The 288,358-nt window shown below is 45.5% G+C and overlaps 1 protein-coding gene across 1 annotated transcript; it reads right to left on the bottom strand.

The window, feature by feature from the left end:
* Nucleotides 1-78,809: 78,809 nt before the first annotated feature.
* MELK (maternal embryonic leucine zipper kinase) lies at nt 78,810-195,508 on the bottom strand (the record flags this gene model as incomplete). The annotated part of the gene is made up of 18 exons (XM_082246439.1): nt 78,810-79,203; nt 86,966-87,069; nt 90,163-90,331; nt 103,129-103,219; nt 107,692-107,911; nt 107,999-108,136; nt 125,217-125,345; nt 125,906-125,992; nt 129,575-129,673; nt 157,182-157,250; nt 165,786-165,884; nt 173,558-173,650; nt 183,925-183,993; nt 184,085-184,228; nt 189,291-189,407; nt 193,776-193,861; nt 195,159-195,252; nt 195,503-195,508. The coding sequence occupies 18 exons, from the start codon at nt 195,506-195,508 to the stop codon at nt 79,026-79,028; spliced, it is 1,992 nt and encodes a 663-aa protein (XP_082102565.1). The 3' UTR covers nt 78,810-79,025.
* Between the last annotated feature and the right edge of the window lie 92,850 nt (nt 195,509-288,358).

Below are 288,358 nucleotides of genomic sequence, written 5' to 3' on the forward strand. Positions count from 1 at the left end.
AGTTACGCTGCAGCGCTGCCAGGCGAGCAGCAGCAGGGTGAGAACGCCGAAAGTGCGCACAAACGGCCCGCACTTTCTGCAGCAGCTCTGACATATCGGGGTAGTTTTTAAGGAACCTCTGCACCACCAAATTCAGCACATGCGCCAGGCAAGGGATGTGCGTCAAACCGGCTAGGCCCAGAGCTGCTATGAGATTTCGCCCGTTATCGCACACCACCAGGCCGGGCTTGAGGCTCGCTGGCAGCAACCACTCATTTGTCTGCTGTTCCATGCTCCTCCACAACTCCTGCGCGGTGTGTGGTTTGTCCCCCAAACAGGCAAGTTGTAAAACTGCCTGCTGTCGTTTACCCCTGGCCGTGCTGAAGTTGGTGGTGAAGGTGTTACGCTGTCCGGATGAGGAGGCGGTAGAGGATGAGGAAGCGGAGTAGGAGGAGTTAGGAACAGGAGGCAAACTGAAGCGCCCTGCAATCCTCGGTGGTGGAAGGACATGCGCCAAATTGCTATCCGCCTCAGGCCCATCCGCCACTGCATTTACCCAGTGTGCCGTTAGGGAGATATAACGCCCCTGACCGTGCTTACTGGTCCACGTATCCGTAGTTAGGTGGACCTTGGCACAGATGGCGTTGCGCAGTGCACACCTGATTTTTTCCCCCACTTGGTTGTGCAGGGAAGGGATGGCTTGCCTGGAAAAGTAGTGGCGGCTGGGCACGACGTACTGTGGGACAGCCACCGACATAAGGTTTTTAAAACTGTGCGTCTCCACCAGACGGAATGACAACATTTCAAAGGCCAATAATTTTGAAATGCTGGCATTCAGGGCCAGGGATCGCGGGTGGGTAGGGGGGTACTTCCTCTTCCTCTCAAGTGTTTGGGAGATGGAAAGCTGAACGCTTCCACGGGACATTGTGGAGATGGTTGTTGGTGACCCAGGTGGTGGTGTTGCTGACAGATCGTCTGTTTGCGGGGTGGCAGGTGCCGGTATCACTACAGATGTGGCTGGAGCGGCCGAGACTGCAGCAGAAGAGGAAGCAGGATGAGCCAGAGACGTTTCTTGGTTTTGAAGGTGTGTACTCCACTGCAGCTCGTGCTTTGCACTTAGATGCCTGATCATGCAGGTTGTGCTCAGGTTGAGAAGGTTCATGCCTCGCTTCAAGCTCTGATTGCACAGGGTGCAAACCACTCGTGTCCTGTCATCAGCACATTTTCTAAAGAACTTCCACGCTAGAGAACTCCTTTGAGCTGACTTTGGTGCGCTCGTTCCCTTGCTGCGTTGGGCAGTAGCGGGCGTAGTGTCTAGGGCACGGCCGCTCCGCTTCTGCACCCTGCTCCCTCTTCTGCTGTGCTGGTGGCTCTGTGCGACCACCGCCTCTTCCTCCAAACTACTCAGTTCACCTGCATGACGTTCATTCCATGTGGGGTCGAGGACCTCATCGTCCTCCACATCATCTTCCACCCAGTCTTCACCCCTGCCCTCCTTGTCGGTCTCCACAATGCTGAACGCCGCAGCAGTTGGCACCTGCGTTTCGTCATCATCGGAGACGTGCTGCGATGATCCTTGCATGTACTCATCTTGAGAAATAAGTGGTTGGGCATCGCTGCACTCAATCTCTTCCACTTCTGGGGCAGGGCTAGGTGGATGGCCCTGGGAAACCCTGCTGACAGAGTCCTCAAAAAGAATAAGAGACTGCTGTATGGCTTGGGGCTCAGACTGCTGGCCTGATTTGCAAGGGGGTGAGGTGAAAGACGGTTGGACATTGGCTGCAGGTGCCAACTCTGACCTTTCTGCAGTAGACTGGGTGGGAGACAATGTGAAGGAACTGGAGGCACTGTCAGCAGCAAACCAATCTACTATCGCCTCAACTTGTTCTGGCCTCATCACTTCTAGGGGCGTTTGATGCCCTACCAAATACTGATGCAGGTTCTGTCGCCTACTCACACTTGAGGAAGGTGTTTCACTTGTGCGTGTAGCTGGCACAGATCGACCATGTCCTCTCCTTGCAACAGGAGCTCTACCAGCAGCACCACGACCCAGGCCACGGCCCTTATTTGACGGTCTCCTCATATTTCTGTAATTTAAGATCTTGCCCTAGAAAGGTTTTTATTGAATAGCGGAATAGAAAATATGATCCAAAAAAAGTGTATGTATATCACACGTACACAACCACACTAGGCCCCAATTACTATTGTTTGTACCCCTAAAAGGCTAGATGAGGAGTAGGGGGAGTATGGAACAGGCAGCACCCTCAAACCTTCAGAAGTATGAGATGAACCCCAACAACTTGGAAAGGTGGATCTCTCTCACACGTACCGACACAGACTATCCCGCAATTCAATTGATCCTCAAAGGTTTTTATTGAATAGCGGAATAGGAAATATGATCAAAAAAAGTGTATGTATCTCGCACGTACACAACCACACTAGGCCCCAATTACTATTGTTTGTACCCCTAAAAGGCTAGATGAGGAGTAGGGGGGGTATGGAACAGGCAGCACCCTCAAACCTTCAGAAGTATGAGATGAACCCCAACAACTTGGAAAGGTGGATCTCTCTCACACGTACCGACACAGACTATCCCGCAATTCAATTGATCCTCAAAGGTTTTTATTGAATAGCGGAATAGGAAATATGATCAAAAAAAGTGTATGTATCTCGCACGTACACAACCACACTAGGCCCCAATTACTATTGTTTGTACCCCTAAAAGGCTAGATGAGGAGTAGGGGGGGTATGGAACAGGCAGCACCCTCAAACCTTCAGAAGTATGAGATGAACCCCAACAACTTGGAAAGGTGGATCTCTCTCACACGTACCGACACAGACTATCCCGCAATTCAATTGATCCTCAAAGGTTTTTATTGAATAGCGGAATAGGAAATATGATCAAAAAAAGTGTATGTATCTCGCACGTACACAACCACACTAGGCCCCAATTACTATTGTTTGTACCCCTAAAAGGCTAGATGAGGAGTAGGGGGGGTATGGAACAGGCAGCACCCTCAAACCTTCAGAAGTATGAGATGAACCCCAACAACTTGGAAAGGTGGATCTCTCTCACACGTACCGACACAGACTATCCCGCAATTCAATTGATCCTCAAAGGTTTTTATTGAATAGCGGAATAGGAAATATGATCAAAAAAAGTGTATGTATCTCGCACGTACACAACCACACTAGGCCCCAATTACTATTGTTTGTACCCCTAAAAGGCTAGATGAGGAGTAGGGGGGGTATGGAACAGGCAGCACCCTCAAACCTTCAGAAGTATGAGATGAACCCCAACAACTTGGAAAGGTGGATCTCTCTCACACGTACCAACACAGACTATCCCCCAATTTAACTGATCCCCAAAGGTTTTTGATTAAATAGCGGAATAGAAAATATGATCCCAAAAAAGTGTATGTATATCACACGTACACAACCACACTAGGCCCCAATTACTATTGTTTGTACCCCTAAAAGGCTAGGAGTAGGGGGAGTATGGAACAGGCAGCACCCTCAAACCTTCAGAAGTATGAGATGAACCCCAACAACTTGGAAAGGTGGATCTCTCTCACACGTACCAACACAGACTATCCCCCAATTTAACTGATCCCCAAAGGTTTTTGATTAAATAGCGGAATAGAAAATATGATCCCAAAAAAGTGTATGTATATCACACGTACACAACCACACTAGGCCCCAATTACTATTGTTTGTACCCCTAAAAGGCTAGGAGTAGGGGGAGTATGGAACAGGCAGCACCCTCAAACCTTCAGAAGTATGAGATGAACCCCAACAACTTGGAAAGGTGGATCTCTCTCACACGTACCAACACAGACTATCCCCCAATTTAACTGATCCCCAAAGGTTTTTGATTAAATAGCGGAATAGAAAATATGATCCCAAAAAAGTGTATGTATATCACACGTACACAACCACACTAGGCCCCAATTACTATTGTTTGTACCCCTAAAAGGCTAGATGAGGAGTAGGGGGAGTATGGAACAGGCAGCACCCTCAAACCTTCAGTATGAGATTGTGTTCACTGTACCCCACAAAGATTGAGTTCACTGCACCCCACAATGATTGTGTTCACTGCACCCCACAAAGATTGTGTTCACTGCACCTCACAAAGATTGTGTTCACTGTACCCCCCAAAGATTGTGTTCACTGCACCCCACAAAGATTCTGTTCACTGTACCCCACAAAGATTGTGTTCACTGCACCCCAAAAAGATTGTGTTCACTGCACCCCAAAAAGGATGTTGTTCACTGCACCCCAAAAAGGATGTTGTTCACTCCACCCCAAAAAGATTGTGTTCACTGCACCCCACAAAGATTGTGTTCACTGCACCCCAAAAAGATTGTGTTCACTGCACCCCAAAAATGATTTTGTTCACTGCACCCCAAAAAGGATTTTGTTCACTGCACCCCAAAAAGGATGTTGTTCACTCCACCCCAAAAAGATTGTGTTCACTGCACCCCAAAAAGATTGTGTTCACTGCACCCCACAAAGGATTTTGTTCACTGCACCCCAAAAAGATTGTGTTCACTGCACCCCAAAAAGGATGTTGTTCACTGCACCCCAAAAAGGATTTTGTTCACTGCACCCCAAAAAGATTGTGTTCACTGCACCCCACAAAGGATTTTGTTCACTGCACCCCACAAAGATTGTGTTCACTGCACACCAAAAAGGATTGTGTTCACTGCACCCCAAAAAGATTTTGTTCACTGCACCCCAAAAAGATTGTGTTCACTGCAGCCCAAAAAGATTGTGTTCACTGCAGCCCAAAAAGATTGTGTTCACTGCAGCCCAAAAAGATTGTGTTCACTGCAGCCCAAAAAGATTGTGTTCACTGCAGCTCACACACAGAAAAATGGATGTGGATCACTGACACCTGCCTATCTCCAATCCCACACCACACAGCAATATCGATTGTAGTTTGTAGAACACAGTTTCCCTAAAATTCAGCAGACTCTGTCCCTAACAGGATTGAGAAGAGATCGTAGATCAGGATTGAGTGCAGACCCCACCCCCCACACAGCAATATCGATTGTAGTTTGTAGAAGACACTGACCCTATATAATTCAGCAGACTCTATCCCTAAAATGCCTACAACTCGCCCTGCCTAAACACTCCGACCTGTCCCTCAATTCTATCCGGACACAAATGGTTTTTTCCTGCCTATCTTTCCCTAATCAGCAGCCAGCACGTTGATGTGTGCTCTGTCCCTGAATCTAAGCAGCATAATGACGCCGCTGCGGCTGCCTCGAACTTATAAAGACTTGGTCACATGCTTCAGACGGCCAATCACAGCTACTGAGACATTTGCAGGCATGGCTGGGATGGCTTAAGGCACACCAGTTAAACGATTGTTGATTGGCTGTTGAAAGCCCGCCATGAAAAGAGCGCCAAAGCATGCAAAACCCGGAAATAAAACGACCGAACACGGATTTTTACCCGAACATACAGTAAAGTGTCCGTGTCCGTGTTCGGGTACAAAAAATCCAATTATTCGGTACGAACACGAATAATACAGTCCGTGTTCGCTCAACACTACTGGCCATGCATTATTTGTTTTGTTTTTCACTTCCTTTCTTCATGCAGCCAGATCGTTCAGCAAGCGTGGTAACTGTATAGCTACACTTCTGGGGGACTTTTTTTCCATACATGTATTGAAAATTGGCCAGTCCCTTCTAAACTGGCCGAATTTCTTCAGAGTCTGCAGAGTATACAGTTCAGTATAAAAGTACAAAAAAAAAAAAAAAAATTACAAGGAATGAATAACCCTGTAACAACAGTATCTCATATTCACAAAAAAGGAGGGGCAGTAAGCCCAATGTATAGTGCAAAAAAAACATAATAACATTACAGACAATACTAACACATGCTGAAGGTAAATGGTAATGTACAATCAGCAACTAGAAGGGGGGGGGGCAGAGAGAAGGTCATAGGCAGCTTGAAAACCCACACTAATAGTCTAGAAAAGATGAGCACAGCAGGGCATGTTTCACAAGGTGTCAACCTGTGCATCACCCCAACACTTCCAAATTTTATCAAATTTGCGTGGGCAGTTCCTACTAGCGTATGTCAATTTATACAGGGTAAGAGTATAATTAATAGTCCTTTTCCATCCACTCACAATTGGTGGGGAGGAAGACTTCCAACGCAGAAGAATCTAAACTGGCCGAATTATTATCCATGCCTTCACCACTTCTGGACCGGAAGGAGTTCCACCCTATTTTTATACTTACCTCCATCTTCTCGCTCCGGGTCACCTGAAAAAGAAATGGATAATCGCATATTTTTTTTTTTTTTACTTACCTCGTAGCGAAGAAAATATACTTACCTTACTTCCTTCTTCCTCCTTCCTCGGCCGCGGCCCGTCGTCACTTCCTGGCTCTGCAATGATTCCTGGGAGCTGGACGTCATAGCTCCCAGGAATCATTGCGCCTGCACCGGCCCCGACGTCAGTTCCGGGTCGCGCGCGTCATCCCCTTCTAAACAGCTTCTGGGCATGCCCAGAAGCTGTGGAGGGATGACGCGCGCGACCCGGAAGTGACGTCGGGGCCGGCGCAGAGCATCGTGGGACCAAAGAAGGCGGAAGAAGACGCCGAAGAGGACGCGCTGGCTTCAAGCTGCCCACATCTGAGATGGCAGCGCTGGACAAGACGTTTGCAAGGTAAGTATTTGTCCTAACAGGTAAGTGCAACCCGGGACAGATCAGAGGCTAGCCATTGTGGAATGCACTAGCCCTGACTGTCCCGGGGGTATTAAAAAAAAAAAAAAAAATCCAGAGTGGAACTCCGCTTTAACTGACAATTGCGCAGTCCTGTGACGCTGTACTCAAATACAATTGATGTTCTTTTTTCCCACAAATAGAACTTTCTTTTGGTGGTATTTGATCACCGGTTTTTATTTTTTGCGCTAGAAACAAAAAAAGACCGTAAAAAAAAAGATATTTTTTACTTTCTGCTATAAAACATATCCAATAAATTTTTTTAAAAAAAAATCGAATTTCTTCATCAATTTAGGCCAATATGTATTCTGCTACATTCCCAGTTGACGCCTGCCAGAGTAGGAAACGTGTCGGACAGAGTAGTTAGCGCCTGTCACTTCACACGGTCCGCACTGCAGGCGGGAGTGTTTGCTGAACCACCACTTCGTTTTTGCTTCATTATCTTTGATCTGATGTAAGTGCATCTTTATATTTTTAGTAAATGGTTTTAGAGGATAATGCACCACGAGTCCCCTTTCTTTCCATACATGTCTATTGCTCACAGAGCCTGCCTGCTGCTGTGTGCTGATGGCGGCTTGAACAGAGAGTGAAAGGGGATCGGGACCATTACTGTGAAGAGCCTGTCAGTTCACTCTGACACCAGCTGAAGGGTGATCGGGATAGTTATTGTGAAGAGCCGGTCAGTTTACTCTCACATCAGGTGCTTTCATGATGAGGATATCTGCCTGAGAATTTAAACGGAGGAGGATCTTTTTTCCTGTAATGAGAAGTCGGTGATTAAAGCTGCTCGCCTGCAGCTTGCTGGTAAGCGGCCATTACCTTCACTCACACTTAGAACACTGTTTTTTTTTTCCCCTTTCAGCATTGGAATCGGTGTTATTGATTGGAACTTTGTATGGGATTTAATTTGAACACTTCTGTATGAACTTATCACTGACTGAGATTGGTTTTCAGGAACCTTAGGTTCATGATTCACAATTTTTTCTTTCCAATATATCTATATAATGTAGGATAAGATATAGTAGCAGTATATACCTCACGCTAAATGGACTACAAGTTGGATTTGAGTAATAAATAAATAAATAAATATGCAGCTGCTATAGTAAGGGGTGCAAAGTGATTGCGTATAGCCTCAAAGGTAGGGGCTACCTATAGCGCTTGCTTAGTATTGATATTTTGAATAAAATATAGGCATGTGCTACTAAAGTACAAACAGTACATCAATAATAAATTACAATATATCAAAGTTGCAAATTGAATATATAAATGAATACAGTGTTGAAATCAATTTTATAATGGGGGGGACGTGTTAAGTGCTACTGTCCCATTAGTGCTCAAAAAGTTTGTATATAAAGTTCATGATAAAATCATAAAGTGACTTTTGTGTAAACAGTTCAAAATTTCTTTAAACTGTGTGCGTGACCTCTGAAGACGTCAACGGAATGACGGAACGCGCATAACGTGAAACGCACGCTGTGACGTCACGGGAGCTGAGTGGAACGCACACGGTAATCACCGATCTCCACTCCAGGGCTCCGTCTGTGACGCTTCTCATTGTTTTTACCGTGCTTGTACCATCTATACTTTTATCGTGGAAACTAAATAAACTTTTTTAAATGGTAATACACCATCTGGAGCTTTCTTTTTATCCCCAAAATCGGTCGGATATATGGATGGAGAGGAGTGAGAGCTACACTTGCTGAACCCTAAAGCGGGATCCTGGCACTGGTGGCCAAACAAGCCCTGTCTGGTCTTAGTGCCATAAAGCATACAGCTGCAAGAAAAAGTATGTGAACCCTTTGGAATGATATGGATTTCTGCACAAATTGGTCATAAAATGTGATCCGATCATCATCTAAGTCACAACAATAGACAATCACAGTCTGCTTAAACTAATAACACACAAAGAATGAAATGTTGCCATGTTTTTATTGAACATACCATGTAAATATTCACAGTGCTGGTGGAAAAAGTATGTGAACCCCTAGACTAATGACATCTCCAAGAGCTAATTTGAGTGAGATATCAGCCAACTGGAGTCCAATCAATGAGATGAGATTGGAGGTGTTGGTTACAGCTGCCCTATAAAAAATACACACACCAGTTCTGGGTTTGCTTTTCACAAGAAGCATTTCCTGATGTGAATGATGCCTCGCACAAAAGAGCTCTCAGAAGACCTACGATTGAGAATTGTTGACTTGCATAAAGCTGGAAAGGGTTATAAAAGTATCTCAAAAAGCCTTGCTGTTCATCAATCAACGGTAAGACAAATTGTCTATTAATGGAGAAAGTTCAGCACTGCTGCTACTCTCCCTAGGAGTGTCCGTCCTGTAAAGATGACTGCAAGAGCACAGCACAGACTGCTCAATGAAGTGAAGAAGAATCCTAGAGTGTCAGCTAAAGACTTACTGTACAAAAGTCACTGGCAAATGCTAACATCCCTGTTAGCGAATCTACAATACGTAAAAACACTAAACAAGAATGGATTTCATGGGAGGATACCACAGAGGAAGCCACTGCTGTCCGAACAAAACATTGCTGCACGTTTACAGTTTGCACAAGAGCACCTGGATGTTCCACAGCAGTACTGGCAAAATATTCTGTGGACAGATGAAACCGAAGTTGAGTTGTTTGGAAGAAACACACAACACTATGTGTGGCAAAAAAGAGGCACAGCACACCAACATCAAAACCTCATCCCAACTGTGAAGTATGGTGGTGGGGCATCATGGTTTGGGGCTGCTTTGCTGCGTCAGGGCCGGGACAGATTACTATCATCAAAGGAAAAATTAATTCGCAAGTTTATCAAGACATTTTGCAGGAGAACTTAAGGCCATCTGTCTACCAGCTGAAGCTCAACAGAAGACGGGTGTTGCAACAGGACAATGACCCAAAGCATAGAAGTAAATCAACAACAGGATGGCTTAAACAGAAGAAAATACACCTTCTGAAGTGGCCCAGACAGAGTCCTGACCTCAACCCGATTGAGATGCTGTGGCATGACCTCAAGAAAGCGATTCACACCAGACATCAAAAGAATATTGCTGAACTGAAACAGTTCTGTAAAGAGGAATGGTCAAGAATTACTCCTGGCTGTTGTGCCCGTCTGATCTGCAACTACAGGAAACATTTGGTTGAAGTTATCGGTGCCAAAGGAGGTTCAACCAGTTATTAACCACTTTACCACTGGAGGATTTTGCTGTCTTACGTCTGGGCCACTTTTTGCGATTTGGCGCTGTGTGAATTTAACTGACAATTGCGTGGTCGTGCGACACCGTATCCAAACGAAATTTATGTCCTTTCTTTCCCCACAAACAGAGCTTTCTTTTGGTGGTATTTGATCACCTGTGCGATTTTTACTTTTTGCGCTATAAACAAAAAAAGAGCGTTTATTTTGAAAAAATAACAATATTTTTAACATTTTTTTTTATATGAAATTCCCCCCCCAAAAAAAATGTAAAAATCAAATTTTTTTTAAATTTTTGGCCAATTTGTTTTCTGCTACCTATGTTTGGTAAAAAAAATCACAATAAGCATATTTTGATTGGTTTGCGCAAAAGTTATTGCGTTTAGTAACAAAGGGAAAGATTTCTGTCATTTTTGGTGTTTTTTTTTTTAATGCGTAATGGCGGCGATCTGCAATTTGTTTTTGCGGGACTGCGACATTGCGACATTTCAGGGTGGATGTTGTCCATGGCAACCAAATCAGGCAGTCAGAAGACTGAGAGGGCCTCGGCCGTTTTTTAGTAGTGCGTTCAGACATCAGCAGATCCCCCTTGGATGCCAAAGTGGCAAGTGCAGCAGGAGGCCATGGAAGAGGATCCAGGGGTTCCTGAAGCATCGACCATGTCTGCGGGGAATCTGTTATCCTGGGACTCCATTTTGCAATAAAACATTTTTTGGGGACACTGGCCCTTTAAAACGGCGGTTCCCGCGGTCTACACTGAAAATCTGCACCGCCAGTGGAGACCCCTTAAAAACAGATACAGCCACAGAGAAAGAACAGTTTTGCAGGAAAATGCCCGAAAAAACAGCCAAAAATCACCCCACAGTATCACAGTGTACTTGCCCAGACCTCCACACACGCTGCTGCAGTGAAGAGAAGTGAAAAAGGAAGTGACCTCATGCACTAGAGGCCGATGCATGCCCTGAGCCACAGTAATATGGGGCCTAATAGAAAAAAATGGGAGGAAGCACTAGCAAAATGGCCGCCGCCCTTACTAGGCAGCCACCCATAGTAAAGATGGTGCCCGTACCAGAGCCAGAATGACAGCAAAAATGGGCTGCTGCCCACACAAGGAAGCAAAAACAGCCTGCCCTCACCCAAAATGGCGGCCGAGCGATTGGCGCCAAGGTAGTGTAAAACCCAGGAGCTGACCACCGCGGGGAACCTCAGAAATACCCCCAGGAATGCACTAAGCCCCCACACCCCCCACCATAGCAGTGTACACCACAGTGCACCCCCAGCGGGGGCAGGGAAGTAGGGGCCGCACAAAACGGCCAGGAGGGGGGATACCACAGAGACCACCTTATTCTGCCATCCCCAAGGAGTGGCCCCCACATAACACCCCCAGACAACTTTCCCAGGGAAACAGGGGTAGCATCACTCACCATTCCACGGATAGCAGGCTTCGCTCCGATACGGAACACAGAATACGTCCCACCCTGAGTGGGGGTGCAGTCAGCCAGGAAGGGATGCTAGCAACACACGGGCGTTCCGAAGTTGAGACATCCCGGCGAAGATGGATCTCCGCAGGCTCACCCCCGTCCTCAGGGGCACTGTCGTTGCGAGGCCTGGGCGCACCAATGACCTGCGACGCTTGTTGGAAGGCTGGGACTCCATAAGTATCTAGATTTTCCAGTGCGAGGCCCAGCTCTGCTGTCGCTTGTAGTTCTCCAGGGATCCCCCTAGCGATAGTGAGTGAAAGAGAGATAAAAGACTATTTTCAAAAAGAAAAAAATTGTTTTTTAAAAGGAAAAAACAAAAGAACTGAGACATAGGTCCCAGCTGGTAAGACCTAGACCTACTCCTGACGCTAGGCAGCATGAAAACTGAAGAGCAGCACCTAGAGGCTGATGGGTAATGCCTGAGGGACGGCCCCCTAGAGGTGTGTCTCAGTGTGAAGTTTTTTTATTAACCTTTCACTGCCTAGGTTACTCCTGCAGAGGGCGATAGGCTATTGCTGCTTTGACCTGTTGATATTTAAGCCACTGTCAACAAATCCCTCCTCACTCTGAAGAAGTTAGCGTGGATTGCCTAACGAAGTGCATCAGCGTGTCGACATCACGCATGAGACATCCTCCTCAGGACAGCTACTGTAAGCATGCGCAGGTAATGAGGTGCAAGCGGAATGCAGCATGGACTCTGGACACTGGTGCTTAGTGGACGTGAGCGCAGGGACAACTTCAAGTACGGGAGATGTCTATATGCACAAGGTAGTGAGTTATTCCCCCCAGTGTCATCCTCTCTCATCTTAACCCCTGTTTTTGCCCAAGAGGTGTCCAGTACTCACCCACTTAGATTGCACCTCCATATTCCTAACCACATGTCTCCACCATATATTAAGGAGCCCTGATTCCCGGCAGAAGAATATTGGGATTTGCTGGCTAGCATACGGCACATGCTCACTGAACTTCTGTCCAGGGTTGGTAATCAAGGCGTCTCCTTTTTCCATCTGCTAGTCCGTCTGACACACAGTAATTTATTTTTTTAAAATTCTGCAATCAAGTGTTCTATTTGGTCGGGGGATGCGCTTTTGTCCCAATTTGCTATTTGTGTCACTAATCTCAGTTTTTCAATACCCCATCCAAAGAGAAGTACGGTCCAGTTTATTACATTATTTTAGGGATGAACTTGAGCTTTGTATCTTTTTTCATACAAGGAAAGATGCCATTCAGATTGTAGGAACTTCTTTGTTTGGGCCCCTGATTCATCTTGATTGACTGTGTGTGTATATGTATGATTGCATGCCCAGCTGCTTACCCCCATTGAAAACGTTGCCATTGTTTTAACTTTGGTGTGGTGAAGGCCCATTTACTGTTGCTTTTTGTTTTTCAATTTGGTATTTTTCAAATAAAGCTGTTTTTATTACAACCGTAGTGTTCCACAATGTGACTTTCTTGGTAGACTCACTGTTCTTCCTTAATTTACAGTATGACAGTAACCACTAATGTAATAGAGAATTTACTCTGGCCACCAAAGTAATAGGGGATTCTACACTGACCACCAATGTAATGAGGTATTTAACACTGACCACCAATGTATTGAGGAATTTTCTTGGACCAACAATGTAAGGCGAATTTCTACAATGACCACCAAGGTAAGGGGGGATTCTACACTGATCTCCAATGTAATGGTGTTTCCACACTGACTACCATTGTTACCAATATAAAGGTAAATTTTACACTGGTGTAAGAAGATTTGCATTGATTACCAATGTAACAAAGGGTATTTACATTGACCACCAATAAACCAGTGAAATTTACACTGACCATTAGTGTAATGAAGGAATTCCACACCGACCACCAATGTAATGGGAAGATTTTATCTCACTGCCAACATACCATGGATGTTTATATTAACCACCAATGTAATGGCAAGCTTTACAGTAACTACTAATGCCTCTAATATAATGGTGGTGCCAACATTATAATTTATATAGTTACATAGTAGGTGAGGTTGAATAAAGACGATAGTCCATCCAGTTCAACCTGTGTAGGTGTGTGTGGACGTATTCATGTCTCATACCCCTGAATGTTTCGATCCTTGAGATGTACGCCCAAGAGTCTTTTAAAAGTAGCCATACTCCCTGCAGTTACTACCATTTGTGGCAGGGAATTTCACAGTTTTGTAGCCCTTACAATAAAGAACCCCCTGCGTAGCCAGAGGTTAAATCTCTTCTCCTCCAAACGCATTGTATGATCTCGTGTCCTCATGCATTCATTGTGACTGAATCGTTTTTTTTCTATGCTCAGATCACCGTTGAGGTATTTGTAAATCGCTATCATGTCCCCTCTCAGGCGTCTCTTCTCCAGGGAGAATAAATCAAGCGCTTCTAAACGCTCTTCATAATTAAGGTCCTCTTATCCCCAAATAAGTTTTGTTGCCCTTCTCTGTACTCTCTCAAGCTCCAATACATCCCTTCTGAGGACTGGCGACCAGAACTGGACAGAATACTCCAGATGTGGTCGGACCAGTGTTTTATAAAGTGGTAGGATTATAGTTTTATCTCTCGAATACATCCCCTTCCTTATGCATGCCAAAATTGTGCCAGCTTTGGCAGCTGCAGCTTGACATTGCATGCTATTCCCAAGGCTATTTTCCACTAAGACCCCCAGATCTTTCTCCATTTTTGATACCCCCAGAGGTTCCCCCCCTAGCTTTTATATTGCTTTTATGTTATTGGTCCCTAAGTGCAATACCTTTCACTTTTCCACATTAAACCTCATTTGCCATGTATTTGCCCACTCTGTTATTTTGTTCAGGTCATTCTGTAAGATTTCTGCCTCACGATGTGAAGTTATTGCCCTGCTCAATTTTGTGTCATCTGCAAAAACTGAGATTGAGCTACTGACATCGTTCTCAATGCTATTTATGAATAAATTGAACAAAATTGGTCCCAGAACTGAGCCTTAGGGGACCCCCCTTACCACCCCAGACCAGTCAGAGTATTAGTTGTTTATTACCACCCTTTGGACACGCCCCTTTAACCAGTTCCGTATCCAAGAGCAAACCTTGTGGTCGATGCCTGTCGCCCTTAATTTATAAATCAAGTGTTTGTGGGAAACTGTATCAAACGCCTTAGCAAAATTCAGGTACACCACATCCACAGGTCTCCCACTGTCTAGCTCACAGCTAACCTCTTCGTAGAATGTTAACAGATTGGATTGACACGAACGCCCCTTTGTAAACCCGTGCTGATTACTGCTGATGATGTTGTTTTCTTTAGCAAACTCTTGGCTATAGTCCCTTATCATCCCCTCCAGAAGTTTACATATGATCGACGTCAGGCTGACCGGCCTATAATTTCTCAGGATATGCCTCTGCTTTTTTTGAATATCGGTATCACGTTAGCTTTTCTCCAGTCACCTTGTACATTTCCTGTCAAAATACTGTCAGCAAAGATCAGGAAAAGTGGTCTAGATATAACCTTACTGAGTTCTTTAAGTACTCTCGGATGTACGCCATCCGGGCCTGGTGATTTACTTGTGTTAATCTTATCCAGCCTTTCCCTGATTTCACCCTCTGTTAGCCATAGCGGCAAGTCCTGTGAAGTACTGCTAACCACACAGTCGTGGTCAGTGTACCCCTCCTTTTCTTGTGTAAAGACTGAGGAAAAAAAAGCATTAAGCACAGTTGCTTTTTCAGTGTCCTCTGTAACCATTCTCCCATCATCGTTAATTATGTGTGCACCATGTTCTGACCTCGTTTTTTCTTCTGTTGATATATTTAAAGAATTTCTTAGGGTTCTTTTTACTATCCTCCACTATTTGTCTCTCTAAGTTGATTTTAGCCATTCTGATTTCGTATTTACATTTCTTATTTAATTCCTTGTATAGCTGGAAAGCGGATAAGGTCCCCTCCGATTTACATTTACAAGGTTTGGCTTTGGCTCTTTTAAATTTATTTCCCTTTGGAATGCACTGTGAGATGCTTTTGTTTAACATGTTCCTAAAGCATTCCCATTTTTCCTCTGTGGTCAGTGTTCCTAGGGTTTGGTCCCATTTATTTCCTCTATCATTGAGCACAATGTGGGAAAGTTTGCCCTTCTGAAGTTTAGGGTTCTTATATTCCCCTCATGCCTTGCTATGTTGTGATTTACGCTAAATGTGATTGTCCTGTGATCGCTAGAACCCAGGTTGTCGTGGACTCCTACATCTGAGATTAGATCTGTGTCATTAGTAATTAATAGATCCAACACTGCATTCATTCTAGTAGGAGAATACACCAACTGAGACATGTAGTTGTCCTGTAAGGTTTCCATAAAGAGATGGTATACTGATAGGATTGTTAAGCTGGTGGGAAAATCATTTCAATACATCAGCAAAAAAGTCAGTTCAGTGAAAGCTTATGGTCCTTTAAGTGTCCCTGGAGCCAGCTTTACATCCTGGACTCCTTTCGACCCTGCATTTCTCATCCGATACTCACCTTTGCGCCCCCCTCCATCACTGTTTATTACTGCACTCCCTTCAAACTCCGGTCTTCTCTGCAAAAAACTAAAAACCCTATGGGTTTTTTTGGCATGGGATCCCTCTAAAATTCCATACCAGACCGTTATCTCCAGCTGCTTGTTTACAAACAGAACAAGGGGTCTAGAACTGTCATATACCAGCAATTTGAATGGTGTTTTTTTATCTTCATATGTCACTTCTGCTTTAGTATATTTTACCAGTGTACCACTTCACACGCAGATTTAGGGCATCACCCACACATGTTATTTGTAGGAATTGTGCTTTTTTAATGCTGCCCTTTAAACCTTTTAAAACTGCTTCCTTAGCATTTGTACATGTCCCTACTGGCACTACCCAGGAACCCATTGTTTGACAATCCCTTTTCTATTAGTCCTAAATATATAGGCACTAATAAATCACTTCCTGCACAGCCGAAGGTTTGGTGTGGCAGGTGGTTGTCAGTTTACCGATGTGCACAATTTGGGTTTGGGGTGAACCCTGCAATGCCCAAAAATTAAGCCTCAGCCCTACTGCTCTGTTCTATATGAAAAATTCTCCAAATTTCAATGGGAAACCAAAACTTCCAGAATGGCATTTTCTGGGCCCCCAGTAGCTCTCTCAGTTGTACCTCCTGCGGACCTCCATACCACTATTGTCTCCTGTAGATGTAGAGGTTAGAGGGTGGAACCAGGGGAGAGCTGCGGGGGAACAAAACATAATATTGAGAAAACAAACTGCATACTGCTTAGTGCTTTGGATAAGGTCAAGGTACCTATCTGACTTATCTGTGTGTCTTGTTTGGTGCTAATAGTCAATGGAATTAAGCCAAGGGATTGACAAACAAATTGCATAGGGAGCTAGACATTGACAGTGTGGACATGTGCCAATGCAAAAAATTGTAATAAACCATTAGGCAGGAAGACAGCCCTCTATTTCATGCAACTTCAAGGTTGATGTGGGAAAAACACCAATTCTTCATTTGTAACATTTTGTTATACAGTATGTACATTATTCCTTCTCTTACATAAAACAGCAGCACCTCTATCTGATTAACTGTACCTTCATAAAAGTATTTTTTGCTGCAACACATTTCTTTATCTAGTGGCAATCAACCAGAATTTATCAGTTGAAGTAATAAGTAGAAAGAAATAAAATCAAAAGGTTCACATAAATAAAATAATGCTATTAGTGCAGTACCGCATTATATTGTCTAAAAAGTTTAATAAAATGTCAAAAACACATAAAAAAAACACAAACCCTATATTCTAGAAATAAGACCATTGTTAGGAAGAAATATAAGTTACAGAGCCATATTTCAGAAACAAACGTCTGACATATAGCACAGTGGCTGGAGAATACGTAAGCAGCTTGACTGGGCAGCAATGTAGGAGAGAGAGACAACACAGATAAAAAAATAAATAAACTAAAATAAAAACAATTCAGTGAGGTATACCAGAGACAAGAGGCAGAAATATGCTGCACATCATGTAAGAATTTTTGAATTTAAACTCATTAGGTAAGAGCAGTGTGGACACTTAGGTCATTTAGGTCAACATTGAATCATTCAGAGATCCTAACTGAACTTATGGAGAGAGTTTGCTGCACTAAAAGTAAAGGGGCTGAATAATTTTGCTGCCCAATTTTTCCGTTTTTTATTTGTTAAAAAAGTTTGAAATATCCAATAAATTTCATTCCACTTCATGATTGTGTCCCACTTGTTGTTGATTCTTCACAAAAAATTACAGTTTTATATCTTTATGTTTGAAGCCTGAAATGTGGCAAAAGGTCAAAAAGTTCAAGGGGGCCGAATACTTTTGCAAGGCACTGTATTAATCATCCACAAAATCTTGGGGAAGGACTGTTTAGGGCAAGAATGAAAACAAGTAATCTGCAAAGGTTGTTATCTTTTTTAGCCTATGCACCTATGGATATACCTAGAAAAGTGGTCAAAGACTCTAGGTAGGGTGTCAATGTATAAAATGCTTGCTTTACAGATATAACAAGCATCCACACAATCAGGATGAAAATTGCCATATTTTCTCTAATATGTGTCGTTCCTAAACCACTTACTGCATGGTCAGAGTGATTTTTTTCCAGAAATATTCAATCCGTTAAAAAAACGTTTTGTGGCAAATATGCAATATTGCATCCTGACTGTGTGAATGTTTGTCACATGCGCACAACAAACATTTTGAAACCCCCCAGGGTGTGGCAACAGGGGATCTAATGCGAGATTGAATAAAGCGAGGGAAAGGGGGCAACCTTGTCTAGTGCCTCAAAACATTGGTATAAGAGAAGAACAATGATTATTTATTATAACTTTGGTTGAGGGATTATGGTAGATGGCATTGTATGTAGGAAGAAAGGTATGTCCAAAGGGCCTGTAAGAAAGTATATGATTCTAAATGGGTCACTCTATTTTAGCAACTCACTGAAATGTGAGTTGGGATACGATTCCTCAAAATTTTAGCTAAAAGCTTGAAGGCAGGTGCCTACTAAGTGGATGCTATGTTATTTTGTTGTCTACTAATTGTTGCACTGTTTATGTATGTGGCCATTCCAAGCTGTGCCTCCCAGAAGTCAGGGGTTAACCATGATGGCCAAGTTTCCCAGGCTTTTTTGGCTGGTCCCACCCTCTGCTGGGGGCAAATAGATAAAAGGAGCAAGCCATCTGTAGTTTGGGTTGCTCCATGTATGGGAGCTGGAACTAATTGCTGTACTATGTAACAATTAATTTGCCTTTGTGTTTTCCCTTGGTGCGAACCCATTCAGGGTTCCAGGACATGGACTGATGGACTTATAAAAAAGCTCTATGGACTTTAAGGACTCCCTCTCTACAATTAAAGTGTATGACTACTTCAATTGGCAGGCGGCACCAGGAGACACTAAACTAGCACTTTGTAAGAGGAATGGGATGTTATGGAAGAAGCTATCTGTAATGCTACGTTACATTTAAACAACTTCAGTAAACTAACTTTGCTGTTAACTTATCTTTGCCTGATCTGAATTTGCTTAAAGACATACTTAAAGGAGTGCAAGCAAGAAAAACCATACATATGGTCACACCAGGGGACAAGATGTTATAAGAGAAGATGTAGTATCAGTGCCTTTGGCAGCCTGCAAGTGCATGAGTGCACATCCATCCCTGTCCCCACTGGGACACCTTCTACAAGCTTGTCTGTGTTAAGTAACAAAATGGAGCAGTGGGATTTTGCGTGTTCAGGATTTTGCGTGTTCAGGATTTTTCCGTGGTTTACAGTTCAAGTAAAGGATATTTTTTGCTTTAAGATAAAAAAGATTTTATACTTACCTATTCAGTGCAATGATAGTGGCCCCTTACCTCCTCTTCTAAAGTCCCCTCGCCGGCAGTGTCTGCTCCTTCTTTCTACAAGGTGCGCTCCCTGGCCAGGCAGTGTATGTCCATATACACACACAGTGCTTGCAAGCAACAACCCCTCTTGCTTCTAACAGGAGGTTGACTAACAGCAGCAGGAGCCAATGGCTCCTGATGCTGCCTGTGCATGCTGTGAGACCAGAAATTGGAGGAGCGGTGCAGCTGCTGGGACATTGATGGATCGGTGAAAGGAGCAGTGTTTTTTTTCCTTCATGCATAGAATGCATGAAGTTAAAAAAAATGTTGACTTTAGAACTACTTTAGGAATGAGGGTGGTATAAGCTTCGTCAAAATCAGAATATGGAGTATTATGGATGAAAATGGTTGCTAGGACTAGCGTCACTTCTATAACCAAGATCTTTTAGAAATCTGCTAGGTAACCATCTGATTGATCATCTGTTTGCCCATTGTACCTACCTCCTCTACAGTAATAAGTGAATTAAGGTGTTCCCTATGTGCAGAAGGTAATTTTGGTAATCTGGATTGGTCCAGAAAGTATTGAAGCTAGGATTGTTGGGAGGGTTAAACATAGTAAAGTCTCTTAAAGTATTGTTCAAAAGTGGAGACAATGAAATTCAGTCGTACGATGTTTGTATTGGCCCCTGGATCCGGTAATTTTAGAATACAGCACTTTTGTCCATGAGGTCTGGTTAATTTAGTGAGGAGAGGACCAATTTTATTCCTTCATTTATAGTAGTGATTGTTGATTTATAGTAATCATTACTGTGTTTTGGCTGCCATAAAGGCATTTCATTAAATGGGCCACTGTCTCCTGACACTTTTTTTTTTTTCCTCAATACACCTTTTTTTTTATAGAAGGTGTATTATTAAGGGGATCTTGTCTTTATGTTTGAAGGATATCCCTTTGTAAGTGAGTATCTTTTGGGTGAGTATCTGTCTTGACTTTACCAGTATAAGCCAGAATGTGGCATTGGAGGACTGCCTCTGCTGCTTGCCAAAAAAGCACAGGCACTCTGTGAAGTATATTATCACTTAGGTCAGGGTTTCTCAACCAGGGTTCAATGGAATCCTAGTGTTCCTCCTGAGGTTACTAAGGGTTCTTGAGCAATGGGCAATTTCCTTTTTGCTATCTGTAAGGGGGTTATTCTTCTCAATGATGACAAGAGTATTCTTCCCACTGACTCTCACACTAATGTGTCATGAGTTGTAGATTTTTAATGTTTAGCAGGGGTTCCCTGAGACCAGATATTTATTTAAAGGGTTCCTCTGTGTTGAAAAGGTTGAGAAAGGCTGAACTAGGTAGTTGGTTCAAAAAAGCAGGAGAGAAGATTAAAATGCTGGGAATTAGTGAGATATAAGAGGAATTTCCAGGAGATAGTATTGGGTCTTGGATTGTTTAGGGATAAATTAAGTGACATTGGAGAGCAGTCAGAAAGAGAAAATGTTCCACTGTTAGTGTTTAGAAGAGTATGCTATGAGAAAATAGTCTATTTTGGAGAAAGAGCATGGGCTTTGAAATAGCATATATAATCTTGTCTAGCTGATTGCATCAATCTTTAAACTTCAACCAGTGACAAGTTTTCCACAAGGCACTGCAGACGCTCATTAAATCGTTATGCTTAGCACCATGCAAGGTAGAGCGGTCAAGTGGAGGGTGAAATGTTGCATTAAAGTCCACAGCCATTACCAATTTGGGCTGTTTTGGATGGGAGTAATTGAGTAAGATGTACAAAAAACAGGGAGGAAATATTGGATGCATAGACATTGAGAAAAAGTTCCCCGGCTATTTCTAATTCAATCAATATGCACCTACTTTCAGGGTCACGGGTAGCGTGTAGAATCTTATATCAAAGAGAATTGTCACTCCCTTTTTCTTTTGTTTCTCTTGCAGTGACAAGTTTTCCAATGAGTCTCCTGTAAAAAGACTACATCTAGACTTAGACGTTTCATTTATTTTTTATTGCTATTATTATTATTATTTTATTGAAGTTACGTGATGAGAACATTGCAGTTTTAGTAATTCTAGCAGCCATTAAAACTTGAAGGCAAGGAGAAGAGCAACAAGAGCATACCTGAAATTTGGGGACTGCAATCACAGCAAGAATCCATCACCTTTACAAAGAAGTGGGAATTGCATCACAAGTATGTGGAGACCAACCAGCCACCACCCACTGGTTCTGTAAAGAGGAAAGAACAAGTTAGGTAAGGTAGAAAAATGTGGACTAGCACTACCAGTGCCAGTGACCAAATTCTCTCTCTCTTTTAAACATTTTAATTTTCACTTGCTGCCCCATTACAGGCTATGAGCTTGATCAAGGAATAAACCATTACTTATAATAAAAAGATGAAAAAAAAAGGGAAAGCAAAGCCTGGGATGAACATTGTAGAGTGGAACCAGACCCGTATAGGTAAGTCCACGTCCCTGAGTAAAGAAAAAAGGCACAATTTTGTACAATCAGTGAAAATAAAAATGTGGGGATATTAGATACTGTCATGAAAGTATGGCCAAAACTTGCAAGAATGTCAGGCGACAGATGCCGAGGCCTCCAGTTGCAGCTGTTGGGCAGCCATCTGTGGATCCTCAAACAATTTGATTTTGTCATTCCAAAGTACATGCAACTTTGCAGGATACAGGAGGAAAAATCTGACCTTGGTTTCCAAGAGTTTATTGTGATGGGTACAATTTCTTTAGCATTTTTGAGTGACAGAGGCAAAAAAAATCCTGAAAGATCAGTATGTGAATCCCTTCAATGTGGACATCCTTCTCTATGTCTTTAGGATAAACTTCTTTCCTGCATAGTGGAATATTCAGCAATCATGGGCCTGGGTCTTGTATTGGATCTCTGCTTCTCTGGACCCGTAAGATGTGCTCTCTCAGTATTGTTGGTTTAACAAGTGTCAACAATCAAGGAGTTAATGAGGTCCAAATTGAGCTAATGCAACAGATCTGTACCTTTGCAGGATTCCATAATACAGATGGACCGCAAGTTAAATCAGAGATTACGATTTTCCAGATTCTCCAATTTCTCTGTCACAGAGGAGATAAGAAGGAGGTTTTGGAGGTAATCAGAATAGGGTAGACATATTGTGGGTCCCTCTTCCACCATGGATTTTGGACACAGTGGGGATCATCACTGTCATAGTAGGATACATCATGGTGCTGCCATAAAGAACATGGTGGGTGGAGCATGATAGAGATGCAGCATAGTCCCCTTTAGTCTGATGTTTAAGTTTTGATTTGGGGGGTTGGTTCTCCATAACTGGTCTATGCTTACCCAGGTACTAATCCATGATAAATAAGGGTGCAGTTGTAGATTGGTATGGTTCTTCATTGATTAGAGTAATGTGTGCCCGTGGTATAGAATCAAATTGCATGCCTTAACCAGCAAAGCAATGGCTGTCAGACATGGGCTTCAGGGGCAAAGTCAGTTATACATTTTCAAAGGGTGCCCTAAAGTTGTAAATATCAATAAGTAGATGAAATTCAACTGCTGCTATTCCATTCCCAATCCACTGCTCACAGAGATATTTAAAATTGTAGAAAAAATTACTGCTGACAAATTGTAGTCCCAGCACCTGGTTGTTTGCAGACTGCTTTTGAAAGGATGAGTGGAGTGGTTCCTGAAGCACCAAAGGCCAACACAGAATAGGATTTTATTGATTGTTTACCAGCCTCCAAGTGGGTATTCAACTGTAAGTAAGATGAATGAAAGGGTACAGAAAGGGGGTGCTGAGCTCTGTGGTGCAGATGTCAGACGGGGCCCCAAATGCATGTTTGTGGCCTGCTGCAGACGCTAAAGGGGCAGCACTTGATTATCCAGTCACCTGGCGATTTGTTGGACCCACCAAACCCCTTTAAGACTACTATTTTAGAGAAAAAATAGCCACAAATATTCTTGATTATCTGAGCACAGGAATAAACTGAACATGAGCTTGTATTACCCTGCATCAAACACTATAAATTTTACAACTGAAGACCAGTTGCATAAACATTGGGTGTGGCACTTTGACATTATTGGAGCAGCATAATACACCACAAATTTCAAGGCGCTAAGCAGGAGTGACCCAGCATAAAAAAATACTAAAATTTCCAAATTTGACAGCTGAGGAGCAACTGTGGAAACATTAGGTTTGGAAACCTAAAATTGCTGGAGCAGCATAACAGATTGCAAACAAAAAAGGCACAATGTAGGAATGATCCTGCATAAAACAATTAGCCAAATTCGGCAGCTGATATTAGCTGTGGCACCCTGACAGTGCCGAAGAACCAGAATAGAACTGCAAATGCGGCATTATGTAGTAATGGTGACAGGACATGGTCATGAATTGCAGGCCAGCAGCAGCAGGATATGGTAATAGTGGCAGGGGATGGTAATGCTGACAGACCAGTAGCAGTGCCAGAAGATGGTAATGGTGGCAGGAGATTGTAATAGTGACAGGCCAGTAGCGGTAGAAGGAGATGGTAATACTTGCAGGCTAACAGCGGTGGCAGGATATGGTTATGGTAACAGGTCAGCAGCAGTGGCCAAGACATAGTAATAGTGGCAGACCAGCAGCAGTGGTAGTAGATGGTAATGCTGTATGTTATAATAATGTTTTGGGGCCATATTTAAAAAATGGAATTGTTAACATTAGCTGAGGGGTTTTTTTCCTCATCGCTAATCCAATTTCCAATTTTTTTTCTTTTTTTTTTTTTTATAAGGGTGAGTCAACTGTGTCTGGGGACAGGCAAGTTCTTTTTTCTGTCACAAAACTCATCAATTCACTAATGCCTCGTTTCCACTGAGCGGAACGGTTCGGGTCGGTACAGTTTGGGAGGGTTAGAATGGTCCGGTCTATTCAGGTGAGCGTTTCCACTGGAAGTCGGGCCACCAGGGACCATGCAGGGTTTACACCAAATGAGGTGTTTGTTTTGCTCTTTCATTTGACGTGAGCATTGGAGTTTCCCTGTCCGCCAATCAGTGGAATCTATCGTGTGACGCCAGTAGCTCCGCCCTAACCGTACCGTACCATTTCCTATGGCCCTACATCTGAAGCAGGACCAGCAATGGTGCGGTTTGGTTCGGTTGTATGGGCCACTTTCATAATGGAAACACCCAAAATAGCGTACCGTACCGAACCGACCCGAACCGATCCGCTCAGTGGAAACGAGGCATAAATGTCCATTCTGAAAGGACACTGATGGCAGGACAACCCAGCAGATTGACTGAATACTGTGCAAGCTTCGGTCACTGGTCTAGCCTTAACACCCAGTAGTCAAGTGGTTTCTCGATTGTCAGGGTGCCCATATTTACCCTTGACCCCTGTAATTATTGACCATATGGGTTACGTGTTGTCTGTGGCTGCTGTAAGTTTTTAACACAAACTATTAGATAGGATAATTGTAGGTTAGGTAGGTTGGTAGCAGACTGGTTGAAAAGTTGGGCTGGGAATTTTCTTTTCTTTTCATTGTGAAGAAAGACCTGAAGGCCTAATTTAAGCACCCACCACCACCACTGATCCTAATTTCACTGCCACAACTATACGATGCATGTTGACCATGAAATGGGATCCTGCCACTCCTTGGAAAAACACATTTTTTCTAGCAGAGGAATCTGATTCCTCAATGTCCCTGGGGTCACCCCACACACATACAATTGACAGTGCTTAGAAGGGGGAAATCTACCACTGGAAGTCTGCCTCATGTGCTCCTCCTCCTCACTGTTGGCATTCCAACTCTCCTCCTCTGGTCACTTGTGCTGCCTCACAAAAATAGAGTCAGGATGAAGTGGGCCCTTAGACAGTTGAAAGTCCTTCTCTTCTTTCTGCTGATGTACCTTAGGTGCCCAGTCTATTTTACCCAACAGAAACACCAGAGGGATTGTGTTACTGATCCCTACCTCGTCACCATTCTGGTAGACTCTTCGAACAGTAACAACACCCACTGGAACTCAAACTTGGCCAAGTTGGAGTAGCTGCACTTGTACCTGTGGGTGGTAAATGGGTATTTGAATATGAGAAAATGACTGGCTCTGAATTTTTTTTTCATTTAGAATGCAAGCTAGCGTGTTTCCCTCTGAATGCAGACGCAGGTTGTTGCCTTTGTAACACACAACTTTTCCTGGAACAAGATGGCATGGGGTCAGCCACCTCAGTCTTGCCCTGGAAAACAGACAGAATCTCATCCCCATTATGACTCCTGCTGTCCAAGCATGCCAGCAGCAAAAGAGCATGGTAGAGGTTTACATGAGCCTTTATGTAGATTCATAAGCCACTTGGGCATTACTAATGCTTCTGAGGATTCACAGGACCAGTAGTGTGCCCTATCCTACATCCTGGGAATTGGGAGTGATTTGGTTCACACTTCCTCTCTGCTCCAGTAGATTTGGAAGAGACAACTGCCTGGTCCAACTTTGAGAGTGGTTTGGCCCTAACATGTATGGTCCTATGTTGACCCTTCATGGCTTAACATGCCATAAACTATACCACCTAAACTCTTTTTCAGACTTCCATTCCTAGTACACAGTCCATATTCCCATCGCATACAATCCTGGAATGAGCTCTAAAAGCCAGATGGATAATTGGAACATGCACATCAATGTAGATATACGCCAGCACACCACCAAGGATCTTCAATTTCGTCCAAATGGTTTTTAATTAAAGTAAGATCCCTTTACAAAACAGTGTAGTGCAACGTTTCAGAGTCACGCAGGACCCCTTCGTCAGGCATCTGATAAGTGCATGCAGTTGTGCAGAAGTACTTAAGTGAAAATCCACAAATCAGAACCAGAGAACAAGTGCCCCCCCATCCCATAACAGCATAGGACACCATCAGTCCTGCCAAAAACATATATACTGTACAAATGTCCCATGTATACAGGCTGAGTTCATCAGCTCTGGCGGGGGGCGTGGCAATATGGCAGTGCTGGGGGTCCCTTTGGCCCTCTAAACAATTGACATGTACTTTGTGTATTAATCAGGCATATCTGCCCAATCAACCCTGTAAGCCAATCCACTAGAAAGTGCCGGCGCCCATAAAACAGTGCCATTTGGGGGAAAAGGATGGTTGCTTCATCCATTCTTCTGGATGGCATCTGGCTTTCATTTTCCTCTCATCATCCAACCTCCTCATCGAGTAAGCATACTTGGCAGCAATCTGCAGCTGCAGGAACAAAGCTGGCAATTCATTCTCCTTACCTGTTATCCCGCTTCTTCTATGATATGTGTGTTCTCTTTCTCAACATCTGATAAATGAATTCCTGCACATCCTCCTGCAGCAAGTGACTGAGGGTGTGTTCAGATAATTCAGTTGACTCCCCAATGTTATTCTCTGTAGCCCACCACACTGCAATTTACTTTAACACAGCACTGTGTATAGCATGGCATAGCTCTGTAGGTAGTACAACAGAACTGTACAGAAGCACTAACAAAACTATCTCTCCCTGAAATTACTGTCAGTTGTCTCTCACTACTACAATTTGAACACACACTGACAAAAGGCTGATGGAAGAGATGATTTATATAGGAAGGGGGCAGGCAAATTTTCCAGGCCCCATTATTGGTTATCTGTGACACGCAGGTGAACAAACCCAAAGGTTTGCTGTGAATCTGTTTCCTAATTAGCCGCACTGGAATTTTGAGAATCTCTTCTGATATTTTCTTGCATTAAAATAAATTTGTCCTAAGGACAAACTTCATATAAAAACCTGAAATTTCACAGACCTTGAGCTTAGCATGTGTAAATAGGTGTCAGATTTTGGAGTTTTGAAACGTATTACTTCGAACAGAGTTTCAAGCAAGTGTTCTTAGCACATGGGAGACCATTTTCTTTATTATAATCTGTGCCTGGCTTCATACCAAATTTCATTTAATAGTAAGCTGCCTTAAACTGTATGTTGCATAAAATGATAGACTTTATGTATGAAACTAGAGGTAAAAAATCACTTAAATGCTTGTAGTTGCTTTCTACTCCGCACTAGAAGAAATTTGGAGGTAATCTAATTAGGTATAATGGAAAAATCCTCTGTTCTATTGTCTTTACTGCTTTATATACAGTGTATGGGGATAAATTAATCCTCACCAAATTTGGGTTTTCTTCTCAGGAAATATATCTGATCATGTATATTTACTTAATTGTATTTCCTAGGGTATGGTTTACATAAACTTACAATTTGAAATAACACAATGAAAAGTAGTAACCATTTTAATTTAAATTTAAATAATTCTGTATTAGCTGGACAAATCATTTTGATATCCCCAGAGCTTTTCATGTTAATATTTTCTGTGCGCTTAAGGTTTTCATGTAAAAACCTTACTTTCAACTGGGAACAGTGTCTTAGTCATTCTTTCTTCATTTGCATCTGTTAATCTGTAATTTTTTGTTATGCCGCTGAATCGTATAGTTGCATTTTTGTGATAATTGGGAGCAATAGAATGCTCGGTAATGTGAACTTTTAACAAGGAATAAACACAATCCTTTAGGTTGAGTTAAAAATCATATAGCTAAATATGAACCTGTACTGGACAACGTAACATATTTACTTTATTATAGGCAGTTTCAGCTGCATTTATTTACATTTACTGTGCTCCGCGGCTAACCGAATCTGTCACCACAGCATGGAAATGGGAAATACTTTTGCAAAAGGGGTGAAGTGATGCTCTTCCTGACTCCCCACAATGCACTGCTTGCTGTCTAGGGGGAGGGGGGGCAATCTTCATGCACCAGTGTGGTAACTAAGCGGCTGGGGGAGCCTACTGTATATAGCCTGTGTGAGACTGAACTCAGAAAGTCTAAATTTTCAATGGGTATAGAAAAGAATACCCCCCCCTTAACCACTTGCTGACCACCGCCCGACTATATACGGCGGCGGTCAGCCCCTCCCAGGCAAAGTGACGTACCGGTACGTCAACAGCCTGGGAGCGAATAGGGGGCGAGCACGCGCCTCCAGAGGCCCCCGCTCGTACCCGAAGAAGCCGGCGCGTGTGACCGGCGGACCCGATGTCCGCCGGTCACTCGCGATCGTCAGGTGGAGAGGGAGAAAGGCAGGCGGCTAATGTAAACAAAGCCACCTGTCACTCTCCCCTGTGTAAAAGCATTGATCACTCGGTCCTGCTACGTAGGACCGTTGATCTGTGCTGTTACACACAAAGCCACATCCAATCACAGTAAGAAACACGCCCCTAGGGACACACTTAACCCCTCCCTCTCCAATAAAGTTAACCCCTTCCCTCCCAGTGTCATTTTTACAGTAACAGTGCATATGTATAGCACTAATTACTGTAGTAATGTCACTGGTACCCCCAAAAGTGTCAAAAATGTCAGTCAAGGGTCCGATCTGTCCACCGCAATGTCACAGTACGGCAAAAAAAAATCAGACTGCCGCCATTACTCATTAAAAAAAAACAAAAATGACAAAAATCTTTCCCTTAGTTTGTAAACGCAATAACTTTTGCGCAAACCAATCAAAATACGCTTTTTGCGATTTTTTTTACCAAACATATGTAGCAGAAAACAAATTGGCCTAAAATGTTAAAAAATTTTGATTTTTACATTTTTTTTTGGGTGGGAATTTTATATAAAATAATGTGAAAAATATTGTTATTTTTGCAAAATTGTCGCTCTTTTTTTGTTTATAGCGCATGATCAAAAAATCGCACAGGTGATCAAATACCGCCAAAAGAAAGCTCTGTTTGTGGGAAAAAAAGGACATCAATTTTATTTGGGTACAGCGTCGCACGACCGCGCAATTGTCTGTTAAATTCACGCAGTGCCGAATCGCAAAATAGGCATTGGTAAGGAAGGGGGTAAAATCTTCCGGGGCTTAAGTGGTTAAAAATAATCACATTTTATTGCTTTGCAGCCTGAAAAGAGGACAGACACAGTTTGTTTTATCCAGCTGTATTTACTTCATCCAAGGTAAAGATATAACACCAACATGTCAGGAAAAAAAAAATCAAAAACAGAATTACTGAGTTGGAAAAAAGATCACTCCCTTGTGTCAGTATTTTGTTGAACCACCTTTTGCTTTAATTACAGTCTTTAGTCTGTTGGGATGTTTCTCTACTAACTTTGCAATATTTGCCCACTCTTTGCAGAACTGCTGAATTTCAGTTAAATTTGATGGTGACTGTTTTGAGGTCTGCAGTCTTCAAGTCATTCTACAGATTTTAATAAACAAAGTAAAAAGAGCAAAATAAAGTCAGTACTTTTTCAGTGAAATTTAAACAACAGTGTAATAATTGTATATATATATATATATATATATATATATATATATATATATATATATATATATATATATATATATATGTAGTACACCAATAACCAAATTCTAACAAAAATGCAGCACTAAAATATTAAAAGTGTCCACAAAAATGTGACCATAAACTGAAGTTTGTCAGAACAACAAAAATAAACAGTTCATATTGTTATGGGTGTAAAACATAAAAGTGCTCCAATTCAGCCTTCACCCAATGCTTGAAAACACCCGTAGTGCCAATCCTTCACCAATGGTAAAAATACACACTCACCAGAGGGATATGCGGTCTGTTACTAGAACAGCAATACACTCTTTGGTGTACGTTTATGAAAGGGTGAATTTTTTTCTCTGTTCGCTTCTCTGCAGTTCTCCGGGGAAAATTATCTCCTCTGGCACCCTTTTTATGAAGCGGAGAACTTCAGTTCTCCCAGGGTGATCAGAGTATAAGTGTTTCCTCAGCGAACGGCAGAGATCTCTATACAAGTGAATGGGGCGCCTGTAATCTTGTGAGACAAAGCGAGATTACCGTACTATGAAAATCACTGGTGCTCTTTTAACCACTTGCCGACCCCCGCACGACTATATACTGCGGCGGTCAGCCCCTCACAGGCAGAGTGACGTATCGGTACGTCACTAGCCTGGGAGGGTCTGGGGAGCGAGCGCGCGCCGCCGGCGGCGCGATCCCGCTCCCGCGTGGTCACGCACCCCCCCGCGCGTGTGACCAGCGGACCCGATGTCCGCCGGTCACTCTGCGATCGTCGGGGGAGAGGGAGAAAGGCAGGCAGCTTGTGTAAACAAGCTGCCTGTCAGTTCTCCCTGTGTAGAGACACTGATCATACGGTTCTACTATGTAGAACCGTAGATCAGTGTAACTACACCTCAAGCCACAGCCAATCACAGTTAGAATCACGCCCCTAGGGACACACACAGCCCCTCCCTCTCAAATAAAGTTAACCCCTTCACTGCCAGTGTATTTTTACAGTAACAGTGCATATATATAGCACTGATTACTGTAGAAATGTCACTGGTAACCCCAAAAGTGTCAAAAATATCAGTCAAGGGTCCGATCTGTCCGCCGCAATGTCGCAGTACCGCAAAAAAATCGCAGATCGCCGCCATTACGCGTTAAAAAAAAAAAACAACAAAAATTACAAAAATCTTTCCCTTTGTTAGTAAACGCGATAACTTTTGCGCAAACCAATCAAAATACGCTTTTTGCATTTTTTTTTTACCAAACATATGTAGCATAAAACAAATTGGCCGAAAATGTTAAAAAATTTTGATTTTTACTTTTTTTTTTTTGGGAATTTCATATAAAAAAATATTGTTATTTTTGCAAAATTGACGCTCTTTTTTTGTTTATAGCGCATGATCAAAAAATCGCACAGGTGATCAAATACCACCAAAAGAAAGCTCTGTTTGTGGGAAAAAAAGGACGTCAAATTAGTTTAGGTACAGTGTCGCACGACCGCGCAATTGTCCGTTAAAGTCACGCAGTGCCGAATCGCAAAATACCCCCTGGTCAGGAAGGGGGTAAAATCTTCCGGGGCTTAGGTGGTTAATAAGCAGTGATAGATTATCACTGCTGAGTACAGATCCCCACTAATGTTAATAAATAATAATCCCCTTACATAAATAAATATATATATATATATATATATATATATATATATATATATACACTGAATACACACACGCATACATTTTATATATATATTACTGTGTTGGGGGGTCTGAACGAGGAAGAAGGATGTCAATAATCTTCCTTCTTCCCCCTCAGTTCTCCCCCGATTCTGTCTTCACTCCCCGCTTCACAAGCTCCAGGCTGGTGAATCTGGGAGTGTGAATTCTGGCACAGATCGCCAGTGAAGTTCGGAGATCGCAGCTTCATAACCTGGCTGTTTCTGTGTCAGGCAATGACAGATTCTCTGTGTGAAGAGATGATCAGCGGAGAACGTGTTCTCCCCCGATCATTTCTTTTTCATAAACTGAGAATGATCGGAAATGAGCTGCGATCAGCAGGATCACTGCTCATCTCCGTTTCATAAAAGGACACCTTTGTGTAAATGGCATCCAGCATCACCACTCTCGCTCCACAGATGGTAGGAGCAGACTGCTCTATTACACTCCACCAGGAGGTAGTACCAGAGTTATCAGCATGGAGTCACCAACCAAAAACAATATTTTTGTTTATAGTGTAGTATTTTAATATTCCCAAATATACATTAAAAACATCCATTTTAAAAACAACCAGTGTAAAAACAAATGCAACTTTCAAACTTACATAAGGGTTCACCAAACCTGCAGAGATTGGCGGCATGATTTCTAGCCCTTCACAGTATAGCTCTACGTATGTTTCACTCAAATGTGCATCATTAGGTGCTGTCTCCTTCAGACAGCTCAAGGAAAGCTCTTTTCATGCTGAGCTAATCAAAATGACCACAGCCGATCACAGTTGAAAGTCAAATGGCTTTGTGTGCCATTGAGAAGGTGATCGGCTACACCAATTACAAGTCATTTTTAGGAGGGGGGGGGAGGTGATCCTGCTTTTTAATTTTTTTTTACATTTTTTCTGACATCTTTGTGTTATATCTTCCACTTGGATGTTATAAGTTAAAGAGTAAATACAGCTGGATAAATCAAAAACTGTGTGTGCCTTCATTTCAGGCTGCAAAGCAAAAACATTAGATTAGATTTTTTTTAAAGGAGGGTGAATCTTTTCTATACCCACTGTAAATACAGAAATGTGGAGTGTTGTGGCAGTATCTCGGTGCAGCAGGGGAGGCAGGGAAGGTAACAAATGGTGCTCATACTGCCTTATGCAAAGCAAACACATATGGGCAATATACTGGGTCACTGCTAAGAGCATACCTAAGTAACAAAAAAAGGCACTTTGTGAGTTACTAATGCTACTAAGTAAACACTGCAATTGTTCAGGACGATCACTCTGAATTGTCTATAATCCACTGCAGCCAGAATTTCACAGACCAGCAGGGTCATAAATAGGGCGATAGTATCGAGCTTCCTTGAGCTTGTGCTGTATATCTTCTTCGTCATTGGCTTCCTGCATAATCACTCACATTTATTCTTCCAAGGCAGATTTAAATCTGATGATAAAATAGACTGGGGTGGACAGAGCCAGAACAGTTACTATATATTAGGGATCAACCGATTATCGGCAAGGCCGATATATCGAGGGCCGATATGCACTTTCCCCGATATATGGGAATCGGCCCCTGAGGTTACTGATATTGCCGTGATGTCATTGCGTAAGTTGCACCACGCGCGTCCACGCACTCTGGGACATCTTCTGCCTTCTTAGGCCGCCTCCCTCAGCCTCGTCTGGAGTCGAGGAGTTTCGTTCAGACAGTGATGCCTCGTACACACGTGCAGATTGTCGGCTGAACGATCGGCCGTCTTTTGTCCAAGGTCTGTCGTGTCTGTTGAAAACTGCAAAAGACTGCACACGAATATTGTCGGCCAACAACAGCCGACTGCAGAAGTGATGTCATGTGATGGTTAACTTTCCTTGTCTTTTTTCTTTTCTGAGCATGCCCAGTCTTGCAAATCTGCTGTCTGTCGGCCGAATTCTGTACTGACTGGCGAACAATCGGCCGTTCTGGTGTCGGCATACAAAAATTTTAATGCTTGCACGACAGATTCTGTTCGGCCGAAAGTGCGCTGTCGGAAGCACCATACTAACAAGCCAAAAATCAGCCGATCGGTCGTGTGTACGAGGCATTAGTGTACACAGTGTGTTTAACACAGCTACCCAGCCACCCACCCACAGGCCTGTACCAGCCAACCAGCCGCAGGCCTTGTCTGTACCTGGGAGTATTGAAAGTGTAGTAGTATAGTACTAGTGTCAACTCCACTCCAACCCATTCCACTGTCTAGCTTTTTTTCCAGCAGTTTTGCACTGACTGCGCTGCAGTCAGTGCAAAACTGCTAGAAAAAAAGCTAGACAGTGGATTGGAGTCAGTGGACCACTGCTGCAATAATTTTAAATCACTACTGCAGTCATTGCAGTAGTGATTTAAAATTATTGCAGTGAGTAAGTGTACTACTGCAGCAGTAGTCCACTGACTCCCCACTGTCTAGCTTTTTTCCTAGTTTAATTTGCACTGACTGCAGTTAGTGATTTAAAATCATTGCAGTCTGTGCACTACTGCAGCAGTAGTCAACTGACTCATCCAATCCACTGTCTAGCTGTTTGTTGCTGTCTAGATTTTTTTCTAGCAGTTTCATTTGCACTGACTGCAGTAGTGATTTAAAATCATTGCAGTGAGTGTACTACTGCAGCGGAAGTCCACTGACTCCAATCCACTGTCTAGTTGTTTGTCTAGCTTTTTTTCTAGCAGTTTTACACTGACAGCACTGCAGTAGTGAATTAAAATTATTGCAGTGATTGAGTGCACTACTGCAGCAGTTTATGCATCATTCACATTCAGATGATGTGAAACTGATGTCCCTGCAAGTGCAGTTTTCCTATCAGTTTTCATGCAGTTAAGGTGTGACGAATGAGCTCTTAATGTTAAAAATGTTAATAAACAAACCTTAAAATGTTCAGTAACAAATTTGTGTTGAAAATTGTGTTTATTTGCAAAACTTTAAATGTTCAAAATATCGGCCCATACCGATATGCAATGGCCAAAATATTGGTATCGGCAACGAAAAACCTATATTGGTCGATCCCTACTATATATATATATATATAAATATTATCTATTTACAACATTCAAAGTGAGTGTACAGAAGAAAAATATAAATCAATATTTGGTGCGACTGCCCTTTGGTATCAAAATAACATCAATTCTTATGCCTCGTACACACGCAACGATTGTTGGCCGTGAATTTTCGGCCAACGTCCGATCGGCCGATTGTCGGCTTGTTAGTATGATGCTTCCGACAACCGACTGCGACTTTTCGGCCGAACAAAATCTGGTGTGCATGCTATAAAATTTTTGTTGGCCGTCACCAGAACGGCCGATTTTCCGTCAGTCAGTACAGATTTCGGCAGACAAATATCAGATGAGCAAGACTGGGCATGCTCAGAGAAGAAAAAACACACGGAAAGTTAACCAGCACATGACATCACTTCTGAAGTTGGTTGTTGTTGGGCGAAAAAATTTGTGTGCAGTCTAGAGCACATTTCAACCAACCACAACAACACTGGAAAAAAGACGGCCGATCGGCCAACAATCGTTGCGTGTGTACGAGGCATTACACTTGCAAGCTTGCACACAATCAGCCAATCAAACCAAGCAGGTGCTAATGATCATGTAGGTTGAAACACAGTCATTAACTGAAACATAATTAGCTGTGTAAGAGGCTTAAAACTGGTTGAGGAACAGCCAAACTCTGCTAATAGGGTGAGGTTATGAATGGCAGTTTCATTTCACAGGTCATACCCCACAGCAACAAGACACAATGTAGTTATAGTGTATCAGCAAGGTCTTTCCCAGGCACAGATTTCAAAGCAGACCGAGTTTTCAAGTGAGTGCAAGCTCTTTTGAATAAGCAAAAAGAAACAGGCAATACTGAGGATCATATAAAATCAAGGGGGATATCCTGCGCTTAATGATGAATAAAAAAGTATATGATAAATTAACATAAAACAAGGTAGCAGCTAGAACACTGGATTCATAGTGATCCCATTCATATTGTGTGTCAAGTAGTGCAGCGCTATAAACAGCAAAATTAATTGTGCTTAAAAAGTTGATAAATTGATATACAATTGATAACAATGCAATATAATAAAATGAATCAATTGCGCTAAATCATAAGTCCATTCGGCATATATAGATGGTGGAGAGTCCACTAGAGGGTGAAGATCCCAAGATGTGAAAAGCAATGGAAATAAAACAGTCACCCGTGCGGATAGGCAAGATGGCAGCTTACCGCAATGAGTGGGCCTCCAAATTAATGGATGGGCCACTAAGAGCATAAAGTAATAACTCCTATGGACTGGGTTCTCTCCTCTGCGTGAACAGACCAAGTATCACTAGACTGCATCAAACCCTCACTCGCTCATAGATCCAGACACGACTCCGATATGTATGGCAATATGTAGAGGATAAAAGCATTCATAGCGTAATCCCATTTGACGGTAAAAAAACAGCTTTATTCAAAGTTCTACTTACATGGCAGTAGATCAACACAAGCGAATAACATGTAAAAAGCGGCGTCCCGCTATAATCAGTACAAAGCCGGCGTCTTGGGGGCGTGGCAGGCGCGATGTCTGGAACCTCCCGACCGGTTTCGTCAGAGTGACGTCGTCAGGGGCAGAGGAGAGAACCCAGTCCATAGGAGTTATTACTTTATGCTCTTAGTGGCCCATCCATTAATTTGGAGGCCCACTCATTGCGGTAAGCTGCCATCTTGCCTATCCGCACGGGTGACTGTTTTATTTCCATTGCTTTTCACATCTTGGGATCTTCACCCTCTAGTGGACTCTCCACCATCTATATATGCCGAATGGACTTATGATTTAGCGCAATTGATTCATTTTATTATATTGCATTGTTATCAATTGTATATCAATTTATCAACTTTTTAAGCACAATTAATTTTGCTGTTTATAGCGCTGCACTACTTGACACACAATACTGAGGATCATAGCTGCACTGGAAACAATGCAGCAGATGAAAGACACATCTTGCTTACCTCCCTTCGACATCGGAGAATGTCCGGCAGTGCCATCAGCAGAGAACTGGCATAAGCCAGTGGGACCTAAGTACACCCATCTACTGTTCAGGAAATTCTGACCAGAAGTGGTCTTGATGGAAGATTTGCGGCCAAAAAGCCATACCTCCAAACGTGTAAACAAGGCTAAGCGACTCAACTATGCATGAAAACATAGGAAACTAGGGTGCAGAAAAATGTCAGCAGATATCCCAGCTGATGAGTCAAAATTTGAAATATTTGGCTGTAGCAGAAGGCAGTTTGTTCCCCGAAGGGCTGGAGAGCAGTACAATAATAATTGCCTTCAATAAACAGTGAAGCATGGTGGAGGTTCCTTGCAAGTCTGGGACTGCATTTTTGCAAATGTAGTTGGAGATTTGGTCAGAATCCATGGTGTCCTCAATGCTAAGAAATACAGGCAGATGCCCATCTGTCTTTCAATACCAGAGGCATGTGATTGACCCCAAACATACAACAATGTCATTAAAGTGGTTGTAAACCCTAAAAAAAAAAAAAAAAAAAACCTGCAAGACAAAGGCATAATGAGCTAGTATGCATCGCATACTAGCCTATTATGTGTAACTTACCTTAGAACGAAGCCCCGACACGGACCCCCGAACATCGCTGCGGGCGCTGCCATGATCCCTCGCCGTCTCTTCCGGGTTCGGCGGCTCTGGCGCGCTGATTGGCTGGAAGAGACGGCTCCGGCGCGATGATTGGCCGGAGCCACGATGACGTCAGTCCCGCGCATGCGCGTGGGAGTGATTTTCCGGCAAGCTCCCGGCAAACATAATTGAAGGTCCCCCCGGACCTTCAGAGCACATGCGCCGCTCACGCGAGCGGCTGCATGCACTGCAAATATCTCCTAAACCGTGCCGGTTTAGGAGATATTATTTGTACCTACAGGTAAGCCTTATTATAGGCTTACCTGTAGGTAAAAGTGTCAAAAAGCGGGATACTACCGCTTTAAGAATTATCTTCGGCACAAAGAAGAACAAGGAGTCCTGAAAGTGATGGTTTGGCCCCTACAGAGTCCTGATCTCAACATAATTGAGTCTTTCTGGGATTACATGCAGAGACAGAAGGATTTGAGGCAGCCTACATCCACAGAAGATCTGTGGTTAGTTCTTCAAGATGTGTGGAACAACCTACCTGCCGAGTTCCTTAAAAATTGTGTGCATATGTACCTAGAAGAATTGATGCTGTTTTAAAGGAAAATGGTTGTCACACCAAATATTTATTTGATTTGGATTTCTATTCTACTCTATTCATTTACTTTCCATTTTGTTAATTGATAAAAAAAACGATTCACACTCCTATTTCTGAAAGCATTCTTAATTTACAGCATTTTTTCTCACCTGCCTAAAACTTTTGCACAGCAGTGTACCTAATGCAGTGGTGATCAAATCAAAAATCAAAAGGGCCTCAAGTGTGGCTCCCAACACTTTCAATATCAGAGCATTTTTGCATTTCAATGCTCAAAAATGTTGCTGCATTTTTGCAGTGTATTGCAATGCCTACTGATGACACTGGAGTACCATATGGAAAATATGAGTGGGGACTCCTAGGCATTCCCGTGCAGACCGGTTTGGAAGATATTCATCACCACCTGTGATCCAGAGACGCTGCTGAGGTTCCTGCCTATTCGGTACCGAGGACATCTACATATACAGCGTGTATGACTCATTTGCTGTACAGTACTTTGGGTCCATACCATCTGGTGAGCCCATCTTGATTCCTTTATTCCTTTTGTGTGGGATTTATTGTCTGTTGCAGTTATTTCACATACTGGAGTCAACACCTTTTTCAAGTCACAGTTTACACTTTATGGACATTCTGGACATTGATTTTTTGCCTTTTGGTTTGATTGTTCACGTTTTACTTCGTGCACATTTACTCACACTTTTTTAGCGCTGCACTATTTTTCTTAATACTGGAGTACCATAGCCCCCAGCATTGGTGTTGGTGAGTGCAATAATAACCCCCAGAATTGGTGTCAGTAAATGCAATTATAACCCCGAGCATTGATCGTTCATTCATTTCAATGGGCAGAATAAATTAATATTCTGGACAATTAATTGAATGAAAGCATGTTTTTAATGCTGCTTTTCTTCTTAGTTACATAGTTACTGAGGTTGAAAAAAGACATCAGTCCATCCTATGATGTGTGTGTGTGTTTGCTTTTAACCGTACATTGTATACTCCTGTATGTTGTGGTCTCTAAGGTGCCAATCTAATAGTTTTTTGAAACTATCAATGCTCCCTGCTGATACGACTGCTTGTGTAAGAGAATTCCACATCCTTACCGCTCTTACAGTGAAGAACCCTCTTACGCATTTTAAGGTTAAACCGCCTTTCCTCTAGTTTTAGTGAGTGGCCACGTGTCTTATTGTATTCCCTTACTCTGAATAGTTTGTTCCTTATGCTAGGGTCGCCAGTACAGTATTTGTACATTGATATCATATCCCCCCTCAATCGTCTCTTCTCCAGAGAGAATAGGTTCAGTGCTTGTAGTCTTTCCTAATAGCTGATGTCCTCCATTCCCCTAATTATTTTTGTTGCCCTTCTCTGGACTCTTTCCAATTCCAGCACATCCTTCCTGAGGACCGGTGCCCAGAACTGGACAGCATACTCCAGATATGGCCGGATCAGTGTCTTGTAGAGTGGGAGAATAATCTCTTTATTTCTGGAGTGAATCCCCTTTTTTATACATCCCAGTATTCTGTTGGCTTTGCTTGCAGAGGCTTGGCATTGCATGCCACTGCCAAGCCTGTTGTCTACCAGTACCCCCAAGTCTTTTTCCATCCTAGACTCACCCAGAGGTCCCCCCCCTAGTGAGTAGCTTGCTTTCTGGTTTCTGGCCCCCAAGTGCATTACTTTACATTTTTCAACATTAAACCTCATCTGCCATGTAGTTGCCCACCCCGTTATTTTGTTCAGGTCCGCTTGTACGGTTTCCAAATCCCGCATAGAAGATATTGGCAAGTTTAGTTTAGTATCATCCGCAAATACTGAGATTGTACTAGATATCCCCTCCTCTAGATCATTTATGAATATATTAAACAGGATTGGTCCCAGGACCGAACCCTGGGGGACCCCACTTTCCACACCCGCCCAATCCGAGTACTCCCCATTAATCATCACTCTCTGGACTCTCCCCTGGAGCCAGTTCTCTATCCAGGTACTCACCTTATGGTCCATACCTACCTTCCTTAGTTTGTACAGTAAGCGTTTGTGGGAAACGGTGTCAAAAGCCTTTGCAAAGTACAGATACACCACATCCACAGGCTTACCTTTATCTAGGTGGCAGCTCACTTCATCGTAGAAGGTTAATAGATTGGTTTGGTAAGAACGATTTTTCATGAATCCATGCTGATTACTACTAATTATACCATTTTCATTACTAAAGTCTTGTATGTGGTCCCTTAACATCCCCTCCAAAATCTTGCAGACTACAGATGTTAGGCTGACCGGCCTATAGTTACCCGGGATACACCTTGGCCCCTTTTTAAATATTGGTACCACGTTGGCTTTTTTCCAATCAGCTGGCACCATACCCGTCTGTAAACTATCCTTAAAGATCAAGAATAATGGTCTGGCAATCACCTGGCTGAGCTCTTTAAGAACCCTCGGGTGCAAGCCATCCGGTCCCGGTGATTTATTTATGTTAAGTTTCTCTAGTTTAGTTTTAAGTCGATCTTCTGTTAGCCATGGCGGCACTTCCTGAGGTGTGTTGTTTAGTTCGGCCTTACAAGCTGGGTTAGTGTAGCCCCCCGATTCTTTTGTGAAGACTGAAGAGAAGAAATTATTTAACACTTCCGCCTTTTCTCTGTCCTCAGTGGCCATATTTCCTTTGTCGTCTTTTATGGGGCCAATGTGTTCTGGCCTCGCTTTCTTACTGTTTATATACTTAAAGAACTGTCAGGAGAAAGGAGTTCAGAAGAGCCTAGTGAGCATGAAGCTTAAAACCTCTTATGCAGCTGAGAACAAAGGTCTTATAATAAAATGTTTTGCCTTTCATTTGTATTTTAAACTGAATGATTTGTTTTACAAGGTAATGGTCCAAATATACTTTACCCCCTGATATTGGTGTTCATGGCAGTAAAAGTGTAACCCCCCCCCAACCTCCCTGTATTGGTGGGTATGGCATGGAAAGAGGGGGAAGTGTTTGGGCAGCTATAGGAGTTAGGACGCACAGAAAAACCTCAAAATGTATGACAATGCTATAAAAGGCAAGAAGGATACAAAGAAAGCTGAAAAGCAACAATAGGAAATTGTGGTGTCACCTTGTTGGCTATGAAGTGTGGTAGGAATGCACGCATCACAAGAGTGAAAGTGAAAGTATTTTGGTAGTAAAGTAGTTACACATTTGTTTCAAATGTGTTTTTGTTCTTTTGGCTGGAGTTCCAAATCAGGCCTAGTAATAGGAAAATCGACTGATTTGTACCTTCGATTGCTACATCACTCCGTCTCACACACACATTGATCCAGTCTGTAACTAGTAAAGGGATCTTTTGGACCTCTTACCAGTTTGCTCCTGTTTTACACAGCGTGTGAGACAGTCTCCTCTCCCTTAAACCATCAGGTGTTTGCACTGTATATAATGGTGGCTTTATCTAAGTGCTTTTCCATGCATATGTAATAATCTTTTACATCCGCAACCTGTTGTACTTTTGTTTCTCTTTTTCTATGTAAGCTATTATGCACTGATATATAATGCATCACAAGATATGTAATCAATCAACTGTAACTAATCAACTGTAACCTATGTATCAGTTAGAATATTACAATTCTCAACAAAACTGTAGGGAACCTTCACTGGTTTTACCTCAGCTCTCGGTTAAGACAAAACAAAAGTTGTAATTAACAACTGATTATCATTTACTGAATGCTTATCAGATTAGCATCAGGGTTATTAACTTGATTATTTACATTAAACTACAGAGAATGGTGTACAAAGTATATTTTCCAGTTTGGAGAAAATTCCATTAATGTGGGCTGTTCTATTTAGAAGGTCTAAGTGGTTGTTGGAGAGTCAATTTGCCATGCCAGTTCAAGAGCAGTACTGTAGTGGGGGGATAGCCAGGAGCTGATGCCGAAGAGTCAGGAACTAATAAGTGGTGCAGAATGAAATCCAAAATAAAAGAACACAGGCCGGGGTCAGGAATGGCAGCAAAGTTTCAGAAGAGGTACACTCTGAAGTCAAGAGTGTGAAAGCTACAAACTAAAAACAACTGATCAGCTGACTAGACACAGAGATTAGTTGATAGGTGGAACTGCACTTAGTAGAAGTGCTTCACGGTGTGAGCAAAGTCCTATACACTGCACAAACAGTCTGCCAATACCTATGAGAAAGCTGGGCAGGCATGAAAGATGCCTATACACATAGGCGTGCGCACAGGGTGGTGAAGATTCCACCTGTTTTAGACCAAATACATTTTTGTAAAAAAAATTATAAAAATAAAAAAATTGTAAAATAAAAAAATAATAGAAATAAAAATTATGGACACTGTCCACTGCCCTACTGACACCGCCCACTGCTCTACTGACAGTGTCAGTATACATACACATGCACATACACATATGTGTTTGAGCTTTAGGGTGCACACCTATGCACATACAGGTAGGAATCTGATAGGTATCCAGTTGTTTATTCACAAGAACATCATCCTTCCTGCTAAATGTTACAACCTGATAGGGGGTTCTCAGAAACTTTCAGTTGCTAGGTCTGCACCTTCTATAACAAGCACAGCAGGCCTTCTCTCTTCCCGCTGCATGTTTTACCCCTTTGCTGATCAGGCCAATTTTCAGCTTTCAGCACTGTTACGTCTTGCACCACTGTACTCAAATTAAACTTTGATAATTTTTTCCACACAAATAGAGATTTCTTTTGGTGGTATTTAATTACCACTGGTGATTAAATACATTTTTTATTTTAAAGAAAAAATGTTTTCATAGTTTGTCAGAAAATTTTGCAAACAGGTAATCTTTCTCCTTCACTGATGTGCGCTGATGAGGCTGCACTGATTGACACTGGTTGGCGGCACTGATAGGTGACACTGAGGAGGCACTGATTGGCAGCACTAGTGGGCGCTGTAGGAATTGCACTGATAATCAGGACACGGATAATCAGTGCCCTGATTATCAGTGTACATTTCCCTTTTAGAGAAGCAGGTTATCGCCTCTCTTCTCCTCTCCTCATGCAGTCAGCATGAGGAAAAGAGATTTGATAAACACCTATTTATATTCATGACCTGATGTGATTGGACACAGCTGATCACATGGTAAAGAGCCGCTGATTGACTCTTTACCCCGATCTGTGATCAGCAGTGTCCTCCGCTGTGCAGCGGGTGTGATTACGGGAGGCCTCCCAGAACTAGCCCTCCACGCAGTAGCTATCATCCGGCTATAAAGTGGTCGGCAAGTGGTTAAAGGAAATCTGTACAGAGGAAGTATTGTGGCTGGCATTGCTGACTACTTCTTCTGAAAATGCTAGTTCTCAGGCTGGCATGCTGATCCTTTGGCTTTAATGTTTTTTGTGTCACAGACCCAGAGCAAGTATACACAATCAAATGCTAAGCTTTCCTGATATGCTTCTTCAGAGTTGCATTTTAGAAAGTGTTGAAACCAGAGGCCACCAGGCAACTACTACTATTATAATAAGGTCAGAAATGTCAATAATGGTTTCCTTTTATTTAATGTTATACATTGAGAATTCAATGGAGTGAGCATATAGGTTGCGTGGGAACAGGGCCAAGAAATGTAATATGCCACTGGAGTCTGCAGGTGGTATACCAAGTGGAGAGAAGATTAATCCCACCATATTCTTTCTAATCTGGAAATATATTTTTTGGATTAATTGGCCCACTGAATAAAAAAAGAACTCTTCAAAAATTTGCAGGTTTTCCTACCACCACTTACAGGTTCATATAGGGTCTAAATAAATTCCTAAACAAAACATGAGATTCAGGAAAGTGCACAGTAATCTGTTCACACTAGATGAAAGTTCAAGGTATTATGCTAATTATTTTCATGCATGGATATTAATGAGCTGTATTTCAGACTCCCTTTGAGCCCAGAGTCTGAATATATTTATCTGGGCATCATTTAGATACATAAATTAATTTGTGAGAGATCCAAGGGATACAGATTAACTGAACTCAATGAAATACAACTGGGGATTTAAAGGAATGGTTCCAATTTGTGGAGTTTTTTTACCCAGTATAATTAAAGGTAATAGGCCCTGTGGACCCTGTTTAGAGCTCCTGATCCAGCATGAAAGGTTGCTTAGGTGCACAATTCCATAGTGTACAATCATATAGGGACATACACTAAATAAGTGCCGTTTGATTTTTTTTTTTTTACAGTGTAGCTGATAAACAGTTAGTTTAATTTTTATTAAAAGTTGAAAAGTTTTCTTTACTTTCAAAAATGTTTAACACTTCACAGCAACAGGTGGCTATTTCTAGATGACACTTGTACAGTACTTCCGATTTCTTTTTGGTTTTGAATGTAGGGGTCTGCAAATATACATATGTTTCACATGGACCCACCGTCTCCAGCAGCATCCTTGACCATGCAGATGCTGGCTTTACAGCTGCTCCCATTCCAGCTAGTAGAGCCTGCCCCCTTTGTGGTCTGTGACACAGTGCCAGATACCCAGCACCATTATTTTGCCCAGAAAGCCATCCCTCCTTTTCACCAACTTGGAAGGTGATGTGTTCCTGGACCACATGGTCAATAGCAGGGTCCACAAGACCACGGACACAAAGTTCTGCAACTATGGGCAGGAATGTTATATCTCTTTTATGACACACTGGGCAAATTTTCTGGTGTCTGAAAAGAAAGACAGGGCACATTATAGAACTGGTGGTGCCATCCTGTGTCCTGCAATAGTAATATATTAACCTATAACAGGAGAAAAATGTAGAAAGATCAGCTCGGGGGCTAACCACGGGACCAGGGAACACCGTCCAAAGCCAACAATTATACAAGAATACATTGCATCTGGGACTGTAGCTCTAAACCAAATCAAAGAATCAAGAAAAACAAAAAATAAAGGTGGACTGTCTAAGGATGACTGCCACAAACGCAGCATTCTATAAAAGTGACACAGTCAGAATAGTTAGTCTCCAATCCTCCTGCCCAAGCAACGTTTACAGAGTAGGCCCGTACCCGTAACCTCAACCCTAAGAAGCAGTTGTCACCCCACCTAGAATCCTATTAGTGACAAGTTGAAGGGGAGCTAGCCCTGGAACATCGAACATCAAGCCACAGAGCCCAAATGCATTCAAATTTCAATATGTTGCCCCTGTGTTTATAAGTAAGATTTTCCCTAACCAATATCTCATGCCCATGCAATCTTAATGGGAACACAGAAGTCATGAACCCCAGCAAAATGGCTGCCCCTGTGGCACTCCATGCGGTGTCCAGGATCCCCCACACAGCACAATCAACCCCCCTGAAAAAGGCGTCGCAACCCCCGCATTATTACTGCCCCCCCAACGTGAAAACTTGCAAGGGGTAGGAGAATGCCGAGGGGTATTCAGATTAGTCTTCCAAGGTGCCAAGGAACCGAGGGAGCCCCTAAGGCCTGACCATTCCAGGGAGGGGCCCATGACCGGCCCAGAGACCTCTAGAGTTTTTGGGGGCAATATGTATGTCAGGACTATTGGGGCTAAAAAGGAGTCATATAAGGCCCATACATATTTATACATATTGGGCAGGCTAGCAGCCATTTTGTCATGATGTTAATGAAAGTTCATTGTCTTTGAGTAAGATTACTTTACAGACAATTTTAAGGTCTCAGCAAAGACTGCTTTAAAGCAATAAATTATGAGGCCCCTTGACATCACACCAATATAAGATCATGGTGGTGCCAGGTCAGGTTCTAATGAGGGTTACATATTACATAGTTACATAGTAGGTGAGGTTGAATAAAGACAATAGTCCATCCAGTTCAACCTGTGTAGATGTGTGTGGCTGTACTCATCTCACATACCCCTGAATGTTCTGATCCTTGAGATGTAAGTCTAAGAGTCTTTTGAAAGCCACCATACTACCCGCAGAAACCACCTCTTGTGGTAGAGAATTCCACAATCTTGTAGCCCTAACAGTAAAGAACCCCCCACGTTGCCTGTGGTTAAAACGCTTCTCCTCTAATCGCATTGTATGCCCTCGAGTCCTCATGCAATCCCTTCGAATGAACAGCTTTTTTTCTAAGCTTGGATCCCTATTAAGATATTTATAAATTGCTATCATGTCCCCCCTCAGACGTCTTCTCCAGGGAGAATAAATCGAGCGATTGTAGACGCTCTTCATAGTCAAGGTCCTCCAATCCCCTAATTAGTTTAGTTGCCCTTCTCTGGACTCTCTCCAGCTCCAACACATCCCTCCTGAGGACTGGCGACCAGAACTGGACAGAATACTCCAGATGCGGTCGGACCAGAGTTTTATAAAGTGGAAGGATTATAGTCTTATCTCTGGAATACATCCCTTTCTTTATGCATGCTAATATTCTGCTGGCTTTGGCAGCTGCCGCTTGACATTGCATGCTGTTGCCTAATCTATCATCAACCAAGACTCCCAGATCCTTCTCCATTTTTGATTCCCCCAAGGGTTCCCCTCCTAACGTGTATTGTGTTTTTAGTCCCCAAGTGCAAAACCTTACACTTCTCCACGTTAAACCTCATTTGCCATGTCGTTGCCCACTCTGTAATTTTGTCCAGGTCATTCTGTAGGATATCTGCTTCATGCTGTGCAGTTATTGCCCTGGCCAATTTTGTGTCATCTGCAAAAACTGATAACGCACTACTGATCCCGTCCTCAATGCTGTTTATGAATAAATTGAACAAGGTTGGTCCCAGGACTGAGCCCTGGGGCACCCCGCTTACAACTCAGACCAGTCTGAGTATGCGCTGTTTATTACCACCCTTTGGACACGCCCTTTAAGCCAATTCCGTATCCAAGAGCAAACTCTGCTGTCGATACCTGCAGACCTTATTTTATAAATTAAGCGCTTGTGGGGAACTGTATCAAACGCCTTAGCGAAATCCAAGTACACCACATCCACTGGTCTCCCCCTATCTAGCTCACAGCTTACCTCCTCGTAGAATGCTAAGAGATTGGTTTGACAAGAACGCCCATTTGTAAACCCGTGCTGATTACTGTTGATGATGTTGTTGTCTTTAGAAAACTCTACGATATAGTCCCTTATCATCCCCTCCAGAAGTTTACATACTATTGATGTCAAACTGACAGGCCTATAATTTCCCGGGATATGCCTCTGGCCCTTTTTGAATATCGGAATCACGTTAGCTTTCTTCCAATCCCCTGGTACATCTCCTGTCCTAATACTGTCAGCAAAGATCAGGAACAGTGGTCTGGATATAACCTTACTGAGTTCCTTGAGTACTCTCGGATGTACGCCATCCGGGCCTGGTGATTTGTTTGTGTTAAGTTTATCCAGCCTTTCCCTGATTTCACCCTCTGTTAGCCATAGTGGCAAGTCCTGTGTATTACTACTAACCATACAGTCATGGTCAGTGTACCCCTCCGTTTCCTGTGTAAAGACTGACGAGAAAAAAGCATTCAGCACGGTTGCTTTTTCAGTGTCCTCTGTAACCATCCCCCCATCATCGCTAATTATGTGTGCAATATGCTCTGCCCTAGTTTTTTTGCTGTTGATATATTTAAAGAATTTCTTTGGGTTTTTTTTTACTATCCTCCGCTATTTGTCTCTCAAAGTTGATTTTAGCCATTTTGATTTCGTGTTTACTTTTCTTATTTGCCTCCTTGTATTGCTCGAAAGCCAATACAGTGCCCTCTGATTTATATTTCTTGAAGGCCAATTTTTTTCCCCCTAATACGTTTTTTAACGCTACGGTTTAGCCAGCCAGGTTTGGCTTTGTCTCTTCTAAATTTATTTCCCATAGGAATGCACTGCAAGATGCCTTTGCCTACTATGTTCCTAGGGTGATGTCATTTTTGTCTGTATTTTAACAATGAACAAAAACTTCAGTCCCTTTTTTTTTAAATTTAGGGCTCATTTAAAAATATGCTTGAGGAAACATTATTATTATGTGTAACAATTGTATTAGCAACAATATTTCTATATTATTGATATGGTAGGTATGAACTTTAGAAATACCTCAATCATTAGAAGGACAGTGCAATCTGTCACAAAGACCGTGGGCACCGAACAGTCTGTTGTTTACCGGGCGCTCGGGTTCAGCACATCGCGGATCGGGTGGACAGATTATTGGGTGGGGCTGGGGAAGACCCAGCTGTCATGGTACATGTGGGTACCAATAACATAGGCAGAGGAAGATGGAGAGTCCTAAACGATTTCAGGGACTTAGGAGCTAAGTTGAGGAGTAGGACCTCCAAGGTAGTATTTTCAGAAATACTACCTGTACCTCGAGCCACACCAGAGAGGCAGCGGGAGATTAGGGAAGTTAACATGTGGCTGAGGATCTGGTGTAGTAAGGAGGGTTTTGGGTTCCTGGAGAACTGGGCCGACTTCTCAGTCGGCCGCCGGCTCTTTGGTAGGGACGGATTGCACCTAAATGGGGAGGGTGCAGCCGTACTGGGTGAGAAGATGGCCATTGAGTTAGAGGGGCTTTTAAACTAGGTGATGGGGGGGGGAGGGTACAGATGTAGAATTAGCCAGTGGAAAGCAAGATTCAGAGGGCACAAATGGGAACATTAGCGGTAGGGTGTTAAGAGCTCCTAAACCCAGGGTGGGTATGGGGAAAAATCTCCAGAGCAGCCTAAAAACAAATGAGGATATATGGAACCGGTCAAAATTAAGAGGTTTATATACCAATGCCAGAAGCCTGGACAACAAGATGGGAGAGAGCTGGAGCTGCGGATGTTTGAGGAGGACTTCGATTTTGTGGGGATAACAGAGACTTGGTTTGACAACTCTCATGACTGGATGGCGACTATTCAGGGGTACTGCCTTTATCGCAGAGATAGAGAAGGTAAAAAAAGGGGGAGGGGTATGTCTGTATATTAAGAACAGTGTACAGGTAAATATGAGGGATGATAATAATGGAGCTATGGACGAGGTAGAATCCCTATGGGTAGAACTTCAAAGGGAAGGCACGGTGGGGAAGGTAATATTGGGCGTATACTATAGGCCCCCCAACCAGAGGGAGGAGGGGAGGCGGACCTCCTTTTACAGATAGGATTGGGAGCAAGGATAGGAAATGTCATTATAATGGGGGACTTTAATTATCCAGATATAGACTGGGCAGAAGGAACCGCGCATTCAGCCAAGGCTCGGCAGTTCCTAAACGTTTTGCAGGACAATTTCATGGGTCAGATGGTGAATGCACCGACAAGAAACAATGCGGTACTTGACCTACTGATTACCAACAATACAGACGTGCTCACGGATATACAAATACGGGGCAACTTAGGAAGCAGTGACCATAGGTCAATAAGATTCAGTATTAATTACAGTAATAGGAAACACAAGGGTAATATAAGAACACTGAATTTCAAAAGAGCCAATTTCCCAAAACTGCGCTCGCTGCTAGAAAATATCAAATGGGATAGAATCCTGGGAACAAAGAACACGGAGGAAAATGGGAGTGCTTCAAGAGCATACTTAACAAGGGGATTGGCCAGTGCATTCCAAAGGGAAATACATTTTAAAGAGCTAAACTAAACCCTGGGTGGCTAAACTCCACCATAAAAATGCATATTAGTGCTAAAGAAAAGGCCTTCAAAAAATACAAGACTGAGGGGTCATTGGCAGCATTCAAGCATTACAAAGAGTGTAATAAGAAATGTAAAGACGAAATCAGGGCGGCTAAAATAGAACACGAGAGACATATAGCGGAGGAGAGTAAAAAGAACCCCAAGAAATTCTTTTAAGTATATAAACAGTAAGAAAGCGAGGCCAGAACACATTGGCCCCATAAAGATGACAAAGGAAAAAATATGGCCACAGAGGACAGAGAAAAGGCGGAAGTGTTAAATAATTTCTTCTCTTCAGTCTTCACAAAATAATCAGGGGGCTACACTAACCCAGCTTGTAAGGCCAAACTAAATAATACACCTCAGGAAGTACCGCCATGGCTAATAGAAGATAAACTTAGAACCAAACTAGAGAAACTGAACATAAAAAAATCACCGGGACCGGATGGCTTGCACCCGAGGGTTCTTAAAGAGCTCAGCTAGGTGATTGCCAGACCATTATTCTTGATCTTTAAGGATAGTTTACAGACGGGTATGGTGCCAGCTGATTGGAAAAAAAAGCCAACGTGGTACCAATATTTAAAAAAGGGCCGAGATATATCCCGGGTAACTATAGACCGGTCAGCCTAACATCTGTAGTCTGCAAGATTTTAGAGGGGATGTTAAGTGACCACATACAAGACTTTAGTAATGAAAATGGTATTATTAGTAGTAATCAGCATGGATTCATGAAAAATCGTTCTTGCCAAACCAATCTATTAACCTTCTACGATGAAGTGAGCTGCCACCTAGATAAAGGAAAGCCTGTGGATGTGGTGTATCTGGACTTTGCAAAGGCCTTTGACACCGTTCCCCACAAATGCTTACTGTTCAAACTAAGGAAGGTAGGTATGGACCATAAGGTGAGTACCTGGATAGAGAACTGGCTCCAGGGGAGAGTGCAAAGGGTGGCGATTAATGGGGAGTACTCGGATTGGGCGGGTGTGGAAAGTGGGGTCCCCCAGGGTTCTGTCCTGGGACCAATCCTGTTTAATTAATTCATAAATGATCTAGAGGAGGGGATATCCAGTACAATCTCAGTATTTGCAGATGATACTAAACTAAGCATGCCAATATCTTCTATACAGGATGTGGAAACCTTACAAGCGGACCTGAACAAAATAATGGGGTGGGCAACTACATGGCAGATGAGGTTTAATGTTGAAAAATGTAAAGTAATGCACTTCGGTGCCAGAAACCAGAAAGCAAGCTACTCACTAGGGGGGGGGGGGGAACCTCTGGGTGAGTCTAAGATGACATGGGGGTCCTGGTAGACAACAGGCTTGGCAGTGGCATGCAATGCCAAGCCTCTGCAAGAAGCAAAGCCAACAGAATACTGGGATGCATAAAAAAGGGGATTCACTCCAGAAATAACGGAATTTTTGTAAAATCTTACCGTAAAATTCCTTTCTCTGAATCCCTTGACAGTCGCCGCCACCTCTAAGTCATCACTATTGGGTATTGACTTCCGCTCTGCAGGAGTAGCTAGGCATAGGACTTCGTTAAAAGAACAAAAAGCATTTAGCATAGACACACCCATGGGGGTCAATACCCCCCTGCAGTGATCCCTCCCAACTCAGTTTGGTAGACTAGCAGTAGGTGTACAAGAAAAAACCCCAAAAGAGGGGCGGCGACTGTCGGAGGACTCAGAGAAAGGAACTTTACGGTAAGATTTTACAAAAAATTCCGTTTTCTCTTACGTCCTCCGACAGTCGCCGCCACCTCTAAGTCATCACTATTGGGATGTCCCAAAGCAGTGTAGACATGAGGGGTGGGAGACGCAACCACAGAAAAGGCAACGCAGTACCCACATCAGAGAAAGGAACCTTACACGCACAGTAAGAGAACCTTCTGGGCAATAGAAAAAGGCTCAACAGGAGCAACAACCCAGGAAAACAAAAAAACCCCAGGGGATAAACACACCAACAGCCAGGGACCCACACAAAAACAAGGGTCCCCTATGGCACTGCCGCACTGAGAACATTGCGTCCAAAGGAGGCATCAGCTGATGCCACCTTATAGAATTTGGAAAAGGTGTGCACCGACGACCAAGTCGCAGCCTTGCACACCTGGGCCACCGAGGCCTGATGCCGGTAGGCCCAGGACGTACTCAATGATCTGGTAGAGTGCGCCTTAACAGGGAAGGGTGGAACCCGTTCCTTCAAAGCATAGGCTTGTTCAATGGTCTGTCTGATCCATTTGGCAATGGTCGCCGCAGATGCGGCCATGCCCTTCCGAGGTCCCTCAGGAAGGACAAAGAGGGAATCCGATTTCCGAAAGGATTCAGTGGATGACAGGTATACCCTAATCGCCCTGACAACATCCAAGGAATGCAATGCAACAGAGCGAGGGCAAAACAATGTCCTCATTAAGGTGAAAATCAGAGACCACCTTAGGGAGAAAAGAGGAATGAGGTTCGCAAGACCACCCTATCCTTGTGAACCACCAAATAAGGAGAGCGGCCAATTCTGACACCCTGCGAGCCGAAGTGATCGCCACTAGAAAGGCAACCTTTTTAAACAGCAGAGGTAACGATATCTCCCGGATGTTTTCAAAGGGAGAACACTAATACGGACAGAACCAAGTTCAAGTCCCATGGAGGCAAAGGCTCCCCCCGGGGAGGAGTCAAATGTCGCACACCTTGAATAAAGGTGCGAATTAAGGAATGAGACGCCACAGGGCGCTGAAAAAGAACAGCCAGTGCAGAAACCTGGCCCTTAATCGTGGCCAGGGCCAAGCGCTGGTCCACACCAGTCTGAAGGAAAGCCAACACTCTCGTCACCGAGTATGAGCGAGAAGAAAACCCCCTGGTCTCACACCAGGCAAAGTAGGCTTTCCAAGTGCGACAATAAATTTTACCAGACGAGGCTTTCCTAGCCTTGATTAGAGTAGGAATGACCTCTGGGGAGAGACCCCTGTCTCTCAGGACCTGGCTTTCAACAGCCAGGCCGTTAAAGCCAGCGACTGTAAAGCAGGATTGAAGATCGGTCCCTAAGACAGTAGATCTTCCCGCATTGGCAGCCGCCAAGGAGGCTCGACCGCCAGGTGAACAACGTCGTCGTACCAGGACCGGCGCCACTAGAATCACCAAGCTCGGTTACGAGGCTAACCTGCCAAGGAACCTGGACAACAACTGAATCGGAGGAAAGGCATACATAAGATGATACTGATGCCAAGGGGCCACCAACGCATCCGAGGCATCCGCCCACGTATCGCGCGTTCTTGCCACAAATCTTTCCACCTTGTGATTTAGCCGAGACGCGAACAGATCCACGTCCGGGGATCCCCACTTTGCACACAGCATTTGGAAGACCTCCGGGTGTAGGGACCATTCCCCCCTGGTCCAGGGTCTGGTGGCTCAGATAGTCGGCCTGCCAATTTTCCACACCCGGAATATGAACTGCGGAAATTGCCGGGACATGAGTCTCGGCACAAGACAGAATGTCGGTCACCTCCTGGGCCGCCCGGGCACTCCTGGTGCCCCCTTGGTGGTTGAGGTAAGCCACCGCGGTAGCATTGTCCGTCTGTACCCGAACAGGACGGCCCTGAAGTCGATCCGACCACTGGAAGAGACAGAGTTTGATCACTCTCAATTCCAATATGTTGATCGGAAAGGGAGGATTCCTCCCCCGACCAAGTGCCCTGGGCAGACAGGTTGCCCAGGACTCCACCCTGGCCCGACAGGCTGGCATCCGTGGTAATCACCGTCCACAGCAACGGACGGAAGGATTTTCCTTCTGACACAGCCAGGGACTGAAGCCACCACAGAAGATCCATTCTGGTCCGGCGACTCAACGAGACACTCAGATCCAAGGACTGAGGTAGTCTGTCCCACCTGGCCAGGATCTCCGCTTGGAGAGACCATGTGTGAAACTGAGCAAAGGGTATCGCCTCGAAGGCCGATACCATCAACCCTAGGAACCGCATGCAGATCCTGAGTGATGAGGATGGCTTGTCCCTGAGGGACCTGATCTCATCCTGTAAGGTCCGGAGCTTGTCCTCCGGCAAGAACACCTTTGCTTGAGCAGAGTCCAGAACCATTTCCAGATAGGTAAGACGAACCGAAGGAGATAAGGTCGACTTCTGTATGTTGATGGTCCATCCGAACTCCTGGAGCGTCTGTACCGTAGTGGACAGATCGCACAGCAGGCTCTGGCTGGCACTCGATTTTAAGAGGAGATCATCCAGATATCCCAAGACCGCAATGCCCTGTGCCCTTAGCAGGCCCAGAACAGGCACCAACACTTTGGTAAAGACCCTTGGAGCCGAAGCGAGACCGAAATGTAACGCCACAAACTGATAGTGGTCCTCCGCTATTGCGAACCGAAGGTACCTCTGGTGACCCTCGAAAATGGGGAAGTGTAGGTACACATCCTTCAGGTCTATAGAGGCCAGGAATTCCCCTGGACTCAGGGAGGCCACCACCGAGCGTAGAGATTCCATACGGCAGTGGTCCTCAACCCTGGTCCTCAGGGCCCACTAACAGGCCAGGTTTGCAAGATAACTGAAATACATCCCAGGTGATATAATTTGCTGCTCAGTGATTGCAGTACTCTAGTCTGCATCTCCCCAAGGTAATACTTAAAATCTGGCCTGTTAGTGGGCCCAGAGGACCGGAGTTGAGGACCACTGCCATATGGAACTTCCGAACACGCACGAAGCGGTTCAGCGCTTTCAGGTCCAGAATAGGACGCACCTTGCCCTCCTTTCTGGGCACAGTGAACAGATTGGAATAAAACCCCCGAAACCTGTCCCGATGAGGCACCGGGACAATCACCCCCTGGGCAAGAAGGTCCTGCACCGCCTGATGCAGGTCCCTCAGACGCCCCGGGGTCAGATGAAGATTTGAGGGAAAGAAACTGTCCGCCGGCCGGGAAAGGAATTCGATCTTGTATCCCGATCAAATGATTTCCTGAACCCACCTGTCCGGAATTCAGAGCAGCCAAGGTTGGAGGAAACCGCGCAAACGTCCCCCCACCCCTGAAACGGATGAGGGCGCCCCTTCAGGCAGAGGCGGATTGACCCACCGCACCAGCATTGCCGGACTTCTGCTTGCCGGCCCAGGGCTTCTTCTGGCTACCTTGGCCCTTGAATTGATTCTTAAAGGCACGAAAGGACCCTTGATTAGGTCGAAAGGCGGGACCCCGCTTGCCACGAAAAGACTTGTTCTTCGGGTTCTGGGGCAGCATCGTGCTCTTGCCCCCCGTGACACCTTTTACCAAGGTATCCAACGCCTCGCCAAAAAGGCGAGACCCTGCATAGGGAAAATCAGCCACCGTTTTCCTTGATGTCTGGTCAGCCGACCAGCTCTTCAGCCAGATCAGTCGACGGTTAAGCACCGTGACACTCGACAGACGTGCAGCCAAAGGGGCCTCATTTAAGGCCGCATCTCACAAGTACATGACCACTTGGTGAATTTGATCCACCATAGCCAGCGTGGCAGAATCAGACACGAGGGTGCACCTAAGCACCTTAGTCCAATCCGCCACCGCCTGAGCCACCATGACGGATGCGAAAATAGGTTTGAGCAAGGAACCTGCTACCATGTAGGAATGGCGGGCAAGAGACTCCAGCCTCCTGTCCGTGGGATCCCGGAACACCGGGGTCTCCTCAGTGGGATCAAGGTAACCTTGTTTAACATGGCCACAGTGTGATCCACCTGTGGAGGCACACACCAGCGCGAGTCCGTAGCCAGCGCAAAGGGATAAAGCAGTTTAAACCGACTAGGTACCGTGAAAGGACGTTTTAAATTGCGCCACAGTTCATTCACAGTGTGATGAAACTCAGCGGGGCAGGGAAAAACCTCGCCGACTTGCGGGTCCTATGTGTACCAAAAGATGACACAATGCCCGGAGGACAGGGCTCATCCTCCAAGTGTAGTGTTTTTCACAGAAGAAATCAACTCATCCATAGTCGCGCGTTCTTCAGGCGACCCCAGGGGAGAATCATCAACCCCCTCCACCTCCGCCTCAGACCCCAGTGGGTCCAGGGACGAGCGAGACCCTAAAAAGGGCACGCCAGCCACATCACCATCTGAATCAGAGAGAAAGACAGCCTAGGCTAGCAGCTCGTTCAGCCATCAGCACCTCCATTTTGGACACTAAAGACGCCACTACGGTGGCCAAATCAGGAATAACAGGGGGTACAGCAGGACTGGGGTTCCCCACCAGGGCTGGAGGGAATTTGCTGTCCTGAGATTCCATTACCCAAGTTACAATAAAAAAGTACAATAAAAGTACTGGCCCTTTAAGATCGCTGCGGAGTGCGCAGCCCACCGCTATATGTACAGTGAACACAGACCCCCAAAAGGAGACAAAACTGAGCCAGGAAGGACAAAACAGTTATGGAAGAGACAGTCTGCAGAACCCCCACAGAGTGTTACCACACCAATTGCTGCTTCAGAGGAAAAGGAAGTGAGGTCATCAGAGGTTGAACTATAAGCTGCAAGACCCAGGGAAAATGGCTGCCAGAAATGAATGGGAGGCTTCGGCAAGATGGTCGCCGACATGTGCTCGGAATGATCGTTCTGCCACACACAAGATGGCGCCTAAACACACTACACAGCATGCAGTTACCAGCCCACAGTGAAGCCAGACATGCTTGCCCATACCTAAAATGGCAGACCGCACGGTTTTCACCCGCTGCGGCCGCTGTACACAGTCTGCACCCCCAAAACACTGCAGTGACACAGGGGAAGGGGCCCCCAAAACCACACAGCACTGCAGCACATGTAAAAGAGACCCCCGCAGGGATCGCATCAGGGAGCCCCACACAGGCACAGACATGGGGAACACACAGCAACACAGGACTGCCACCCCAGACAGAGGCCCCACACAGAAAGAACTTACCTGTACTGGATGGCGTGGGGTGCCTCTATGAACGGAAAGCCGCTGTCCTCATATGACAGGGAATACCGTTAGCCAAGGATAGGACACTGCAGCACCGCAGATGTGTCCAGTGAGGTAGCCACCTCACAAGCTGCATCCCTGCTGCGAGCAGGGATGGGTCGTTCATAATGCCAGGACGAACACATGGCTGAACGCTCGATGGCGGGCTGGGGATCCCTCTGCCCTGGAGAGCACTATGCTGGAGTTTAACCTTAAAGTACGTAGGGGATTCTTCACTAAGAGCGGTAAGGATGTGGAATTCTCTTCCACAAGCAGTCGTATCAGCAGGGAGCATCGATAGTTTCAAAAAACTATTAGATGGGCACCTTAAAGACCACAACATGCAGGAGTATACAATGTACGGTTAACAGCAAACACACACACACATCATAGGTTGAACTGGATGGACGGATGTCTTTTCAACCTCACTAACTATGCAAATATATAATGTTGGATAGATCTGTATACCATTTTCTTTTCTTTTGTGTAAAGAACTAAATTGTGTCCTGAACCAAATTACTTCACTTTTAAGGTATTTGAAGAGTTATTCTCAGACGCTGTGGTCTCAAACTTTATCCAAGCAAACATATATCTTAAAGCCAGACACTTTTCTTGACAGGATAGTGGCATGAAGATATCCCACATGAGATTTAGGTTTCTTTCCTAGACTTAGGTCAAAAGGTTATCTTTGAGAAAATAATGAAAATTCAATGTCCCAAATTTGTAATCCAACAGTGCCCCCTATAGATCGTTCAAAGTCCTATCAGAGTTATAGAAATTTAGCAAATAAGCCCCTTTTTAAGGTATTTTTTCATATGGAAAACAAGTTCCCCGCCTACTTTCCCATAGGATAAAAGTTTCATGTCAGTTAGAGAGAGAAAGAAAGAGGAGAATGGAACAGACCATGAAGGAAGTAGATGCTCTGATGAGGTCCTGAGGCTGATGGGAGACCTTTAAATCTCAGGCAACAAGACTATATTAAGTTTGTTTGGTAAAGTATATATTTCTATTTTTTCCTACAGGCAATTCAATTGTCACATACATGTGACTGAACAATTGTGGTTTCTTATTAGCATCGAGATTTGAACTTAGATCATTCTAACTGCAGTATGACTGGTCTAAAATTTTTATCTTGAAAATTTTTAGCCATAGTAAATGGGGCAGTTTTGATGTATTCTTAAAAATAGATTAACTTCATAGAAGTTTATTTTACCAAAAACTATCTGGACTTTTTTCTTAAAGCCCCGTACACACGTACCGATCGTCAGCCGACCGATCGGCCGTCTTTTGTCCCCGGGCTGTCGTGTCCGCTGAAAAGTGCAAAACACTGCACACAAATTTTGTCCGCCGACTGCAGAAGTGATGTCATGTGATGGTTAACTTTCCCTGTGTTTTTTCTTTTCTGAGCATGCCCAGTCTTGCAAATCTGCTGTCTGTCGGCCGAATTCTGTACTGACTGGCGAACAATCGGCCGTTCTGGTGTCGGCATACAAAAATTTTAATGCTTGCACGACAGATTCTGTTCGGCCGAAAGTGCGCTGTCGGAAGCATCATACTAACAAGCCGAAAATCGGCCGATCGGTCGTCAGCCGAATTTTTTCGGCCGACAATCTGCACGTGTGTACGGGCCTTTAGTCTCAGTGCATGGAGTAACAATTTTTGTTCATGCATTTCTTTTAAACATTGTGTTGTGAACATCTGTTGGCTGAGAGGAGTCACGTGTCAAATCTGTTAGATTCTGTTTCCATCTTTTGTGTACTCATGGTAGGCAATGAATCATTCTAGAAGTTATGGGATTTGGTTACCTTGATATTCTGTAATAATATTCTATGATTATATTTCTCACGTTACCTGTGTGATAAATTATTGAAATTTTTTCCACATTTGTGTTCATTACCAATTATCTTTTTTGACATTATTCTGCACTGATTTAACCACTTAAGCCCCGGAGGATTTGGCTGCTAAAGGACCAGGGGTTTTTTTGCGATTTTTTACTGCGTGACTTTAACGGACAATTGCGCGGTCGTGCGACGCTGTACCTAAACGAATTTGACGTCCTTTTTTTCCCACAAACAGAGCTTTCTTTTGGTGGTATTTGATCACCTGTGCGATTTTTTGATCACGCGCTATAAACAAAAAAAGAGCGTAAATTTTGCAAAAATAACAATATTTTTCACATTTTTTTATATGAAATTCCCCCAAAAAAAAAGTAAAAATCAAAATTTTTTAACATTTTTCGGCCAATTTGTTTTATGCTACATATGTTTGGTAAAGAAAATCGCAAAAAGCGTATTTTGATTGGTTTGCGCAAAAGTTATCGCGTTTACTAACAAAGGGAAAGATTTTTGTCATTTTTGGTGTTTTTTTTTTTTAACGCGTAATGGCGGCGATCTGCGATTTTTTTTTCGGTACTGCGACATTGCGGCGGACAGATCGGACCCTTGACTGACATTTTTGGGGGTACCAGTGACATTACTGCAGTAATCAGTGCTATATATATGCACTGTTACTGCAAAAATGACACTGGCAGGGAAGGGGTTAACTTTATTGGACAGGGAGGGGTTAAGTGTGTCCTAGGGGCGTGATTCTAACTGTGTAGGGACATTCCTATTGGTGTAAAAGCAAAGATCAACCGTTCTACATAGTAGAACGGACAGATCTTCACTTTTACACAGGGAGAACTGACAGGCAGCTTGTTTACACAAGCTGCTCTGTCTTTCTCCCTTCACAGGAGCGATCGCAGTGTGACTGGCGGACATCGAGTCCGCCGGTCACACGCACTGGCTTGCCTGTGAACGAGCCTCGGCGGGCGCGCGCCCGCCCGCGATAGGCTCGCAAGTCAGTGACAGGCGAGTGACGTACCGATACGTCACTCTGCCTGGCCGGGGCTGACCGCCGCAGTATATAGTCGTGCGGCGGTCGGCAACCGGTTAATAAATATATATATTTTTGCACAAAATTTTTTTTTTATCTTCAGGTTAGTGCCACTTAAACAATCTCGTATTTCTGTTGATTTTTGGAAAAAAGTTAAGAATCTCCTTATTTACAGATCTTTGCTTATTTGCATAAATAGACACTGTATATCAGAGCAGTATAAACATTGACATTTACAGACAGATCACCTCCCACTCTGGATGGGTTGCCGTCAGCCAAGGGGAAGCTGCAACTGCCAAGGGGAAGCTGAGTTCCAGGTTGTGTGTGTCCCAGCGAGACTGTCCACTCGCAGACTCGTCCGCAACCATCGTGGCACTGTCATGGCGAGGCCTAGTTCTGGACTATAACCTGCTCATGCTTGATGGCCAGGCTGGGAGACCTTAAGGATCTAGATTATCTAGTGCAAAAACCACAGCCGGCTGTTGCTTGTAGTTCCTCTGGATCTTGGTCCTCAGAAACCAATTAGTGAAAAAAAAAAAAAGCCAAGACTGATGTCCCAGCAGGGCTAGGTCCTATTCCTAACAATAGGCAGAACAAACTGATTAATGATGGAGTGTGAGGGGTTATGCCTGCAGGAACAGCCCCGATAGATGTGGTTAAGCTTTTTGCCTGCCTAGTGCCTATTCCTGATGGGAGGAGCATAACCTACTAGTAATGAAGATGGAGTTGCGTCTGTCAAACGATAGACACATTTGAGTACTGTCCGTGATACTTTTAATTGCAACATCCAAATTTTACAGGATAAGCTTTCGGGGTTGTGTACTCACTTGGACCTTGAAGAAGGGGACACACCCCAAAAGCTCGACCTGAAGGGGACACACCCCAAAAGCTCATCCTGAAGAAGGGGACACACCCCAAAAGCTCATCCTGAAGAAGGGGACACACCCCAAAAGCTCATCCTGAAGGGGATACACCCCAAAAGCTTGTTCTGAAAATTTGGATGATGTTCGTGCAAATAAAGTATCACAGACAGTACACAGTTATTTTTGCAAGAGCACGAATACGGATGTGATTACCTTATGCAAATACATACACCTTTAGTTGCATTAGCAGTAACATGAAAATGCCATAACATCACTGGTAGCCTCTGGAACTACAGAGGGACATACAAGTTAACTTACAATGGCACAGCCGGAAGTAAAGAATCCATATAAAGCTTTGTGGATTATTTTAGTTTGGGATTGCTGACATGACAATCTTTGTGGGAGATGCAATACAAGGCATTGATATGTAGGCGTTTTATTATGCTATTACAGTATTACTTATAAAAAAAAAATTGGAGTTTCACAAAGTATAAGTTGTCGGACACAAAAATAGAATTTTTGAAAGAACTTACTGTAAAATTATTTTCTCTGAGTCCTCTGACAGTCGCAGCCCTTCCATATGTTCTTCACTATTGTGTAATGGCGCCCTCTGCAGGAGCAGGATAGGTAGTGAAAACTTGATAAAAAAGGGTTAAACAAAAGACACACCTTTAGAGGCTGTCCCTCTAGACATTACCCTCAGCCACACAGTGCTGCTATTCAGTTTAGTAGCAAGCAGCACAGGAAGACAACCAACCCCAAAATAGAGGGGCGGGGGCTGCGACTGTCAGAGGACTCAGAGAAAAGACGTTTACGGTAAGTGCTTACAAAAAATCTATTTTCTCTTACATCCTGTGACAGTCACAGCCCTTCCATATGTTCTTCACTATTGGGATGTCCCAAAGCAGTGCAGGTGTGAGGGGTGGGAAAAGACGCAACCAAAGAACGGTAACGTGTCAACAAGGCCAGAGAAAACCGAGCCAACAGGGCAACAGAAGCTCAACAGGAGCTAACCCCCAGACAAAATGCACCCCACGAAGAGAAAAAAATAAAAACTCTCTTTAACAAGCCTCAAAACTTTGCGGCCAAAGGAAGCATCCGAGGATGCCATGACATCTAGCTTGTAGAATTTTGTGAAAGTGCGCACAGACGACCGGGTCGCCGCTTTGCATGCCTGAGCCAAAGAAGCCTGAAGGCAAAAAGCCCAAGAGGCACTCACAGCTCTAGTAGAAAGTACCCTGACAAGGAAAGGAGGCACATGACCCTTCAGTGAATAGGCCTGAACAGTCTGTCAGATCCATTTGGAAATGGTTGCAGCGGATGCAGCCAAACCCTTTCGAGGTCCCTCAGGAATGACAAACAGGGCATCAGATTTCCTGAAAGATTGCGTGGCAGACAGTTAACCCTGATCGCCCATACCATGTCCAAAGAAAGCAAATTCTTTGGGATGCTTGGGCATCGCACAAAGCGAAGGCAACACAATATCCTCTTTGAGGTGGAAATCCGACACCACCTCAGGGAGCAAAGACTAATTAGATCGCAGGACCACCAGATAAGGCGAACGGCAAGACAGAGCCGCCATTCCAGACACTCTGCGAGCAGAGGTGATAGCCACCAGAAAAGGCCACTTTCTGGGATAATACTGGCCGAGCTATTTCTCCAATGTTCTCAAAAGGGAGGCCATGGCAAAATGGACAAGACAAAATTCAGGTCCCATGGAGGCAACTGAGCCCTCCGCAGGGGAACCAGGTGATGCACCCCTTAAATAAAAGGTGCGAATCAAGGAATTAGTCGCCAAGGGACGCCTTGAAGAAAATAGGCCGACAACTGACCCTTGATCGTGCCCAGCGTAAAAACGCTATTCCACAACTTCCTGCAGGAAGGCCAAAACCCTCGCCACCGAAAGGGAGCGAGGATGAAACCCTTGCGACTCACACCAGGCAAAGTATGCCTTCCAGGTACGATGGGAAATCTTCCTGGAGGTAGCCTTCCGAGCCCTCAGCAAGGCAGGAATGACAGCATCAGAGACACCCCTGTCTCTCAACACCTGGCTTTCAACAGCCACGCCGTTAAAACAAGAGACCGGAAAGCAGGGTGGAAGATTGGCCCCTTTGAGACAGATCTTCTCTCAGAGGCAGTTGCCAGGGAGGCTCGACGACCATCTGTACGAGGTCCGCATGCCAAGACCGACGAGGCCAGTCTGGAGCTACCAGAATTACCTGCACCGGTTCCAACACCAACCTGCGGAGGAACCTGGAAAACAGTTGAATCGGAGGGAAAGCAGAAAACAGCCGATACCGGTGCCAGGGCACCACCAATGCGTCCGTGGCGTCCGCTAGAGGATCTCGGGCCTTGGCCACGAACCTTCCCACCTTTGTGTTGAGACGGGAAGCGAACAGATCCACGTCTGGAGTCCCCACCGGGCACACAGGAGGCAAAACACCTCTGGATGCAGGGACCATTCCCCCTGATCCAAGGACTGACAATTCAGATAGTCCTTCTGCCAGTTCTCCACCCCAGGAATGTGAACAGCAGAGATAGCTGGAACGTGCGCCTCAGCCCAAGACAGGATCTTGGCCGCCCGGGCACTCTTGGTGCCCCCTTGGTGATTTATGTAAGCCACAGCCGTGGCATCGTCCGTTTGAACACGAACCGGGTGACCTTGTAACCAAGTCGTCCAAAGCAGCAGGCATTTAATTGGTAAGGAGGATTCCTCCGCCGACCACGTTCCCCCGGGCACACAGTGTCCAGCACTCCATCCCAGCCCGTTAGGCTTGGCATCTGTGGCGATTCCCGCCCACAACAAAGGCAGAAAGGACTTGTCCTGGTTCAAAGCTGGTGACAGGTTGGAATAGAACCCACGAAACCTGTCCCGCTATGGAACCGGTATAACATCTCCTTGAGCAAGAATAGCTTGCACAGCCCCCTTGAGATCTCGTAAACGATCGGGAGACAGAGATTTGATGGAAAGAACCTCTCTGCGGGGTGAGATCGAAATTCAATCTTGTACCCTGAACAAATCCGTTTGTAAACCCACTTGTCCTGGATTTGGGACAACCAGGGTTCCTGAAAGCAAGCAGACGTCCCCCCACCCCTGAAAACGGGAGAGGGCGTCCCTTCAGGCGGTGGAAGACTGGGCCGCAGCACCGGACAGTCCGCCCTTGGGCTTACCAGACCAGGGCTTCTTTCCGCCAGAGACCCTGAAGGTTTTACCTTCGGCCTGTGCTCCTGTGGCACGAAAAAGGCCCCCGATGAGTCTTGAAGGAGGGACCCTGCCGCAGGCGGGGTGATTTACCCTTTGCAGCATGGGGCAGGAGGGAACTCATACCCCCTGTGAGACCCTAGACAAATCCCAAATCCAAGGGGTCCCCAAAAAGGCGCTCCCCCAAGTAAGGGATATCAGACACAGTCTTTTTGGAGGCATGGTCAGCCAACCAGCTCTTCAACCAAACCATGCGGTGGAGTGCGACCCCTACCGCGGATAACCTTGCAACCAGAGGAGCCTCGTCCAGGGACGCGTCACCCAAGAACACCATGGCTTGGGCCATTTAGTCCACCAGGTCAATAAGAGTCGGAGGGACCGTCTCTGCCACCAAGCGTTAAAGCACCTTGAACCATTCCGTAACCGCCTGTGAAACCAGCACGGAAGCGAACACAGGCTTGCAGAGGGAGCCCGCCACCAAATAAATTTGGCAGGAAAAACTACACACGCCTATCCATTGGGTCTTAAAACACTGGGGGGTTCTCTAAGGGTATTCAACCTGAAAAGAGGAGTGGTCCACCCTAGGGGACACCGTCCAGCGAATGTAAACGGGTTCTGCAAAAGGATAGCGGCGTTGAAACAGCTTAGGCACCGCCAGCGTGTGCTCACAATGATGTGAAACTCCTCGGGACAGGGGAAAACCTGACCCGACCTCAGGGCTTTGCGGGACCCGAAGGAAACCCACTTACCTGACTGGGTGGGCTCATCAATATTCAAAGTCCCCCTGACGGGGCGAATAAGTGCTGACTGGAACCCCTCAGGGGGGTGGTTGTCCATGGCAACCATGTCAGGCTCTGAATCAGACGACTGAGAGGGCATCGGCCGGTTCTGAACAGTACACTGACATTAGTGATGCCAAAGTAGCAATTGTTGCAGGTAAAGAAGCTGAATCTGCTCCACATGTACCAGAAGCGCAAAACAGAACAGCAGGGAAATAGTTAAGCTAGGACTCCATTTTGGCAGTACTACAAAAACGGGACACTGGCACTTTAAATCAGCGAGATCGCGGTCCGCACCGCCGCTGGAGTCCCCCTTTAATAATGCTAGATGACCTGAAGGAGCAATAGTTTAAAGGAAAAAAATGCCCAAAAAAGCATTAAAAAAAACCCCTAAGTGACAGAGATATATGAAAACAAAACCACTCACCCCTGCAGCAACTGAAGATGGGTGGAGGAAGTGCCAAACAAAGGAACCACACAAAAATGGATGTCAATAGACGTCAATGGGGAATCCACATGGAAGCCCCCCCAGGACGAAATAAAAGCCCCACCCCCCACGCAGCATTTGCCGCTAGAGAGTCCCCAGAGGGAACAGGGAGGCAGGAACCATCCAGACACCACAGAGAACGCATGCTCGACATCCCCAAAAGGAGTGGGCCCACATAACCCCCCCAGATGACTGTGCCAGGGACACGGGGGGTAGCATCACTCACTGCACCATGGACCGCAGCCTCCGCTCTGAAACGGGCCACCTCCCACCCTGAGTGGGGGTGCCGTCAGCCCAAAGGGGACGCAGCAACATAGGGCGTTCCAGGATTAATGCGTCCTGGTGAAGAAAATCCCTCTGCCCGCTCGTCCCCATCCGTCGGGCATCTTCGTGGCGAGGCCTGAGCGGACCACAACCTGCGCACGCTCATAGGCCCAGCTGGGACACCTTAAGGATCTAGATTATACAGTGCGACGCTAGTAGTTCTCCAGGAGGATCCCTAAGCTAGGCAGCAAGAAACTGAATAGCAGCACTGTGTGGCTAAGGGGAATGTTGAGAGGGACAGCCCCTAAAGGTGTGTCTTTGTTTAACCCTTTATCAGGTTTTCACTACCTAGCCTGCTCCTGCAGAGGGCGCCAGTACCCAATAGTGAAGAACATATGGAAGGGCTGCGACTGTCAGAGGACGTAAGAGAAATAATATTTTGCTTCCATTTCTCCCTGAATAAGTTCTTTGTACTAAAATGCCCCGTCGGGCGGGGCACAACGTCCGACATTGTTTTCATGCTGGTTACGGATGCAGATGGTGCCATTTTGTATATTGTAAGTATTTAACCACTTGCAGACCGCCCACCTTACATTTACTGTAGCAGGACTTTTGCTCTGTGCCAGATCACGTATCTAGCACACGATCTGTCACTTCTGGGTCTGGAACGCACGCCAACAACCCGCTCCTGCTGTCATCACACACAGTGGGAACCGCAGACTCAATGCACCCACTGGTTACACAGGACACAAGCAGAACGCCAAGCTGCCTATGTAAAACAAGCAAATTGTCCTTCGGTCAGAAGGCAAAGTATTGATCCTGTATTTCTGCAAAGCAGGAACACAGATCTTTGCCTTCCTCTAGTAAAAGCACCTATCAAACAGTGAGTAAGCACAGGCTAGGCAGTTAACCCCTTCCCAGCCAGTGTCATTAGTACATTGACCGTGCATATTTTTTGGCATTGATCACTGTATTAGTATCACAAGTGTCAGTTAAGTGTCCGATTTGTCTGCCGCAATATCGCAGTCTCGCTATAGGTCACTGATCGCCGCAATTAGAAGTAAAAAAAAATAAATAAAAATCTCAGTTTGGAGCTGCTATAGCAAACCAACCAATATACGCTTATTGGGATTTTTTTTTACCAAAAACATGTAACAATACATTATTGGCCTAAATTGATGAAGAAATTCGATTTTATTTTTACATTTTTTGATTGGGTATGTTTTATAGCAGAAAGAAAAAAAAAGGACAATTATGAAAAAAAGATATATATTTTTTAGTTTATAGCCCAAAAAATACCACCAAAAGAAAGCTCTTTGTGTGTGGACAACATTTTATTTGGGTACAGTGTCGCGCTGAATTGTCAGTTAAAGTAACGCAGTACCAGATCGCAAAAAATGGCCTGGTTATAAAGGGGTGGTGAATCTTCCGGAGGTCAAATGGTTAGGGTCTGCGGATTTTGCACACAAACTTTTTTGAAAGCGTATACACTAAGACAGTGTTTCTCAACCTTTTTTCGGTCAAGGCACCTTTTAAAAATGGAGAGTCTCGAGGCACACCATTCTAAAAATGTAAAAAACTTACTCTAATAGTTTTACATAATGCAGCAACATCCACACAAGTAGAACACCCAACGTTAGAGGCGATTTATTCTTCAAAATCAAATACACTTTTGCAAACTGGTATGGACTAGTATTCCAGGGTTTTTCTTCTCCCTCAGTTTTTCGCCATCACTCAGCTAATGTGACACAAACGCTGATGGAGAGGGGCAGGTGAGGGTCAAACAAAGATGCTATGCAGGCTACGGACATCCTCCATATCAACCGATGTCATTGGTCATTAGGATGCTACAGTAGAAGGTTGTATTGGTTTACAATGAAAACCTGTGGCTTTGTTTTAACTAAAAGGCAGGCTTCAGCGACACGTTGGCTTCTATACATATTTTGGGCAATTTTTAGACATTTTGCCAAAGCACCCCTGAAGAAACCTCAAGACACCCTGGTTGAAAAAAGCTACACTAAGATTAAATAGTACAAGCCCAAATCCAAAAAAGTTGGGACACTGTACAAATTGTGAGTGAAAAAGGAATGGACTGATTTACAAATCTCATAATCTTATATTTTAGTTACAATATAATATAGATAACATATCAAATGTTGAAAGTGAGACATTTTGAAATGTCATGCCAAATATTGGCTCATTTTGGATTTCATGAGAGCTACACATTCCATAAAAGTTGGGACAGGTAGCAATAAGAGGCCAAAAAAGTTAAATGTACATATAAAGGAACAGCTGGAGGACCAATTTGCAACTTATTCGGTCAATTGGCAACAGGATTGGGTATTAAAAAGAGCCTCTCAGAGTGGCAGTGTCTCTCAGAAGTCAAGATGGGCAGGAGGATCACCAATTCCCCCAATGCTGCGGCGAAAAATAGTGGAGCAATATCAGAAAGGAGTTTCTCAGAGAAAAATTTGAAAGAGTTTGGAGTTATCATCTACAGTGCATAATATCATCCAAAGATTCAGAGAATCTGGAACAATCTCTGTGCATAAGGGTCAAGGCCGGAAAACCATACTGGATGGCCATGATCTTCGGGCCCTTAGACGGCACTGCATCACACACAGGAGTGCTACTGTAATGGAAATCACAACATGGGCTCAGGAATACTTCCAGAAAACATTGTCGGTGAACACAATCCACCTTGCCATTCGCCGTTGCCGTCTAAAACTCGATAGGCCAAAAAAGAAGCCATATCTAAACATGATCCAGAAGCGCAGGCGTTTTCTCTGGACCAAGGCTCATGTAAAATGGACTGTGGCAAAGTGAAAAACTGTTCTGTGGTCAGACTAATCAAAATTTGAAGTTCTTTGTGGAAAACTGGGTCCGGATGACTGCCATGTCATCCGGACTAAAGAGGACAAGGACAGCCCAAGTTATCAGCGCTCAGTTCAGAAGCCTGCATCTCTGATGGTATGGGGTTGCATGAGTGCGTGTGGCATGGGCAGCTTACACATCTGGAAAGGCACCATCAATGCTGAAAGGTATATCCAAGTTCTAGAACAACATATGCTCCCATCCAGATGTCGTTTCTTTCAGGGAAGACCTTGCATTTTCCAACATGACCATGCCAGATCACATACTGCATCAATTACGACATCATGGCTGCCTAAAAGAAGTATCCTGGTACTGAAATGGCCAGCCTGCAGTCCAGATCTTTCACCCATAGAAAACATTTGGCACATCATAAAGAGGAAGATGCGACAAAGAAGACCTAAGACAGTTGAGCAACTAGAAGCCTGTATTAGACAAGAATGGGACAACATTCTTATTCCTAAACTTCAGCAACTTGTCTCCTCAGTCCCCAGACATTTGAAGACTGTTATAAAAAGAAGAGGGGAGGCCACACAGTGGTAAACATGGCAGTGTCGCAACTTTTTTGAGATGTGTTGATGCCATGAAATTTAAAATCAACTTATTTTTCCCTTAAAATAATACATTTTCTCAGTTTAACATTTGATAGGTCATCTATGTTGTATTCTGAATAAAATATTGAAATTTGAAACTTCCACATCATTGCATTCTGTTTTTATTCACAATTTATACAGTGTCCCAACTTTTTTGGAATCGGGTTTGTAGTTTTTAGTGTCACACTGAGCAGTGTGCTTCCTTTTTAATGATATGGTCCATGCGGGAAGAGATGTAGGGGTTTGAGTGGCTGAATACCTGCAGTCCCATAGTGTCAAATGTATGCGCCCTGGAAACCCTCCATGTGGGTCCTGAGAGTCGTCCACAAGATCCTGGGAAAGACATCTAAGCGGGTCTGAAGCAGGAAGGAGCGTGGAATGGTGGTATAACAAGTGATTTTTGACCTCCTTGTGATATAGGGGTCATACTACAGGAAAAAATGGATTTTTGTAAAATCTTACCGTAAAATCCTTTTCTCTTAAGCTCATTGACAGACGTAGTCCTCGTTGATTACTAACAACTCGGGTTATACTGCCCTCTACAGGAGTAGGACTAGACAGGAAAGAAAACGTTCTGGCAACACCCTAGGGGCAGTCCCAGAGGATATATCCTCTCACTTCCTGCTACAGCAAATCAGTTATGTCATAAAGCAGTGTTTAGAGAATTTAACCCAACCCAACTCAAAAACAGAGGGGCGGGTACTACGTCTGTCAATGAGCTTAAGAGAAAAGGATTTTACGGTAAGATTTTACAAAAATCTATTTTTCTCTGTTGCTCATTGACAGACGTAGTACTCGTTGATTACTAACAACTCGGGATGTCCCAAAGCAGTACCACAAATGAGGGGTGGGCTAACAGAAATCAAAATCCAGAAGGCCCAACCGGAGCCAACCAGAAGCATCAAGGACTCATCGAGCAAAAAGATGAGACCTAAGTGAAAAACCCAACAAACCCTTGAGATAGACCAACAGTCTCCTCAGATTGCGGCCTGCAGAACCTTGCGGCCAAAAGAGGCATCTGACGATGCCATCACATCAACTTTATAAAATGATGTAAAGGTATGAACCGACGATCAAGTCATCGCCTTGAAAACCTGGATCGCTGACGCCTGATGGCGGAAGACCCAGGAAACACTAGGCGCCCGAGTAGAGTGCGCCTTAACAGGGAACGGAGGATTCCAACCCTTAATAGAATAAGCCTGTACCACCGTCTGACTGGTCCATCTAGATATGGTCGCGGCAGACACAGGCAACTCCCTTCTAGGGCTATCCGTGATCACAAAAAGTTAGTTAGTCTTACGAAACAAGTTCGTAGTAGTCAAGTGTACCCTGATTGTCTGAACCCCATCCAAGGAGTGTAATCCCAAGGATGGCTAGTCTTAGGACACGGGGAAGGTAACACAATATTTTTATTCAGATGAAAACTCTGAAAACCACTTTAGGAAGGATGGATTCGGAAGAAGAACCACCTTATCCCTATGAACCACCAGATATGGGGAACGACAAGATAATGCGGCCAGTTCCGACACCCTGCGTGCAGAAGTAATGGCCACCAAGAAGGCCACCTTCTGGGATAATGTAAGCAAGGGAATCTCCCTAATATCTTCAAAGAAGTTTCTGAAGAACCGACCACACTAAATTAAGATCCCAGGCGGTAAGGGTGCACGCACTGGCGGAGCCAGATGTCGCACCCCCTGGATGAAATTCCGCACCAAGGAATGATTAGCCGCACTACTACGTCTACGTCAGACTACGTCTGTCAATGAGCGACAGAGAAAAATGGATTTTTGTAAAATCTTACCGTAAAATCCTTTTCTCTTAAGCTCATTGACAGACGTAGTACCCGCCCCTCTGTTTTTGAGTTGGGTTAAATTCTCTAAACACTGCTTAGAGCAGCACGAAATGCCAGCAGAATGCTTGGATGTATAGGGAGAGGTATAAGCAGTAGAAAGAGAGAAGTGCTTATGCCGCTGTACAGAACACTGGTGAGACCTCACTTGGAGTATTGTGCGCAGTACTGGAGGCCATATCTCCAGAAGGATATAGATACTCTAGAGAGAGTTCAGAGAAGAGCTACTAAACTAGTACATGGATTGCAGGAAAAAACTTACCAGGAAAGGTTAAAGGACCTTAACATGTATAGCTTGGAAGAAAGAAGAGACAGAGGGGATATGATAGAAACTTTTAAATACATAAAGGGAATCAACTCGGTAAAGGAGGAGAGCATATTTAAAAGAAGAAAAACTACCACAAGAGGACACAGTTTTAAATTAGAGGGGCAAAGGTTTAAAAGTAATATGAGGAAGTATTACTTTACTGAGAGAGTAGTGGATGCATGGAATAACCTTCCTGCAGAAGTGGTAGCTGCAAATACAGTGAAGGAGTTTAAGCATGCATGGGATAGGCATAAGGCTATCCTTCATATAAGATAGGGCCAGGGACTATTCATAGGATTCAGATATATTGGGCAGACTAGATGGGCCAAATGGTTCTTATCTGCCGACACATTCTGTGTTTCTATGTTTCTATGTAGCCAAAAGTTTCTGAAAGAAGATTGCTAACGCTGAAACCTGACCCTTGATGTGCTCAAGGACAGTTTCTGCTCAACCCCTTGTTGCAGACAGACCAAGATTCGGGTCACCGAATAGGTATGTGGGGGAAATCCAAGAGATTCACACCAAGCAAAATAAGACTTCCATGTGCTGGAAGTCGCTTTCCTTGCTTTAACTAGGAGGTAGGAATAACTGAAGCTGACACTCCCTTGTCCTTCAGTACCTGGGTCTCAATGGCCAGGCCATTAAGCCAGCGATAGTAAAACAAGATGGAAGATCGGTCCCTGAGACCGCAAATCCTCCCTGAGAGGAAGTCTCCAAGGAGCGTCCGCGACTAGCCTCACCAAGTCGGCGTACCAGGCTCGACGAAGTCAGTCCGGAATTTCCAGAATAACTGGAATTCCCTCCACCTCTATCCTGCGAAGAAGTTCCCGCAGTAACTTGAGAGGATGGAAGGCATGCCGTAGCTGATACTGCCCCCATGGGGCGATCAGCGTTTCTGCTGCGTCCGCTAGAGGATCGCAGGTGCGAGCTACAAACCTCCGCACCTTCCTGTTGAGCCAAGGTGCCAACAGATCCACATCCGGGGTGCCCCAATGAAGGGACAGCTAGTGAAAAACCTCTGGATGAAGAGGCCATACCCCTTGATCCAGAATCTGATGGCTGAAATAATCTGCCTGCCGATTTCCGACCCCCGGAGTGAACACTGCGGGGAGATCCGGAACAAACCGTTCCGTCCAATGAAAGATGCTAGTCGTTTCGATGGCCACCAGGACACTCTAAGTGCCCCTTTCTTGACATAAGTCACGACCGTGGCATAGTGCGATTGGATCCGAATCGGGCTGCTCTAGAGCTGCTCGGTCCAGTAAATCAGACAAAATCTGATCGCTCTCAGTTCCGATACACTATTGGTAACCTGGATGCTATCGGAAGGAATGACTTCCCCTGGTTGAGCATCGGAGACTTCCTGGTCCGCTCGCTCAACCGGATACGATTGTCCAGGAAATCGGAATTCTGATTCCATTAGAAAAAAATCTCCTTCAGGAGAATTAGTGTATGAGACTGGGTATACGGTACTGCCACCATCAGTCCCAGCCAATTGACAGACAGCAACATCCGAATTGTTGACTGAACCTTCTGGAGTTTCTCCCCAAGGAGAAACTTTCTTGCACAGGATGTATCCAACATTAGGCCCAGATAGTTCAGTCTCCTGGTGGGAACCAGGGATGATCTTTGGTCTTATGTCCTGCGATGATGGGGATATAAGGATAGGCATCCTAAATGTCTATGGACGCCAGGAAATCCCCCTGATGCAGGGAGGCCACCACTGTTCGGATGGACTCCATCTTTCCTCAAGTCCAGAAATTGGACGCACCTTGCCCTCTTTCCTGGGCATTGTGAACAGGTTCGAATAGAACCCCTGAAACCGTTCAATGTTAGAAGGGAAGAATCGCACCAGTGGAAGTGATCAAAACTCGATCCTGTATCCTGACCGTATGACCTTCCTTTAAAGAGGGATTCCTCAAACGGATAGCGCCTAGCCATGCTTTTTGAAAATAACAGGGGTTCGTTTCAAAACTACCCCATTTGGGTAAAGGAAAATCCTTCGCCATTTTGGTAGGCTAACAAAAAGGAATCTCAGTCTCAGCTACCTCTGCCGGTGTAACCTCAAGACTAAAGGTTTCCCGGACAGACACAACTAGTGCATCCACCACTCTTGTGCTATGGCGGAGGCAGAAACGTTCTCTTCACTGCTGAGGAGACATTACCTGAGACAACAGCCCCATAAGAGGGACCTGCAGCTGCATTGACCAGCTCCGAATCCGTATCTGAAGTATCAGATAAAAAATAGGGGTAGGCGGGGGTCACTTCTTGACCCCCGTTCCTGACAGGCCACCTCCACCCGGGATACCAAAGACTCCAAAAACTGCCGAAAATGCATTAAAAACAAGTGGGGTACTGGAGGGTCCTGCGGCCACCTTGAGGGGATCAGGTGGGGATACCTATGCGGCAGAGTCAATGATTATACAAGACATTTGCCAGCGACAAAAAAATGACAAAGTAAAAAATTTTCTTTTTTTTTGTAATCCCCCAGCGCAACAGCGACCCTCAGTGTTACCTGCCTTTTTGGACCCCACAGAGAGAGAAAGAGACCCCAAGGCTCATCCCTGATGCACAGAATTTTTCTATCAGCTTGCTCAGTGCTGTCCTGTTACAGACAGGAAGTCTTTGGCCCTTTTTCCTGGGTAAAGGAGGCGGCTCCGCCCCTTAACACGCCTTCCGGCGCCTCCCCCTGGCTCCACGAGGTGTTTGGTCACCTCAAACATGGCCGCCCCCATGCTGGAGACACGAGGCTACGACAATATGGCGGCCTCGTGCGATCTGCCAGACAATGGCGGCGGCCTGTACAGGATTCTATGTTCGCCTGCGGAAGTATCTCGGCCCCACAACCTTCACCCTGATGGTGATAAGCCTGGCCGGTGGTACCGGACCCTGGCGGGCCGCATGCGGTCCGTGGGCCGTCGGAAGGCAGCTCTCTGCCCTTGCTGGAGGAATGGCGATCTGGACTGCAGTGATTCAGGCATAGGCATCGCCCTGTGAACACCTCTGACAGGTAAGATACCTCTTGCTTCATTAGTAATGCCCATTCTAGTACTGCCACTGACTTCAGTCACCCTTACGGTTTTAAAATGACAGATAGTCAGCTCCCAAACCAAGCCTCCTGGTTTCTGTTCACAAAAATCACACTCAAATTGGGGGATCTGTGACCTGTTATAGGATAGAGGGGAAACCCATCCTACCATTCCAGAGAGGGGCCCGCGTTCACCACAAACCCGTCAGGGGGAACATACTCACCATACCGGAACCAGGCGGGCGCCACTCCTGACAGAACCCCTCTCCACCGGGGTGGGGGGGCTGTCGACCAGTACGGACGCCGTGACTCTTGGTCATTAGCGTTCAAGCGAGACGTTTAACTCGCAGGGTCAGTCCCCGTCCAGTGGGACTATGTCGCGGCCGACCCAGCGCGGAGCTATGGCCTGCACGCGCTCGTAGTCTGAACTGGGGTGACCACTGGATCTCAACATCCAGCCCGTCGCCAGTTACAGCTTGCTTGCTTGAAGATCTCACAGGAACACTGGAGAAAAAAGCTGTCTAAAAAAAATCTAAGAAAAAAATCCTGCCAGGACCGAAGATCCTAGCAAGGCATCTAGGTCCTTACTCCTAACTAGACAGAAAAAAAACTGATTTGCTGTAGCAGGAAGTGAGAGGATATATCCTCTGGGACTGCCCCTAGGGTGTGGCCAGAACGTTTTCTTTCCTGTCTAGTCCTACTCCTGTAGAGGGCAGTATAACCCGAGTTGTTAGTAATCAACGAGGACTACGTCTGTCAATGAGCGACAGAGAAAGGAGTTTGGCTATCTTTTCTGGTGGTGGTGGCTGGATTGGTTTGCTCACGTTCTGACACATGTGAATTTGGGTCTTTTGTTTTTACAAGCCAGTTTAGTGGACTTTATATCACTTATTTTAAATATAAAAAAGGACTTTATTTCAAACAAACTGCATGTTGTAGCTTTAAAGGGACATTACTGATGTATTGTGAACACAGATTATGGCTTTTCATATATGGTTTTAAATTTATAGGATTATTGCACCCTCTGGATTGACAAACTGGCCAAAATTTCTTGTGGTGAACAAACTTCTCTCTCCTGACCTGGCAATTCATATCAACGCTACTCTAATATATAAAATGTGGAACAGTGAAGAACTGATTGATAAAACGGTCATAAATTTACTGGTAGGCACTATAGATATGACTAAATTTCAGAATTTTACTTTAGTAGTTTATCATAGTCTAAGAAATCCCTGATTGATTTATAGCTTGGCATTCCATCCCAATTCATTACCTATTTATAATACCTTGACTGTGTTGGTAATAAAGACATGTAGTTGATGAACTTTTTGATTTTTATTATTCATTTATGCACCGACTGCTGTAGGGAACCTGAGAGGCTTTTGGAGAGGATTTAGATTTTCATCTCATTTTTAGACAAAAACCTCAAAGGAACTGTACTTATTGTATTATGAAAAATTACAGAAACCTGGCATGATCAAGTATAGTTAAATTATTGTTTTAGACTTTGCCACTTTAGAAGGTATGTTTGTAAATACCATTTACACTGCAAGCTTTTCAGAGGGTAATTTAACACCATGACATATTCTCCCTTTGTTTTTGACCAAATATAAAATGTTCGTATCTTGTCTTTACAAGAAGTCTCCCAGGAATAACAGAAGTCAAGATTTTTTCTTTTTTTTTTAAATTAAGGTTTTTCAAACGATACACTCCATTTTCAAATCGAGCATGACACAAAACACTCTACAAAAGGGATTTAAAGTTTGCTGTAAAATTACACCATTGAAAGGCACATAGGGAGACGGGGCACATTGTAAGCAGAGGAAAAAAAAAAAAATGTATCTTGGTAGTTCTTTTCACTGTCCAAGAGCCAAGTTAGCAATAGCCTAGCAAAAACAAATTTGGTGTTAGTTCAGAATCATTAAAATTCCTAATTCTAGTAGACTTTAGGGGCAGAAGAGCCAGGCTAAGGTTCCAGAAAGTCACAGGTAAAACGTACATGGGAAGAAATGTGTGCAACAGCATATGCACAAATGCTTTAGAAATTCTCAAGGAATGAGACGCAAATAGGCCATTTTGTTTCAGGGACAAGGCCAAAATTTGCCCTGTGATAATACTTAAGGCCAGATGCTGGCCTAGACAATACTGGAGGAAAGCTAGAATGCCTTCCTAGGATAGGATTTCCATATTTCACACTTTGCAAATCTGGCATCCAGGTGCAAGGGCAGACTGCAAGAAATTTGACTTCCTAGCCTTTGAGGATAAGGATGACCAAATACAATAGCCGAAAGCCCCCCCCCCCCAGGACCTGGGCTTCAACAGCAAAACAATTAAGACCAGCAACCTGGGACAGAAGGTCTTGAGGACTGAGAAAATCCACTTGGAAATTGCAGTAGTTCTGTCCAAGAGGGGATCAAGTACACATCCGCCTTCTTGATGACAGCATGCTTGTCGGGTGATCTTGCAATTGATGGGTCCAACATTGAAGGGGGAACTGAATTGACCAAGTTCAAGGATGTTGATGAGAGGATGGGTTTCACCTGAGGACCACATCCCTTGCACCGTGGGGACAATCCAGGGTTCCTTCCCAGCCAGATAGGCTGGGCTGGTATCGAATTTTCCAGTTTTTTTTTGGGGGGGGGGGGGAGAAGAAGAAGATAGGTTTCTGACTCCAGTGCTGGGATAGAGATCCATCATGCTAGGAAGTCCGGCCTTGCAGGTCAGATGCATTGGGCCTTCCAGGGACTGAATCCGTTTGCCCCACGCTAATAGAATTTAAGGTTTAAACAGTCTGAAGTGAACCTGGGCACAGGACACTGCTGCAAAAAGGAGGCTACCATTAGTCTCAAGATTCTCATGCATCCAAACACTATCCCCAAAGCACACATTTCTGCAAAATGGCTGCCATTGTGTGTAGGTGCTGCGGCAACCTTCAGCTGGGAACCAAAGACATCCAAAGCAAAACGTATGTCAACAGCACAAAGGATCTCCAGAACAGATCCAAAGTTTTATTCAGTGATCACAAATAGGCAGAAGGATCCTGGACAGGGCCAATTCAAATCTCAGGCTCAGTTACTCTAATCAGCGTGTAGGTTGTAGCAACAACTCCCAAAGGCTGATGATCCAACAGAATCTCTGCAGGGTCTGCACAGTCCGCTGGACACTGCTCGACAGGGATAGGGAGGACTGAATCGATGAGGAAAGATGGGAATATGCAAGTAAGCATTGCAAATGTCTACTAAAAGTATTAAATCCCCTGGAATGTGGAGGCAATGACCGACCTGGCTGACTTAATGCATAACCTTTAAAGCTGCAGGTAACCAGGTACAGGGGGAACGACACCCCTAAAAATACTGAACAGTAAGATACACTTGTCTTTGCAGGAAGAGGGGCAAACTCCTAAACTCCAATTTGTACCCACTGCAAATGACACTCTGGACAAAAACATCTGAGGATTTCTTGAGAAAAACACAGAAATAGCTGACGGATCTCCCTCCAATTCGACAAGTGGGAGTGCTCCATCACTGAAAAGATGGCAGCAGCCAAAAACGTTGCTTGCTTGGAGGATCACTCCTTTCTGCGAAAGTTGGTTTTGCATGTGGGAGCTGCAGGCCTGAGGGACAAAAGGGACTTTCCCTAGCCTTAAGGCTTTTGCTAGTAGACCTTCTGCTTTCTTTTTCTGGTGAAGGAGAGTGCTCTTGCCCTCTGATTTCCCGGATTTGTTTATCCAAGGAGGGACCAAGCAAGCATTCAAAGGGCATTGGAGTCCTGCTGACCAACAACTGAGCCAAACAATCCTCTACATATACTGTAGACGAAGAGGAGACTTATTTTGGAAATCTGGCAAAATGTATCCACCCAGCTATTCATACTATAATGCAAGGCCATAGCTAAAAGTTCTAGTTGGTACTGAACAAAGGGATCCATTAACTACTGCCGCCCACGCTATAGCCGAAAGACTGCTACAGTGCGGACCTTACTTGCCTTGCGTAAATAGACTTCCTCCCGTTAACTAGCGGCCTGCGCGCTCCCTGCGGACCGCAACCAGCTCGCTCTGTGATCAGCAAGTCCATGAGATTTGCCTGATCACAGATCGGGGTAAGGGGGCGGTCTTGCCACCTTACCGCGCGATCAGCTGTCAGCAGACCGCTGATCATGTGAAGTAAACAGCAGCCGGCGATCAGCTTTTTTTTTTATCCTCACACTGTCCATGTGAGGAGAAAAAAAAATAAATAAACGATCGCCGCCTGCTGTCAGAGGGACATCGGTCCCGAAGAGGACAGGGCAAATTGTGCCCACCACGCCACCAGTGTAACACCAATGCCACCTATCAGTTTCAAATCAGTGCCACCTATTAGTGCCCATGAGTGCTGCCTATTAGGGCACTTCAGCGCCATCTACCAGTGCCGCCTTATCAGTGTCCAACAGTGCCGCCTTATCAGCGCACATCAAAAGAAGAAAAAATTACCTGTTTGCAAAATTTTATAACAAACTATAAAAACTTTTTTTTTTTTTCTTCAAAATTTTCAGTCTTTTTTTGTTTGTTTAGGAAAAAATAAAAACCTCGGGAGTGAATAAATACCACCAAAAGAAAGCTCTATGTTTGAAAAAAAAAAAAAAAAAAATGTCATTTGGGTACAGTTTTGCATGACAACGCTGAAAGCTGAGAATTGGCCTGGGCAGGAGGGCAGTTAAGTGCCCTGTAGGCAAGTGGTTAAGATGAAGCCAGGGTCTTGGGCCATGTGTTTGGTCCAGAAAGAAAGTGTCGGGGAACCGCCATTAAAGTAAATGCCTGAAATTTCATCCAAGCTTAAGAATCCATTCATTACTCCCAGTGTTTTTTTGAGAGAGATTAGATATATATATATATATATATATATATATATATATCTATCTATCTATCTATCTCTGTAATAATGCAGCATGGGGTCCCTTCTCTAATCCATAGAGAATTACCCGCACGGACACATTGCAATAAAGTTAAAGGGCAAGCCTAGCTGAAAAGATCGTATTCTTCCCCAAAAAGTAAGACCGCATGCAAAGTATAAATGTTATAAGGAATAGCAGGCTCTAGGGAGAACCAATAAGAGAAGCCAGATAGAGGAAAGTATTAACTTGAATATTGAGTAGGTACTGGGGATAGAGACTATAATTATCACGGCTTGAAGATGTACTTCCGCTTGTGGCACGTTGTATGTGAGGGACGTCTCTATGTGTGATTGTGTATATAAGGTCATGTACAGGAGGATGGCCTGATTACTAATGAAACCACTAATGGCGTTTAAAAAAAAAAAAACAAACACACACTTGGCCACTGAAGTTCCAGAAGAAACTGGATAGCTTTTGAGGCTCTAGTCAACCTCTACTAATCGTTTAAAGCCCCCAAGCAGCACCCCATTTCAAACTACTAAAGCATCATAAACATAAGCAAAATATAAAACATGGCATTGTTACAAAGATAATGATGGCTTTGATGACCTTTAAATGTTTCAGAAGTATTTGTAAGATAGATCTACTTCTCTGATTAGAATGGTTTGCCCACAACTTAATACATTTACATTTCTTTACAAAGCATTGAACTCCATACTTGGAAGCCTGGCATGTTGTTGACTTAGGAATACATTCATTGGCGTCAATCCTATTTTGCTCAACATATTGAGCATACAGTTTAACTCTAGTAACCACAGCTGTGGCTTAATTAACGACCTCAATAAATCCTACTTAGGAACAAGAGACAGCAAAAGAATTATGCAAATTTGTCATCACTATGTACAGCATTCCATCTTCAGATAGAAAGGAAAAGGAAAAATAATACTTCCACTGTTGCTATTCTCATAAAAGTAAATTTGATGGAGGGAATGAGAGGACCAATAGTTTTTTTTTTTTTTTAGTGGTTTATGGTTTTATTTCAAAACATATAAATCAGGACAGACATATAAACAATAACATAAAATCGCAATTAAAACTATTTTTTTTTACAATTATTCACAAAATTGATTGCTTATTGTAGCACAATTCATACCCTACAGTTGTACAAATGTACAGATATAGTACAGAAGAGACCTCTCTATAAACACCTCCTGCTGTTACAAATTTAGTAGGTAACCGTTACATCCTGCAGCTTGATAGGATGTCTTCCACTAGTCTCTTGTAAACCCAAGCATCACCTTTAAGACGTTGCCTTCTGATCCCCACTACATCTGGCTTGTTCACCTGGCACACCTCCAGTTCAAACTGCATGGTCACCTTTCCAAAGTCAGATTGTGTTTTGCATTTTAGGGTATACCTGTAGAATATAAAGCAGATAAGCAATTAGAAATGCCTAATTAACATGTAGCAAAAAAAAAAAACACTCAGGGCCCTTTCACACGGGCGATCTGATCAGATCCGCCTGTCAGTTTTTTAGGTGGATCCGATCGGATCCTCCATGCAGCTCTATGGGGCAGCGGATGTCAGACACCTCCGCTGACACCCGCTGCCATCCGTATCCGATCCTGTCCGTGAAATCTGGAGGGATGGAAACCCTATTTTTCTATCCGTTCAGTGATCGGATGAGAGCGGACAGGCGGTCCGCTCTCATCCGATCCCCCTTAGAGGGCAGCGGGGGCTGTGACACCTCCCTCTCCGCGAGCGGAGACGGAGCTGTCATCCGCCGGCTCAGCGGGGATCGATCCCTGCTGAGCAACACGGATCCGCCTATGGAGGCGGACCGTGTGAAAGAGGCCTTAAGCAGCCCTGCTTTTTAAATAGTGGCAAAAGGAGCAGGACACTAGGCAGAAGAAGTCTGCTACAAGCAGTGTCAGGAGAATTAAAACTCCACAGATCTGCGAGTGCGAGTTAATCAGTGAACATCAGAGAAATGGATTTTATGGGAAGTCAAAAATCACATTTTATTTCATTCTTTGACGGACACAACTCCTGATCTTAACCATTGGGACATCCCAAAGCAATGTTAAACACGAAGGGTGGGAACAGCGAAAAATAAACTTCCAAGGCGAACCATAGCCAACCAGGTAAACAGGAACTCAACTAAAACAACTGGATCTCACCTGAAAAAAGCAATACACCCTAAAAGAGGACCGGGTCCTCTAAACAGCAGCCTGCAAAAACGTGCAGCCACAAGGAAGCATCCGCAGATGCCAAAACATACTTAATACTTCCTGGTTCTGGAACACAGCCGGAACGCAAACCGGCCGCTGTTTTTCAGCTGATTCTATGAAACTCAAATTGTAAGTGACTACTTTCTTTTATTAAACCGGAATTTATTCATACTACACAATGAGATTTTTTGCCTCATGCCAATACCTCCCTACCGTCCTCGAACGGGACAGAGATTGGGATCCAGAGCCAGCCCTTGTAACCAGCCGTAGGAGATCCTGGATATTTTCCAGCGGGGAGATAGGAAACACTAGGAGTAAGATTCCATTTACCTACGTTAGACCCCAAGGGGTCATCTGGTAAGTGGGCTGAGCATCAGGTGAAGGATTCCCCATTTGCATGAAGAAATGCAATTTTGCTGCACATGAAGCACTTTAAGAATGAGCACATAATAGTTTTTGTTGCATGTTTTTGCACCTGCACTTTGGAATTTCAAAGACTGTCAATATATGCACAATCACTTTAATATTTGGGCACTTATCCCCCTTCTTTTCACTGATTGTGTTTTTTTGTGATTTGTGTATTTAATTTATTCACCAATTTATTTGCATATTCAAATTGTATTCACAATATTGAGCGCTGTCTCACATTTACCACATTTTACACAACCTATTGTGGTTTAGACTAGCTGCTCAAATTTCTTTTCTTTAATGTATTTACACAAAAGTAATTTACATTTGATAATACCTAGGCGCGATCACGTGAGTAATACTTACAAACCTTTTCCAATATACTTAATAGAACTTTGTGAAAGTGTGCTCCGACAACCAGGTGGCCGCCTTGCAAATCTGCCTCACTGACGCCTCATGACGAAAAGTCCAGGAGGCACTAAGCGCCCTAGTAGAGTGCACCTTGACAGGGAAAGGAGGAACCTGACCCCTGATGGAATAGGCCTGAACCACCGTCTGTCTCATCCATCTGAAAATGGCCTGAGAGGAAGCGGGCAACCCTTTCCAAGGTCCATCCGTGAGCACAAATAGCAAGTCTGACTTCCTAAAAGCAGCCCTCAAAAATTCCACTCGCCTGCTCGCATTTTGCGAGTGGAATGAGGAGGATGGCGAGTAAGGGCTGTGCTGTATGGGGACTGTATTAGTGCCTGCCGCCGTTCACAGCGCAGCCTGCATTCTTCCGTACAGCTCCTCTCCACCTCCTGCACCTGGGACTGCCCCTCTCCGCCTCCTGAATGTCCCCGCCATTCACAGGCTCGCAGCGCGAGCATCAGTGGCGGCCGGTGCGTTGGCTTCAGAAAAGGGTGGACCCGGGGCGCAGAGCAGTGCGCCCTGAGCCCACCCATTGTGTGACAATAGCAAATAAATATTCGCTATTGTCACACGGATCCTCCTCCTGGCCAATCAGGAAGCGGGTCCGAGACCCGTTTCCTGATTGGCCGAAAGGCGAACAATTGCCATTGGCCAAGGAGGAGGACTCGGGAGACGCGGAGGATTGAGGAGAAGCCGCTGCTGCTTCAGGTAAGTGCACTGGTCTCTTGGCACGCTGTGGTCACTCTGCATTGAAAGGGGGCAGGCTGTGGTCACTCTGCATTGAAAGGGGGCACGCTTATGAGATATTTTACGAGGGTGTGTTTAGGAGCGGAGCAGGGTAGGGTTTGGGTGGGGCAACAAGTGGCGAGTAACTCAATGCCTGGCTAGTAGCTCATGACTTGAAATTTTGAGCCCTGCTTATAGACTCCGTAGCTGCCAGGTACACCCGAATTGCCCAGACAACATCCAAGGCATGCAAAGCAATTTCCTTCGGATGTTTTGGCCTAGGACACAATTCCGACACCCTGAACGCAGAGGTGATCACCAAAGGCAGCCACCTTCTGGGACAGCGTAAGCAGGGGAATCTCCCCAAAGATTCTCAAAAGAAGGCTTAAGGAGGACTGGGAGCACCAAATTGAGATCCTAAGGTGCCAATGGACTCCACACTGGGAGGGGCCCAAGTGCCTAACTTCCTGAAGAAAAGTACACACCAGAGAGTATGTGGCCATGGGCTGTTGAAAGAAGACCGCTTAGGCCAACACCTGACCCTTGATAGTACTCGAGGCCAGTTTCTGCTCAACCCTCCATTGAAGGAAGGTCAAGATCCAAGCCACAGAGGAGAAGCGAGGATGAACCCCAAGAGACTCTCACCACGCAACGTATGACTTCACGTACGATGGTAAATCTTCCTAGAAGTAGATTTCCTAGCTTTTAACAGCATTGGAATCACTGTCTCAGACAAACCTCTATCCATCAGCACCTGGCGTTCAACAGCCAAGCCGTCAAGGACAGCGACTGTAAAGCAGGATGGAACATTGGTCCTTGGGACAGCAGATCCTCCCTGAGATGAAGCTTCCAAGGAACGTCCGCGACCAGCCACACCAGATCGGCGTTCCAAGCCTGGTGATAACCAAAATCCCTTCTGCCCTTCTGCCTCGATCCTGCGTAGAAGTCTTGGCAGAAGCTTGAGAGGAGGGAAGGCATAAATCAGGGACCAGCGCATCCGTGGTGTCCGCTAGAGAATCCCATGACCGAGCCACAAACCTCTGCACCTTTCTGTTGAGCTGATGCGCCAACAGATCCACCTCGGGGATGCCCCACCGGAGACACAACTGATGAAACACCTCCGGATGAAGGGACCACTGCCCTTGGTCCAACGCCTGCTGGCTGAGGTAATCCGTCTTTCAGTTTTTCACCCCAGGGATGTTTACGGCAGACAGGGCTGGAACGAACCCTTCTGCCCACCTCAGAATTTCGGCTATCTCCACAGTCCGATTGAACGCGCACTAGACATCCCTGAAGACAATCCGTCCAAAGGTCCAGGCACAGTCTGATTGCTCAGTTTCAAAACAGTGTCCAGATCCCCTGAGCAGAATTTTTGCTGAGGATGCCTTCCCAGCTGGACATGCTGGAATCCCTGATGAGCACTGTCCAATACAAGGGGAGGAAGGATTTGCCCAGCTGAAGCGCTGGAGAGCTTAGCCACCACATCAGGGACGCTTTCGTTCCCCCCCCCCGCTCAGCCGGATCGGATTGTCCAGAGACTGCAGCGTCTTGTCCCATTTGGCCAGAATCTCTCTTTGTAAGGGCCGAGGATGGAACTGTGCAAACTGAACCATCTCGAAGGCAGACACCATCAGGCCCAGCACCCAAAAACAAGTCCGGAGGGATGACCATCTGCTGAACAGCAGAAGACGAGTTGCGGTCTGCAGTTTCTGAAATTTGAGAAGGAGCACTCTGGCCAAGGTCGAGTCCAGAGTCAGACCCAAATAGTACAGTTTTGTTGACGGAACCAGAGCAGACATCTGAAAAATCAGAATCCAGCCAAACTCCCTCAGAGTTCATATGGTGATCTCCAGGCTTTCCACCAGAGCAGTAGGAGACTCCGCACGAAGCAGTTCAGGGCCTTGAGGTCCAAGTTTGGATGCACTTGCCTTCCTTTGGATGCAGCTTGCTTTCCTTCCTCGGAACTATAAACAGGTTTGAGTAAAAACCCTGAAAAAGTTGGAACCAGAACAATCACTCCTTGAAGTAACCGGTCTTGTGCCGCCCCAAAAAGACCCTGTAAGCTGTCTGGGGACAGGCGCAAGTTGAAAGAAAAGAACCTTCCTGGGGGACAAGAGCGAAACTCGATCTTGTAGCCGGACCATATAAAACTTTGTGGACCCACTTGTCTTGCACCAGGGAAGTCCACAGGCCTGGAAACCAGCAAAGACGTCCCCCCAACCCCGATATGGGTGTATTTGAAGGAGCCTTGTCTGCGGGTCTGGAGAAGCCCCCTCTCGGCTTGCCAAACCAGGTTCATTTGGATCCTCCAGAGGAGGCCCTAAAAGGCTTTGAGACATTGTCAGTCGACCCTGAGGGATTAAAAAAGCCCACTCGGTCAGAGTTTGCGACACTAGGGCAATAGTGAATACCGGCCATATTGCGGGCCATAGCCGCCACCTTCCTGTCAGCCGGATTCTTAAAGGTCAGGGATTCTTCAACCGGAATTCTGATTGCCTTGCTTAATCTGGAAACCTGAGGGTCCACCACTTAATAAGGGACTCCTCATAGGGGTATCGCCTAGCCAATCGCTTAGGGACCCCAAGGAGACACTTTGGTTGTCCCCACTCTTTAGTGACAATTCTGTCAAAATAGGCAGGAAAAGGAAACACATTTGCTGCTCTGGATGGCTTGGGAGTAAAGCTGCGTCCTTCATCTTTAAAGGTCTCATGCACAGATACAATCAGTGCGTCCACCAGCACCTTTTTGTGCGCGTTTGCAGATGTGAAGGAATCATCCTCACTATCTGAGTATTCCAGGAGCGTGGTTGCAGACCCAGCAAGGTGACCCACACCCGCGGCGGCCGAATCAGATTCAGGATCTGAGATGGGGAAGGTGGGGGCGCTTTTTGCTAGCCTGTCGCCCGAAAGCCACCTCCACCCGGAACACAAAGGACTCCAGGACCGCCGTCAGTGCATCGATTGATGGTTGGGACCCGGAGGACCCCTCGGCCTCAGAGAGGCGATCAGGTGGGGAGATGTGCTTCAAAGACTCCATGAGTCACCAGGGGGACACCACAAAAAGTGTAAAACACTGCAAAGGGACAACCACCACCGCGCTGGCAGCACCACCCAGTCGCCAGGCACAAGCACCAAGCGATCCTCAGCAGAGAGGAAGAGGACCCCACCAGACCCAGCAGAAACAGGCACCTGCACCCACCAGGATAAAAAGTGCTCCACCTGCAGCAATCAGGAAGTAAAAGATCCAGGAGTTAACACCAGGGGACGAGGGGCTCCCATCGCCAAAATTGCCGCCCACAGGGCTTCACTGTCATAGCCGCCGCAATTTTCAATGGAAAACCACCACTAAATTGCCGCTGGACTACACAAACATTGCTGCCGTGCATGGAGCACACAGGCTACAAGAAAATGGTGGCACAAGGCTCCCAGGGAGGATCCCTAGGCAGGACGGGGGGGCCCTAGCAGGAGCTCCCATCAGGTACAACTCCCCTCATCACAGCCGAGTTTGTACGGTAGCCGGCGGTGCACCCCCCCCGCCCATATAGCGCCCACCCCAGGAGGTGAACAGACCAACAGCCCCAGCATATGTGGAGGAGGGGTAGGTTGAGGGGGGAACAGCTAAAGGGGGTTGCCTGATGGGAAAGAGGGGAACCTGGGGGTCCGAGTGTCCCATTGAGGGGGCCACATCCATCTAAAAAACCCCCAGGGGGAGACCGCTTCTCACCATACCAGGAACCAGGCGGGCACTGCTCCAGAGAGAACCCCTTGCCATCGAAATAGGGGGGACTGTCGGCCAGGAGGAACGATGCAACTCGAGCTGAGACATATACGACCTTGCAAGGAGTTTAACTCGCAGGCCAGCCCCCATCCGGTGGGGCTATGTCATGGCCAACCTAGCACAGAGCTGAGGTCTGCTGGCGCTCGCTGGCCAGACTAGGGTGACCACTGGATCTAGTATATCCAGCCTGTCACCCAGTCCGGCAGTTGATTGTAGATCTCACAGGAATAAAATCCTGGAGAAAAAAAAAAAATCTAAAAATAAAAATTGCCACGACCAGAGATCCCAGCAAGGAACTAGGTCCTTACTCCTGACTAGGCAGAAAAAACTGAGTACCTGTAGCAGAGAGAGGGAGTATGCCCCCTGGAACTGCCCATAGGCGTAGCTAAACTTTTTTTCTGCCTAGTATCCTACTCCTGTAGGGGGCAGTATAACCCAATGGTTAAAAAGATCAGGAGCTGTGTCCATCAATGAACGAAAGAGAAACTGGAATTAATCTTTGTTTGACAGAAACCTCCCAGCTCAGAAACAGCCTACTTATGCAAGGGGAAATTGTTAACCAACACAACTATTCACAAAATATGGTAAATATGGTGTGCCAGTAGTTCAGATAGGACATGGGGGGACTCAAGATATTTGGAGCAAATAGGGTAAGCAGTAGCAAGCATATTTATAATTTCGTCTCCATAGAGATCTTCAGCCTCCTGGGTTTAGACACTGCTTGCTTGAGAGAGCACTATGGCAAAAGCCAACAGCTGACTATGAATTGGAAAAGAAGCCTTACAGTAGAATAGGTTTTGCATGTAATGTATGCATTGCTCATATGGTCAATACACACTGCATTAATGTTTCTAGTGAGGTGCGTAGTCTTTACAATATATCAAGCTGAATTAAATACATTTTCATTGTAAAATGTCATCAATAATGGTAATGTTGGTAACAAATGTTGCTTCTTAGTATTCACACATCATATTCAGCCTTTGCACCTACTCAGGTATTAAGCCTTTCAGATGTGCTGAAAACAGGTCATTGTTTACAGAGCAGGAGTCTAATTTTTTTTTATAGAGCTCAGTAGGGGTTTCTATCGAAGCCAGCTGTGTCTGCTGCGTGCCTTCTTTAGATAACTCATGGTGCTTTTGGAATCCTATATCGCTTTATACATATAACAAAGCTTGTGTACAAGTATATACCTTTTAAAAAAATATATATAAAATGCTTTGGAAACCTAAAAACCTACAATGAAACTGACTCAACACCTTTATAAAATTTCCCTTCAAACATGGGAGTTTGAAAAAAAGATGGTCACATACAGAACTTCTACTGAGTAATCTACAAAATTCTTTACCCATTACATTACCAAAAATAAAAACAAAAAAAAATGTACCCCATAAAGGACTTTAAAAACATAACTGAAAAAGATGTGCCCACTAGACATACTATACTTTAATGAAGCATTTCTATCTGATCTTGCAATGGGCATAGCATTTTATGAAAAGTTTTCCGATATACATCTCTATGAATTTGAAATAGAATTTGGTTTTTCCTTTGCCTAAAATTTCATTTGATACTATGTACAAAATAAAACAAAATAAACAAATGCAAACTTGGTGCCTGCATATCACTTACCCCTTCTGGACATAATCCACATTCTTCATTGGAAGAACTCTGGTCAACTCATTTAGTATAAGATCGGGATTTAATAAAGTTGTCATTGTTACGTTATAATGGGCCTGCAAAAAACACAGATATTTTGTATCACTCCATTACTTCTAAATAAGTGCTGACAAAAAAAAAAAAAAAAACACAACATGCATGTTATTTCAGGTTATTGTTATGTTATTTTACCCAAGATGCAATACTAGTATTTGCCCGCAGAGGCGTTGCAGGGAAAATACCAACTCAAGACCCCTTGTTCTGGTACAATGCAATACAGAACTACTACTTTAAATACCAAAGATTTCTCCAACACACTGACTGAACACTCCAAAGCCATGAAATTTAAGATATTGCTGTGGCAAGGGACTGTAATATTTAAAGTGAACCAGTCTGCGATCCTGGATGTTCAAAGTTGGTGACTCTGGTCAGGAATTCGACAAGCAGGGCTTAGGGCCCAAACTAAGAAAATAAAGTATTCATATCAAAGTACAAATAACTTCACTAATAAGAGAAAAAACTGCTGTAACAGCAAGAAGCCAATTAAATGAGCAGCAAATTACATTTTTGGGCTGTGTAAAAAATGCACCATACAAGTAATGTTTATTTTTTCACTTTTAAAATTACCATAGTTGGCTAAAGATTACACTAAAAAGGAATTTTTTAAATATTTGCATCAAATTTACAAATGTGCTGGAAAAAAAAAAAAATCATCAATAAATACATTTTTTAGAGCAGATAATTCTCTGTTTTTACCATCAATTTTTTAAATATACATCCATTCCAAAAAAAGTGGAATCACTCATTAAGGCTAAACTTCATGAGCAAATTCAATATAACACCAAGCAATTTACCACTCGTTGGCAAAAAGGGCAGCACACAAGAGTCACTGTTGCAAATAAGGCAATTGCCAACATGTTTTCCCCCAGTCTGAGTGGATAGTGAATGAGCAGCAGCTAAATACACTGCTCAAAAAAGTTAAAAGGAACACTTTGAAAACACAGCAGCTCTCAATGGGGAAAGTTATCATGCTTGATATCTATACTGATAAGGACATGGTATTGTGTGAGGAACGAAAGGATTTCACATTGTTTATGGAAATTAAAATTCTCAAAAAAATTCAAAAAACACCCCGAAAATCAAAGTGAAAAAATTATGCAGACGGCTAATCCATTTTGCTGATATTTCATTGCAGCAACTCAAAATAGTACTCTAGTACAATAGTAGTTTGTATAGCCCCCATGTGCTTGTATGCATGCCTGACAACATCGGGGCATGCTCCTAATGAGACAACAATGTGTCCTGGGGTATTTCCTCTCAGCTCTGAACCAGGGCATCACTGAGCTCCTAAACAGAGGTGCAAGCTGGCGGCGTCAGATGAATCAAAACATATTGGCCCAGAGGTGTGCTATTGGATTTGGGTCAGGCAAGCGTGGGGACCTTTCAATTGTATCAATGCCTTCATTCTCTAGGAACTGGCAGCATACTCCCGCCACATAAGGCCGGGCATTGTCGTGCACCAGGAGGAACCCAGGACCCACTGCACTAGCGAAGGGCTTGACAATGAGTCCAAAGATTTCATCCTGATTCCCAATGGCAGTGAGGGTGCAATTTTCTGGCCTGTAGAGATCTGTGCATCCCTCCATGGCTATGCCTCCCCAGACCATCGGTGACCCACAACCAAACCGGCCGTGCAGAACAATGTTACAGGCAGTATTAAATTATCTACGGCTTCTCCAGACCCTTTCACCTCTGTCACATGTGCTCAGGGTGAACCTGCTCTCATCTGGGAAAAGTACAGGGCGCCAGTGGCGAACCTGCCAATTCTGGTGTTCAATGGAAATGCTAATGGAGCTCAATAGTGCCAGGCAGTGAGCACAGAGCAAACTAGAGGACCTCAGGCCACCGTCATGAAGTCAGTTTCTGATTGTTTGATCAGACATTAACACCAGTGACCTGCTGTCAGTCATTTTGTAGGGCTCTGGCAGTGCTCATCCTGTTCCTCCTTGCACAAAGGAGCAGATACCGGTCCTGCCGACAGGTTAAGGACCATCTACGGCCCCGTCCAGCTCTCCTAGAGTAATGCTCCAAAAAAAACAAGGTGATACCACCCTTCTCCTGCGCTAGGAATCCAAGCTCCTCGACCACACTCCCCACGAACTCACAGCTGGCGTCTTGGATGGCTAAGGTCTTGCTGCTCAAAAAGGACTGGGGTAGTACAACGATACTAGAGGCAAACAGAAACAAAGAAAGGGCGCACCGACCTAGCGCATTATCCTCAATAGTAGCCTCGAAACGCGTCAGCCGTCATCTTATTGAATTATGGACTAACATTTGGACTATTCCCGACACTGGAGCAACTGAGCTTGTTATGATCATTTTTCACCTGTATTTGTGAGTAGCCATTTTATATGTTGCGTGAATAAATCCTATTATTGAGGATAATGCGCTAGGTCGGTGCGCCCTTTCTTTGTTTCTGTTTGCTCCTAGAGTAATGGCCTGTCTACTGGAATCTCCTTTATGCTCTTGTGCTGGGAGACACTGCAAACCTTCTGGCAATGATATGTATTGATGTGCCATCCTGGAGGAGTTGGACTGCTTGTGACAACTCTATGGGGTCCAGGTATCGCCTCATGCTACCAGTAGTGATACTGACCCTAGCCACAATGCAAAACTAGTGAAAAACAGCCAGAAAAGAGGAGTAGGGAACAAAATGTCAGTAGCCTCCACCTTTAAAACCATTCCCGTTTTGGGGGTTGTGTCGTTGTTGCCCATCTAGTGCACCTGTTAATTTCATTAACACCAAAACAGCTGAAACTGAACCACCCCCTGCACTACTTAACTGACCAGATCAATCTCCCAGGAGTTGAATTTACTTGATGATGTACTCCGATTAAAAAAAGTGTTCCTTTAATTTTTTTGAGCAGTGTATGATCTCTTCTATTGGCCAACTCTCTTCCTTTGGAAGCACTGTGCAGTTTAGTAGTCTGATGCTCCTATTAGCGGCCTATCCCTGTTTGCGTCTTGCTGCATAGGGGACTACAAGAAGCAAATATTATACCAAGCTGAGGAACAATCTAAAAAAAAAAAAAAAAACATCTTAATAGATAAAATCAAGTAATCTGTCTATAGATGTGCTATATATAAAATTGAATGAATTAAAATTATACCCTGAGTTTTCTGGGTCCATCTCTTGCACATCCTTTACGCTTGCTTGGTGTCAACATTGTAATGACTTTATCTAGTCCTCTTTCCAGACTCCCAAACACCTTTCCTCCTTTTTTCTTCTGAGCACTGTCAAGATGTGCTTGATTTAAATCCAAATCTACAGAGCGGCAACTATCAAAGTACAAACAATGAAAAAACATTAAAAGGCATTCAAGCCAGATTTTGTTGCCCTACACCACCACCTAGTGGATACTTGATGTGAAACACATTTAAGATAACCTTACAATGCAGCTTTATTGATCACTGAATTTTTTATACTTCTACATCTACGAATTACACTTTGGCAAATGTATTTACATTCCATACTTCTATGGCACAACATTAAGCCTAGATTCACACTGGTGCGGTGTGAGAAACCACATGTGATTTGGACAGGAATTGCACTGCATTCCTTTTCAAAATAAATGCAATTCTTTGCAATGTGATTTGACCCATTTATTTTGTGTAACATACATCGCACTGCATCAAAATCGAGCAGGACCCCTTTTTGTGCCGCACTAGATCGTCACACCCATGTGATCAGATTCGGGCAATCACACTGCATTTTGAAAGTGGTTCTTTTTTAAGACTTCAGATATAAATGCCCACAATTAGTTCAACACAGTACAATGTATAATGGCATATAAAAAGGAACAATCTGGCCAATAACTTATGGCTTTGTATCAATATTCAAATAAAGCGCCCCTGGAAAGGCTAGGTGACTGTTTCATTGTAACCCCTTGTAGCCTTGCCAATCAGAAGTCCTAGGTTTTTCTAACGTAAAACAAGGATTCAGGAGATGGAGGGAAGTGAGAAAGGGTGTAGGGATAATACTATCATAGGTAGAGGGTCCCCTTGGGGCAACATGAGAGGTTAATGAACAACCAGTGGGAAGGGAATGGAGGGGTAATAGGATAAGGGGTCGAATGTAGAAGGAAGCGCCAACTAGTTAGCTGTTGGAAAAAGGAAGGGGCGGGCAAGACCCTAAACACGTCAGATGTGGCGTATTATAAAAGGGCAGTCAAAGCATACCCTCTACTCAGAGGCAAATAATGTATTCTGGAGAGCACACCAATTCCAGCCAGTAGAATCATCTATGCCTGAAGGCTTTCAAATTTCCCTTCAACACTGAGGCAAGATCTTCCAAATATTGAATTCTGAAAAACCATTGCATTAATCTTGGAGAGTTCAACAGAAGCTATAATTTTGGGATACAAACTTCGGCTGCATTGATCAGGTGTATAAACGGGGGCTGCGTTGATCAGGTGTATAAACGGCAGAGTTTTTGTAGGTTTTGCAAAGGATTGTGTAATGGAGGAAAAATGGGATTTTTGTCTTACCGTAAAATCCTTTTCTCTGAAGTTCATTGACTGATACAGTCTTCTGTTCCCAATAGCAGTAGGGTTATGATCCCCCCTACAGGAGTAGGACACTAGGCAGAAAAAAAAGTTCTGGCTATGGGCAGTCCCCGGGGTGTACCCTCTCTCCCTGCTATAGGATGTCAATTTTGTATCAAAGCAGTGTCAGAAAAGAATACCAACCCAACTCAATAATAGAGGGGCGGGTACTGTGTTGGTCAATGAATGATAGAGAAAATGGGATTGTTGTCTTACCGTAAAATCCTTTTCTCGGAAGTTCGTCAACGGATGCAGTCTTCTGTCCTCAATAGCAGTAGGGACGTCCCAAAGCACTGCCATAAAACGTGAGGGGTGGGAACAGCAGAAAATAATTCCCCAAGGCTGAACCACAGCCAACCAACATAGACTTATCAGAACAACAAGATGAGATCCACCTGAAAAAAAAAACCCTCAAGGGAGACTAAAAACGGCAGCCTGCATAACTCTGCGGCCAAAAGAAGCATCAGCAGATGCCAGCACATCCACCTTATAAAACATTTTGAAAGTATGAACAAGATGACCAGGTAGCCGCCTTGCAAACCTGAACCACAGATGCCTGATGGCGAAAAGCCCAGGAAGCACTAAGCGCCCAAGTAGAGTGCGCCTTAACAGGGAAAAGATTAAACCTGACATTTAATTGAATAAGCCTGCACAACTGTCTGTCTGATACATCAGGAAATAGTCGCAACAGATGCAGGCAGCCCTTTCTTTAGTCCATCCCTGAGAACAAAGAGCGAATCTGACTTTCAAAAAGACTCAGTAGTCGCCAAGTACACCCCGATTGCCTGAACCACATCCAAAGTATGCAATGCAAATTCCTTAGGATGTTCGGCTTAGGACACATGGAGGGTAACACAATATCCTCATTTAAATAGACTGGAAACCACGTTCGGAAGGAAGGAGGAATCCGGGCGAAGCACCACTTTATCCCTGTGAACCACCAGATAGGGAAAATGACAGGACAATGCTGCCAGTTTTGACACCCTGCACGCAGAAGTAATAGCCACCAAGGCCACCTTCTGAGATAAAGTAAGCAGGGGAATCTCCCGAATATTTTCAAAGGGAGGTTTCTGGAGAACTGACAGCACCAAATTAAGATCCCAACACCGAGTAAGAGCGAGAGGGAAACCCAAGATACTCACACCACGCAATATACGACTTCCAAGTGCGATGATCGATCTTTCTAGAAGTCGCTTTTCTTGCTTTAAGCCGAGTGGGAATTTACAGAAGCATACAATCTCTTGTCCTTCAGCACCTGGCTTTCAACAGCCAAGCCATCAAAGCCAGCGACCATAAGGCAGGATTGAAGATTGGTCCTTGAGACATAAGATCCTCCCTGAGAGAAGTCTCCAAAGAACGTCTGCGACTAGCCTGACCAGGTCAGCGTACCAAGGCCGGCGAGGCCATTCTGGAGCCACAAGGATAACCAGAATCCCTTCCCCCTCTATCCTCTAAAGAAGTTTCGGCAGCAACTTGAGCGAAGGAAAAGCATACATCAGCCGATACTTACCCCACGGAGCCACCAACGTGTCTGTGGCGTCTGCCAGAGGGTCCCGAGAGTGGGCCACAAACCTCTGCCCTTTCCTGTTGCTCCGAGATGCCAACAGATCTACGTCTGGAGTGCCCCAACGAAGGCACAACTTCTGGAACACCTCCGGATGAAGAGACCATTCCCCTGGAGCCAAGGTCTGCCAACTGAGGTAATCTGCCTGCCAATTTTCCACTCCTGGAATGTGAATGGCGGAGAGGAGAGAGGCCCACTAAAGGATGCCTGCCACCTCCAAGGCTGCAAGGACACTTCTGGTGCCCCCTTGGTGATTGACATAAGCCACAGCAGTGGCATTGTCCGATTGAATGTGCACTGGACAACCCCAAAGGTGCTCCCGTCCAGTGGATTAGGCAAAGTCTGAATGCTCTCAGCTCCAGAACATTGATCGATAACCTGGATTCCTCCAGAGACTAGACCCCTTGAGCAGAAAGCTTGTTAAGAAAACATCCCCACCCGGACAGACTGGCATCCATGGTGATCACTGTCCAATATATGGGGAGGAAGGATTATCCTTGTTTGAGCGTCAGGGACCGAAGCCACCATAACAGGGACCCCCTAGTCACCTGGCTCAACTAGATCAGATTGTCCAGAGAACTGGGATCTTTGTTCCATTTGAGAAGAATTTCCTTCTGGAGTATACTCATGTGAAATTGAGCGTAAGGCACCACCTCAAAGGACGACACCAACAGTCCAAAAACTCTCATGCAAGTCCAAAGGGACGACCAATTTGCTGGACAGCTATAGCTGAATTGCAGACTGGAGTTTTTGAAGTTTGTCCGGAGGAAGAAACACCCTGGCTGAGGGCGAGTCGAAAGTCAGGCCCAGCCTTGTGGAAGGAAAGAGGGATGACTTCTGGAGATTGACAATCCATCCAAACTTCTCCAGAATTCTCATGGTGATCTCCAAGTTTGTCACCAGCGCCGTGGGAGACTCCGCATGGAGAAGCAGATAGTCCAGGTAACCCAGGTCCGATATCCCCCCACTGGCGTAATAAAGCCAGGACAGGAGCCAACACCTTTGTGAAGACCCGAGGAGCAGAGGCCAGACCAAAGGGTAACGCAACAAACTGATAGTGATCCTCTCCCATGGCAAAAACGCAGAAACCATGGATGTCTTGCACATATTGGGATGTGAAGATGGGCATCTTTGATGTCTATGAAGGCCAGGAAATCCCCCTGGTGTAGGGAGGCCACCATTGTGCGAATGGATTCCATCTTGAATTTTTGAACTTGCACAAATTCAGTGCCTTCAGGTCCAGAATTGGACGCACCTTGTCCTCCCTCCTGGGGACTGTAAACAGGTTTGAGTAAAAGCCCTAAAAATGTTCCGAGAACGGAACTGGAACGATTACTCCTGGTTGTACCAGGTCCTGTACAGCCCCAAAGAGAGCCTGTAAGCGATCCGGGGACAGTCACACATTGGAAGGGAAAAACCTTATCAGAGGGACAGATCGAAACTCGATCTTGTAGATAGGCCGTATGACATCCTTTATCACTCGTCCCTGAGGGACGAAAAAAACTTTATGTGCTGAAAAGGAGGGGCCCCTGTCTGCAACGAGGGTCCTTACCCTTGTTAGCCTGTGGAAGAAAGGTACTCTTACCCCTTGTAATACCTTTAACCCCCCCCCTAAGACCTTTAATAAGGTCATCAAGGGTAGCCCCAAACAGGCGAACGCCCTGAAAGGGTAACTCAGTTAAAGCCTTAGAAGTCTGATCCGCAGACCAGCGCTTTAGCCAAAGCATATGCCGGAGGACCACTGCCGACAACAACAGTCGCGCCAATATTGGAGCTGCATCCAGCGAGGCATCGCAAACAAAATGCAGCCCCTGGATCGACTAGTTTGATAGCTCCTTAAAGGCAGGGGGAAGTTGTACTCCCTCAAGGTCACGGCGTAGTAACTTAGCCCATTCAATCAAAGTTTGTGACACAAGGGCAATAGTAAACACCGGTCTGAGCGCCAGGGAGTACATATTGCAGGCCACAGACTCACCCTTTCTATCCGCCGGACCCTTAATAGATGGGGAATCCTCCACTGGAATCATGGTAGCTTTATTCAGTCTGGAGACCGGAGGGTCCACCGTAGGTGGCACAGTCCACTTCTTAACAATGGACTGTTCAAAGGGGTAGCACCTAGCAATCCGCTTAGACACCCCAGGGGGACACTTTGGGCGGTCCCACACTTTTTAGACAATGTGGTCCAAATACGCGGGAAGGGGGAAAACCTTAAAGCGGTTGTATCCCGCTTTTTGACACTTTTACCTACAGGTAAGCCTATAATAAGGCTTACCTGTAGGTACAAATAATATCTCCTAAACCAGCACGGTTTAGGAGATATTTACACTGCATGCAGCCGCTCGCGCGAGCGGTGCATGCGCTCTGAAGGTCCGGGGGGACCTTCAATTAAGTTGCCGGGAGCTTGCCGGAAAATTCACTCCCGCGCGCATGCGCCGGAGTGACGTCATCGCGGCTCCGGCCAATCAGCGCGCTGGAGCCGTCTCTTCCGGCCAATCAGCGCGCCGGAGCCGCCGAACCCGGAAGAGACGACGAGGGATCATGGCAGCGCCCGCATCGATGTCCGGGGGTCCGTGTCGGGGCTTCGTTTTAAGGTAAGTTAAACATAATGGGCTAGTATGCGATGCATACTAGCTCATTATGCCTTTGTCTTGCAGGTTTTTTTTTTTTTTTTTTTATAGGGTTTACAACCGCTTTAACCGCTTCCTCCATTTTCAGGGTCTCATGCACAGATACAACCAGTGCATCCACCAGCGCCTTCTCTTACGCGGTGGCGGAGAGAGAGGGGTCATCCTCACTATCAGAGGAGACAGGGCACGAGGCAGTAGACCCGGCAGGGAGACCCACATCTGCGGTGGCTGAATCAGATTCGGAATCTGACACATCAGATGGAGGCAGGGGTAGGAAAGGGAGTTTTTTGGCACCCCATCCTTTACAGGCCACCTTCACCCGGGACACAAAGTATTCCAAGACTGCCGACAGCGCATCTATAGATAGCTGGGATGCTGAAGGCCCTGCGGCCTCCTTGAGGGCGTCAGATGGGGAAAAAAGTTCCGCAGGGTCCATGTTGCACCAGGGAAACCCCGCAGCAAAAAGTAAAACATTTTTTTTAAATGTCCCTCTGCGTTACAGCGCCCCCAAGAGGTCAGGCGCACAGAGACCCCCCAGCAGAGAGAGAGACCCTCTTACTCACCACCCCACCAAAGATGTACCAGGAAGGCCCAGAACGTCTGCACAGCACGTGTCTGCAGCGATCTTGATCCTCATAGAAAAACATGTGTCAGCACTAGGGTAAAGGGAGGGGCTCCACCACCACCACAAAATACGCCTCTAGGGACTCCAAGAACATGGCCGCTATTGATTTACAATGGAATCCACCGCAAAATGGCTGTGCGGGGTGTACCAAGATGGCCACTGATCTCCTCAGCACATGTAGGCTACAAGAAAATGGCAGCATGCTATGGAGCTTTTATGGAGCTTTTAGGGACCCTCGAGGGGACTCCCCAGCCTCCTGGACGGGATAGACAGGAAGGGGGCCCTGGGAGAAACCAGTAAATCCTCCCCCGCACAATGGATCACACCCCCCCCCCCCACCGGTAGCCTACGCCCGGTCCCATCCCCCAGGAGTAGCTCCAATCGCCCCAGTAGTGAGTGGGGGGAGGGGCGTGGCAGGACAGTGGGGAACCCTGGAACGTGAGGGTCCAACTGGCCCAAGGAGGGGCCTGCGTCCCCCCCCCGAAAACCCACCAGGGGAAGAGGGAGAAACAGTTTACTCACCATATCAGGAAAAGGCGGGCGCCATCTCCTGACAAAACCCCTCGCTGCTGAAGTGGGGGGGCTGTCGGCCAATAGGAACGCTGCGACTCGGGCCTAGACCCGGTCGTATGCAACCTGGCAAGACATTTAACTCACAGGGCCAGTCCCCGTCCGGTGGGACTATGTCACGCCCGACCTTGCACGGAGCTGTGGCCTGCGCACGCTAGCCGACTGGGGTGACCACTGGATCTATATATCCAGCCCGTCGCCTAGATCTGGCATAGATGCTTGTAGATCTCATGGGGAAAAAAAAAAATCAGGTGAAAAAAAACCCAACTAGAATAAAACTAGCTAGAAAAAAAAAAAAACCTTTTGCCAGGACCAGAGATCCCAGCGAGAAACTAGGTCCTTACTCCTAACTAGGCAGATTAAAAAAACTGACATCCTATAGCAGGGAGAGAGGGTATACCCCTGGGAATGCCCATAGGCATAGCCAGAACTTTTTTCTGGCTAGTTTCCTACTCCTGTAGGAGGCAGCATAACCCTACTGCTACTGAGAACAGAAGACTGCGTCTGTCAATGAACGATAGAGAAAAGGCTGGATCAGGAGGTACATTGAAGCCCATACATTTCTGGACTATCAATTGGACAGATGCCCGAAACCCATCTGGTTTAGTACAACACCAGTGGTAAGTATGTGAAAAATTCCGCACTAAAAAATATTACTAAACTTTGAAAATGTTAACTAGCAGCAGCACATAGAAATCATAGAAAAAAACTCCCATATAGTATCTAATAGTACTATGTGCTGCGCTGAACTAATAAACATAAAATTGTGATTAAAGTGTTGCAAATTGTGACATTTGTGCAAAGAAAAATGGATATAGGAATTGCAATTGCAACAATCAAAATATAAATATAGTGAAGTAAAAATCCCATAAAACATATAGTGTCCAATATATGTAAAACAACCAAGTCCATGCAATGAAGAATGGAAAGGAAAACGGGTGTCCAAACGAAAATCCTCAGTGATGTAATAAAGTAAATGCATTAAAGGATTCAAGCCACAAGTCCCAATAGATAATGTAGCTATCAAATCCACAAGCAATGTTGAAGTTGGAGACCCCAATGTGCAGGTCACCATGAAATTTTATAAGATGGCAGCTTACCAGATCAAAAGGGTCACCCAAATTAATGAGTAAACCTATATGAGCTTTTGGATGGTAATACCAGGAACGGCCACAGGGTGTAACCTGACCGGACAATTCAGATCAGGTATTCATATAACATGTATAAAGAAATCGATGACAGGGACATAGCGTAATTCCATAAAATACAATCCGTTTACTTAGTTTAAAAATGTAAAACTCACATTTTGGAGGAGTATCACAGGCATGAAAAGCAATGAGCCAACGTCTTAGAAGAGAACGAACACCTCCTGAAGCTTGGCAGATCGTTAAAACCGGCTGTTGGGGGCGTGGTAGCGCCCCTGGCGTCAAGCATATGACAAAACCGGTCGGTGAGTCAGACGTGACGCTACCACGCCCCCAACAGCCGGCTTCCACGATCTGCCAAGCTTCAGGAGATGTTCGTTCGCCAAGACGTTGGCTCATTGCTTTTCATGCCTGTGATACTCATCCAAAATGTGAGTTTGGCATTTTTAAACTAAATAAAACGGATTGTATTTTATGGAATTACGCTATGTCCCTGTCATCGATTTCTTTATACATGTTATATGGATACCTGATCTGAATTGTCCAGTGAAGTGACACCCTGTGGCCGTTCCTGGTATTACCATCCAAAAGCTCATATAGGTTTACAAATTAATTTGGGTGACCCTTTTGATCTGGTAAGCTGCCACCTTATAAAATTTCATGGTGACCTGCAAATTGGTGTCTCTTCAACTTCAACATTGCTTGTGGATTTGATAGCTACATTATCTATTGGGACTTGTGGCTTCTTGAATCTTTTATTGAATTTACTTTATTACATCACTGAGGATTTTCGTTTGGACACAGTTTTCCTTTCCATTCTTCATTGCATGGACTTGGTTGTTTTACATATATTGGACACTATATATGTTTTATGGGATTTTTACTTCACTATATTTTGATTGTTGCAATTGCAATTCCTATATCCATTTTTCTTTGCACAAATGTCACAATTTGCGACACTTTAATTACAATTTAATGTTTATTAGTTCAGCGCAGCACATATTACTATTAATTAGTTCAACACCAGATGAAAACAAGTGATCGACCGATATCGTTTTTTTACCGCCGATACCGATATTTTGGTCATCTGATATCGGCCGATATTTTCAGACATTAAAACATTTTTTTTTTTCAATGTCTACAGGTACTGTGGTGGAGGGATCTGGGGGTCTAAAAGACCCCAAACCCCTCCTCTGGACGTAAAAGCATTCAAAAAACACCAAGTTTGGCTGTTTTGAATGCTGTAAGTTTATGAATTCGTCGCCGCCAGTACCCGGAAGTGATGTCATGACATCACTTCCGGGTACGCTGCGGCGCCAAATTCAAAGAAATGTTGACCCGGGTCAGACGGCGGCGGTGAAGGTAGGATTCCGGGGTCTCCAGGTGGGACGGGAGGACCCGGGCGAGCCGCGGAAGGCGGCGGGACGTCTCCCCCCCCGCTCCTTGGAATGACAGCCAAGCGGCTTCTCAGCCGCATCGGTTGTCATTACAAGACAGCCGACCGTCGGCTATGGACGCCGGTACCGGAGTGATGCCTCTAGTCGCAGGCATCACCCCGGTACAAGCGCTTTCCCTGAAATATCGGTAAATCGAAAGCCGATTACGATATATCGGGGAAAGTGCAGATCGGCAAGCGTTATATCGGTGTTGCCGATAATCGGTCGATCTCTAGTAAAAAGTAATTCTCATTGCCAGACCTCTAGCAAGAAATCGGGGAGAGATGAATAGTACTGACGGAGAAGAGTTGGTACTCTGTACCAGAGGGTTATCCCGGTATTTCCGGTTTCCTGATAGTGGTTACTAATTGAGGATTTGTGTATGAAGTATAGCATTCTGTCTATTTCAGCAGGAGAGAAGGAGGAGACACAAAGGTCTTCCATTTCGAGATGGGAGTTTTTTTTTTTTCTGCATTAGGGGTGATCGTACAGCATAAAACATAAATAAATAGTATGTCTAGCAGTTATGCATTACTTTTCTAACAGAGTCACAGGACAGTTAGGAGCCATAGATCGCGGTAGAGATGACAGGAAGTTGTGTAACTGTAGGGTGCACCAGGAATCCAAAGGGGCATACGTCAGTTCACTGGTCATTTCTGGACTAGAAGGTCTCAAGGACGGTTTCTCGAAATGGAGAACAGAATATTCTGGTTTACATAAAACTATAAAAAAATTGAGATCTCTCAGGCCTGGGTAGAATTTCAAATAGGCAGCCCAAACATGAACACTAAGATTATAATAATTGGATCACAGTGATTATTCAAACAAATATCTAAACAGACAAACACTTTTTGGATCTGTGCACTGTGGTGTGCTTTGTTCAGCATTAATGACACTGCAACACACCACATATGATGCTTTATCTTAACACATAACCAAAAGTTTTGCATCTTCTAAAACCTTGGTCAGCCAGAAACTCCTCCAATGTGTAAATCTTTGTTTTACTATCAGTTTGTTACTAGGACTGGAGTTCTGGGCCACACCAGTACTCACAGCCTGTTCATTAAAAGAAGTCTTAAAAGCGTTAGACAATTTTTTACAATTAAAATAAACAGGTTCTACTCATCTGCTCTGAGTAGTGGTATTGCACAGTTTCACCCAAACCTCTTCTTCTGGGGTTCCCCACCAGCACGCTCTGCTCCTCCCCTTGTGTGTGCTTGCTATGGGGGGCAAGTGGTTTCTATGGTGGCAGATGTGCGGACTAGTTTCCAAGCCAGGCTGTGTGTGTGTGTCTATAGACAGAGTGTAGCTGGAACCCGCAGTGTAGCAATGACTCCCACTGCTGCCTCTATACTTGTGAGAAAGATATCAATACTGCTCTTGGAAAAAAGAGGATGTGGAGAAGGGGTTTGGTGGTTGGGCTTAACCACTTCCCGCCCGCCCTATTACAGAATGACGGCGGGAATGTGGTTGTGTTATCCTGACCGGACGTCATATGACGGCGGCAGGATAACACAGCTCTGGGCTCCCCCCAGGGGCGCGCAGAGCGGCGATCGGTGATGCGAGGTGTCAGTCTGACACCCTGCATCTCCGATCTCGGTAAAGAGCCTCTGACGGAGGCTCTTTACCGTGTGATCAGCCGTGTCCAATCATGGCTGGTCACATAGTAAAACAGGAACAGCCGTTGATCGGCTTTCCTTCGTTCGTGCCTGACAAAGTAAAAGGAGCGCCGATCGGCGGCTCCCCTGACAGGGGGGGGGGGGGGGGGGGTCGGCACTGGTAATCAGATCCACCAGTGATGCCCACTATGACCCCAGGGATGCCCACCATGACCCCAGGGATGCCCACTATGGCCACCAGGGATGGCAATCAGGGCTCAGGGAGCCCCCCATTGCCCTCCCCATCAGTGCTGCCCACAAGTGCCCATCATTGCCATCCTTTAGTGTCGCCCACCAGTGCCCATTATTGCCCACCAGTGCCGCCTATCAGTGCCCATCAGTGCCGCTCCATCAGTGCCGCCTATCAGTGCCGCCTATCAGTGCCCGTCAGTGCCACCTATCAGTGCCCATCAGTGCCACCTATCAGTGTCCATCAGTGCCGCCTATCAGTGCCGCCTATCAGTGCCCACCAATGCTGCATATCTCTTCTCTGACCTCTTGGGAGCATCCATCTACAACACCTTGTCTGAAATGACCTTCCCTTGAAAATATGATTTGGGGTGCACTTGGCTCCTGACGAGTGGATTGTATCCACGAAACGCGTCGAGTCTAATATGGATGCACTCCTTACCAATATTAACATGTTACCTTTTTTAATGTTTTTATCAATGATCTACTTTTCTCATTGTGTATTTCTTGAGTTATGACTTGGTATTTACGATGCCTTTTATTACATTGGGATTGTGCTATTTCACACATGTATTGTTGATGTTACCTGTATCAATGTGTTTATGCTATATATGCTATTTTTTCATGACATACATTAAAACCTGTATCTTTATACAATTGCATTTTTTATTGTGACCACCGACTCCGCGCACCTCATCTAAAGTCCCATTTTTGTCCCCCCCTTTCCCGTTTTACCTTATCAATACCTATATAGGGCATCGGCTTTTCTATAAACTATTTTACATTGATGCTATGTCATGTATTTTTATTTTTTATATATAAATTATACCACATTATATAGATTCTACCAACATGCCGATCCCCTGAATTATCCCTTTTATCCCCCTTCTTACCCTTCATATCCCCCTTCCCCCCTCATACAATGAACAGGGATGGAGACGGCTAGCCTTGGGCAGGCACCCCCTTCATTTAAATTCCCAACTGTCTTTGTCCTGTGTCTTGGTATATATTTTTTGAATCCTGCATATCTGTGCCGCATATCAGTGCCGCATATCAGTGCCGCCCCATCAGTGCCGCCCCATCAGTGCCACCCCATCAGTGCCTGTCAGTGCAGTCTCATCAGGGCTCATCAGTGCAGGAAAAAACCTATTTACAAAATTGTATAACAAAATTTTTTTTTTTTTTCAAACTTTTCGGTCTTTTTTTATTTGTTTAGAAAAAAGGAAAAAACCCACAGGTGATCAAATACCACCAAAAGAAAGCTCTATTTGTCTATTTTGTAAAAATGACATAAATTTGGTGTAGGTACAGTGTTGCATGACCGTGCAATTGTCATTCAAAATGCAACAGCGCTAAAAGGGGAAAATTGGCCTGGGCAGGAAGGGAGGGAAGTGCCCTGTATTGAAGTGGTTAAGGAGCTGAATCTGGAAGGTTTTTCATGCATTAATGCACAGAGAAACTTATTAAGGAGGGTGCATAGATGTATTTTCTGGCTGAAGAGACATTAAATCATTTTTTTGCATGAAATATTGGCAAAGGTCCAAACTTAGTGTAATAGACCTACTAGACCTAATAGACCCAAGAAAAACTAAAACTCAGCAGAGGATTGGAAACTATGTAAAAGTTTAGTGTGGAATAATAAATAGAAAACCCAATTTAAAAAGTAGGTACGCTTTTATTGGTCTATTTTTGAGAATGAAAAGCATGCAATCACTTACCGCCTTTCAGGACTTATTACACCTGTTGTAATGTCATCATTCACCAGAAGAGGTTTTTTGGTGGGAGTGTCTTTAGTACAGCAGCTTTTGTCTGTATGGGCATAGAAAAACCAATAATTGGATTTTTGTCTTACCGTAAAAATCCTTTTCTCTGATGTTCATTGATGGACACAGCTCCAGAATCTTCTTGACCATTTGGTTATGCTGTCCCCTACAGGAGTAGGACACTAGGCACAAAAAAAAAAAAAAAACTACCACGCCTATGGAGCAGTTCCAGGGGATATACACCCCCTCCCTGCTATAGGCACTTAGTTTTGAAAGCAGTGTCAGACAAAATATAACCCAACTCAATAGAGGGTGGGTGCTGTGTCGGTCAATGAACATCAGAGAAAAGGATTTTAAGGAAAGACAAAAATCCAATTTTCTCTTTCGTTCATTGACGAACACAGCTCCAGAATCTTCTTGACCATTGGGATGTCCTAAAGCAGTGTCAAACATGAGGGGTGGGAAAACAGCAGAAAAAATTCCCAAAAGGCTAAACGTAGCCAACCAGGCAACGTGGAGCTCAACCTGGAACCACAGGAGCTCACCTGAAAAACATACACCCTCAAAGAGGACTAGTCCTCTCAAAACCCAAACCTTGTGGCCAAAATCGGCATCCACAGATGCCAGCACATCTTTGTAAAATTTTGTGAAAGTGTGCACAGAGAACAGGTGGCCGCCTTGCAAACCTGCATCATTGATGTCTGATGGCGGAAGGCCCAGGAGGCACTAAGCGCCCACGTAGAATGTGCCTTAACAGGGAAAGGAGGAACCTGATTGAACTCTTGATTGAATAGGCCTGCACTACCGTCTGTCTGATCCATCTGGAAATGGTCGAGGCAGATGCGGCCAACCCCTTGCGAGGTCCATCCGTAAGGACAAAGAGTGAGTCTAATTGCCTAAATGACTCAGTTGCCGCCAGGTAAACCCTGATCGCCCGAACCACATCCGGAGAATCATCAATAAAGAATTTACCGAAGTGATAGGGTTTTTAAGGTGTCAGAAACAAACCAGTGTCAATTTATAAAATTATTCAATTTTTATAAAAAAAAAAAAAATCTTAAAAAAGCAGTTTTTTTTCCCTCGACGCGTTTCTTTATACATACATAGCTTCTTCAGGAGTTTAGTCTGGTTATTGATCATGTACAATTTTTTAGGTCTGCAGAAAGGACATCTAGGCCCATTTAATCAGTGTGCATATAACAAAATTTGCAAAGAAATAGAACTACGTGGGAGACACTTAGGATTTGTCTAAAAAGTGCTTGTGGGTGGATATCAGTATACCACAAGAGACAATAGGATCCAGAGTTTAAGAAACCCATGACATCTAGGGGGGGCTAGTGAAGAAAGTGGACACTTTAGGTGTGTTGAGATTGCAAGATGCTCTGCTATCCATGAAGAGGGAATGTGTTCACTTTATTATATAAATTCCTTGTAAGCTACAATGCCTTATAGCAGTGGTTCTTAACTCCGGTCCTCAGGACCCACTAACAGGCCAGGTTTGCAAGATAACTGAAATACATCCAAGGTGATATAATTTGCTCAGTAATTGCAGTACTCTAGTCTGCATCTCCCCAAGGTAATACTTAAAATCTTGCCTGTTAGTGGGTCCTGAGGACTGGAGTTGAGAACCACTGCCTTATAGGATCTATGGCTTTCCTACAACATAGGTTTCCTAAACTCTGGGTCCTATTGTCCCCTTGTGGTATACTGATATCCACCCACAAAAACTTTTTAGACAAATCCTAAGTGTCTCCTACATAGTTCTAGTTCTTGGAAATTTTGGTATATACACACTGATTAAATGGGCCTATATGTCCTTTCTGTGGACCTAAAAATTTTACATGAGCAATACCCAGACTAATCTCCTGAAGAAGCTATGCATGCATAGCGAAACATGTCGAGGAATGACTAGATTTTTTGCTTTACTGTCATGTTAAAAGGAAAACTGCTTTTTAAAGATTGTTTAACATTTATACAATAAAAATTGAATATTTTTATAAAATTGACACTGGTTTGTTTCTATGGCACTCTTAAAAACCCTATAAATTCTTTACTGATGGTAATCTTTTCAGGGTGTCGTGCAATTGACTTCTGGCACATCTATATGTTTAAACGTATTCAGAGAATGCAAGGCAATCTCCTTAGGATGCTTAGATTTGGGACACAGGGAAGGCCACACAATGTCTTCATTCAGATGGAAACCAGAGACAATCTTAGGAAGGAATGGCTGACAAGGGCGAAGCACCACTTTATCTCTGTGAACCACCAAGTAAAGGCCAAGACAAAGCAGCCAGCTCCGACACCCTTCGTGCAGAAGTAATAGCCACCAAGAAGGCTACATTCTGGGACAATGTAAGCAGAGGAATCTCACAAATATTTTCGAAAGGCAGTTTCTGAAGAACCAACAGTACCAAGTTGAGATCCCATGGGAGCAACAGAGACAACACTGGGGGAGCCAAGCGGCGAACCTCCTGAGCCAATTTGTGAACCAAAGAATGCGTGGCCAAAACGACATTGAAAGAAAAAAATCGCCAAGGCCAAAACCTGGCCAATGATGGTACCCAAGGCCAGGGCGCTGTTCCACATTTCTTTGGAGGAACACCAAAATCCGAGCCACCGAAAGGGAACAGGGGGAAACCCCCAGACACTCACACCATGCAATGTACAACTTCCAGACACAATGGTAAATCTTCCTAGAGGTAGATTTTCTAGCTTTTAACAGAGTGGGGATCACCAAACCAGACAACCCCCTATCCTTCAGCACCTGGATTTCAACAGCCAAGCAGGACTGAAGATCGGCTCTTGAGCCAATAGATCTTCTGAGAGGGAGTCTCCAAGGGACATCGGTGACCAGCCGTACTAGATCTGCATACCAAGACCAGTGAGGCCAGTCTGGGGCCACTAGAGGGCAGGAATGCCTTCTGCCTTGATCCTGCGCACAAGTCCAGAAGTTTTAGAGGAAAGGCGTATATCAGACGATACTGGCCCCAAAGAGCCACTAGTGCGTCTGTGGCGTCGGAGTCGGCCAGAGGATCTCAAGACCTCGCCACAACCCTCTGCACCTTCTTGTTGAGACGAGAGGCCAACAGGTCCACCTCGGGAATTCCCCACCAGAGACACAGTTGATGAAATCCCTCCAGATGAAGCGACCATTTCCCCTGGTTCAACACCTGTTGACTGAGGTAATCCGCCTGTCAGTTTTCCACCCCTGGAATTTGCACAACCCGTGTCCCACCGGGACAGGCTGGTCATCCGTGGTGACCACCGTCCAGTACAGGGGAAGGAAGGATTTACCTTGTCAAAGCGCCTGAGAGCGCAGACACCAAATCAGGGACCCCAACTCAACAGAATTAGATTGTCTAGAGACTGTGCATTCTTGTACCATTTGGCAAGAATATCTCTCTGCAGAGGTCTTGAGTGGAATTGTGCAAACGGAACCGTCTCGAAGGTAGACACCATCAGGCCCAACTTAGTTTTGGTGACCAACTTACTCTGGTAAGCTGCTAATTTGCTTTATTGGTGATCCTTCACGGGTGTTCTTCCTCCTCTTTATCCCTGGTTCTGTGGATATTGAACTCACCTGCTGGGACTTGTGGTTCCTTAAAACTTCTTCAATATTCAAATAAATTTATTTGGACACTGATTGATTTTCTCATACAATTTCTACAGTGCATGGACTTTTAATCTGGTTCACATATAATGTTTTGTTTGGCACCAAGTTTTGACTAATTTTCACAGTGTTTTTTGTATATTATATGATTATATTAATTATTTTTGGCACTAATCTAGACATTTTTGCCAGTATCATTTCACTTTTTAAAGTTTTTTCTTGCCTAGTGTTCTACTCCTGTAGGGGGCAGCATAAGCCAATGGTCAAGACGATTCTGGAGCGGTTTACGTCCGTTAACGAAAGAGAAAAAAGCATTTTGACAGCAGTTACATATTTTTTTAGAGTTTATATTTGACATTAGAACAGCAGAAATTTTCAACCAGTATGAGATAGTGAGAGCGATAACCCCAAATTTAAACACACCTGCTCCCCATTCACCCCTTAGACTTTGTAACACTAACGAGTCACATGACACCGGGGAGGGAAAATGGCTAATTGGGCCCAAGTTAGACATTTTCACTTCAGGATGTATTCACTTTTGCTGCCAGCAGTTTAGACATTAATGACTGTGTTGAGTTATATTTAGGGGACAGCACATTTACACTGTTATACAAGCTGTACACTCACTACTTTACATTGTAGCAAAGTGTCATTTCTTCAGTGTTGTCACATGAAAAGTTAATATTTACAAAAATGTGAGGGGTGTACTCACTTTTGTGAGATACTGTGTGTATATAAGTGTGTGTGTGTGTGTGTGTAATATAATATATATATATATATATATATATATATATATATATATATATATATATATATATATATATATATATATAATTTAACAGTCAGGGGCAATCAGTTAAGGCATCCAAATAACCCAAAACTATATTCTATATACATAAACACTGTACCTTTTACAGAAGCCGAAATATTGTTGTTGGGAGTAGTTAATATTCCTTTCTTCTTGGAGCCTGGTGTCCAAGGAGCTGGTGGCAAAAAGGGGCCTTCATTTTTAGGGAGTTTTGAGTCCGCGTTTTCCTTATCTTCACTTTTCTTTGTTGGCATTACTGACTTTATTGGCGTTGCAGTGGCAGAGCCAACACTGTGAAGCTCATAACGATATCTGGAGAACTTCATAATTCAAATAATAAAAATATTAGGTGTAGGAAATGTATGTATAGAACATTTTTATGAATAAAAATAAACACATATGCTTACATCTTTTACAGTGACATGTTCAGTAGTGCTGTACGTGCAGTCCTCATAAAATAGATCATCATCTGAGAATTCCATGGATCCAAACACATACGGGAGTTCACCTTGATTGCCACCATCAAAATCCAGCTTCTGCCTTGACTGCTAAACAAGTTTTATGAAAATTAAAAAGGCTCACTAATATTCCATTTTCATAAGAAATTAGGAAAAAAAAAAAAAATCAACATTCAATATTCACATATCTATTGCACGGAGTGTAACTAAATCTTGTTTGCTTGAGCATGCCTAAGGCATCATAAAACTTGAGATATGAAATATCTCATGACTGGCTGGATATTTTAGAAAAGGCACAAAAGGAAAATAAAATAAAAATTGAAACCCACAAAATTCTTGTAGCAATGCCAATTATAGGGCAATATGTGGACTTTACAGAAAGCAAAAGTTGTTTAGTAAAATATTGTGATTGCTAAAGACCAACTTCTAAGGCATATTTTGAGATCCAGTATTCCTGCATGTCTTTACATTATGGATTCTTCCACTTCTGTACCACACTATATAACCCCCATGGCTGGTCCAGAAGTCTTCTGCATATGTGCAGGGTATACTAGCACCTTCAGAAGAACTGGAGACCGTTAAAGCTATATGGACAAGGCCAGTATAACCCACAGCTAGCATCAGTTTAGTAGTAAGAATGGATATGTGCATTAGACTAGAAAGGAGGAACACATTTCCTGTAATGTACTCAAAGCATGCCAAAATATCCATCCACTTTAATATTCTTAAACATACATATTGGGACACAGGATAGTAGCGTGAAAACACAGACACCCAAAAGCAGTTCAACTGAGGTGTGTGCAAGAGAAAACGAAAGGCCAACACGCCCACAAGAACAAACCAACAGATTAACAGGGGCAGTTAAAGGGAGCCTACTGTGCAGCCTGAAGGCTAAAGCTGGCCTCTAAACAGTCCACTTGGCAAAACTTAATGAACATATGAATAGAAAACTCATGAAGCACCAACTGATCTAGTGGTCTGCATTTTGACCAGAAAAGGGGGAACCTTGCCTCGGAGGTCAAAAGCTTGAATGAGAAACTGAGGAATCCTCCTAAAGATAATAGAACGAGGAGCAGGCTGTCCCAAATAAGGACCCTCTCCCACTCCTTACAGGATTTGACTGACAGCAGCAGGAACCGATGGCTCCCACTGCTACCAGGTCTCCTGTGGAGAGAAGAGGAGAGGAGAGATGCTACACATGGGTACAGCTCTAAATCGAGATTGTGCTCAGGTAAGTGTCCACCATCAAGTGGATATAGGAGAAGTCCCCTGTAGTGCATTTGCACATCCTTCCCAGCAAGGAGTATTATCTCCAAGGGTTAGAAAGGCTGGATTCATCTCTTTTTCATGGATAGTGTAGGACCCACTGATAATGGGGTTCTTTGACGCAGTAGTGGGCTTGAGCACGATATGGCCATATGGTGGGACCAAACCCCCATTTTTATTTATGGACTCTCTTCAGATTTGGTAGTAATTTCTTTTGCATTTGCGCGCTATTCTTTTTTAATATAAGTGTTTAAAAAGGAGGGGCAGGGGGGAGCAACATTTTTTTTTTCTTTAAGTTAATGCAGTGAATGTATTAAAAGAAAAAAAAAATTAGGGACTTCTTGAAAGTCTTTAGGTGTCCAGGTCGAGAATTTCCCAGACTAAATCGGGAATTTTTTTCACTTCCAGTGCAGGACAGAAAACCTGGTTTTGGGAGTCAGGCAGATACAGCAGTCCAGAAACTGAGCATGCCTGCCTTACGCTGCCAGAATGTGGAGTTACAATGGTCTGGAATGATATTGGGTATATGGGACTACCTGGAGGGTCACCATCAGGCCCAAATCCCCCATGCAAAAGCACAAGGTTGGTTGGCTTCTTGTAGAACAGAGAGTGGAGTTTGTTCAGTTGAAGGAAGACATTAGACGTGGTCATAACCAGTACCAGGCCCAGATATTCCAAACGATGTGATTGTTCAAGACAGATTTCTAGAGATTTAGAATCTACCCAAACCTCTGTAGGGCCTAGATAGTCCAAAGAACTTTGGCTGATAAGAGTCTGTGCCAGCTGTTCACTGAAAATGTGGTCCACTATGGTGAATGTCCTGAGATCAAAAGGGAACAAGACCAGTGGCTTACAACTTGGTGGTGACTGAGGTGCAGTGAACAAAGTAAAATCCAAAGAGAGCAAACCCCCCCCCCCCAAAAAAAAAAAGGTACCCTACACTATATCCCATATCCCACAGTATGGATATAGATGGAAGGAGAGCCATAACAAAAAAAAAAAAAAAACTCAACCTACCCTGGAGCCATTGGTGTACACATCTACTAGATTTGTAGCAGCTGGTATTGCATAATAAGACTGCATGGAATAGCTGTTGGGGGTAGTCTGAGGTAACACCCCTGGAAAGGTCCAGATCTTCCTACTGTTCTATTCCCCCACCGGCTTGTGCTGCCTCCCTGGCACCTGTGGATTCAGGTGCCAGGGTGTATCAATACACCCACAGTATTGTCTGTTCAAAAGAACTATGATGTACTCCCATTCCAACCTAACCCTGTACTGAAGTGTGTTACCTGGCTAGGTGGAAGTGCATTACCTGGCCAGGTGGACATGCCTCACCTGTCTAAAAATAGGCAGGAATGCTGGACTGCTCTGCTTCAACCTCACTGACACACAGGAGGAAGCAAAGACATGCTTAGGTCTTGCACTCACATCCCCCCCCCCCCCCCCCCCCAAAAGAACCCAGGGATGCCTGCAGCAACAGTCCATCCACCATTTGGGGAAATACCACGTTGAAGGTGAGGGTAGAGTGAAGAGTTTCTAATGGGTACAAACAGCGGTCTAGGACATGCAAAAGAGAACCAGATATGTATCATAGGAGTCACAGCAGAACAAAACTGGGGAAGTTACATGGAAGACTTCCTGTAAGAATGTCTATCAAAGAGTGAAAGGCCAACAATCTCTGAAATAAGATAGACAAGGTAAAAAACCTTCTGTTTTCACCTTATCTACCATTAAGTAGGATGGCAAATTAGTCCTTGGGACAGAAAAGTCTGACAATGTGACAAAACCTACCGAGTGCCTTTTGGGTGTCCTACTAAATTGCCATACCACATCTGCCTGGGTCAGTCTGTAGCAATGGGGAGCACCAGAATTGCTCCTTATCTCGATTCTGCGAAGCAGAGGAGGAGAGCATCCACTGCTTCCGCTGTACCTGGAGACCTCCAGCATCTCCACCTGCAACTTAATTCCTACACTACCTCAGAGTGTATCGGGAACTATGTACAGGAGCTGTCAACTGGGAAAGATTACCTTTCACATTCTACACCAGGGATGTACACAGTGGAAATGTGAATTTTTGCCCAGGACAAGTTTTTAACTAGCTCTGTTCACCATGGCAACACTACTATTACTACATCCCGATGGTTGATACTATCAGTTGCGCTGTCTGACAGAATACAGATGGGATGGGATGGGACAGATGTGTCATCCAAACAAGCAAGCCCAATGCATGAAGCTCCTTGGTGTAGATTGGGAGATGAAACAGATGGCACAGGACTCGTCTCTAGCCAGACAAGCAGGCATCCGTCTTGTGAATACCTCAAAAGGCAATGGGAACAGTGAACAGGTTTTAAGAAAAAAAAAAAAACCCAGAACACTAACAAACCCTGAACTGTTCCTCCACAAAACAGGTGCAATAACACCTTGATCCAGAAGGCCACAGAGGGCGCGATCTGATAATCTGTAAAGCAACAGAAAGGTTGGTGGCATTTTAAAACCGAGACACAGATCACAACATTCCAGTTTCTATCACTGGAAGACCACCTTCTGATTCAAACATCTGAGATGCAAGTGTCCGCAAAGGTTAATAAGATCCCCACATTATAGAAAAAGGGGGGGGGGGTGAAAATTCATGCTGAGAATTTGATGCTTTTTTTTTTTTAACATACTTGTGGTAAGGGAATATACTTAACTAGATCAGCAAATTAACCCCCCTTGATTTGAGTAAAAATGACAGTCTCCCATGAAGGGTAGGCGTGGAAAAGCTTGTTTACACTGTTGGTCTATCAGCTAGCACTTAGGACAGTGCACCCTATAGAATTAAACAGAATAGGTTACTGGAGACATAACACAGCCATCAGCCAATGCTGCATCGGACGCAGACAAACAAAAAAAATCATGCAATGAGTAGCTGGTCAACGCAGACAATAGTTGAACACCAGCAGCTGCCATATCTCTGCTTAGTGATGTAGACATCAGCCAAGGTCAGGGAAATGAGTGCAGAAGCAAGCATGGGTATGATGAGGAAAGCACCTTGGCAGAAGGCTTAGGTCTATGAGAATCAAGCCTAGACACCATGGCAAACTAGCAAACTGTGGAATCCCCTATTTTAAGGAAAACAGCCTAAATTTGAAAGAAAACAGCTTATGGCTTTAAGAAAAACTGCTGACTAAATTTCAGCAGATGGGAGCACTTATAGTAATGAAGAGGGACTTAGTATGAGATGAGTCATCTAGTGTACTTCCGAGAGAATCAGAATACTAGGAATTTCTGCTTCCGGTTCCACTAAGGAAGGTGGTGATGGTCACTTTAAACCCTTTCAATCAGTGGAACAAATAAATTGTAGAAACTAGTGTCCTGCAACATTAAAAACAGAAGAAAATCTCAGATAAAGACCGAATGAAGAATAGCGAAAAGCATAAAATCGGCAAACAGAACCAACCAAGCCCAACCATACACATAGATTTAGACTTGATTTACACTAAAGATTTGCGACAACTCTTGATTCCTTTCCAAGTATGCATGTACTTTTTACTTTTATAAAAAGGAAGTACCCAACCTTCCACTCATACATGTTGAATCAGTGGTTTATCGGGGGGACACATGTCACTGCAGGCAACTGTCTAGGATTATGACTGTTATTAACAAGCTGTGCTTAGGCTGTCAGCAGTATGCAGAGTATGCTCAGCAAGTCTCTACAAACGTTATCAGTAGAAATGTACAGCTTCTAACAGAGGCAACCTAGGAGGGATCACTACAAGCATGAATGGAATACTGAGCTGCCTGTCACACGGCTACGGTACTAGATGGCAGAAAAATAGTACTTCGCTGTATTAGTCCCCATTCACACCTGAGAACTGAAGCATGAAGCTTACAGCTCCAAAACAGCCCAGAAACCAAATGCCGTGTTTTTAAATGGTCTTTTCCACAGAGAGACAAGTAAAGGATAAACATTGTGTGCACTCCTGTGAGTACACCCAGGAGCCTTTTGACCCGTACACACGATCCGAGCGTTGGATGAAAAATACCGCTTTCGAAGTGATCGTACGATAATTTGATCATTAGTACAGAGCTTTTGAGAGCCGATCACCATAGTGAATCCAAAATTATCCAATCGGACAAGCACGAAAATCTCTCTTGTAAGATATTAATTTAATCGGTACAGTTGTCGTCCGAAAATACAATACAAATACACTACATAACTTCCGATTTTTTATTTTGCCGTACGAGAATTTTTCGTAACTTTAGTAGCCTCTCCATTTTCAATATGCGAGCAGCATGCAAGAAAAAAAAAAAAAAAAAAACCCGGATGATCTGTCATCCGATTTTCGCATTGTGTGTATGGGCCATTAGGGAAATCAAGTCCCCAACTCCCGAAGAAGAAAAACAGCAGAAAGTGCAGAAAAAAAAAAGATTGGATTTTTTTACTTAAAATCGAAACTCGATCTTGTAGCCAGACCGATTGACTTTGTGGACCCCACTTGTCTTGCACCCAGGAAGTCCACAGGTCTGGAAAACAGCGCACCATCATGGAGCCTTGTCCTTGTCCCCGGGTCTGGAGAAGCCCGATCTGGGCTTGCCAGACCAGGTTCGTTTGGATCCTCCAGAAGAGGCCCTGAAATGCTTTGAGCCCTTGTCAGTCGACCCGGAGGTACAACAAAAACTTCTTATGAGCCAAGAAAGAAGGCCCACGTCTAGGATGAGGTTTCTTGCCCATAGTAGCCTGCAGAAGAAAAGTACTTTTTCCATCTGTGAGCCCTTTATTGATGTCATCCAGGGTATCTAGATACAGGCGATCTCTTTAAAAAGGAAGATCAGTCAAGGCATTTTTTGAAGTCCGATCTGCAGACCAGCATTTGAGCCAAAAAATACGCCGAAGGACCACTGCCAAAAAAAAAAAAAAAAAGAGAGGCCAGCCATCAGGGGAGCCGAATACAAAGAGGTAGGGATGCACCGAAATGAAATTCTTGGCCGAAGCCGAATAATAATGAAATGCTTGGCCGAAGGCCGAATACCGAACGCGGTGTTTCGCATTTTTTAACATAAAATATGCTCATCAGAGTGCCCCTTAACATAAAATATGCTCATCAGCATGTCCCTTAGCATAAAATAAGGGGCACGCTGATGGGCACATTTTATGTTAGGGGGCACTCTGATGGGCACATTTTATGTCAGGGGGCACGCTGATGGGCACATTTTATGTTAGGGGGCACGCTGATGGGCACATTTTATGTCAGGGGGCACGCTGATGGGCACATTTTATGTTAGGGGGCACTCTGATGGGCACATTTTATGTCAGGGGGCACGCTGATGGGCACATTTTATGTTAAGGGGCACGCTGATGGGCACATTTTATGTTAGGGGGCATGCTGATGGGCACATTTTATGTTAGAGGGCACTCTGATGGGCAAAACAAAACATTTAAATCAGCATTGCTCTTAACATAAAATATGCCCATTAGCGTGCCCCTTAAAATGAAATATGCCCATCAGAGTGCCCCTTAACATAAAATATGCTCATCAGCATGTCCCTTAGCATAAAATAAGGGGCACGCCGATGGCCACATTTTATGTCAAGGGGCACTTTATAGGGCACTCAAATATAATTAGCATGGCAAGTGGCAACAACATATGGCAGTCTGCACACTAATGCTTGTGCAGCTGCCAGCTACCGTATTCTTCTCCCCCAAATGTGCTCAGCTGCACATCACATACCTCAACTGCAGCCAGAGCCAAAAGCCGCGAACAGGGGGGCGGGGCGTGGACCTAGTGTGAAGGAGCCGCCAGTCAGGAGCAGGGGGCGGGACGCGCGTGTGACGTCACACCCCCTACTCGCGGCCCGGACAGGACACCGGCGGCGTGTGAGAAGGGAGCCCCGAGCCGCAATGAGGAAGGTGAGCGGTCAGGGCGGAAGCTACAGAGGATCATTGCATACATTATCAGAGGGTTACTTACTGCAGAGGACATTTTTTACATAGATCATAATAGAGGACCGCGAGCCGCAATGAGGAAGGTGAGACATTGTTCGGCTCAAAATTATTCGGCCTTTTGATTTATTCGGCCGAACACCAAAAGTGCCATTTTCTCTATTTTCGGCCGAATAATGTTTGGCCGCCGAATATTCGGTGCATCCCTACAAAGAGGCATCACAGATAAACTGCAGTCCCTCGACCAGCTGGTCTGCCAGGTCACAGTGTGGGAGCTTAGCCCACTCGGTCAGAGTTTGCGACACTAGGACAATGGTGAATACTGGCCTCATTGCCGAACCAGCCAGGGGGTACATATTGCAGGCCACAGCCTCCGCCTTTCGGTCAGCCGGGTCCTTAAAGGTAGGGGACTCTTCAACCGGAATCATTTTTGCCTTGTCTAATCTAGAAACTGGGGGGGTTCACCTGCCGGTGGCTCTTACGGGCCCCACGGGGACGCTTTGGTCATCGCCACTCTTTAGCAACGATTATGTCAAAATAGGCCGGGAAAGGAAACCCCTTTGGATGGCTTGTGAGTGCCAAAAGGCACCTGCGTCTCCGTCGCAGCTTCAGCTGCGCCCTCCATCTTCAGGGTCTCACGCACAGATACAATCAGTGCATCCACCAGCACCTTTTCGTGCGCGGTCACAGACGTGGAGGAATCATCATCACTATCAGAGGATTCCAGGCACGTGGTTGCAGACCCAGCAGGGTGACCGAATTAGATTCAGGATCTGATGAGACCGGCGCCGGGAGGGAGTTGCTTTTTGCTAGCCCGTCGCATGCAAGCCACCTCCACCTCCACCCAGGACACAAGGAACTTTAGTCGCCAGATGGATGGTTGGGACCCGCAGCCTCAGAGAGGGGATCAGGTGGGGAAATGTGCTCCAAAGACTCCATGAGTCACCAGTTGGACCCCACAAAAAGTGTAAAAAAACTGCTAAGGAACAGCCCCCCCCCCCCCCCCCACCACACGCGCTGCCAGCACCACCCAGTCGCCAGGCAGAAAGCAGCAAGCGATCCCCAGCAGAGAGGGGGAGAGGACCCCACCAGACTCATCACCCACAGAAACCTGCACCTGCAGTCACCAGGAGAATCTGCACTACACGTACAGCGATCAGGAAGTAAATGATACAGGAGTCAAGCACCAGGGGATGAGGAGGGGCTCCCACCGCCAAAAAAAATCGCCCCCCACAGGGCTCCACGGTCATGCCTGCCACTATTTCCAATGGCAAACCACAAAAAAATGCCCGCCGGACTACACAAACATGGCCGCCATGCATAGAAACACAGGCTACAACAAAATGGCAGCTAAAAAAGAAGGAAGATAGCTGCGCTACAATACACAAATAAATTTAGGCTGCCAGTACAAAGGTGATATCAGACCAAAGAACAGTAAATAATAAGGTACAGAGCCAAAAAACTGAATTTTTATAAAATCTTACCTGTAAAATTCCTTTCTCTGAGTCCTCCGACAGTCGCCGCCTCTCCATATTCGTCACTATGGGGTAATTGACCTTTGCTCCGTAGGAGTAGCTAGGCAACAGAATATGTCAATATTAAAGCTTTTAACATATCCCACCCCCAGGGGGTGGTCCCCTCAGTCAATACCCTCCTGCTTCCTGTATCCATACCTCAGTTTCAGTAGAATAGCAGTAGAGTACACAGACAAACCCCAAAAGAGGGGCGGGGGCAGCGACTGTCGGAGGACTCAGAGAAAGGAATTTTACAGGTGAGATTTTACAAAAATTCAGTTTTCTCGTACGTCCTCCGACAGTCGCCGCCTCTCCATATTCGTCACTATGGGGACGTCCCAAAGCAGTGTATACATGAGGGGTGGGAAACGCAGCCGCGCCTAAGGCAACGCAGGACCCACAGTAGAGAAAGGAACCTTACCAAAGGAAGGAAACCAGCTGGGCAGCATGAAAAAAACTTTGCTCAACAGGAGCAACAACCCAGGAAGAACAAATAACCTAGGGATAAAAACATCCCAAACAGCCAAGGGCCCAAGAAAAAAAACAAGGGACCCTAAGGCACTGCCGCACTAAGAACCTTGCGGCCAAAGGAAGCATCTGCCGATGCCTGAACATCCACTTTGTAGAACTTTGAGAAGGTGTGAACGGACGACCAAGTCGCCGCCTTACACACCTGGGCCACAGAAGCCCGATGATGACAGGCCCAAGCCGTACTCAGAGATCTGGTAGAGTGCGCCTTCACAGGCATAGGGGGAACCTTTCCCTTCAAAGCATATGCCTGCTCAATAGTCTGTCTGATCCATTTGGCGATGGTAGAAGCCGACGCCGCCAAGCCCTTCCAAGGTCCCTCAGGAAGGACAAAGAGACTCCGTCTTGCGAAAAGATTTAGTCGCTGACAGGTAAACCCTGATCGCCTGAACAACATCCAAGGAATGCAAGGCCACCTCCTTTGGATGCTTAGGCTTCGCGCAAAGTGAAGGCAAGACAATATCCTCATTGAGGTGAAATTCCGAGATCCTTTTCGGAAGAAAAGAAGGATTAGGTCGCAAGACCACCTTATCCAAGTGAAGCACCAGATACGGAGACCTGCAGGACAAGGCTGCCAGCTCAGACACTCTGCGAGCCGAAGTGATCGCCACTAAAAAAGCGACCTTCTTAGACAACAGAAGCAATGAGATCTCCCTGATCTTTTCAAAAGGGAGCATGTTGTAACACGGACAGAACAAGGTTCAAGTCCCACGGAGGCAAAGGCTCCCTCCGAGGAGGGACCAGGTGTCGCACCCCTTGAACAAAAGGTGCTGACCAAAGAATTAGACGCCACAGGGCGTTGAAAAAGAACGGCCAGCGCAGAAATCTGACCCTTAAATCGTGGCCAACGCCAAACGCTGGTCCACACCCGTTTGAAGGAAAGACAACACCCTAGACACCGAGCATGAGCGGGGGGAATACCCCCTGGACTCACACCAGGCAAAATAGGCCTTCCAAGTACGGTAGTAAATCTTCCCCGAAGAGGCCTTTCTAGTGTTGATCAAAGTATGAATGACCTCCGGGGAGAGACCCCTATCCTTAGGACCTCGGTTTCAACAGCCAGGCCGTCAAAGCCAGCGACTGTAAAGCAGGATGGAATATCGGTCCTTGAGACAGAAGATCTTCTTGAAGAGGCAGACGCCATGGAGCAACGACCGCCAGATTCACGAGGTCTGCGTACCAAGACCGGCGGGGCCAGTCTGGCGCCACCAGAATCACCGTGAACGGTTCCGAGGACAACCTGCGAAGGAACCGGGATAGCAACTGAATTGGTGGGAATGCATACATCAGTCGATACTGATGCCACGGAGCCACTAACGCGTCTGACGCGTCCGCCCGAGGATCGCGCGTCCTTGCCACGAACCTTCCCACCTTGTTGTTCAGACGAGACGCGAACAGGTCCACATCTGGGAGACCCCACTTCGCACACAACATCTGGAAGACATCCGGGTGGAGCGACCATTCCCCCTGGTCCAGAGTCTAGCGACTCAGATAATCCGCTTGCCAGTTCTCCACCCCCGGAATGTGAACTGCCGTTATCGCTGGGACGTGCGTCTCGGCCCAAGACAGAATGTCGGCTACTTCCCGAGCCGCTCGGGCACTTCTGGTGCCCCCTTGGTGGTTGATGTAGGCCACCGCTGTGGCATTGTCCGTCTGCACCCGAACCGGACGGCCCTGAAGCTTGTCCGTCCAACGTCGAAGGCAGAGAATTATCGCCCGCAATTCCGGAATGTTGATCGGAAGGGAGGACTCCCCCTCTGACCAAGTACCCTGGGCGGACAGAACGCCCAGAACACCACCCGAGCCCGACAGGCTGGCATCCGTGGTGATCACCGTCCACGAAAGCGGACGAAAAGACTTGCCCCTCGACACCGCCGGGGACTGCAGCCACCACAGAAGGTTCCTTCTGGTGCGAGGACTCAACGAGATCTGAAGATCCAGAGATTGTGGTCGCCTGTCCCACCTGGACAGGATCTCCGCCTGGAGACCCCTCGTGTGAAACTGGGCAAAGGGAATCGCCTCGAAGGCTGAGACCATCAAACCTAAACACCTCATGCCCGTCCGGAGGGATGAGCACGGAAAGTCTCGAAGGGATCTGACTTCGTCCTGAAGTGTCCTGAGCTTGTCTTCCGGTAGGAAGACCTTCGCCTGAACAGAGTCCAGGATCATTCCCAGGTAGGGAAGATGAACCGATGGGCACAGCGTCGATTTTGGGACATTTATCTTCCAACCAAACTCCTGCAGAGTCTGCATCGTGACGGACAGGTCCCTCACCAGACCCTGACTGGTTGCAGACCGAACCAGAATGTCGTCCAGATACCCCAGGATTGAGATACCCTGGGCTCTCAATAAGGCCAGAACCGGTGCAAGCACCTTGGTGAACACCCCCGGAGCCGAAGCGAGACCGAAGGGTAACGCCACAAATTGATTCCTCCGCAATGGCGAATCGAAGGTACCTCTGGTGACCCTCGAAAATGGGGATGTGAAGGTACGCATCCTCCAAGTCGATGGATGCCATGAATTCTCCCGGAACTAGAGCAGCCACCACCGAGCGCAGGGATTCCATGCGGAACTTGCGAACCCGCACAAAGCGGTTTAGAGCTTTTAAGTCCAGAATTGGACGTACCTTGCCCTCCTTCCTGGGCAGAGTGAACAGATTTGAATAAAACCGAAATCTGTCCCGATGAGGTACCGGAACCACCACTCCCTGAGCCCGCAGGTCTCGCACCGCCAGGTGCAGATCCCGCAAACGCTCCGGAGACAGTTGAAGATTTGAGGGAAAAAACCTGTTCGCCGGCTGAGATAGGAACTCGATCTTGTACCTGGACCGAACGATCTCCTGAACCCACCTGTCCCGAATGCGGGCCAGCCAGGGTTGAGAAAAACCGAGCAAACGTCCCCCCACCCCAGAACTGGGTGAGGGCGCCCCTTCAGGCCGCATTGTTATGGGCAGCGGACCCGGACTGACCGGACTTCTGCTTACCTGTCCACGGCGTCTTTTGGGAGCCCTGACCTTTGAAGGGCTTGCCCTTATAGTGCGACCGAAAGGCACGAAAAGACCCCTGAGAGGGCCTAAACGAAACATGCTTCTTACCTTGAGCACCCTTAGCCTTGTGAGACTAGGACAAGAGCGTGCTCTTACCCCCAGAGATCCCCTTAATCAGCGTATCCAGGGAGTCGCCAAAAAGGCGAGATCCCGTATAAGGCAGATTAGATAAAGTTTTGCGAGAAGATTGGTCCACAGACCAACATTTCAGCCAAATCAAGCGGCGTGTCAACACCGCCACGCTGTGCACACGTGCAGCCAAAGGAATTACATCTAATTCCGCATCACACAAATACATGACACCCTGATGAATTTGATCCACCATAGCCAACGTTGTCGGCGGGGCAGAATCAGCCACCAGGACGCGCCTGAGCACCTGCGTCCAATCCGCGACAGCCTGGGCTGCCATAAGGGAAGCAAAAATAGCTTTTAGCATGGAACCGGTAACCGAGCAAGTATGGCGGGCAAGAGACTCCAGTCTCCTGTCCGTGGGGTCCCGGAACACCGGGGTATCCTCTGCCGGAATCGCAGTGGATTTATTCAAAACCGCCACCGCGTGATCCACCGGAGGTGGCACACACCAGCGTTCATCAGGGGCGGGCGTGAAAGGATAACGCAACTTGAACCTACTTGGCACAGCAAAAGGCTTTTTTAGATTGTGCCATTGTTCACTAACAGCGCGCTGAAAATCCTCAGTGCAAGGGAAAACCTGCGATGTTTTGCGTCTCCGCTGCGTCCCATAAGAAGCCAGGACGGCAGGAGTACACGGTTCATCCTGCAAATGCAGCGTTTGTTTGATAGAAGCAACCAATTCATCCATGATTGCAAGCTCTTCAGACGAGCCAGGGGGGGAATCATCAACCCCTTCAACCTCTGCCTCCCCTTCCGACCCTGCAAAGTCCAGGGACGAACGGGACCCCGATAAGGGGACCCCAGCCATAGCAGCCCCATCACCATCGCCCTCTGAATCAGAGGAGATCGAAACTCTGGGCCGTTTTGTGGAATTAACAGCCACAAGCATCTGTACCTGAGCAGCCAGGTTAGGTTGGCCGCCGGGGGAGGAAGTAAAGGCAGAGATCCTGCAGTGCTAACATGAGGCAGGAGTGATCGCCGCCAAAAACGCCGCTCCCCGCATACAGTAAACACCATCACACGCCTGCAGTATAATAAAATAATGGCGGACCGCAGCAGCGGCCGCCGCATGTATGCACAAACATGGTCACAACATGCCCCGCAGCATACAGCCTGTCACACAGCAAAAAAAGGCACACAGTCTGAAACACAGAAACAGTGCAGGATGGCCCCCCTCCTTGCAGCCCACAGAAGCAGCAAAAACAGACAGGGAGTCCAATAGTGTGTACAGAAGCAGGGTTACACAGTCCCAGACTGACACCCACTAAACAGACAGGTCCCCACACAGATACACTTACCTTCTGAATGGCGTGGGGAGCCCGCCCAAGCGATCAAGCCGCTGCACAGGGGACAGGGAGAGTCGCAGCCAGGACGCAGCAGAACTGCAGTGCGAAACCGCATGGCGTCCAGTGGAGGTAGCCACCTCACCGCAGCATCCCTGCAGCGAACAGGGATGGGTGGTTCACACATGCCAGGAAAAAAACCTGACTGAACGCTCGATGGCAGGCTGGGAAGCCACTGACCCACAACCTGCGACCAGGGGGGCCAGCCCGAGACCCAGCCCGCACGATCCTCTACATCAGAAGAACTAACTAAAGCTGAAGAAACAAACAGCTAAGCAAAGATAGAGATAAAAACACTCAAATAAAATCAAAAAGAAGATAAAGGCTGAGACAAAAAGCCCCAGCACAGAAACAGCCTGCTAACTCCTGAAAGCTAGACAATGAAACTGGGGTATGGATACAGGAAGCAGGAGGGTATTGACTGAGGGGACCAACCCCTGGGGGTGGGATATGTTAAAAGCTTTAATATTGACATATTCTGTTGCCTAGCTACTCCTACGGAGCAAAGGTCAATTACCCCATAATGACGAATATGGAGAGGTGGCGACTGTCGGAGGACGTAAGAGAAAAGCAAATACTGAAAAAACACAGATTGTAGGTTTTGCAAAGTCCGAATAATCATGTGAGACCAGTTGCTGAGATGCAGAAAAGAATGCAGGAAAGTCCAACACCATAGACAGGAACACAATCCTGACGGTCACCACATGCACAAGTGAGGTATTGCTCTTACCAGAACTGTAGACCCCCTGTTAAGGAAGGTCAACCAAGCCAGAAACGTATGGACCTATCCTGGTGGTTATTTCTACGTTTCTGGCTTGGTTGACCTTCCTTAACAGGGGGTCTACAGTTCTGGTAAGAGCAATACCTCACTTGTGCATGTGGTGACCGTCAGGATTGTGTTCCTGTCTATGGTGTTGGACTTTCCTGCATTATTTTCTGCATCTCAGCAACTGGTCTCACATGATTATTCGGACTTTGCAAAACCTACAATCTGTGTTTTTTCAGTACTTGCTATTTTGGCGCTGTACCTTTTTACAACAAAATGGCAGCACCACAAGGCTTACAGGGACCCAGGAGGAAGACCAGGCCTCAAGGACAGATCCAGGCACAACGGGGGGCCCTGGCAGGAGCCTCCACCAGGTACAACCCCCCATCTGCACAATTGATTGTCCGGTCAACATCACCAGTTAGCGCCCTGCCCCATCCCAGGAAAGTGGCCAGACCACCCAAATAGCCCTAGCATAGAGGGGGGGGGGGGCAGGATGAGGGACTTGGCAAAGGGGGGGGGGGGGTGCCTGTGGAAAGGGGGGGAGCCCCAAGGAGGGGCCCCATGTCCACCCCAAAACGCTCCAGGGGGAGAGGGGGGACAGCTACTCACCATACCATGAACCAGGCAGGCACCGCTCCAGTCAGAACCCCTCTCCATTGACATGGGGGGGGGGCTGTCAGCCAGGAGGAACGCTGTGACTCGGGCCGAGATCTGGTCATATGCGTCTACGCGAGGCATTTAACTCGCAGGCCAGCGGGGCTATGTTGCAGCCGACCTAGCAAGGAGCTGAGGTCTGCGTACGCTCGCTGGCCAGACTAGAATGACCACTGGATCTAGATTATCCAGCCCGTCGCCCAGTTCGGCAGTTGATTATAGAACTCACATGAAAAAATCCAGGATAAAAAAATTGCTATTTAAAAAATGTTGCCAGGACCAAAGATCCCACCAAGGAAGTAGGTCCTTACTCCTGACATGGCAGAGAAAAAAAAAAAAAAAAACTTAGTGGCTATAGCAGAGAGGGAGTATACCCCCCTGGGACTGCCCATGGGTGTAGCCAGAATTATTTTCTGCCTAGTGTCCTACTCCTGTAGGGGGCAGTAAAACCAAATGGTTATGAATATCAGGAGCTGTGTCCATCAATGAATGAAAGAAAATAAAAATTGTGGCCCAGGCACAACAGCCTAAAGTAAAGCACTGCCTCCCCGTCCCCTCTGCATGTAAAACACAGGTCACCCACAGACACACTTGGTGGTGCCCATATCAAGTATAGCCCTTTGTACATTAGGGTCACTAATGTCTCTGGTTCTTCCAACGGTAATAACACAAGTTTCTTGTATTAGGCCATCGAAAAAACAGAGCAGTAAAGGGGGAGGAATCACTTTCACAGTGTCCTGCTTAAATTAAAGCCTGTCTCAGAGATTCAGATACAATTATGGGAGGAATGCCCAGCATTAAACCAGCTACATCCACTAACAAAACTAGGGGTGGCCATAATCCCTACAATCGGTTTGGGTATGGTTAGCTTTAGTCTCCAGAGAAGGCATCAGTAAAACTGCTTCAGTTCTGAACAAATAAATCCATAAAAAACCCCTAGACATACTGGCCTGACCTAAAAAGTGGGGTGCTGTGTGAATCAGAATACAAATCTTAGTCACTGCAGACTGCAGGTCTGTCGCAGAGATAATACCAGCATAGATCACCTGGGAACCTGCATTGCTTAGCTAATTGAAGAATTGTCCAGAATTTCCATATTTAAGCTGAATCTGCCAGAAAGCTGTAGATCAGGGGTCTACAAACTTTCTAAACAAGGGGCCAGTTTACTATCCCTCAGACTTTTAAAAGGGGCCGGACTGTGGCCAGTGGGAGTAGAAAATGTTGTGGTGTCAGTTAACACCCCGTCCCTGGTGTCCGTGGGAGGAACAGTGCCCCAAGGGCCAAATAAAGGCAAGCAAAGAGCCACATCCGGTCCCCAGTTTGGACACCACTGGTGTAGAGGATAGGAGAAATCTGGAGCTGTCGCTTGGAGAATACCAGTATAAAAACTGGGCAAACGTGCACTTGTTAGCTGATTATAGAGACCCGCAGGTTTTTCATTATCTGCCATTAATCTACCAGTAGCTATCTATAGTAGAAAAAAAAAAAAATCTTTCAGACTAACAGAACAGCAGAGCTGAAGAAAACACATCTCTTGAGAACATTAGCAAATATTGAGGCATGATGTTTGTCAGGTATTAGCCTGTTCTGCATTTTTTTTTTTTTTTTTATTAAACCAGTGTCCGTTTCTCAGCAGGATAAACCAACAGTCTAAAAAATTCTGAGGTTGATTTACTAACACTGAAGAGGGCAAAATCTAGTGCAGCAACGCACAGAAACCATTTCGCTTTCCTTTTTTTTTTGGTCAAAGCTTAATTCAACAAGATGAAGTTAGAAGTTGCTTGACTACCATGCACAGCTGCACCCTCCGTCTCTCTCAGTGAACAGCAAAGAAAGTAAATTAAACTTCTTCATGGAATTAATCAGCAACAACATGACCAGGGTGAAGCAGTTGCACATAAAGGAAAAATCTGAATGGATCCAGAAGATGGGCACTCCAAAAACATAACATTTTCAGAGTTTCAAAATTTGCCAAAAATTACAAACACTCACCCCAATTCCTTTAAAACTGGAGGCAGAGGGCTCCAAAATGACCGAAGATCGTATCAAACGAACAGCTTTTCCTCGACTTTTCTTTGCTTGAAGCAATAAATAGCTGGCCGTTGTATGGTCATAATTCCACTGCAACATAATTTATGAATAAGGATATGTAAAACAAAGCAAAAATATATAAAGGGAGCAAAACAAAGCCATTGTGGTTTTATCTTCAGTGGAACCCTACTTTTCATTACCAGAACAATAAAAAGACCAGTGATTTTGTAGGTGAATGAGTCAAGAATGTCTGTTCCAGTGCACTGATCTGGCCCCCAGGTGGGTTAATTAGGCAGGTAACCGAGGCAACTCTTTCATTTAGCGATCACAAGCACTTTGAGGCTGAAAAGCCTAGGGGATGTTAGAAAAGGCTCTGGACTTCATTTCTCTTTTTATACACCTATCGGGAATACCTTATATTCAATGAATAAGGAAATCTTTTTTCACCAACAAGCTATGTAGCTAAAAAAAAAAAAAAAAAGATACTTTATTTTATTTAGAACACCTGAACTAACAATGGGAGGGAAAAAAAATAGTTTGAAAACACAAAATGGCATACATCTAACGGGAACTGATCAGTGGATTTTTGTTTATATTGAAAATCGGAGTTAAGGATACATCTCCGAGGCCAGTGAAGGAGTGGGAATTACCTCAGATATTAGGTTTGACATGCTAGGTTTACTGCGTTTGAAGTAAACCGACATCTCTGTAATACAGTCTTCATCCATGTAGCCAAGCTAAAGGGAGATAAAGAAAAGATTAAAATGCTTGAAAGGTAAAAAAAACTAACCTTTAAAAAGTGATACTAAAGCCTTTTGTTTTTTTTTTTATTTTAAAATACCAAACATGATATTCTTACCTGCTCTGTGCAGTTGGTTTTGCACAGAGAAGCCTGGATCCTCCTCTTCTCGGGTCCCTGGCCGGCGCTTCCGACTCCTCCCTCCTGCCCCCACAGCAAGCAGGTTGCTCTGGTGACATCCAAGCAGGCACGCTCCCAACCTGCAGCTTTGTGTCCATTCACACACAGCGCTGTGGTTCAGCCCCATCTCCTTTGTCTCCCGATTGGCTTTTGACAGCCAGTAAGCCAATCAGGAATGCAAGACCCCAGAGAGGCAAGGCTCTCGGGGACATTGCTGGATTGAGAGGGAGTTCAGGCAATAGTGGGGTCTGGGTGGCTCCTGCACACAGGTTTTTTTTTTTACCTTTATGAATAGAATGCATGAAGGTAAAAAATATTGTGCCTTTAAAACCACTTTAACCACTTCCTGCGAATCGACGTAGCCCTACGTCGGCTCAGAGAAGTGGTTGTACCGGGGTGATGCCTGCAACTAGAGGCATCATTCCGGTACTCTGAATCCCTCACCCCGAAGCACCTTGCCCCCATGTTGATGAGGACAAGGGCCTCTTCCTGACAACCCTGGGCGGTGGTTGTGGGGGTCTGCGGGCAGGGGGCTTATCGGAATCCGGAAGCCCCCTTTAACAAGGGGGCCCCCCAGATCCCGTACCCTCTCCCTAAGTGATTGGGTATGGAGTACATTGTACCCATTCACCCCATAAAGGCAGTGTATGTAAATAATGACAGGAGACGTTTTGAAAAGTTTATTAAAAATCTTCATCCGGCCTTCTTCCTCTGACGCTGTCTCCGGTGATTATGCAGCTTATTATATAGCCATTAGGGGCGTTGCCTCCAGGTGACATCAGGAGACCATGCCCCTTATGTCACAGATGACGTCACCTGTGGCATAATGGGGTGTGGTCTCCTGATGACGTCACCTGGAGGCCACACCCCTAATGGCTTTATAATAAGCTGCATACACCAGAGCCGGCATAATCACCTAAGACAGTGTCGGAGGAGGACGGGAGGAAGAAGACGACCAGAGGAAATAGAATAGCGGAGGGGAGAAGAGCAGAAGAGCCGAGGGGAGAAGACCGGAGGGGAGAAGACCAGAGCGGAGAAGACCAGAGCGGAGAAGACCAGAGCGCAGAAGACCAGAGCGGAGAAGACCAGAGCGGAGAAGACCAGAGCGGAGAAGACCAGAGCGGAGAAGACCGGATTAAGATTTTTAATAAACTTTTCAAAACGTCTACTGTCATTTTTTACATACACTGCATTTTATGGTGTGAATGGGTAGGGGTACAATGTCCGGGGGGCCCACCTGGTTAAAGGGGGCTTATTCCAATAAGCCCCCTGCCTGCTGACCCCCACAACCACCGCTCAGGGATGTCAGGAAGAGGCCATTGTCCTCGTCAACATGTGGGCAAGATGCTTTGGGGTGTGGGGGCAGATCCCCCCCTGCCCCAAAGCACCCACCCCCCCATGTTGAGGGCGTGTGGCCTGGTATGGTCCAGGAGGATAGGGCCGCTCGCTCGTCCCCTCCCCTTTCCTGGCCAGCATGCTCGGATAAGGGTCTGGTATGGATTTTGGGGGGGACCCCGTGCAGTTTTTTTCGGCGTGGGGCTACCCTCAAAATCCATACCGGACCCGAAGGGCATGGCTTGGAACCCGAGGGGGGACCCCCACGCCGGTTTTTTTTTCCCCCATTTTGGCATGGAGTTCCCCCTCAAGATTGTCACACCGCAAGTCGGATCAGGATGCACCTTCCATTTAAATCAATAGGCTCCCATAGGGAACCATTGATTTTGAATAGAGGCAGAAAAACGCTGCTAAAAAGCAACGTGGCCAAACGTGCAATAACGCAAATGGAAAAAGCTACTAAAAGCACGTTTTTACAGCTGATTTTTCCTGGTGTTAGAAGTGGCTCTGCAGCTCGTTTTTTCTGACGCCTTGTGTGCATGGAGCCTTAATTTGAACAACATGTGTCAGAAATGGGCTTGGTCCAGAAGTGGTTAAGCTTCCATTCTACATGTAGAATTTTGCCCAAACGCAAAAGAATTAAAATCGTTCTAACTAAAATAATTTCGAACTTTTAATTCCATGTCAATGTCTCCATCTGGATTAAAGCAGGTTTCAAAGATTTAGTGAACTTTAAAAAGTTTGTTTGGACCAGGCTGGTCCAAACTGTTTCCTTCACTAACACATACAGCGTCTGTCAGCACAGTATGAACTGTAGTTAGCCTCAGCTACATATAGTATAAAGTGCTGTGTTCCATCAGCAGGACAGGGATTTCTCGTCCTGCTCCCGGAATAAAATCACTGGGCTAGGTCACATGTTCCACCTAAACAAAACAAAATTGTCAAGTTTGGAAAATGCATCTTAATCTCCACCAAAAGAACCCTTTTTATTACAGATGGCGGCATTCCATGTTTGGGAGGCTCTCCTAAAGTTTTCCAATATATAGAAACGTATTTTTTACCAAAGTTTTCAATGGCAAAATGACGGTCTTCCTCCAAGATGTTTGGACTACAATAGGTCCAATACACGTTTTCATATTCTTTGCTAAGAGAAGACCAGTTGTTAGGACCCGCATTCTCTTTTGTCTTATCTTGTACGTTTACATTACCCACATTACTTTCTCTGAAAATGGACCTTTTAATAATCTGTATTAGGGATAGATCGATTATCGGTAAGGCCGATATATCGGGGACCGACATGCACATTCCCCGATATATCGTATCTGCCCCGGAACTGGCCGATAGTGCCAATATTTTTGTCACAGCATTCTGCCTTCTTAGGCCACCTCCCTCGCCTTGGACAGCCTCATCTGGAGTCGGGACTAGTCTCGCGGGAGTGTATCACAGCCATACAAAACAGCCACCCACCCACAGCAGCCCGGTCCCAGCCACCCACATCCAAAGGCCCTGTACCAGCCAGCCACAGACAGGGTGCCAGACAGCCACAGGCCCTGTACCAGCCAGCTGCCCACAGGCCCTGTACCAGCCAGCTGCCCACAGGCCCTGTACCAGCCAGCTGCCCACCCAGCAAGCCAGCCATTAAGCATTAAACAAAAATTAACATGTTCAGTAGCAGATTTGTTTCAAAAATTGTCTATTTTTCAAAAGTTTAAACGTAGACAATATCGGCCCATATTGTTACGTTGTGACCAAAATATCAGTAACGGCCCTGAAAAAAACCAAATCGGTCTATCCCTTATCTGTACATCTTCTATATGTATTGATGATGGCACCTAATTTATGGTAGCATTACAGTTGTGCCTCAGCAACAATGAGGTCAGAGATAATATAGGACAGCCCCTGTGGGAACTTGTAGCCTAATATTTCTACTCAGGATAAGAAAAAAAAAAAAAAAAAAATACAAATATCAATTTGTGGTTCACTTTGAGTAGGGCAGAACAGTATCTGGATAGTTTTCTCTATTTTAAGAGACACTTAAAAAGGTATCCAAGTGTCAAAAACTTACAGGATATTTACTGCACCATTCCACAGGACAGTTATACCCTTGCAAAAGCCAAGGATGGTTTAAAAGATGTCTCACGGAAAGCCTTTTCTTGGGATCCACCTACAAGCACAAACAAAAAAAAAAAAATCATGAATGAACTCGCATGGGTGCTAAAAAAATACCAACACACAACACGTATCAGGTTCTTTAAAAAGAGGACCTTCACCTTCAAGTTGTCACTGTTCCTTTCTTCAAGTCTCTAACTAAAATTTTTTTTTTTTTTGAGGTTACCCACTTCAAACTTAAAATAATGCTTGCCTAGGCGAAGAAGACATAGCCTGTGTATAGAGAGCTTCCTGTTAATTAAGTGCAGCTAATGCTGCAGAGGAGGAGATGGAGATTAGGACCCCTGATATTTCACCAAAGCCCCCAATCCCCCTTTCCCCAACAGGACTCTAAGGCCCCTTGCACACGGGCATCTTAATTTACTGAGTTTTACTGAGGAACTTGTAATGCCAATGTGCAAGGGGCCAAAAACTGTGTGTAAAGAACCGAGTAATGTGGAGTATAGGTGTGCAAGCGTATAGACGATTCTTCTTCATTGTCACTACTGTAAAATACTCAAGTAAACGAGCAAAACACGAGAAAACATTTCTGCATTCAAATGTAAAATTTTCTATTTTTGTTTTACTGATCTTTACTCAGCTGTGTGCAATGTCCCATAGACAACAATGCATTTCATTTCAGATCACTAAAAATCTCAGCATTTATTACTCCTGTGTGCAACAGAACTATTCCTACAGCCAGGACAGCAGCCTGTACCAATCAACAAAGCTTGATTTTGTTTTTTTATTTATACTCCTTTCAACTCTATGTGCAGCCCTGCTCTGTGACACGTGGCTGTGCATTGCAACTCAGAAGTTCATTGACAGACGCAGCGCCATATTCTTCTTGACCATTGGGTAATGCTGCCCCCTACAGGAGTAGGATACTAGGCTGTAAAAATCTTTACCACGCCTATGGTGCAGTCCCTACAGGCATACACCTATGCCATACGTCCAGTGATACAGGCACAGCCTGATCACCCGAAATTCCAAGACTCTTCCAGCGTCCAACAACCCTGAGCGGAGCTCAGTCCAAGGACATCTCCCTACCCGGACAGACTGGCTTTCCTGGTGACCACTGTCCAATGAAAGTGGAGAAAGGATTTGCCCTGCTGAGGAGCAAGGGAGTGAAGCCACCAGACCAGAGACCCCATCAGGTTTCCCGACTCAGCAAAATCTGATTGTCCTTGGATACTTGTTTTATCAGGACCTCCCTTTCAAGGGGCCTCGTATTGAAATGTGCAAACTGAACCGCGCAAACGGAACCGCATCGACGGTAGATACCATCAGGCCACGCACCTGCATGCAAGTCCGGAGGGAGGACCACCTGCTGGACAGCAGTAGGTGAATTGCAGCATGCAACTTCTGGAGCTTGCCCAGAGAAAGGAACACTCTGGCTAGGGCTGAATCCAGAGTCCGACCCAGATAATCCAATTTTTTAGTATAGATTTAGAGCAGAATGCTGGTAGTTTAGAAGCCAACTGAACTCTTTCAGGGTCTGTATAGTGATCTCCACGTCATCCATCAGGGCAGCAGAGGACTCAGCTCGCAAGAAGGAGGTTGTCCAGGTAGCCCAGTACTGCAATCCCTCGCTGACGTAGCAATGCCAGAACTGGGGCCAACACTTTTGAGAAGACCCAAGGAGGAGAGGCGAGACCAAAAGGGTAACGCCATAATTGATAATGCTCCCCTCCCACAGCAAAAAAACGGAGGAAGCGCTGATGTTGGGCACATATTGGAATGTGCAGGTAAGCACATTTGACGTCCATAGAAGAAAGAAAGTCCCCCTGATGAAGGGTTGTCACCACTGTGCGAATGGACTCCATTCTGAACTTTAGCCACACAAAGCAGTTAAGGGCCTTGAGGTCCAGAATCGGACGTACCTTGCCCTCCTTTGGGACCATGAACAGATTTGAATAAAAACTCTGAAACCGTTCCGATACCGGAACTGGGACAATCACACTCTGAATCAACAGGTCTTGCAGCGGCCCAAAGAGAGCTCAAGATCGGTCCGGGGGACAGACGCACATTGGAAGGGAAGAACAAAATGATTTTAACCAGACAGTATCACTTTGTGGACCCACTTGTTTACCAAGGAGGTCCAAGGGCCCGGAAACCAGCGAAGATGTCCCCCCCATCACAGGCATGGGTGAGGGCGCACCTTCATGTTCGCAAGTCTAGAGAATCCTGTTCTTGACTTGCCAGACCAGGGCCGCTTGGAACCTCATGAGGAGAATTTGAAAGGTTTTGAACACTTGTCAGTGGATCTTGAGGGATGAAAAAACTTCTTGTGAGCGGAGAAACACAGTTCAAGTCTGCGACAAGTATCTTTTCCCTTTCCAGACAGACTCTTAATGAGGTCATCCAGGGTAGCCCCAAACAGACCATCGCCCTGAAAGGGAAAATCAGGCAGAGCTTTTTTTTTTTTTTTTAAAAGTCTGGTCCGCAGGCCAACACTTAAGCCACAATACATGCCTGAGCACCACTGCCGAAACAGACAGCTTAGAAATCAGGGGAGCAGGATCAAAAGAGGCATCACAGGCAAACTGCAGTCCCTGGACCAACTGGTCCGTCAATTCAGCAAAAGCAGGGTAATCTGCTCACCCTCTAGGTCACAGCGCAAATGTGTAGCCCACTCAGTTAGTGTTTGCGACACCAGGGCAATGGCCAGGACTGGCCTAAGCGACAAACCAGCAATAGTGAACATACTGCGGGCCACAGGCTCTGCCTTATGGAGTCTCAGGAGGGGGTGCCCGCATCCGCCCCAAATCACATCCAGGGGGAGGAGGAGGAGGAACATTTACTCACCATATAAGGAACCAGATGGGCACCAATGCAGACAGAACCTCCTCACCACCAAAATGGTGGGCTATCAGGCAGGAGGAACACTGCGACTCGGGCCAAGACTTGGTCGTATACGACCTCGCAAGGCCTTTAACTCACAGGCCAGCCCCCGTCCAGTGTGGCTATGTCGTCGTCGCCGACCCAGTGCGGCATTCTGGTCTGTACGCCCTCTCTGGCCAGACTGGGAAGGACCACTGAATTTAGATATCCAGTCCGCTGCCCAGTCCCGCAGTTGATTGTAGATATCACATGAAAAAAACCAGGAGAAAAAAAAAAAATGGATTTTTGTAAAATCTTACCGTAAAATCCTTTTCTCTTAGCTCATCGACAGATGTAGTCCTCGGTGATACACCACCTTCGGGTTATGTTACCTCCGCAGGAGCAGGACTAGACAGGAAATTAAAAAGCTCTGGCCACACCCTAGGGGCAGTCCCAGAGGGTATATCCTCTCTCTCTCTGCCTCAGCAAATCAGTTATGTGAAAAAGCAGTGCTTAGAGAATTTAACCCAACCCAACTCCAAAACAGAGGGGCGGGGACTACGTCTGTCGATGAGCTAAGAGAAAAGGATTTTACGGTAAGATTTTACAAAAATCCATTTTTCTCTAGCGCTCATCGACAGACGTAGTCCTCGGTGATACACCACCTTCGGGACGTCCCAGAGCAGTATCACAACTGAGGGGTGGGAAAATGGAAATCAAATCCCAATCTAGAAGGCCCAACCGGTGCCAACTAGAAGTTTACAATGCTCATCCTTAATGATGAGACTCAACAAAAAAGGAGAAAACAATTTTTTTTTTTTTTTTTTCAAACAGAAAAAAACCCTCGAGGTAGACCACCGGTCTCCTCAAATTGCGGCCTGCAAAACCTTGCGGCCAAATGAGGCATCCGCCGATGCCGTCACATCAATTTTATAGAATTTTGTAAAGGTATGTACCGACGACCAGGTGGCCGCCTTACATACCTGGACCACTGACGCCTGATGGCGAAAGGCCCAGGAAGTACTGAGCGCTCGAGTGGAGTGCGCCCTAACAGGGAACGGAGGACTCTGACCCTTAATAGAATAAGCCTGTACCACCGTTTGTCTAATCCATTTGGCAATGGTCGCGGCAGATGCAGGCAAACCCTTTCTGGGGCCATCCGTGATCACAAAAAGTGAATCCGTCTTACGGAATGATTCCGTAGATTTCAGGTATACCCTGATTGCCCGAACCACATCTAAGGAATGCAACGCATGTTCCCGATGATGCTTGGGCTGAGGACACAAGGAAGGTAGTACAATATCTTCATTCAGATGAAAATCTGAAACCACCTTGGGAAGAAAAGATGGCTTAGGATGAAGTACTACCTTATCCCTATGAATCACTAGGTATGGTGACTGGCATGATAATGCAGCCAGTTCTGACACCCTGCGAGCAGAAGTAATAGCCACCAAGAAGGCCACCTTCTGGGATAGAGTAAGCAAGGGAATCTCCCTGATGTTTTCAAAGGGAGGTTTCTGTAGAACCGACAAAACCAAATTAAGATCCCAGGGCGGTAAGGGCGCGCGGACTGGAGGAGCCAGGTGCCGCACCCCCTGGATGAAATTCCGCACCAAGGATTTGGTAGCTAAAGGCTTCTGAAAGAAGATTGCTAATGCTGAAACTTGACCCTTGATGGTGCTCAAGGCTAGCTTCTGCTCAACCCCTTGTTGCAAAAAGGCCAATATACGAGTCACCGAATAGGTACGTGGAGGAAATCCTAAAGATTCGCACCACGCAATATAAGTCTTCCATGTGTGATAATAGACTTTGCTGGAAGTCGCTTTCCTTGCTTTAATAAGGGTAGGAATGACTGAAGTAGACAAACCTCTATCCTTCAGTACTTGGGTCTCAATGGCCAGGCCATTAAAACCAGCGACTGTAAAGCACGAAGGTAAATTGGTCCTAGAGACCACAGACACTCCCTGAGACGAAGTTCCCACGGAACGTCTGCGACTAACATGTCCAAGTCGGCCAGGCCGGCTTGAGGAGGCCAGCCTAGAATTTCTAGGACCACTGGCGCTGATTGGATCTGAACCAGGCGTCCCTAGAGCTATCTGGCCCCGACCATCCGAGAAAGTCTGGTCGTTTTCTGTTCCCACACATTTATCAGATACCTGATAGTTATCAGGAAAGGTGATCTTTTCTGGTTGAACCTCAGGGACCGAAGTCACCCGACTAGAGGCTACTTGGCCTATCTGGTCAACCAGATCCGATTCCTGTGAGGTATCGGGATTAATCTTAGGAAAAGGTAAAGGAAAAGATCTTTTCAGGGAACGGTAACTACCGCTTCCTGTGGTACTTAAATGTTGGAAGGGAAGAATCGCACCGGTAGTAGTGGTTGATGCTCGATCTAATGTCCTGAATACCGGTGAAAACGTCCCCCCACCCTGAAACCGGGTGGGGGCGCACCTTCAGGCTGTGTACTCCTTTACTTCGGGTTTGGCTGGGTTGGTCCTCTGCTTGTCCGACCAGCCCTTCTTGAACCCTCCTGGAGGAGTCTTGCCTTTCCCGCTAGTACCAGCCGGGCGCCCTTTATGGGCGGTAAAGAAAGGTCCTCGCTTGTTGCGAGGTCCCTTAGCTTTTGCAGCCTGTGGCAAAAAAGTGCTCTAGCCCCCAGTGGCATCCTTAATGATTTCATCTAGGTTGGCTCCAAATAGACGATTCCCCTGAAAAGGGAGATTGGTCAAGGTCTTTTTGGAACCTAGGTCAGCTGACCAGCATTTTAACCACAGCACACGTCTGAGGATCACTGCTAACTTAGATGCATGCCCTAATAGGGGAGTAGTGTCCAAGGCTGCGTCACAGATAAACCGTAGCCCTTGTATGATCTGTTCCATCAAATCAGATGTCTCCTGGGGAATATCTTTTCCCCTAAGATCTTGGCGTACCATTTTCGCCCATTCCGTAAGTGTCTGGGAAACTAGACCAATAACGATTACTGGTCTAAATGCTGACCCTATCAGAGAAAAGATAGTGCGGGACTCTGCTTCTATCTTTCGATCCACCGGATCCTTAAAGGACGAAGTGTCCTCCACTGGAATAACCGTGGCTTTATTCAGCCTGGAAATAGGCGGATCCACGATTGGTGGTACCGTCCATTTCTTAATGATGGATTCCTCAAACGGATAGCGTCTAGCAATACGCTTGGAAATAGTAAAGGTACGCTTAGAATGTTCCCATTCTCCTTTAATCTGATTACCAAAACATTTAGGTACAGGAAAAGCCTTCGCCGTCTTGATGGGCTTATTAGTACCAAAAGGCATCTCTGTTTCAGTTGCCTCTGCCGGTAAAGCCTCAAGTTTTAAGGTTTCTTGCACTGCCACAACTAGTGCGTCCACCAATGCTTCCTGAATAATAGCAAGAGAAGAAGCGTCCTCCTCACTTTCTGAGGGGGCTTTACCTGGGATAGCAACCCTTGCAGAGGAACCTGCAACTGCCGTGACCATCTCTGAATCTGAGTCAGAGGTGTCAGATAGTATAGGGGTAGGCGGGGGTCGCTTCCTTGACCCCCGTCCCTGACAGGCCGCCTCCACCCGAGCCACCATAGACTCCAAAATTGCTGTAAATGACTCTATACTCTGTGCACCGGCGGGTCCCGAGGCCCCCTCGAGGGAAACAGGTGGGGGAATATGTGTGGCAGGGTCCATGATAACTCCAGTTACTTCCTGGATAATATAATTCAAAAGTAAAGAAAAAAACTTTTTTTTTTTTTTTTTTTTTTGACCCCCAGCGCCACAAAAAAGCCCCTTAGTGTTACCTGCTAGCTATCGATCGAGAGAGAGAGAGATAGACCCCCAGGCTCACCACTTGATGCTCAGAGTTAAACTGCAACAGCTTACAGCGCTGTCTTGACAAACAGGAAGTCTTTTGGCTGGCTGCCCAGGAAGAAAGGAGGCGGCTCCTCCCCTCTGCACGCCTTCCGGCGCCTCCCCCAAGCTCCACGAGGTGTAGGATCACCTCAAACATGGCCGCCCCCATGCTGGAGACACGAGGCTACGCCAAAATGGCGGCTCGTGCGATCCTGCAAGAAAAAATGGCGGCGGCCTGCTGAATGGCGGTGTGCTGCAGGGCACACAACACTGTCTCTGCCTGGGGATATGGCGTGGTTGGCGGTATCGGCCCCTGGCGGACCGCATGGCCGTTCGGGAGGCCTGCTAATAGCTGGAGATCTGATTTGGAAGGCAGTCTACATGTCCGTGGCTTCTGACTGGTAGGTAGCTTATACTTAACCCATAAGATTCCCAGAATGCCACAGATTACATCTTTTAAACATGTATACAATAGATTGTTAGCTCCCAAACCAAGCCTCCTGGCTTTTTGTACACAAAAAATCACACTCAAAGTAGGAGGATCTGTGACATGTTATAGGATAGAAAGGACTCTTTCTTACCATACAGAGAGGGGCCCGCGTTCACCACAAAACCCGTCAGGGGGAAAGGGGGAACATACTACTCACCATACCGGAACCAGGCGGGCACCAACTCCTGACAGTACCCCTCTCCACCGGGGCGGGAGGGCTGTCGACCGATACGAACGCCGTGACTCATGGTCTTTGGCGTTTCAGCGAGACGTTTAACTCGCGGGTTCAGTCCTTTTAATGGGACTTTGTCGCGGCCGACCCAGCGCGGAGCTATGGCCTGCACGCGCTCGTAGGCTGAACTGGGGTGACCACCGGATCTCAACATCCAGCCCGTCGCCCAGTTCAGCTTTCTTGCTTGAAGATCTCACAGGAACACTGGAGAAAAAGCTGTCTAAAAAAAATCCTTTAAGAAAAAATTCTTGCCAGGACCTAAGATCCCAGCAAGGTGTCTAGGTCCTTACTCCTAACTAGACAGAAAATAACTGATTTGCTGAGGCAGAGAGAGAGAGGATATACCCTCTGGGACTGCCCCTAGGGTGTGGCCAGAGCTTTTTAATTTCCTGTCTAGTCCTGCTCCTGCGGAGGTAACATAACCCGAAGGTGGTGTATCACCGAGGACTACGTCTGTCGATGAGCGCTAGAGAAAAGCCATTTAAAAATAAAAAATTGGCAGGACCAAAGATACCGGCAGGGAACAAGGTCCTTACTTCTGACTAGGAAGAAAAAAAAAACAAAAACTGAAGGCCTAGAGCATAGAGGGGGGGGGGGTGTAATGCAGCTAGGACTCCCCGTAGGCATTGCCAAGTCTTTTTTGGGCCTAGTGTTCTATTCCTGTAGGGGGCAATATAGCCCTATGGTTCTGAATATGGAGCGCAGTGTCAGTAAATGCAGAGAAATGCAGTTTTAGCTTTTAGATTTAGTAGGAATTTTGTAACTTCAGTTGTGTTTGTAAGTGCCAATAATGATTTTAATGGATTCTTTTTTTAATCAAAAATATAGTTTTTGATACACATTTGCACAACCCATCACACAATCAACAAAATCAGTAGCCCCATTTGTTAAATCCTACTTGTCCTGTGATATAAAACCGCTTCAGATTTTGTTAGTAAAGCCATGACCAGTGTAAATACACAGGGAAACCACGTTTTACCTAATCCATTAAGCTGGGTCTAAAGCCCCTCTCACACAGGCATTCAGCTTCCTTTAGCCGTTCCATCACGCTTTTTTTTTGTTAGAAATTCAGATGAAAAACTGACCCGGACTTGAATTTTTACATCCATTGTGTACATTCGTTTTCTAATGAATTTCTAATTTTTGGAATGATTAGAATTTGAAATTGGTCGAAAATTGATCAACTGATCGGAATTCTATTTGAAGAATAGTTGGCTGTGGAGGAGGGGCCAGCAAGCCAGCTGCCGCGCCCTTGACAACCGATGAGTCATCAGCTGCCAGAAAGGTTCCCTGCTGACAGCCAAATGTAAAAAAAGGCCGGCAATAAAAAAAAAAAAAAAAGGTAAACTTTTTAAAAAATGGAATGGGGTCCCTCCAAATCCATACCAAACCTTTATCTGTTGAGGCCAATTCCATTTTAGTCTCAACTGACCACCTTACAAAAAAGCAACCTGAAGATTTTGAGGCCACATGGAAAAAGGGGTTATGGTCAGATAGGACTAAAATTTAATGATTTGGCTTCAACACCAACCAATAGGTCTGGCTGAAATCCATCCAAAGAACATCATTCCTAATTACCCTTTGAAGAAGCTACATGAGTTGTAGCGCAACGCGTCAGCAAAAGCCACATTGACGTCACTTCCGGTCTACGGCCGAGACCGGAAGTATCGGAATTCACCGCATCGGCGGCTTTGTGTTTGCTCCGCGCACTGTTCCTTGCCTTAATGTAAGTGACCTGCACTGTTTTATTAAAGTTTACCCTTAAATACTACACCATGAGAGTTTCCCTCTTATATTCCAATTGGAGTGAATGATAGATATATCGTGGGATAATAAGGAGATCGTTAGAATAAGGAAATGATTTGTGATATATCTGTGCTGGGATTTGTCTGATACCTACCCCGAATAAACTGCATAAGGATTGGAGATATAAATATTACATCTGTTGGAGAAGATTGAGAGGTCTAAAAGATTACATCTAAAACGCTATTTTGAGTGTAAATGGAGGTGAGCGGCCATTTCACTTAATGTCAGATTGTTAGCTCACCTACCTACGCACCTGGCTGCTATCGGAAGTTGCATCTCAACCGATTGTTTATATTGGATCTTTGAGCACCTTATTCACTGCAACTACCTGTTAGATGACTTTATGGACTTGTTTGCACGTTATCCAGCACTATAGCACCTTTCTCACTTAAATTAATTATTTGTATATCTCGTATGGATTTCACTACACTACGTTTTAGACTAGCACTTCTATTTAATATACGGGATTTATAGATTCTTTGTATATGCTTTTTATCACTGGATTTTGAGTTTATGACCATCATAGGAAGCTGAATTATTGTCAAAATTTTTAAAGATATTTTCACTTCATGTTATCCTTTAATCACCTTTTGATACATCACTAAATCAAATAGTTGGCATCACTGTTAATTTTTGAGTAGCTATATTTTTTGCCTATAGAAGATTACATCATCAGGAGGCGCATGCGCGAGGTCGCGGAAGATGGCCTCTTAGCTTCCGTGCTCCACGCCACCAGACACTTACCCTCCGCTATTTGAGGCACTGCACGGCTCCAGCGGCGACTCCTCAGCTCCATCGGCCGGTTTACACCATCGGGCACACGGGGGTATGCGCCGATCGTCCCAACGTAACCAGAGGAAGCGGCCCCAGGTGAAATCAACTCCGGCCGGGAAAGGCAAGATGGCGCCCGAACCTCCGGAGCCTGACGACTCCACACGGCTCTCTTCATCCCTGGTGGACAGCATGCAGCAGTTCCCTGTGGACTTGGTAAGCCCTGCTCCCCCGGACTCAGATGCTATGCTAGCCAAATTCCGGGCCATCGTTAGGGATGAGATAGCTATTGCATCCCGCAAAATCTCCTCTGACCTCATGCAGGGGTTGAAGGAGCTTGGAGGCCGCACTAATCAGCTAGAACACAGGATGGACTTGACCACAACTGTACTGGAGGGCCATGAGGACGAAGTGGACAGGCTTACTGGGGAACTTAATACCCTCCGTGATAAACTGGAGGATGCTGAAAATAGAGCCCGCAGGGATAATCTACGGATCCGCGGATTCCCAGAGACTGTCACTGACTTACAGGGCACAGCTACAGCTTTTTTTCAAGAACTGGCCCCTGATATTCCCCTGGAACGCCTGGAATTTGATAGGATTCACAGGTCTCTGGCACCTAAACCTACTGAGGGCCCCCCTCGGGATGTCATTATCAACTTCCATTACTACCGCACTAAGGAAAGACTCATGCAAGCAGCCAGGGAGCATCCTGATCTCTCTTTCCAGAACTACTCACTCCGACTGTTTGCGGATCTTTCCCCGGTCACCATTGCCAGGCGGCGGTCCCTGAAGCCCTATCTGCAGATCCTGCAGTCCCACAAAATTAAATACTGCTGGGGCTTCCCCTTCAAGCTCTCGTTCACGGTACAGGGCCGCCAATTCCATGCTACCTCCCTGGCTGATCTGCGTAGCCACTTTCAGGAACTGAATTTGGATCTCCCCTCCTCACAGGCGACACCCAGGTCCTCATCCTCGGCTTCCAAGACGAAACCATCCACGTCTACATCCTCCCCACCTTCCAAGTCGTCTTCTCAGGGATCTCATCATGGCTCCCAGGCCCTTCGCTCCCTTCAGGCTCAACGTTTCCATGATGTTCCTATCAAGTGATAACCGCTGAACTCCATTTTTGGGCCCTTTTTGCCCTCCTTTTTTCTACTTTCCGGGTATATCCCGCGGTTGAATGACTGTTTAGGGGCCTCAGGGACATCTTGTTAGGTTGGGTGCCCCCCCCCCCCCCCCGTGACACCCCTCGGGTACTGGGGGGCTGGGGGTTCGCACTCTGCCCCTGGCTGCACTTTTTGTTCTACGGACAGTGTTGTCCCCTTTTTTCTTTTTTTTCTTTTTATTATTACTTTATTTTTTACTGTTATACTGTGCCGTTTTGCACCCACTGGGTATGACTCTCTCCGGTTTTTGATAGTGTATCTCACTTATCCTATTGCAATGTTGTACTATTGAGGAGTCCTTTTTGTATCACCTTTTTTTTCCTGTTTTTTGGTGCCTTATAATGCTTACCTGATGATCCCTTTCCTTTTTGATATTATTGAGCTGTCGTCGCTGCAGTGCTAAATTTTTTCTTCTTTTTTTATGGGGCCTTTGCGGTGCCTGGGGGTTTGGTACTTTTGTGCCCCCCCTGGGTATCCGCGGAAGCTCTCCTTTATTTTTCTCATGCGGAGGGGTCTGGTGGACCACCGCCCTCCTGTTGTGTCGGATCTTGTCCAGGATCTTGGTCCTGGCCAACCCCCGACGCATCTGTGGTCCTTCGGGTCCACGCTTGGATGCATTTGTGCGTTACCATTTTTGTGCTAATGATATGTTTTTTCGTCTTTGTGTCTCTCTGTTTCCCTTTTTGTCCCTGCCTCTCCTTGTGGTTCTCTCCTCTTCCTCTCCGTCTTGTTTCTTTCCCCTCCCAGGTCCTGTGGGGCGGATGATCCAGGGTGAGTTGCTCTTTTTTTGTATTCTTTTTTTAAATGACGCTTAACTGGTTATCCCTGAATATGCAGGGGTTGAACTCCCCCCAAAAGAGGGTTAAAGTTTTTCGGTTCCTCCGCCAGAAACATATAGATATAGCATGCCTCCAGGAAACCCATTTTTCCTCCTCCTCGCACCCCAAATATTTTGATGCTCATTACCCACAGGTATTTCTGGCAACTGGTCAAACTAAGCAGGGGGGGATATTGATCGCGTTTCGCAAAGCTGTCCCCTTTCGCTGTGACAAGCAAATAGCGGACCCTGAGGGTAGGTACCTCTTGCTCCAGGGCCTTCTTCAGGACACTGAGGTGACGATTTTGAGCTACTATGCTCCCAACTCTAATCCGGGCCCCTTCCTGTCCCATGTCTGCTCCCTTCTCATGTCCCATGCCAGGGGCACTCTTCTCCTGGAGGGAGATTCCAATACTGTACTGAACCCTTCCTTGGATAAATACCCCCCTGAGAGAGCTGCTCCTTCGTCTGCTGCCAAGCGCTTTGTTTCCTCCTTGCAGTCTTCTGATTTTGTGGACCTGTGGCGTGAGTTGCACCCCAACGGTAGGGACTATACACATTACTCTCACCCTCACTGTTCCCACTCTCGTATTGACCATGTTTTTATGTTACGGAAACACCTCCCCCTGGTTCGTTCTGTTTCCATCTTGGCCGTCCCCTGGTCGGATCATGACCCTCTTCTGGTGGAATGCAATTCTATTTTAAGTATGCCTCAGCGTTCCTCCTGGATAATGAATGACTCCCTGTTATCTTTTGCGGATATTCAAGCGGAGCTTTTACAAGCTTCCAAGGAAAATTTTGATCTCAATGCGGGCTCGGTTTCTTCCCCAGTGACACTGTGGGAAGCGTATAAGGCAGTGCTGCGGGGCCGGGTTATTCAAATAGCCTCCCGCCGGAAGCGGGAACGGCTGAAGCTTCAGCAAACATTGGAGGCTCGTTTGGACCGTCTTTCCTCCGCCTTTAAGCAGGCTCCGACTCCTACCAATCGCAGATTACTGGCTCTTTGCCGAACTGAGCTGGAATTATGCCTTACCGATAGGGCGGAGAGAACCCTACGTTGGTCTCGCCAAATGTGGTACGCCAAAGCTAACAAACCGAACGCCATGTTGGCAAACAGATTACGGACTTTTGCCCCTAAATTTACCCCCGTCACTTTGCGCACTCGCCACAATGTGCTCACTAGTAACCCTCTTCGAGTCCTGGAGGAATTCCATAGTCGCCTTGCTGGGCTGTATTCGGCTCCGGCGCAGGCTGACTCTCGCGCTGCGGATGACTTCTTGCAACGTGTCTCCTTACCCACGCTTTCGGCTTCCCATACGACTCTTATGGATCGTGATATTCAGGAGTCCGAAGTTCTATAATGCATCAAGGAACTGAAGATGGGGAAGAAACCTGGCCCAGATGGTTTTACCGCATTGTTTTATCGGAAGTTTGCCACTGTCCTGGCCCCTCATCTGACCGCGATGTTTAACGCTGTTAAAAATGGACAATCCCTTACTCCAGACTTACTAACGGCCAACATGGTCATGTTACCTAAACCGGATCGGGATCACTCTTCATGGGCTAATTTTCGCCCAATTTCGCTTATCAATATTGATATGAAGCTATTAACCAAAATACTGGCTACGCGCCTAAATTCCTTCCTTCCTCGCCTGATCAGGAAGGATCAGGTTGGCTTCGTGCCCCGCCGGCAGGCTGGGGACGCTATTCGGCGAATTATTCAACTACAGCATTTTGCTCTTCAACGACGTATACCCACTATGCTTTTATCCCTAGACGTGACCAAGGCTTTTGATACCCTGTCTTGGCCTTATCTCATGACTGTTCTCCGCCGCTTCGGCCCCTCCTTTCTGTCCTGGCTTGCTGCCCTCTACGATTCCCCCCAGGCCCGTAGCAAATATTATGGGTTCGAGTCGCTCCCTTTTTCCATTGGCCGGGGTACGCGGCAGGGGTGCCCGTTGTCCCCCCTGCTGTTTGTCTTGGCCTTGGAACCCTTAGCTGAAGCTATACGTACCCATCATGACATCTCGGGCATTGAAGTGGTAGGCTCCCCGCATAAAATATCGTTATTTGCGGACGATATCTTGCTGTCCCTTACTTCACCTAGAATTTCGTTACCTAACCTTCTGGCTTTGCTAGATGAGTTTGCTGTTTTCTCTGGCCTGCATATCAACTCTGCCAAATCGAACGCGATGTCAGTTACTTTGCCTCCTGATGAGGTGGTGGCCCTTCAGGCAGCCTTTCCCTTTAAATGGCACCCTGCTCTACCCTATTTGGGTATTAAATTATCTCCCACATATGAAGGTCTTTATGCGGTTAATTATCCGTCACTTTTTCGCCATTTGACGTCCTTACTTTCCTCTTGGTCTCACCTTTCCTTGTCCTGGTTTGGCAGGATCACGGCCGTTCGTATGACCTATCTTCCTGAACTATTGTACTATTTCCGTGTGTTGCCGGTTCCGATCCCCTCTCATATCTTACGTATTCATCAACGCAAGATTCTGCAATTTATTTGGGGCTCTTCCAGACCCCGCATTAATAAACGCGTTCTGTATGCTCAGAAGATTTCTGGGGGGTTCTCGGTACCGAACTTGAAGGCATACTACACTGTGGCGTCGATAGCCCCTCTCTCTCACTTACATGACACGTTCCAGTTGCCACTATGGGCCACGATTGACCTGGTGGATGCCAGTCCAGTCCCCCTTTCTTCTATTCCTTGGCTCCCTCCTAAATTTCGACCGCCGGACTTGCGCCCTTGCCTCCTCCATTCTCTCCGCCTCTGGGACTCCGTCAAGTACTCCGCTAACTTGATTTCACCCCACTTACCTTTAATGTGTCTCTTCCCTTGCCCTATGTTCCCACCTGGTCTCACTAATCCGCGTGTGTTTTCTTGGTGGACTGACCATGGCTTTGTGGATGTCCACTCGTTGTTTACCCCCACGAAGATACTTCCCTTTGGGGCCCTTCGCTCCTCGCATGATATACCTTTGCGGGAGCAGTTATATGCAACTCCATCATTTTCTTCAGCAACTTGTTGAGCATAGACCCTTACCCTATACGCTTACGCCATTTGAGAGCATCTGTAGGGCTCGGCCCCACTCGCCGGGACTCATATCCCTTCTATATGCTTCTATTATCGCCTGCGATACACCCCCTTCACGGCCTATCATTCTAACTGGGAACTAGAACTGGGGGGGCAGTCTGGGCAAGGAAGATTGGCAGCACATGACGGCGGCTCTCTAAGTGTTCCCGCAACGTCTTGATTCTGGAAAATGCTTACAAGGTATTTTACCGATGGTACTATACTCCGGCCAGACTGGCTAAATTTATACCCGCCTACTCCCCCCTGTGTTTCCGGGGATGCGCTCAGGAGGGGACTATGGCGCATATTTGGTGGACATGTCCCAGGGTGCGCAGACTGTGGATTAGGATTTATGCCTTACTCCGTAATATTTTTCAAGTCACCCTGAAGAAGGATCCGTATGAGGCTCTCTTGTGCAAGCCTATACCTGATTTGACTTGTGCACAGCGGCAGTTGGCTCAGCACTGGTTTAAGGCTACGAAATGGACCATTGCTCGATCTTGGAAGACCCCGTTGCTTAGTTTTGAGGCGGCCAAAAACCGTATGAATGATATTCTCGTTAATGAAAAGTTGACTGCGATAGTTTGATTCTCACGCTAAGTTTCTTAAGGTGTGGGACCCCTGGATCTCTACCGTTGCCCCTTCTAGATTCCAGACCACCCTTCTTTCTCTTTAAATGCCTCCTGGATGCACACCCCGCAGGGCCTGTCCCCCCCCCCCCTTTTCCTCTCCCCCTTCCTCCTCCCCACCCCTTCTTTAGCCTTTCTCTATTGTCGTCTCTCTTTTTGTTTGTCCTACTTTCTCACTGTTCCTTTCTTTTTTGTCTTTGTCTCGTACTGTTGTTTTCCTTCCCGGCTTGGTACTCTCTGGTCCAGCCTTTGTTTGCTCATTGGAACGTAATGAACCTTTTCCTTATGATGACCTTCCTACATTGTGACATAATAAAGGACTTTAGGTCCCCTCCTGTGCTCTTCTGCTTGTTGATATTCATTATTTGGTCCGTGTTGTTTCCCAGTTGGCGCACGTACTATGTCTGTAACATGTTCTGCCAATATCCATTTCTCTGCGTTCCAGTTTTTTCTTTACTCATTGTACACATGTATCGTGTATTTGATGTATGTTAGTGCCTTTTTTTCAAAATAAAAACTTTTGTACAAGATTACATCATTGCGACCTTTTTAGTCATCATGGTGACCTTTTTAGTCATCATTATTTACTATCACTCTCATATTTGCATCATGTTTTTTTGACACTTTTGATATTGGAATTATTATGCCCACGATCTGTTTTTAACGTTGGCACATACATCATTTTAAATTAAGTGTTTTACCCTTCTTGGCTTGTGCACTTTGTGTACAAGCACCTTGATCTGCATTTGCTATTGATCAATTCTCTTCAATTTTTATCTATTTATTCTGAGAGGTCCATCGCTTTAAAAAGGAGCGGAGCGCTGATTTTCTTTACTTTATAAAATACTGTGGTATGTGGTGACACTACTAAATCGGCTGCTCTAAATCGGCTTTTCCACCAGAAAAAAACTTTCCGTGACAACACAGACAGGCATCTCCCAGATGTTCCCGAAGAGAGGTTTATTGTAACACTGACAAAAACCAAATTCAGGTCCCATGGAAGCAAGAGAGCTCCCCTCGGGGTGAGCCAAATGCCGCACCTCTTGAATGAAGGTGCAGACCAAAGAAAGCGACACCAAAGGTCGTTGAAACAAGACGGCCAAGGCCGACAACTGACCCTTAGCCTTATTCAGCACCAGATGCTGATTCACGCCCCTTCTGCAGGAAGGCCAAGACCTTTTCCACCGAGAAGGAACTAGGGTGAAAACCATGCACTTCGCACCAAGCGATATACGCTTTCCAGGTGCGGTGAAGAAAACATCCTTGAAGTGGCTTCGCGAGCCTCTTACAAAGTAAGGATGACCACCTGAGGAAGACCTCTATCCCTCAGGACCTAGCTTTTAACAGCCATGCCGACAAAGCCAGCAACTGTAAAGCAGAAGGGAAGATCGGTCCTTGAGACAGATCGTCTCGCAGCGGAAGCTGCCATCGAGGTTCGAATTATCTGAACGATGTCCGCGTACCAGGACCGTCGAGGCCAGTACGGGGCCACCAGAATGGCTGACATCCGTTCTGACGCCAACCTGCGGAGGAACCTGGATAACAGTGGAATCGGAGGAAAGGCATACAGTAGCCGATAGCAGTGTCAAGGCACCACCAACGCATCCGTGGCGTCTGCCAGAGGATCGCAAGCTCTGGCCACGAACCTTACCACTTTGTGGAGACAGGACGCAAACAAATCCACGCCCAGGGTCCCCTACCGGGCGCACAGGAGGTGAACCACCTCCGGATGTAGGGACCATACCCCTCAGTCCAAAGTCTGGCGACGTAGATAGTCCGTCTGCCAGAGTTCCACATCCAGAGTGAGAAAGGCAGAGAGTGTACCTGCGATTCGGCCCAGGACAGAATCTCGGCCACTTCTGTGGCCGCCCGGGCACTCCACGTGCCCCCTTGGTGATTGATATAAGCCACAGCCATGTCATTGTCCATCTATACCCGCACCGAATACCCCTGAAGCCGAGGTGACCACCGGAACAGCCAAAGCTTGATCGCTCGGAGCTCCAGACGTTGATCGGTAGCAAAGTCTCCCCCACCGACCACGTCCCCTGGGCGCAAAACGTGCCCAGAACTCCTCCCCAGCCCGACAGGCTGGCATCCATGGTGACAACCATCCATAATAGAGGTCGGAAGGACCGACCTTGTGTCAAGGACAGCGGTCAGCGCCACCACAGGAGATCCGACCCGGATGACTCAAGGAAATACTCCTTACCGAGGTGTCCTGTTCCACTTGTCCAGGATCTCCGCTTGCAGAGACCTGGTGTGAAATTGAGCAAACGGACCTGCTTCGAAGGCCGAGACCAGCCGTCCCAGAACCCGCATGCAGGTCCGCAAAGAGGAGAGATCGTCATCTCCTCTCAGCTCCGATCTCCTCCCGCAAAGTCCCGGTTTTTGTCCTCCGGAAGGAAGACCCAAGATTGAGCAAAGTCCAGGACCATCTAGGTACTGGAAACGAGTAGAGGGAGTCAGTGCCGACTTCTCAAATTGACGGCCCACCCAAACTCCTGAACCTTCACATCCAGATATTTTGCCAAGGTTACACATGAATTTGACCTTACAAGAGGTCGCCCAGGCAAACCAGGACCGCAATGCCCTGTAAACGCAGCAAAGCTAGACCGGAGCCAACACCTTGGTGAAAACCCTGGGAGCCGAAGAAGCTCTGATGACCCTCAAAAAACTGAATTTTTGTAAAATCTTACCTGTAAAATTCCTTTCTCTGAGTCCTCCGACAGTCGCCGCCTCTTCATATTCGTCACTAATGGGGTTATTGACCTTTGCTCCGTAGGAGTAGCTAGGCAACAGAATATATTAATATCAAATCTTTTAGCATATCCCACCCCCAGGGGGTGGTCCCCTCAGTCAATACCTCCCTGCTTCCTGCATTTCCAACTCAGTTTCAGTAGCATAGCAGTAGAGTACATAAACCCCAAAAGAGGGGCGGGGGCGGCGACTGTCGGAGGACTCAGAGAAAGGAATTTTACAGGTAAGATTTTACCAAAATTCAGTTTTCTCTTACGTCCTCCGACAGTCGCCGCCTCTTCATATTCGTCACTAATGGGGACGTCCCATAGCAGTATAGACATGAGGGGTGGGAAAAAAGCAGCCGCGCCTAAAGCAACGCAGTACCCACATCAGAGAAAGGAACCTTACCAAAGAGAACCAACTGGGCAACAGGAAAACGTGCTCAACAGGAGCAACAACCCAGGAAAGAACAAGTAACCTAGGGGTAAAAACACCCCAACAGCCAAGGGCCCTAACAAGGGACCCTAAGGCACTGCCGCACTAAGAACTTTACGGCCAAAGGAAGCATCTGCCGATGCCTGAACATCCACTTTGTAAAATTTTGAGAAGGTGTGAACGGACGACCAAGTCGCCGCCTTACATACCTGGGCCACAGAAGCCTGATGACGATAGGCCCAAGACGTACTCAGAGACCTGGTAGAGTGGGCCTTCACAGGAAAAGGAGGAACCTTCCCCTTCAAAGCATAGGCTTGCACAATCGTCTGTCTGATCCATTTGGCGATGGTCGCAGCCGACGCCGCCATGCCCTTCCGAGGTCCCTCAGGAAGGACAAAGAGAGAATCCGACTTGCGAAAGGATTTAGTCGATGACAGGTAAACCCTGATCGCCCTAACAACATCCAAGGAATGCAACGCCACCTCCTTTGGATGCTTAGGCTTCGCGCAAAGCGAAGGCAGAACAAAATCCTCATTGAGGTGAAATTCCGAGATCCTCTTCGGAAGAAAAGACGGGTTAGGTCGCAAGACCACCTTATCCAAGTGAATCACCAAATACAGAGATTTGAAGGACAAGGCCGCCAGCTCCGACACTCTGCGAGCCGAAGTGATCGCCACCAAGAAGGCAACCTTCTTGGACAACAGAGACAACGAGATCTCCCTGATCTTTTCAAAAGGATCATGTTGCAACACGGACAGAACAAGGTTCAAATCCCACGGAGGCAAAGGCTCCCTCCTAGGAGGGACCAAATGCCGCACCCCTTAAACAAAGGTGCTAACCAAAGAGTTAGACGCCACAGGGCGTTGAAAAAGAACGGCCAGCGCAGAAATCTGACCCTTAATCGTGGCCAGCGCCAAACGCTGGTCCACGCCCGTTTGAAGGAAAGCCAACACTCTCGACACCGAGTACGAGCGAGGGGAATACCCCCTGGACTCACACCAGGCAAAATACGCCTTCCAAGTACGGTAGTAAATATTCCCCGAAGAGGCCTTCCTAGCCTTGATCAAAGTGGGAATGACCTCAGGGGAAAGACCCCTATCCTTCAGGACCTGGCTTTCAACAGCCAGGCCGTTAAAGCCAGCGACTGTAAAGCAGGATGGAATATCGGTCCTTGAGGACAGGAGATCTTCTCGAAGTGGCAGACGCCACGGAGCGTCGACCACCAGATTCACGAGGTCTGCGTACCAAGACCGGCGAGGCCAGTCCGGTGCCACCAGAATCACCGTGTGCGGTTCCGAGGCCAACCTGCGAAGGAGCCTGGACAGCAGCTGAAATCGGTGGAAAGGCATACATCAGGCGATACTGATGCCAGGGCGCCACTAACGCGTTTGAGGCGTCTGCCCGAGGATCGCGCGTCCTTGCCACGAACCTTTCCACTTTGTTGTTTAGACGAGACGCGAACAGGTCCACATCTGGGAACCCCCACTTCGCGCACAACATCTGGAAGACATCCGGGTGAAGGGACCATTCTCCCTGGTCCAGGGTCTGGCGGCTCAGATAATCCGCCTGCCAGTTCTCCACCCCCGGAATGTGAACAGCAGATATCGCCGGGACGTGCGTCTCGGCCCAAGACAGAATGTCGGCTACTTCCCGCGCCGCTCGGGCACTCCTGGTGCCCCCTTGGTGGTTGATGTAGGCCACCGCTGTGGCATTGTCCATCTGTACCCGAACTGGACGGCCCTGAAGCCTGTCCGTCCAACGCAGAATTTATCGCTCGCAATTCCTATAATGTTGATCGGATTGATCGGAAGGGAGGATTCCTCCTCCGACCAAGTTCCCTGGGCGGACAGAACGCCCAGAACACCACCCCAGCCCGACAGGCTGGCATCCGTGGTGATCACCGTCCACGACAAAGGACGAAAGGACTTGCCCCCCGACACCGCAGGGGACTGGAGCCACCACAAAAGACCCCTGCTGGTGAGACGGCTCAACGACAGCCGCAGATCCAGAGATTGCGGACGCCCGTCCCACATGGCCAGGACCTCCGCCTGAAGTTCCCGTGTGTGAAACTGGGCGAAGAGAATCGCTTTGAAGGCCGAAACCATCAATCCCAGACACCTCATACACGTCCGGAGGGACGAGCACTGATTGTCCCTGAGGGACCTGACTTCGCACTGAAGTGTCCGAAGCTTGTCTTCCGGCAGGAAGACCTTCGCTTGAACAGAGTCCAGAATCATCCCCAGGTAGGGGAGACGAACCGACGGACACAACGTTGACTTTGGAAAATTTATCGTCCAACCGAATTCCTGCAGAGTCTGCATTGTGATGGACAGGTCGTTCACCAGGCCCTGACTGGTCGCAGACCGAATCAGGATATCGTCCAGATACCCCAGGACAGAAATGCCCCGGGCCCTCAATAAGGCCAGAACCGGCGCAAGCACCTTGGTGAAAACCCGCGGAGCCGAAGCGAGACCAAAGGGCAACGCCACGAATTGATAATGATCCTCCGCAATGGCAAATCGAAGGTACCTCTGGTGACCCTCGAAAATGGGGATGTGAAGGTATGCATCCTTCAAGTCGATGGAGGCCATGAATTCCCCCGGAACCAGGGCAGCCACCACTGATCGCAGGGATTCCATGCGGAACTTGCGAACCCGCACAAAGCGGTTCAGAGCTTTCAAATCCAGAATCGGACGTACCTTGCCCTCCTTTCTGGGCACAGTGAACAGATTGGAATAGAACCCCCGAAATCTGTCCCAATGAGGCACCGGAAACCACCACTCCCTGGGCCCGCAGGTCCCGCACCGCCAGGTGCAGATCCTGCAATCGCTCTGGAGTCAGCTGAAGGTTTGAGGGGAAAAATCTGCCTACTGGCCGAGAGAGAAACTCGATCTTGTATCCAGATTGAACGATTTCCTGAACCCACCTGTCCCGAATGCGGTTCAGCAAGGGTTGAAGAAAACCGAGCAAACGTCCCCCCACCCCAGAACCGGGTGAGGGCGTCCCTTCAGGCCGTGTTGTTATGGGCAGCAGACCCGGACTGGCCGGACTTCTGCTTACCCGCCCACGGCTTCTTCTGGGAGCCTTGTCCCTTGAAGGGCTTGCCCTTATAGTGCGACCGAAAGGCACGAAAGGACCCCTGAGAGGCCCTAAACGAGGTATTCTTCTTACCACGAACAAACTTATTCTTGTGAGTTTGGGGCAAGAGAGTGCTCTTACCCCCAGAAATTCCCTTTATCAGAGTATCCAAGGATTCGCCAAAAAGGCGAGATCCCGCGTAGGGCAAATTAGCTAAAGTCTTGCGAGAAGACTGGTCAACAGACCAACATTTCAGCCATATCAGGCGACGGTTCAAGACCGCCACACTAGAAAGATGCGCAGCCAAAGGGACCATATCTAAGTCCGCATCACACAAATACATGACACCCTGATGAATTTGATCCACCATAGCCAAAGTTGTCGGCGGGGCAGAGTCAGCCACCAGGGTGCGCCTGAGCACCTGCGTCCAATCCGCAATGGCTTGGGCTGCCATAATGGAAGCAAAAATAGGCTTCAGCATAGAACCAGCAACCGTATAAGCATGACGGGCCAGAGACTCCAATCTCCTGTCCGTCGGGTCCCGGAAAACCGGGGTATCCTCAGCAGGGATCGCAGTGGATTTATTCAAAATCGCCACCGCGTGATCCACTTGAGGCGGCACACACCAACGCTCATCAGTGGCGGGAGTAAATGGATAACGCAGCTTGAACCTACTCGGCACAGCGAAAGGCTTCTTTAAATTGCGCCATTGCTCATCAACAGCGCGCTGAAATTCCGTAGAGCAAGGAAAAACCTGCGATGTTTTGCGCTTTCTTTGCGTCCCATAAGAGGACATCAAAACTGGAGGACATGGTTCATCCTGTAAATGCAGCGTTTGCTTGATAGAAGCAACCAACTCATCCATGAGTGCAAGCTCTTCAGACGAGCCAGGGGGAGAATTATCAACCCCTTCCACCTCAGCCTCCCCGTCAGACCCCACAAGGTCTAGAGATGAGTGAGACCCTGAGGAAGGGCACTCCAGCCATAGCAGCCCCATCGCCCTCTGAATCAGAGGAAATAGACACTCTGGGCCGTTTTGTGGATCGATCAGCCACCAGCATCTGCACTTGAGCAGCTAAGTTTGCCACAATAGTGGCCAGATCAGCCCCCTCGGGGGAAGCAGCAGCCCCTTGGCCCCCCACCAAGGTGGGAGGAAACTTGCAATCCTGAGAATCCATGCCCCAGCAAGATAAGGAAGAAAGGGGTACTGCCCCTTTAAGAGCGCGGCGAGCGTAGCCCACCGCACCCACTGAATACACCGACCCCCACAGGGACAAGAAACTGGGCAAGGAATACAGGAAAAATGGGAAGATAAAAACCTGGAGAGATCACACAGGCTGCTGCCACCGATCGCTGTCCCAGAGCAAAAGGAAGTGATGCAAGACTGACCGCCCCTATGAAGCCTATGCAAGGCTACACAAACATGGCCGCTCGGCTGAGGATTCCTTGGGCAAATAGAAAATGGCGCCGACATGTGGTCCGATCGATCGCCGCACAGCATGCCCAAAATCTGACTGCTTCATGCTTACACCCAGTAGAGCGGGAGAGCCCCCCCCCCCTTCACAGCCCACACACAGGCAGCAAGTCCACACAGGAACTGACAGGGAGCACAGCAGCCACACAGACATGCAGGGTCACACAGTCCCAGACTGACACCCAAATAGACAGGTCCCCACATAGAGTTACACTTACCTGTCCGGATGGCGTGGGGAGCCTGCTCCAGCGACCAAACCGCTGCACTGAGGACAGGGAGTGTCGCAAGCATGACGCAGTGGAACTGCGGTGCGAAACCGCAATGGCGTCCAGTGAGGTAGCCACCTCACCGATAGCATCCCTGCAGCGAACAGGGATGGGTCGTTCAATGTGCCAGGGTAAAACCTAAGCTGAACGCTCGATGGCAGGCTGGGAAGCCCCTGGCCCTGAACCCTGGGATCCAGGGTGGCCAGACTGAGACCCAGCTCCGCACGATCATCTTCATCAGAAGAAGCTAACTAACGCTGAAAATAAACAGCTAGGTAAAAGAAAGAGAAAAAAAACTCCAAATAAAACCAAAAAGAGAAAAGAAGCTGAGACTAAGAGCCCCAGCACAGGAACAGCCCAACCTACTCCTGAGCTAGGCATTAGAAACTGAGTTGGAAATGCAGAAAGCAGGGAGCTATTGACTGAGGGGACCACCCCCTGGGGGTGGGATATGCTAAAAGCTTTGATATTAATATATTCTGTTGCCTAGCTACTCCTACGGAGCAAAGGTCAATAACCCCATTAGTGACGAATATGAAGAGGCGGCGACTGTCGGAGGACGTAAGAGAAATAGGGATGTGGAGATACACATCCTGCAAGCCAACGGATGCAGTAATTCCCCAGCCCTCAACGAGGCCATCACCGACCGGATGGGTCCCATCCTGAACGTCCCCGCACAAAGCGGTTCAGGGACTACCAGTCCAGAATCGGACAAACCGTGCCCCCTTTCCTGGGTACCGTGAACAGGTCGGAGTCAAAACAGCGAAAACTTTTTCCGAAAAAAGAACGGGTACAATGACTCCATGTGCAAGCAAACCATGCACAGCCCCCATGAAATCTCTGAGACGATCAGGGGACAGCTGAAGAATGGACGGGAGGAACCTGTCTGCAGGGCGAGAGCAACTCGATCTTGAGCACTTAAATTGGTTTGTGAACCCACCTGTCCTGAATGCCGGACAACCAGGGTTCCTGAAAAGAAAGCAGATGCCCCCCCACCCTGACAATGGGGAGAGCTTCCCTTTAGGGAGAGGTGGACTGGGCCGCCGAACCAGACTGACCGGCGTTTGGCTTACCCGACCACATCCCCTCGTGGCCACTGAGAAGTCCGAAGGGTATACCCTTCTTCTGCGTCCCAAAGGCACGAAGGCAATTATGTGGAGTCTTGAAGGAGGGCCCCTTCTGTGTGCGGGGAGGCTCTCCCTTGGTGACCTGGGGCAGACTAGTACTCTTACCTCCCGTAAGCCCCTTATCAGCTAGACTTACCCCAAAAAGACGATCCCCCTCATAGGGGACCTCAGATACCATCTTATAGGACGCGTGGTAAACCGACCAGCACTTTTACCATGTAATGCGGTGGATCGCAATCCCCACTGCCGACAACCGGGCGACCAACGGAGCCACGTCCAAGGCCGCGTCGCCCAGGAACATCGCAGTGTGGATGAGCTGATCCTGCTGCGAAGCCCCTTGCACCATGTCATAAGCGCCTGAGAGGCCACCACTGAGGCAAAACACAGGTTGCAACAGGGAACCCGCCACTAGATAAATGAGGCGGGCAAGCGCTTCCACACGCCAATCAGCCAGATCCCCAATACCGGGAATCCCCTACTGGCAGCAAGGTAGACTTATTCAGCCTAGACCCAGTGTGATTCCCTGCTTGGGGACACCGACCAACATTTGTCTACTGCCTCCAAAAAACGGAGAGAGGTTGAAAAAATGGCTAGGCCCCACCAACATGCCCTAATGCGCCGCCACTGGCCATTCACGATCTCGTGAAAATCCACCGGGGAGGAAAAAAGCCTGACCCAACTGTCTGGGGTCTGCAGAACCTGAGCAAAACAGACCGCCCACTTGACTGAGCTGGCGCATCATTAAGATAGAAAGTTTCTGTTAGGACGCCCATGAGAGCATCCATCGTAACGCGTTCCCGCGCTACCGAGGAGGAAGATTCCCCCTCCTCCTCTCCCTCAACGTGGAGGACCTGGACCCCTCAGGGGGACCATCGTCCATGGCAACCAATTCGGGCTAAGAATCAGAGGACTGGGAGGGCACTGGCCGTTTCTTATGGAGGAGCGTGCCGTCATCAGCAGATTCACCTGGGACGCCAAGTTGCCAGAGCAGCAGATATGGGTGCCAGGGGGGGAGGATACCCGAAGTCCCCAGCAGGTCAGCGGGGGATTTATTATCACGGGAGACCATTTTTGCCTTAAATGAAAAAAGGGACGCTGGCCCTTTAAATCGGCGGTTCCCGTGCCCCACCCCACCCCCCGGAATCTGCACCAACGGAAAGAGCTTCTTGAGAAAACACACAAAAAAATAATTTGATTTGGTCGAATAATGGTTGAGATATAAGCAAAAATCCCCAGCCTGTCAGCACATTTTTCACAGGATAAAAATGTGGAGGAAGTGACCTCACATCAGAGGCCAGCCCTCGAGCCCAGACAAAAGGAGCCTATTGAAAGTCAATGACAAAAGTCACAGGGAAAATGGCCGCTTGCCCTTACTAGGCATGTTGCCCACATCCAAGATGGCGCCCGACCGGCAGCCAGAGCAGAATTCTCACATGGCGGCTGTTACACAGAGCTTAGAATCTGCAAACCACTAAAGTGGCGGCCGCTCCAAACGGCTGCAAAATAAATGCACCAAACACATTTCTGGCTATTAGCAGGGACCCCAGGGAGACCCCCACAGCATTCCCATGCAGCGCCCCCAGTGGGGGCAGGGAGGGGAGGGAAAACCACAACCCGGCCAGAAGAGGGATCCTACAGAGACCGCCAGCCCTGCTATCCCCTAGGAGTGGGCCCACAACTCCCCAAACGTCCCCAGGGACAAGGGGGTTCAGTACTCACCAGTCCAGCAGCGGGCACCGCTCAAAAACAGGAGACCCCCCACCCTAAGTGGGGGTGCCATCATCCATGGAGAGACGCTGGCAACACACGGGCGATCCAGGTTGAAACCTCCTCTGCGAAGCACAGCTCCGCAGGCTCGCCCCCATATGGAGGGGCACTGTCGTTGCGAGGCCTGGGCGTACCAGTAACCTGCGATGCTCAATGGCAGGCTGGGACTCTAAGGATCTACGATACCCAGTCCGAGACCCAGCTCTGCAGTCACTTGTAGTCCTCCAGGAAAGGAATCCCTGACTAACTAGTGATAGTGAGAAGAAATAAAAATCTATTGTGTAAGAAAAAACACTTACATTCAGAAAAAAAAATATAAGAAAGCAAAGACGCTAGGTCTTAGCAGAGAAGACCTAAAGCTCTGCTCCTGATGCTAGGCAGCTTCAAACTGAAGTAATATCAGATTGGGTTCTGGTAATGGCTGAGGGATGGCCCCCTAGTGGCCGCGGCGATTGTCAGAGGACGCAAGAGAAATAGGGTTTCTGTACTTACAATAAAATCATTCTTAAAGTCCACTCCTCCCTCCCCTCCTACGTTATATTTCTTCTTTGGACTGCCTATTACAATTGAGCATGTGTGAGGTGGGAGGGGCCATAGCCTCTGGGGGATTGGAATACCATTTCTATGTGCCTAGTGTTCATTCTGTAGACAGCAGCATAACCTTTGGTTGCTTATTATCCATAAAGCTGTGCCCCTGACTGGATACATAGAGAATTTTTTTTTTTTTTTTTTTTTCTATTGGGTGTTTTTTTAGATGTTGTAGCCTGCATTTCAAGCAATGTAATTTTGTATAACTCTACCACACTAATTATTTCCTACCTTGAACAGCATCATTCAGCACAATGTTTTACCAAATATGTAAAAACACTTATTGGGAACTCTCCAATCTTGAGTAACGATGTATTTGAAGATGGCTATAACCACTATAGGAGAAAACTAGGAACATATCCCTGCAGAAAAACACATACCTGAAGCATTTGGCTAAGAAGCAGCACACTGCCCGGAGAAAGCCATCTTGGGATGTCATATTTTCCCCTCTGCAAAAGGCAAGGCCAAAACATCAACTCTGAAACTGCAAACAGATCTGTTTAATAATACAATGCAGACTTAAATGTACATTGTTCCTCAGACTGCACAAATAATTTTTGCCACTGTTGTACTAATACAGTTTAGTACTGCCTTCCTAAAAAAGGCATACTTAGGAGTAGGGATAGACCAATATGTTTTTTTCAGGGCAGATACCGATATTTTGGTCACAACGTATCGGTATGGGCCGATATTTTGGACATTTAAAGTTTTGAAAAATAGACAATTTTAACAAAAATCTGGTACTGAAGATGCTATTTTTGTTTAATGCTTAATGGATGGCTTGCTGGCACCCTGTGGTGGGTGGCTGGCTGGCACCCTGTGGTGGGTGGCTGGCTGGTACAGTGCCAGTGGGTGGGTGGGAGGCTAGTACAGTGCCAGTGGGTGGGTGGCTGGTACAGTGCCAGTGGGTGGGTGGTACAGTGCCAGTGGGTGGCTGGCACAGTGCCAGTGGATGTGGGTGGCTGGCTGGTACAGTGCCAGTGGATGTGGGTGGCTGGCTGGTACAGTGCCAGTGGATGTGGGTGGCTGGCTGGTACAGTGCCAGTGGATGTGGGTGGCTGGCTCGCTGGTACAGGGCCTGTGGATGTGGGTGGCTGGTACATGGCCTGTGGATGTGGGTGGCTGGCTGGCACCGGGCTGCTGTGGGTGGATGTAGGTCAATGATTAAATAGAAAGGTCACGTAAGAGGGTACATTTTACAGGGTACTGATCTTCAGAGTTTTTCATTGGCTGGGCCGTTTATTCATCTATGCAAAAGGAACATAGCATGTCTCTTCTGCAATAAAACCTTGCCTCTGACAACTTTTTTTTGCTTCCTAAAAGTTCCACTTTAAAAAAGGAGAAGTATGGCCAAAACTTCTTTGACCCTACTTTTTCTATGTTTTACAAGAGTGCAGTTTGTTTTGCACTTCTGTGACCCCTTTTCACTTAGCCATTTTGCAGTCAAGATCCACCCAGATGCTTGGACCGGTAGCTAGCTCAACCTCTCAGCGAACCACTAGGAGACTGATCCAGCCGCTCCCGCCCCCTCCACAGCCCAGCAATCCATTGAGCGCTGGAGGGGCAGAGCAGGAAGCGGATTATTGACAGTCACTGGATGTCTGCTCACTGAAGACTGAGAAATCAGCAGTGTTTGATCATTCAGTTTTCAGTCTAAGAAGCAGCAGGGGACCAAGGCTGCATCAACATGGGGGGGTAGAATTTTTTGTAAAAACGCTTACTTTTCTTTTAAAGCATGCCTTGAATTAGATTGGTTACTAGAACGATAAAATAAGAAAAAAAAAAATAGTTCTGCGCTACCAAAAGTATTGGGACGCCTGCCTTCTCAGCAGTGTTTCTCAACTCCGGTCCTCAGGGCACACTAACAGGTCAGGTTTGCAAGAAAACTGAATTACAGGTGATATAATTTGCTGCTCAGTGAATTGAAGTATTCTAGTCTGCATCTCCCCAAGGTAATACTTAAAATCTGGCCCGTTAGTGTGCTCTGAGGACCGGAGTTGAGAAACATGGCTTTACAGGCACATGAACTTAAATGGTATCCCAGTTTTAGTCCGTAGGGTTCAATATTGAGTGGTCATTACTGCATCTTGGTGCATCTCTATGCAACGCAAGGCAGATTGTGGCTGGTGGGAGGGACCAGCAGGGCGCTGTACATCGTTAAACATAGCAACCTGCCCCCAGTATGCCTCAAGAACCCTCAAGCTTTGCTGCAAGCAGTAAGCTGGCAACTATGCAAGTATCTAAATTCGTTAATGGGTGAATGTTATGCTGGCCATACACTAGCCGAAAAGCTAATTTGGACCGTTCATTCGTTTTTCATGCAGTTAATGGGCACAAATAGAAAATGGGTTTTAACTTTTCAGAGCTGAAAAACCGAAGGAACAGTTTGGAAAATTCTGTCGACCGAACGATAAATTGAAAGGTTAATGTGTTTCTTGCCCAAACTGTTTGCAGTAGGCATATGTGACAAAATTAGAGAATACCTACCGTTAGTTTACCGGTAACGGTGTTTCTTCCAGTTCCCTGCAGGACGGCCAACATGTGAGATGGTAGCTCCTCCCAAACAGGAAAAACTCCCATTGCTCTACTGTTAAAGGCCCCACCCTTCCCTTGGGCGTCAGATGTAGTAAAGTAGAATCCAAACCAGTTCACAAGGGATTTACAAGCCCTTAGGCACCTACGAGTTGCCCTCACCCTTTCCACAGGGCGGGAAGTAGGCCGTCCATCCTGGAGGGAACTGGAAGAAACACCGTTACCGGTAAACTAACGGTAGGTATTCTCTCCATCCCTCCAGGACAGCCAACATGTGAGAGGATAATAAAGTAACCTAACTGGCCTACCTTAGGGCGGGGCCACTGCCTGCAGTACTTTCCCGCCAAAGGGCAGGTCTTGCAGCGACAGTATTTCCACACGATAATGCTTCATGAAAGTATCACGGCTGGACCAGGTGGCTGCACCATGGATTTGTTCCCAAGAGACGCCTGCCTTTTCGGCCCAGGATGTAGCCAGAGCCCTTGTAGAGTGAGCTTTCAGCTTTGTTGGGACTGAACACCTGCAATCTCATAAGACATGGTAATGGCTTGCCTTATCCATCTAGAAATTGAGGGTTTTGCAGCCTGCGTACCCTTCCTTGGTCCAGAGTAAAGGAACAGGAGGTTATTAGGATTTAAACTCCTTGGTCCTCTCTAAATAAGTGAGGAGACACCTCCTCACATCTAAATAAGGAAACTCCATTTCTTTTTCATTCCTTGGATTGTCACAGAAGGATAGTAGGACAATCTCCTGCTTCCTATGGAAATGAAACGCTACCTTGGGTAGATATAAGGGATCTGGTTTCAGAATAATCCTATATGAAAAAATTAACATAAGGGGTTCCTTTATCGATAAGCTTTGTAAGTCCCCTACCCTCCTGGCTGTAGTGATAGCCAGGAGAAAGGCTATTTTTAGAGTCAATACTCCTCTAATGGTTCAAAAGGACTCCTGGATAACCCTTCTAGAACCCTGGTTAGGTCCCATGGTGGGAACCTATTCTTAATGACCGGGGTGACTATCCCTGGCTAACAAAAATCTCTTCATCAAAGGCTCTTTAGCTAGACTTGAGTCTAGAAAAATGGAAAGAGCCACAATCTGTACCCTAAGGGTGTTCATCACCACACCCTTATCTACCCCATCTTGGAGAAACTCCAGAACTTTGGGGACAGAGGCAGACAGTACATTTTTCAGTTTCTGCCAGGTACAAAACCTTTTCCAGACCTTTAAATAAATTTTCTGCGTCACTGGCTTTCTGCTCATAAAAGAGAGTATCTATGACTATCTGAGCAGCCCTTCCTTTTTAGGATGGGATGCTCCTCAAGTAATACCTCCTCTGGGATAATACCAGCTTGGGACGGTTGTCAAGCTGTTGATGCAGGACTCTGGGAGTCCATTTTGTTTTTGAGAGGGAGCTTTTGTCTCTTTTGTCTGGTGAGGACTGCAAATTCCAGGACCGCCCGCTGTTCCCCTATTGGGGCGATAAGATCGGTATTCCTGAGATCCGGGGCCCTCACCGGCACTGAGGGTTAACCACCCTGGTATGCAGGCCTTTTTATGTCACTTGGCCTCCCTGGACTTAGTTCTATGGCTAAAAAGAGCTAAATTATTTTCCATGTTTTAGGGGCACTCTCCTTTTTGGAGTGTTGTCTCCTAGTACCCTTCGAGGCTTGACCCCTAAAAAATTTCCTGGGGTTGTCCCAGGGTGGTATTTTGGAAAAGGTTTTCCCTTTCTCTGAGGATCTGTATAATACTTCCTCCAAACCTGTGCCAAACAGCAGGGATCCTTCGAAAGGTAATCCACAAAGCTTTACTTTTGACGTGAGGTCTCCTTCCCAAGCCTTTATCCAAATTGCCCTACTTGCGGAATTTACAAGGGCAGCAGTTTTTGCTGAAGCCACCACGGCTTCTACTGCAGCATCTGCCAGGAAGTCTACTGCTTTTCTTATCCCTGACTAGGAAACTCTCAGATCCTGGGATCCTCCCTCCTGGGAAGTATGTCTTAGAAGTTTTCCTATCCAGAAATCAGTATTTCTGGCGATACAAGATACTGCCAAGGCTGGTGCCATACTGGATGCAGAGTCCCATGCTCTTTGTATTAGGACCTCTATTTTTCCAGACATAGGCTGCTATATTACCTGTATTCTCAAAGGACAGGTAAGATTTTTTTGGTTAAGAAATGGAACAAGTGGCGCAAGCTGTTAGATTTTTTGGTTGCTTGGGATAAGGATGAGTCTAGCTTAGGAATTTTTAGGAATTTTTTAAGCTCTTCTTCTTTGAAGGGAAATTTCCTTTTCCAACTTTTTGGCTTCAGGAGGCTTTTCTCCGGAAATTGCCATTCTTGGAGGATTAGATCCTTTATTTGTGATTTGTGAATAGGAAAGGTTTTTGAGGGATCTTTGCCTAAACCTTTGTACATTTTGTCTTGTACTAAAGTTCCTTTTGGAGAGTCTGGGATTCCTTCGGTACTATAAAACGCTTGAAGGAGTCCTTCTAAGTCCTCTATGGGAAACAGACTTCTGTTCCTTTTGGAATCCTCCTACTCACCATCGGATCCGAATCCTCCCCTGAGCTAGGTTGGGACTTAGCCTGGCTCCCTATCTCCCCTGGGTCTTTTTCCTCCTCTCTCACTTGGGCAGGTGGTGGACCCTGTGATGCAGGCAAAAAGATTGAAGGCCCAGCCCTAGACAAGATACTCTCTTGAGAGGGGGTTGCCACTGTTGTCTGCTGGGGAGGTCCAGAGGTATGCAAACTCTGGATGGTAGCCAACATTTCCTCCTGCATAGATTTGAGGAAATCCTTCATTAGGACTGGGGCCTCTTCACCTGCCAATTTATTGATGCAGGTATAGCAAAACGGCTTTGTGCATGTTCTAGCCAGTTTTTTCCTGCAATTACCACATCTCTTGAAGGAGCAAGTGTTAGATGTAACAGGGGGAGATAGGATAGAGGCCTCCTGTGTCCCTGCTGGGACTTCTGCAAGAAAAGAGAATATAACTAAGATCACTCTTCTTGCATGTTTATACAATCTTTAGGCTACATGAAATCTTTTGGGGAAAGCGGGATGCACCAGGCCTGCACACACTGTTACACAACTTCCCCCCTGAAGAAAAAGGAAACCCCACGGTCTTAACGGTATCCGTTCTGCTTTTCGAGGTAGCCACCCGGAGCAACTTTCCTTCCTCCCTAAGGCGAGAAGCACCGGTCTTTTCTTTAGCAGCCTTGCCGTTCTGAGGGGCTGAAGGCTCTGCCATGTTACCGCCAAGCAGTTTGAGCGTCTCCTCTGGATGTCTCCCTTCCTTCCGCGCTGTACTACGCATATCCGTTTCCGGCGGAAGTTCCGGTCCTTCTAAAAATTTCCTCAAGCTGCTGCAATCTTCTGGGAGAGCGGAGGAGACCCCTGCACACCGTCAGGGCCTAGGATAGGAAGGACCACCACCTAGGAACACCTGCCCGGGACTTCTTGGCCACCTGTAAGAAGCCTAGAAGGCGGCAGGTAAGGCGAAGCCTAACCTTGGCCTGACCGAACCTGGCTTACAGGGGGACCCATCCACACCAGCATTGTTTTGGGTCATAGAAAATAAAAAAAAAACTTTTCACTAAAACGTTACACACTAAACTGACGACCAAGGGAAGGGTGGGGCTTTTTAACAGAAGAGCAATGGGAGTGTGTTTCCTGTTGGGGAGGAACTACCATCTCTCACATGTTGGCCATCCTGGAGGGATGGAGAGAAAAATGTATTCATTTATGTCCATTGAACGATCGAACAAAATTTGGTCATTACACGATGGCACGATCGTCTGCTCTCACGGTCAAGTGTTCGTTTTTCGAAAGTTAGTTAAAAAACGATTTTTTCGTTTAATCCAGATTAATGCTGGCGTATGGCCAGCATTAATCTGGAGGAGTGGGCATTCCTAGACAGGCTACCATTGCAAGCAGACAACCGTAACATCTGCATTCTTGAAAGAACTGAAATCAAATGAATGACAGTTAGACTGGGGAGGAAAGAGCTAGAATAGTAATGATGGATGTCCACCAGCCAGGAAATTAAAGGATAAGTTCACCTTTAGTAACAGGTTACCCATATTTAGGGTGTAACAGGTTACTAAATCAGGTAGTGGGGTGTAATGGGGGTGGTTGACTAGGTAGGTAGCATTGGTTGTTACACAAATTCGGTGGTCGTACGAGTGTTGCATTCCTGTGAAACTTCTAATGCTTGTGAACAATGCAAAATCTTTTTTTTTCTTTTCTGTAAAAGTAGTCCTCAAAGTAGTATTAAAGGGGTTCTAATAGCAGAAGGTTTTCAATCTTAATGTATCTATGCATTAAGATAGAAAAAAGCATTCTGTGTGCAGCAGTTCCCCTCATACTTACCTGAGCCCCCATCACGATCCAGCGATGTTGCACGAGAGCCTCTGCTTTAGGACTTTAATACCACTTTAAGGATCTACAATTAATAAATTGTTGCTGACATTGTACTTGCGCTTTTCTGAAAAATCCAATGTTAATGTACATCATAAATAACCCCATTTGTACTGTGCTGGTAGATCTTAAAACAGGTGTATACCAGATGTGAAAGCCTTCCTAAGAGAGAGTAACAGATACAGAAGCTGGACTTCGTCATTGTACTGTGCAGTCACTTGTAAATGTATGTTTACTCGAATGCATGAAGATCAGACTGATATTTGGAACAACAATTGCAGCTTCTATTAGGATAGATAGATATAGATAGACAGAATAGATTAATATTCTGCAGTTGACTGCCGCATGAAACGGTCAAAAATTGATATATGAATTATGGCCTCGATTGCAAACACTATTTTTGAAATGCACTGATCCCAAAAGACGAGTAGTAAATATGCCTTCATGCTGCTCAGATGTTAAAACAGTCGGAGGTTTCTAAAAATTTTGCCTATTATGTTTTTCCCCTCATGTTGTGACCCTTGTAATTGCAGTAGGAATCTGAACAATTCCTGGAATCCGTTCCCATCAAGGGATTTGTATATGATTTTTTAAAATAAATATTTCTTACAAAGTTAGTTCCTATCTGTGCCGTTCTATGTTGTGGGTCTGGACAGCTACTGGTTAAGCCAGCCATGCAAATTGCTTTCCTGCAACCACGGATTGCAAAAAAGAAGTGCCCTCAAATCTCCCATCAACACAGACCGTGTTGATGAGCGAATCCCTCCTGCTGGACTACAGTCTTCTCCCAGCGGGGGAAGCCGTCCCTGCCGGGAGACAGCGATTGTTAGCAGCTATAGCATTCCCTAGCAATAATCGCAGGTAAAACCCAGCATGCTGGATGTACCAATTTGGTACACTCAGCCTGCCCATACACCGTTTAAATCTCGGCCGGTTTCTGGTGAACCAGCCGAGATTTGCACAGTGTATGGCCATCTTAGCAAACGTTATGTTTACAGGATAGATCATTGATTTGCTATCTGTGCATCCATGTCAGTTGGAGCCCAGTCCTAAGTATACAAAAAAATTTAAGCAAAACAGGAGCCCATTGTAATTTGTGAAGAGAGGGTAGGCTTTATCAATGGCGTTTTTCAGTGTTCTGCCATAAGTCGCTCTGCTTTGTCAAGGAAAAAAAAAATAAATAAATAAGTGTTCAACCAGACTCAATAAAATGATAGCAAGCGAGTACTGCAGAGCATCATTGGAGTGACAGCTCTGGGGCTTACAACCACCAAGATGAGGGCACTTTGCAGCAGTCTCAGACATGCTCCGTGTCATATCATACCAATAATTACAGGAACATTAAATAAACCAAGTACAAAATGTGTTTATTGCAGCAAACCAGTACTTTAATGCATTGGCTTTATATTTTCTGTCTTAGGGTGACCATACTCATTTTCTGTATCTATGGATGAGCAGTGTTGTCACCCTAGGCTACTCTCCCGATGATCATACAGAGTACTGGGAAGGCTGCTGTTGTGGTCTTTAATTCTAGTTTAGTGCACAAGGACTGGATTTCTGTCAGGATCAACTAGCATTTTTCTAAAATTACACCTAGATGTGCTGCTTCATTTGTTTGATTTTTTAGGCTAAAGATTAAAAAACTGGTTTGTAAACAAAGGGTTCACAAATACACAGAGACCTTTGGCTAAATAAAAATCAAAACAGATTGCATTGGTACCCAACTTCCTAAATCCCACTTAGACAACTCCATATTTGCATTCCTCTACAGTTATAAAAACAAGCGTGCATATCCCTATAAACACGATCTAAATATATAAATCAAATTGTCTTTAGATTGCGTTTATAGGGATATGTGCACTTTTTTTTTTTTTTTAAACACAGAAGTTTGCAATGTCTATTATTTAGACATTTTGAACTACTGCAATCTTGTGTTTATTTTTACACTAAGCGTGAGTTTATATGTTGATTCTTAACTGTATACAAACGCATGTTTGGCTTGAAAATCAATGTCAATTAGGTTAAGCACTTACCATTATTTTCTTATACAACACCATTACATTATCATCATCAAAGGGAAGGTATCCACACATCAGTGCGTACATAAGCACACCCATGCTCCAAATATCTGCCTAAAATACAGAAAAATAATTAGTTGCATTTATAATAAAGACCAGTGGCTTCTGTAATTGTAACCACAGCAACTAATATCAGACATTGTAAAGTAGGACAAAGAGCCAACATTAAAGCGATTCTAAATTATCACCCTGCAAAACAACCAATTCAGTTTAAAATAGAAATAGGATATTATATATTATACACACACACACACAAAAACCTTGGTTTGAGAGTAACTTGGTTTAAGAGCGCTTTGCAAGACAAGCAAAATTTTCAAATAAATTTTGACTTGATATACAAGCGATGTCTTGATATACAAGTAGCCTCAAGTCACAGCTGAGTATAAAAGAGAAGAGAGGCGCCTCTCTAAGTGTAGCAATATGGTTCCATTTAATGAAGGTACAACATTTAGCAACTCACATGGTTGATGATTAAAAGGGGCACATCTAAAGGATACAGGCATCAGGGGTAAAGCTGTCCACATAGACCATCCTCCGCACTGTCATCTACGTCATCCTTTCCATGCTGCCCCTCGCTTTCAGATCGCTTTATTGCAGGGTGGTCTTCCCAGTCAGGATTACAGACTAGCAACCGGTGGTGCAGAAGATAGTCTATGTGGACAGCTTTACCCCAGATGCCTACATATTAAGATGTGCCTCTTTTATACATCAACCATGTGAGTTGCAAATGTTGTACCTTCATTAAATGGAACCATATTGCTACACTTAGAGGCGCCTCTCTTATCTTTGATACTCTGTAGCTCCTGCTGGATTTTGCTTCCAATCCCCTTGTGGAAGCGGCTATTTGTGGATGGACATTTTATGGTTATATAACCTATCGCAATGCTATAATCTTTTTATATGGACTATAAACTGAAGGACTTATGAATAAATGGTTGTGGAACGAATCATCTGAGTTTCCATTATTTCATATGGGGAAATTTGCTTTGATATAAGAGTGCTTTGGATTACAAGCATGCTTCCGGAACGAATTATGCTCGCAATCCAAGGTACTTTACTATATATACATACATACATACATATACACACACACACACAATATTATATATTATTAGATAGGATTTATTTTTTTTTACACACATCTCTTTTTTATAAGAGTGATCACATTCCTGCTGTTCTCAGCTGCATAAAAGCTGGTGGAGGAGAAGCAACAGAACATGGTCTTCCCAGTGATTGGCTGTGCAGGAAAAGTCTGATCATTGGAGGAGAGTACACAGAGTTCCCAGCATGTCTAGAGAACTGATCATGGGGTGCTCTCCTGCTTTGTGTGGACAGTTTTCAAATAGGAAAGCAGAGGGACTGGCAGGAACACCAGGGATTTCACACAAAGGAAGCAATACAAAGAACAGTATACATTCTCATACAAGTACATGGTACAGCTGACACATATCAGAAATATGAAATGCTGGGGTAACAAACACTCTTAATACCTCTAACCACCAATACCTGCTCTGCACTGCATTTAATGACACAAAGTTACAGCTACTTATGTGGACCATATCATAGGCCAGAAATACTAGCCTCACTTCAACCTAAAAAGTAACTAAGCCCCTGCTCATCCCATCAGCTAAATTAAATGGTAGATAGATACTACTGTCACAGCGCCTTAGGGTAGTCTTCCAAAAAGCCACATAGCCCTGGTTAAAAAAAAAAAAAAAAAAAAAAAAAAATCTTCTGTGTCAATATAAAAGTTGCAATTATCAACTTTGCTTTTAAAGCTCTGGGGGTGTCAATTAAACCTTCAGTTTTGGAAAAAAAAAATAAAAATTTAACCACCAAAATGACAGTTCCTTACTATATTTCTATTGTGACAGATTCCTTTAAAAAAAGACTAATTACATGTCCCAGTTTGCTCAGACGGGAGAAACACATCAGTCCTAAATCATCTACAACATCTTAGGCAAACCATAAAGCTACTGCTCTTTATGTCATTCATATCAAAGACTAGCAGTGCTTCCTTTGTTTTGGCTAGGCAATCACTAAACTACAGCTTATAGCGGTAGCCATAGAAAGCATAAAGCGGAAACTCTGCCTTAGCCAGCTGGGCTAGAGAAACCAGTCACTAACTGGGCACTGCTATGTCAACCATTTTAAGGGCTTTGCCTTGCTCAAGCAACCACAGTCTCACAGACTGCTGCTAGCATGTCAGCAACAAAAAAAAAAACAAAATAGCCATCTGTCTATAAACTGCTTAGGCTGAAAGAAGCCAGCCATAAAGTAAGTGAACCAAGTCGCCTTTCAAGAGAATACCACAACAGAAAAATAATAAAAGCTCCACAAAGCAGCAAGCTTTCTCAGAATAAAAGCTGGAAACCTCAGAAACCTCATCTGTTCTACAAAATCTTTGCAATGTTAGGTTTACCCAAACGTTTTAATTTTGTAAATGTTAATGACGTCAGAACTAGAAACAGTCAAGTTTTCTTGTTGAGTTTATTCAAATTTGGGAGACAGACCCTCATTTCCCACTTTTGGTGACTATTTATTTTAATTTTTAGTATGCAAGATAGTTAAAGCGGTAGTATACTAAAAAAAAAAAAAAAAAAAAAAAAAAAAAAACCCTGCAAGACAAAGGCATAATGAGCTAGTAAGCTCATTATGAAATACTTACCTTAGAATGAAGCCCCGACACAGACCCCCGGACACCGCTGTGGGAGCTGACATGATCCCTCGGCGTCTCTTCTGGGTTCGGCGGCTCCGGCACTGTGAGTGGCCGGAGCCGTGATGACGTCACTCCCGCGCGGGAGTCATTTTCCGGCACTTCCCGGCAAGGAAACTCTGAAGGTCCGCCGGACCGTCAGAGCGCATGCTCCGCTCGCGTAAGCGGCTCCATGCAGTGCAAATATCTCCTAAACCGTGCACGTTTAGGAGATATTAATTGTACCTACAGGTAAGCCTTATTATAGACTTACCTGTAGTTAAGTAACAAAAAGAGGGATACTACCGCTTTAAAGTCGAGAATCTGTCAGATTTACTGGTTCCTACGCTATCCAAATCTAAATTAAAAAAAAAAAAAAAGGATGGAGGGTGGATATCTACTTTAGAAAAAACATTTCAATATATCAAATAACCAGTGCTATAATTGAAAGATCACGAATGAAAAAGCATGGCAATAGAACAGCTGCAGGCACCATTTAGATATCACCACTCAAGTCCAGGACATCATAAAATGTTCTATGGGCGGGAAGTGGCTAAACAGTTAGGGCCCATGTACACTAGGCATGTTTTTTAGAAGCTCAAAAAAACGAAGGAAAAATGCTGCGAATACGGTTTGTGCACCGACTTGTAGTAGCAGTTTAGTAGCTTTCAGTAGTGAGCGTTGGCGTTTAATTAAATTAGCATTTTTACAGTACATGAAGGAAAAAAATGGATTTTTGACTTACCCGAAAATCCTTTTCTCTTCGGTTCATTGATGGACGCAGTATCAGTAGGGTTATACTGCCCCCTAGAGGAGTAAGACACTAGGCAGAAAAAAGTTTTGGGCAGTCCCAGGGGGTATACCCTCTCTCTTCCTGCATAGGATGTCAGTTTTGTATCAAAGCAGTGTCAGGGAAAACAATACCAACCCAACTCAAAATAGAGGGGTGGGTACTGCATCCGTCAATGAAGAGAAAAGGATTTTACGGTAAGTCAAAAATCCAGGTTCTCGATCGTTCATTGACGGACGCAGTCCTCTGATGCACATCAGTAGGGACATCCCAAAGCAGTACCACAAAAATGAGGTGCGGGAAAAGCAGAAAAAAAAAAAAAGTCCCCAAAGCTAAAACACAGCCAACCAGGCAACACGGAACTCATCCGAACAGCAAGATGAGGCCCATCTGAAACAAACAGTAAACCCCCTCAAGGAAGGCCAAAAATCCCCCTAAACAGCAGCCTGGAAAACTTTGCGGCCAAAAGGAGGCATCAGCCGATGCCAACACATCCACCTTATAAAATTTGGCAAAGGTGTGAACAGACAAATGCCTGAAGGCGAAAAGCCCAGGAAGCACTAAGCGCCCAAGTAGAACGCAACTTAACAGGGAAAGGTGGAACCTGACCCTTAATTGAATAAGCCTTCACCACGGTCCGTCTGATCCATCTGGAAATAGTCACAGCAGATGCAGGCAACCCTTTCTTTGGGCCATCCAATAGAACAAAGAGCGAATCTGACTTACGAAAAGATTCAGGAGTCGCTACATACACATTGATTGCCCGAACCACACCCAGAGTATGCAAAGCACATTCCTTAGGATGTTTGGGCTTAGGACACAAAGATGGTAATGCAATGTCCTCGTTTAAGTGAACACTAGAAAACACCTTCTGAGGGAAGGATGGATCCGGACAAAGTAACAATTTATCCCTATGAACCACCAGATAGCTAGAACAGCAGAACAATGCCGCCAGTTCCGACACCCTACCCACAGAAGTAATAGCCACCAAGGCGGCCACCTTCTGGGATAAGGTAAGCAGGGGAATCTCCCGAATACTTTCAAAAGTAGGTTTCTGAAGAACTGACAGCACCAAATTAAGGTCCCAAGGTGGCAACGGAGGTCGCACCGGAGGTACCAAATATAGCACCCCCTGGATGAAGTTATGCACCAGAGAATGGGTGGCCAACGGCCTTTGGAAGAAAATTGCCAAGGCCGAAAACCTGACCCTTGATAGTACTCGAAGGCCAACTTTTGATCAACTTCCCCCCTGAAGGAAAGCCAAGATCTGAGCCACAGAGTAAGAGCAAAGGGGGAGCCCCAAGAGACTCACACCATGCAATATACAACTTCCACGTACGACAATAAAATCTTCCTAGAAGTCGCTTTCCTCGCTTTAAGTAAAGTGGGAATCACTGAAGCAGACAATCCCCTGTCCTTCAGTATCTGGCTTTCAACAGCCAAGCTGTCAAAGCCATCGTAAAGCAGGATGCAAGATTGGACCTCGAGACAGTAGATCGTCCCCGAGGAGGAAGTCTCCAAGGAGCGTCTGCGACTAGACTGACCAGGTCGACATACCAAGCTTGGCGAGGCCAGTCCGAAGCCACAAGAATGACCAGAATCCCTTTCTGCTTCAATCCTGCGAAGAAGTCTTGGCAGCAACTTGAGAGGAGGAAAGGCATACATCAGCTGATACTGACCCCATGGCACAACTGCTGGAACACCTCCGGATTTAGGGACCATCCCCCTGCATTTAAGGCCTGTCAACTGAGGTAATCCGCCTGCCAATTTTCCACTCCTGAATGTGAACAGCGGAGAGAGCTGGAACAAGGCGCTCTGCCCAATGAAGAATGCCTGCCACTTCCATGGCCAGAAGAACACTCTTGGTGCCCCCTTGGTTATTGATATAGGCCACGGCCTTGGCATTGTCCGATTAAATGCGCACTGGACAACCCCTCAGGTGCTCGGTCCAGTGGACTAGGCAAAGTCTAGTCTAGCTCTCAGCTCCAGGACATTGAACGTTACCTGGATTCCTCCAGGGACCAGACTCTCTGAACAGAGAACCTGCAGAGGACTCCTCCCCACCCGGACAGGCTTGCATCCGTAGCGACAATTGTCCAGTATATAGGGAGGAAGGATTTTCCTTGCTTGAGCATCAGGGACCGAAGCCACCAGATCAGGGACTCCCTGGTCACCTGGCTCAGCTGGATCCGCATGTCCAGAAAGTTTGGATTCTTGTTCCATTTGAGAAGGATTTCCCTCTGGAGGATCCTCGTGTGGAAATGAGCGAAAGGAACCGCCTCGAAAGACGACACAATCAGTCCCAGAACTCGCATGCAGGTTCGAAAAGACGACCATTTGCTGGACAGCAACAGCTGAACTGCAGTCTGAAGGATCAAGAGTTTTTCCGGAGTCCAAAGATAGTCCAGTCTTATGGAAGGCACCAGGGACGACTTCTGAAGGTTTAGAATCCACCCGAACTCCTCCAGAGTTCTCATGGTGATTTCCAAATTAGTTGCCAGCACCGTAGGGGACTCCGCACAGAGAAGCAGATAGTCCAGGTAACCCAGGACCGATATCCCCCGCTGCCGTAGCAGCGCCAGGATCTGAGCCAACACCTTCGTGAAAACTGAAGGAACGGAGGCGAGACCAAAGGGTAACACCACAAACTGATAGTGATCCTCTCCTACGGCAAAAAAACTGAGAAACCGTTGGTGACCTGCACAGATTGGGATGTGAAGGTAGGCATCTTTGATGTCTATGGAGGCCAGGAAATCTCCCTGATGTAGGGAAGCCACCACCATGCGAACGGATTCCATCTTGAATTTCTGAATTCGCACGGAACCATTCAGTGCCTTTAGGTCCAGGATTGGACACACCTTGCCTTCCTTCCTGGGAACCATGAAAAGGTTGGAATAGAAACCCTGAAAACATTACACACACGGAACTGGAACTATCACCCCTTGTTGTACCAGGTCCTGTACTGCCCCATAGAGTGCCAGCAAGCGATTTGGGGACAGCTGTACATTGGAAGGGAAAAACCTTACTGGAGGGATGGATCGAAACTCGATCTTGTAAACGGACTATATGACCTCCTGAACCCATCTGTCTGGGATCCGGGCCAGCCACAGGTCTGAGAACCGGCAAAGACTTCACCCCCACCCCAGATTCAGGTGAGGGTACACCTTCAGGCCGACGAGACCTTGTCTGCAGGTCTGGAAAAACTGGACTTTTGTTTGCCAGACCAGGGTCGCTTGGAACCACCTGAGGGAGTCTTGAAGGACTTTGCCTTATCGACTGACCCCGAGGAACGAAAAAGGTTTGTGGGCTGAAAAGGAGGGACCCCATCTGCGACGAGGGTCCTTACCCTTGTTAGCCTGTGGAAGAAAAGTACTCTTCCCCCCCTGTGAGACCCTAATAAGGTCATCCAGGGTAGCGCCAAACAGGTGATCCCCTTGAAAATACAGACCGCGAGCCCCCCCCCCGAGATGTTTAACTCGCGGGGCCAGACCCTGTCCAGTTGGACTATGCCGCGGCCGACCCAGCGCGTTGCTAAGGTCTGCCCACGCTCACTGGCCAGCTGGTGTGACCACCGATCTATAAATCCAGCCCCTCGCCCAGATTCGGCATAGTTGCTTGTAAAACTCAAGAAAAAAAATCTGGAGAAAGCTAGCTAAAAAATTATCTACATTAAAAAAAAACAAAAAAACAAAAAAAAAAAAAACAAACAAACACCTTGTCTCTTTTTTTAGTTAAATATAAACATGTCATACTTACCTGCCCTGTGAAATTGTTTTGTACAGAGCAGCCCAGAGCCTCCTCTTCTTGGGTCCTTCACTGCTCCTGTCTCCTCCCTCCTGTTGAGTGTCCCCACAGCAGGCAGCTTGCTACTGGGGCACCCGAGCCAAGTCACAGCTCCCTTTGTCCATTCAGACAAGGAGATGTGTCCTGGCCCTGCCCCTTTTCTCTCCTAATTGGCTGACAACAGCGGGAGCCAACAAGCGCATCACTGCTGTCTGTCAATGAGTAGTGAGGCAGCCGAGACATTCCTGCAACATCGCTTTATCTAGATGGGGCTCAGGTAAGTATTAGGAGGGCTGCTGCATAGAAAAGGTTTTTTATCCTAATGTATAGAATACTTTAAGGCACAAAGCTTGAATACTGAAGGCTAATAGCATATGTACTTTAGAAACTGTAGAGGAGGAAAATATTTAAAAAACAGAAATCACAAAAAAGGAAAAACCAACATAGTAAAATTCCTACCTCTGAGCCAATATACGCTTTTCCTTGTACCAATTCAGGGGCTGCATATGCTGGACTGCCACAACAGGTCATTAGGTGATAATCCATTCCACCCTACATAAGAAAAATAAAAAGATAAGCCACCATAAAACCCCATATTCACGAAACAATTTGAAGGGATTACTAACTCATATGTAAAAGACCAGCATCTGCAATAAGTTGTTGCTTAGCTCAAGATTATTTACCAAAATGCTGGAGGACACATGCAGTAGCTCAGCCCAGTTTTGAAGGCATTTTTATTGTTATACTGCCACCTACAGGAGTAGACACTGGGGAAACAAAACCCCCAAAAAAGGCCAAAGGGTAAATGCTCCTACCACAAGAATGTCTCAACTTTGTAGCAAAGCAGAACTGAAAACATGATCAAAAACAGAGGGGTGTGACCCGTGTCCCTCAATGGCCTCCCAAAAAAGGCTTTTATGAGGAATACAAACATCCTATATTCTCATCTATGAGGGTCACAGGAAGGCTCACATATTTGGTCGGTCCAAAAGCAGTCCCAATTGAAGGGTGGGCACCACAGCAAAAAGCATCAACAGGCTCAAGAAAAAAAAAAGTAAATTAAACAGAACAATGGCTGGGTGTCTGCCAGCAGGACCTTGCACCTGAAGCTGGCATCAGAGAAGGCTGAAATGTCCACCTAATAGCAATTAGAAAACGAATTGCCAGTCCTGCAAATTTAAGAAAAACTTGCCCAATGCCAAAAACCCATAGTGTACTCACCTATCTAGTAGAATGACAAATAGAACACAGGGCGCAAAAAGCAAAGTGCAATAATAAGTAAAACTTTCAAAATCACACACATTAGAATGTGCAGGTAGGCGTACTTGATGTCGATAGAGGTGAGAAGAAATCCCCCTGATGTAGGGACGCCACTACCATGTGAATGAACTCCATCCGGAACTTCAGTACTCACACAAAGTAGCTTAGCGCCTTGAGGTCCAGAATTGGACGTAGCTTGCCTTCCTTCCTGGAACTGTAAAGAGGTTTGAGGAAAAACCCCTGAAGATGTTCCGAAGTCAGAACCGGAACAAAACACCGCTTAAAGCGGAGTTCCAGCCTCGGAAAAGTTTTTTTAGAAAAAAATACCCCTGGGACAGTCAGGGCTAGTGCATTCCACAATGCATAGCCTCTGAACTGTGCCAGGTCGCACTTACTTTTTAGAAAAAATACTTACCTTGAAAATTTCTTATCCAGCGCTGCCACCTCAGGTGTGGGCAGCTGAAGCCAGGGGACTTTTGGTCGCTTACTCATAACTGGTTATGAGTAAGCGACCGATAGAGTCGTGAAACGCGTCAACCTGTCCCATGTCTGTGTGATGCACTTGTGCATTTGAGTTTATGGGAATAAACATCTCCAGTTCACTTACTCCAGAGTGCGGTCAATTTTTCTCTTCCAACACTTGATTCCTGGATGACGGATCCGACCGGCACCGGAGTGTCTTGCCTCCCCTGAGCGGCTTTTTTCTGTTTGCTACAAAGGTGCTCCCTCATGTCAAGGAAGGCTTCACTGAGGATATGGCAAACAGTCAAAGAGGGAGAAGACTTTGCATTCTGTTCCCTAAAGTGTTTGTAACTTTCAAAAATGGTATTTAGAAGCTTTGTTTTCCACACACACTTACACTGTGTGTTCTAGCTGAATAAAAAAAGGAGGGGCTGGCAGTAATTTGTTTAAAATACTAATAGCAGCAGGAGGGGATGGGAGGGGAGGGGACAGCCAGCTAAGGCTGGCCATACATGTTCAATTCTCTTATACAATTACCAAAAAACAGAATATGAGGTCAAAACTAAACAACTTTTAATCGTTTCCAATTAGGCAGGCCTTTGCACTACATAGTTTAAGGTGAATCTAAAGGAAAATTGTACAAGAAAATTGAACATGTATGGCCAGCCTTACACACACACACACACACACACACACACGGAGGGGAGGACACAGGACAGAGCAGATGACGGAGACAAGTATCCTGACCATGACCCCCTAGCTCAGCAGCCATGATAAAAAGTAGTCTGCTCTCAGGAGGGGAAAGTCAGGACTAAAACCAGTATTGTAGGCGCTACAAAGGGGTAATTGAAAAAAAAAATAAAGCACTATGCTAAAGCTTGCACATTAAAAAGGGACAGGAGCAGAACGAAATTTTTGTAAAATCTTACCTGTAAAATTCCTTTCTCTGAGTCCTCCGACAGTCGCTGCCTCCTCCAAGTCCTCACTGTTGGGTATTGTCTTCCTATCCGTAGGAATAGCTAGGCATATAGACTTAGTCCAAAGACAAAAGGCATTAGCATATACACACCCACAGGGGCTGTCCCATCCGGTCAATACCCCCCCTGCATCACCACTCCCAACTCAGTTTGGTAGCATAGCAGTAGGTAATAAGAACCCCAAAAGAGGGGCGGGGGCGGCGACTGTCGGAAAGGAATTTTACAGGTAAGATTTTACAAAAATTCCGTTTTCTCTTACGTCCTCCGACAGTCGCCGCCTCCTCTAAGTCCTCACTGTTGGGATGTCCCAAAGCAGTATAGACATGAGGGGTGGGAGACGCAACCGTAGAAAAGGCAACGCAGTACCCACAGCAGAGAAAGGAATTTTACATGCACCGTAAGAAAACCAACTGGGCAACAGAAAACAAACAATGCTCAACAGGAGCAACAACCCCGGAAAGCAAATGCCAACAGCCAGGGACCCAGAGAAAAATTCAAGGGTCCATCATGGCACTGCCGCACTGAGAACTTTGCCGCCAAAAGCAGCATCAGCTCATGCCAGAACGTCTACTTTGTAGAACTTGGTAAAAGTGTGCACCGACGACCAAGTCGCCGCCTTGCACACCTGGGCCACCGAGGCCCGATGCCAATAGGCCCAAGATGCACTCAAAGACCTGGTAGAGTGAACAGGGAAGGGCGGAACCCGTTCCTTCAAGGCGTAAGCCTGCTCAATGGTCTGTCTGATCCATGTGGCAATAGTTGCTGCGGACGCAGCCATGCCCTTCCGAGGTCCCTCAGGAAGGACAAAGAGGGGATCCGTCTTTCGAAAGGATTCCGTAGACGACAGGTAAACCCTGATCGCCCTGACAACATCCAAGGAATGCAACGCAATCTCCTTTGGATGTTTTGGCTTCGTACAAAGCGAAGGCAGGACAATGTCCTCATTAAGGTGAAATTCAGAGATCACCTTGGGAAGGAAGGATGGGGTGGTCTCAAAACCACCTTATCCTTGTGAATGATCAAGTAAGGGGAGCGGCAAGACAACGCCGCCAGCTCCGACACCCTGCGAGCCGAAGTGATCGCCACTAGAAAAGCAACCTTTTTCGACAGCAGAGGCAACGATATCTCCCTGATGTTTTCAAAGGGAGCACGCTGTAACACGGACAGAACCAAGTTCAAGTCCCATGGAGGTAAAGGCTCCTTCCTGGGAGGAGCCAGATGTCGCACACCTTGAATGAAGGTGCGCACCAAAGAACGAGACGCCACAGGGCGTTGGAAAAGAACAGCCAGTGCAGACACCTGGCCCTTTATCGTGGCCAGCGCCAGGCGCTGATCCACTCCAGACTGGAGGAAAGCCAAAATTCTCGACACCGAGTAAGAACGAGGGGAGAACCCCCTGGACTCACGCCAGGCAAAAATAGGCTTTCCAGGTACGGTAATAGATCTTACCAGATGAGGATTTTCTAGCCTTGATCAGGGTAGGGATAACCTCAGGAGATAGACCCTTGTCCTTCAAGACCTCGGTCTCAACAGCCAGGCCGTCAAAGCCAGCGACTGAAGCAGGATGGAAGATCGGATCTTGAGACAGGAGATCTTCCCGCAGAGGCAGACGCCACGGAGGCGCCACTGCCAGGTGAACGTCAGCGTACCGGGACCGGCGAGGCCAGTCCGGCGCCACCAGAATCACCATGTGCGGTTCCGAGACCAATCTGCGAAGGAACCGGGACAGTAACTGAATCGGAGGAAAGGCGTACATCAGACGATACTGATGCCAAGGGGCCAACAACGCATCCGAGGCATCCGCCAACGGATCGCGCGTTCTTGCCACGAACCTTCCCACCTTTCGATTTAGCCGGGATGCGAACAGATCCACGTCTGGAGATCCCCACTTCGCAAACAGCATCTGAAAGACCTCCGGGTGTAGGGACCATTCCCCCTGGGTCCGACGGCTCCGATAGTCTGCCTGCCAATTCTCCACACCCGGAATGTGAACTGCCGAGATCGCCGGGACATTAGTCTCGCCCCAAGACAGAATATCAGTCACCTCCCGGGCTGCTCGAGCACTCCTGGTGCCCCCCCTGGTGGTTGATGTAAGCCACCACGTTAGCATTGTCCGTCTGTACGCGAACAGGCAGACCCTGGAGACTGTCCGACCACTGGAAGAGAGAGTTTTATCGCTCGTAGTTCCAGCACATTTATCGGGAGGGAGGATTCCTCCTCCGACCAAGTGCCCTGGGCAGACAGGTTGCCTAGGACACCACCCCAGCCCGCCAGGCTGGCGTCCATGGTAACCACTGTCCACACCAACGGGCGGAAGGACTTGCCTTCCGCCACCGACGGGGACTGGATCCACCATAGAAGAGCCAATCTGGTCTGGCGACTCAAGGAGACATCCAGATCCAAGGACTGAGGAAGTCTGTCCCACCTGGCCAGGATTTCCATCTGGAGAGCCCGCGTGTGGAACTCGGCAAAGGGAATTGCCTCGAAGGCCGACACCATCAACCCCAGGCCCCGCATGCAGGTCCTGAGTGAGGAGGACGGATTGTCCCTGAGGGACCTGATTTCATCCCGCAAAGTCCGGAGCTTGTCCTCCGGCAAGAATACCTTTGCCTGAGCAGAGTCCAGAACCATTCCCAGATAGGGAAGGCGAAGCGACGGAGACAACGCTGATTTTTGAATGTTGATGGTCCATCCGAACTCCTGGAGCGTCTGTACCGTGATGGACAGATCGCGCACAAGGTCCTGACTGGCACGCGATCTCAGAAGCAGATCGTCCAGGTACCCCAGGACCGCAATGCCCTGGGCCCGCAGCAGGCCCAGGACCGGTGCAAACACCTTGGTAAACACCCTGGGTGCCGAAGCGAGACCGAACGGTAACGCCACAAACTGGTAGTGGTCCTCTGCGATAGCGAACTGAAGGTACCGCTGATGACCCTCAAAAATGGGGATGTGCAGGTACGCATCCTTCAGATCTATCGAAGCCAGGAAGTCTCCTGGACTCAAGGAGGCCACTACCGAACGGAGAGACTCCATTCGAAACTACCGAACATGCACGAAGCGGTTCAGCGCTTTCAGGTCCAGAATAGGACGCACTTTGCCCTCCTTCCTGGGCACAGTGAACCGATTCAAATAAAACCCCCGAAACCTGTCCCGATGAGGCACCGGGACAATCACCCCCTGAGCAAGCAGGTCCTGCACCGCTTGATGCAAGTCCTGCAGACGCCCCGGAAGCAGATGGAGATTGGAGGGAAAGAATCTGTCTGCCGGCCTGGAAAGGAATTAGATCTTGTAACCTGATCAAACGATATCCTAGACTCACCTGTCCGAAATCCGGAGCAGCCAAGGCTAGAGGAAACCGCACAAACGTCCCCCCACCCCTGAAACGGGTGAGGGCGCCCCTTCAGGCAGAGGCGGATTGTCCCGCCGAGCCGGCATTGCCGGCCTACTGCTTACCCGCCCAGGGTTTCTTCTGGTTGCCCTGGGCCTTGAAGGGCTTGCCCTTGGATTGGTTCCGAAAGGCACAAAAGGACCCCTGATTGGATCTAGGCACAGAACCCCGCTTGCCTTGGAAAGACTTGTTCTTCAGGTTCTGGGGTAGCATAGTGCTCTTGCCCCCCGTGACGCCTTTCACCAGGGTATCCAACGCCTCGCCAAAAAGGCGAGAGCCAGCATAGGGAAAATCAGCAACAGTTTTCCGCGAGGACTGGTCGGCCGACCAGCTCTTCAGCCATATCAGTCGCCGGTTAAGTACCGCGACACTCGAGAGGCGAGCCACCAAGGGGGCCTCATTTAAGGCTGCATTACACAAATACATGACTCCTTGGTGGATCTGGTCCACCATTTCCAGTCAGGCAGGTGGCACGTCATCAGACACGAGATTGCTTCTAAGCATCATAATCCAATCAGCCACCGCCTGAGCCACCATAACGGATGCAAAAACGGGTTTGAGCAACGAACCCGCCACCGTATAGGAAATGGCGGGCTAGAGACTCCAACCGCCGGTCCGTGGGATCCCGGAAAACCGGGGTATCCTCAGTAGGAATCAAGGTAGCCTTGTTCAGCACAGCCACAGTGTGATCCACCTGTGGAGGCACACACACCATCGCGATTCCATAGCCGGCGCAAAAGGATAAAGCAATTTGAACCGAATAGGTACCAGAAATGGACGTTTTAACGTGCGCCACATTTCATTAACAGTGTAATGAAATTCAGCTGGGCAGGGAAAAACCTGCACAGACTTGCAGGTCCTGTGCGTCCCAAACGAGGACACAACGCCCGGAGGACTGGGCTCATCCTCCAAATGCAAGGTATCCTTAACCGAAAAAATCAACTCATCCATGGTCGCACGTTCAGGTGACCCTGGGGAGGATGTATCAACACCCTCCACTTCAGCCTCCCCCTCAGCGGGACCCTGAAAAAGGGCACGCTCGCAGCAGCAGCCATATCCCCATCTGAATCAGAAGAGATAGACAACCTGGGCCTCTTCCTCGCCGCCCGTTCAGACATCAGCATTTCCATATTTGCCACCAAAGTCGCAACTACAGCAGCCAGATCAGGTCGCAGCAGGGCCACAGGAGAACTGGGGCCCCCCACTAAAGCTGGAGGAAACTTGCTTTCCTGAGAATCCATGGCTCAAGTTAACAAAAACTACAGTGCAAAAAGCAGTGTACTGTCCCCTTAAATAGTGCTGCGGAGTGCGCAGCCCACTGCTACTGTCACAGCTATGAAAGACCCCCAAAAAGAGAAAAGAAACTGAGCCAGAAGCAGTATGCAGAAGGAGATTGAGAGCCCGCAGAGCGTTGCCACCTGTGTCCTTGCTGCTGATGGAAAAGGAAGTGCTGCTGGAGAGGGCTGGACTATAAGCCAGACCCCAGGGAAAATGGCTGCCCCATAGGGATGCATTGGAGGCTACGCCAAAATGGCCGCCGACATGCGGCCGAACTGATCGTTCCACCGCCCACAAAATGGCGGCGGATGGCGCCAAAATGATAAGCATGATCGCCCCAGAGGAGCTATACATGTGTGCCCACAGTAAAGATGGCGGACCACGCGAAAATGCACTGCTGTGGTCGCCGCACAAGCACAACGTCTGCACCCCCAACATGCCCCTAAGGTGACACAGGGACAGGGACCCCCGGCAAACATACAGATCTGCACAAACGAACCCTGCAGGGATCGCACAGGGAGTCACACAGGCACAGACATGGGGACACACAGCAACACAGACTGCCACCCCAGACACAGGCCCCACACAGAAAAGTACTTACCTGTACCAGATGGCGTGGGGAACCTCTATGCACGGATAAACCTCTGTCCTCATCTGACCGTGAGCCAGGGACATGACGCTGCAGCACCGCAGACTAGTCCTGTGAGGTAGCCACCTCGCGGCTGCATCCCTGCAGCGAACAGGGATGGGTCGTTCGTAATGTCAGGGCGAACCATAGCTGAACGCTCGATGGCGGGCTGGGGGTCCATCTGACCCTCTGTGCCCTGGAGAACCAGGGCGGTCAGTCCGAATCCCAGCACCGCATGATCCATCTTCATCCGAAGAACAAACACTAAAGCTGACAAAATAAACAGCTAGTAAAGTAAGAAAAAAAACTGACATTTTCAAAGAAAATCAAAGAAAAGTTTTAGGAAGGCTGAGACTGAAGCCCCAGCACAAGGTAAGCCTGACTATTACTGATGCTAGGCAAATTAAAACTGAGTTGGGAGTGGTGATGCAGGGGGGGTATTGACCGGATGGGACAGCCCCCGTGGGTGTGTATATGCAAATGCCTTTTGTCTTTGGACTAAGTCTATATGCCTAGCTATTCCTATGGATAGGAAGACAATACCCAACAGTGAGGACTTAGAGGAGGCGGCGACTGTCGGAGGACGCAAGAGAAAATTAGTTTTTTTGGGGTAACAACCACTTTAAGCTTCTTCCACCAAGGAAGATGCGTGCCATTGCCACCAGTAGCATCCTAGATAATATTAAGAGCCAGTCCAAAGAGACATTGTCCCTCAAAGGCTGTGCAGATCAAAAACATTCTTTCCACAAAATTTCCACAGTCTAGCACCATAGCCAAGCAGCCATATGCCCATGTACCAACCATAAGACACATGCAAGAAATGAGAGCAGAGGCTTCCAGCAACCATCACAGCTGTAGCATTTAACAAGCAAAAGAATACCCATGGCAGAGGTTAGAACTTTTTAAAAGTATTTTGGCAAATCAAACATGGTCTGGCTTTTAAAAAATAAATAAAATTAGGTCCAGAATAGGGGGAAGGCAGGGGTCTACCAGACAGAACAGTTAGGATTATCAGGATTCAACTGATAATTTCAACCAATCATCAGTTGCATCCTAAATAAAACAAAAAAACAAAGAAAACTGGACGCATACTCAAACGAACACAAGGCTAGTAAACGATTATAGGAGAAAACTTTTGAAGCTGCAATAATCTGATGCATAGACTAGAGGGCCTGTTCACAGGGGCGTAAAGGTCAGTCGGTACAACATGAATGAAGTGTTAGGCACCTAGTGCAACTCTGAGCGGCATGCAGGCAGACTATTTAAGAGAATGCAGACAGCAGCTGTATGGCTTCACCCCCACCGCTCAGTTTGGGAGGTGTGCAGAAACAGGTGAGCAGCCCCAAATACAGACACAGGGGTTGATTTACTAAAACTGGAGAGCGCAAAATTTGGTAAAGCTCTGCATAGAATACAATCCTCTGCCAATTGTTTTTGTTGTCACAGCTTAATTGAACAGCTGCAGCAGATTTTACACTCTCCAGTTTTATTAAAATAACCCCAGTGTGAATTTGGGGCCACGTACCTGCCCCTGCACACCTGTTAACTTGGCAGTGTGGGCGAGTTCGAAAAGCTGCTGCATTCACTGACACAGGCTGTCTGCATGAAGCTCAAAGCTGTGCCAGGCACAAACATCTCATTCGTGCTCTACGGGCCTCTGTGCCCATGTGAATGGGGTCTAAGAGGCAAGGTTTCAGATGCTCACCAAACTGGGAGAGCTGTCTGCAAAGTGCCCCACACAGAACCCTATATTCCCAAAAGTCACTTTCAAGCTGTGCCTGCAACAACCAGGGGGGTTCTGACACTGCACTCCAAAGTCAGGCAGAGGATTAAAAAAAATAAAAAAATAAAAATTCTAAAAAAGGAAAAAAGGAATTCTGGTAGTGGGAGGAATTATCCCGGGCAAACATACATTATTTATTTATAATCAATCCTCCTGTGGGAGGCAGTGTAACCCAAAAGGTTATAAAAAGACTTCCGTGTCCCTCACTGAAAAATAATGAAATCAGAGGAGTGCCTACCCTACCCCTACGGCTCTAAGCAGGGGCCTGTAAATTCAGCTGTACTACCACTGTAGGGTTCATTGGTGACAAGACTCTTCTATGTGACAACAGGCACCATACCTTGTCGCGGCCTGCAGCTTACGCATGTATTTGCAAATGTGTGCAACTAAACCCGTTTTTAACGCATACTGTTAGACAGGTTGATTTGGCTGGTTGCTGGCTGGTTGGTAAGTAGTGACTGGAAATCCCTTTGCTTCTTTGACCATACATGAATAACTTGTGTGTTAATAGCAACCAGATTTTGCTTTTCTTTATACAACCTCTGCTGGAAAGAAGAAATGTAATATTTTTAAAAATTAATGTGAATGATTTTTAAAGGCACTAAGAAAACTGAATAGCCAGACTGTTACGCCTAACCTCTAAGTTGCACATACATACAGTGTATTTACCTCCCATCCAAAGGCCTACACATTTTGCAAGTAAAAGCATTTTCCTTACATTAAATCAAAAGTGCAGTAAAATATGTGCATATTTAGCGGTCCTATAATAAGGCATTTAGTTAGTTTTATTATAAAAGCAGCTTAACCCCCATCCTCTTTACCAGACTATATTATGGAAAAATGTTGCTGTATTCTGCAGCAAAGTAAAATTAGGATGAGGACTAAAAATGTACAGTTTGTTGCAATTATATTAAGTAACAGAAGAGGGAGCAAATGCCTGCAAATTGAAAAGAACAAACAAGTGATTCCAACAGTAAGAGCCGATATCGCACCTATGAAACCGCACAAAAAACACATGAAACAATATAAATGCAGAGAGCCCTTGCATACCTTTGGCTTTGCGCAGAGACCAAAGTCTATTAACTTCAAGTTCTGATCTTCATCAATAAGGAGATTTTCCTACATAAAAATAAAATCAGTGTATTTTTGTCACAAAGCTTTATATAAGCAATGAAATCAAAAAGAAATCTTAACAGAAAAAATGACTCACTGGTTTGAGATCTCTGTGTGCATATCCCTGACTATGTATATAAGCAACAGCAGATACGATTTGTCGGAAAAAAACCCTAGCCTCTTCTTCAGTTAGTCGGTCCTTGGCAATAATGTAGTCAAACAATTCACCACCAGGGCAATACTGTGGAAAAACACAATGCAGATAAAATGTTTAGGCAACACAAGCTTATACATGTAGTTAACAGGTTACAACCAGGTATTTGTTCTTGGAGACGTGTGGCTAGAAAGGTATTAAATCCTTACTGGAGTCAAACTCTATTAGAAGAAATTGAAAAAAAAAAAAACACCACGCTGCATATAAATTTTCAGTTCCAGTCAATAGATGTGAGGCTACAGGCTTATGTACATATTTACTATGCTAACCTTAAAGTGAAACTTCAGCCAAAAGGGGAATTTCTACTGTTCATCCTCCCTCCTCTGCTGCAATATTCAACACTTTCTTTTTGGGGGGGGGGGGGGGGGCAATTCAAACTTCTGTTTGAATTGCCTAGGTGATGAGAGAGGAAGGTCTAGGACACGTCACAGGTCCAAAAAAAAATTGCAGGACAAATATCAAAGCTTGCGCATGTGCTGTAAGCAGCTAACTGTGAAGCCGCAAGCTGTCATAGTTGGGTGCCCCACAGTTAAGATGCCGGAGCTACGAACCAAAGACCAGTGGAAAAAACTGTTTGGGTGAGCAGAAGGCTGACTCCTGGGAGAGGTAAGGGTCTATTTATTAAGTCAGCAGCTACAGTTTTTGTAGCTGCTGCCCTTTTAGCTTCAGAAATATGACTGGAGCTCTTCTAAGTAATGCAAAAGCCCGTTTATAGAGCTCTATAGTGCAAGCTGAGATTTACACACACCTGAATGCATCAGAGCAGCTACTCAGAAGGGGAGCGAAAACTTTATTATTGATATATAGTAGTGTGAAATAGGTTTAGGCAGATGTGAAGAAATGCTGTAAAGTAAGAATGCCTTCAAAAATATATATTTTATTGTTTATTTTTATCAATTTACAAAACGCAAAGTGAGCAAAAAGAAAAATCAAATCAATATTTTGTACGACTACCCTTTGGCTCTAAGCTAACATTAATTCTTACACTCAGGAATTAAATGAAAATCAGGAATTTTGTAAGATTATAGTCAGGTGTACGATTATCCAGTTATACCAAGCAGGTGCTAATGATCAATTTCAAACGTAGGCTGAAACTTAATGCAGATGAGACACATCATGCTTACTTCCCTTAGACATCAGAGAATGTCGAGCAGTGCCATCAGCACAGAACGGGTGGAAAACCGTGGTATTCAGGTTGTTTTCATGAAAGAATTGCTGCCAAAAAGCCTCATCTCCCATGTGGAAACAAGGCTTTGCAACACCACCATGCATGAAAACGGAACTAGGGTGCAGAAAAATGGCAGCAGGTGCTCCGGATGGAGTCAAATTTTCAAATATTTGGCTGTAGCAGGAGACAGTTAGTTCGCCCGAGGGCTGAAGAGCAGTACAATAATGGCAGGCAACAGTGAAGCATGGTGGAGGTTCCTTGCAAGTGTGGGGCTGAATTTCTGCAAATGGAGTTGGAGAATTAGTCAGGATCTATGGTGTCCTCTCAATGCTGAGATGTTCAGACAGAAACATTTATCATGCCAAACCATCAGGGAGGTGTGTAATTGGCTGTATGTTTGGGGTCGTTCTCCTGAAGAGAAAATTTGGGGCCAATGTCATTAAGAATTATCTTCAGTGTAAAGAACAAGGAGTCCTGAAATTATGGTTTGGTCCCCACAGAGCCCTGGTCTCAACATCGAGTCTGTCTAAGAGACAGAAGGATATGAGGCAGGGATTACATGAAGAGACAGAAGGATATGAGGCAGCCTACATCTATATCTATACATCCCTTGATAAAGTCACGTGATATTGTGACGCAACGCGTCGGGAAAGCCGTGGTGACGTCACTTCCGGGTCTACGGCCGAGACCGGAAGTATTGGAAGCGATCATTTACACCGCATCGGCGGCATCTATCCCCACTCCAATATGTTTATCTACATAAATGTAAGCGCATATATTACCTTGACTCATTAAATTGTTATTTAAATATACTACAACATGAGAATCCTTCATATCTTTTTCCTGGGAAATGAGTGCTTTTAAGCAAGCTTTACAACAGTTAACATTTATCTGAGGCCATCATAGAAGACCCAGATTGTGATATTCACATTGTATCCACATCTCTGAGGAAAACACCTGAGTGTGATACCTGAAACGCTCTTAAGAGTGTTAGTGGAGGTGAGTGGCCATTACACTTATTTTTGGATTTCTAGCTCACCAAAGCCCGCACTGATTCTTTTTACCGGAAGCATTAATCGTCTCACTTTATATGAACTTCACTTCCTTTTGTACCAGCACTGAATATTTTGATTTGACCTCATCCCTGGACTACCACACAGTTTCTCTAGACTGATCACAGAATTTGTCACTTGGACATATTGCTTCACCATCACTTTTTGCTATTGCTGATTTTTGTGCAAATTGAAAAAAAAATAAATAAATATTTCATTTTTTCCCCATCCTTTTCACTTTTGAGCACTGGTTATTCATGATATGATGATCACCTTTGTCACTATTTATTGAATCATTTCGTTCATTTTTGAAGAGTTACAGTGGTTCACTCTTCATAGGGCACTTTAGATTCTTCATTTATTTTTTTCTGGCTGATTTTGGATCAGCTGACACACGCAACTGAGTTCTTTACAGTTGCTCACTTTACACACAAGATACTCACCTAGTTTTTAATTTACAGTTATATTTTTGATCACATTTCTAGATCACCTAAGCCCTATATTGGTATTTTTTCTGATATCTTATCTTGCACGAGAGCACTTTATTATTGATTATATGAAGATTGATGAAGGTTGTATAGTATTTTTATACACATATTTATGGTTCACCAATTTTAGAACATCTGCGCTGATTTTTACCTCCTGATCTACATCTATAGAAGATCTGAGTTTCTAAGATGTTTGGAGCAACCTACATAGTGATTTTGTTCAAAAACTGTGCGCAAGTGTATCTAAAAGAATTGATGGCTCTAAAAACACACTAAGGATTTTTCACAGCAGCACAAAGCAGGGGGTGGGGGGGGGGGGGATCTAAAACCACACAAACTGCAGAGCTAAAGCATAGAGCTTGCTGATAGCTGAGTGGAAGGGAAGGGAAACTCCCACTCCCCACACACTGCCATAGAAAAACATACAGAGCAGAGACTGAGTTACCTGCTGTGTGCTGGAGGGGAGCGGCCATCAATCAACAGGCTGTTGGGTTGGCTTAGAGTTCTATCAGTGACTCATGGAGATAGCAGAGGGATCAGAGAGGGACCACAATATGGATTTTTTTTTACTGTAAAAAGAAAAAAAAAAAAAAAACGTATATTCCTTTTTTTTTTTTTCTCTCTTTTTCAGCAGATCGTGGGTGTAATCACAGGCTCTGCAGACTGTCAGTGTAGCTGTCTGCCCATACTTCATACGGGCAGACAGTTACTGAATGACAAGAATCAAACTACCAAGAGCGCTCATCGGCACCCTGGTAGTTTAATTGAGAACTACAAACAGTCAACTGTAATGGCTGATGGTAGCTGAAGTTCTCCCATTCTGAATGAATGATGTTGCTGGGTGGGCAGAGCCCCGACACTATGTAGGACCGTTGATCACTGTTCCTACACCTCAAGCCACAGCCAATCACAGTTAGAATCATACCCCTAGGGACACACACAACCCCTCCCTCTCCAATACAGTTAACCCCTTCACTACCAGTGTCATTTTACAGTAACAGTGCATATTATTAGCACTGATTACTGTAGTAATGTCACTGGTAACCCCAAAAGTGTCAAAAATGTCAGTCAAGGGTCCGATCTGTCCGCCGCAATGTTGCAGTCCCTCAAAAAAAAAAAAAAAAAAGGCATAAATCTTTCCCTTAGTTCGTAAACTCAATAACTTTTGCGCGAACCAATTAAAATACGCTTATTGCGATTTTTTTTTTTTACCAAAAATATGTAGCAGAAAACAAATTGGCCTAAAATGTTAAAAAATTTTGATTTTGATTTTCTTTTTTGGGAATTTCATATAAAAAAAATGTCAACAATATTGTTATTTTTTCGAAATTTTCGCTCTTTGTTTATAGCGCAAAAAGTAAAAAAAAAAAAAAAAAAAAACGCACAGGTGATCAAATAGCACCAAAAGAAAGCTCTGTGGGAAAAAAAGGACATCAATTTAATTGGGGTACAGCGTTGTACGACCGCGCAATTGTCCGTTTAAAGTTACGCAGTGCCGAATCGCAAAATAGGCTCTGGTCTTTGAGCAGCCAAATCCTCCGGGGCTTAAGTGGTTAAAGCCCTTATAGCGGTCTTTGAATAGGAATTACTTCACAGTACAAGCAGCTACAGAAGTTAGAGACTTTGTTTTAAAGTGATTGTAAACCCACTTTAAATACTTTTACCTATAGGTAAGCCTATAATAAGGCTTATCTATAGGTGCTATAAATATCTCCTAAACCTGCACTGTTTAGGAGATATTTACAGTGCATGCAGCTGATGACGTCATCGGCGCATGCGCTCTGAAGGAACGGCCACCCGTGCTGTGACTGGTGGCTCCCACGCGCATGTGCGGGAGTGATGTCATCGTGCCTCCGGCCAATCAGATGGCTGGAGGACGCGATCCAGGAAGCAGGACAGCCGAACATGTCGGCTGTTCTGGGGACCATCGTCGGCCGTTCTGTCAGCACTGCGGGGGCTTCGTTTTTAGGTAAGTACTTCATAATGAGCTAGTATGCGATGCATACTAGCTCATTATACCTTTGTCTTTACAGGTTTTTTTTATTTTCTCATTTTTTTCAGAGGGTTTACTTCTGCTTTAAAGGCTCTTAATACTTGTTAAGAATAGGCGATCATTTAATGCCCAGTCTCAATATATTCTTCCTTTACGTTCCACTACTTTTCATACAAACCCAGCATCAAACAAGAGACAAGCTTGAGTAGTTTAGCTGTGTTTCTCCTAATGCTGCATACCAAAGTATGAATGAGACATTTTTTTTTGGGTGTGGCCTTGCTAAAACCCTCCTTAATAAAAATGCAGACTAGAGAAGGGAACTAGCTTAAACGCCAGGTCAAAAATGTATTTTTCAAGAAATCTCCTTTTAATTGCAAAATAAAGTCACCTCAAGGATCATGAAAATCTTCTTTGGTGTTTCAATTACATGGTACAGTCTACAGACGTGTTGGTGACTTAGATTCTTCATTGCATCAATTTCTGTTTTGACTCGAGGCAAATCATCCTTGAGAAAAAAAAATTATAATAATCAGATTTTTTTTTTTTTATATGCCTCAGAGAAAAAAAAAAAATATATAGATTTTATTCATATCAACTAAAACCCATACAATAATCCCCAAGGTCAGGTTTATTGGTTGCTTTAAGCAAGAGTGTAAAGAAACATTAAAAAATCTTGAGAATTACATTAGAACACATTTTCAATTGTCACATGACAATTTAGAGTCGTTGAAAAGGCAAAGGATTTTTTACCTTCATGCATTCTCTCTGTATTAGGGTAAAAAAAAACCTTCCATGACCAGCCTCCCCTAGCCCGTCCCTAAATTTTTACCTGGTCCCACTTTCTATTCAGCGCTGTGGCCAACAGCATTCCCTTTCTCCTCACAGGACAGAGGCAGCAGCAGGAGCCACTGGCTCCCACTGCTGTCAATCAAATTCTGTGAGGAGGGAGCGGGGCCGAGCCATGCCGTGTGTCAATAGACGCACACATCCTTGCTCAGGAGAGAGCCTCCTCAACACAGATCTTTGCCAAAATGATCGCTATTCACCCACAGGGCTGGTGCAAGGATTTTTACACCCTATGCCTAACCTCATTTTGCTGCCCAAATTGACTCCGCCCCTGACTCCACCCCCTTTGCCCTGCCCATGTATACAGTGGAGGTGGGGGACTACACAGACCAACCCGATTCCTACATTCACCTACCTGACCTCTACACAACATCCCCCCCCTTTTCCCCAGTACAATGTACTTCATCCTCCTTACCTCTCTATGGCTTCCCGGCTCCGACGTCAGGCTCCTCCAGCCGCTCTCCAGTAACCCCCATTTGTACAAGCACTGTACCTGCACTCCACCATATCAGCACCACGCACAGCCCCTACCCTTCAGTTTTGCTCCACACCAGAGAGCAGGGGGAGGGCCAGTAGGCTGTTGCAGAGGAGCACCCCTCATCAAAGGGGGGGGGGGGGGGGAACAGGCCTGCGGCAGCCTATTTCCTCCCCCTCCGGCTCGGGCCACACACGGGCCGGCCCGGAGAAGCCGGGGGAGTGGCGCCGCCACGCCTGCCTAAGGAGCGGCCTTGAGCTCAAAAAATAAACATACAGCCCCGGCCCAGTCCACCCCTGCCAGCCCCACCCCTGACTACAGTGCACTCCCAAGCTGGTGCCTACCTCACCTATAGGTAACGCCGGCCCTGTTCGAGTCGTTTAGTTCTCCTCCTGTAGACACTCAGTTACTTGGACGAAGTGGGCTTCATGCCCTCCATGAAGCGGGAGATGGTGCTATCCGTGCAATTAATTGTATTCACTCCATACCATCAAAGACCATCACACCTTTATCTTCTTAACAGACATGGAAAAGGCCTTCAGTAGGGTTGATTGGTCTTTCCCTTTTTTATCAATTACCAAAAACCCAAAGCACTCAGCCTGACTCTCCCAGCAACTGTCCACCAGGCTCTACAAGCCAAATTTTAAATTTCAAAATGGGCCTCAAATGCTTGAAAGGGTAGCGCAAAATAAGAAAAAAAAAAAAAAAAAAAAAAAAAAAAAAAAAAACACACATTACATACTTGGGTGGATACAGCATCAATCCAATGCTGCATCTGTCCCCCACCACCTCTACACTGAGAACTAAGCAATCTCTCAGCTCTCGGTCTTCAGTGAGCATTGAGCCAGTGATTGTCTGCTCTGCCCCTCCAGCACTAAATGGAGCACAGGGAGAGAGAGAGCGGCTGGCTCAGGCATCTGGGTGCATCCCAACTCGAAAGTTGGGCTCTCTCATGAGCCTGGACTGGCTGAATACAGGTCACAGGATTATGGAACACAGTGCACTCCTGTGATCCCCAGGTGAAGTAGGGCCAAAAGAGCTTTGGCTCTACTTTTCTCCTTTGCTATCAAAGTTCTGCACTGAGCTGATAACATGGTGCACCACAGGTTTTCTTGTATGGGTATGTGTAATGGTCTCAAACAAAACATCCTCCCTAGGATCCTATATTAACTCCAAGCGATTCAAAGTCATATTCCAGCTAGTTATTTCAAATCATTACAATCCATGCTTAATTTCACCTGGGCTTCAAAACTGGCCAGGGCTAAACCCCATTCTTAGCAGACCAAAACTGCAAGGTAGGTTTAATTTTTTTAGCCACTCACCTCACACGCACATTAGATTGGAGCAGGCACACCCTAATCAAGCAATGAGTCTCAATGGAGCAATCCATTTCCCATCTTTCCCTTTTAGCAAACTATGTACTCATTCTACTATACCATAGACATGGAAAGTTTGTAAGAACACTTTTACTTCTTACAGAATCTCCCCTTCTCCCTCTGCATTATTGGACCACAGTGACTTCACACCAGGCCGTCAAGATACATCATCATTTACCATCCTGCCTACTCAGAATTAGTGCACCATTTTTTGCATCATGAGTCCTGGCTATCAGCAGGCCAAATTATGTCAGATATGTCTTATTTACCCTTCGACCCATTGCGCATACTCCAAATCTCACATTTACTACCTTCCCTACTGAAAGTACGGCTATTTGAACATCCTCTCACCATTCGAATAGAAATTCCAGACTAAAGCCTCTTACACACACGTCGAAAATCGGCAGGGAATTTTCGTCCGACGACCGATCTGCCGATTTTCGGCTTGTTAGTATGATGCTTCCGACAACCAACTCCGACTTTTCGGCTGAAAAAAAATCTGGTGTGCAGACTATAACATTTTTGTCCGCCGTCAAAACACGGCCGATTTTCGTGCAGTCAGTACAGATTTCGACAGGGAAAAATCTTATGAGCAAGTCTGAGCATGCTCAGAGAAGAAAACACAAAGAGAGCAAACCAACACATGACATCACTTCTGAAGTAGATTTTTGTTGGGCAAGAGAATTTGTGTGCAGTCTAGACGGACGATCGGTCGGCCGATAATCGTTGCGTGTGTACGGGGCTTAAGGGCATTGTTTAACATTCATAATTTACAGGTTAATATTGGAACTTTCACAGACCACACCTCACTTCCTAGACCAATGGAAATCAGACTGACAATTCTACGTTCACAGGCCAGAACCAAATTCCTATACCATCTTTTCGCTCATCCATAAGTAGTAAATACCAGAAACCTGGTTATAAAATTGTTACATGGTGATATATCCATAAAGTTCTGTAATCCAACCCAAAGATTTACAGATCGACAAAAACAAAAAGTCCCAGGCTTTCTTCACCATAATGATTTCCCTTGCAAGACCTATAAAAACTCAGTTGTAATCCACTTGTTCAATGAGGCTCATTTCGGCATTTTGACTCTGTGGAAGTCTCCTTCACCACACACTATACAGCAATGACTCTGTTGAATTGAAGACACTGAACGAAAGGAAGACTTTACTAGCTTGATCAACGCTTCCGGATTCTGTACAGCATGGTTTCACTAGTTGGACTTCTACACGGATGATAACTCCTTGGTACCTCACTCGCACCTCCCTGGGAATCTGTAACTCACTGCCTCTTCCCCTTTCTCCACCCCCATGAAATCCTTTTTACAACCCTGTTTCAGGTACTTTGTGTCTTCCCAGTCTGGCACAGGTAGCTTTCTCCCAGTTTCTTTCCCATTTTCATTCCCCCCCTCCAGTCCTTCCTTAACTTGCATTCTAGTCAACGTTGGGTATTCCCTTATCCCACCCAACTCAATCAGGATTCCTTGAATGAAACATCGTAAAGCTCCACTAGGTTTTACTTACTGCTTAAACATGCAACACATCAGGATTAAGTTACTAAAGGCACTGTGCACTTTGAAGATGTAGTTGCTCTAGAGCAGTGATGGTGAACCTTGGCACCCCAGATGTTTTGTAACTACATTTTCCATGATGCTCAACTACACTGCAGAGCACATGAGCATCTTGGGAAATGTATTTCCAAAACATCTGGGGTGTCAAGGTTCACAATCCCTGCTATAGAGCTTTGTAAATGAGGTGAAGCTTTACAATGCAAAGAATACCCAATTACATGCAAAAAAAAAAAAAAAAAGCATTGTTGCGTGCACTTGTTCGGCTGATGGAAGTCATCAGAGCTTCTGTTCATTTACTAAGCTCAGCTTATAATCAAACTTCTTCTGCAGACTTGTTCGGGTAGGAGCCTTAATGGATCTAAAAACAGGCCTCTTCTTTTTCTTTTGGTGCTCTTTTTGCATTGAAGAACTTGGTTATACGCATTGAAGAACTTGGTTATACGCATTGAAGAACTTGGTTATACGTTGGAAGTCTGTATATTATCTGCTAATACGATGTACCATTTCCCAATAGAAAGGTTGTAAAATTTAAAATTTATTTTCAGAAACAAAGAATGGAAAAAAAACACAAAAAAAAAAAAATACAAACTGTCTGGATACCCCGAGGGAATCTTTGTCCATGATTTTGATAGCCACTTTTTCACCAGTAAGAAGATGGGTCGCAAGCTTGACTTTTGCAAAGCCTCCTATTAAAAGCAAAAGTGAAGTATATTAGAAAAAAAAAAAAAGCTCTCATTTGGAGCAAAAAACATGAAAAAGTACTCTCTGGATGAATTGCAAATTCATACTGATCTACACTCACGTTATTGAACCTTTTAAAATTAGTTGGCTTTAGATACACTAACAAATTGAAGCCAAACTCCAGCTAACACGCTGGTCATATTGGTAGATGGTTTGTCTCAACCCTCTAACTGCTACTTCTGCAGGACAGATGGTTCTGTTGAAAAACAGACCTACTGGTTAGATCACCAGGTGAAAATAAAGGAAAGGACAAAAAAAAAAAAAAAAAAAAGACGACAGCCAATTCAGCCAGCCAATCTAAGAATTGGTAAGCTGGAATACATTTGTTTTTGGGTTTAATACCACTCTAACCACTTGCCGACCGCCCCACGCAGATATACTGGGGCAGGGCGGCTTGGCTGCACATAATCACGTATATCTACGCAATTATGTGCACGCGGTCTTGGCGGCGTGTGCACCTCCGGAACCGCGCTTCCGCTGTGATTAGACACAGAGGGAGCCAGACCGCGGGAGGAGCGGCGGCGATTGCTGACGGCCTCCCGCGATCGTCACAGAAACTGACAAAAGACCCGCTTGCTTATGTAAACAAAGCAGGCGGGTCTTCTGTCACACAGGCAGAGAGAGATCATGAGTGTTAGCCAAGCTGAAACCCCAATCTCTCTGTGCCTGTCACAGAGCCCCCCACCCCCCACAGTCAGTAAGCATTATTAGGCATACATTAACCCCTTTGATCACCCCCAGTGTTAACCCCTTCACACGGAGCCATCCCTGCCGGGAGAACACAGATTATTGCTAGCGGCTATACCGCTGGCAATCTAATGCAAAAAAACTTCCATGCTGGTTGTACCCAAGTTGATTGATGGATTGACTTGGGTACAATAAACCTGCCCATAGATGGATCGAATCTCGGCCAGTCCCTGCTGAACTGTCCAGTGGAATAGCTCAACATCTATGACTCGAACCTTTTCTCATTTGATAACAGAACAGAAAGAAAGATGCCAGATCTCAAATGCAATTATCGTATCCTTTACTTCAAAGAAAGCAAGGAAAAGGAAACCAACATTTCAGGGACACAGAGGCCCTCTTTCCTTTAACAGGGCAGAACACAGTCATAATGTGATGTCACACCTTCAACATAGATAAAAACCCAATGGCTGTTTTTGTACCTGGGTCATAATGAATTTCTATGGTACTTCTAAAATCACAAATAGGATATGCATGTTTATATTAGAATAAAGGTACCTGTCCCAATGGTTTCATGCAATTCATAATGTTTCAGCAGCTCCTTGTAATCATCAACCGCCATATTTGTAGTTTCTCTTATGTCAAAGACCACCTACAATATAAAAAACAAAAAATGTAGAAGCGTATTGCTGAACTGCAAAGGGGTGCACCATTATTGTAGGAAAAAAGAAAAAAGAAAAAAAAAAAAAAAAAAAAAAAAAGAAGGGGGGGGGGGGGGGGAGTAGGCAGAACACACTTATGATTTAAAGTTTGCATTATTATTGAAATGGGTATAAATGGCATGCGAGTGAAAAAGGTTATACAAATTTTCGAATGATAATGAGGCATGATCTAAAATATACCGGCATGTTTTAGCATTCAGTACAAGTAGGCAAACAGTGACAGTATATTATGTGCCAGAGCCAGAAACAATGGGTTAAGCATTAAGTGTAGCACTCTCCTGGCATAGGATGCTAAGTAAATTTAGTTGTTGGATCCTTCTGTAATTAAGGGATTTTTTTAGTCTTGTCTGTTCAGGGTTTCACAGGCTGGGAACTTAAGTTTTAGAAACTTTCTAAAGGCGGGGGAGAAGCAGAGGGAGAATTCATATAACCATCCTGAATATTGATCAGGGCCTAGGCCTAGCCAATCCCTGGGGAGGTGTGCCAAGATAGTATAGTAGCTAGGAAGCTAATCACTAGTCTGAAGCTCAAGAGCAGGGATTCTCAAACTACGGCCCTCCAGCTGTTGCAGAACTACACGTCCCATGAGGCATTGTAAAACTCTGACATTCGTAGACATGACTAGGGCATGAGGGGAATTGTAGTTCCCGAACAACTGGAGGGCCATAGTTTGAAGACCCTTGCTCTAGAGAGATTGTCATTTTCCAAGGAAGAGAGTTCCCAGCCTCAGGGGGCTATTGTCCCTGAGGCAGCCTGTGGATCGTGTTGCGGTTCTGTGAGGTCTCGGCAGTGGCAGAGCTGGGACCTGGAAGTGATCGGAACTGACTGCAGGACTTCACCAATGGGAGCTGATTTGGAGGAGGATTGTGTCCGCAGGAAGCTGGCAGCAGTGCTGAGGACTTGTGAGTAATGACCCTGAATTGATTCCAGATGACTGTGCGCTTCTGGGATATAAGTGCCAGAGGTTGGTCTCCTGGGTTCTCAGATTCTGACTATTCTCTGCCCTCCTGGACTAAATATTTAGAGAGGAGTGCCCTCCTGTACTGTGTTCCTGAGTATGCACTAGGTACCAATAGCTGTGCAGTGGTGCAGGGTAACCAAATGCAAAGAGACTTTCCTTATTGTCCCCAGCTGTGAGGCCTTGCTTAAGGAGAAGAATGTCCACCAATTGCTAAGTACTAACCGTTTTGGAGTATCCCATGCCCTGATCCCTCTCCTGTTAAAGGGTTCTTCAATAATAAATCTTAAAAAGAAAACCCCTTGACTGTTTATTAGAGCTGGAGTGTTACTAAACCCAGGACCCTGCATTTACTATATCTGGTCTTCCACAGTAGACGGAAATTCAATTATTTTAGTAAATATAAAACGAAAATAGATTTTTGTAAAATCTTACCGTAAAATCCTTTTCTCTTAAGCTCATTGACAGACGCAGTCCTCTTGATTAATATCAAATCGGGTTATACTGCCCTCTACAGGAGTAGGACACTAGGCAGAAGGAAAACGTTCTGGCCACACCTTAGGGGCAGTCCCAGAGGGTATATCCTCTCTCTCCCTGCTACAGGATGTCAGTTATGTCACAAAGCAGTGTCAGAGAATTTAACCCAACTCAAAAGTAGAGGGGCGGGTACTGCGTCTGTCAATGAGCTTAAGAGAAAAGGATTTTACCGGAAGATTTTACAAAAATCCATTTTTCTCTGTCGCTCATTGACAGACGCAGTCCTCTTGATTAATATCAAATCGGTTGGATTTTCAGTTGAGTCTCATCCTTTGGTTTGATGAGCCTTTAAGACTTCTAGTCGGCACCGGTTGGGCCTTCTAAAGTTTGATTTCGGTTATTCCACCCCTCATTTGTGGCACTGCTTTGGGACGTCCCGATTTGATATTAATCAAGAGGACTGCGTCTGTCAATGAGCGACAGAGAAAAATGGATTTTTGTAAAATCTTACCGTAAAATCCTTTTCTGTTAAGCTCATTGACAGACGCAGTACCCGCCCCTCTACTTTTGAGTTGGGTTGGGTTAAATTCTCTGACACTGCTTTGTGACATAACTGACATCCTGTAGCACGGAGAGAGAGGATATACCCTCTGGGACTGCCCCTAAGGTGTGGCCAGAACGTTTTCCTTCTGCCTAGTGTCCTACTCCTGTAGAGGGCAGTATAACCCGATTTGATATTAATCAAGAGGACTGCGTCTGCCAATGAGCGACAGAGAAATACCTTTCCTCAGCAGTATATAGCAGTCTTGTGACTATCAGTTCCTGATCAAGCTTGTAGGAGGAGTTGTCATACTGCATTGGGCTGTCCTATGAGGCTGCAGGGCTCCTGACCTTCTGTCTGGACAATGCAGATTGGCACTGGCCCTGTGCTGATCACATTCTCTCTCCCAAGAAAAATAAACTCTAGCAATACACACCAAACTGAGCATGTGCAGCCTGACTCCAAAAGGTATACTATTTGTAAAATAGAGGAGCACAGCAGACGTTTGCCTTATAACTTGCCTTTTCAACTTGGTGCTCATTCAGTATGTTTGGACGGCACTTGACAGTCTTGCCCATCACGTTCCCAGTGCAAGACCAGGCAAGTTTCTTATGGCTTCCTGTGGTGTCAGTTCATACCACTGCATTGGAGTGAAGTATTGCGACGCCTGCCTTTACACATACGTGACGTTTAATGGCATTCCAGTCTTAGTCCGTAGAGTTCAATATGGAGTTGGCGCACCCTTTGCAGCTATAACAGCTTCAACTCTTCTGGGAAGGCTGTTCACAAAGGTTTAGCAATATGTCTTTTGGAATGTTTGACCATTCTTCCAGAAGTGCATTTGTGGGATAAGGCACTGCTGATGTTGGAGAGAAGGCCTGGCTCACAGTCTATGGTCTAATTCACCCTAAAAGTGTTCTATTGGGTTGAGGTCAGGATTCTGTGCAGGCCAGTCAAGTTCCCCCCACATTCATTTTTTTTTTTTTTTTTTAACCTTGCTTTGTGCATTGGTCCAAATCATTTGGTGGAGGGGAGATCATGGTGAAAGGTTGTTTTTCAGGGGTGGGGCTTGGTCCCTTCGTTCCAGTTAAGGGAACTCTTAAGGCACTAGCATACCAAGACATTTTGGGCAATTTCATGCTCCCAACTTTGTGGCAACAGTTTGGGATTGGTCCTTCCGGTTCCAAGATGACTGCGCACTAGTGCACAAAGCAAGGTCCATAAAGACATAGATGAGCAAGTCAACAGCGGGTCAGAGGAGGAGCCGCTGCAGGACAGAGATGACAGTTGCTCTAAAAATTATGATTTAAACTAGGGATCGACCGATTATCCGCAATGCCGATATATCGGGGGCCGATATGCACTTTCCCCAATATATCGGAATCGCCCCCTGAGGGACCGATATTTCGGGAAAGTGATTGTACCGGAGTGATACCTGCAGCTAGAGGCATCACCCCAGTACCAGCGTCCATAGCCGACGGTCGGCTGTCTTGTAATGACAACCGATGCAGCCGAGCGGCTTCTCGGCCGTCATTACAAGGAGCGGGAGGGGTCGTCTCCCCCCTCCCACCACCTTCTGCTCTCCCGTCCCACCGGAAGACTCGGGCTTCCTACCTGCACAGCCGCTGAAGAGAAGACCCGATCAAATCCCTCCACAATAGTACCTGTGAAAAATAAAAAAATAAAACATTTTTAAATGTCTGAAAATATCGGCCAATACCGATATCCCATGACCAAAATATCGGTACTAAAAAAACGATATTGGTCGATCACTAATTTAAATCATTGTGTTGATTTAAATCAAGCCTTTTTACTAGTGATTTAAAATCAAATCCACCCTGGAAGCCAATTAAACATTTACTAATGTAGCATATTCGTCAGCACTGGATAGGATCCTCCAAGTCCAGCTGGCTTTGTGTGCCAGAGTCCTTGGTAATGGAGCACATATATCTTGTGCCTTGCCGAGTACCAGAGATGTACAGTATGTATCACACTCAGAGAAACACCAAACGATGGTATGAGGGTTTGTCCAAATCAAACGCAGATCTTAAAAAAAAATGAAAACCCGTTTCCTCCATTTACAAAATGTTCCAGGTAAAGCTTTGATCACAAAGGAATAAGCTTGTGAAAAAGCCACTTCATCCAACATGTAAGGGAGCATTGGATGCTTGATCCCCAATAAGCCTTGGGATTTCTTTTGCCAGTCTCTAGCTCGCCACTTTGTCCTGAAGTGACTTATGGGCCAGCCAACTAAACCACAGAGTGCAGCAGTGAATGCTTGTAGGCAGGTGCAGTTTAAATTTTCCAATGCAGGTGGCGCTTGTCCACAGCGGCATTACAGTTGGAGAGGAAGTCAAGATGAACATGGCTCCTCTATGGTTCACTGGGGAAGCTATCCGAATGGATGCTGTTGCATGTGACTGGAAGTCATCTTGAGTCAGGCAGAGCCTATTTGAGGCTTGGCACATTTCTTGTGTGGGTAGTGTAGAGACAGGTAACTGTATGACAAGATGACAGGGAGAGGTTTCAGTCAAGCAGGGAAAGGACAGGCACAAGCCATCCTTTCTGGAGATCTCCCCATTTTGGTATAGATGCTGTCAGCACGATGAGACCTGCTCTGCTACACATTGCTGCTGTATTCTTAAAGAGTGTTCCTGTCGTGCTTGCTGTAAACTGCTGAACCTTTGCATTAATACAAGTTCTGTTGTCTGCAACTGGACTGAGTGTTTACTACCGCTGCACCTGCCACCATGCTGGCATCTTCTAGCTTTAAGGCCTCATTTTCACTAGCACCTTAACAAAAAGGTTGTTCAATACAACTTTAAAATCAGGAAGCACACAATGAACATGAAAAAAAACTGGATTTTTGTCTCTGTTAAATCATTTTCTCTGATGTTTATTGACCGACACAGCTCCAGATCTTCTTGACCCTTGGGTTTATGCTGCCCCCTACAGAAGTAGGACATTAGGCAAAAAGTTTGACTACGCCTATAGGGCAGTCCCAGGGGGTTTACACCCACTTCCTGCTATAGGTCTTCAGTTTTGTAACAAGCAAGAGTCAGAAGAACATAAAACCCAACTCAATAGAGGGACGGGTGCCGTGTCTATCAATGAACACCAGAGAAAAGGATTTTAGATTAAGACAAAAATCCAGGTTCTCGCTTTCGTTCATTGATGGACACAGCTCCAGATCTTCTTGACCCTTGGGACATCAAAAAGCAGTTTGGAGGTGCGACGAACACAACAAGAAAACACACTTCTAAAAGGCTAAACATAGCCAGCCAGGTAAAACAGGAGCTCAACCAGAAACAACGGAGCTCCCATGACAAAGAGGACTATTCCTCTCCAACAGCGGCCTGCAAAACCTTGCGGCCAAAAGAAGCATCTGCAGATGCCAACACATCTACCTTATCAAATTTTGTGAAAGTGTACACGGACGACCAGGTGGCCACCTTGCAAACCTGCACTACCAACGCCTGATGACGGAAGGCTCAAGAGGCACTAAGCGCCCTTGTAGAATTCACCCTAACAGGGAAATGAGGATCCCGACCCTTAATGGAATAGGCCTGCACCACCGTCTGTCTGATCCATCTAAAAATGGTTGCAGCAGACACGACCAGCCCCTTACGGGGACCATCTGGAAGGACTAAAAAAAAAAAATAAAAAAATAAAAAAAGAAGTATTTGATTTTCGGAATGGACAAATACACCCCGATTGCCCGAACCACATCCACAGAATGTAAGGCAATCTCTTTACAATGCTTAGGACACAAGGCAACACGTCTTCATTCAAATGGAAACCAGAGACGACTTTAGGAAGGAACGACTGGCAGGGACAAAGCACAACGTTGTCTCTGAACTACCAGATAGGGTGAACGACAATACAACGCAACCAACTCTTGACACCCTGCTTGCAGAAGTAATAGCCACTAACCCTGCTTTTAGAAGTAATAGCCACTAAGAAGGCTAACTTCTGTGACAGTAAGCAGAGAAACCTCACAAATATTTTCAAAAGGAGGCAACGGAGATCTCCCCAGGGGAGCCAGGTGGCGGACCCCCTGAACAAAGAGGTGAACCAAGGAATTTGCCAACGGGCGTGGAAAGAAAAATCGCCAGGTCCGAAATCTGGCCTTTGAGGGTACCCAAGGCCAAACGCTGATCTACTTAAACGCCAAAACACGAGATACCAAAAAGGTGTCCCCCGAGACTCACATCAACCAATGTACGCTCTCCAAACTCGATAAATCTTCCTAGATTTTCTAGCTTTTAACAGAGTAGGAATCACCGATTCAGACACCCTTCTATCCTTCAGCACCTGGCTTTCAACAGACAAGCCGTTAAAGCCAGCGACTATAAAGCAGGATGGAAGATCGGTAATTGAGTCATCAGATTCTCTGAGAGGAAAACTCCAAGATACAACGGCGGCCAGCCGCACTAGGTCTGCAATACCAGGACCTGCGAGGCCAGTTCGGAACCACTAGGATGACTGGAATCCCTTCTGCCTCGTTTCTTCGCAGGAGTCTTGGGACAAGAGTTATCATGGGAAATGCGTACAGCAGACGATACTAGCCCCAAGGAGCCACCAGAGCATCTGCAGCATCGGCCAGAGGATCCCGAGACCTTGCTACAAACCTCTGCACCTTTCCATTGAGGCCAACAGGTCACCATCGGGGGTCCCCCACCGACACAGTCGAAACACCTCCTGGTGGAGAGACCATTCTCTATGATCCAACATCTGCCGACAGTGGTAGTCCGCCTGCCAATTTTCTTCCCCTGGAATATGCACAGCAGAGATGGCTGGAACGAACCGTTCTGCCCACCTTAGAATACTGGCTACTTCCCGGGCCGCTAGGACACTTTTGGTGCCCCCTTGATGATTGACATATGCCACGGCCGTGGCATCGTCCGATTGAATCCTTACCGGGCGCCCCTGCAGACGAACTGTCCATTGGGTCAGGCAAAGCCTGATCGCCCGAATTTCCAGGATGTTGATTGCTTCAGAGTCCAAACCCCCTGAGCACAATTTGTGCTCAGGACACCTCCCCACCCAGACAGACTGGCAAGCGTGGTAACCACCGTCCAGTACAGGGGGGAGAAAGGATTTGCCCTGACGGAGAGCAGAGCCACCAGATCAGGGATCCCCTCATACCCGGCACAACAGGATCAGACTGTCTAGAGACTGTGGGTTCTTGTTCTTTTTGCCAAGAATCTCCTTTTGCAGAGATCTGGTATGGAACCGAGCAAACAGAACCGCCTCGAAGGTAGAGACCATCAAGCCCAGCACTTGTATACAAGTCCTGAGAGATGACCGCCAGCTGGACAACAGGAGCTGTATCGCATCCTGCAACTTCTGGAGTTTCACCTCCGGAAGAAACACTCGAGCTGAGGCTGTGTACAGGGTCAGGCCTAAATAAAATAGTCCAGCTTGGTGGACGGGACCAGAACAGGTTTTTGGACCAAACTCTTGCAGAGTTCGCACCGAAATGTCCAGACTGTATTTTATGGCATTCGGAGACTCTGCTCGCAGAAGCAGGTCGTCCAAGTACCCCAGTACCGCAATCCCCATTCTGCCTTAGCAATGCTAACACCGGCGCCAAAACTTTTGTGAACACCTGAGGAGCTGAGGCAAGACCAAAGGGTAACGCCATGAATTGCTAGTGCTCCTCGCCCACAGCAAAGCGAAGGAAACGATGCCCGACATATATTGGGAAATGAAGGCAAGCATCCTTGATATCGATAGAGGCAAGGAGCCCCCCTGATGAAGGGATGCCACTACCATGCGAATGGAGTCGATTTGAAATTTCTGAACCCGCACAAAGCGGTTCAAGGCTATGAAACCCAGAATCGGACGGACCTTGCATTCCTTCTTGGGAACAGTAAATCGGTTTGAATAAAACCCCTGAAAGCATTCCCATTCCGGAACAATGAACCCCCTGTGAAAACAGATCCTGTACCGCCCCAAGAAGACCTCATAGGCTATCTGGGACCAAACACAGGTTGAAAGGGAAGAACATTGCCAGAGGCAAGGACCGGAACTCCATCTTGTAACAGGACCAAATTAACTCATGGACCCATTTGTCTTGAATCAAGGAGGTCCACAGCTCCGGAAAGAAGAGAAGACACCCCCCACCCCAAATACAGGTGAGGGAGCCCCTTCAGGCACAAGCGGGCTTGTATGCGGTCTGTCCTCATCTAGGGGTGTACATCCCGTCTCTAAACGCAGGTAATGGCTCCATGTGTGATTACATGCAAGCAGGGTCACCCTATCACTGATTTGCACAGGCTTCCTGTCTACAGCTGTTAGAAGAAACCTGGCTGTAATATCCTCAAAAAAATATGCTGATATGGGCGGTGTTTTGCCCTAACCACCCCCGTGCATGAGTCCTTATGGTACAAAATAACATTGTGATACAAGATAAAGATTCGTGCACCGTGACAAAATACATATCAAAGCGGAAATCCACCCAAAAGTGGAAGTTCTGCTTTAGGGACTCGTCCCTGCTCCTCTAGCACGATTGGTACTTTTGAGGAGCTGGGGGGGGGGGGGGGGGGGCAGGTACCCGATTTTGACAGGTACCTGCTCCCACTTCCGCTTGGCAACGAAGTTCTCCTTCCTCCCTCCCCCAGCAGTCTTCTGGGATGATGACAGGTCCCAGAAGACTGCATCCACCAATCCAGGATACCCCGAACAACTCGCGCTGTCAAGGGAGGATAGAGGATAAAGGTGGCTAGGGCGAGCTCACCGCTGGACCGTGGACAGGTGAGTGGCTGTTTTTTAAAATTCAGCAGCTACACTTTTTGTAGCTGCTGACTTTTTTTTTTTTTATATAGGTGCCTGGAGCTCCTCTTTAAAGTATATTGTAAGCCAAACCATTTAGTAAAGCTTTGTTGGAATGGTTAGTGCCCTTATCGTGTTTTTTTTTTGTGTCCTTTTGGGAATTTTGCACTCTACTTCCTGTCCTAAAGACACAACAGGAAGTAAAGAAATCTTTCAAAAGTGAGAGAAGAGAGAAGTTCCCTTCCTAGATAGTTGTCCCCATTGGAGTTTTGCTTCTAAAAACTTCAAAAAATTAGAATTCCCGATCAGTCACCTTCAATGACAATGGTCACAACTGCGGATGAGCATGGTCCCAACTTTGATGATATCAACGTGGTCATAGTAGGTCAACAATATCAAGAGCATCCACATCCCTTGGATATGTGAAGCTGGCCACAGCTGATGGAGCTGACCTGTTCGGAAAGTACAGCTTGCTTCCAGGCTCAGTCTGAACCTAAGTTTCCCAATGGTGACACAGACAACAGTAAAAAAAACTTGGCAATGGCTCTAACCCGATCCCTACACAATCCTAATCTGTAAAGATTATTGTAGCTTCAGCAACAAAAGAGATGAAATCCAGGTATGGCTTTTATTGCATATTTACCTTGCTACAGCTTGGATCAATGTAACAATGCATATATTCCATACCTGTGAGATCCCCGTGGAAGCTGTAAATCACTGTCACTATAATAATAATCGCCACTATCTTCCGAATCTTGTGCTAAGTGGCTGCCCTGCTGCATAGTAACCACAAGGGGTCACTCAATCAGCATGGGTTTTTTCTAGGGATGCAGCAATACCAGTTAGTTTTTAGTCCGAGTACAGATACTTTTTCTCAAGTACTCGTTGACCAATCACGATACATGCTTTTAAACTGATGGGCAAACCACACAGATTGAAAATTGCAGAGACATCAGTTTCACGTTTGTTAGTTTTTATGTGCGTTTCAGTGAGTTTTTACAGCCTGATCACACAGTCTGTCTGCAGTGCGATAAAAAAAAAAAAAAGAAGAAGAGTTCTGCGCGATTTCAGGCCGGTTCAGGTGCGATTTTAAATCTCATAGACTACAAATCACATGGGAATTGCATCTGAACCGCAAATGCTTACGATCAGCACCGATACCGGTATCAGTGCAACGTGATTTTTTTTTCTAAATGAATATAAAGTACTCTCTGATTGGATGTGGTGGAGATCATGACCTCGCCAATCAAGAGTGCCCCACTAAGGCCATCCTTAAAGCGATATTAAAGCCTTGCTTTTCCCAAAAAAAAAAAAAAAACACAACATGCAGCACTGCCCCCTTGAGGATTGCCCCTGGGTTATCTTTAGCAACTGTAGCATGTACAATTTAACTCTCTGGCTCAGTCAATGAATAGTCTAGGGGATGTAGTTTTAGTGGTTTTATTTAAATTAGGGATAGGAGAAGGGAAGAGTGGGATACTCCAACCTGAATTTTTCACAGTAGATGAGGACTCCTGTCTGAAGGTGCAGCCAGGCTGCTGATTCACCTTGCCACAGATGAATTTAGGGTTACTTGTTAGGATGAATTATCTTCAGGATACACACCTAATACCCCCTTTCACTCCACCTGCTGACACCCGTCCTCTGACTATCCTACACCGGGGTGGCCCACCTCAGGTCAGGCCCCTAGACACGATGCCCTGTACTCACAATACTGGTTTTCAAGGGTCTACAGTGTCTCAACCTCTCCAGTCAACTCTCATGGACCTCTGGGTTCAGCTTCTTCCTTTCTGGTCCCCAGGCCGTGTGCCACGGCTACAGGGGAGGAGACAGCCGCCACCGTTCTGGTAGGCAGAAAGCAATATAGATTTGCCTGCTGCTCTTCTGATAGGCAGACAGAGCCAAAAACTTTAGTCTCTCACTAGCACCTACCGAGGAGGGTGCTACAAACATGTTATACTCACCTCCTTCTGTGCAGTTGCGTTTTGCACAGAGCAGCCCGGATCCTCATCTTCAGTCTCACGCCGGTGCTCCTGGCTCCTTCCTCCTGCCGGGTGCGCCCACAGCAAGCAGCTTGTTCTGGGAGCACCCAAGCAGGCGCGCTCCCGGGCTGCAGCTTTGTGTGTCCATTCAAACAACAGCCGTCTCAGCCCCGCCCCTCCATCTCCTGATTGGCTCACTAGCTGTGATTGACAGGAGGAGCCAATGGATCCCGCTGTTGCCAAAAGCAGGGTGGATTTGGTTTAAATCAAGACAATTAAAATCACGATTTAAATCACTAGTAAAAAAGGCTTGATTTAAATCAACTCAATTTAAAGCATAATTTTTATAGCGCAATTGTCATCTCTGTCCTGCAGCGGCGCCTCCTCTAACCCGCTGACAGTCCCATTCACTTTCATTTTGACGGCTGGTGATGCAGCAGTGACACAAGCTGTGGGGGCAGCAGGTGAGTGGATGCCCGCTGACAGGCGCTGCCATGATGAATCTGAAATGACAGGATTCATTCTTTCTGGTAGTTAGTGTGAAATTATGTGAATGCATCAATGCAGTGCATGTTATAACAGCTTGCAAAGCTTTGATTCATTGAATGAGTTTACCAAAAATTTAAATATTGCAGAATATAATTTATATAAATAAGCTCCATTTAATGCTGAATAAACTAAATTAATAATGAAAATATTAAATCTTAAATAGAAAACTATAGATTTTTTTTATTTCAAAAGCATTTTATCAAAATAAATATGATAAAAATCAAAACTTAAAGTGGTTGTAAACCCCCCTCTGTAACTTGTACTTATAAGTAAGCCTATAATAAGGCTTACCTATAGGTACTGTAAATATCTCCTAATCTTGCACCGTTTAGAAGATATTTACTGTATAGTGCGCCGATGACGTCATCGGCATATGAGCCCTGAAGGAACGGCCGCCCATGCCATTTCTTCAGAGCCCTGTGCCATGACTAGTGACTCCCGTGCGCATGCGCGGGAGTGACGTCACACGGCTCCCAACCAATAGCATAGCTGAATTCCGCAAACCCAGAAGGTAGGCGGCTGAAAATGGATACAGCCTCCAGCGGGGACGACAAGGGCTTATTCTGGAGGTAAGTGTCACATAATGTGCTAGTATGCGATGCATACTAGCACAGTATGCTTTTACTTTTCAAGGGGAAAACAAAAAAAAAAAAAAAACACACACACTGGGTTTACTTCCTCTTTAAAAAAAAAAAAAAAAAAAAAATTATCCAAAAAAATGTATATTATATTTATTGATTTTTATCCACCCTGGATGTACTAGCAGATTTAGATTACTAAACACATTAAAGCCAAACTACAGCAAAATTTAGATTGTAAGCTCTTTTGTACCAAATTGTATTGTAACTGTAATGTCTGACTTCATTTTGTTAAGCGCTGCGCAAACTGTTGGCGCTATATAAATCCTGTATAATAAATAAAAAATACTTTATAAAGCAGTTACAGCAACAGTTTTATTTTTTCCTTTTGGGATAAAGGCTTTTCATAAATAAAAGCTCATCGTAAGCACCCCTGCATACGTCAAACGGTTTATCTCATCCCTCTAAGGCTCTATTCACATATATGCGTCTCGGGATGGTTGGCAGAATTGCCGTGATTCTGCCCATGATCCAAAATAATTTCAAGTCTCGGGATGCCCGTGTTATTTCCTTGATTTGCAACGGCACCCCAAACGCGGCACGATTTTTCCGCCCGACAAATGGCGGTAAAAAGAAACGCAAACAGAATCGTGATACGCCTGTCACCCAAAAAAAGTTTATGTATTTTTTTTTTGGGGCGACAGGCGTCCCTCGATTCTGTTGGAGCGATTTTACCACAATCCGTCAGGCGACAATCGCAGCAAGATCTCACTGCATTTGGGGTGCCATTGCAAGTCACAGGAATCACACGGGCGTCCCGCAATGGATCGTGGACAGAATCGCGGCAATTATGACCACGATCCAAGACGTCTATGTGAATGGAGCCTTACTGCTACATCTGCAGGACAGCTTGTTCTGTTGAAAAACAACAGACTTACTGGATGGATCACCAGATGAAAATAAAAGAAAGCTAAAAAAAAAAAAAGGGAAAATAAATGCAGCCACTACATTTAAGAATTGGTAAACTGCAATATAATAAAATGTTTGTTTTTGGGTTTAATACCGCTTAAAGTATAACTCGCATACAAAAAGCATGTGCATCAATACATTGTCTGCCACCTTACATAGAATTCCTAACAGATCTTCAAGCAGGCTCTATTATTAGCTGTCATCTTCCAGTAATAGTGGCACTTTATAATGACTTGTTCACCTTTCAAGATCAGCCATCAATCCGCTGATTACAGCTGTCAGGGGTTATTTTTATTGTTCAGCCCAACATAATGCCAGAGGAGCTGGGTAATCTACAATATAACATTGCACAAATAGAATGCAGCAGGTGACAACTCCCTATTATTTCCCTGTGTGTGGATACTCAATGGGCATCATCGCGATTTACTAATATTCATGCATCTGATCATGTGTTTCAGTGCTACAGGCTACAAGTACATTAGATTATAGTAAATGAGTGTATATATACATCCCTACTTGCATGGCCACAGACCTGTCCTTAGAGATGAAGCTCCTTATAAGCCGATCAGCTGCAGACCCGGCCGGACAGTCATCAGGTACTAAGAACACTCACAAATCAGCAGAACACGAGCTCAATAGACAGTGACGTCATGAACTTTTAAATCTGCCGGGGAACAAATCCAGCTTCCGGCCACGGAGCTTCTCGACCAATGAGATTAAACCTCCGGCGCTAGCTATAGAGCGAGGCGCCGTGCATGCCGGGAGGAAGGTCGGAGACCAGAAGATGAGAGAATGTGGTGTTGAGGATGCCATGATAGGGGTGGCAAGGAAGTGATTCCCAATTCTTGCTTATATAGACAACGCTTTGAAAACCGTGCTATTGTCCGTGATACAGGCACTGCTCTACCACACTTTGTTGCTAAACAGAGAGACAATACTAAATATAAAATACAGCAACTGTGTTTAAATATTCTGATGTCTTATCCCCCTCAATCTTCTGTGAGACTGAAGAGTAGTGAAACTGACTAGTTATTTGAGATGGGTGTGGCTAGATTTTTTTAATATATATTATTTAGTTTTCAGCTAATATTTCAGTAGCTGGTTATCTGCCTCCACCCATGACTTTTGTTAATAATTATTATTATTATTATAATACAGGATTTATATTGCGCCAACAGTTTGCGCAGCACTTTAAAACATAAGGGCAGACAGCATAGTTACAATATAAGGGCCCTGCTCGTTAGAGCTTACAATCTAGGAAGGAGGGTGGCCCTTTAAAGAGGCTGTAAACCTCAGAAGTACATCTGAAAGACAAACACATAATGAGCTAGTATGCGCCGACCGCTCACCTCATGTTCTGTCACCCTTCTTCCGGGTTCGCAGCATCCGGCCATCTGATTGGCTGGACCCGCGATTACGTCACTCCCGCGCATGCGCTTGGGAGCCGACGGTCACGGCACAGGGCTCTGAAGGAACGGCACCAGCGGCCGTTCCTTCAGAGCGCATGCGCCAGTGATGTCACTGGCTGCATTTAACCACTTAAGCCCCGGAAGATTTTACCCCCTTCCTGACCAGGGGGTATTTTGCGATTCGGCACTGCGTGACTTTAATGGACAATTGCGCGGTCGTGCGACGCTGTACCTAAACAAATTTGACGTCCTTTTTTTCCCACAAACAGAGCTTTCTTTTGGTGGTATTTGATCACCTGTGCGATTTTTTGATCATGCGCTATAAACAAAAAAAGAGCGTAAATTTTGCAAAAATAGCAATATTTTTCACATTTTTTATATGAAATTCCCCCCCAAAAAAATGTAAAAATCAAAATGTTTTAACATTTTCAGCCAATTTGTTTTATGCTACATATGTTTGGTAAAAAAATTGCAAAAAGCGTATTTTGATTGGTTTGCGCAAAAGTTATCGCGTTTACTAACAAAGGGAAAGATTTTTGTCATTTTTGTGGGGTTTTTTTAACGCGTAATGGCGGCGATCTGCGTTTTTTTTTTTTTTGCGGGACTGCGACATTGGGGCGGACAGATTGGACCCTTGACTGACATTTTTGACACTTTTGGGGTTACCAGTGACATTTCTACAGTAATCAATTGCTATAGATATGCACTGTTACTGTAAAATTACACTGGCAGTGAAGGGGTTAACTTTTTTGAGAGGGAGGGGCTGTGTGTGTCCCTAGGGGCGTGATTCTAACTGTGATTGGCTGTGGCTTGGGCTGTAGGAGCAATGATCAACGGTCCTACATAGTAGAACCGTGTGATCATTGTTTCTACACAGGGGAGAATGACAGGCGGCTTGTTTACACTAGCCGCCTGACTTTCTCCCTCTGCAGCGGCGATAGGAGAGTGACCGGCGACAATCGGGTCCGCCGGTCACACGCACGGGGGGGTCCGTGACCACGCGGGAGCGCACCTCCGGGGGCGCGCGCTCGCTCCCTAGACCCTCACAGGCTAGCGACGTAGATCTACGTCACTTTGCCTGTGAGGGGTTGACTGCCGACGTAAATCGTCGTTAGGCAGTCGGCAAGTGGTTAACTTCAGCATATAGCAATATAGCAGCATTATTTATCTTCAAATAAACTTTGCACCTTCTATTGACAAAGAGCTTACAATCTCAGACCTTCTAGAGTCTTGAACAGACAAGGAGTCACTGCTCAAGGTGGTGTAATTGCCTGATGACTCACACAGGTGCATGCCCCGGCTCGCCTCCGTGAAAACTTGATAAAAGAAAAGGAATTGGCAGCACTCCAGGTTGAGTCAAAATCCAGGTTTATTGACTGGACATCCAAATATGACAATCGTGACGTATCTGTAAATCGTCATTTTTAAATGGGTTTAAGCACAGAAAATACTGACTAAGGTTTATGGTCCCACACACAGATAAGATACCTTGGTATAGCGTCTTAGACTTATATCTACGGAAAGTCAACAGACTATTTATTTATTACCTTAGGTCAACACAGCATGTTTGGGGTAAACCTGTTGAATAGGCACTTTTTGTTAAAGTATATTTAACCTTTCAGAAACCTAACAAAAATGGATGTCATTGCTTCATATTTCTATATAGAACAAAATATAACATTTTATTTCTTTTTTTTTTTTAATTTAACCTCCCCAAATAAGCCTGACATACCCCCCCCCCCCCTTCTTCCCAGTATTTAGGTGACCAACCTTAAAAATAACTGGGAACATTTTTTCAGTTATGTATTTTTTACCACTTACTTTCTAGGGCAATTTGTTTTTTCATACACATGTTAAAGTCAGCATTTTTAAAAAGAAAATTAGTTAGAACCCCCCCACCCCAATACATATTTTATGAAAGCAGAAGCCCTGGAAGTGGCTGTTGCAATTTTTTTATGCAACGTGATATTTGCACAGCTTTTTATTAAACGCATGGGGATTGATTTAATAAAGGCATATAGACTGGAAACATTTTCAAGTGCAGCTGCTCCAGAGCTTAGTACATGATGGGAAGCTCTGCTGACTTCCATTATCCAATCACGTTTAAGCAAAAATGCATTTTTTTTTTTTTACATTTTCCTTGCAAGTGATTGGGTATTGTGTGATTGGCTCTGAAGCAACTGCACTTGCAGAGTGCACAGTCTATTTGCATTTATTAAATCAATCAGAGTAGTGTAATGCAGTGGAGTGTAGAAAGGATCCAAAAATCAAGCACTAAGTCCATAGTGTCACAGCTATGTATTGTTATTTATTGAAAGGGAGCATAGTGTAGAATCAAGTGCTGTTGTGTAGTGTAGTGTAGCATCAAGTGCTGTAGTGTAGTGTAGAATTAAATGTTGTTGTGTAGTGTAGTGTAGAGTAGAGTAGGATAGAGTAGTGAGCATTGAAAGGGAGCATTGGCGGTCCCAGCTGCTATAAACCCCAGAAAGTGGGGTCCCCCAGGGTTCGGTCCTGGGACCAATCCTGTTTAATTTATTCATAAATGATCTAGAGGAGGGGATATCTAGTACAATCTCAGTATTTGCGGATGATACTAAACTAAGCATGCCAATATCTTCTATGCAGGATGTGGAAACCTTACAAGCGGACCTGAACAAAATAACAGGGTGGGCAACTACATGGCAGATGAGGTTTAATGTTGAAAAATGTAAAGTAATGTACTTGGGGGCCAGAAACCAGAAAGCAAGCTACTCACTAGGGGGGGAACCTCTGGGGGAGTCTAGGATGGAAAAAGACTTGGGGGTACTGGTAGACAACAGGCTTGGCAGTGGCATGCAATGCCAAGCAGCTGCAAGCAAAGCCAACAGAATACTGGGATGTATAAAAAAGGGGATTCGCTCCAGAAATAAAGAGATTATTCTCCCGCTCTACAAGACCCTGGTCCGGCCACATCTGGAGTATGCTGTCTAGTTCTGGGCACCGGTCCTCAGGAAGGATGTGCTGGAATTGGAAAGAGTCCAGAGAAGGGCAACAAAAATAATTAGGGGAATGGAGGACATCAGCTATGAGGAAAGACTACAAGCACTGAACCTATTCTCTCTAGAGAAGAGACGTTTGAGGGGGGATATGATATCAATGTACAAATACTGTACTGGCGCCCCTAGCATAAGGAACAAACTATTCAGAGTGAGGAAATACAACAAGACACGTGGCCACTCACTAAAACTAGAGGAAAGGCGGTTTAACCTTAAAATGCGTAAGGGGTTCTTCACTGTAAGAGCAGTAAGGATGTGGAATTCTCTTCCACAAGCAGTCGTATCAGCAGGGAGCATAGATAGTTTCAAAAAACTATTAGATGGGCACCTTAAAGACCACAACATACAGTGGTATACAATGTACGGTTAAAAGCAAACACACACACACATCATAGGTTGAACTGGATGGCCTGATGTCTTTTTTCAACCTCACTAACTATGTAACTATGTAACATTTCAGCAAAAAAAAAAAAACGCACTCAGGACGTCTAGGAACACATAATGTAGTTTAGAAACAAGTGCTGTTGTGTTGGGTAGTGTAGTGTAGAATTAAGTGCTGTTGTGTAGTGTAGTGTAGAATCAAGTGTTGTTGTGTAGTGTAGAGTAGGATAGAGTAGTTTAGTATTGTGTAGAGTAGTGTAATGTAGAGTTGCGTAGTGTAGTGTAGTGTAGTGTAGTGTAGGGCCTGGCCAGAAAGGGATAACTTTGACGCAGCAGGCCAGCTTAAGCATGCATTACAATGCATGTAAACCAAAAATCCCCATCTTTGTTCAAAGTTTGCCAGAAATGTTTAAACGGTGTATGTCAGTGTGCAGAGGGTTGATTCAGATTTTTTGGTATTCATGTGATCACACCTCTTTAGCACCAGATGGGTTATACATACTGTATATATGTGTAAATCTAGTTGGATTTCAGAACAGACATATTTTATTCTATTGCATTGTATCTTTTATTTAAATTATATTTTTACAATTCTTTTCCTTAAAAGTAATTGTAAATCAATTTTTTTTTTAACTTGTTATTTTTTCCTGCTCTGTGCAACAGCCAGGGAATGACAGCTCTGAAACTGGAAGTGACAAAACCTTCACTTCTAGCTTCATTCATCACAGAGGAGTTCTGGGAATGGATATTCCTCCATCTCCTCTGAGGGAAGCCATCGTGACCGCTTATCTCGGTCCTGAGCTGCTCTGAGAAATAGCAGAGTCCAGGAACATCCATGAGTGTCGTGGGGAGGGGGGGGGGGGGGGGTCTCCTGGATCACTTTTACAAAACAGCTGATCATCAGCTGAATAAAACAGCACCAAGGCCATGGCTGCAGCTGCAATTTTAAACACTTTTTTTCCTTAGTAAATGTCAGTGCAGCTGCAGCCCTTTCTGTATATAGCATATATATGCCCCTTCACAGGTAGCATTAGGGCACCCCCAGATATATTATTTAAAGAAATTGGGCATTCATAAAGTGCGCAACATCAGTGTGTTTACATTCTTTCACCATATGTGTGTATAATGTCACTACTCGGTGGTCACAGCCTCCTTCTTTGATGGGGCAGTACAGACTGCCCTGTCCGAGGACACCAGGGAGCCCAAATGGCAGGCATCTTATTTAACATGGACTGCCACCACTTTAGTGGCTTTCAGAATAGTCTTTGGGTGCTATCCACCAGTGGAATGAATTATTGAACAATTAATGCCCCATTCCCCCAGATGCCCTTTTTTGTGTGTTGAACCCCTTTGAAACCAAAACACCTGAGAGGCTTTTCCATTTGTCTTATATTTCTAAGTATAGGTAGATCATTTTTGGAACGATAAAAAAAAAAAAATAGTTTTTGATACATTGAGACATGCAGAGTAAAGATTGAATTTTTATGATTTTTATATATGCTTTATTGTAGGCCTAAGAATTAGTCTGTGGGGATTTAGTAAATCCATATATGAACGCATCTACTTACCAAGCATGGTTGCTCACTATTCATTGTTAGAGCCCTTTTTCTTGTATTTTTAGCATGGTTCACTCTATTGGTTCATGCATTATATGTATACTTCTTTAGTAATTTTTTATAACCAGATTTTTGCAACGGGTGGCTGTCTTCATTAGCTGGCTAAGGACAGTCCCTGTGGCCCCTTGCAGTCTGTGTTGATGGGCACCGTGGACTTCTTTTGGTGAACATAGGCCTTGGGTAACAGCATCCATTTTAATAGGCTCTGGTTTAGGGTTGATGGTGATGTATTGAAAGTGTAATGGCTATGTGCACATACAGTATAAAAGGATGTTTAAAAATATGTTATGTAGTTTTGTTCTTTTGATCATCATGTATTTTTTAAAATGTACCATTTTACCAAACCAAACCAAATATACCCTCTATGTCCCCTAATGAATATTTGTGAGAAACTAATTGAAGTGCTTTGGGGCTTCTCCAACAGTTTATACTGTTTTTGTCAGCTTTGGAAGATACTTTTAAAATGGGGCGCCAAGTATCCCAAATGGAGCTGGGCACTGTTAGTCTTGGTGTACATAAATTTACAGTATCTCTTTTGTACAAATATATGTACCATGGGGATGTCTTGAGATGAAGTTCCAATGATGTGGCCTATCTTGATTGATGTGGTTAATCCATATATGAAGTGAATTTACTCCACCCTGGTATGTACAAGTAGATACATCTTACTTAAAATAGTTCTAAAGGCAGAAGGATGTTTACCAGAATGCATTCTCTGCATTACAGTAAAAAAAAATTCTACATGCACCCCCCCCCTTAGCCCCTCCCCCTTACCTGAGCCCGATCTCGATCCATAGCTGTACACGAGAGCAGCAGCTATCTCAGCTCTCTCTCTTCACTGGACAGAGAGGCAGCAGTGGGAGCCATTGGACCCTGCTGCTGCCCATCAGAGCCAGTGGGCAGAAAACGCGTGAGGGGCGAGCTGCTCTCTGAGTGTCAATGGACACATACAGTGTGGCTCATGGTCAAGTCCGCACAAGTGTGCCCAAAGAAGCAGTCCGCTATGGGGGCATTCAACAGGGGGGAGGAGCAAGGAGCGCCGGTGGGGAACCTTAGAAGACAGGGATCGAGGCTGCTCTGTGCAAAACCAGAGCAAGTAAGTATAACATGTTTGTTATGTTATTTCTTTTTTTTTAATAAAGGTTTTAATATCACTATAAACTTATTACAGACCTTAGATCAGTGTTGATGATGCAGACTCCCAGCTCCTCCTATCTATATAGACAATAGGACCAAAAGAGGAGTCTAGAGGAGGCTTTAGTCAACTCGGAAGTGATTTTTACAGGCAGCTGGCATCTTTCCTAGGGAGAGATGCCAGCTGCCATACAGGGGTTAAACGTGGCCTCTGGGACCCCGGACATTCCACAAGAGATGCAGGACAGGTGCTCTAGGTGTCTGTGCTAGTGCTCCCCTGCCATGCCAATTGGTTGAGCCAAGGACTGGAAATTAGGCTCAGAGATCCAGTCATGATTCGGGGGATGCCGGGATTTGGTTTAAATCTTTGGACGGTCCTGCTGAATCTGGGACGATTGGGAGGTATGCATACTTTCAACAGCTACACTATTAGATAGATGGCACTGCAGGTGAACACTGCAAACCAAAGGTGCTGCAAACAGGGCCGCCATCAGGGGGGTACAGGCAGCACTGATGTAAGGGGCCCGAGCCTCTAGAGGGGCCCCGCGGGGACTGCTTCCCTTACACTTTAAAAAAAAAATTTCCGAACTTTACAGGACCGCCACCCGCACCCTCCCCCCCCTCCCCCCGCCATGGGGGGGGGGGGATATGAGATAATACTGTTTGTAAGGGGCCCGGCGAGGATGGGAAAAGACGGGGGTGGATGCAGCGGTGCTCCGTGACTGCACTGGCTTTGAGTGTGAGTCGGAAGCTGCTGCGTCTGTGTCATTGAGCTGAGAGCTCACATCGGGCTCTTTGCTGCCACCTCTGGCTACTTCCTGCATTTGCACTCCTTGTCAGTATCCTGCTGGACTGCACCTCCTCTCTGTGTCACAGACACATGGGGGAAACAAGAGCGGGGGATGGGAAGACCACCTTACAAGTAAGGGCTATGTACAACTGAAAAGGGGGTGGTTGTGTACATGTGTGTCTCTGTATGTACCTGTGTGTCTCTGTATGTACCTGTGTGTGTACACATATCTGTGACTGTGTGTGTACATGGGGGTGGGTGGGTATCTGTGAGTGTACATGTCTGTGTGTGTATATATCTGTGTGTGTATATATCTGTGTGTGTATATATCTGTGAGTGTATATGTCTGTGTGTGTATATATCTGAGTGTACATGTCTGTGTGTGTATATATCTGTGTGTGCGTGTATATATCTGAGTGTATATATCTGTGAGTGTACATGTGTGTGTACACGTGACTGTGCGTACATGTCTGTGTGCGTGTGTACATGTCTGTGAGTGTGCATGTGATTGTGTGTGCGTGTGCTTACATGTCTGTGTGTGTGTGTGTATATCTGTGAGTGTACGTGTGTGTGTACACGTGACTGTGCGTACATGTCTGTGAGTGTACATGTGTGTGTGTGTGTGTACATGTTGTATGTGTGTGTATATATCTTTGAGTGTACATGTGTGTGTACATGTGACTGTGTGTGCGTACATGTCTGTGTGTGTATATATCTGTGAGTGTACATGTGTGTGTACACGTGACTGTGTGTGTGTACGTGTCTGTACATGTGTGTGTGAAATATATATACATGTGAGGGGGGCTGAGAGCGTACACATGTGAGGGGGGCTGAGTGCGTACACATGTGAGGGGGGCTGACAGCGTAAACGTGTGAGGGGGGGCTGAGTGCATACACATGTGAGGGGGGCTGAGTGCATACACATGTGAGGGGGGGCTTAGTGCGTACACATGTGAGGGGGGCTGAGTGCATACACATGTGAGGGGGGCTGAGTGCATACACATGTGAGGGGGGCTTAGTGCGTACACATGTGAGGGGGGCTGAGTGCTAACACATGTGAGGGGGGCTGAGTGCGTAAACGTGTGAGGGGGGGCTGAGTGCATACACATGCGAGGGGGGCTGAGTGCGTACAAATGTGAGGAGGGCTGAGTGCGTACACATGTGAGGGGGGGCTTAGTGCGTACACATGTGAGGGGGGCTGAGAGCGTAAATGTGTGTGGGGGGGCTGAGTGCATACACATGTGAGGGGGGCTGAGTGCATACACATGTGAGGGGGGGCTTAGTGCGTACACATGTGAGGGGGCTGAGTGCATACACATGTGAGGGGGGCTGAGTGCATACACATGTGAGGGGGGCTTAGTGCGTACACATGTGAGGGGGGCTGAGAGCGTAAACGTGTGAGGGGGGCTGAGTGCATACACATGTGAGGGGGGCTGAGTGCATACACATGTGAGGGGGGGCTTAGTGCGTACACATGTGAGGGGGGCTGAGTGCATACACATGTGAGGGGGGCTGAGTGCATACACATGTGAGGGGGGCTTAGTGCGTACACATGTGAGGGGGGCTGAGTGCGTACACATGTGAGGGGGGCTGAGAGCGTAAACGTGTGAGGGGGGGCTGAGTGCATACACATGTGAGGGGGGCTGAGTGCGTACAAATGTGAGGAGGGCTGAGTGCGTACACATGTGAGGGGGGCTTAGTGCGTACCTATGTGAGGGGGGCTGAGAGCGTAAACGTGTGGGGGGGGGCTGAGTGCATACACATGTGAGGGGGGCTGAGTGCATACACATGTGAGGGGGGGGCTTAGTGCGTACACATGTGAGGGGGGCTGAGTGCATACACATGTGAGGGGGGCTGAGTGCGTACACATGTGAGGGGGGCTGAGTGCATACACATGTGAAGGGGGCTGAGTGCATACACATGTGAGGGGGGCTGAGAGCGTAAACGTGTGAGGGGGGGCTGAGTGCATACACATGTGAGGGGGGCTGAGTGCATACAAATGTGAGGAGGGCTAAATGCATACACATGTGAGGGGGGGCTTAGTGCGTACACATGTGAGGGGGGCTGAGAGAGTAAACGTGTGGGGGGGGCTGAGTGCGTACACATGTGAGGGGGGCTAAGTGCGTACACATGTGAGGGGGGCTGAGAGCGTAAACGTGTGAGGGGGGCTGAGTGCATACACATGTGAGGGGGGCTGAGTGCATACACATGTGAGGGGGGGCTTAGTGCGTACACATGTGAGGGGGGCTGAGTGCATACACATGTGAGGGGGGCTTAGTGCGTACACATGTGAGGGGGGCTGAGTGCGTACACATGTGAGGGGGGCTGAGAGCGTAAACGTGTGAGGGGGGGCTGAGTGCATACACATGTGAGGGGGGCTGAGTGCGTACAAATGTGAGGAGGGCTGAGTGCGTACACATGTGAGGGGGGGCTTAGTGCGTACACATGTGAGGGGGGCTGAGAGCGTAAATGTGTGGGGGGGGGCTGAGTGCATACACATGTGAGGGGGGCTGAGTGCATACACATGTGAGGGGGGGCTTAGTGCGTACACATGTGAGGGGGGCTGAGTGCATACACATGTGAGGGGGGCTGAGTGCGTACACATGTGAGGGGGGCTGAGTGCATACACATGTGAAGGGGGCTGAGTGCATACACATGTGAGGGGGGCTGAGAGCGTAAACGTGTGAGGGGGGGCTGAGTGCATACACATGTGAGGGGGGCTGAGAGCGTAAACGTGTGAGGGGGGGCTGAGTGCATACACATGTGAGGGGGGCTGAGTGCATACAAATGTGAGGAGGGCTAAATGCATACACATGTGAGGGGGGGCTTAGTGCGTACACATGTGAGGGGGGCTGAGAGAGTAAACGTGTGGGGGGGGGCTGAGTGCATACACATGTGAGGGGGGCTAAGTGCATACACATGTGAGGGGGGCTTAGTGCGTACACATGTGAGGGGGGCTGAGAGCGTAAACGTGTGAGGGGGGGCTGAGTGCATACACATGTGAGGGGGGCTGAGAGCGTAAACGTGTGAGGGGGGCTGAGTGCATACACATGTGAGGGGGGCTGAGTGCATACAAATGTGAGGAGGGCTAAATGCATACACATGTGAGGGGGGGCTTAGTGCGTACACATGTGAGGGGGGCTGAGAGAGTAAACGTGTGGGGGGGGCTGAGTGCATACACATGTGAGGGGGGCTAAGTGCATACACATGTGAGGGGGGCTTAGTGCGTACACATGTGAGGGGGGCTGAGAGCGTAAACGTGTGAGGGGGGGCTGAGTGCATACACATGTGAGGGGGGCTGAGAGCGTAAACGTGTGAGGGGGGGCTGAGTGCATACACATGTGAGGGGGGCTGAGTGCATACAAATGTGAGGAGGGCTAAATGCATACACATGTGAGGGGGGGCTTAGTGCGTACACATGTGAGGGGGGCTGAGAGAGTAAACGTGTGAGGGGGGGCTGAGTGCATACACATGTGAGGGGGGCTGAGTGCCCAGGCCTAAAGCTGTGTAAGGGGCCCCACCATTTCTGATGGCTGCCCTGGCTGCAAATCAATTTACTCACAGTGTCCTCAATGAAAAAACAAAATCTCTGCCACTGGTCATCTTGAGGTCAATAGGCAGCACCGCATTGTCCCAACATAACAAATATTCTTTATAAACCTAAGGTCTTTAAAAGTAACATAAAATTCAGGTTATGCATAGAAACATTTTTATCCTAGCATACAGTCCCTAATAATGAATAACTTTAAAACATTAATGTGTGCTTTGACACAGTATGAAAAAAGGTGCAGAAAAATATTGCTCCTAGTCAAAGCAATACCACTCCAAGAACTGTCAGCAGACCGTTATCAGAAGGTTGACAGGAAGGAGTGGGATTGCATTGAACAGGGACACTGATTATGTAGCACTTTAAATGTCAATCTCTTGAAAAATTCTACAATTCTACAAATAACAACTGACACAGAGTGCATAATTGGTGTCATGTAGAGATATAGAAGAAAAACTCATAAATCAAGGTAAAATTCAAAGTTTTTTGGAAAATGTTTTTATGTTTATTTTGGTACACAACTCATCAATGCTTTAAAGCTGAGCTCCAGTCACATATAAAAACACATTTTATGTGTTTAATACAGCTGGTATAAGTGCTCAAATTTGCTTTTATAATGTCCTCAAGTAACACCTTGCATAGCAGAACCAAGAAAGGTTGGGTCAGATTGTCAGCCAATTGTCTTCCATTTTATTGCACAATACTGAAAGTCACATTGTTTTCTTGTCCTGAAGTTAAGCTTTATTTATTCCATTCGTAAGACTGACTGGCACCATAATGAACCATGTATATATGTATATATTTATATACATGGTTTATATACAGTATATATTGTGAGGGATTAGCTCGGTGGTAGGCGTGGATGACCCCTTGGGGGGTGCGTTTTCCCAGAGAGGTAGCCGACAAGTGCTTGCAAACAAACAGTGTGGTTTATTAAATGGTACTTTCTTCACCAGGCTGTATGCAGCAAAACATCCAAAATAAAATAAAACAGAAAATAAATCCTTGCCTCTGTGGGCGGCTACCTTCTCACAACTGGAACCTGCCTAAGTGTCTGTCTCCAACCTACCGTCGGGCAGACTTCCTTGTCCTACAGCGGACACTCAATAGTCCTTTTATAATAGCTTCGCAGGGCAACACAGTCCTTTATTTCTTTCACATCAACAGTTCGTCTTCTCACCTTTGAGACGTATTCACCCTTGGTTACCGTCCCGGGCACACATCACTCCGGGGGGTCTTCTCCCAGGCCCACACATCCTGTCGGGAGGCACACGCTGACTGTCCTCCTGCTCCCAGCCCACATGGCTTCAGGATGCAGCTTCTGGAGGCAGCAGTCCTTCTCCCATGCCCACACGGCGTCGGGAGGTACACGTATGTCTGTCCTCCTCTCCCAGCCTACACGGCGACAGGAGGCAGCCCTCAATAGATTTTCTCTGGACAAATTATAGAGTCCTTGATCTCCTCATTCTGAACAGCTGAATGGTTTTCAACTTCCTGCTGGCTCTCTCTGCAGCCAACACCCTATAGTATCAGTGAACTTTCAAAGCAGGTGGGAATGTGTCTCCTCTCAGTGACTACATTCCCAGATTTACCTGACTTCCTGTCACATACCCCCCCCTCTTGTTTCAACCCTAGGGTTGGGACACATATTTCCAGGCACGCATGTGTCAGGCACTGCTGACTCACTGATAAGCCTCCTATTATCCTCAAGCTTCCGGATGAAACTGTTTTGTCATCTTCATTGACAGATTTCTCATAAATGCCACACAGTTTGTCTCTCATCTCATATACACATTCTTCAACTGCATTTTTGGCATCATTTTGCTCCTTCTTGTTTCTGTCATCTTCATTGACAGCTTTCTCATAAATGTCAGACAGCTTGTCCCTCATAACCGTCTGTCCAATCCACCATGGAGGACCGTGATCCATAGGCAACTCAATTGGGCTAGTCTTAATGTCTTCAACATTCTTAAGACGCCTCTCTCTGCAATCCATAAATGTTTTCCACAAAACTTTGAGAACCTTTGCTTCACTAAGCTTTGTTCCAAGTAGGGACTCTTGACATCCCTCTGTGACTTGAGTTGCCTCTCCATACAGCTGTACACAATCATTGACTTTTTGTTGTAAAAGGGAATGATCTTCCTTCTTGAGCTTTGCTTGCTCTAAGATGCTGTGCAGAGGATTTTCCAATTGAGACAACAGGCTGTCACACATTTCTTCAAAGTGACCCCTGTTCCTTTTCCCAGAGATATCAATATCATTCAAACATTTCATATTCATAGGCAGATCTGAAGCATTTGCACTCATCAACTTCTTAAACTTTTCGCCCTCCTGAGCGAGTCGCAGTAAAGGCCTACTACTTGATTTGATATTCAGTTTATATTTCTTGCCAAACTCTTCACAGAAGTAGCCAACCAGAACATCATCAACTTTCCTTCCACCAACATAGGGGTCAAAGGCAACAACACAGTTGAACCCAGCGATCTGGGTGGTATCCATTATAGACCTCCTCTCTGCATCAGTGAAGAAGCATGGAACTGCAACACATTCTTTTACAGGTTTCTTCAATGCACTTTCTGCTGAACTATTTGACCGCTCAAGGTCACCTAGTTCTTTTTCTCTATCTGAATTCCACATGGAATGCATCTCAAGATCACGATCAAACTTCTGCCACCCGTCTTTCACCAGTTCCATTTTGGAAACACTCCCTGAAAGGCACTTATTCATTTGCTTCACGTTTTCACCAACAGCCTTAGTTTTCTCCACTAGGTTTTCAGCCTGAACTGAGAAATCACCACATTTCTTACTCAGCTCCTTTGTTTGCTGAAGTTCTAATGATACATTTTCCAATGCTTGAAGTTTTTGAAGGAACGGTTTATTCCAAAGGGGTGATTCAAGCCACATGTCGTCACATTTCTGAGGCTCACTCAGGACAGACCCCAAAACACTGATCCTTTTAAAAACTGCATCAGGCACACTATCCCCTCTTTGGGACAGATCCTCTGTTGCCTGGAATTCCTCTTCCAGTTCCTGCAACGGAATCTTCATCTCTTCTACTTGCTGTTCTAAGGCTCGCTTAGACTTTTCTAGCTCCTGAACGCTTTTCACAACATCATCCTTGGAGCTGACCAATTCTTCCATTTCTGTACGCAGCTGTTTAACACTTTCTAGTTCAGCCTTACACTCTAGAGCTTCCTCCAAAGAGCGAGCCAAGAACAGGGCTTTGCTCTCGTTATCACGCACCTCCGTTTCTGCACGTGCGCGTTCTTCTGCATATTTTGCAGACACAGTCTTCTCTTCACCAAGCATCTGATCAAACTTCTTTTTCACATCTTCAACACACTGTAATGAACCAACGCTTTCTTCCATGCGTTTTTTCATATCCGCTATCTGAGCTTGCAATGTTGCGACTTGCTCTGATAGGTTTTTCTTTGCTTCCGCCTCCTCTTTTAATTGTTCCAGGAAGCCATTTTTCTCATCTTCCATTTGTTTGAGCTTTGTGCTAAAACTCAGCCTTTGACACCTCTCTTCCTGTAAGAGTTCCTGCGTGTCTTGCAGCTGCGATTCCAAGATAGAAAAATCTTCCGCAATTTCTCTAGATTTTCTGTCTGCTTGAGAAAGCTGATTTATAACATTGTCCAACTCAACCTGCAGTCGGTTTGCCTTCTCTGACAGCTTAGCACACAATCGGTCCCCTTCTGACACCTTGACTTGCGATTCCAGAAGCTGTGCCTCTACTTTTTCCCTCTTATGTTCACAATCTCCTTTTCCCTGCATAAGAGCCTTCACCTCATTGGCTAGTTTCTGGGAATGAGATTGTAATTCTGCCACACAGGCTTCTTTCTCCTTTAACTGCTGCTGGAAACGTTGGGCTTCACCTTTCCAACTTTCACAGTCTGCACGTAATTCATCTACCACATTGCTCAAAGTGGTGAGCTCATACACAGTACTCAGTAATTTAGCCTCTCTTTCACTTTTCTCGTTGTCGCTGAGAGACAATGTCGTTTTCAGAGCGACATTCTGTTCCTGCGACTCCTGCAGGTCTATTTTTGTAACTTCCAAACACTGAAGACTTTTTTCCAGCTGATTACGCAACTCCAACATATCAACCATACTTTGCTTCTGCAAAGTCTGAATTTCACTTTCCTTTTCCATGAGGATGGTATCTTTCTCCATTATAGTCTCTCTGCGTTTTTGCAACTCGACCAAAAGAAGAGCAGTGGATTCTTCCCACTGTGACACATGAGACTTGAGTAGTTCATTCGTTTCCTGCAAGTTTCTATGCTCCATTTTAAGCAATTCCAAGGCTTGTTCCTTTTCTTCCATTTTCCGTTGCAAGGCATCCAACTCAGCCCTGCACACATACTCGGTTTCCTCCAAACCGATGGCCTCCATTGGCTGCTGGCGTCTCTGTTTCCAGCTTGCCATGCTCTCTTGATGAGCCTTTTGTTGAGCTGCAAAGCTCTGCTGAAAATCCGCATTTGCCTGCTGTTGAGCTGCATTTGCTTGCTGTTGAGCTGCATTTGATATAATCAGATGTTTCAACATCTCCTCCATTTTGAGCTTACTTTTCATCTGAGCACACTGCGTCTCCATAGCAGTTTCATCAGTGTTGCGAGGGACAACAACCTTCCTCTTTAGTAGACTCTCTTTAGGCATGGATGGGGCTGGTTCAGACGGCAACATCCCCTCCATCCATAGAATCCGGTCTCTCATTTCATCTATCTTTGCATTTTTCAGGCGTTTGGACCGCCCCATCTTCAATAACTCCACAAACAAATTTTTCACAGTCCAGCAAACAATTTTCAGACCACTGTCTCTTCAACACATGTAGTTTTTCTCTCTCTTGCAGGATCTCTTTTCCTGCACACACAGTTTGTGCAGTCACTTGCACCAGACACAACAAAGTTCATCAAATAATTTTGAGACCGCTGTCTCTTTAAAACACTTTTTTTTTTTTTTTTCTGTCAGGATCTTCTCTCCTGCACACATAGATTGTGCAATCTCATGCACCAGACAAAGTTCATCAAACATATGCACTCCATTGCAGGGATCTCTGCTTATGCCCACTGCATACCTCCACCATATGTGAGGGATTAGCTCGGTGGTAGGCGTGGATGACCCCTTGGGGGGTGCGTTTTCCCAGAGAGGTAGCCGACAAGTGCTTGCAAACAAACAGTGTGGTTTATTAAATGGTACTTTCTTCACCAGGCTGTATGCAGCAAAACATCCAAAATAAAATAAAACAGAAAATAAATCCTTGCCTCTGTGGGCGGCTACCTTCTCACAACTGGAACCTGCCTAAGTGTCTGTCTCCAACCTACCGTCGGGCAGACTTCCTTGTCCTACAGCGGACACTCAATAGTCCTTTTATAATAGCTTCGCAGGGCAACACAGTCCTTTATTTCTTTCACATCAACAGTTCGTCTTCTCACCTTTGAGACGTATTCACCCTTGGTTACCGTCCCGGGCACACATCACTCCGGGGGGTCTTCTCCCAGGCCCACACATCCTGTCGGGAGGCACACGCTGACTGTCCTCCTGCTCCCAGCCCACATGGCTTCAGGATGCAGCTTCTGGAGGCAGCAGTCCTTCTCCCATGCCCACACGGCGTCGGGAGGTACACGTATGTCTGTCCTCCTCTCCCAGCCTACACGGCGACAGGAGGCAGCCCTCAATAGATTTTCTCTGGACAAATTATAGAGTCCTTGATCTCCTCATTCTGAACAGCTGAATGGTTTTCAACTTCCTGCTGGCTCTCTCTGCAGCCAACACCCTATAGTATCAGTGAACTTTCAAAGCAGGTGGGAATGTGTCTCCTCTCAGTGACTACATTCCCAGATTTACCTGACTTCCTGTCACAATATATATATATATATATATATATATATATATATATATATATATATTTTTTTTTCAGTATCTCACAAAAGTAAATACACCTATCACATTTTTGTAAATCTTTTATTATATCTTTTCATGTGACAACACTGAAGAAATGACACTTTGCTACATTGTAAAGTAGTAAGTGTACAGCTTGTATAACAGTGTAAATTTGCTGTCCCCTCAAAAATAGCTCAACACACAGCAATTAATGTCTAAACTGCTGGCAACAAATGTAAATACACCCCAAAGTTTAAATGTTTTGTGTGGCCACCATTATTTTCCAGCACTGCCTTAACCCTCTTGGGCATGTAGTTCACTAGAGCTTCACAGGTTGCCACTGGAGTCCTCTTCCACTCCTCCAGGACGACATCACAGAGCTGGTGGATTTTAGAGACCATGCGCTCCTCCACCTTCCGTTTGAGGATGTTCCACAGATGCTCCATAGGGTTTAGGTCTGGAGACATGCTTGGCCAGTTCATCACCTTTACCCTCAGCTTCTTTAGTAAGGTAGTGGCCATCTTGGAAGTGTGTTTGGGGTCATTATCATGTTGGAATACTGCTCTGCTGTCCAGTCTCTGAAGGGAGGGGATCATGCTCTGCTTCAGTATGTTACAGTACATGTTGGCATTCATGGTTCCCACAATGAACTGTAGCTCCACAGTGCCGGCAACACTCATGCAGCCCCAGACCATGACACTCCACCACCATGCTTGACTGTAGGCAGGACACACTTGTCTTTGTACTCCTCACCTGTTTGATGCCACACATGCTTGACACCATCTGAACCAAATAAGTTTATCTTGGTCTCATCAGACCACAGGACATGGTTCCAGTAATCAATGTCCTTAGTCCGCTTGTCTTCAGCAAAAAGGTTTGCGGGCTTTCTTATGCATCATCTTTAGTAGAGGCTTCCTTCTGGGACGACCAATGCAGACCAATTTGATGAAGTTTGCGGAGTGTGGTCTGAGCACTGACAGGCTGACCCCTTCAACCTCTGCAGCAATGCAGTCTATTTCCCAAAGACCACCTTTGGATATGACGCTGAGCACGTGCACTCAACTTCTTTGTTCGACCATGGACCGTTCTGAGTGGAACCTGTCCTGTTAAACCGCTGTGTGGTCTTAGCTACCATGCTGCAGCTCAGTTTCAGGGTCTTGGCAATCTTTTTATAGCTTAGGCAATCCTCATGTAGAGCACCAATTCTTTTTTTTTAGATCCTCAGAGAGTTCTTTGCCATGAGGTGCCATGTTGAACTTTCAGTGCCCAGTATGAGAGAGTGAGATCAATAAAACCAAATTTACCACACCTGCTCCTCATTCACACATGAGACCTTGTAACATAATGAGTCACATGACACTGGGGAGGGTAAATGGCTAATTGGACCCAATTTTTGACATTTTCACTTTTCACTTTAGTTGCCAGCGGTTTAGACATTAATGGCTGTTTGTAGAGTTATTTTGAAGGGACAGCAAATTTACACTGTTATACAAGCTGTACACTCACTACTTTACATTGTAGCAAAGTGTCATCTCTTCAGCATTTTCACATGAAAAGATATAATAAAATATTTACAAAAAAATTAAGGGGTGTACTCACTTTTGTAAGATAGTGTATATGCCATAGGTTTCATGCCAAAACACAGTGATGGGCTCTAGGGTTTGTGGTTGATGTGAAGAAAACAAACTTTTTCCTGTCTGGGTCTTACAGAACAGAGGCTTTGTAAAGCATGGGTGTCCAACCTTTTGACCTTCCTGGGCAACATTGGAAGAAAAGGGTATTCTCTCAGGCCACACATAAAATACAGAAAAAGTCGGGGAAATCACAAGTTAAAGATCACTGATATAGATAATATACCTATCTGAGTAATAAAACTTAATTTTTTTGTAATATTTTTCATTAAAAAAGTAAAAGAGGGCAACATAAAACTAGTGCGATATTTGATACTGTAATTACTCAAAAAGGGGGAACCGGATGCGACTTTAGCGGTTTTAAATGTAAAATATACTCTTGATTGACAAAGATTAAAAACGACCATACATCAAGAGTATGTAAAAACCAATTCATAAGTGAAGCTCTGCATCCTATAAAGTTCCATCCATTAAGGTGTCATTCAGATGACAACAACAAAACCTCAACGCTTTTTAAACTCATAAAGAGCCTTCATCAGGAGAAAAATGGTATATTACATACTTCAAGATGCATTAAAAAACAATAGAGTAATGCATGTCCAAGTGAGAAACCCCAGATAGGATACAAGGGAGACAAGGCTCAACTGACTCCTAAATGATGGTAAGGAATAATGACCTTATACAAATTGGTGACAGAGTCCAGGGCTCCAAGGTTTACAGTACCTTGATGTTAGCAACAGATCCAACATAGGGATAGTAGTAGGAGACTCCAACTGAAGAAGTCCCTGCTTTTGGAGGTAACGCACATAGGAGGACGGATCCTTAGGTGTCACGTCATCTCGCCGGCCATCTTACCATTGAGCCGAGACTCAGCATATGTATTTAATACGTGCATTTGAGCTAGCACTGGCTGCAATGCTCTATTTTGTAAGTGCAATATTCTTCTTTTATTCATTAAACCTTTTAAACGAAGAGCATTAGATCTTGTGTGCTTCCATTTTTTTCCCATATACATTGGGAGTTCCTGAGGACCTGTGAACCCTTCCGATGGTAAAAGAGGAGTGAGGATCTGCCAAGAGTCTGTCAGAGCTATTGTCCCTGAGAGGAACACCGCTTACTTTGACCTTCTGGTAATACAGGGGTCATGGCTTTGAGGTGAGCGGCCAGCTTGTATGGTGGTGGAACACTGAGTACTTTTATTATTTGGATCACAGTATCACAGTGGTAATTGCATATATGGATTGGACTTTATTTACACTATTTGTGGCCTATCATATTTGTTGCACATTATACTTGTATTAGATGTGTATAGCACTTTTTATTATTTACTATTCAGTACAAGAGACTTGTATTCGTTGCCCTGCACTGTTTTCTATTTCCTATTTCTAGTCCTTAATTATGTCACCTGGTACCCAGAAGCAATTCCCCCTCAGAAACACATCCTCTAAGGTGAAATATAATATAACATCTAGGTTGGAGATTTGAAGAGGGCTGAGAGCAATAGAAGGCACTTTTTGAGTTAGGAAAAAATCCTTAAATATTTTTTTGAGTGTAGTGTCGCTATAATGTTTTCAATAAGAGAAGAGTCACAGTCCTCCACAGAGTTTTCTCATTTGAACTGTCAGATGATCCCGGGGTGTCTGGAGACTTCTGCATATAGCATGGGAGCAAAGGCCACAGCTCAAAGTGTAATCAAACATATGTAGCACCCTCTTGTGCTACATTAGATGTACATAGTTAGTTTGCAGTGTTGGAAAATTTGGCCTGGCTGAGAGCCAGGCCTGGGTTGAATCTGGGTCAGGGCTGAGTGACTCAGGGAGGCTAGATGACTCATCAAACCGCCTCTCTGGTGACCCCCCCCCCCTGTTTTCTGGAACCTTGTAGAAGCTTCTAGAAGTAGAGGGTGGAGTCTAGGAGGAGCTGCTTGGAGTATTGATGAGGGCCCCAGCCAATCCCCTTCAAAATGGGCTGACAGGGGGCAGGCCACCTCATAAACACTAATGAGTCTTGCCAGCAGGGGAGTTGGGTGGAAGATTGAGATGGATTGCTGAGGGGGTGAAGCCTAGATCTAGTCACTCAGAATGCAGAGAAACTTCTGGCTGCCAACTCAATGTAAGTTTTAAGAAATCTACAACATTTTTCCCATTGTAGCTCTCTGCAAAGCATTAATGGGTCAAATGAATGTACGTTGTGCACTTGGTGCATTGGAGTGCCATTTGAAATAAATGAATTTCTGCCACACAACAGTCTAAATTGATCCTAATACTAATAACAAGTGTACACAACCATTTGTGTATTGTGTATAGATGTATATGAAACAGTTAGAATGCAGTGTTTTCATTTTGAATTGGATCTTATGCAGCAGTATACTATTTGCAAATTACTCTTATGATGGTGGCAGATGATTTGGAAACAATATTTCCAGGTACAGGGAGTTTTTTTATGTATTGTATATGATTGGTTATTATAAAGAAACCTTTATGGGAGCAACACAAAAGCTGTCATCGACCTTATAGAAGTCAAAAGACTTACAAAGTAGAGCGCTACTTACATAGTTACATAGTTAGTGAGGTTGAAAAAAGACATCAGTCCATCCAGTTCAACCTATGATGTGTGTGTGTGTTTGCTTTTAACCGTCCATTGTATACCCCTATATGTTGTGGTCTCCAAGGTGCCCATCTAATAGTTTTTTGAAACTATCGATGCTCCCAGCTGATACGACTGCTTGTGGAAGAGAATTCCACATCCTTACCGCTCTTACAGTGAAAAACCCCTTACGCATTTTAAGGTTAAACCGCCTTTCCTCTAGTTTTAGTGAATGGCCACGTGTCTTATTGTATCTCCTCTCTCTGAATAGTTTGTTCCTTATGCTAGGGTCGCCAGTACAGTATTTGTACATTGATATCATATCCCCCCTCAATCGTCTCTTCTCCAGAGAGAATAAGTTCAGTGCTTGTAGTCTTTCCTCATAGCTGATGTCCTCCATTCCCCTAATTATTTTTGTTGCCCTTCTCTGGACTCTTTCCAATTCCAGCACATCCTTCCTGAGGACCGGTGCCCAGAACTGGACAGCATACTCCAAATGTGGCCGGACCAGAGTCTTGTAGAGCGGGAGAATAATCTCTTTATTTCTGGAGTGAATCCCCTTTTTTATACATCCCAGTATTCTGTTGGCTTTGCTTGCAGCGGCTTGGCATTGCATGCCACTGCCAAGCCTGTTGTCTACCAGTACCCCCAAGTCCTTTTCCATCCTAGACTCACCCAGAGGTTCCCCCCCTAGTGAGTAGCTTGCTTTCTGGTTTCTGGCCCCCAAGTGCATTACTTTACATTTTTCAACATTAAACCTCATCTGCCATGTAGTTGCCCACCCCGTTATTTTGTTCAGGTCCGCTTGTAAGGTTTCCACATCCTGCATAGAAGATATTGGCATGCTTAGTTTAGTATCATCCACAAATACTGGGATTGTTCTAGATATCCCCTCCTCTAGATCATTTATGAATAAATTAAACAGGATTGGTCCCAGGACAGAACCCTGGGGGACCCCACTTTCCACACCCGCCCAATCCGAGTACTCCCCATTAATCACCACCCTCTGGACTCTCCCCTGGAGCCAGTTCTCTATCCAGGTACTCACCCTATGGTCCATACCTACCTTCCTTAGTTTGTACAGTAAGCGTTTGTGGGGAACGGTGTCAAAGGCCTTTGCAAAGTCCAGATACACCACATCCACAGGCTTCCCTTTATCTAGGTGGCAGCTCACTTCATCATAGAAGGTTAATAGATTGGTTTGGCAAGAACGATTTTTCATGAATCCATGCTGATTACTACTAATAATACAGTTTTCATTACTAAAGTCTTGTATGTGGTCCCTTAACATCCCCTCCAAAATCTTGCAGACTACAGATGTTAGGCTGACAGGTCTATAGTTACCCGGGATATATCTCGGCCCCTTTTTAAATATTGGTACCACGTTGGCTTTTTTCCAATCCGCTGGCACCATACCCGTCTTTAAACTATCCTTAAAGATCAAGAATAATGGTCTGGCAATCACCTGGCTGAGCTCTTTCAGAATCCTCGGGTGCAAGCCATCCGGTCCCAGTGATTTATTTATGTTAAGTTTCTCTAATTTAGTTTTAATTCTATCTTCTGTTAGCCATGGCGGTATTTCCTGAGGTGTGTTGTTTAGTTCGGCCTTACAAGCTAGGTTTGTGTAGCCCCCCGATTCTTTTGTGAAGACTGAAGAGAAGAAATTATTTAACACTTCCGCCTTTTCTCTGTCCTCAATGGCCATATTTCCTTTGTCATCTTTTATGGGGCCAATGTGTTCTGGCCTCACTTTCTTACTGTTTATATACTTAAAAAACTTCTTGGGGTTCTTTTTACTCTCCTCCGCTATATGTCTCTCGTGTTCTATTTTAGCCGCCCTGATTTCATCTTTACATTTCTTATTACACTCTTTGTAATGCTTAAATGCTGCCAATGACCCCTCAGCCTTGTATTTTTTGAAGGCCTTTTCTTTAGCACTAATATGCATTTTTATGTTGGAGTTTAGCCACCCAGGGTTTAGCTTTGCTCTTTTAAATTTATTTCCCTTTGGAATGCACTGGCCAATCCCCTTGTTAAGTATGCTCTTGAAGCACTCCCATCTTTCCTCCGTGTTCTTTGTTCCCAGGGTTCTATCCCAATTGATATTTTCTAGCAGCAAGCGCAGTTTTGGGAAATTGGCTCTTTTGAAATTCAGCGTCTTAATATTACCCTTGTGCTTCCTATTAATGTAATTAATACTGAAACTTATTGACCTATGGTCACTGTTCCCTAAGTTGTCCCGTATTTCTATATCTGTGAGCAGGTCTGTATTGTTGGTAATCAGTAGGTCAAGTACCGCATTGTTTCTTGTCGGTGCATTCACCATCTGACCCATGAAATTGTCCTGCAAAACATTTAGGAACTGCCGAGCCTTGGCTGAATGTGCGGTTCCTTCTGTCCAGTCTATATCAGGATAATTAAAGTCCCCCATTATAATGATATTTCCCATCCTTGCTGCCAATCCTATCTGTAAAATGAGGTCCACCTCCCCCTCCTCCCTCTGGTGGGGGGGCCTATAGCATACGCCCAATATTACCTTCCCCACCGTGCCTTCCCTTTGAAGCTCTACCCATAGGGATTCTGCCTCGTCCTTAGCTCCATTATTAATATCATCCCTCATATTTACCTGTATACTGTTCTTAATATACAAACATCCCCCTCCCCCTTTTTTACCTTCTCTATCTCTGCGATAAAGGGAATACCCCTGAATGGTCGCCATCCAGTCATGAGAGCTGTCAAACCAAGTCTCAGTTATCCCCACAAAATCTAAGTCCTCCTCAAACATCAGCAGCTCCAGCTCTACCATCTTGTTGGCCAGGCTTCTGGCATTGGTATACAAACCTCGTAATTTTGACCGGTTACAACTATCCTCATTTGATGTTTTTAGGCTGCTCTTGTGATTTTTCCCCATACCCACCCTGGGTATAGAAGCTCCAAACACCCTACCGCTAATGCCCCCATTTCTGCCCTCTGAATCTTGCTTTCCACTGGCTAATTCTACATCTGTACCCTCCCCCCCATTCCCTAGTTTAAAAGCCCCTCTAACTTTGTGGCCATCCTCGCACCCAGTACGGCTGCACCCACCCCATTTAGGTGCAATCTGTCCCTACCATAGAGCCGGTGGCCGACTGAGAAGTCGGCCCAGTTCTCCAGGAACCCGAAACCCTCCTTACTACACCAGCTCCTCAGCCACTCGTTAACTTCCCTAATCTCCCGCTGCCTCTCTGGTGTGGCTCGAGGTACAGGTAGTATTTCGGGAAATACTACCTTGGAGGTCCTTCTCAACTTAGCGCCTAGGTCCCTGAAATCGTTTAGGACTCTCCATCTTCCTCTGCCTATGTCATTGGTACCCACGTGTACCATGACAGCTGGGTCTTCCCCAGCCCCACCCAATAATCTGTCCACCCGATCCGCAATGTGCCGAACCCGAGCGCCCGGCAAACAACAGACTGTTCGGCACACACGGTCTTTGTCACAGATTACACTGTCTGTCCTTCTAATAATTGAGTCCCCTACCACCAGCACCTGTCTTTCCTTTCCCTTTCTCCCGGCCTCACTGGAGGAGTTCTTCCCCTGGCAGCTAGGGGCGTCGCTCTGCTCCAGCAATGCTGGTCCCTGACTGGTTTCCCCAACATCACACAACGGGGCTTATCTTTTGGGGTGCTCCAGCCCAGGATCAGCCTCCTTGCCTTGTTCCCTTCTACCCCTCCTAACTGTCACCCCTCTACTCTGCTCTGATGCCTGCACCTCCGATACTCCACCCACCTCTGTGCAGACCCCTGCCTGCACCTGACTGGTACGATCCTGGCTCTCCTCCGGTATGGACATTCGTCTCAGTGTTGCCAGCTGCTTCCCTAGATTCAGGACCTGAGCTTTCAGGGAAGCAACGTGCTTACATTTTGCGCATTTGTATTCGCCCTCGATCACATGTCCGAGGAACGCATACATATCACAAGATGTACACTGAGTCGCATCTCCACACCCGCCGGGCATTGTACCTACTAATCTAATCTAATGGGGATTCAGTGATTTAAGTCTATCCTATGTTGCTATTTCCTGGCTTCCTAACTCTACCTTCTCACCCTCTGGTATTCCGCTTCACTCACTTGACACTCAGTTGCACAACACTCACAATCTCACAGCCCGGTCAGTCTCACAACACTACCAGTCACACAGCCCAATTCAGTCGCACCACACTCAGTCGCACAGATCGGTCAGTCGCACAACACTCTGACGCACAGCCCGGCCAGTCGCACAACACTCTGTCGCACAGCCCGGTCAGTCGCACAACACTGTCAGTCGCACAACACTCACCGACACACAGCCCGGTCAGTCGCACTCAGGTAGCAATAGGTACTCCCAGACCCCCAGGTAGCAATAGGTACTCCCAGACACTCAGGTAGCAATAGGTACTCCCAGACACTCAGGTAGCAATAGGTACTCCCAGACACTCAGGTAGTAATAGGTACTCACAGATACTCAGGTAGTAATAGGTACTCCCAGACACTCAGGTAGTAATAGGTACTCCCAGACACTCAGGTAGCAATAGGTACTCCCAGACACTCAGGTAGTAAAAGGTACTCCCAGACACTCCAGGTAGCAATAGGCAGGGCCGCCATCAGGGGGGTACAGGCAGCACTGATGTAAGGGGCCCGAGCCTCTAGAGGGGCCCCGCGGGGACTGCTTCCCTTACACTTTAAAAAAAAAATTTCCGAACTTTACAGGACCGCCACCCGCACCCTCCCCCCCCTCCCCCCGCCATGGGGGGGGGGGGGATATGAGATAATACTGTTTGTAAGGGGCCCGGCGAGGATGGGAAAAGACGGGGGTGGATGCAGCGGTGCTCCGTGACTGCACTGGCTTTGAGTGTGAGTCGGAAGCTGCTGCGTCTGTGTCATTGAGCTGAGAGCTCACATCGGGCTCTTTGCTGCCACCTCTGGCTACTTCCTGCATTTGCACTCCTTGTCAGTATCCTGCTGGACTGCAACTCCTCTCTGTGTCACAGACACATGGGGGAAACAAGAGCGGGGGAATGGGAAGACCACCTTACAAGTAAGGGCTATGTACAACTGAAAAGGGGGTGGTTGTGTACATGTGTGTCTCTGTATGTACCTGTGTGTCTCTGTATGTACCTGTGTGTGTACACATATCTGTGACTGTGTGTGTACATGGGGGTGGGTGGGTGTCTGTGAGTGTACATGTCTGTGTGTGTGTATATATCTGTGTGTGTATATATCTGTGTGTGTATATATCTGTGAGTGTATATGTCTGTGTGTGTATATATCTGTCTGTGTGTGTATATATCTGAGTGTATATATCTGTGAGTGTACATGTGTGTGTACACGTGACTGTGCGTACATGTCTGTGTGCGTGTGTACATGTCTGTGAGTGTGCATGTGATTGTGTGTGCGTGTGCTTACATGTCTGTGTGTGTGTGTATATATCTGTGAGTGTACGTGTGTGTGTACACGTGACTGTGCGTACATGTCTGTGAGTGTACATGTGTGTGTGTGTGTGTACATGTTGTATGTGTGTGTATATATCTTTGAGTGTACATGTGTGTGTACATGTGACTGTGTGTGCGTACATGTCTGTGTGTGTATATATCTGTGAGTGTACATGTGTGTGTACACGTGACTGTGTGTGTGTACGTGTCTGTACATGTGTGTGTGAAATATATACACATGTGAGGGGGGCTGAGAACGTACACATGTGAGGGGGGCTGAGTGCGTACACATGTGAGGGGGGCTGAGTGCGTACACATGTGAGGGGGGCTGAGTGCGTACACATGTGAGGGGGGCTGACAGCGTAAACGTGTGAGGGGGGGCTGAGTGCATACACATGTGAGGGGGGCTGAGTGCATACACATGTGAGGGGGGGCTTAGTGCGTACACATGTGAGGGGGGCTGAGTGCATACACATGTGAGGGGGGCTGAGTGCATACACATGTGAGGGGGGCTTAGTGCGTACACATGTGAGGGGGGCTGAGTGCGTACACATGTGAGGGGGGCTGAGAGCGTAAACGTGTGAGGGGGGGCTGAGTGCATACACATGTGAGGGGGGCTGAGTGCGTACAAATGTGAGGAGGGCTGAGTGCGTACACATGTGAGGGGGGGCTTAGTGCTTACACATGTGAGGGGGGCTGAGAGCGTAAATGTGTGGGGGGGGCTGAGTGCATACACATGTGAGGGGGGGCTTAGTGCGTACACATGTGAGGGGGCTGAGTGCATACACATGTGAGGGGGGCTGAGTGCATACACATGTGAGGGGGGCTTAGTGCGTACACATGTGAGGGGGGCTGAGAGCGTAAATGTGTGAGGGGGGCTGAGTGCATACACATGTGAGGGGAGCTGAGTGCATACACATGTGAGGGGGGGCTTAGTGCGTACACATGTGAGGGGGGCTGAGTGCATACACATGTGAGGGGGGCTGAGTGCATACACATGTGAGGGGGGCTTAGTGCGTACACATGTGAGGGGGGCTGAGTGCGTACACATGTGAGGGGGGCTGAGAGCGTAAACGTGTGAGGGGGGGCTGAGTGCATACACATGTGAGGGGGGCTGAGTGCGTACAAATGTGAGGAGGGCTGAGTGCGTACACATGTGAGGGGGGGCTTAGTGCGTACACATGTGAGGGGGCTGAGAGCGTAAACGTGTGGGGGGGGGGCTGAGTGCATACACATGTGAGGGGGACTGAGTGCATACACATGTGAGGGGGGGCTTAGTGCGTACACATGTGAGGGGGGCTGAGTGCATACACATGTGAGGGGGGCTGAGTGCGTACACATGTGAGGGGGGCTGAGAGCGTAAACGTGTGAGGGGGGGCTGAGTGCATACACATGTGAGGGGGGCTGAGTGCATACAAATGTGAGGAGGGCTAAATGCATACACATGTGAGGGGGGGCTTAGTGCGTACACATGTGAGGGGGGCTGAGAGAGTAAACGTGTGGGGGGGGGGGCTGAGTGCATACACATGTGAGGGGGGCTAAGTGCGTACACATGTGAGGGGGCTGAGAGCGTAAACGTGTGAGGGGGGCTGAGTGCATACACATGTGAGGGGGGCTGAGTGCATACACATGTGAGGGGGGGCTTAGTGCGTACACATGTGAGGGGGGCTGAGTGCATACACATGTGAGGGGGGCTGAGTGCGTACACATGTGAGGGGGGCTGAGTGCATACACATGTGAAGGGGGCTGAGTGCATACACATGTGAGGGGGGCTAAGTGCGTACACATGTGAGGGGGGCTGAGAGCGTAAACGTGTGAGGGGGGCTGAGTGCATACACATGTGAGGGGGGCTGAGTGCATACACATGTGAGGGGGGGCTTAGTGCGTACACATGTGAGGGGGGCTGAGTGCATACACATGTGAGGGGGGCTTAGTGCGTACACATGTGAGGGGGGCTGAGTGCGTACACATGTGAGGGGGGCTGAGAGCGTAAACGTGTGAGGGGGGGCTGAGTGCATACACATGTGAGGGGGGCTGAGTGCGTACACATGTGAGGGGGGGCTTAGTGCGTACACATGTGAGGGGGGGCTTAGTGCGTACAAATGTGAGGAGGGCTGAGTGCGTACACATGTGAGGGGGGGCTTAGTGCGTACACATGTGAGGGGGGCTGAGAGCGTAAACGTGTGGGGGGGGGCTGAGTGTATACACATGTGAGGGGGGCTGAGTGCATACACATGTGAGGGGGGGCTTAGTGCGTACACATGTGAGGGGGGCTGAGTGCATACACATGTGAGGGGGGCTGAGTGCGTACACATGTGAGGGGGGCTGAGTGCATACACATGTGAAGGGGGCTGAGTGCATACACATGTGAGGGGGGCTGAGAGCGTAAACGTGTGAGGGGGGGCTGAGTGCATACACATGTGAGGGGGGCTGAGTGCATACAAATGTGAGGAGGGCTAAATGCATACACATGTGAGGGGGGGCTTAGTGCGTACACATGTGAGGGGGGCTGAGAGAGTAAACGTGTGGGGGGGGGGCTGAGTGCATACACATGTGAGGGGGGCTAAGTGCGTACACATGTGAGGGGGGCTGAGAGCGTAAACGTGTGAGGGGGGCTGAGTGCATACACATGTGAGGGGGGCTGAGTGCATACACATGTGAGGGGGGGCTTAGTGCGTACACATGTGAGGGGGGCTGAGTGCATACACATGTGAGGGGGGCTGAGTGCGTACACATGTGAGGGGGGCTTAGTGCGTACACATGTGAGGGGGGCTGAGTGCGTACACATGTGAGGGGGGCTGAAAGCGTAAACGTGTGAGGGGGGGCTGAGTGCATACACATGTGAGGGGGGCTGAGTGCGTACAAATGTGAGGAGGGCTGAGTGCGTACACATGTGAGGGGGGGCTTAGTGCGTACACATGTGAGGGGGGCTGAGAGCGTAAACGTGTGGGGGGGGCTGAGTGCATACACATGTGAGGGGGGCTGAGTGCATACACATGTGAGGGGGGGCTTAGTGCGTACACATGTGAGGGGGGCTGAGTGCATACACATGTGAGGGGGGCTGAGTGTGTACACATGTGGGGGGGGCTGAGTGCATACACATGTGAAGGGGGCTGAGTGCATACACATGTGAGGGGGGCTAAGTGCGTACACATGTGAGGGGGGCTGAGAGCGTAAACGTGTGAGGGGGGCTGAGTGCATACACATGTGAGGGGGGCTGAGTGCATACACATGTGAGGGGGGGCTTAGTGCGTACACATGTGAGGGGGGCTGAGTGCATACACATGTGAGGGGGGCTTAGTGCGTACACATGTGAGGGGGGCTGAGTGCGTACACATGTGAGGGGGGCTGAGAGCGTAAACGTGTGAGGGGGGCTGAGTGCATACACATGTGAGGGGGGCTGAGTGCATACACATGTGAGGGGGGCTGAGTGCGTACAAATGTGAGGAGGGCTGAGTGCGTACACATGTGAGGGGGGGCTTAGTGCGTACACATGTGAGGGGGGCTGAGAGCGTAAACGTGTGGGGGGGGGCTGAGTGCATACACATGTGAGGGGGGGCTTAGTGCGTACACATGTGAGGGGGGCTGAGTGCATACACATGTGAGGGGGGCTGAGTGCGTACACATGTGAGGGGGGCTGAGTGCATACACATGTGAAGGGGGCTGAGTGCATACACATGTGAGGGGGGCTGAGAGCGTAAACGTGTGAGGGGGGGCTGAGTGCATACACATGTGAGGGGGGCTGAGTGCATACAAATGTGAGGAGGGCTAAATGCATACACATGTGAGGGGGGGCTTAGTGCGTACACATGTGAGGGGGGCTGAGAGAGTAAACGTGTGGGGGGGGGCTGAGTGCATACACATGTGAGGGGGGCTAAGTGCATACACATGTGAGGGGGGCTTAGTGCGTACACATGTGAGGGGGGCTGAGAGCGTAAACGTGTGAGGGGGGGCTGAGTGCATACACATGTGAGGGGGGGCTTAGTGCGTACACATGTGAGGGGGGCTGAGTGCAAACACATGTGAGGGGGGGCTTAGTGCATACACATGTGAGGGGGGCTGAATGTGTACAGCTGCTGAATTTGGATATTTTTGGAAAAAATATAATTCCTTACTGTTAAATCTTGATAGCACTGATGACTTGGAATAGAATTTTCATTTTCATATATTACACTGTAAGTGTTAAAATAAAAGTGTGCACTGAAGGGCTCACTGTTATGGCTAGTGGGTGGATTTGGTGGGATGGCCCATGGGCAGGCCCTGCTGAATGTTGGTGATCAGGCCCGGGGGGGGGGGGGCCCAGGCCTAAAGCTGTGTAAGGGGCCCCACCATTTCTGATGGCTGCCCTGGCAATAGGTACTCCCAGACACTCAGGTAGCAATAGGTACTCCCAGACACTCAGGTAGTAATAGGTACTCCCAGACACTCAGGTAGTAATAGGTACTCCCAGACACTCAGGTACTACACTATACCCTCAGTCAGTGTACAATCTCAGTCACCAGTCTTACTTACCTAGTGTGTGTCCCTTTAAGCCTGACACTAGCAGTTCCTGGCGGTGATTCCTCCCTCAGACGGTCAGTCTCCGCTCTGCACCCGCCTCCCTCTGTCACTTCCCAGTCAGCCTTTGCTCCTCTAGTCTCCTCTGCTCCCTCTCTGTCTGGGGGGGGGGGGTTCGGCACCACTCGCCGCCCGCCGCAAAAGGGGGGGTTTACTGCACTGCTCGCCACCCGCAACAAGAGAGGGGGGGGTTACCGACCCGCTCGCCGCCCGCTCGCTTTTGCTTCTGGGGGGGGTTCGAGCGCCGCTCCCCGCCGCTGCTCTCCTGGGGGGGGGGGGTTACTCACACGCGGTCGGTCACGCACACACTCCTCACACACTCCTCTCTCTTGCACGCCCTGTCAGCCTCTGATCCCGCGCTCTGCTCCACAGCACCACCTGCCGGCCGGTCAGAACAGCATGTTTCAAGGTGAAGAACCTCCAGTATGAAGAGCACTGTAGTGCCAACCTTTTTTAGCATGTGCATTGGCTGCTATAAAAAAGTGGGCCGCCCATTCTGTCCTTTTTTATAATCCATCACTTCTCTCTAAAATTGTGTGTCCAGGTGAATGAAAAGGGTATCTGAGCAGACCGGGATGTCTCAAAGACAGCGTGGAACTTTTAGGAGAGTATGTAAATGAGAAGATCAGACCAGAAGATTCATTCAACCAAAAAGGGTATGATGACCCCTGTGTGGAAAACTTCTGTTATCTACATTCTGAGCAAAAAAAACAAGCAGGTGGAATGATGTATTGAAGTGCTCTATATTTAATTTAATGCTGATCCATATGCAGCACCCTCCTAGTTTAGGTGCTAGGATGTAAATAGTTAGAATGGTGTAGTTTGCTCCTCCACCTAATGGTGGGGCTAGAGGCAAATCTATCTTAGCAGATCTGCTTACCAGAATGCTGCAATTCATTAGTTAGGGCTGCTCCTGGTATTCTGGTGCTGTTGAGCTCCTCCCACCTTCTAGAAACCAATAGAGCTTTCTGGAACATGGGTGGGAGTTAGGCAAATGGGCAGAATGAGTATGTAGAAGTCTCAGCTAATTGCAGGGGAGGTGCCACTGGGCATGCTGGGATTGGCCTTTATATTCAGGGAATGTGAGCTCTAGGTCCCTCCCAGATGGTGGAGTGCACTAGCCAGGTGTGACTGTCACTGGCACTTGCCACAGGTGGACAACCTGAGGGCCTGAAGCTAAAGTAGAGGAGTGGCCCTGGTGCTTCAGAAGAGAGGATCCTGAGAGGCCTGAGAGGATCTGTTTGAGTCTCCTGTGAGTAAAGACCAAAGATCTAGGGGTCTGTTCTATTTGGCTACCCCCTTGTGCTAGTACAGTCAGCCAAGGGTCCAACTAAAGGGATCACTGGCTAGTGATCTGAAGAGCTTTGCCTACCTGTCCTACACTTTGGGAGACTTTGCTCATGCTCTTTTATTTCTGTACTATTAGACAGGAGAAGTCTGCCACCTGCTCCCAGCAAGGGACTTCACTTACTGTTCAATTCTAAATCAGCTAGTGTCCTCAACCAGAGCACAGTTTTGTTCTGGAGTATCTTACTACAAATCCCCTACCCTATTCAAGTTCTCCCAAAATAAAACTACAAAAGAACACGCCCTAGACTGGTCTTTGACTACATTGAGCCTATGTGTGTGTGTACCTGGCTGCAGAAAATGCCTCGTGTCTGGCTGCCAGTGAAGAATTAACCGCTTGCCGACTGCTCACAGTATATTTACTGCGGCAGTCGGCCCCTCACAGGCAGAGTGACGTAGGTCTACGTCGCTCGCCTGTGAGGCTCTGGCGAGCGAACCTGTACACTTCAGCCTGTACCCTCTCCCAGTGACCCTGTGCACTCCTGCTCCACTGACTCCAATCACTGCAGCCTGCATCTGGCTTAAAGTGTTACTAAACCCAGGACCCTGCATTCACTATAGCTGGTCTTCCACAGTACAGAGAATATGGAAATGCAAACATTTTAGTAAATATAAACTGCTAAATACCTTTTTTCATCAGCAGTTAATCAGTCTTGTGACTTCTATCAGTGTCTGGTTAAAGATTGTAGAAGGAGTTTTCATTTTCCCCTGATTGTCCGATGAGGCTGGAGAACCCCTGACCCTCTGTCTTGGCAGTGCTGATTCCCCCTGTGCAGATCACATGCACCCTCCCAAGAAAACTCTGTAGCATACACACCGAACTGAGCATGTGCAGCTTGTCCCCTAGCCTCTGTACTATTAGGGGATGGTTTGGGGTCAGTGGAAGAAGGGGAGGAACAGAGAAGACAGGCTCAAACAGCCTTTTACACAATGCAGAGGATTCCACAGTGAGTATGACAAGCATGCTTTACTGCATATACAGCCTGATTTTACTGTTGTGGGTTTAGTAACACTTTAAGTTGTGTTTTCCCATAATCCCCGTGCTAAAAAAAAAAAAAAATAAGCCTTGCCTCATCATATTCTCCAGTAGCCTGCTTGCTTAGGTGGGTCTGAGGGCCAAAACCTGGGAGATTACAAACCCATCTCCACCAGTAGGAGTCCTGATGAGAACAAGGCGGCTGCTTAGAACCCATGCCTTGGTCCTTCTAAAAGGTCTTACACACTAAACTATATGTATCTCCCCTGTGGCTTTAATCACTGTCTGCCCCAGCTGTTATAATCAAATCCTGGTTAGTCAGTTTGCCCCTAGTAGGGGCAAAATCCTGTCCATGACACTCGTGACAACGGCAATAATAAAATTAACATTTAGGAAAATCAGTAATATAAAAAAAAATAAAAGAGTAGCATTTCTCTCATTAACCGGTTGCCGACCGCCGCACGACTATATACTGCGGCGGTCAGCCCCGGCCAGGCAGAGTGACGTATCGGTACGTCACTCACCTGTCACTGACTTGCGAGCCTATTGCGGGCCGCCGCGGCTCGTTCACAGACAAGCCAGTGCGTGTGACCGGCGGACTCGATGTCCGCCAGTCACACTACGATCGCTCCTGTGAAGGGAGAAAGACAGAGCGGCTTGTGTAAACAAGCTGCCTGTCAGTTCTCCCTGTGTAAAAGTGAAGATCTGTCCGTTCTACTATGTAGAACGGTTGATCTTTGCTTTTACACCAATAGGAATGTCCCTGCACAGTTAGAATCACGCCCCTAGGACACACTTAACCCCTCCCTGTCCAATAAAGTTAACCCCTTCCCTGCCAGTGTCATTTTTGCAGTAACAGTGCATATGTATAGCACTGATTACTGCAGTAATGTCACTGGTACCCCCAAAAGTGTCAAAAATGTCAGTCAAGGGTCCGATCTGTCCGCCCCAATGTCGCAGTACCGCAAAAAAAATCGCAGATCGCCGCCATTACACGTTAAAAAAAAAAACACCAAAAATGACAGAAATCTTTCCCTTTGTTAGTAAACGCGATAACTTTTGCGCAAACCAATCAAAATACGCTTTTTGCGATTTTTTTTTTTACCAAACATAGGTAGCATAAAACAAATTGGCCGAAAATTTAAAAAAATTTTGATTTTTACATTTTTTTTTTGGGGAATTTCATATAAAAAAATGTGAAAAATATTGTTATTTTTGCAAAATGTACGCTCTTTTTTTGTTTATAGCGCAAAAAGTAAAAATCGCACGGGTGATCAAATACCACCAAAAGAAAGCTCTGCTTGTGGGAAAAAAAGGACGCCAAATTTGTTTAGATACAGCGTCGCATGACCGCGCAATTGTCTGTTAAAGTCACGCAGTGCCAAATCGCAAAATACCCTCTGGTCGTTTAGCAGGAAAATCCTCCGGGGCTTAAGTGGTTAAGGACTATCTGGGTAATACTCAAACGGCTCCCATAGGTATAGCGCTACACCTACTGTATATACTTTAAACGAAAAGCGTTTTGATTATGTAATTGACTATTTTTGTTTAAAAGCCAGAGTTACTATTTTCTCCACTCAGCCAGCTACCTCTCCACCCCCCTACCTCTCACCTTCTGCCACAACCTAGCCCACACCGTACAGCACCCAATTAATTTGCCAAGACTTACAATATAATAGCAGGAGCATGATCATACTTACAGAAATTGAATCAAAACCAAGTGTACAAAACCAAAACCAGTGTGGACACCAGAAACATGTCCGCAAACTTAGATTCAGTAATGTAAACATATATTATAGGGCCTCATTCACACAGAACCGTAACACAGAATCCAAAAATCTGCATCTGAGGCAGTGCCATCTTAAGAGCATTAAAGGGCTCCAGGCAATGCAGTGCACTGGGGCCCTGCCTACACAATCACCCACGAGAATAATAATGCAAAATATCGATAAGGCAATATTTATTAGTATAGCGGTGCCAGGCTAATGACAGCTTCCAAGTTGGGTGGCTGGGTCCAGTGAACACCCACACGGACGGGAGTCAGACTCGACTGTCCTGTGTGTGCCTGTTCCCGTGGAGGCGGAAAGGCATCCCTGCATTTGTGGGCTTCCCCTCCCAAGTGGCCTGACAGCAGCACAGGACCAACAACGCTTGCCACCTGCTAAGTTCGGCGGAAGGATTCACATGGGAATCGGAAATAATGCTTGGCTGGGGCTGGGTCATTGGGCATGTGGGGCCCCCGGGCAACTTCCCACCGTGCCCATTGGGTGAGATGGCTCTGATCTGAGGCATATGTATATAAATATAGCACTGAAAATAAGAACAGGACAATTTTTACGCATTAAAAATGTATCTATTTACGCAGGAGGGGGGTGTAGCCTAAATATGTCGTTAGAGACACAATCAGTACTGTTCTGACAAACCAGAAACATTCGTAGAGACACAATCAGTACTGTACCATAACAATACACAATAAATGCTGCGCTATGTAAATGCTAAATGACTATACAATCAGAATATAACAATATCAAAATAATATTAAAAAGTGCATAAATATAGTTAAAAATTGTCCAACATTTAGTGAAATATTGTCCAACATAAACGTGCAATATCCATATAACAACGAAAGAGTCGATGCAAATGATTGCTTGCAATAAAAATATAAAGAAAAAGTAAAAAAAACAAGAAAAATACACAGTGCTTGCATGCATTTCCTTGTGCAAAAAAACAATAGTGTGCCAGCTCAATGTGCTCCCCCCCACCAGGAATATTCTAACGTGGGGTAATCTGATCATCGCGATTAAGCGTGATCCAAACCAGCTTTTTAGCCCACTGTTGGCTATATCCAACTTCTCCAACCTCCTTCTAGGCTCCTCTCATTACAGATTGTAGTATCCCGATATCCGACTTACCTATATGTACAAACATTACAGGGGGTTTACAACCACTTTAACCACTTCTGGACTGGAAAGGATTTGGCCCCTTATTGACCAGGCCATTTTTTGCGATTCTGCACTGCGTTACTTTAACGGACAATTGCGCGGTCGTGCGACGCTGTACCTAAATAAAATTGATGTCCTTTTTTTTTTTTTACCACAAATAGAGCTTTCTTTTGGGGGTACTTAAATTTCAAATGAAGAACTTTGAAGCAAAAGAAGGGTGGCTCAGAACTTTCTTTTATTATTATTACCACTTATAAGTTAAATAATGTAAAATGACTGTCAGCTAGTGTGTATCTCTTAGCTCCCATCCACCTAACAGCAAGTGTTTCTTTGCTCCCCCCGGCAGACTTCTTTTCATACTCTGGTTAAAACCCTTTAAAATCAGTGCACACTGCTGCCTTTGCAGGGAGGAGGGGCTGTCAGCTAGTGTGTGTCTCTTAGATCCCCCTTCCCCTGTCTGGCAGTGTCTCTGTGTTCACATATTTTTACTTCATTAAATTACTTGTACCTGACAGGTACAAGTTCTGTAACTTTCTCTCATCAGCCCGCAAACTCTCGAGAATCTGCAAACTCTCGCGAGCAGTGCCGAGCGTTACCGTGGTTACGCTCCGACGGCCGCGAGAATTCAACTGGTGTGATGTGTTCGCCAGGAGCAGAGGAAGGTTGCCAGAGATCTGCAATGCTGGTCCTGGGTGGCCTGGGACTCACAGGTTTTCCGGGCCATTACTGTGACATCCACTCACCTTAGATTCGCCGCTATGCAGTATGTACCATGGCTTCTTAACATTATATCGGCGTATAACACACATAATTTACCTCCTATTTTCAGGGGGAAAAAGTGCGTGTTATACGCCGATAAATACGGTAGTTGTATAAAAAATGCCCTATTTTTAAATTGCTGCATTTGTAAATTTCAAAAGCCAGGTTTAACAATTTTTTTAATATAATTCTTCTTTAAGGGACATGGCAGGGGGTGTGCCCTATGCCTACATACATTTGCTATTAGGTGTCCCTCCTTCCCATCTCAAAAATTTGAGAAGTATGCCAACAGCAATGCATGCACTGCTGACACTGAATGCCAGGGGAGGGGCAGCATACTATGCCTGGCCTGCTGAGCACCAGTGATTGTGGAATAATTAGTGCTACCTCCACTCCAGTGCTCTGGGCATTCATTGTCCTGTATTGCTTTTTTGTAATGCAAAGATTGGGTGCTGTAGCGCCAAAATTCAGTATTTTTTTGATTGAGGTATTTTTGCCACTTGACAGAGCTGATGATTATTGGAAGTCATAATATTATAGAAATTACAGCAAAAATGTGTGCAGTGTGTACAAATACTTGTGATATTTGTCCAAAGAATGTTTTTTAAATAAACCCCTAACAAAGTTGGCATGCAAGTTTTTTCTTATGGTGCCAATATTACCAGAGGAAATCAATTATTTTTATTCCATTCCATTTCAAAAAAATGCTGGGATTTCCATTATATTCTAATCTATTCTTTTTTTTATTATATTTGAATTTTGGGAAATTGTTATATTCACTCTATTCTATTATATTCTTTTCTATTCTATTGTTTTTTTCTATCCTTTTCCTATTCTATTATTTTATTTTCTATTTGATTATTTTCTGTTCGAATCTAGATTTAGTCTAAATTAATAATATAGAATAAATAGTCTAAATTAAAATTTTGAAGAAGGTTATATTCTTTCTATTTTATTATATTCGATTCCATTATGTTTTTTCTATTCTATTCTATTTTATTTTATTCTATTCTTTTCTATTCGATTCACATTCAAAAATATTTTACTTGAAATTCGAATTTTAGAAGATAGTTATATTCTTTCTATTTTATTCTATTCTTTTATTTTCTATGCTATTTTGTTCTGTTTTACTCTATTTTTTTATTTCTATTCTATTCTTTTATCTTCTTTGTCATTCACTAATTTTTTATTTTATTTTTTACTATTCTTTTCTGTTTTATTCTATTCTTATATTTTTTATTCTATTCTTTTCTATTCTATTCTTTTCTTTTCTTTTCCTCTGAAATTCAAATTTTATTTGAAAACAATTGTAATTCGATTTGAAAACTATTTAAATTCTTTTTGAAAATGATTCAAAATCCTTCAAAAACAATTTGAATTTGAATTTCGTCCTAAATTTGGTTTTGTTATTTCAGATTCATTTAACTTCGTTACTATAGCCATTCAGAAATTGAAGAACATCCGAATTTCCAAATAACAAAAAACTTGTCTGAATTTTTATTCGGAACGAAATGAACCGCACCTGTCTAGAATGTTTTAAGAGCATTCGAACCTAAGAGAAAACACCCTAAGAACATTTGATTTTGCTCCACTCTTACACAGCCACAGCTGAACGCACTGGGTGAAAAATTCCTAAAATGAATACGTGAATGTTGGCTAATTCACACACAATAAATGTACATGTAGTTTTACTGGACAAATAACAATTAATTTATTATTTTTATAAACACACACCCAAATTACATTGGATTATTATATCTGCTTCATTTATTTAATTAATTTGTTTTAGCAGTGAAGTAAAAGTGTTCTTTTTTTGTGCATTGATTGTATTTTTTCTCCTAGCAGGGACGGAGAGCATTTAAACTGCAGGGATTTTTGGAATACGGGGTTACTATGGCAACTTGCCACTTTGGTGCATAAAGGTGATGGCATATAACCAGGTTCCAGATTGCTTAACGTGTTCCAGCTCTGTATGGTGTTTTAACACACTGGTACTGTAGCAAAACTTTTGCTAGCCAAATAATATTGGCTCTAATTCACAAATTCTTGACATGGACTTAAAATGAATACTTTCCTTGATGACTGTGTAAACTTCAAAGACAAACTGAGGTTCCTGCAGCAAGGTGGTTGAATACTGTGCACTTAAGCTTCTATAATTTATAAGGCTCTTAGTACACATAATTGGTCCTCAATGGTAATGTAAGTGTATGCCTATTTACTCACCATGCTCAGACACAGGAGCAAACCCCTTTAACCCCTTTTCCAACAAATCCCTGAATGGACACACCCAGGGAAGATAGATTTATCTGCCACCCTCCCTCAGCAGCACAGAGAAGCCATACCTGAAGAGGCAGAAGCAGCTGGACAAGTGATCTGCAGTTAAGTGAGAGGCCTTTGACGTTAAGAACCAGCATGCTGGGGAACGTGGCCGAGCCAAGCTTGTGAACAGTTGTGCCTAAGGGAGCTCCCACCGTTCATGTCCTTACTGATCCTTCTCTCAATGGTTATATCACTGAACACTGACTGCATTTGGCTTCTCAGTGCCCAGGGAACCCTCTGGTACAGTTTTCCAATCTTTAACTGGCATGATGACAAGAAAACCTAGGGAAGAAGCTGTGACCCGGGAGCTCCAAGATGGAATGTCAGCAGCCCTTCCTCAGCACCCTCCCCGGACACGTGGAAACTTAGTGCAGCCTCCTCTAAGTCTGGTAAGACACCTCACCCTGGAGCTAAGGAAGGCACTAGAGACATGCTGCTTTACCCTCAGAAACTGACAGGCACACAGGGACAATATGATGACCCTGATTTAGTACCAAATACAAAGATAGATTTGCCATCTGCATCAGATTCCCCACCAGACTCTGATGATATGCAGATTCAGGATTCAGAACAGCAGGTTACTTCAACAATTGAGCCTTCAGACTCACACTGAACAGCCCACGCTGAGTGACATGCTATATTCAGATCGTAAGTGCACAGTGCACTCAGTTAAAAAGCAGTTGGGGGTGCTAAAGGAAGAAGTGGCTTTATTAGGACAGGATTTACAAAAAATCAGAGAACGTAGTATAGCACAATTAATTTAGAAGATAAAATACCTCCTATGATAGTAAGTCTTACGCCACAACTCAACTTGCTAAACATAATTGTTTTAAAGCTTAGAATCTTGAGAATAGGCTGAGGCAAATAACACTCTTATAACGGGTCTCCCTGAATGCCATAAGGGTAAGGATTTTATGGAGAAGTGGCTGTTGAAGCTTTTTTTGGAAGGATACCTTCAATCCGTTGTTTGCGGTGTAACAAGCCCATAAAGCACCTACATGCCTGTTAGCTTTGGGACATCCACCCAGACCAATGCAGGCCCCTTTCCTGAATTACAAAGATAGTGAAGATGCTCTAGACCTAGAACGCTCCAACGTCCAATTTAATAGAGTGGAAATATCCTTCTATCCTGATCTCACCTCTGAGGTTTAACAAAAGAGAGCCATGTTTTTTGATGTGAAAAGGTATCTGCAATGCTTGCATTTACAATATGCCATGTTATACCCTGCTCGACTGAAAATTGTAGCCTAGGGTTAAACCCACTTTTTTAATGTGCCTGCTGAGGCCTTGAATTGGCTGGATGCAAATGAGGCCCATGTACATGCCCAGCAACATGAGGAAGCTCCATAGTGAGGGATGCAATGTATGCAGTGATCTATCCTGATATTTTTCTACTCCGGGACATTTCCATTTTGCCATGGATTGGGGATGCTTATCTTACAGTCTACCCGCTATAGTTGACATGATGTACATGACGTACATGACGTAAAAATATGTTGCCTCGATTGGGGGAGTCAGAGGTGATTAGTGGCAATTTTACACCAGTATTGCACAGTTTGTTAAACAAGGGCACTACAATTGTACCTGCAAATACCAAGCTCCCTTTAGATCCGGCTCTGGCCCTATCAGAGTCCAAGGTCCAGAGCAATCTGAATACATATGTAGTACGGACATCTCAAACACCAATAGCACACAGCACTCAGAACTCAACATAATTAATCTGACAGATTATTGCCTCCCATCACTCCCATCAGCCCAATAATCCGTACTACGGATGGGTTTAGGATTCTTCCCCACACAAGAGATAGACGTAATGAAAACAATTAAGGACCTATATTTATTTGCACTAAATCTCACCTATAAATTTATGTTCGATCCAGAACATAAAGAAAAGAAAATGGAGAAGGAAATCTCTAAATGCACAAACAACTTTTCACTGGAGGATGAGGGAGCTGTCGATTTTGACCCCCCACTCGAGCTGACATTGGATTTTTCTGAAGTAGACTCACATAAGGCATGAAAGTTTAAACCAAAATCACATCACTTTCCTGATTTGTCACTCTGTCCTAATGTATAGATGTTTCTGCAGCAAACTGTAAAGGATTTAAAAACAGCCCCATGGCAATCGCCCTATTGCTCACCCAATTTATCACATGAACAGCTATTCGCCCTTAGACATCTGAAGACACAGACTGAGTTTATTTTCAAACCATCAGACAAAGGGGTAACATCGTTTTGCTGACCCACTTGCAATACCAACAGATATGTAATGATGTTTTGAGTAACAGACAATGGTATCGTCATATTGATATCACAACAGTTTCACTTTATGAAAGGGAATTTAGAGAACTATGTACACAGGCATTTTTGGAGGGACTTATTGACCAAGAGACCCTAGACTACTTGATCAACCTATTTCCCCGGACACCAACTTTTTACACCTAACCTAAGGTCCACAAAAATCTGTCCCACCCACCTGGTTGACCCATAATCTCTGGCATCGGTTCACTTACCGAGAATGCCAGTAGATTTATGGATTCATTTTTGCTCCCGCAACACGCAACGAGATTTCCTTCTTATATCAAGGATAGATCAGATCTGCTGAGACATGTGGAGGGGACCCATGTTCCCCCGGGCATCCTCCTTGTTGCGACTGATAAAGAATCATTGTGTTCTAGTATCCCGCACGAGTGGGGCATCCGGGTGATTGGGTCCTTCTCATGGAACAGCACAGGTAATTTTGGCCGCATAATCGGTTTATCCTTGACCTACTGACCTTCATTTTGACCAAAAATAACTTTTCATTTATAGATCAACTTTTTCTTCAGGCCCAAGGGGTTGCCATGGGCACGTGCTGTGCCCCGTCATATGAGAACTTATATTTGGGTGTATGGGAGAGAGAAATATTCTCAGACGAGACCTTTGCACCATGGCTACCCTCCATATCCTAAAACAAAGACAAACAGAGGCGCCTCTAAGTGTAGACTTTATGCAACAGGTTTAATGAATCAAATTATGCACTCACGTTAGTAAGCATAAATTCATGCCCATAAAACAAGATTCCAGTGTGGAGAAGTGTACATCATCCGGTCATGGACATCCGTCCTGCTGGATCCGAAAAAACCCTCCATATCCTATACTGGTTCTGGTACATAGATGACCATCTGGACTGGTACAGAGAGGAGTTGGGGATGTTTCTAGAACTTTTAAGCATCAATCAATACAATCTGAAATTTACCTATACCACGATAAAAGAACAGGTCTCCTTCTTAGACCTGAATATTGCAATTGGGTCTGAGGGATACATACAGATTTATATTGTAAGCCTAGTTCAGGTAATACTTTACTTCATGCCAACAGCCTACATCCTAAGTCGCTGGTGTGACGGTACTCATCGTCACTGGGAGTGAAAGAGAGGTACTTAATGGACACAGAGAATATGGTTTGGATTACTTCAAATGGGACAGTAATATTTATCAACCATATATCTCAAGAAATATGAGACTATTCCTGGCCTGTTTGATTCTGAACATGTTCATTGAAAGCACTATTTACATTGGCATCTGTTCCATGTTCTTTAATGTCAGAGACGGACAGTCTGTCACTGGTGGTCTCTTCCTATTGTCTGTGTATTAAGGTGTGATGTGTATTCTGTTAAGCCTGTCTGTCCCATTGTTAAATGTTAATGAATTCAGATATTGTTTCTGATAAGATGGCTATATAATTAGTTCAGGTTAATTCTATTTCTGTATACAATTTCATCTGCATATGATAATGTAATCAGACACGTGACCTGTGTGTGGTAATTTGATCAGGAGGGGGATGTTTCCTTGTGCTGTATATAATCTGTGTGAGACTGTTCAATAAAGGAATTGGTTCCAGAACTTGCCGGTACAAGCTAAGTTGTCAGCTAGCTTTGTATGGGGGGCGGCTAGAATATCTGATATCTATGTTCAAGACTGGAGGAAGCCGTATACTGACGGAAGCCCACAAACGCAGTGTGGGTCGTGGTTCCGTTACAGCTGGTGAGAAGTTTTCCCTATGTCCAATACATACGATTGTGGAGAAACTGTAGCTCAGATCTGAATTTAAAAAAAACAGGCAGATCTACTGAGGGAGATACTGTTGGCACGAGGATGCTTGCGGACCCTTTTGAAATGGGCATTCAATAAGGCAAAGGAGAGAACAAGAAACTTTCTTTTATACAAAACTTCTCCTAAGCAATGGGATGCGACGATAGGCCTAGTTTCAAAATATTCAACCAATGAAGCACAGTTGCGATCAGTGATTGCAAAAAAAAAATGCATTTTCTTACTAACGATTATACCATTTTGAAATATGTAAGACAGACACCTGAGCTCATTTTTAGACATGCTACTACACTGAGCTATTAAATACAGCTCAACAGAAACGATTACTCTGTACCCCGTGGAACCTACCGTTGTGGCAGGTGTTCACAATGTCCTTGGGTTCATGAAGGCCCGGGTATTAGATTACCTAATGGACAATAGCACAGATCTAATGCATTTGCAAATTGCTCCACAGAAGGGGGGATTTACATTAGGGTATTCTGATGAGCTGCATTCTACATCGGTAAAACTAAATGACAATTTGGACAAAGAATCAGTGACCATACCTACTATTCAGGTAGTGGAAAGGTTGTAACCCCAGTGACTAGACATATCTTCATCATAAATATCATAAATATCATACAGAAATGGTCTCCTTTTTTTCTCTCGTAAATGTTCGGCAGGACCACAGGGGAGGTAACTGGGATAAATGTATCTTACAGCGTGGGACTTTATGGATCGAACGCTTAAATGCAATGATACCCCCTGGAATCAATGAGGTAAATTCTTACAGACCATTTCTATGAACAAACAATTATCTCTATGTAGCCACAAATGTACGTTTATAACATCTCCAGTGCCCCCCTTTTGGGACCCTGGAGATGTGATTCTTTACCATTCATTTGATTCAATCTCGCCTGTTGGAGATATATGGATGGGTCCCCAGGGGGGTGGTACTCTGGGGATTAATATGATATAAACAATAAATGTCAATGATGGAATTTTGTCAATTGATTTATACTGAACAAAATTATAAACGCAACACTTGTTTTTGCCCCCATTTTTCATGAGCTGAACTCAAAGATCTAAGAAAACCAGGATTCATCCGTGAAGAGAACATATCTCCAAAGTGCCAGATGCAATCAAATGTGAGCATTTGCCCACTCCAGTCGGTTACGATGACAAACTGCAGTCGGGTTGAGACCCCAATGAGGACAATGAGCATGCAGATGAGCATCCCTGAAACAGTTTCTGACAGTTTGTACAGAAATTCTTTGGTTATGCAAACCGATTGTTGCAGCAGCTGTCCAGGTGGCTGGTCTCAGACGATCTTGGAGATGAAGATGCTAAACGTGGAGGTCCTCGGCTGGTGTGGTCTGCGGTTGTGAGGTCGGTTGCATGTACTGCCAAACTCTCTGAAATGCCTTTGGAGACAGCTTATGGTAGAGAAATGAACATTCAATTCACGGGCAACAGCTCTGGTGGACATTCCTGCAGTCAGCATGCCAATCGCGCGGTCCCTCAAAACTTGTGACATCTGTGGCATTGTGCTGTGTGATAAAACTGCACATTTTAAAGTGGCCTTTTATTGGGGCCAGCCTAAGGCACACAGGTACAGAAGTCAGCCTTGATTAACACCACAAACCTGACCACAATGTAGTCTGAAAACTTGCCAGGAACACTCTGAAAACCTCAGTTAATGAAGATAACTAGCTAGTGATGGCTGCATATCAATCTGTGGACCTTTGAGTGTGGGACAAGCGTTGACACAGTGGTGACATATATGGCCTGCCCCCTCCGTCTGTCGATACTCCCCCAGGATATCCCCGGTCACTCGAAGTCCCGCTGTCTGTGGACATTACTTACTTGTAGTGGTTTTTGTTTGCTCCATTACCTGTGCTTTCTGGTAAGCAGATTTGCATGCGGCGGTGGATCGAGGCTCTTGCAGTGGATGACTACACAGCACTTATTCACGTCAAATATTATTGATTTATTCACTTTGTCACTATTTCTTTACAGTTTGGCATTTTTGTATTATTATTGCTGAATGCTGATATTGGTTCAGTATCATAATTATTCGCATGGATTTCAGTTATTTATCTATTTACCTATTGTGGATTCCTTTACTCACCATTATATCATTATTTAGCGCAGTTTGTATTATATACTGTATTTGTTGTATTGTGTTATCTCACTGGAAGTTGCTGCTTTTTGATTTTTTTTCACTAGCGCGGTTATACTTTGTGTTTTTTACACCTGTGCAATAATCATGCTGTCTAATCAGCATCTTGATATGCCTCACCTGTGAGGTGGATGGATTATCTCGGCAAAAAAGAAGTGCTCACTAACACAGATTTAGACAGATTTGTGAACAATATTTGAGAGAAATAGGCCTTTTGTGTACATAGAAAAAGTCTTAGATCTTTGAGTTCAGCTCATGAAAAATTAGGGCAAAAACAAAAGTGTTGCGTTTGTAATTTTGTTCAGTGTATATATATATATATATATATATATATATATATATATATATATATATATATGTGGCAGGGCACATGGATCCGTGATCGACGGAAGGTACGTGTCACCGTGGTTCCTGGCCTTGGTGAGATAAGAGCCGGTAATTCTGTGTCAGCAGCAGCTAGTGCTGCTTGACAATTTTTATTTTTAGTATGGCTGCAAAGCCGAATCCGGGCCGGCTCTTATTGGGAGCAGTTAAGGTATGGGTGGGTGGCTGCTCCCCACGCTCCAGGCCAGGTCTTGCCTGGGGTTTATAAGGCAGACAGCCTAACAGGTGATGGAGAATTATCTCCATGCACCAGAAGGCTGTGGAAGTGAGTGCTGAGGCTGGAAAAGTTTCAAGCAGGTGAACTGATCCGTTGCTGTGTGTGAACAGCACCAAAGAGACACAGGTGAATGGACTTGTTGCTGTATTTAAAACCTGCCTTAAAGACTGTCGTTTTCCTTTTTGTTGGGTGTGAGTTAACACCAAGAAAGACTGTTACTTTTGTGTTCCTGAAGTGTAAATAAAACACTCCTGATTTACTTGAAGAACCATCTGTTTTGCCTCTATACTGCACCCGCAAATCCTACCTACCAGAGCAAATCCCCACAATATATATACAGTATACAGTACATATGTGTAAAGATTTTCATCTATTTTTTTTTTCAAAATCTTTATATGAAATTTTGAATTCATGTTTTCTCTCTTAATTCAATTTGTTATTTTGATATATGTATAATGTGGTAGACTACTTGACAAATACAATTATGACATTGTTGGATGTGTTGCCGTTCCTATTTGCTCTCTTGTCTAGCAATTTGACCTAGCAATATGGGTTTTGGGAAATGCACCTGTATAGTCAATGCCCGTACTATAGCCATTCCAATCCATTTGCCCTTTTCCAACGTGGCCACTGCTGTGACCAACCAGGGTGGGGCTTTGCGGCTTTGTGGGGCTTTGTGGCTTTGTGGGGCTTTGTGGGGCTTTGTGCGGCTTCGTGGTGAGGGACGGATGTTGGTCCTCCCTCTCTGTTTATTGGGCGCTTGCGCATTTGGGGAGGGACTCAGTCCCCCTCGATGGGCGGATGCCCACTCTGGAGTTTGCACACCACGAGGCCAGGCCTGGAGACGTCACACGACGACACGGCAGGGCTGTCATCACTGGACAGGAGCCCCATAAATGCAGGGGATGGCAGGCAGACTCAGTACTGCTTCCATCACATGACTGTATAGCTTCCTGCTTACAGGTAAAAGCAGATTCATCTACCTTATTGAACTTTCCTAGATTATGTCATTTATATGCCAAACTGATACAGGCCTTTTTATACATATCTATAGGAGAGTCCTATGACGTAACACCTATTCAATCCTGGTTCTTGTGATCCATCTTGACATTCTTCCTTGTATTTACTAAAGATCTTTTGAGGTGAGCTATGTCTCTTTCTGTTTTGGTTTTATACACTGGGAATCACTGTGAGATCATAGTGCTAGTCTTTACTCCTCATAAGACCATTACATGATATACCTCTCTGTCTGTCCATCCTAGATATCGGGAAGATCAATATGGAACCCATTTATGCTTTATGAGCCAAAGTCTCGCCCCTGTATCTTTGTTAACTATAGATATATGATTAACTTTCATGGATCATTGAACACTATATTTTCATTATGATTGGGCATATTATTTATACAGTTCATATATTGCTATTATTTCAGCAGGGCCTTTACCAGTCCCTAAAGTGTATTCATTGCTCTTTTTTTCGGAGTACTGGCATAGGTGTTCAGCTTATATTATTACGGTGTGTCTAATAGGTTACACTCATTTGACCACATGAAAAAGGTGTTGCTGTTTCTGGTAAAATACTTTAATAATTTGTGTTCTTTATCAACAGATAGAGAACCCTGTATGTCTTTCCCTCTTTTGAGGGTTGGGATTCCCGCATTCGCTGGGTAAGACTATATACCCCGGGTTCCTGGGTGTGGCTTCACCTGGGGTAGGAGAGCACATGGAATGACATCACATTCTGTATATCTTTGCTATGTTTTTTATATTTTTTTAAACATTTAACTTTTGATCTTTGTCTTTCAGTATTGCACATCGATCTCTGCTCTACTTGATGATGTATTAAAGCTCCTGAAAAAGCTGCATTTCTTTCGGGAAACATATTGAGCACTTACAATCCAGATGGCATCTGCTATATTTTACAATTATGACATCTTTGAGGTCATCTCGTCTTTGATTTATTTTTATAGAGCAATAGAAAATGACACAGTTCTCTGTGCTTATGTTTTAGTGTTTTAGACATTGATATGTTTATATATGAAAAAAATAGTCCTGGTAGGGGCTATCTACAGCGCTTGCTAAAAATGTGCAAAATGTGCAAGATTGTGTGCAAACAAAAATTATTAGTGTATTCTTAATATTCCTGGGACTAAAATTACATCATTTAAAATTCATCTTTGCGCAAATGGGCAAATTATGTGCAAACAATAATCACAATACTTCCAAAAAAATCAGAGACTTGAAAATATATATAGTTAGTAAGAGTTCATCTTTGTGATATAAATATATAAATAAAGTGCAACAAAGTCCAAAATTCTGTTGTTTCCTGTTTTTTCAAAAATAGTGAAAAGTGCTCAACAATAATATTCCATTGGTGATATATAAGGTGCAGGTGTTGAATTCCTTCTTCCCAGTGTAATTTAAAAGATGGGTGACTTACCGAATGTCGTGGGTCTCATATACCCTACGATACTGAGACCAATCAAGCCTGTCGGTAGGTCCCCTTTAAATATCTCCTGGCTGTGCTGTTGGTGATTTCCTCCTCACCGCTCCATAGGACAGCGTATGGTGTTGTTAAAAAAAAGGGAAGATAAAAGGCTCCAGATAGTGTAATATTGTTTTTTAAAAGGATTTATTCCATAAAATATGACAAAGTTTCCAAAAGACAAATAAGCACCGTTCAGCAAAGATCGTTTTAAACGTTTCCGTGACTCAATGGTGTAGGCACAATATATATATATATATATATATATATATATATTGTGAATAAAATGTGTTAATTTTTTAATAAAAAAAATGGTTTGCTTTGTCAAACCTCGACCGGTACCATTAAAGTCCATATATGCCTCATAAAATTATCCCACTTTCAAATACAATAGGACATATGTACTTTATTTAAGACTAATTTTATTGACACCTCCTTACCCTAATAGTTGACATGATGAATATCTCCAGGATATGTTGGTCCTATTTCAACAAAGCTTTTGTTCTCAAGGGCTGGTTGTTTGCCCTGGAATTTTTTTTACTGGTCTCCAAAACACCTTAGATGGACTTATACTGTTTCTGCACCATTGTGCCGTTACATGTTTCTTTTTTCTACCATTTTTCTCCAGAGTGGCTAAACTAAAGTGCTCTTAAAAATTCATTTGTTCTCCCTGCCTTTTCACCTGCAACGCATGAAGCACTCTCGCCTCATCATTCAAGGGTATGGATGATCAGTCAGAGGTGTAACTGGAACCTTCAGGGCCCATCGGTCCTAGGGCCCTTCCCACTGATTCTGGAGCCCTTTACAATCCCCAGTTCACACTGCTGGGACTTATCATGCAACTTGTGACACACAATTCAAAACACATTAATTGCAATAAGTGCCACCTTAATCAATGCGACTTAACTCGCAGCGTAAAAAAAAGATTCCAGCACTGCTTTTCTGCAACTTTGGTGTGATTTGAGTGCCATAGACTGCAATGTTAAATCACAAAGGTCGCACGGAAATAGCAAGGAAGTCACTTGACTTTGGGGTTGCAGCAGTGCAAACTTTTATGGTTTATGTTTTATGGTCCTGCAGCGGGCCCCTTTCCCTGTTCTACAACACCACCCTTTCTGTCATCTTGGGGCCCCCGATGCTGGCGGAATGCCAGGGCCTGGTCGCAAGTGTGACCTTTGTGACCCTGATAGTTCCACCACTGTTGTTATTGATGAACCTCTCTTTAGGTTTCACGCTAACTGTTTTTCTTGCTCAGTTGATTACTTTTGTTATTCCATGCCCTTTTATATACCACTGTGGTGGATGTTTCTTTCATATCTTGGAACACTAGGATAATACATAGTCCCCTTAAGAGAACTATTGTCAACATTGTTCTCCATAAATACCACCCTGCCATTTGAAGACTCCATGAGAATCACCTTACCAAGGATATGTTACTTTATTTCAGTTACTCTTTGATAGGCCACGCATACCGTTCTGTTTATACATTGTATTTTAGGAGGTTAGCATCTTTGATACATAGAGCTTGTAGGGTCATTGTGTGTGTTAGCAATCTACGCCTGGTTTTGATTAAGACAGGCCTGCTTATTGCACACCTGTAGGCTGGGTTCATATTATTCCAAGGGTTAGCACTCAGAGCTCCCAGTTGGAGACAGCTGCACCCGGGCCGACACGAGGTCTGGCCCAAGAGAGTCAGGAGGACTCCAACCGACAGACACAAGGTCTGTGTGGGAGTCAGGAGGGCTCCCATCATCACTGAGAGAGAGAGAGGCTGCAGTTGGCAGCCAGAGCTTACAGGTCTGCAGGAGGGCTCCATGTGGGAGTCAGTGCGGCATGAGGCTGCTATCTGTGTGCACCCAGTTGGGTGAGTGAAGTCTGTGGGAGACAGACAAATGCCTGGAGTCTGAGGCCACAGCAGCAGCGCTGCAAGTACAAGCAAGGAAGGCTGAACGATCGTTTATTTTGCTGAGGATTGAAATGCTGAAACCCCTGCGAGGGAAACCTATATTATTTTTTTGTTTGATGAACTTTCCTTTAATAATGGGCGAGGAAAGCCCTTAAAAGAAAGAAAAAGCGAGTGGCAGTGTCCTTTAAACGCTCTACACTTGATGCAAATCTCACAAGCTCTAGATTTCCAGGAACTTGTCTCTATTGTTGATGCTGAGAGCAGCTATGTTTTTCTTTATTGTAAACTGTATACAGTTGCTTGCACACTAGCTATGGTATATATTTCTTCTCTCTTTTCCACTATGCTGTTAAGACAATTGCTATCTGTATAGACCTCCTTCTGGACAAACACCCCTGGCTATTACAGGCCTTAGCTGACTGCCCACAGTACTACTCTGATAAAAGTAGTCCCACTGGTCCTTCCCGGTCATTTATGGGTCTACCGATGCCCCTGGAGATCTGCTTATTTCTATTACACGGGTTTAAATTCCTTGTAATAGGAATAAAAGTGATAAAAAAAATTAAAAATAAAGGAACAGTGTAAATATAAAAAGTAACATAAATAGAAAAACTAAAATTTAAAGCGTGCCATTCCTCCGTGCTTGCGTGCAGAAGTGAACACATACGTAAGTCCGCCCGCAAATGTGCACAGTGTTCAAACCACACATGTGAGGTATCTCCATGATTGTTAGAATAGGAGCAATATTTCTAGTTCAAGACCTCCCCTGTAACTCTAAACAGGTAACATGTAAAACGTTTTAAAGCATCCCCTTTAAAAACGCCCACGAGCCCATGAGCATGAGCAATTGACATGCTAGGTATCTATTTACTGGGCGTAACATCATCTTTCATAGTATACAAATTGGGGTAAATATTGTTTTTGATTGCTATTTTTTTCCCCAGGGTTCATATATATCTATATAAAATAAAAAAACGGAAAATTGTTGCCAATACTTACCATAATTTTCCTTTCCTGGCTCTGCCCCATGCCATCATGACCTCGGGTCATCCCACCCCTTGACCCCATATAGAACATCTTTTAGTAGGAAGTATAAAAGGCAGCCAGTACCTGGAGTACTCGTTCTATAGCTAGTCTGTGGCAGACCAGGGAGGGTATGTGCTGGCATGGGGCAGAGCCGGGAAAGGAAAATTACAGTAAGTATTGGCAACAATTTCTAGTTTTACTGGCTCAGCCCCATGGCATCATGACCTCGGGACCTAACTAGACCATTAACAGGGAGGGATAAAAAACCCAAACACCAGGTGCTACTAAAGAAGTTTATTAACGAGTAGACAAAGCAGAAGAGAAGAACCCATCTCTTTGGCATGAGACAATATCACGTCAAGCTTTTAATGCCTAATGAAAGTATTCAGAGAGTTCCAACTTGCTTCTGTGCAGACCACATCTGCCGATACCTTAGACCAGGCTGCCCAGGATGAAGAAACTGCCCTGGTAGACCTCCTCTAAAGGGGGGGGGGGGAGTTCTACTAGCGAGTAAGCCATTTGGATTGCTTTCATGACTCATGTTGAGATGACCCTCAGGGGGGCCGGCATGCCCATTCTAGGACCCCCATGATATACAAAAAGAGCCTCAGACTTGCGAAACGGCTCTGTCCTCTCCAAATATGTCTGCAGAATCAACTTCAGATCCAATTTACATAGCTCTGATCCTTCGGAACCCGGTGGACTGAATACCAGTTAAAAAGGAATTCTGAGGACACCTTAGGTAGGAAACTTGGAGAAGGGCGTAACACCACTCCATCTGGAAAGAAGGTACAGTATGGCTCCTTACAACAGAATGCTGCAATGTCTGAGACTCGTCTGGCTGAGACCACTGCTGTGAGGAAAACAATCTTTAGGGTTGGATGATTTAATGGACTTGCTGGATCCGGGAAAAAAGGCAATTTTAATAGTCCTCTCAGGACTAATGGCAAGTCCCATTTTGGAAAAATCGGATGAATTGGAGGCCGAATCTTAATTGCCGCCTTAAGAATCCTGATTACCTATGGTTCTTTGGCCAAAGAGACATCGGTAAATGCCGTTAATGCCGAGACCTGAACCTTAAGAGTGTTGTAGCTTAGGCCTGCATCTAGTCTGGACTGAAGAAAAGCCAGAACATTGGCTACTGAAGAGGATTGAAAGTAAAAACTTTGCTGAGTAGAAAAGGTTTCAAATTTCTGCCACACCCAGTGATAGGTAGACTTGGTTGAAGGCTTTTTTGCTGACAATAGGGTAGACATAACTGACTCAGAGAGATTGAGATCTCTTAGTCTGTCCCTTTCAATAGACACACAGTCAAGGCTAGGGGGGCTGGATTGGGATGGAACTGACCCTTCTTGAGAAGCAAATCTCGGGCCTGAGGAAAACTGATTGGAGAGCAAGTCGACAGGTGACAAAGGAGAGGAAACCAAGGCCTCCGTGGCCAGAATGGAGGCAGAAGAACCGGGAGAAGAACCGGGGAACCTGGCAATTGCTTGCCGATGTCATGAGGTCTATCTCGGGTAGCCCCCATCGTACAAAAATTTTCTCCAGATACTTCAGGTTCAACATCCACTCTGTGTGATTGGAGAACCTGCGGCATAACTGGTCTTCCAGAGAATTTTGAGAGCCCGGAATATATACTGCTGTTAGGCCTAATAGGTGAAGTTTGGCCAATACGATGATCTCCGATGCGACTTGGAGGAGGCGCTAACTCCTCGTACCCCCCTGTCATGACATAAGAGACAGCCATCCTGTTGCCCATCAGAAGTCTGACTCTTCTACCCTGGATGATTGGAAGGAATGTCCTCAGAGCTTCTCTTGCTGCTCTGAGCTCCAGCAGGTTGGAAGAACACGGAATTTGAGGGTGCCAGATTCCTTGCACATTTCGTCCCTGGCAATGGGCCCCCCAACCCTGGAGACTCGCATCAGAAGTGACCGTTATCCAATCTCCAGGGTTGATGGCCCTGCCTATGGACAGGTTGCCTGCTCCTATCCACCATCGCAGGTCGTTGCGAAGGAAAATTGGCAAATTAATCTTCTGATGGAGGGAACCCGCGATACCACTGGCTCAGAAGGGAAAACTGAAATGGTCTTGTGTGCCATTGCACCCAAGGAACTGCCGGGATGCAAGTCGTCAGAGTTCCCAGAAAACACATCCCTCTGTGAACTGTGATAAATGATGAGGCCATCATCTCTACTGCTTCTGCCGAAATATGATCCACCTTTTCTTTGGGAAGAAATATCCTGTATTGCAGCGTGTCAAAACGCATGCCCAAATACATGAAATATTGACATGGATCCAGCTGGCTTTTCTCCAGATTTATCATCCATCCAAACCTTGTCAAGGTACCTAGGACTTGCTTCCTGTGCTGCGACAAAAGATATTTGGACCGAGCAAGAACTAGAACATTGTCTAAGTAGTGAAATACTCGTATGCCCTTCTTCCTCAGGTATGCGACCACTATGACCAGCACCTTTGAGAAGGTTCTCGAAACCGAGCTGAGGCCAAAGGGAAGGCATCTGAACTGGTAATGACTTCCTGCAAAGAAAAATCTCAGAAAACTCTGAGTCTCGACCAGTGGTACATGAAAATAAGCGTTCTCGAGATCAATGGAAACCATCCAATCGTTTTGACGAATCACCATCGTGATGGTTCTGAGGGATTCTATTCAAAAGCACTGCGGCTTTAGATACAAGACCAGGCGCCATTTTCCAGATACTTTCTGAATGAGAAAGAGGGGGGAATACACCCCTTGACCTTGTTCTGATTCCAGGACTGGCACGATGGCTCGAAGCTCGAGCTATTCCATAATCTATGATGTTAGTGATGCTCGCTTCTCTGCTGAAGTGGGAACTTTGGTTGCAACAAAGAAGTCTCTTGGTGGAGAACTTTAAAATTGGAGGCGAAGGCCGCAGTGGACCACCTGCAAGACCCAAGAGTCTCTTATCTTCTCCGCCCAGACATCGCTGAAGAGCGCCAATCTTGCTCCTACTGGCGACTCCTGGGCGGGCCGATCTTTAGAACGATGGGGCCATCGATTTGGAAGCCTGAGAGACCTTGGCCCTGGACTGATCTGCATAAGATCCACAAAGCCGCCAAGTGAAGCAGGAGAATTATCTGCCTGGCCGATAGGATCTGACATCTTTGGGTTGGTCTCGAAACCTCCTGCCAGAACAAAAGGACTGGAAACGACGCTTCCGATCCTGGGGAAGAAAGACATATTTTCCCCCAGTCACCTTGTGAATTGCCTCCTCAAGAGTCTTGCTAAAAAGAGTACTGCCTGAAAAGGAAATAAAACATAGAGCCTGTTTCGAGGCCGAATCCGCGGACCAATGTTTAAGCTACAGAGCCCATCTAGCCGTGACTGAGTGAGCCATGATGCGGGAAGTGAATTTAACTAGGTTCACTGCTGTTTCTGCAATATAATTTGCAGGTAACTTGAGGGCTTGAACACTTGCAGATGTATCTTCCTCTATGTGAGACCCCAAGGCTGATTCCGAACTTGATGACCAAATCTTAATCACTTTGGCAATAGAGGTTAGGGTCACCGCCGGCCTGCATGCCGCTCTAGCCATTGTGAAGACCTTTTTAAGCTCTGAGTCAGCCTTCCTTTCCAGGGGATCCCCAAAGCATTCAGTTTCCTCAAAAGGCAAGGGGATATGCCTCGCGAGGAGCTGTAAAGATGCATTCACCCTTGGAGGAACAACCCAAGGCTCCATGTCCGATTGGTGAAACGGATACAATTTGTTCACCCTGTTCTGTAATACTGGCTTCTTGTCTGGCTTTGACCATGCATCCTCTATCAATTCTTTATTTTCTGACATGAAAGGACATTTCGGAAGTTCTCTCTTCAGGTTGGGGTAGTATTTCCTTGGCTCCTGAGTACTTGAAACATCCTCTTTCCACTCAATGGCCTATTTCACTGCAGATATGAAGGTGGGTACTAAGGAAGAATTGAAAGAATAGGCTTCCAATTCCTCCTTACAATCCGACTCCCCTTCTGAGCAAGAACTAACAGCCCCCAGCTCCGGCGACAGTTCATCAAGCTTTCTCACAAGAGAGGAACTCTTCCTACCAGATGGCCCAGACAACAGAGCCTTTACTCCTTCCTCTACCACCCTTTTAATATAGGATTTGATGTCTTTATTGACGGTCTGACTGATCTGCGATGCTTCCTTGAGACATAACTCACATAAGCGCTTAGACGGCAATGGAGCAGCGCCACAAGCCCGGCACGTATAAGGCCTAATGCTGATTACAGTATACGGCTGAATACTGTGCCATTTAAACTTTGCCTTAGAGTTAAGAACTTGAGGAGATGGGGAGCGATTATCGCTTGAAGAATAAATTGCCCTCTTGCGGCCTCTGTGAGAAGGACCTCTCCCCCTGCAATAAGGAGGAAATATAAAAACTCCCAGGAATAAAAAAAGCAGCAGACCCACCAGGCATCCCCTACCTTTCAGAAGTCTTCAGTGCCTCCTGAGAAAGAACCGGCGAGCTCACCCTGGACTGGAACGAAGACAATACATACAAACAGATAAGACAGGAGGAGAATAGTAGGAAGGAAGAAACTCTAAACACGTCCTTGTCCAAGGCAGCCAGCAGCAGAGAGGGTGCAAATGCAAGCCCCTGGGACCGGCAGCAGAAAAGCCAAATACCTGCAAGAAAGGAGACACTAAGGCTGACCCAATCACTACAGGGACCACCCAATTAGAAAACTCCATAAGGCTTACTGTAGTGGCAGAGGAAAATAGTGTTGGCGCAGAGTGCCAGATGATTCCAGGCTTTTAAAAAAACAGCGCCTCCCGCCGGTCAATGAGAATCGGCGGCTTCTGGACCAATCACGGTTGTGCAGAAGCCGGCAGCCAATCTGATACCGCCGAATGATGCCATCAGCCCGTGCCTCGGCTGCTGGAACGCAGGAGGACTGTAGGGCACTGGGCGATGACGTCACCTCGAGAGAGCCAAACCAGGAAGCTAGCAAAGAGGGAGAGACCAAAGAGAAGGAAAAACAAGACCCAGGATGGCTGCCACACACCCAGAATCACAGGACGCCTGTCGCCCAAAAGAAGTACAAGAACTTCTTTTGGGCGACAGGCATCCCGCAAATCTGTCTGCGCAATTTTACTGCGATTCGTCGGGCAACAATTGCGGCAAAATCGCACCGCGTTTGGGTTGCCATTGGAAGTGACAGGAATTGCATGGGAGTCCCGTGATTTGCCGTGATTCGGGATCGCGGGCAGAATCGCTGCAATTCTGCCCACGATCTGGGACGCCAATATGTGAACGGAGCCTCATGGAAACTAAATGCCTTCTGGTTAAATCTCTTCACATCACATGTAGAGATAGAGAAAGTGATTAGTGATTTCTTTGCTGATCATGTAAAGTTGTCTAATCCTCTGCACTTGTGGGATTTTTTCCCAACATTTCTTCAAGGAGTGTTTATCTCTGAAACCAGAGCTTTTTAGTGTGCCTCTAGGGAACATGAATCTCAATTTTGCCAACTTGTGCAAAGACTTGAGCAGGAATATATATCAAATCCCACCACCTCTGTAAAGGAGGCTTGGCTTTCTGCACAAGAGATTTTGGTCTGAGTGGCCAATTCCCCCTGCAGAAAAAGCATTTTAGGAGAAAGGGGAGCAAACTGGACACCTCTTAACTAGAATTGTTAAGGCTCAAAAACCTCTTATACAATTGGTGTGCTCATAACCCCGGAGGGGAACTCGGTTAACCCATCGGTGCCTGTGATGGCGGGAACTGATGAGATCCTACTCGGATATATACACGTCTAATACATGCCCTCCATTAACCTCCTTAATCCAATACTTACAAGTTGCAAGAACTGGCATACTGGCAGCTGGGCAAGATCCTAATAGCACACAGCCTCTCTGAAAGACCTAACGTCTATGGGGAGTGATTCCCCAATAGCTACAAGAGTACTCTAGTTCCAGTGGGGTATGAAGGTGTTTTAGAGCCTTGGATCCCTCCAGGTATTCACCCAATTGCCACCCAGATGATGTGGAAATAGTCCTGCTTTCCTTATGGCTGTCCACAGTAGATAAATTTGGACCAGGGACCACGTTTCAAATGATCTCCGAAGAATAGTGCTGCTGACTAGATATTAAGAAGTCCCACATTACCCTGTACCATCCACAAGACAATGGGCCACAAGAGAGGTTCAGGTTCAACCTGTGAGCAGCATCTCACCAATTGCTATAAGAGTATTCTTGCTCCACTAGGGTATAGGGAGATATAGTGAGTTACATATTTTCCCATTAAAGTTGTAGCACCCACTAGTATGTGTGCTAGGTTTAAATAGGTTTGCTGTTAGAGTAGGCAAAACATAGTTAGCTCAGAGCTAACCCTGAGCTTTGTAATTTGGGTCAGAGTTACTTTAGGTCAGAGCTGGATGACTCATCAGGCAGCTCTCGCTTGCACTTCCTCCTGGTCCGGAAGTTTGTAGAAATTTCTAGAGCTGAAGCATGGGAATGAAGAGGGGCTGCCATAATCATTTATGAGGACCTCAGCCAATCCCCAGGAAAAGGGCTGGCAGGGGACAGTCCACCTCATAAATAGGCATGAGTCTTTCCGGCAGGGGCAGTCGGGTGGAAGATGGAGTGCTGATCAGGCTGTCAGTGGCTCTTGAGGGTTCCCCCTAGTCTAGGGGGGTGACCTCGGCCGAGGGCTTGGGTAATGGAACGATCCTGCCAAAAAACATGGGTTAATCCCTTCCTGGAGGCACGGGAGCAGGGAAAGAAGACAGCAGGAGAAGGTCAGCGCATCTAGGAGATCTCCTGAGAGTCAGGCAGGTGGGCTGGTGAGTGTCAGTATGGGGGACTGTGGGAAAAGTTAGTCTGGAGGGGTAGAGAAAGAGGCAGGTGGGTTGGCAGTGCCTGAAGAGGTGGTGCTGAGATCAGTAGCCACAGAAGTGATGCAAGCTAGACACTAAAATTCTGCTACACAACCAAGGGTCCTAGGGTTCTTGCCTGTAACTGTCAGATCTTCGCAGTGTTCCAGCTAGGTTCTGCAAGTAAGTGAGCACTAGTGGAAGAAGTGAAGCTATACATAGGACTGTATATAGAGACTGTATATAGGAAGAGTTGTCCCTGAAGTTGGTTGTTGAAGTCAAGTGGGCTTCCCATAATCTCCCATCCCTATTCAAGTTATTGCCCCCATATAAAACAAAAAAACAAAGTTATAGACTGTTTTCTGATTTAAGTGTGCCTGTGAAGATTCAGTGTGCCTGGCTGTGCAGGGTGGGGGATTCCAGTTTACTTGTAGCTCTTTAGGGGGTGCGCTACACAGTGTTAATGCCTAATGATAAGATTAGAACGAAACTATTGGATACTAACACCTATTTATACTTTGCTTACATCATATATTCTTGTTGGAGGGCAGGGAGGGTCAGGACAAAGGAGGGGCAGCTGCCCTAGGATCATAGTGTTTTCATGTGGGGGAAGGGGAGCCATGTGGATTCCCTGCCTTTCTCTATACTCAGTTTATTATGTATACCACAAGGGAGTCTGCTGCTACTGTGTTAATGTCATTGAGCTTACATTGGGCTCATTACTTCCACCTCTGGCACTTGCTGCATTTGCATTCCTCCTCTTTGTGCTTTCTGTTCACCATACTCATCTCTGTGTCTCAGCTATGGCACCAGGGAATATTTTATGCTACAGGGAATTACGGGTGGGGGAACACTGTGTGTGTAGAGTTGGGGGAATCTGTGTGTACAGGTGTTGAGGCCCCATGTTCTCCAAAGGTGGCCCTGCTTAGCTTGCCCAGGCCTTGCAAACCAATTGCCCCAGGTGAAATATGGAGCAATGTTCTGCAATGTGGAGGGAGAATTTGAAGGCAATACTGTAAATTTTGACTCATTAAGTATAGGGTAGAAGGGTGGCAAAAAGAGCAGTGCTGAACTCTCAGGGGCAAGTACTCAGACTCAGGAAAAATATGATCAGGGCAACAAGGGAAAAGATTTTAGTAGAATAAATCCTGCGCTTAATGAAGAGGTAAAATATTATAGTTAAGGAAGCTGCCTGCACTAAAACGTGTATTCCCTCCTATCTATAGGGTCAACAGTATTATAACATAAATCAAGTTACAAACATAATTTACAAATAAACCAATTCAATGTAAACCACATAATCAACAGTGAGTCCCCACGTAAACCTTTCCCGCCATTCAAATAATTATTATAAAAATAAATGACAATTGCTATGTGACTGTGTGCACTAAGCATTGACAAACTTGTGACAGATCAAAATATAAAAATAAAAAATATAACTAAACTTTTTTTCAAAAGGGTGCAGACATTTTGAAGAGACAGGGTGTAGATTCAAGGCTGTCATGGACTAGAAGGACCAGTAAAGTAGTTTTTAAGAGTTCCTTTGGGATGGGGAGAAGAGGTGTCCTGGGAGATATCCTGGAAGAGCAGCATTGAAGATAGCTCTTGTGGGCCCTCTTGTTAAATTAACGGGGTCACCAAAGAGAACTGAGTTGTTTTTGGAAAGCGTGTTTTGTAGTTTACAGCTGGTGAAGAAACATTGGTTTATGACCACAAAACAAACTAAATTAGAAATCACTAGCTTAAGAGCACTGATATTTGATAGACTTATAATAACGGACATTGCTTGAAGAAAGTTTTTAGTTATTTTTTTCATTTTTAGATTAATCTGTTACAAGTTTTTCAATTTTTGGTTTGCTGCAGGTATGACTACCTCATGGGGCAAAAGGGAGCCCCAGGAGCACTCTAAAATGACACTTACACTGGCCATACATGGTGAAAATCTCTTTCTTGCAACCGAGGGTTGCAGGAAAGAAATTTGCATGATTCTTCCATCAACACAGACAGTATTGACAGGGGAATCATTAACTGTCTTCCTTTGTAAAGGAATATGTATGTAAATCTGGTGCCCCGCATCTCCAGCTACCATGCCAAGCTGACCGGGGCTCTCACTGAAGAAGCACAGCCTGTCAGCTCCTGCGGGGGAATTCAGGGAGGACTGAAGAACTGCAAGGAACTCTGGGACATGTAGTTCCCAGCACAGATGGCCCTATTGTAACCCCTGGGGGCAGAGACAACAAATTCCAGCCTGTTCTGAGAGGAAAGAGAGAGGACTCCATCTTGTCTGCCTGGGAAAGGGAGAGACATTTCCAGAGAGGCTGCTATGATCCTTGGGACCATCCCAGTTCCAGCTTAGATGGACCTGCTGTTCAGGGTTATGTTGGAGACCTACCACGACTGTTGCCACAGAGAGGCTGACAGCGCGACAGGTGCCAGTCCAGACTGTTGGTTCCTTCAGACTGATCGAGTGCGCCCACCATCTGCTGACCAGAGTAGAGGCTCTACATCGCTCTTGTGTGTCACAACTAAGAGTTAATTCAACCATGTTTTGGGCTGCCCTTTCTCCCAGGGAGAAGAAAAGGCATGTGATATGTATAAGTGAGCTTCCTAGTATCCAAGTAAAACGTATGGATCAATGACACTTGGAGTGAGGTGACAGGTTGCTGGGATGGCAGAGTCTGGTACAAGCTCTGTGGTTCAATCTCAGAAGTGCTGCAAAACTTAAGTTAGAGATTTGTTCTGAGTTTAATGAGGAACTGTGTCTGTAGGAACAATGTGAGGTGTTAGAGAAGTTGGCCACAAATTTGCAAATAGTTAAATGTATTGTCCCCGGGGAGCCTTGCTTTTAAGTTGGAGTGCCGCCTTATGCACTGTATTAGTGTGAAAGTTGCCCTCAGCCTGCCTCTGGGGGCACTAGCAAGAAGCTCCTCCCGGATCGCACACTGAGGTTCAGTTAGCCCTGCTCACACAATGAATGAAGATCAAGGCTTCCTCTGGAAAGGTTGTCCTGCACACCCTCATCAATTAGAACGTAAGTGTACAGCACAGTCTATAGGAAAGTGCTCTGATCCACTATCTTTACCAAGGGCTTCTGCAATGATGCATTGATTATCATTTTATTGTGACAATACGCGTTGCCCCCACGTGCTGTGAAACAGAGGCGTGACCACTAAATTATTCTTCCAGTAGCTGATTCAGATTTGGAACATGATGTCCCCAGCCACACGTGCACTGTGCATTCCGCCTCCCCTATACCAGCGTAGCTCAGGAAAGTCTTGGGACACTTTTGACCTATTGTAGTTACTGTGTCTGAAAACTGAAAGTCAGTAATGTTCGCTCTAAATCAGATAGGATGCTTCCCCCAAGGATCAGGACAGGGGAGGACAGAAGGGGCAGCTTCCCCAGGTGCAGTGTTTCTATGTGGGGGGGGGGGGGCACCCTTCGGAGAACTGTGCCCTCCCCATCACATGGGTACTCTGCTTTTTGTTTTGCCTCTTGCTGGTCCAGCACTATTCTCATTCAGCACAAGGGGAAGTCCCATGAGATCACTGTGCATTTTGAAAAGAAACCTGATTGGAGGACCCAGAGCTGTGCAGTGAGGCAAGCGTGGTGGCAGCTGGGAGTTAGAGCAGAAGACAATGGAGCGTGGACAACATGGGGAGAGGGCGTTACATGTTCACCCCTGCTAGAGAAAATTGGATCATGCTTTGTTGGGGTTTTTTGCCTTCCTCTGGATCAACTGTGGGTAGAGGATTATGTATATGGGGTTTTATAGTTGTGTTTTTTTTTTTTTTTGGTTGAACTAGATGGAATTGGGTCTTTTTATAACCTGACTAACTATGTAACCCTTGCCACTGTATAACATTTCCTAGCACTAATTGAACGAAAAATATAATCTGAAGATCTAAGCTGATAATTATAGTAAGCAAAAAAAAAAAAAATGTATAACATCTTCAAGTGCAAGAACGATCATAGAAAGAAACATGGGATCCAAGCAAATGATATATGGAAGAAACAGACAGATAACTCATTTAGTTAGACCTATGCGGTGTAGTGAACTATAGGGTTGAAACAAAGGTAGAAATTCAACTTTGCAATACATATTAATTGAGTGTCACTTTATATCTGTAAATTGAACTAACATGGCTACATTAATAAATATATTATAGCACACTACATTATTAAAAATATAATGTTCCAAAAAACATGGTGATGTTTTATTTAATCTTAACAAAATGTATTCTAAATTATGACTGTTAAAAGAAAAACGTGACAGTGTCCATTGAATGTTCGCATTTCACCGCAAGCTTTAAAGAGAGATGAAAGTGCTTCTGTAGCAAGCTACAAATATGGCTTTGTCCTTATTCTGTTTCATTAGCGCATTTCAAGTGAATAATCATTCAGATGGAAACATTATACAGATGCTAAAAATGCTAGAAAAGTGAGCTAAAAAGAAGCATTTTTAGAACACAGGAGTTCCTGTGTCTGTTCTGTAAAACTGGATTTTCATCACACATGCTTCTACCTTTGCTTTCAGTTTCCAATCTCATTTTATCTACTCTTTCTTGTTATTTCTCCCCTCTCCCTCTCTTCCATTTGTTCTTGCACAGAACAGTAGCTTTTCATCTTGCTGTGGCAGTGTCAGCAGTTGGTATCTCCTAACCAGCATGATGCTGCCAAGTTTCTTTCATTTACATGCAGATGTGGATGACTAAGAGAATTAAGCCTTGGAACTTGTCTTTCTATGAGGTCCTGCCAGCATGGAGCTAGCAAGGCAGAACTGATCAAAGAGCAATTTTAGACTGATGAATTAGAGGCTCCATTCTTATGCTAGAAATTTGAATATAGAGGATCACATCTTTTATTGTGATTGTTTCACATCAAGGCAATGGGCGTTATTTGCATAGGCTTGCCTCATCAGCCTTTACACTACCTGGGGAGCAGCGAGATCCTCTTGACAGAATTTAACTTTTTTTTTTTCTAGCAAAAAATGCCATGCTGATTTTTATATGTTAAACAAATTATACCGAAACCTAGGCACCATTTTAAGATTTTGCTATAATGTATTTTTTTTTTTACTTGCACGATCCTTAACAGTTATTTTCTATGAGTAATGTTAATTAGAAGTAAATTTAACATAACATCATTAACATGTTCTGAAGCATTTTTTTTTTTTTTTGTCAATTTCTTTTTTTTTTTTTTGCTTTTAAAAAAGGAAAAACTCACCATGCAGGGTGGAACATACAAAAAAAAAAAAAACTTGCCAGAATATAGAAAAAAAACCCCAAAAATATCAACAGCCACCCCCCAACTGCCACCCCCCCCCAACCACCCTACAGGCAATTTCACCATCCCAGGATATAAATCCCCCTTAGGAGACATGACGTGAGTAATCAATGCTATAATACATACAATAAAACACATACATGTGCAGCCTCTAGGATGCTAATGTAATTGAGCACATATTTAGGCACCTCCTACATCACTTTCAATCCAATTCTCTCCCAAGTATCCATTATTCCGACTACCTTATGCGACAGAGGCAGGACTCCCCAGCCAGATCTTCCACACCTTATCAAACTTCTTTGGGCAGCCTCTGCTCGAATATGTGGCTTTATAGAACGGAGTCACCTCATTCACAAGTCCTTTCTAATAAGATATAGAGGGTGTCATTGGCTTTTTCCAATAGAGGATCAGCGCCTTGCAAGCATAGAATAGAAGCAGACTAAGTAAGGTGCGCTGGGCCCTAGTTGGTGCAAGATTTTCCCCTAGACCAAGCAGACAGGTGGACACTGTCATAGGCACCGGCACAGAGGTCCCCAGGTAAATTTTAGATAGTCTTGCAGGAGTATAGTATATCCTATGCGGGAATTTAAATTGAATTAACCGATCCCTTGCAGATACTAGATGTGCAAAGGGGAAGCTTCATGCATCATCCCAATCCTCTCCTCCCAGGTCCGGAACCTCCATTACCCATTGTTCTCTACAGCTGGCTACCAAGGGGGGAGAAACAGGGAAGAATTCCTTATATAATTCCGATAAAAATTTTTTCATGGCTTCATACAGTATGACGTTCTCCAAGGAGGAGGGCTTAATTTCCACCCTGGTGGTGCCAAACTGGGAGATAAATGTGTGTCTCAATTGAAGGTAACGGAAGAGATACGGGTTGGGTAAGCTAAATCTTTGGTTCAGATCGGCAAATTGAAATAATTCGCCACCCCAGGTGATATCACCCAAGGTCTTAACCCCTTTGGATGCCCATATAATAGGATCAGGTATGGAGAGAAAATGAGGAAAACAGGGATTGAATCACAGCAGTGAGGCTGGCTATAGGGAGCCAGTCGCAAGCACCAGCAATTCCTGAGCATTATCCCAGGCCTTAATAGTAGCTTGCATTGTCCCTGTTAAGGGAAATTTGGCTGCAGGACCACGATACACCAGGAGACGAAGGCTCTCATTTCAACCCAACACCGCTGCCTCTAACACTGTGGCGGATTCCTCATCATCTCCAAGGAGCCATCTGCATGCAAAAACTCCCTGGCCAGCCAGATGTACAAATCCATCAAAGGAAGACCCCCTTGTCTCCAGGGCTCCTGAAGAGCCCGGAGAAATATCCTTGGAGGTGAGTTTCCCCATATGAACGAACCAATTAAGCCATGCACCGGACAGAAAAAGGAAGGCGGGACCCATATAGGAGAATTGCGGAGAAAATATAGAAAACCAAGGGGGGATCTTTATTTTTAAGAGGTTTGTTCATCCCAAAACCGACAAAGGGAGAGGCAGCAGATTCAGATTAAGGCAATCCGCCACCCTTACAGAAATGCAAACCCCTAAATATAGGAAGCTAGTAACCCATTGCAGCGGCAACGCTGCATCGGCCGCTGCCCTAGTGCCCGGGTCAAGAGGAAGAGTAGTAAATTTGTCCCAGTTAACTTTAACCACTTGCCGACCGCCGCACAACTATCTACGGCGGCGGTCAGCCCCTCACAGGCAAAGTGACGTAGGTCTACGTCGCTCGCCTGTGAGGGTTTAGGGAGCGAGCGCGCGCCGCCGGAGGCGCGCTCCCGCTCCCGCTAGGTCACGGACCCCCCCGCGCGTGTGACCGGCGGACCCGATCGCCGCCGGCCACTCTGCGATCGGCGGGGGAGAGGGAGAAAGTCAGGCAGCTTGTGTAAACAAGCTGCCTGTCATTCTCCTCTCTGTATGAGAGCTGATCACATGGATCTACTATGTAGATCCATTGATCACTCTGCATACAGTTGAAGCCACAGCCAATCACAGTTAGAATCACGCCCCTAGGGACACACACAGCCCCTCCCTCTCAAATAAAGTTAACCCCTTCACTACCAGTGTATTTTTACAGTAACAGTGCATATATATAGCACTGATTACTGTAGAAATGTCACTGGTAACCCCAAAAGTGTAAAAAATGTCAGTCAAGGGTCCGATCTTTCCGCCGCAATGTCGCAGTACCGCAAAAAAAATCGCAGATCGCCGCCATTACGCGTTAAAAAAAAAAACAACAAAAATGACAAAAATCTTTCCCTTTGTTAGTAAACGCAATAACTTTTGCGCAAACCAATCAAAATACGCTTTTTGCGATTTTTTTTTACCAAACATAGGTAGCATAAAACAAATTGGCCGAAAATATTAAAAAATTTTGATTTTTACATTTTTTTTGGGGGAATTTCATATAAAAAAAAGGGAAAAATATTGCTATTTTTGCAAAATTTACGCTCTTTTTTTGTTTATAGCGCGTGATCAAAAAATCGCACAGGTGATCAAATACCGCCAAAAGAAAGCTCTGTTTGTGGGAAAAAAAGGACGCCAAATTCGTTTAGGTACAGCGTCGCACGACCGCGCAATTGTCCGTTAAAGTCACGCAGTGCCGAATCGCAAAATACCCTCTGGTCGTTTAGCAGCCAAATCCTCCGGGGCTTAAGTGGTTAAGACCGGAAATTTCGCTAATTTATCAAAAATACAAAAACTGCTCGCAGAGACGAACCCAGGTCCTGCAAAAACATTAACATGTTGTCCGCATACAACGCCAGGCATTCTAAAATATATGGCGACCTATCCAGGAAGACAGAGTCAGGCCAACAGCCCTGCCTCTGTATTCCAAAGAAGCTGCAAAAAAAAATAAAAAATAAGATTAGTATGACAGAGTTGCAAAATATCCCCACATGGTGGCGCCTGGAACCTAGAGAAACTGACCCTGCTGTAAGACCTAATAACAAAACAACTTAGAAACCTGGCATTCAGCTTATACCCAAAACCCATACAAACAGTCACTGAAAGTAGCTAGCACTTAGGAAGGTGTTGATCATCTGCAATCGTCCTGTAGCAAAAATGTCCAACAGAAAAGAACAAAAAAACTGAAGAAAAGAGAAAAAAAAAAAAGAATTTAAAAAACTGCGGACCAGTCTAGGAGCTCCTATGTGAATACTCCAAAAAGGTACAGGACAGTCAGCTTATCCCCCTGCTTTCCAGCAAGGAGAGCAGCTCTAGTCCAAAACAGACAGTTATGTCACTCCTTATGAGGATGGTGGTATATATAAGGAGGAATCTATATAACCATTAAAGAAAATAAAGGAAACATTCTTGCATAGGTGTTGCTTCAAGGACCCAGCAGGCCCTCATTCCAGCCTCGAGATATCCAAAGACTTGCGACACAGATGTAATTTTATTCAAGTAAGATTAAATAAAATCTGGCGTCTCGTGCAGATTCAAAGAACTTTACAATACCTTGATATTCAACTGTAGCTTGCGAGGATATAGCATACCATACTTCAGGGCTTTAGTCCGCAAATGCTTACGGACTTTATAAGCGTGATGTCGTCATGGAGGAGTGGAAGAAGCTTTGGTAAACTCCATGCCCAAGAGGGTTAAGACAGTGCTGGAAAGTAATGGTGGCCACACTAAATATTGACACTTTGGGCCCAAATTGGACACTTTTACTTAGGGGAGTACTCACTTTTGTTGTCAGCGGTTTAGATATTAATGGCTGTGTGTTGAGTTATTTTGAGGGGACAGCAAATTTATACAAGCTGTACACTCACTACTTTACATTGTAGCAAAGTGTCATTTCTTCAGTGTTGTCACATGAAAAGATATAATAAAATATTTACACAAATGTGAGGGGTGTACTCACTTTTGTGAGATACTGTATATATATATATATATATATATATATATATATATATATATATATATATATATATAAATATATATATATACATACATACACACACAATGGGTAAAATAAGTATTGAACATGTCACCATTTTTCTAGGTAAATATATTCCTAATGGTGCTATTGACATGAAATTTTCACCACATGCTGGTAACAGATTATGCAATCTATATGTAGCAGGTTTTCCAGGCATTGGGCCTGAGGTGGGTCTGCCATTGTTACCGGTGATACCTTCAGCCCATTTAAACTGAATACCCAAGTGTGAGATTAGAGTCAATGACCATTCTGGCATCTTTGGTTTGTTTTGTTTATTTAATAAAGGGGATGGGAGAAGGGAATGAGTGGGGTACTCCTCTGGCTCAACTAGGTACAAATGGGACACTTTGCAGAAAAATGCCTTTCAGCGCTGTCTTGAAACAGGCTGGATGCCGACCAACACTTGTTGGGGCTTGAAAAATGCTAACTTGCTGAACTGTACTTGAACTTGACTTTTGACACTCTGGTTAGCTCAACAAGTCCTGGACTATACTGCGAACTGACTCTTGACACTCTGGTTAGCTCAAAAGTCCTGTATACAACTCCCTCCAGTCCTTCCTGATTGAGGTAGCTCTCTGTAACTGCTTGTGCTGCTTCAACTCTAAACACTGTACACTGCACACTGCACGCTGCACACTTTAGCTCGTCAGGGCCCAACTGCTGGCGCCCCCTTTACACTTCAGGGTCCTCTCACTAGGCACCCCCTCTGAACTTCAGGGTCAACACTGGCACCCCCTTTACTGCTAGCTAGCTCCTGGATCCCCTGGACCTTCACCGGAGTGGTCCCCTCTCAGCTAGGCAGACCCCCAGGGGTAGTTTGCAGTACTCACGAACTGGGAATGCTTTCCTGAAACTGGAGTCCCTCAAGTCCACTGGTCCTCGGCACACCGGACCCTCTCTACAGCTCAGCTCAGCTCTCTGTCCCCTCAGGCAAGCCGCCTGGGAAACCCGATCCTTCTGACAGGAGAAGAGACAGCCGTACCCTCCCTCCTGGGACTCTGCTTCCTGCCAAAGACGCTTTGTCATGCACTCCCCTCAAACCTATACCCACTCCCAGAATCCTGTGCGGCAGAATCTGCCTTTGTGGGGTAGATACAGGTCTGAATGTGCCATTGATTAGGTTTCTTCCACTGCCCAATGAGAGTCCTCTCAGGAGCACAGTGAGGAGATTCCCCAGTCTCAACAGCCACACCCGGGAGACATGACAGCCCAGCTGAAAATCATGGCCCTTCTGTTAGGCAACAGGGCCCACTATACTTTGCTTAGCACCTACCTTGTAGGGTGCTACATATACATACAAAGAAATTAAAACAAATAAGTTCAGAAATTAAGTTATTATGTGTAATGAAACTGAATGACACAGGGAAAAAGTATTGAACACATGAAGAAAGGCAGGTGCAAAAAGGCATGGAAAGCCAAGACACAAACTGAAATCTATCAGTAATTAGAAAGCAATCCTGCCCCTTGTTAGTGCAAATTAATATTGGCTGGTTCAGTCTCACCTGCGGCCTATAAAATGGTTTCTTACTACCAAGGTGTCACACAAGAAACATCTCATAATGGTAAAAATGGAAAAATGTACCAAGAAATTCTTGATAAAATATTGCTGCCATCAACCAGGTTGATAAAGATGAAACAAGGGTGGACATTTCAGCAGACAATGATCCCAAACACAAAGCCAAGTACATTCTCAATTGGACAATATCTAGTGTGAGCAGATATCCACCAACCCTATGTACCTTATTAACAAATAAATAAGTGCAAATACGTATTATAAAAATACAAAAATTTAAAGTTATAAAATAACTGTGTAAACATCTATCATAAAAGTGCTAATACATCAATTATATATTCTATACACCACATCAATTTGCATAGAAAATGTGTTCCTCCACACGTAGTGCAGCACCCAGATGTGGATTTAAAGAAATAAAGTAAAGCTGCTAGAATGGCTCAGCCAATCAACTGACTTGAATCCAATAGAAAATCTATAGAAAGAACTAAAGATCAGAGTTTATAGAAGAGGCCCACGGAACCTTCAAGATTTGAAAACTGTTTGTGTGGAAGAATGGGACAAAATCACACCTGAGCAATGCTTACGACTTGATTCTCCATACAGGAGGCATCTTGAAGCTGTCATTACCAACAAAGGATTTTGTACGAAGTATTAAATAAATTTCAGTTGACGTGTTCAACACATTTTCCCTGTGTCTTTGCGTTATTACACATAATTTAATTTCCTAATCTTATTTGTTTTGGTTTCTTTGTATGTATAAGTTGCTTGGGTTGTTACCGACATGTCAATAGCACCTTAAGTGTCGGTTCACACTACCGCGACTTGTCAGGGGACTGGTCAGCCTGACAAGTCGCGGTCCATTCTGTGCTACAGGAACCGTTCTAATAGGAGCGACTCAAGTCGCTCCGACTTAGAAAATAATTCCTGTACTACTTCGGAGCGACATCGGAGCGACTTGCATTGACTTCCATTATGTCGCCCCCGAAGTCGTGCCGCGGTAGTGTGAACCGGCACTTAGAAATATATTTACCTACAAAAATGATGATTGCAATGCCAGGCAGACACAACAAAACTGTTTGCCATGTAAACCTGCTGAAAAAGTGGAAAGAGAAAGAGGGAAAAAAAAAAAAAAAACAGTGCTGATGTTGTCAAATAATGTGTTCCAAGCATGGTAGAAAAGAGCTTAGAGACTGGTGGTCGATGAGGAAAATCTAGAAGGGATCAAGCTGGGAAATCTCAGTAAACAGCCTGATGACCTTAAGTTTCTGCCATGTCAGCATCAGGGAACTTTGCTAAAAGATACCGGAGCATATTAACTTATTGGAACACATCGTTATTACAGATGGTGATAAAACAATTAGACAATGCCTATACAACTTGGTATTATACTGTAGAACGTTCACACAGTGAATGGTGTTCACCAATTTACTGGTTTAAAAAAAAAAATCAGCAGAAGTATTTTCAGGTTCAATTTTCCAATTTACAAAAGATCTGCCCAGTATTTAAGTTTGACTCCAACCCAATGTCCAGAAATGATGACATAATTATTCAGCTAGGAAAGCACAATATTGTTTCTACATTGGATACTACAAAAAGGTCAAAAGGTTATCTCAAGAAATAATGCTAAGGTATATACTGTATGTGGCTGTTATAGAAAATGGTTTGATATAGATGGAAATTGAGGGAGAGAAAAAAAGGGCAGAGTATGTGGTGGGGCCCAATCTTAAACCCTAGTTGTAATACATGTCATTGTGATAATATATAAACGGATATATCTGTAGCGTGTGCGTTGGGTGACGTCATCGTGTTTTATTCACAAACGTTCCAGCCCTCCTTCTGGTACCCCTTCAGAGAACAGTTGGCTTCTGGACCCAGCCGAGTGGCCGTAAACACATCCAGCATGAGTGTTGCCTCACCAGACATGGACTTTTTTGGGCCTGTTTTATACTACTAAATGTGGATTGTTTTTATACCTTTTAATGGAATAAAAAAATCTTTTAACAGTCTGCATTTAAAGACGCCCCTGTATTTTCTCTCTTGCATGCTTTCTGGAGAAAGCATGTGCCTGTTTTATAATATGTGAATGGATTTTATACCTTTTATCAGAAAAAAAGTGTCTAGTGTCGGTTCACACTATGGCGATCCGACTTCGGGGGCGACCTGTGATGTCGCGTGAACCGCGACTTCGGTGCGACTTGCATGGACTTCACATAATGGAAGTCAATGCAAGTTGCTCCGATGTCGCCCCAAAGTAGTACAGGAACTATTTTCTAAGTGGGAGCGACTTGAGTCGCTCCTATTAGAACGGTTTCCGTAGCACAGAATGGACCGCGACTTGTCAGGCTGACCAGTCGTCTGACAAGTCGCGGTAGTGTGAACTGGGACTGACAAGAACACCTTGTACACCCTGCACAAGGAGAGAGAGTAGCAGGGACTGGTCTTTATAACAGGAAGCTCCAGCACAGAGCCAAAGTTTCACAATAGATTACTGTACTGATCTGGAAGAAATGCATAAAGTACACCAAGGTTCAAGTAAGAATATACTATATATGCCTCTTGTATCTAGACAATATTTGACTATCCCGGAGCTCAGCTTTAAAGCAGATCTTACACTCCGAAGCACCATACTTCTCGCAAGATCTTGAGGAATGCTGAGTAGCCTAAATGTAACAAGAATATCCTCCTACACTGTGCTGAAGCATCATCTTGTGAGAATAGCACTTTTCAATATTCTGTGATCCTGCCAGAAGGATGGTGGCCTTACCCTCAGCTAGAAGACAGGAATAAGGTAAGTGTAATTACTAAATTTTTTCTACACTTTTTAATATTTTTATAATTTTAACTTTTGGATTAGGGGTGACACCCTCAAAGAAACAATCCTTGCTTTTAAATGCAAAGTCCACTTTAATTTTAAGATGATATTTACTTAAAATGGGAAAATGTGTGTGTGGTAATCCTAAAAAAAGCAGATCTACACTGCATAGCTTTCATATACTGTGCATATCCAGCAGTTGGTCAAAACAGCATAGGATGGCACTGTACAATTACACTAAGCCGTAGTTCTCATATTTATATACTACATTCAAGTGCAAAAATAGTCAAAGAAAAATGGATTGTCATTTAAAATTTAGGTAGTGATTACAAGAAAAAGAAAATCACAGAGAAATGCTTTACTAGTCATTCTTTGTACATCAAGTCCAAAATGGGTAAGGCACAAAATAAAACGAATAATGCATCGATTTTCTCTATTTGCATTTCTGGTATTTTGTTCAGCTAGAAATTGGATATTGTGTTTGAATTTGACTGAAACACAATGCAAGACAAATATTTATACTCTACTGCCTAATAGCTAATTAAGACAACCAACAGTGGCAAGCCAAAAATATACACTGCCTGGCCAAAAAAAAAAGTTGCCACCTGGAATTAACTAAGCAACTAACTAAACTAAGCATGCAGTAACAATCCTATTGGATCTGTACTGCATGTGCCCAAAGAATGAGGACAGCTGACTATCTGAATATACTGAATGACCAGGTTATTCCATCAATGGATTTTTTCTTCCCTGATGGCATGGGCATATTCAAAGATGACAATGCCAGGATTCATCGGGCTCAAATTGTGAAAGAGTGGTTCAGGGAGCATGAGACATAACTTTCAGACATGGATTGCCCACCACAGAGTCCAGAACTTAACCCCATTGAGAATCTTTGGGATGTGCTGGAGAAGGCTTTGCACAGTGGTCCAACTCTCCCATCATCAATACAAGATCTTGGTGAAAAAATAATGCAACACTGGACGGAAATACATTTTGTGACATTGCAGAAGCTTATCGTAACAATTTCACAGCGAATGCGTGCTGTAATCAAAGCCAACGTGTGTGTGTGACCTTTCTTTTTTGGTAGTGACATTTTTTTTTTGGCCAGGCAGTCTATGTAGGTGTGTTGGGGGGAGGTGGTTCTTCTTGTACTGCCTGGAAAGAAGTGTGGGTAATATTCAGAGCTGGAGGTTTATTACATCTCATATAGGTCAATGTCACTCTAAACCCTATTACTTCCAGTTTTTCATCTCTACTCTGATCCCCTGCAATTAACACCTTAATGTGCTTTAGAGCCCTTTCACACTGAGGCAGTTTTCCAGCGCTTTGGCACGAAAAAAAAAAACACCTGAAAAGCTCACATAAACGTATTGCCATTGAAATCAATGAAAGCTTTCACACTGTGGCGGTGCACTGGCGGGTGGTGAAAAAAATACTCCAAGCAGCATCTTTGGAGCATGTTTGGAGCGCTAAAAAAAGCACCTCAAAAACACCCCTCTCCATTGAATTGAATGGAAAGCACCTCAAAAGCACCTCAAAATGGTTCTTGAAGCAGTTTTATGAGTCACATGTCTATAAAAAAAAAGGCACACAGCTAATGCCTCAAAAGCGCCACAAAAGAGCTAAAAAATCGCTCAGAGTTTTATGGGCAGTTTGCAAGTGCCTCAGTGTGAAAGGGCTCTCGAGGCTCAGAAATATATGGATAAATACAGTAATAACTTGTTGATGTTAACATCTGCTTAAGTAAGCATCTACAAAACATTTGGCAACTTTCAAGCTACATTCTAGAAGTATTTAAAGCAGCTGTTCTCAACCTGTCACAAGGGTCGCCTAAGACTATCAGAAAACACAAATTTCCAATGGTCTTAGGCAGGAAATGCACAGCGGGAGCTGAAAAAAAAATGCCCGTGGCCGGCCTGACAGTTATACTGCGCATGTGCCGCTGCCGCTCGGGAAAGCCCATACACGACCAGTTATTTTTGGGCAGACGGCGCATGCACGGTGACGTGTTGCTGACGGGTGGCGCCATTTTTAAATGCAAGGTGCTTCACCAAATGCTAAGTGAGACCCCTCCACAGCCCCTGCACCTCCTCAGGAGATGCAGTACTGCAGGCATGGTACAGGAAATTCTCCAGGAGATCTCCTGTACCATGCCTGCAGCACTGCATCTCCTTTACTATGCCCACAGCACTGCCCACAGCTCTGCATGTACCATGCCCACAGCCCTGCATCATGCCCACAGCCCTGCATCTCCTGCACCATGCCCACAGCCCCTGCATCATGTCCGCAGCCCCTGCATCTCCTGCACCATTCCCGCAGTCCCTGCATCTCCTGTACCATGCCCGCAGCCCTTCATCAATTTGTAAAAATGAAAATACATACTGCATATCAGATATTTACATTACAATTCATAACAGTAGCAAAATTACAGTTATGAAGTAGCAATGGAAATAATTTTATGGTTGGGGGTCACCACAACATGAGGAACTGTATTAAAGAGTCACGGCATTAGGAAGGTTGAGAACCACTGATTTAAAGCAACATTGAGCTCCAGTCTGGGATTGTATAATATAGATATTAACTGGATTGCTGGTTGCTTTGAACACACTTTTGGTGGGCTTCCGTATGCTTTTGTTAGCTTCTATACCGATTTAAGCTTGCTAAAGCCATTTAAAAGTTGTTTAAAGATTCACTCAGAATTCAAATTAGGATAAGGCCCCTTTCACACAGGCGGACCATTCAGATCCGCCTGTCCGTTTTTTTTGGCGGATCTGAACGGTCCCCCCATGCATTCCTATGGGGCATTGGATGTCAGCGGAGACATGTCCGCTGACATCCGACCCGGATCTGGACGGATGGAAACCCTATTTTCCATCCGTCCAGCGGATCGGATGGGATCGGGTGAGAACGGACTGACGGTCCGTTGACATCCGATTTCCCCCATAGAGATGCATGGGGAACTGTCAGCTGTGTCTCTGCACACAGCGAGGAGACACAGCTGTCCTCCTGCTGCTCAGCGGGGGATCGGCGGCTCGATCCCCCGCTGAGAAAAACGGACTCCGTCCAACGGACGGAGTGTGTGAAAGGAGCCTTAAGCATTAGGTGACCACATGGCAAATGAGGTTTAATATTGAAAAATGTAAAGCAATGCACTTGGAGGATAAAAATATGTTTTTTAGTTACTTGCTAGGGGATAACCTCTGGGGGAATCGAGAATTGAAAAGGATCTGGGTATCCTATTAGATCACATGCTCAGAAATATTATGCACTGCCAATCACAAATTACAAATATGTATATAAATGGTAATTCAGAACATAGAGAGAAAATTATTCAATCTTAGGACTCTTAAGAAGACACTCAACCACTCAATGAAGCTAGATGAGAATCAGAAGGGGTTCTTTATTGTTAGAGCAAACTCCCTTCGACGGTTGGTGGTATGAGCAGGGAAAGTAGATGAATTCAAAAAACTTTTGGATGTGTTCCTTAGTTAATGCAATATACAGAGATATGGGAAATGGGAATGACATAAACACACACACAGGTTAAACTAGATGGACTGGTGTTTTTATTCAACCTCCACAACTAGGAAACTATTCAGTACCCCTAGACTAGTACTGAATGGCTGAGATCTTCACTCTGTAACTCTTCTGACACCACACAGCATTTGTAATAAATGCATTTTTAACAGGTCTGTTTATAAGGCTGAACTCCAGAAATGATCCTTATTACATATTTAATTTGGTCCAGCTTGGTACAAAGCAAGTATGCATATTAAGTTATTTTGATGAGTCACAGAGGAAGCTGACAATCATTGTAGTAGTTGCCACTACTATAATGATAGTCACAATCTTCTGGATCGTGCAGGTGTTTTGTGTGAGCAGTTTTCATCAAACACTTACCACAGTGGTCACTTGCTCAGCATTGCCTTCATTTATTTATAAAAATACAACGTGTTCTCTTAATGGGCAAGGTGGAGAGGAGGGGCAGTGACATCACTATGTGCAGAGAAGAAACTGTTTGCTATCACTGTAGTAGTGAGAATATGAGAATATAAATGCAGCACTTTCACATAGAAAACAAAGTCCCTCACATTCCCAATATTGGTATTCAGAGTTGAAACATGCACCTCAAAAAAGTGCACTTTAACACAAAGGGTGATGAAAGATATCCTGCACTGGTAACACAGCAATCAAGGCCTATTAACTCAATTGTGAACCGCCAAATTATAAATGGTTAACCACTTTCCGCCTGGCCAATAGCAAAATGACAGCCGGGAGGTTGCTTTCCCCTTCTGACTGGACGTCTTATGATGACCTTCAGAACAAGCCGCTTGGGCGATCAGGGGTGCGGTGTGTTGCTCTGACACACTGCATCTCCGATCATGGTAAGGAGCCTATGGCATAGGCTCTTTACTATGTGATCACAATGTAACTAGGAAGTGCTGGTTATCGGCATTCCTCACGTTCACAGCGCATGAATAGAGGAGAGCCGACAAGTTGATTTCCTGATGGGGTTGGGGGGTCTGCACTGATAATCAGTGATGATAGGCCATCAGTGATGCCCTCCAGTGATACTAATCCGTGTCCATCAATGATGCCATTCGGTGCCTCTCCATCAGTGCCGCCTATCAGTGCCCATCATTGCCCATAAGTGCCCATAAAGGTTGCACATTAGTGCCCATCAGTGCTACTTTTCAGTACTGCCTATCAGTGCCAATCAGTGCTACATATCAGTTCCACCTCATCAGTGCCGCCTCAACAGTGCCCGTGAGTGCAGCCTCATCAGTGCCTGTCAGTGCAGCCTCATCAGTGGCCGTTAGTGCAGCCTTATCAGTGCACATCAGTGAAGGAGAAAACTTACTTATTTACAGCATATTTTAAACTTTTTTCTTTAAAATTTTCAGAATTTTTTTATTTGTTTAGCAAAAAATAAAAACCTTAGTGGTGATTAAATACCACTAAAAGAAAGCTCTATCTGTCTCAAGAAAATTATAACAATTTTGTTTGGGTACAGTGTTGCATGACCGCGCAATTGTTATTCAAAGTGTGACAGCGCTGAAAGCTGAAAATTGGCCTGAGCAGGAAGGGGGTGAAAGTGCTCAGTATTGAAATGGTTAAACCTCAACCCCCATCAGAATATCCAAACAAATGTCTCAGGCCCCGTTCACACTGGGGCGATCCGACTCGCCAGGGCGACCTCATAGGTCGCGGCGCGCTGCTCACACCGCGACCTCGGAGCGGCCGGCACGGACTTCATAACATTGAAGTCAATGCAGGTCGCTCCGGGTCGCCCCAAAGAAGCTCCGGACCCTTTTTCTAAGTTGGAGCGACTTGTGTCGCTCCTATTAGAACGGGTCCACAGCTTCTCTATGGCAGGCGACCTACGGCGACCTGTCAGGTGACCAGGTCGCCCCAGTGTGAACGGGGTCTCATTGTGCAGTATTTTGGAAAATGTAACATTTATTTAAACACACAAACAATGAAGATAAAAGCAGCATGTCAATCCAAAATATTAGGAAAGTTTCCAACAAACAAGACAGCCGATTCTCGTGTGTGGTGACGTCACGTGTCTAGGCTCCACCCAACGTGTTTTATCATAAAAAGACATCATTTATAAACTATCACTGTAGTAGTGAGGAGGACTACTACGACAATTTTCAGCTTCCCCAGTAGCCGGTCAGCTTTAAGTCATAAGATATGCAGATATTAGACATTAGATGTTGAATGAAAAAAAGGATTGTATAAATAGTCTTCAGCAATCTGCTACTCACAAGTTAAAACATTTCCAACTTCCATTACAGTGGTAATGCTCGACTGCCATTTGTTACGGTTGGTTACCCAAAAGCAATAAACAACTGAAGCAGTGCACTGTTTAGCACTAAGGCTTCATTTACACCTGTTTTGCTGTCTTAAGCATATTCACACAGCCTCCTCACCACCTGTTTTAATACTCTAATTACCGGGTCCACTTGATCAGGTCGCACTCAGCAGGTGGTACCACCCTCTGAATGCGACAGGAGTAGTATAAAATTCCTGCGGTGGCCGTGAAGCAAAGTATTGCAGCTGCGGCATGTGTACACCCCCGGCCGCTGCCTCAGGAGCAGCAGGGGGTGTGGTGAGAGAGCTTGTGAGAGCCCTTTGGTGGGCCAAGACACAGTCTCAAGAGTGACCTTGTCTTCACCAGGGCTCCTGCAGATGAAGATGGGTTTTGCCACAGACAGCTCCCAGGTTTCAGCTCTCTGACAAGGCAGCTACTGGGAACTTAGTGCTGATATGCAGGTAGGAGTCTCTTGCAGCACTAAGATGCTGGGATCACCAATGTGTAAGTAGTACAACCCAAGCTGGCAGGAGTGCAAGGAAAAACACAGTGGCACTGGGAATGGGTAGTAGTGCAAAAAGTCACAGGGATCACTATAAGCAGACTAGAGTACATAGGGACATAAAAGTGGACAGCAAACTAGGAGTGCACATTGAAACACAGAAGCAGGCTGTTGACTGTCAGGCTGGAAGCTGTCAGAGGTACACAAGCAAGACTGAGGTATAGGTAGACTGGGGTGCTCAATGGATTTAACAGGAGCTGAGGTTCAGGTTGCCAGCAGGAACACACAGTCGCTGGGGATAGGCTGAACAACACTGGGAACACTGGAGATACAGAGATCACACATGAATATGCTAAAAGATGACTCTGGGAACACTGGAGGTATGAAGATCACACTGAGAGGAACTAGCAAAGCCACTGGGAAAATGAAAGGTCCAAATACAGCGAAACTTTAAATCTTTAAAAATAACTCAGAAACATGGGGACACAAGAAAACTCGGAATCACATGAAGACACTGTGGGACCTGGGGCTAGAAGAACTACAGTAGATATTGTTCAGTTCAATGCCTGAGGAAAAACAGGCCCTGTTTAAATAGAAAGTAAGATTACCTGGCTGTACTGAGTCTGGGCATGCAAATTACCACTGTAGAACACGTCTTGTGCCAAGGCCTTGCATGTTAGCGCTATGGAGCTACAGTGGTGATCGAAAGTTTGGGCACCCCAGGTCAAAATTTGTATTAATGTGCATAAAGAAGCCAAGGAAAGATGGAAAAATCTCCAAAAGGCATCAAATTACAGATTAGACATTCTTATAATATGTCAACAAAAGTTAGATTTTATTTCCATCATTTACA

The sequence above is a fragment of the Pelophylax lessonae genome, assembly GCF_965119305.1.
Source record: "Pelophylax lessonae genome assembly, chromosome: 1".
Lineage (NCBI taxonomy): Eukaryota > Metazoa > Chordata > Amphibia > Anura > Ranidae > Pelophylax > Pelophylax lessonae.